General features: G+C 37.1%; 20 protein-coding genes, 1 long non-coding RNA gene and 7 pseudogenes across 27 annotated transcripts; 8 read left to right on the forward strand and 20 right to left on the reverse strand.

The window, feature by feature from the left end:
* Positions 1–469: 469 nt before the first annotated feature.
* On the reverse strand, positions 470–2708 carry LOC148693826 (DNA topoisomerase 1 beta pseudogene; annotated as a pseudogene).
* Positions 2709–3353: 645 nt separating this feature from the next.
* Positions 3354–17213, reverse strand: LOC137727443 (DNA damage-binding protein 1). Of its 2 annotated transcripts, XM_068466302.2 has the most exons (20): positions 17184–17213; positions 12090–12274; positions 11378–11426; positions 10693–10752; positions 10520–10611; positions 10238–10289; positions 10042–10104; positions 9890–9939; positions 9626–9701; positions 8944–9153; positions 8743–8849; positions 8539–8647; positions 8077–8277; positions 7735–7950; positions 7122–7232; positions 6347–6622; positions 5732–6006; positions 4823–5174; positions 4425–4709; positions 3354–4122 (listed from the first exon to the last, which is right to left on the reverse strand). In XM_068466302.2, the coding sequence occupies exons 2-20, from the start codon at positions 12191–12193 to the stop codon at positions 3541–3543; spliced, it is 3270 nt and encodes a 1089-aa protein (XP_068322403.2). In that variant the 5' UTR covers positions 12194–12274; positions 17184–17213; the 3' UTR covers positions 3354–3540. The 2 variants fall into 2 exon arrangements, with proteins under 2 accessions (XP_068322403.2, XP_088534336.1); XM_088678210.1 differs by lacking the exon at positions 12090–12274 and having other exon boundaries at positions 17004–17187.
* On the reverse strand, positions 14161–15069 carry LOC137727445 (photosystem I reaction center subunit psaK, chloroplastic). The gene is made up of 3 exons (XM_068466304.2): positions 14911–15069; positions 14551–14631; positions 14161–14454 (listed from the first exon to the last, which is right to left on the reverse strand). The coding sequence occupies exons 1-3, from the start codon at positions 14992–14994 to the stop codon at positions 14227–14229; spliced, it is 393 nt and encodes a 130-aa protein (XP_068322405.2). The 5' UTR covers positions 14995–15069; the 3' UTR covers positions 14161–14226.
* A 1814-nt stretch (positions 17214–19027) lies between the features above and the next one.
* LOC137727289 (photosystem I reaction center subunit psaK, chloroplastic-like) lies at positions 19028–20180 on the reverse strand. The gene is made up of 3 exons (XM_068466154.2): positions 19778–20180; positions 19418–19498; positions 19028–19321 (listed from the first exon to the last, which is right to left on the reverse strand). Exons 1-3 carry the CDS (start codon positions 19859–19861, stop codon positions 19094–19096), a joined length of 393 nt encoding a protein of 130 aa, XP_068322255.2. The 5' UTR covers positions 19862–20180; the 3' UTR covers positions 19028–19093.
* Positions 20181–20982: 802 nt separating this feature from the next.
* LOC137727406 (major pollen allergen Ole e 10) lies at positions 20983–23568 on the reverse strand. The gene is made up of 4 exons (XM_068466274.2): positions 23329–23568; positions 21979–22308; positions 21413–21443; positions 20983–21297 (listed from the first exon to the last, which is right to left on the reverse strand). The coding sequence occupies exons 1-4, from the start codon at positions 23402–23404 to the stop codon at positions 21198–21200; spliced, it is 537 nt and encodes a 178-aa protein (XP_068322375.1). The 5' UTR covers positions 23405–23568; the 3' UTR covers positions 20983–21197.
* Positions 23569–33949: 10381 nt separating this feature from the next.
* On the forward strand, positions 33950–36382 carry LOC137729151 (protein kinase PINOID). Its single transcript, XM_068467997.2, has 2 exons — positions 33950–35021; positions 35272–36382. Exons 1-2 carry the CDS (start codon positions 34441–34443, stop codon positions 36074–36076), a joined length of 1386 nt encoding a protein of 461 aa, XP_068324098.2. The 5' UTR covers positions 33950–34440; the 3' UTR covers positions 36077–36382.
* A 15701-nt stretch (positions 36383–52083) lies between these two features.
* LOC137728494 (uncharacterized) lies at positions 52084–54012 on the reverse strand (annotated as a pseudogene).
* A 2734-nt stretch (positions 54013–56746) lies between these two features.
* Positions 56747–58428, reverse strand: LOC148693827 (VAN3-binding protein-like). The gene is made up of 6 exons (XM_088677384.1): positions 58351–58428; positions 58153–58242; positions 57389–57911; positions 57187–57297; positions 57004–57105; positions 56747–56929 (listed from the first exon to the last, which is right to left on the reverse strand). The coding sequence occupies exons 1-6, from the start codon at positions 58426–58428 to the stop codon at positions 56763–56765; spliced, it is 1071 nt and encodes a 356-aa protein (XP_088533510.1). The 3' UTR covers positions 56747–56762.
* Positions 58429–70075: 11647 nt separating this feature from the next.
* On the reverse strand, positions 70076–79378 carry LOC137728495 (F-box protein SKIP19-like). Its single transcript, XM_088678118.1, has 6 exons — positions 79375–79378; positions 78577–78653; positions 77508–77809; positions 76667–77031; positions 76553–76561; positions 70076–70302 (listed from the first exon to the last, which is right to left on the reverse strand). The coding sequence occupies exons 1-6, from the start codon at positions 79376–79378 to the stop codon at positions 70076–70078; spliced, it is 984 nt and encodes a 327-aa protein (XP_088534244.1).
* Positions 79379–79737: 359 nt separating this feature from the next.
* LOC137730331 (uncharacterized) lies at positions 79738–81614 on the forward strand. Its single transcript, XM_068469398.2, has 2 exons — positions 79738–80156; positions 80436–81614. Exons 1-2 carry the CDS (start codon positions 80075–80077, stop codon positions 81272–81274), a joined length of 921 nt encoding a protein of 306 aa, XP_068325499.2. The 5' UTR covers positions 79738–80074; the 3' UTR covers positions 81275–81614.
* A 165-nt stretch (positions 81615–81779) lies between these two features.
* LOC137730354 (protein BREAST CANCER SUSCEPTIBILITY 1 homolog) lies at positions 81780–87364 on the reverse strand. Of its 3 annotated transcripts, none has more exons than XM_088678339.1 (14): positions 87100–87364; positions 86730–86783; positions 86549–86619; positions 86338–86451; positions 85325–85773; positions 85075–85188; positions 83930–84970; positions 83699–83799; positions 83350–83536; positions 83168–83265; positions 82914–83040; positions 82634–82799; positions 82375–82493; positions 81780–82242 (listed from the first exon to the last, which is right to left on the reverse strand). In XM_088678339.1, the coding sequence occupies exons 1-14, from the start codon at positions 87156–87158 to the stop codon at positions 81886–81888; spliced, it is 3057 nt and encodes a 1018-aa protein (XP_088534465.1). In that variant the 5' UTR covers positions 87159–87364; the 3' UTR covers positions 81780–81885. The 3 variants fall into 3 exon arrangements, with proteins under 3 accessions (XP_088534465.1, XP_088534463.1, XP_088534464.1); XM_088678337.1 differs by having other exon boundaries at positions 86701–86783; positions 87100–87298; XM_088678338.1 differs by having other exon boundaries at positions 86549–86639; positions 87100–87258.
* Positions 87365–87787: 423 nt separating this feature from the next.
* LOC137730337 (pentatricopeptide repeat-containing protein At4g21065 pseudogene) lies at positions 87788–90089 on the reverse strand (annotated as a pseudogene).
* A 6110-nt stretch (positions 90090–96199) lies between these two features.
* Positions 96200–98801, reverse strand: LOC137727702 (BAG family molecular chaperone regulator 3-like). The gene is made up of 3 exons (XM_088678340.1): positions 97815–98801; positions 96451–96658; positions 96200–96358 (listed from the first exon to the last, which is right to left on the reverse strand). The coding sequence occupies exons 1-3, from the start codon at positions 97932–97934 to the stop codon at positions 96333–96335; spliced, it is 354 nt and encodes a 117-aa protein (XP_088534466.1). The 5' UTR covers positions 97935–98801; the 3' UTR covers positions 96200–96332.
* An 826-nt stretch (positions 98802–99627) lies between these two features.
* Positions 99628–103130, forward strand: LOC137729748 (putative mediator of RNA polymerase II transcription subunit 19b). 2 transcript variants are annotated; one of them, XM_068468767.2, is made up of 6 exons: positions 99628–99753; positions 100216–100246; positions 101926–102215; positions 102342–102542; positions 102779–102843; positions 102961–103130. In XM_068468767.2, the coding sequence occupies exons 2-6, from the start codon at positions 100216–100218 to the stop codon at positions 102971–102973; spliced, it is 600 nt and encodes a 199-aa protein (XP_068324868.1). In that variant the 5' UTR covers positions 99628–99753; the 3' UTR covers positions 102974–103130. The 2 variants fall into 2 exon arrangements, with proteins under 2 accessions (XP_068324868.1, XP_088533228.1); XM_088677102.1 differs by lacking the exon at positions 99628–99753 and having other exon boundaries at positions 99795–100246.
* A 3637-nt stretch (positions 103131–106767) lies between these two features.
* Positions 106768–108770, forward strand: LOC137727368 (tyrosine decarboxylase-like; annotated as a pseudogene).
* Positions 108771–113197: 4427 nt separating this feature from the next.
* Positions 113198–116873, forward strand: LOC148693828 (uncharacterized). The gene is made up of 4 exons (XR_015951906.1): positions 113198–113266; positions 115219–115311; positions 116135–116248; positions 116655–116873. It is a non-coding gene; the product is annotated as an uncharacterized LOC148693828 (long non-coding RNA).
* A 3153-nt stretch (positions 116874–120026) lies between these two features.
* LOC137727560 (LOB domain-containing protein 10 pseudogene) lies at positions 120027–122990 on the forward strand (annotated as a pseudogene). Its single transcript, XR_015952604.1, has 2 exons — positions 120027–120895; positions 122522–122990. The product of XR_015952604.1 is annotated as an LOB domain-containing protein 10 pseudogene (transcript).
* A 421-nt stretch (positions 122991–123411) lies between these two features.
* On the reverse strand, positions 123412–125282 carry LOC137727291 (phenylacetaldehyde synthase pseudogene; annotated as a pseudogene).
* Positions 125283–127304: 2022 nt separating this feature from the next.
* LOC137730092 (uncharacterized) lies at positions 127305–140738 on the reverse strand. Its single transcript, XM_068469156.2, has 4 exons — positions 140013–140738; positions 139374–139598; positions 138312–138692; positions 127305–128105 (listed from the first exon to the last, which is right to left on the reverse strand). The coding sequence occupies exons 1-4, from the start codon at positions 140592–140594 to the stop codon at positions 127644–127646; spliced, it is 1650 nt and encodes a 549-aa protein (XP_068325257.2). The 5' UTR covers positions 140595–140738; the 3' UTR covers positions 127305–127643.
* Positions 140739–142334: 1596 nt separating this feature from the next.
* Positions 142335–145449, reverse strand: LOC137728496 (hyperosmolality-gated Ca2+ permeable channel 3.1-like; annotated as a pseudogene). The gene is made up of 4 exons (XR_015952042.1): positions 144741–145449; positions 144341–144615; positions 143395–144185; positions 142335–143308 (listed from the first exon to the last, which is right to left on the reverse strand). The product of XR_015952042.1 is annotated as a hyperosmolality-gated Ca2+ permeable channel 3.1-like (transcript).
* Positions 145450–152586: 7137 nt separating this feature from the next.
* Positions 152587–156992, reverse strand: LOC137730094 (CSC1-like protein ERD4). The gene is made up of 6 exons (XM_068469157.2): positions 156593–156992; positions 155133–155281; positions 154710–154985; positions 153723–154567; positions 153325–153580; positions 152587–153189 (listed from the first exon to the last, which is right to left on the reverse strand). The coding sequence occupies exons 1-6, from the start codon at positions 156861–156863 to the stop codon at positions 152785–152787; spliced, it is 2202 nt and encodes a 733-aa protein (XP_068325258.2). The 5' UTR covers positions 156864–156992; the 3' UTR covers positions 152587–152784.
* Positions 156993–164736: 7744 nt separating this feature from the next.
* On the reverse strand, positions 164737–168975 carry LOC137730095 (CSC1-like protein ERD4). Its single transcript, XM_068469158.2, has 6 exons — positions 168249–168975; positions 167307–167455; positions 166883–167158; positions 165884–166728; positions 165488–165743; positions 164737–165351 (listed from the first exon to the last, which is right to left on the reverse strand). Exons 1-6 carry the CDS (start codon positions 168517–168519, stop codon positions 164974–164976), a joined length of 2175 nt encoding a protein of 724 aa, XP_068325259.1. The 5' UTR covers positions 168520–168975; the 3' UTR covers positions 164737–164973.
* Positions 168976–174757: 5782 nt separating this feature from the next.
* On the reverse strand, positions 174758–176576 carry LOC137728497 ((S)-scoulerine 9-O-methyltransferase). The gene is given in 4 exon segments (XM_068467269.2): positions 174758–175212; positions 175411–175475; positions 175822–176244; positions 176247–176576. Coding segments are annotated over 4 exon segments (1089 nt in total). The 5' UTR covers positions 176539–176576; the 3' UTR covers positions 174758–174903.
* Positions 176577–178478: 1902 nt separating this feature from the next.
* Positions 178479–180221, reverse strand: LOC137728498 ((S)-scoulerine 9-O-methyltransferase-like). The gene is made up of 3 exons (XM_068467270.2): positions 179491–180221; positions 178927–178991; positions 178479–178808 (listed from the first exon to the last, which is right to left on the reverse strand). The coding sequence occupies exons 1-3, from the start codon at positions 180203–180205 to the stop codon at positions 178503–178505; spliced, it is 1086 nt and encodes a 361-aa protein (XP_068323371.2). The 5' UTR covers positions 180206–180221; the 3' UTR covers positions 178479–178502.
* Positions 180222–180932: 711 nt separating this feature from the next.
* Positions 180933–185942, reverse strand: LOC137729041 (hydroxyproline O-galactosyltransferase GALT2). The gene is made up of 7 exons (XM_068467862.2): positions 184434–185942; positions 183970–184205; positions 183466–183756; positions 182449–182577; positions 182111–182284; positions 181580–181687; positions 180933–181430 (listed from the first exon to the last, which is right to left on the reverse strand). The coding sequence occupies exons 1-7, from the start codon at positions 185320–185322 to the stop codon at positions 181221–181223; spliced, it is 2037 nt and encodes a 678-aa protein (XP_068323963.2). The 5' UTR covers positions 185323–185942; the 3' UTR covers positions 180933–181220.
* A 722-nt stretch (positions 185943–186664) lies between these two features.
* LOC137728960 (protein PLASTID TRANSCRIPTIONALLY ACTIVE 12, chloroplastic) lies at positions 186665–192463 on the forward strand. The gene is made up of 11 exons (XM_068467774.2): positions 186665–186958; positions 187183–187251; positions 187414–187484; positions 187767–188447; positions 188798–188910; positions 189392–189651; positions 189923–190044; positions 190173–190241; positions 191229–191279; positions 191432–191533; positions 191826–192463. Exons 2-11 carry the CDS (start codon positions 187218–187220, stop codon positions 191922–191924), a joined length of 1602 nt encoding a protein of 533 aa, XP_068323875.2. The 5' UTR covers positions 186665–186958; positions 187183–187217; the 3' UTR covers positions 191925–192463.
* A 13128-nt stretch (positions 192464–205591) lies between these two features.
* LOC137729123 (auxin response factor 6) lies at positions 205592–212271 on the forward strand. Its single transcript, XM_068467959.2, has 14 exons — positions 205592–206853; positions 207417–207529; positions 207736–207834; positions 207917–207973; positions 208045–208200; positions 208362–208446; positions 208691–208781; positions 208879–209043; positions 209120–209242; positions 209506–209581; positions 209720–209867; positions 209960–211095; positions 211229–211419; positions 211827–212271. The coding sequence occupies exons 1-14, from the start codon at positions 206811–206813 to the stop codon at positions 212023–212025; spliced, it is 2682 nt and encodes an 893-aa protein (XP_068324060.2). The 5' UTR covers positions 205592–206810; the 3' UTR covers positions 212026–212271.
* A 3098-nt stretch (positions 212272–215369) lies between these two features.
* LOC137729472 (uncharacterized) lies at positions 215370–218775 on the reverse strand. Its single transcript, XM_068468433.2, has 6 exons — positions 218520–218775; positions 217781–217949; positions 216959–217648; positions 216333–216759; positions 216093–216174; positions 215370–215822 (listed from the first exon to the last, which is right to left on the reverse strand). Exons 1-6 carry the CDS (start codon positions 218547–218549, stop codon positions 215625–215627), a joined length of 1596 nt encoding a protein of 531 aa, XP_068324534.2. The 5' UTR covers positions 218550–218775; the 3' UTR covers positions 215370–215624.
* Positions 218776–223806: the final 5031 nt, after the last annotated feature.

Consider the following 223806-nt stretch of genomic DNA (forward strand, 5'->3'; position numbering starts at 1 on the left):
TGCTAGATGTGCTGACATTTCTTTTTAAGCACTTAAGAATCGAATCAAATCTTGATACATTTGTGTGTGTGTGTGTGTGTGTGTAATGCATAAAACTACATCAATTTCGTGGCCTGTGTATTAGAGAAAGTGATCACTAATTACTTATTGCAATTTATAAGCACGATCGCCTTTGAAGTTAAAACTCATCGAGATTTAGCATCAAATTGACATTGAGTGCATCACAAGTAATTGCTTTTGGTTTGTCACTGGTCCTGCTAGATTTCTACAAACTCTGCCTCCTCTCTTCGAAGAGCGGGTTGCTGCAGCTTCTATGTGGATTGAAGCTTCTCTATTCCTGAACAAGTGCTTTATGCTACGATGTGTTTTCTATTCAAGTATAGACTTGTAAGCACGAGCTCGAACCCACAAGGATTGTAAGACAAAGATGTAAGGCAAAGGAATCTGCAATACCAAGCAGAATATTAGAAGGGGGAATAGTTCTGATTCACTAAAAAATGTAAACAATAATCTCCAAACAATATAAAAATTAATCTCCAAACATCAGAATCTGAAGTCAGGATCCACAGTCATCGCCCAAGCAAACTTTCTCAGTTGAGTGGTGTTGAACATCCTCTCAATTGGAACTTGATTTCGCTTGCACCATGCAACCGTGATCCTAGGGTCAAGATAGTTGAGTTTCGATGTTCCCAGTGCCACTGTTTTCAGATCCTCTTTCGTTCTCATGCCCATCTCCATGTTTCCGATGTCCGCAGTTTTTTGAGCTATCTTCTTCTCCAACTCATCTGGGGTCAAATTCCTCTTTCGCTTCTTTCCATCAGCATCAGTCAGCGGCTGTGGCTTTCCTCTTTTCGCCCTTTCCAACGTTGTTTTCAGCTCTTTGAGGTTGTCACGAAGGCTGCCAGTCTTTTCCATCAATTTAGACATTTGTTCTTCGTGAGACTTTGAAATTGTGCGCTGGTGATTACAGATGATGGCAACCTCTTTGTTCGCGTGGTTATAAACAGCAACTTTCTCTGAAAGATCTGCCTCGTCTTTGATTTCCTTGTTCAACAAGTCATCCAATGTGATAGAAGCATTGTAGGTACGAAACACTTTTGCCGTAAGGCCAGGCATCTGTTGCTTTAAATGAGCATTCAATCTACTCGCATCCAGCTTGTCGAAGAGATGATCACCACCGCGTTTCCCAGCCTGGAACTGTCTAATTTCCTTGTAAACAGGAACCTCAACTTCAACGTTATTTTGGTATCTGATCGAATCTTTACCAAGGAAGTTAAACTCCAACGAGTTAGGGGCGATTGCTTTCAATGCTCTACCTTCAATGTGCAGCAACCAACAGTATCAGCTTCCTCTTCTCCCTTTTCATTTCCCGCCCTCAGAGCAAGCTTATCGATGAGATAGGTTGCAATCCCTATCTGCCTCTTCGCGCAATCTTTACTAGTAAAATCCCTAGAGTAATCTGCCCTGATTTTCCCAATGTAGTCCTTGAGCATCCTTGCATTCTCGTACTTCTTCTGGTCACTTTCTATCTTCAAGGAGCTACTCTCCCCAAGAGACACGTACTTGAATTTCTTTGGATTGATTAGATCTGTCCAGAAAGCTAACCATGTAACCGTATCATCATGCCTCACTTCCTTCCACCTTTCGCCGGGGACAGGACATTCTGGAACTGGTGCATCCTGCCCTATGTTGATCGTAACATCACTTGGAAGAATCCGCCTTTTTGGATGCTCCCCTCGGCCTCTGAACAATCCAGGAGGTTCAACTCTGAAGCTTCCAACTCTCTCTTTTTCGCCATCAACGAACGCCTACGAATACTTCTCCTCTCGTTTCTTTTTCTCCGCCCCCGCGGCCTTCTTCTCTTCCCTACTCATTTGTTTCCTGTCTTGCTTTTCTTTCATACACCACTCGTATATTGGGGTGAAATCGCAACCATCCAACCTCCGAATTACGTGGTTCTTCTGCACGTAATCTGTATCTTTCATCACGGCGTATATAGTTGCGACCTCCTCTTGTTCCGGACTCAAGTCTACCGGCTTCCCTTCATACATCATCTTTACACCGTGGGGCTCGTACGGAGGCGGAAAGATCACACCGTTGTGAACCAAAGTTTTCCATTTTTATTGCTCATCATTAGAGCTCGGTAGCACATTCGTCGACTTAGGGCAACTCGAAAGTTTCAAACCATTTTGGCCCTTTTTGATCGGTTTCCTGGTGGAGGATGAACAGACTTTCATTGCCTTCTTCTCTGTCAACAACGTAGGTTCCTTGATCCTCTGGGAAATTTGAATCAAGTCGTCATCTTTTTCCTCCTTAATTTTTAGGGTAGATGTTGAAGAACAAGCATGTGAAACTTTTGGCCTTTTAGGTGAAGAATTTGCCCTATGATCTAGGAGTCTCTTCCTCTTTTCATACTTGGACTTGGGTGTTAGCAGCAGCCTTGATGATAAAGGTTTATCGTCGTCGTCCTCCGAATCTTGAGAAGGTTTCACCAGTTGTCTGGCAGTAACCATCGGTTTTTCGCCTTTGGAATCATCACTGTTTGCATGAGAACCGCGGATGGATAATACTTGGGTCCTGACCAGTCGAGAAGCAGCAATAGGTTTTTCGTCTTCGGAATCATCACTAGTTTCTTGGGCAACAAAACTACGATTTTCTTGAGCAGATGACATGGTTGATGGAACCATCTTTGCCCTGTTGGTGTCCATTTTTGAACGCTAAAGAAAATAGGAAATAGGTTGATTAATAAAATAAGGGTCGTCTAAATAAAATATATTTTTCTGCCAATAGATCTTCTTCGGATCCTCTTTGTGAGGATTCTAGGGATGCTTTAAGTGTGTCCATCCATCGTATATCGTGCAGTCAGAAAACATTTAAAATTTTTTATTTAAAATTGAACACAAGCAATACCTGACGAAAATTGACTGCACAAGGTACGATGAACGGACACGATTAAAAGATTTTTGGGCGTGGTTTTTACAAATGTGTCAGAATTTGAATTTTCTAGAAAAGCAATTCAATGCTCGCAGCCTCGTCTGGCAAAAAGAAATTAGCTACACATATTCATATTTGATTTAAATATTACAGACGGATTGCATGTTAAATATACATTCTAAGTTGAACATCATGAGTAGAAAATGCATTAGGACAAAAAAAACTGTTGAACAAGATTTAGGGCTTTTCCGGGCACAAATTTTTGGGACAACGTCCTACACCACTATTTCAGTATTTCCAGTCCAATATCTGACTCAATGATCCATAATTGGTACGGAAGATTGGATTAAAACGGATAATCAAAAGTATGGTGTAAGAAATGAAAAATTCAGAGTCAAATTCTACCCGTAGGAGATGAATTTCTCAAGAAGAAAAAATGATCCATTCCATCGATTTCAATGGTTTCAATCAAAACAAAATTACCGAATAAAATTACCGTAAAACTCAAAGGAAGCATTTTCCCAAGTTCACAGTACATTACACAACAGATCGAAGATACAGTCTCAATATGTACCACCGGTGGTATCGAAAACTAAAGGTCTCAACTCAATGCAGCCTTGTCATTTCTTCTACTCTCTTGCAGAGCTCCTCCACTGAAACGCGCATTTGTTTTGAGATCTCGTCCATCTTGCTACGGCTGAGATCAAGGAACGATTCTATCAGATCGCCATCCAAGAAATTTTTCGCGTCTACAGTTTTCTTCTCGTTGCTGAATGATCTCCACTGCTCATGGTTCAACCCTCCAACACCCTTTATCACCTTCCTCAAGTTTGCCTGGAGCTTCTCCAAAAATGCATATTGTTCTTGAGGAAGTGAGGCAATTACTCCAATTACACCATTGACGGTGCCAAAGATGACAGTTGGAATCTGGCCCACGTCAGAGTCTGGCAACCGCATGACAAGAGAGCCGTGCCGGAACCTATTGACAAACTCGCCTAGGTGATACTCACCTACAACCTCAAGGCGGCCCCGTTCCTCATCAGTTGCACCCTCACTATTTTTACGAACAGTGAACAGGTTGACGAAATTTTCAGCTCCAATGTAAACATCGTCGTCGAGGATCTCTACAGCAGACATCCAATTTGCATTATAATCACGGGCTCGCTCCTCAATGGCACCTTCCTCATGCTGAATACAAGAACAAAAAATTTTGGCTCAGAAAGAGAACAATGTTTAACATTACCAAACCTAGGGGAGATGAATTTACGGACAGACCGAGGGCAACAAGAGAGTAAAATCAGGGTCTACAGATTCCAACAAGAGAACCTCACTATTACCAAGACAAAACATTAAAACATGTCGCACGATGGACTAGCAGACACAGAGGGGACTCTTCTTATGAGGCATTGATTAAGCAAATCAACTACTGCTACTACTTTGATTAAGTACTAATCCATGGCATGCAGAGGCATGAAAATTAGTTTTCTTACCTTGTACATTAACAGAGAAATTGACTTCATTAAGTCCCCAACAATGATGAAATCTCCACGAGTCTGGACATAAAGGGCAAGTATGTGGCCATGGTGTCCACATTCCGATTGCAATTCACGAGTACCATCGTCCCGCAGAGTCCACTTGTATAACTGTATCTTCTGATTAATAGCAGCAAGTAACTTGCCATTGAACGCATTCAACGAGTAAACAGACCCCTTGGTTTCCTTCTCAGCAACGAGCTGCAGCTTCCCATCTTCAACAATGAAAACCAGAATGCGGCCCTACAATTATACAATATTGTCAGCTTACAGAGGGAGGATAGATTATCAGCTAGTTACCACCAGTTCAAGTGAGATTTCTGCCCTAAAACCAGTAAATTAAAATCCTATCTTACCTTGGTTGGCTCATTTTCTTCCGGGAGAACATATGCAGTCCCGACACAGTAATATAAATTACTGTCATCTGAGAAAGAACAGCTAAGTATAGAGCAGGCATACTCAAAAGTGTCCAGTTGATAAAATGTTATGAGGTCAAAACTCTGGTCATCTAACAATCGGATGAAGTGTGTTTCTGAGTCTTCTGCACTAGACTGGTTATATTTCACACTCAAAATGGCGAAAGTCCTGGACTGCTCCTGATGACAGATACGTCGTGCATGCTCGCCTAGGGGAATAGAGCGAATATGAAGCTTCTGGATGTCATCAATTGTGCCGATAGTAAGTTCACCTTCCTTAGCAATTGCAAGGCTGTTGTCACAAGAAAGGAAAAATAAAAGGAAAACTGTTTACTTTGAAAGTTGACAGTTTAAGGAGGCTGGGGGAAGAGGTCCCCTGTCAAACCTATGAAGTAACAGAACAGAAAGAAAAAAACAACTTATGTTTGTGTCTAAGTTGCAACTAGACCAGTACTTTTATGTAAATTTTCATTTAAATCAATATTTAAAACATGCTAATATACATCTGGTCAGTTGCTGTAATATTTTACATAATTTTTATTCAATTACATATTTAAAACATGCTAATTGCATATACGACATCTAGTCAGCTGCTATAATAAAGCATTGTATCACACCAACAACGGGTAACTCTAATAATCAATTTGGAATCTAACTCATTATTTTGACTACTATAAACCATCCTGGTATGATAATTTACATAAAATGGCAACCATCACATAAGTAATAGAGGATTACAAACTGAAAGTATGAAAAAGATAAGATATTTGGACATACACTTAACCTCGTATCCACCAAACCAAGATCCTATCTGTATTTTACGAGTGATCAATAGAAAGAGAAAAGTACCTGTCTGGAAAAGCAGCAGAGTTGAATGGGCACATATGGCTGACTTCTTTCAGATTTACGTTGCTGTAAAGCAATTTCTTGTTGCTACTATAGATGACAGTTGGCCTATCTGATGCAGCAAATACATGCGTAGTACTCTTGGATGAGAAGGTACGGAGTGTAATGGGCTGCGTCCCAAGTGAGACTTTTTTCCTGTCCGTCAACTCACCAGTGCTTGTGTTCAAAATAAAGTTTAAGAGGTGCCCATCTCCAAGGGCACACAATAGGTAGGATATCTGATTAAAAAAACACAGTATCAAAAAGCTTACTCAATAACCAAGTAACTAAAGTAAAAACTTATGAACTAAAGAAAGCAATAGATGTGCAAACTAATACTCCCTCATCTATGCTACAGAAGTCCACATTGATTGACGCAACAACATAGGCCCATACTCTCTAGTAAATTCGAAAATGATGATAATGAAATTCATAATCAGTTAAACATGCTATTAGAAGAGCCACTCCCCAATGGTAATTCCAAAAAAGACATTGTATTTCTGACCAATATTGATGAGAAATACGGATTGAGTACAACTGAGAATCGATTTAGTGAAGTAGGCTCAAACACAGGCATACCCCTTCAAAGGCACAAAGAAGAACAGAACGAGGTATGATCTCCCCTCCCAAATGTTCCTTTGTGATGCGGCTCAGGTCAGGAAGTGAATATATCTGGACACTAATATCTGTCCACATTCCAACAGCTGCCAGCTGGCTATAGTTGGGATTGTCGCCTATGGGGTTTATGTCAAGGCATGATATCTCAAAATCTAACTGTGTGTGGTTTTTCTCTGTCAATACCCCATCACCTATTTCCAAATAAACTAAATGCTTTCCACCAGTCGCCAATAAAACCTGTCACAGAAGTAGATTAAATCAACAAGTTAGCGCATCAGCATCAGGAAACAAAATGTTAATGCAGACATCCATGAAAAGAAACAATACCATGTTAGGAAACAGTATTATGGTATACTCATTTGCAATTCTGAGACTAGAAAGCGGATTTATCCACACTGGAGAATCTATTAAATATTTTTTATTTCCAATTTCAAAGAAATAAGAGAATTAACTTAGGTTTTGGGAGTCAACAGAAGCCCCTTACGAAAAACCACCTATTCTAGATTATAATAGTATAAGATATTCTGAATATTGAAGGGGAACATGATTCCTAAATCCTTGTGTTTCACTCAAGATTTTCCCCCAAAAAAAAAACAAAAAGCTAAAAACTGATTTGATTAAATGACACAGCTAAAACTGCCACGGTCCTTGCTTGAATGATTAGTTATTAATATAAAAACACAATTTTTATTAGCTTACTTGCAAACTTAAAAGTGAGAACAAGTAGAAACAAAACCTGGGTGGCATTAGCAGTGGCAACATTAATCGAATTGCCTGCTGGAGCATTCCACTCATGCTTGAGCTCCCTGGTTGTAGAACTGACTAATCGTACAGAGCTTGAAGTGACCTGTGATGCCAATTCATCAGCCAGCATGCAACAGACACTATTACTATACATGCTAATCATCAATAAGTTAATCACCTTTAGAATCCAGATTATTTACATACAGAACATTTTCTAAAACAAAAATATATCCTCAAAATCTTGACATCACACAAAAGAGGTATAAATGTGGTCGCTGAAAAGACATCCACACAATCTAGTGAAATAGATCATGTAGATTTTCCCCACTACCACAGGTATGATGTGATTTATTAGAAAATTGTAGACAAGCAATGTTCAAATTAATAGTTATTAAAGTGTCCCTAAGGATGGTAGAAGAGAAATTAGGGTGGGAAGGAACTTAAAACTTTGCCCTCCCGACGACTGAAAATTAGTGTTTGTGTCCATAACACATAAAAAGTAGAATAAAAAAGGAAAAACAAATACATAAATGTACTTTCTTTTGCTATATTCTACCATATGCATTAAAACATAGAAGAAACAATGGCATATAGAGACAACTTACCTGTACCAGTTGATTACAGACGGCATCGTGGCAAAATAAAGTCTGAACTTGAGAACAGAAGCCTTCTATCTCAGTTTCTTCCAACTCATCCTCAAGATTCATTGCCAAAATCCTTGTCTCACTGATAAAGCTTACAACCAGGAAGGTGTCAAAAGGATCATCAGTGGAGGATCTTAATGACCACATTCCCTTGATACCTTGAAGCTCAACTGATGCCTGTTCAAGGTCATATAATAAGGTAGAAGTTAACAGGTGTCAGCATGCAAGAACCTCACGCAAATGTACAAAATGAAACTTTGGGTACCATTTACCAATTACCAAAAATATTTAAATAAGTCAAACCTGTTCATTGATTCCAATTCCATTCCGAACTACACGAAGAGAACCATCCTTGAAAGCTCCAGAACAAGTTACAACCTGACCTTGGCCTTGCCTCTCAAGATCAACCACACAAAAGTCAACGATCGGCCCCAAATTGACGTACCTTTCTAAGACTTCCACATATGAACCCTTTGCATCAGGCTGTAGATTTAGCTTTACAAGCTGTGTTCACACACTTTGGAGTGTTAATATATTATAAATCAAATCATTTAGTGAGGTATCAATGTAATTTTGATCATAATATCCACACATCTTTATTTCTTTTAAAACTCGAAATGCACTATTAAAACATTACTTTCTTTCATATCTATCTTTATAGACTGTGTACAGTACCTTCTATTACTTATGGCTTTTATTCTTTGAAGAACAAATTTTCATTGCTAAGAATAGAACAAGTAACAAGCAATAGTTCTGAGTACCCACCTGTGAATCCCCATAACTTGATCCGATATAGACAAATGCATTATCAAGGTATGAAATAGTAGATGCAATTGATGTCTCCCCCAAGAGCTCAATTTTCAGTCCAGTCACCCTGCAAGAAGAAGAGTAGATTAAACTCTGAGGAACTAAACCCATAACCTTCAACCACAAACAATCAGATGTTTTCAAGAATGTATTTGGCCTCACTTTTCTTTCTCATGCGTTATAACAAGTAGGTGAAGTAGCCCGGCATGATCACCAAGTAAATACCTGGAACCATCTGCATCTACTCTCCCATAGGCTCTTGTGATGGACTATTACCAATGACAAAGAAAAACTTGAAATGATACTTCTAAAACCAATTCAACACGTAATTCCAAAACAACATCATATAATACCATAGCATACATGTCTTATTGGGATTGCTTTAAATGTATTCGGGCTGCGGTAAACAATATTATCTTCTCCAATAATAAGAACACCGCAGAGTGGTGGAGGAACCGGTATTAACAAATCAGCCCCATTTTCAACGTTGTTCTGTGCCCAAGGACCTTCGACAAAATCCTTATCCTTCAGAGAAACCTCATATGTTTTGACATGGCGAACATCTTTATTATCCTGCAATAGTTCAACCACAGTAAGGCAATCAAAATTTTTGTCGAAATACTCCTACACTATTTTACCACCCGAAAAGGCCTCCCACAGTTTTAGTATGTGCTAATGTTATATGGGCAATACCCTAACACAACACATGAACACTGTTCTGTACTTGGAAATGGAGCAGAGTCACAAGGATCTTAGATAGTTTATGTATAAATATGTAGAAATACACCAACATCACTGACCAGATCACGCTTGTTTTAATCAAGTTTTCCATTTTGAAACTGCTGTACTAATAGGTTCTTACATAGGCATTGCCTAAGCCTTTGCTTAAATAATCTTCAATCCAATACAAGAAACATAACAAACAGAAAAGTGTACAGAAAACTTGAACAAACGATACTAAGACAATTTAAGTGGTAAGAAGATAGAGAAATACTACGGTAGCCCAACATAAACTTGATATCCCAATGAAAGGAATGACTAGTACCTGATATAGAACTACAATTGTTGGTTTTGAACAACCATATAGAAACTTGATATCCAAAACTTGAAGTTCCTCAAGCCTGAAAAGTTACCCAAAGATATAGTTAGAGTGAAAAGAAATTATAATTTCACACAAAAAGAAGGGAACAAGAAATTGTAATCAATTTATTTGAGTAAATTACTAAATTTTAAATACACGTCATGGTCAATTAATCACAAGAAGACTAAACCACAATATATATATATATATATATATATTACTATATACCGTATATTAAATGCTTCCTTGAGCTGCCCTTTATTATCAAAAGGAATAACCTGAAAAACCAACAGCATATTGTGTCATTTCTAAACTATAAATGTGATGACAAAATGAAGATCCTTATATTTCTTCCCAGTAAAAGATTAAAAACCACATACCTTAAACAATCCATCATACAAATGGAGTCCAATTAATCTGCAATCTGGATCAATAATACCAATCTGCAGAAAAATAGTAGGTAAAGAAAATGTACATTAGTAATATTTATGGTTTAGACTTCAACTCCAGAAAGACATAAATGTTTTAACAAGAAAAACCTACAGGAATTGAGGGTCGTAGAATCATTTAACTTACTTGACCATTGTCTGTAGGACGACCTATGCGATCTGAGACATCCCCCATTGCCCTACATGACAAGGACATGCATTTGTCAAAAAGATACATTTACAGCCCATATAAAATGAGTGTCAAGAAAAACCGTTGACTGAAGGTTAACAACTAAAAGACAACAAAATGAATTCACCACCTATAAAGCATCATTATGTTTCTAGAAGACTGGATTACTGGAATTTACTATGTACTTTTGTGAATAATTTAAACAACAAGAACCACTTTCACTAGGTTTGCATATCTAACCTTGTGATGAGCTCAGATGCTTCGGCATCCCACTGAAGAACACAAAATTTGTACCTTTCTGTTGCAATAAATAGAAAATCCTGTGTTTCACCCTGTCGAAGAAAAAAAAAACACAATTAAAGCCCGGAAATTAATAATACGAAACAAGACAAAAATATGAAATAAATACTCACATGAGGCCGGAAAAGTTCAAGCGTCGCTATTCTTCCATATATTGGGACATCCAAGATAGGCTGTAGAGAAAAAAATTTAGCTTAATGCATGCTAATGGTTTTTTAAATGGCAACAGAAACAAAGCTACAAATTTGATATTTTATAGCAGAAAAAGACAAAAATCAGAGAAGTTCAAACGTTAATTCAACATTGGAATATATAGTTTATTCGATTGTGCATTGTAAATGTATTTCAAATTCCATGAAATGGGTTCATGAGGCCGGAAATAAATAATATTCCATACGGTTGAGTAAAACTTATTGACTAGTTCTGTACTATAATTTTATAGGACTAAGTTTTCAGTGAAATGAGTAGATGATAATTCTTATTAGGAGACGACGTATATGCAATGCAAAGGACTAAGTTCTCAAGTTTGAAAACTTGATTCTTGGATGAATCATAACTAATTTGTTCCCAATAACTTATAAATCCCTGGAAAGTCAACATAACATCATCAACTACCAAAAAGGTGCAAGAAATACCGAAGAGCAACAATTCCCCAAGAATGACACCGGACAGTTCACATTTAAAAATACAACGATACAATTCCTGGAACCCGAGGTTTTAATTGCACGACACACATGTAAGCTATTAACTTTAAAATATCTATCAGTTTTTCTTTTACAACAAAATAGATTGACATACCTGCAGTCCCAGAGGAGTAAGTAGCTGAATTTCAATTCGCGTACATTTCCTGAAATCAAGATTAACGAAGCCAAATCCAATCATGAACTAGATAGAACTTTGGACAAGAAATCTTGCTGCAAAATAATATGATTAATCAACGAAATTTGTGATGTATGATTAATGACAATTTGCAATGAAGCCATATACACCACAATAAAGAATCTACGTGTTATGCGCAGACGTGAAAGCTCTATCGATGGAAGCATTCCAGACTATCGATAGAAGCATTCTAGATTATTGATAGAACCAGTGCCGCACGAATCCTCCCCACTAAAAGATCAAATGATAATCTCGATAACCTAAACAGAGCTACAAGTACAAACATTTCATTGTTTTCCCATAAAACACCGGGCATTGCACCGCTAAGCTCGAAAAACTGCCAGGATACCCCAAACTCAATCGCCTTAGGCTCGAAATCTGAAGTTTTTTTTTTTTTTTTTGCTTTGAAATTTTAATCTTGCAAACAACTTAATGCATGAATATCTAAGCCAAAATTAACCTGGCATATATCTATCTACCAGTATATGAGAAAATGAAGAGGTTGCCTCAGGATACAAAACGCATTAACGAAACCCTAGCAGAAAGATAAACTCGAAATCCAATCGAAGAGAGAGAGAGAGAGAGAGAGAGAGAGAGAGAGAGAGAGAGGGATTGGAGGGTGGTGACGTACGCAGTGATGAGATTGAGCTCCTGAGGGGCGGTGAAGTTGCCGACGCAGGAGTGGGTGACGTTGGTGGGCTTGTGAGCCGTTACGACGTAGTTCCATACGCTCATCTTCTTCTGCAAATCGCTTTGGTTGGTGGTTGGTTTTGTGGAGGAGGCCGAACCAGTGAGCCCTAACCAGCAGCACTCACACTCTCTCTCTCTCTCTCTCTCTCTCTGGGTTTGTCGGGACTTGGGTGCGATCCGGGTCGGGACTTGGGGGCGATCCGGTTAGGCTAATTTTATGGGCGTCGGCCTGATCCATAATTTTTTTGGATTCATGACCCACTTGGCCCGCTTTAGAAAATTTATTTAAACTGATTTCTCTTTAGTTTGTCGGGTCTCGGATTCAAACCTTTCATTTTTCCGGTAGCGTAAATTAAACTAGTAATATTTCTTGTGTTAACGGAAAAAAAATGAATTGGATAGACTTTTGAGTATGACAAACTGGTTACGTATATGTGATGAGAGAGAGAGAAACGTAGTTGTGTAGAAAAGTTGACGACTTGACACGTAATAATATCTCAATGCGTATAGTGTGTTTTTCAAAAATTTTGTCCAAGTCAAATTTTACCAATTTCCATTTTATTTTTCAACTTTAGTATTTTTCTTGCTTTTGGTCTTATTTAGGGTTTTTTTTTTCCTCTTTTACAATTAGGTTGTTCTTTTTGACGAGAAATTGAAGATTGAATTAAGGACATCTTCTAACATAAAAAGGTAAAGTGCCACTAAATAAGAGATGTTGGTGTTTCAATCAATATAATTCATACTCCTTGGTTTCCTTTTACGTTCTTAAGGTCAAAAACGACCACAACCCCAGTTTTACTGGTACTTGATCAACCAAGAAATACAATTTGTAACAACTTACATGACGCAATATGTCATTCTAAATCCATTGAGATTATCTTTAGTATGGTATAGTGATGGTAAGAATAGATTTGAGATATTTAAAGCTCAAAAAACCCCGTTTATAACCTAAAACTAGCATCCAATCTAATATCCCATAAGCATGAAATTCAATTAATGTAAGTGGAAAGTGGTAGAAGGTCCAATGTGAGGAAGTTTTTGAGGAGAGAAATTTTCGTGCAATCAGTTCATATCTTTAATCATCTCTCTATCTCACTTTTCATGTTATACAAAAACTATTTTCGTTAGCGAGCTACCTATTAGCTACTAAGCAACACTTTTCTAAAAATTGGTCTAGGTGGCATCGAGGCATTGGACAGTAGAAGACCGATGTGATTAGGCTAAAACATGGAGAAAAATCGGTTAGGGGCTAGGCAATTTAGGCTAGGTGGTGCCTAGGCAGATTTAGGGTTTCATTGTGTTTAATTCTTTTAAATTAAGTTAGAGAGTTTTCTGGGTAACCTACCTAAAAAGAACCCATATTATTTATCTTGCCGTTTCCGTGTTTTTCTTCTCTTTGTCTCTCCATACAGACGCGCTCTCCCTCTCTTTCTCACTCTCTGCCTCCGCTTGTGCCGACTGTGATTCCGTCTATGACGTCTCTCGCATATGTGGATGCCTAGACTCTCGCGCCGTTGCCTGAACTCATTATACAGCCTGCTCAAACTTTATGAGTAGGTTTTCAATTTTTTTTTATTTTTTATATTTTAATCTTTAATTTTCTTCACACTACAATTGAATGGTGTTGAATTCTAGATGCACGATCCCATTCACACATATTGAGTCATTGAATCATTGATTAATCTGTGATGAAAGATGATGTCAATTTAGATTATGAATTATTGAATTTTTGATTTTGGTTTTGGGTTTTAGGTTTTTCTTATTTTTGTTGCATTAGCCTATGATGATGCTAATGTCATTACGGCTTAAGTCTTAACTTTCCCAAATTCTCAATACAAGTATATTTTCTTTAGAGTGTAAGTAGGCACCTATTTATATGTTATGTAATAAAATTAATTAAATCCGCTTAGTTTGCCTATGAGCTAGTTCTCAGCTCGATTATCGTCTGACGTCTTTTAGAACATTGCTAAGCAGTTGTATTGAAACGAAAAGGTCATCATTTTTAGCCCATGTTCTATGAATATAAGACTTAGAAATATCATTCAGTGCAAGAGTTGACAAACATCTTCCTCTTTTAATTACAGGGCACCAATATTCTTAAGGCCAAGAACAACTCCAACCCCAATAATGTGACCAACAGAACCACAGGCCAATGTATCAGCAAGTGTAAACCCAGCTGGGTCGCCGGTCTGCAGCCCAGAGTCCCTTGTTTCAAGCTTCAATCCTGCCGTTGATTTCCTGTTTGCCGATGGAGCCAACCCGAATCTTCCGGCAAACAGCATTAGGGTTGTTGTGGTCACCATTATCTATCCAAATCAAAATTGATTAGTAACTTAATCACATTCACATTCCACTATATGATCTGGTTTTTGTGCATATAATTAAGTGAAATATTTGCTTACCAAATTGGTAGGTGAGCCGATGAAATCGCAGCGAGCTCCCAGAGCGCCCTGGCCCTTGCGCCTCATCGGCTGAACAATTGCCTGAAAAACGAGGAACACGTCAATTTAACTTGCGCACTAGTTTACCTCGTAAATGGCTTGTATCTCAAGCAGTTAATAACATTTATCCCTCTATGTTCCACTATATTCAAGACTACAAGTACTCAAAAAACATATATACCCCTACACATGTTACGCTCGATATTTTGTGTTTAACATCCGCAATGACGCAACGAGAAACATGATAGACAAGGTCGACAAACGTCAAATCCTAAGCGTATATTCTACATAATGCCATGAAACACATTGAAAAGAACTTACCATGCTTTGCGCATTGGAGAATGAGATTTTGGGTCTGAGGCCGTTGAATTGTGGGAGAGAAGTGGTCACGGTGGCAGCTGCCATTTTCTGAATTTTGTATTGCAATTTCTCTCTTTCTTTTGTTTTGATAATTTTATGAGCTTTTGCATCCCGTAATATTGTTATAAACCTTTTGAGCCACAGCCACACGAGCAACCTGTGGCTTCAGAATTCCCAGATTCGGATACACCAGGATCCTTGCCTGCTGACGTGGCCCTTTGCCATTGGATTTGATCGTATTACTTAATTGGATAAGGTTCCGTGTGCTGGCAGCAGCTTCTGATTGCATTTGATTTTTGGATCTTCACATTTGGGCTTCGATTGGGCCAAGTTGGACAGGTTAACAACTAAAAGACAACAAAAGGAATTCACCACCTATAAAGCATCATTATGTTTCTAGAAGACTGGATTACTGGAATTTACTATGTACTTTTGTGAATAATTTAAACGACAAGAACCACTTTCACTTGGTTTGCATATCTAACCTTGTGATGAGCTCAGATGCTTCGGCATCCCACTGAAGAACACAAAATTTGTACCTTTCTGTTGCAATAAATAGAAAATCCTGTGTTTCACCCTGTCGAAGAAAAAATAAACACTATTAAAGCCCGGAAATTAATAATACGAAACAAGACAAAAATATGAAATAAACACTCACATGAGGCCGGAAAAGTTCAAGCGTCGCTATTCTTCCATATATTGGGACATCCAAGATAGGCTGTAGAGAAAAAAATTTAGCTTAATGCATGCTAATGGTTTTTTAGATGGCAACAGAAACAAAGCTACAAATTTGATATTTTATAGCAGAAAAAGACAAAAATCAGAGAAGTTCAAATGTTAATTCAACATTGGAATATATAGTTTATTCGATTGTGCATTGTAAATGTATTTCAAATTCCATGAAATGGGTTTATGAGGCCGGAAATAAATAATATTCCATACAGTCGAGTAAAACTTATTGACTAGTTCTGTACTATAATTCTATAGGACTAAGTTTTCAGTGAAATGAGTAGATGATAATTCTTATTAGGAGATGACGTATGTGCAATGCAAAGGACTAAGTTCTCAAGTTTGAAAACTTGATTCTTGGATGAATCATAACTAATTTGTTCCCAATAACTTATAAATCCCTGGAAAGTCAACATAACATCATCAACTACCAAAAAGGTGCAAGAAATACCGAAGAGCAACAATTTCCCCAAGAATGACACCGGACAGTTCACATTTAAAAATACAATTATACAACGATACAATTCCCGGAACCCGAGGTTTTAATTGCACGACACACATGTAAGCTATTAACTTCAAAATATCTATCAGTTTTTCTTCTACAACAAAATAGATTGACATACCTGCGGTCCCAGAGGAGTAAGTAGCTGAATTTCAATTCGCGTACATTTCCTGAAATCAAGATTAACGAAGCCAAATCCAATCATGAACTAGATAGAACTTTGGACAAGAAATCTTGCTGCAAAATAATATGATTAATCAACGAAATTTGTGATGTATGATTAATGACAATTTGCATTGAAGCCATATACACCACAATAAAGAATCTACGTGTTATGCGCAGACGTGAAAGCTCTATCGATGGCAGCATTCCAGACTATCGATAGAAGCATTCTAGACTATCGATAGAACCAGTGCCGCACGAATCCTCCCCACTAAAAGATCAAATGATAATCTCGATAACCTAAACAGAGCTACAAGTACAAACATTTCATTGTTTTCCCATAAAACACCGGGCATTGCACCGCTAAGCTCGAAAAACTGCCAGGATACCCCAAACTCAATCGCCTTAGGCCCGAAATCTGAAGTTTTTTTTTTTTTTTTTTTTTTTTTTTTTGCTTTGAAATTTTAATCTTGCAAACAACTTAATGCATGAATATCTAAGCCAAAATTAACCTGGCATATATCTATCTACCAGTATATGAGAAAATGAAGAGGTTGCCTCAGGATACAAAACGCATTAACGAAACCCTAGCAGAAAGATAAACTCGAAATCCAATCGGAGAGAGAGAGAGAGAGAGAGGGATTGGAGGGTGGTGACGTACGCAGTGATGAGATTGAGCTCCTGAGTGGCGGTGAAGTTGCCGACGCAGGAGTGGGTGACGTTGGTGGGCTTGTGAGCCGTTACGACGTAGTTCCATACGCTCATCTTCTTCTGCAAATCGCTTTGGTTGGTGGTTGGTTTTGTGGAGGAGGCCGAACCAGTGAGCCCTAACCAGCAGCACTCACACACTCTCTCTCTCTCTCTGGGTTTGTCGGGACTTGGGTGCGATCCGGTTAGGCTAATTTATGGGCGTCGGCCTGATCCATAATTTTTTTGGATTCATGACCCACTTGGCCCGCTTTAGAAAATTTATTTAAACTGATTTCTCTGTTTATCGGGTCTCGGATTCAAATCTTTCATTTTTCCGGTAGCATAAATTAAACTAGTAATATTTCTTGTGTTAACGGAAAAAAAATGAATTGGATAGACTTTTGAGTATGACAAACTGGTTACGTACATGTGATAAAAGAGAGAAACGTAGTTGTGTAGAAAAGTTGACGACTTGACACGCAATAATATCTCAATACGTATAGTGTGTTTTTCAAAAATTATGTCCAAGTCAAATTTTACCAATTTCCATTTTATTTTTCAACTTTAGTATTTTTCTTGCTTTTGGTCTTGTTTAGGGTTTTTTTTTTTTTTTCCTCTTTTACAATTAGGTTGTTCTTTTTAACGAGAAATTGAAGATTGAATTAAGGACATCTTCTAACATAAAAAGGTAAAGTGCCACTAAATAAGAGATGTTGGTGTTTCAATCAATATAATTCATACTCCTTGGGTTCCTTTTACGTTCTTAAGGCCAAAAACGACCACAACCCCAGCTTTACGGTACTTGATCAACCAAGAAATACAATTTGTAACAACTTACATGGCGCAATATGTCATTCCAAATCCGTTGATATTATCTTTAGTAAGATATAGTGATGGTAAGAATAGATTCAAGATATTTAAAGCTCAAAAAACCCCGTTTATAACCTAAAACTAGCATCCAATCTAATATCCCATAAGCATGAAATTCAATTAAAGTAAGTGGAAAGTGGTAGAAGGTCCAATGTGAGGAAGTTTTTGAGGAGAGAAATTTTCGTGCAATCAGTTCATATCTTTAATCATCTCTTTATCTCACTTTTCATGTTATACAAAAACTATTTTCGTTAGCGAGCTACATATTAGCTACTAAGCAACACTTTTCTAAAAATTGGTCTAGGTGGCATCGAGGCATTGGACAGTAGAAGACCGATGTGATTAGGCTAAAACATGGAGAAAAATCGGTTAGGGGCTAGGCAATTTAGGCTAGGTGGTGCCTAGGCAGATTTAGGGTTTCGTTGTATTTAATTCTTTTAAATTAAGTTAGAGAGTTTTATGGGTAACCTACCTAAAAAGAACCCATATTATTTATCTTGCCGTTTCCGTGTTTTTCTTCTCTTTGTCTCTCCATAGAGACGCGCTCTCCCTCTCTTTCTCACTCTCTGCCTCCGCTCATGCCGACTGTGATTCTGTCTGTGACGTCTCTCGCATATGTGGATGCCTAGACTCTCGCGCCGTTGCCTGAACTCATTATGCAACCTGCTCAAACTTTATTTTTTATTTTTATTTTTTATTTTAATCTTTAATTTTCTTCACACTACAACTGAATGGTGTTGAATTCTAGATGCACAACCTCATTTACACATATTGATTCATTGAATCATTGATTAATCTGTGATGAAAGATGATGTCAATTTAGATTATGAATTATTGAATTTTTTATTTTGATTTTGGGTTTTAGGTTTTTCTTATTTTTGTTGCATTAGCCTATGATGACGCTAATGTCATTACGGCTTAAGTTTTAACTTTCCCAAATTCTCAATACAAGTATATTTTCTTTAGAGTGTAAGTAGGCACCTATTTATATGTTATGTAATAAAATTAATTAAATCCGCTTAGTTTGCCTATGAGCTAGGTCTTAGCCTGACTATCGCCTGACGTCTTTTAGAACAATGCTAAGCAATTGTATTGAAGGGAAAAGGTCATCATTTTTAGCCCATGTTCTATGAATATATGACTTAGAAATATCATTCAGTGCAAGAGTTCACAAACATCTTCCTCTTTTAATTACAGGGCACCAATATTCTTAAGGCCAAAAACAACTCCAACCCCAATAATGTGACCAACAGAACCACAGGCCAATGTATCAGCAAGTGTAAACCCAGCTGGGTCGCTGGTCTGCAGCCCAGAGTCCCTTGTTTCAAGCTTCAATCTTGCCTTTGATTTCCTGTTTGCCGACGGAGCCAACCCGAATCTTCCGGCAAACAGCATTAGGGTTGTTGTGGTCACCATTATCTGTCCAAATCAAAATTGATTAGTAACTTAATCACATTCACATTCCACTATATGATCTGGTTTTTGTGCATATAATTCAGTGAAATATTTGCTTACCAAATTGGTAGGTGAGCCGATGAAATCGCAACGAGCTCCCAGAGCGCCCTGGCCCTTGCGCCTCATCGGTTGAACAACTGCCTGAAAAACGAGGAATGCATCAATTTAACTTGCGCACTAGTTTGCCTTGTAAATGGCTTGTAGCTCAAACAATTAATAACATTTAGCCCTCTATGTTCCACTGTATTCAAGACTACAAGTACTCAAAAAACATATATACCCCTACACATGTTACGCTCGATATTTTGTGTTTAACATCCGCAATGACGCAACGAGAAACATGATAGACATGGTCGACAAACGTCAAATCCTAAGCGTATATTCTACATCATGCCATGAAACACATTGAAAAGAACTTACCATGCTTTGCGCATTGGAGAATGAGATTTTGGGTCTGAGGCCGTTGAATTGTGGGAGAGAAGTGGTCACGGTGGCAGCTGCCATTTTCTGAATTTTGTATTGCAATTTCTCTCTTTCTTTTGTTTTGATAATTTTATGAGCTTTTGCATCCCGTAATATTGTTATAAACCTTTTGAGCCACAGCCACACGAGTAACCTGTGGCTTCAGAATTCCCAGATTCGGATACACCAGGATCCTTGCCTGCTGACGTGGCCCTTTGCCATTGGATTTGATCGTATTACTTAATTGGATAAGGTTCCGTGTGCTGGCAGCAGCTTCTGATTGCATTTGATTTTTGGATCTTCACATTTGGGCTTCGATTGGGCCAAGTTGGACCAGGCTGGGTTGGCCCTGAAGATTGAAATTCAAATCCAATCCATGCTAGGTTGGCCCTGAAGATTGAAATTCAAATCCAATCCATTGATGGACCAGCATTGAAGTTTTGAACAGTGACCGAGGGTAATATTATCATTTCAGGTGCATTGTTTATGTTAATGATGATTTGGTTTCCCAGGCCCCTGCCGGGCGCCCCGGGCCCGGGGGGGACAAAAGATGTAATCCACAGAGATACTGTAAAGGTGGTGAGTGGGCCCCCACATTTACATCTCTAGATTTCTGTTTCTTCTGCTCACATATATCATCTCTCAATATATCTTGAGAAAATGATAAGGGTAATCTTGTCATTTCAATAATAAATTGTCTTCATATTTGTTTTTATATAAAATTTATCAAACGGTTAAGAACATTTATCTAATAATGCTCTATCTCGAATGGTTGTTACTCTCAATACTTGTTATTATAAGAAATGTGTCAGTAATGTAATAAGATATTTTGTTATTGGACATGAATATTTGGTATGAGAAATGACAAAAACATCATCAATGGAATGTCATTTTTTTTGTCATTATAACAGTATCTCAAACCAATCATGCACTATCATATAAGAAAGTTAAAACGCTTAACAAAACGTAATTAACTTAAAATGCCGCCACAATATCAATCCCCGATCTACAAAAGACCTAGAAAAGAAAGGAAGATGAAATCCACTACGGGAGAAACATCTTATTCCATGCAAAGTGATGGTTAAATTTAGAAGTCCATATGATGTTCCCCCCAAACAAGACAACATGAATGAATACGATTAGAAGAAGAAGGCAATCAGGCAAAAGGTGAAAAGAGAGGATTTGATTAATTAGCAGTAATAGATTCCTAAACCAAAAACAAAGATAGGGATAAAGCATATTACGGTTACAAAACCCCAATCTAATCATGTTCTCATCTCCCGCTTTTTCCCCCCACAGTGACAGCAAATAGCTTTTTGTACAAGCAGGTGGAATTTTGGCTTTTCTTGGCAGCAGTTTAATTAACCTCATCAAAATATCAGCTTCCCAGATACAAAGGCAGTAAAAGGCAAGCAAGTTGCCACCAAAGAGAGGTGGGATTTTGCTTGGAAAACGGAGGTGCTGCAGAGCCTACAGATCTGTCAAAAAAAATAAGAAGATAATGTGTGTATCAATCCATGAGCATTGTGTAAATAACAGACACTTTGTCTTTCAGATTACGAAAACTAAATCGCGTCGGGGAAACAAGCGTACCCGGGCGCAGCATAGACGCATTTTCCTTGACCTGTAATAATGTGATGAAACTGATCAGTAGAGCAGAATTGAAGGCATAGATTCAACACTTAAAACGACGATATCATAGAGCAATAACATTCTAGTAGAGTTTGTGCATGATCCCCGAACGGAACTTACATTCTTGTTACTTATTGCTATGTGGAGAATCTAGAGATAACCATATCATCACAAGAATAATCTGAAAACTTGGTAAGATTGCCAACACTACCAAATGGCCATCGAACCCCTTTAAGAACACGAGCGCAATGTGAAATGCCGAGTTAAAAATCTGGGACGAACTAGACCATTGGGGTTACAAACTCCAAAAGTGACATAACCGTACCTTAAAATTTCAATTTCAAAGCACAATAACTAAGGGCCAGTAAATAATTCATTTGATTGTTTTGATACGAAAAATCCAATTAGGTATGACCTCAAAAATTGATCTCTAAGTTGTTCTAAGTTCGAATCCACGAGAAGATATTACAAGTGCCCCGTTGTTACAGTAATTATTATAAGGGAGAATGGGGAGATGTATAACTTACTTGGGTTAGTTTTAGTGACAGCAGCAGTTCCCCCAAAATTGCAGGCAATATCTGAATTCCCGTTCTGCTGATAATAATTATTGAAAGCGTAAGAGGCATGGGAGACCAGGGTATCTGGTTCGTAACACGCTCCACCTTGTTGAATTGGCTTGCAGTCTGCCATTCCCAATCCACAGGCCCAGTCTAATGCATTCTGCAAATCAGCTTGGGAAACCCCGGGAAGGGCTACGCACCATGTTGTGCCATCAAGGAATGTTGTGTTCCCTTCTGGTGGTGACAATGTGGTGTCTGGTATTGCTCCATCTTGCAGCGCCACTTCCATTGATGAAACTAAAAATTTGCAGAAAAATTGAATAATGTTTCATCAGGGTGACTTCATTGGTCATTGTTTATATAAAATCTAACCGGGTCACGGACAGTTCGAGTTTATAAAATGATTGATCCTATTTGAAATTAGCTTAAACGTATATGTGCATTGGTCTATCATCTGTGTAGCTCATCCACCATTATGTACAAGGTGGGTAGAGATTCAGTAAAATAAATCTTCAAGTTCAGGATAACTCCCTACAAACTCAAGCAACAAAACATAAAGAAAAGTGGATAGTAACCCTAAACTTGAATAATACAAGGGAAAAAGTGGCCTAGAAGATCATGTGCCTCATGTCTTATAGGCAACATGGACCCCCAATAAAAGTCAGAATTGGCATCAATAGAACTCACAAAGGATAGGAATTTCAGTAGGTTTGTCTGACTAGGGCATCTCTCACAGCATGTGGTACCAGCATGGAGTCAGACGAAACCAATATACAGGGATATCGTGTTTTTATGAGTAATACCCTACATTCCATGACACAGGGGTGCCTGCCTAGAGACTACTTTTTCTTTTCTTTTTGGTTCAAAAATTGGTGACAGAAATAGAAGGGTTGGCCTACTTCCCAAGCAATTACATTTTTTTCTATAACAAAAAATCCTTCCCTTGCTTATCAAATGTAAATGGTTATGGTAAACAAATATAAAAATTAAAACTTTTAGTACTAGATGAGAGCATGTTCATCCCTTTATCACATATACTATTGATGCAAATCTCAGAATGTTTCTCTCCAATATTTTTTAAATAAAAATAATTCTGTAAGCTTCAAATGTCCATATTCAACTGTATGTTTTCTGGGAAACAGATCATAAAACAAATATATAAACCTGACCAGAAACTGCCAACTTCTAAACAACAAGATCTCAAAACAAAAATACAAAAACAAATAAATAGCAAGAAAAAATAACATAAAAACCAGAAAACTCGAAAGCTAGCTTTGCTTTAAACAGAAAACATGAAGGAAACAGGAGAGAAGTTACCCAGATGGCATCCCATGAACAAAAGGCACTGCAAAACCAAAACCCATAGCTTCTTTCTCATGCTTGATGATAACATTCCTCACCCTTCTCCAAGAAAACAAATAAATATATGAACAAAAAGAGGAAGAAAAAAAACCTCAGCAGAAAATATACTAAATATAAAATTTAAAACTGAAGGCCCCACTACTCTCTCTCTCTCTCTCTCTCTCTCTCTCTCTTCTCTTTGTGTTTAAGAGGAGTGAGAAGCATTTGAGAATAAATGGGAGGTTTAAATGCAAGGGTTTGTTGAAGAATCTGCAGTTTCTTGAGAGGGAAATTATTTCTTTTTCACTTTTTTTCCTTTTTTGTTTTTGAGTATTCAAGAACGTGACCAATGCTTTCAGAAGCTGAGTAATTCACTCTGTACTACTCACTTTTACAATTTTAGACATTTCCGAGAGAGGCTTCAGAGTTCAGACACCTAAAATATAAAAAACTTTATTCACAAGGCGGTGGTAGAGTGCCCTCTCACCAGTAAAAGAAGAGATTTTTCAGTATGACCGTCATATGAAGTAGTACACCATATGTTCTTATATAAGTAGTGGATTATGTGTGTTAAAAGATTAATAACTTAAAAATTAAATTTTCCATCATTTGCATAAAAACACGTGATATACCATCCGTTTTTCCGTCACAACTAAAAATTCAATATTTGGGTCTTGGTTTAATTTTTCAATTCTCACTCAATTTCTCATATGATATATTGTATGCATACCCCACCCCTTGGATTTTCTCGGGAATTTGCATGTTTTGATGAGGTTATTTTTGTCCACGAACTTTGAAATTAAGGAAACCTACTGGGCAAGTACTGGCCGGGTTGAGTTCTGGGCTCAATTGGGTTTTGTTTTGAAGTGGCCCAATTTTGGGGACAGGGCCTATGATGCGGAAGATGATGTTGGGTCTGGTGGGCTATGCTTTTGTCTTTATAATCATTTTTTTTTTTTGAAGTGAGTATTTTTGCTCACCACTATAAATTATGATGTATGCGATCATACGCATAATGGCCACGTATACTTTACTTAACTTTGGTAAAAATAAAAATTCAAAATTGAAAAAGAAAAATTTAATGTGAAAGTTAACTAAAGTTAAATAAAAGGTCACAAATAATTAGATGTATGATGAACATATACCATAGTGATGATGGTGAGCAAAAATACTCTTTTTTTTAATACATAAAATCCCCTAATAATTTGATAATGTTAATGAGAAACTTTTCAAGACTCAAAATTTTACTAATGTTGGCATAGTCAGAATGGTTATAACATTTGAGTTTGAGTTCCCATCTTAGTAGTTTAGAGTTAGTTTAAATAGCATAGTGCTTATATAGAAAAGAAACTCCCCACTGGTACTACGGTAATAGTCAAGTGCAAAGACAATTGGAGTTTAAGTTTTTTATTTTCTTCAAAACTAAATGTAGTTTTGATTGACATATTCATGGAAAAAAAAACATATGGTCCTACTTACCTTTTTTCCCCCAAGTGCATTATTAATATGCTAGAAAAATTCTTTATCTTTATCTTTAGTTTTGACGACATTGTACCTATAAAATAAATAAACGCCTTAATCAAGGTCAAACTTCAAAGCCTCACGAGCCCACATAAGAAGTAAAACTCTTACACAATGGTTATGCCCACTCGAGGCACCTTAGTATTAGTAGTGCTCAAGCATTGCTCAAGTGATCTTGAGATGGCTCGAGCACAATTAAGTAGCCTCAAAATTGTGCAAACATTGCTCGAGAGGAAGAATCAAATCGCTTTCCATTCTAACATGAACATTGATGTATATTAAGCATATCAGGGAAACTCCTTTGCTAAAATTACTCAGCACTCACCACTTAGGTTTTGATGGTTACATATGGGTATGTGATTGATTTATGAGCTAGATAGTGTTTGGTAACCAACAACGTATACAACAAAAATTCATGTACAGGCTGAAAAGATACTATGAATTCAGTGGCCTTTTCTTTAGAGCTCAGGACCATTCAAACTACATAAAAAAAAAAAAAAAAAAACATGGAAACCAATAAATAAAGGCCAGGGGAAACGATAACCCTGCAGATTTGGGGTTACAGAAAAATCTTGCTGCTGCATGATTCTTGCGGGTAGCTTCAAACCTCTATTAAATTTTAGCAGTGAGAAACACTGATAACCTGCAGATTTTGGGTCACATAAAAATCTAGTTTCTGCCTGATTCTTGCTAGTAAATCCACATTGCAAAATCCTCATTTAACTTGGAAAATATTACCACTCGAGTCATAGTGTTCAAAGCCTCAAACCAATCTAATGGGAAATTTTCTGAGAAGTACCCAATTTAGGCATTTCAAAAAACTCTTAGGGCTCAACTCCCGCTTAATAACTATTTCGTTTTTAGTTGTTTCACATTTAAGATTTTGTTTTCGTTCATTATTCCTCATTTCTTAATTCAAACTAATCAGAAGCTCTTGTAAACCTATCATATTACCTTTATGGACTCATCATTTCACCCTTATAGACTTATCTTCTTTTGAAATTGATTGGTCTAGCACTTAAATGTTATAAAATCATTAAAGAGTAATACCATTCATACCACATTTTTATACCACATTTCTATACCACTTTAGGTGACATCTGATGTGGACAGTCATATCATTTGAAAAATTTGCAAAACCCAAGAAAATAAAAGAGAAAGACTCCTCGTATATCACAATCATAATTTAATTAATTAGTTTTTCTTAATTATTAATTTATTAAATAATGAACTAAATTTAAAAATCTGATTAATTCAAATGATGTGGCTGTCCACATCAAATGCCACCTAATGTGGTACAAAAACATGGTATGAATAATATTACTCATCATTAAAACAGTCAAGTTCTGTTATTCTTTCCCATGACCTTTTTCATCTCTCATTTCTTTATATTTGAAGCACAAAATCACACGGGCCGTTGGATCAAAATCCAACAGCTACAAATAGAGGATCCGTCTAAAAGTTATAATAATTGTAACCGCTGAATTTTAATCCAACAGTTCATGTGATTTGCTCAGGAGGCTCAGCCTCCTAAACTCAGGAGAGGATCTTGATCCATTTCCTTATATCTGAAGCACAAAATATTAACCCTAATTATTCAAATTTCTCCATCAACCTTCTCTTGAAAAATATGTTAACATACATGTGGCACCCACTTTTATGAAAAGAAAAAGTGCATCCATTCAACAACTTGCTACGCACAAAAGTTGTGATTACAAATATAATAAAGTTGACCAGTGACCAGTTCCCAGTTTGATCTCGTCTGGGCTCAATGCTCCCTCACCATTTAGTAGAATACCGGAAGCCAAATCACCAGCTGCAAATTGCGTCATTTGTAAAAATAAATTATATAATTCTGCAAAAATAAGATCCAACAATACATATAAAACGTTAGACAGCGGGACAAAGTCTAGCAGTTAGATGAGCAATCACAGCAGATCGAGCAGACATGGAAGCGACGTCAACAGCTTCGGGAACATCAGGTGTGCATATTTTTATGGTACCAAGAAAGAGAGAATTCAACTTCCATACTTGGATTCCAAACCCTAGTTTTTTTTTACTATTTTTGGGTTGTTCTTGATTGAGCCATTACGTACCACACACCATTAGGGTTTTAATCATATTTTTTTATTAAATTAGTAGACTATCGTACTGACTTAATATAATATAGTCCCAAAAGTCTGTTTAATTTAAATTTGTGTCATAATTTTCAACTAATACAGCATTTTTTATATGCTTTGTTGAGGAAGAATTTGGCTGTGCCATATTTTTTGTCCGTTTGTCGGCCTATCAAAACAGCGGGAATATTGGTGGCTTGTTCACTGTGCTTTCTTATGCATTTTTACTCTGCTACTTCCTTGAAATGGTCATTTGCTTAAAACTTTTAATCCTAATATACCAGTATTGTTGCATCTCCCCACTACATTTCATGTATTTATATAATTACGTTGATTAATTTATTCACCATGCATTCCTCACATATATTAAACTCCTGAGGTTGATGTGAAAAGCATAATCTTTCTGCGGAAATCTCTGTACTTGTAGCATCTTAAGCTCCTAGCAATATTTTAATACATTACCCCTTTATAGTAAAATGGTTATGGTGGTTTGAACATGTGGAATGAATACATACAGATACTCTGATTAGAAGATGAGATTATGAGACAAAGGCTCGAGACAAAAGGGGTAGAGGAAGACTTGGAAATAGACTATAAGAATAGACATGGGGTACTTAAAGTTAACAGAAGACTTTACACAAAACCGATCACAGTAGCGTTCTAGGATTCATACACTGAAACCACTTAGTGGAATAAGCATTTGTCATTGTTGTATGCACTTTTAGTAAAATACATTATTAATTTTATGCAAATGTGGGAAGAAAAATTAGGTGAGGGCAATTGATCTAGTTTCCATGAACCTTTATCGAATTACAGGTAGAATGGGGGACCGATAGGTTTAGAGCATCCAACACATTGAAAGGCTCTCTTATATATATGGTATGGATAATGATCAAAGCTTGAATGTGATTGGCATAGATATTTGTTCGCTTGATACTTTTTTGGTCTATTCCAACCAAGACACTTTTGATTTTGTTTCCATCGGTTTTGTGTACTCTTAACAGTTTAATCGATCAATTAGCATTTACAAACTTACGCCTTACGAATAATACTATAAACACCAACTGTTTTCTCAACTCTCTCAGACAATAAATGTTTCAAAAAAGTTTAGCCCCTTATATACATATTCCTACATCCATGGGCGGATCCAAGGGAGGTCCTATGCGTCACGAGACCATATGGAATTCGGAATATAAGGGTGAAAGGTCGCCGGAGGACCCTAAGACTATCTGGTATGGGACTTGAGGGAATGCCCACAAATTATTCAATAAAATGCCTCTCTGACAAAATTTGGCCGGCTTTAGCAGGTGATGCTCGACAAGCCTCGGCATCATGCCTTGGAAGTTGTCGACAAATATAAGCATAACGACATGCCCACCTAGGCAAAATGAAAAATAAATTTTGCGCTCAGTGCGTGGATCTTCTATAACGAGACTCTATGAGGTTAGAGTCTTGGATCCGCTACTGCATATATTAATATTATGTGATCAACAAACATAATTTTAAATACTATATGATATCATGTCAATAAACCATCATATCAACAACATTAATAAACAATGAAGATCATACTATCGACATCATAATAAAACATAAAATTGTCTTTGTCGATCAAGCAGCTATAATGGACATTTGAGCCATTTTTCATGTCATTATTTTTACTGGTTTAGCAATTCTTTTTCACTTGTACTAGAACTGCACTGATTTCCCCAAACAGTTGTTGTCACTAGTACAAAGTGTGCCAATAATGCACAATTCATTATTTTTCCCCCAGTGAAGATGTGCATAATTTTTTTTTATGAAACTTATTTTCTATGGTTGATAAGATTTTGTCTCGTTCTCTTGTTGCAGAAGGAAATAGAGAATCAACTGAGAAATTTGTGACATTCGAAAACAAAATGCGTATGGTACAATTGATTGAGGTAGACTTGTCTTGTAAGATATCTTTGTGAATCAGAAAAAGTGAATGCAAAAGTCTCACTGATTACTTCTGGTTTAAGGTTCATTCTTCCAGTGACCAATTATTAATTAATTATTAACATGTTCTATAACAGTTGAAGAAACAGAAAGATACTTGAGAAAATTCCGAACAGCAATGGAGTTAAAAAGTTTGTGTTGATGTGACAGATTTACTTGTTCATATTAGTGCTTAATTAATTGCTTAATTTAACGGTTTAGAAATTTGTTTTTTTGTCAAAGAACGGTTCAGAATTTCGGGCCCTTGTTATTTTTTCTGATCAATTATTGAATATTCCACCAGTTAATAATTTTGTCTACCTTTCAAATGCGTCCAAAATTCCTAAGACTATTAGGTTTGTTTGCTTTTTGGCCAGATAAGAATATTAACATAAAGATAGCTAGCTACATTAGGTTATGAGGTTGCTAATTACTATGATTAAGATAAAGCTATCACATTCTTTACTATAATTAGACTTAATGTCTGAACTGATGGCCGGAAACAAACCTTAGTGGGGTTTGGTTGTTAAAGTGCGGCGTTTATGATGCTCGTGCATGTGTTTATAGTATGAAGTTATTTTCCAAACATGATCCATTGAGTATTTAGTTTGTCTATAAAATACAAACCTAAGTTCATTCCGATACGTTAAATTTACACACTATTACCATATCACTTTTTAGTGACTTGTTCTTGTAAACAAACTCCTAATACTCAATTAACTTTTCGAGAACATATATTAGTCTTAAAATTTTACTGTGTTTGTTAAGATCGATTACCGGTTAACCATATGTATTAGAGGTTAACTTGGTTATAGCATTTCTAGTAGCTCTACCATGAAATGATTGATTTAGTTACCATTTAGGGTTGTCGACAATGTGCATGCTCTCTTCTATTCAAGTTTGAATTCTCATATTTATAAGTTGAAGTACGCAGATCAGAACATCTTCTTTTTTTTTCAAATCTACCATTGTATTCAAGTGACTAAACAGTTAAAGTCTGGTTCTAATAATCTAATAATTATTTGGTGGTTCGAGTTAACAAGCCAACATTAAATGTGGGTTTTTGGTTTGCACTTTTGGAGTGTCAAGGCTCAAATGCAAGAACAATCCCACTTGCTGCACTTTTTGCTGGCCTTTTCCAGAAAGTAGGGTTTCCATGCAGACATCATGGGGCCCTTTTCATCTTCTGCCTCTCAATCTACTTCTCCAAAAGTGTGAACTAATATATTTCAATATGAAATAAATCTAATAATCTAAAATAATCATGTAGGCTTTTAAGAGTCTTGTTCTTTTCAAAGGAAGGGACCCAGCAGAGAGCACCTCCCAATCAATCAGCCTCGAACAGTTGCAACCCATCTCCCTCTTTTGCTTCCAATCCTGCTGACATGTCATGCTTTCACTGTTTTTTTAGGCCATGTAGAATTGTAGCATCGATCTGATCTGTCTCCTTCTTGCTGGTTAGTCTGCTTCAACCTCCTAATCAAAATCAAAAGACATTTGAAGGTGCACATGGAGTTGATTAACTAAACCCAACATGCATGCAATCCGCTACAACTTATAACCTCGTGACAGACTTGACTGCAACAAGGTGTATATATAAATTGTTATGTATATTTATCTCTTTCTTCACATGATGCAAGAAACAATGTTAATTAATTAGATTTTAACCCACATCGTCGAAGATTCAATGTAGTTTATTGCAAACGAACCTTTATTTGCTAATAGTAATTGTCCACTATCCTCAGAAATTTCATGTCCTTGTTGCTGCGCCATGCCAGTGTAAAAGAGCATCTTCAACTGCAATGAATCACTGCCATCTTTTCAAGTTTTAACCCATCTAAGCATCATACGCCATAATTTGGCATTTTCCTGTCATACTTTTGATATCAGTTTTACTTTAATCTCTTGATTATTTATTTTTCCAGAGGTTGTGACTTCACTATTTATTCCACTATTTACGCTTGGACACTTATAATGGTCAAGAGAGTTTACTAATGAATTCGATGTTCAAATCTCTTTCTTTCGGTATCACTTGTGTTAAAACATGACATATTAAGCAAAGTCACTTGTCGTTTCAAATATGATTATTTTTTGGCGTACTAAAACTAGGCTTTGATTACAATACTTACATGTAATTAATACAATACATCTCAACTATGACCTTAGATGCATAGGCAAATACTCTTAACTAACAAAGCTAGTCAATCAAATACTGCGATATTATTTGATCAATCAAATTAACTTGGTGTCTCTAGTACCGACGAGCAATCATTTAGCATTGGAAACTATTTGACACTTCGGTTTGGAAATGCTCCATTGATCAATGACATTAACCTTTAGAATGACATATGATTTTCAAGAATTCAAATTCTCAAATCAACCATTAAAAATATAAACATTTGAAAATTCTACTACAGCCGACATCATGCAGCCAATGAGTAGATAACTGGAGTAGAATTCTTTCTCCTTCAAATTCAGTCTCTTCTTATTTGAACGGTTACGATTATGTTATGTCAACATCTTGTGTTTACTTCTGTATGAGAAAAAATAAAAATAAAAAAAACAAAGAGAAAAGTGAGAAAGGAGGGAAGGAGAGGGAAGGGGAGGGAAGGGGAGAGGAGAGAATCCTCAATTAATGTATTTTACTACTATCATTATTAGTTTTCAATACCAACATACAAACATATATATATATATATATATATATGGGGTAATGGTGAAAAAGGAAAGAAATTTACTTGGAATGAGTTTACCGTTTATGTGGCACTCTCGTCCAATATGTCATATTATGTGTAAATTTTTTTTTTCAAAAAACATAGTATTATAGCACGGAAACGTCAAATGATGCTGAATTCCCATACAAGTTGCTTTCGTGAAAGAGAGAAATGAACCAAAACAAGCCATGCGGCCGGCACAGTGGGCCATCAACAATTTAAGAGCGTAGAAATGCGTCCTTTTAACTCAAGATATTGGTAACAAAAACGCTAGGCTGAAGAACGATACACGTTTTCTTCGGAATCTCATGCAGATACGTACCAGACATGGTGTGGCTTGGAATTCAAAACCAAAACTCGACATATTGAGAGGAATGATCATCATCTCCTTCATCAAGTTGGTACCTTCTTGGCCCGCTCCGTACAATAACTCCTCTGCAACTCCTACCCCTCCATTGTTTTCAGTAGGGGCAGCATTCACGTCGCGTCATGTTCAATCGTGTTTTTTATTTGGATTCAACTTCTGTTTTAATTGTATTTTGACAAATGCCTTGGCGATAGCAACTCGACGTGTTTCTCAATCGTATCGTGTTCAGATAAGGTAATTATGCGAACATTTTGTTTCAAATGATTTGCATTTGTTTTTGTAAATGTGAATCGGTCGATCGTATGGTCGATATCATTGACATTGTATTCTTCGACGTTATAGTTATCGATGAGGGTTAGGAAAGTGCAACTAGGAAAATTTTGAACATACCATAGACAATAATTTTAACCATTACATGAGACGCGTTCACACTTTCCTCTTAGAATATAGTTAAATACTTACAGTTGAATCTGCAATCTACGTCATACGTTATTGTACGCAAAAAATCTCATACACACTTTAGGTTTGAAACATGAAATCAAAGCATGTATGTATTTGTACTTTAATTTCTCTCTTAATTAGTTTCCAAATCCGTTTTTTTCCTTTTTAATCTTCACAGCCGAAACTTCTGAACACTTAACTCACGCACATCAAGGATCAGCATATCTTTCCCGGACATTTCATGAGCTGACTGTTACGGTCATCAACAGGGGCACTTCCGACATTTTACAGTGAAACCGCTCGCACAGTAACTTCCCGGCGCTACGGGGCGGAACAGCAAAGACCACCATTCCTGCACGTGCATGTACTCTTATTTCCTCACTCCCAAAAAGTTCATAAATTTTGATGTGTCACCAATAAGAAATAAGCACATTAATCAATACTTAAGTAATATTTCAATCATTAACTTCCATGTCGTTTAATTTACAAGCCTACTTGTATTCCTCTCTTGGGAGTGAGCTCAATATTGCAAATAATGTATCTTATTCATACAATTCTAGAATCGGACTTGTTCAAAATTTTAATCTTCATTAAAAGATCATTCTTACCAAAAATTATTTCAATTGGAGATTGTTTAGTCATTTACATGTATTGAGCAAATCGACAGAGTAGGTACTAAGTAACATATTCATGATAAACTGTCCATTTGATTAATACTTTTAGATGATTAAACAATCTCCAATTTGAACGATCTTTTGTATGAGTGATTTTCAAATGAAGATTAATCAATTCAACGGTTCCAATCGTTAATTTCACTCGGTCAGGATATGTTATTTGCAAATAGAAAAATATGTGCATCCCCACATTAGGGAGTGCAAGTATTATCCAATATCTATAAATATGTGCATCCACAATAAGTCACACGAACTCTTTCACGTATTTAATAAAGATAAACAACATAATTGATATGTTCCATTTTCAATGGAATGACTTATAAGAGCATCTTCAACATCTTCAAAGAAGATGTCAAAAAATTCACATCAGCAATAACGGTAATAAAAGATATCCCTAGTCTTTTCCAATCAAAATGCCAATTCCTATGTGACATGACATGAAAAGGCAGTAGAGAAAGTTGCTGTCAAATTTGATAGCAGCTTCAAATCTATTTTTAGTAATTAATAAATGCTTTTCATAATTTTAATACTTTTCTTTGGTTTCAAAATACTAATTACAAAAATAAAAAGTAAATAATGTAATAAATAATGTTTAAATTTGACATATCAGTTAAATAACAAAATTTATAAAAAAATTAATATGCGATATAAGCTTTCAAATTTAAATTTTATGTTTAAATGTTGACATTTCATTTAAAGATAGTTTAAGAACCCTTTTCCCGTGTGACACACTCCCATAAAGTTACCGTTTTACCACGGTCTTACATTACTGCCTAGCATAAATACCCCAACTACCTTCCTACTCTCAAACCTCAAAACAGAGCAGTGTGTTCAGCAAACCAGCTCCTCAAACCAAAACCCCTCTCTCTCTCTCTCTCTCTCTCTCTCTCTCTCTCTCTCTCTTTAGGTTTCATACTTTTCGAGTATAAACCCTAATTCTGAGGCCCTTCCTGAAAAAGCCTGCTGCTGCGTTTAACCCTCGCGTTCAAAGCACTCACTTTCTGCAGACGTACGGAGGTCCATTAATGGCGTCGCTGCTCCATTTGAAGCTTCAAAGTCATAAGCTTTGACCTAACCACAAACACAAAGCTTTTTCCAAGTTCTCTGTATTAAAATCACCTTTGCCCACCACAGAAATTCCCCAGGAATCTTCCATTTTCTTCTTCGTATCCGATTCGCCGAAAACAGTTCCTTCCATTAATTCCTCCGCGGAATTTATGTGTAAAGCTCTCCGCTTGTTCATTTTTTCCCATAGGAAATTTTGGATTGTGTATCCATAAAAACGTTTCATTTCTAAAATGTTAGAGCGTGATTCGGATGGTGAAGCAGTAAACTCGAGTCACAGTTCAATGAGCAGTGAAAGCTGCAGCAGTTTCAGCCGCCTTTCTTTCGACGCCGCCACCACCACCACCACCACCACATCCAACCTCGCGGCAGAGACATTATGCCTCAAGCCTCACCGCTCCTCTGACTTCGCCTACTCCGCCATTCGCTCCAAAAAAACTGCCCTCACTTTCCGCGACTTCCACCTCCACCGCCGCATCGGCGCCGGCGACATCGGCACCGTCTACCTCTGCACCCTCAGAAGTAGCGACTCTCCAAGTCCGGCCAATCAGGATCGCGAGTCTTCGTCTTCCTCGTGCCTTTACGCCATGAAAGTCGTCGACAAGGAGGCTCTGGCGCTGAAGAAGAAGGAGCAGAGAGCCGAGATGGAGAGAAAGATCCTCAAAATGCTCGACCACCCGTTCTTGCCTACTCTCTACGCCGAGTTCGAAGCCTCCCATTTCTCCTGCATCGTCATGGAGTACTGCTCCGGCGGCGACCTCCACTCCCTCCGCCACAAACAGCCTCACAAACGCTTCTCCCTCAACTCCGCAAGGTACATTTTTGAATATTCCTTCAATAATTTAAAAAAAAAAAAAATGACCGCCATTTTTTTTTTTTTTTTTTGTATTTTGTATTTTTGTTTTCTTGTGAATACATCACTCAGATTAGATCATGAGATGTTCTAATCTTGTCTGCTTTATCTCTCCGCTAAGTCGCCTTCAATCATATTCTTTGGTGCTAAAATTTGTTTAACTCGGATGAGTCGACTCGGTTTAACTCGGTTTTTTTGTCCTTATCTGCAGGTTCTACGCTGCCGAGGTTCTCGTGGCGTTAGAATACCTCCACATGCTGGGAATCATTTACAGGGACCTAAAACCCGAGAACGTGCTGGTCAGATCGGACGGTCACATCATGCTCTCAGACTTTGACCTCTCAATGTGCTCGGACGCAATCCCAGCCGTTGAATCACCCGACTCGTATCCCGACTCCGCAGCCTTTTCGACCCCATCGCGCACCCGCCCGCACCAGACCGTAGCTCTCACCCCCTTCTCCTGCCTCTCCAACCGGCTGTTCCGGTCGCGCAAGGTCCAGACCCTCTCCCCCAACCGGCTCTTCGTCGCCGAACCGGTCGCAGCCAGGTCACAGTCCTTCGTCGGGACCCACGAGTACGTGACCCCAGAAGTCGCCTCCGGTGGGTCCCACGGAAACGCCGTCGACTGGTGGGCCTTTGGCATTTTCCTCTATGAGTTGATCTACGGGCACACGCCGTTCGCGGCCCCATCGAACGAGACCACCCTGCGTAACATTGTGAAAAAACCTCTAACATTCCCCACCTCCACGCCTTCTAGCGCGCTTGAGGGCCACGCTCGGGACCTCATTTCCGCGTTCCTCAACAAGGACCCGGACCGGCGGCTTGGGTCGAAGCGCGGAGCCGCTGACGTCAAGAAGCATCCGTTCTTCAAGGGCATCAACTTGGCGTTGGTACGGTCGATCACGCCGCCGATGATCCCGGGTTTGATAAGAAGGCAAAACACGACGCCGTATAACCAGGCCAAGAGCGAGGATGGACGAAATAACAGACAATCGACGGCGTTCGATTACTTCTAAGAAGCAACGGCGGGATGTGCGCCACGCGTTGAGACAGTCCTGCCAGATTTTGTTACTGGCCGGTGACAGTTGTGTATATTCGAGCTGTCTTTTGTTTCCTATTTTTTTTTTTAGTTTTCATATATTTAGGTAAATATCTGGCAATATGAATAAAAGAGCCGCATTGCGACGGTGGTATTGTACACGTAGGTGATTGTAGGTGTACAAGGCAAGTAGGAGCCTAGAATATTTTCTGAATTTGTCTGATTCAGAAGTGAAGAACTTGCATCAACATCTCACTTTCAATTCAAACATGAGTTTGATTCACACTCCATGTTCTGAGAAATAACCATAAAAAAAGAGGAAAAAATGGGATTTGCTGAAGGGTTGAGGGAATTAGTATATACTGAGAAGCTTGAATGCAAAGACTCAAATTCTAGGCCTACATTCATAACTCAAAGGCTGAGGAATGAATAAACTAAAAGAGAATTACCAGATACAAAAGAATCGAGGAGTGCAAAAAAGGCTGAGGTGAATAATATGGATGACGTTTCCATAATTGATGGTCGCGGATTTTTTGTCCCTAAATTCATGCTTTTTCGTGTCTCTTCTCTCATTTATCAACACATCATACTACTTAACTTTATTCTTAACAGAAATGCTAGCTAAATTCGTTGATAGGATTTTTACCACATGCAAAAGTAAGAATAAAAATACTTCAAAATATTTGTTAGAAGATAAAGTAATTATAATATAAACATCTCAAGTAATGTCGTTCTTCACATAGATACAACGAATAATTTCATTCGAAATCTAACTAATCGTGGCTGACATTTGTGGCTTTGAAGTTGACTGATGTGAGTGCAGTGGGAGATGCATGTGTGGATCTCAGAACATAAATTATTACACAATATTATCTAATTCGTCACTGATGAACACTCAACCAAAGAGACCGTGTTGCTTACTTCGATAAGTGCGGAAGGATGCGAAGGCGGTGAGTGGGAGTCGGGGTTTGACGCCGATGGTGGTGGGTGATCATGAGATTATTCAGGCGAGAGAGAGAGAGAAACGTGGGGAGGTGTCAGCAGCAGCGAGTTCGATGGTTGATGCCAATGGTGGGGTGCGTAGGACTTTGGTGGCTGCTGGTTTATTTATTTATTTTTAGTATTTACTTTTTAATTATTAAAATCTAACGAAATTAAAACAAAAGTTAAGTAGTATGACACGTGTAAAAAAATGATAAAAGAGACGCGAAGGAGAAACGAATTTGAGAATAGCAGATTTGTGACTATAATGACAATGCGTGTTTATCATGTTTGTCAAATTTTGATGATCGATTGAGTTACGTCATAATGCAACCGACACAAGATTATTTCCAATTTCTTTTTAAAAAAAAAACATGTAACTTTATCTGGAAGATGAGAAGCTTTGTTTGCAGTCAAAATTCCAAAGAACATTTGACTATTTTACATGCAATTAGCACTATCTCTAATAAGTGGAACTTGGTCTGTGTAAAATATGCGAAAGTCGTACCCGATGAAGAAAAATGCACGCTTTGAATTCCACAATCTCCAATTAAGTTCCAATTTCCTACTTTTTCCTTTCCACAATCTCAGAATTTTATTATTTTGTCACCGCCAACTTAAGTACTGGTTTGACGTGAATTCTGATATAGTTTATGGCAACAAGGTCCAAGGTGGGTTCATTTGTTTATATATAGAAAAGAAGAAAATATGTTATTAAGCAAGGATGGAGGCAACTAAGATCTGCTGGGGTAGCTGCCCCACTATGTTTACATAACTCTACACAATCAAGACGCATCAACTTGATCGAAGAAAAGAAAAGCAATAAAATTGCGGAAGAAATTTTACTATCATGAATTTTTTTTTTTTCGAGTTTGGAAGTTAAAGTCGCCCTTGTTAAAGAAGGTTTCTAGGTCCGTCCCAGTTGTTAAGGCATTTGTTCATTTTGCTGGTTTCAAAGGTTTTGTGAATGTTCGTTATTATTTGTTACGCATCGTAACATTATTATTTTATGTAACCAAGATTCAAACCCTACCGAGTGACTCATCATCAAGCTTCCTAAACCTACTACACAAAGAGAGCATCCCGGACCTACTCTCTTCTCAACTTAAATAACATATCATACGGCATATAATAATTTCAATCTACTATTATTTTATGTAATCAAGACTCAAACTCCATATCCTAAACTACCATAAAGTTTACACCAACCACAACTCCTTCTTTTGTTAGAAATTATAAGTTGCGCGTAGTTAAAAATTCTTCTATACGTCGAGAAAAAAGTTATTGGTTGAACGTAACAAATAAGCTTTTTAACCAAAATAGTCACCGAGATTGACATAAACTCTTCATTTTGGTCCATAAGATTTAAAATCGAGAGAAATTGTTTCTAAGATTGTTCATCGTCAATTATTTTGGTTATTCTGTAAATATTTTTTGTTAAATTGATGATGATTTTGATAAATCAATTCCTCAACTTAAACTCGTGATCACTTTAATTTAACGAAATTTCACAGAAGAACAAAAATGATTCATGACTTCTATTGGTTTTATATTTAAGAGACTAATATAAAGAGTTGTATCAATTTCAAAGATCATTTTGACCAAATAACCTAATAAATATATGATCAATTACACGTAAGAATTATTCCTCCTCTAGACAGATTCTGGCAAACAATTGAATATGAGTGTTCTAGAACGATGAAGATATACTCTCGCCTACAAAAGTAATATTAGAAAAGTTTTATTAAACTTGTCGAGCTAAAAAACAAAAAGAGAAGAAGCATCATTGGGCGAATAACTAACTAAACGGACGTGATCAGATGCGCCGCGTAGACACTAGATACCGGAAACAAAGCATCATAAACTTGAACATCCAACGGTTCAGATTGTGGTTCCTAGTGGACCTTTCAATAAATGAGTACTTAATCTCGTTTATCGTATGGTTAGGCCATCTCCAACCGATAGCTGGTCAAATGGTTCGTTTTAACCTCCTGACCCTCAAAGATATTAATATTTTAATGAACAGTACAAGATCATATTTGCCTCAGTCTCCAACCAAGGGTCAAAGAACCATAGTGCCAAACATAATTTATTATTTAAATTTAAAAACTACAATAACTTAAATTCAAATCCAACAACTTAAATTTAAAAGTTACAACGATAACTAGCCTAAAAAACAAAAAAAAGTAGAACTTAAATTTAATGAATGGTTTACGTATTTATAGGAATTTTTTTTTTAAAGAATTAAAAAAAAATGGCCCAAAAAACCAAAAAAAAAAAAAAAAACAAAAAATTTGAATACAACGGCTAGCTGACTAGCCGTTGTATTATATATTTTTTTAAGCAATCCTGTTGGTTATAACTGACATGATTGGTTATAACTGACATGATTGCTCTACTTTCTGGCCAACCTTGGGCTGGCTGCATGCAGCCAGCCCTCCTGCTCTCTAGCCTTCTCCGATTCTGTGGGGCCTCTTAGATTCTACAACCCTCTGGCCTAGCCCTTGGTTGGAGATGGTTTTCGGGCTATTTTCGGCCATCTGGCTCTCTGGACTCTTTAGTTGGAGATAGCCTTATTTGATTTTTTTTATTTAAAATTAAACATAAAGAGTACCTGACGATATACAATAAACGGTTAAAATATATGATCCTTAATATCCCACAAAGTGAATGTGGAGAAAAGTGCTTTTCCCTTAATTATATCAGCTGTGAACACCGCTTAACCGATCTAATGCGGTCAACATGACAGGACGGTGGTGAATTGCGCTAGTGTATTAATTCACTTGTGAGACGTTGAATAGGACGTTTTGTGGGCCTAGTCGAGTCGGAAAAGCCCATTAACTTATTAGTCCATTAGCCCATGGAAAACCATGGGATTGTCCATGTGACCACCTGCCAACCTGGCAGCCCTGCCAACTAATAAAAGATCTGTCCCTTCTTTGGGCGCAACCAAAACAAACATTAATTGGAAAAAAAAACACCAAACCAAATCAAAATCAGACGTATGGTATATACCCCAAGATGCTTTGCTAAACCAATGAAATACTTACACGTGTCCTGATTTCATGCTGGCCACGAGGCGGTTGTTATCATACAAAGTTGGGGCATGAGCAGGGGCAGCCCTGTCTATTTAGAGGGAAAGGGATCATTTTCGAATACATTCCACCAAATTCATCAATTCGGACTTTTGAAATTTGATTCAATCGTTAAAGTTATTATAATTTTAAAAAATAGCTCATATTTTTAACCGTTAGATCAAATTTCAAGGATCCCGAGAGATCCCTTTCCTATTTAGGGGGCCATAGCCAATTTTAAAATAGGTCCTTGCCGGATCTAACGGCGGCAAACTCTCTTGTCACTGGCCATCGTACTCCTTCCTCCCTCCTGTATTTCTCTTTGGCTATCTTTCTTCTCGGTTCCTTTCTCTTTCCTGATCTCCATCTATATTTTTTTAATGTACAGTACTGAAGTCTCTATAAAATCAATGGAATTGCTCAGTTACGAACTGATCCATCTGTCTTTGGTCTGTCACAAAATAATAGCATAAAGAACAAAGCCTCATAAAGTTTACATGGAAAGAAAACTAAAGGTGTTTTGTTCAAGAACTTCCAAGTTTCGAAGAATTTTGGCAGATAAAAAGTTAGATAAGAGGAATTAAAAAATTGAGAGAGAGGAAAAAAAGCAAAAGAGCAGTTGTTTCTTAGCAGAAAAATGGTACGCAAACGTCGTAATTTAATTTTGTGACTTTATTTTAATGGGTTACAAAATCTTTTTGTGGCTGCAAAAAATAAGGGTCCCTAGGCAGTCGCACTCCTAGCCCTTTGGCCAAGGCCAGCCTTGGGCATAAGCATGACTCATCACCTTTATTTGCTTCGTACAATGTAGGTTATTTAATTTTTAAGTAATTTTATAACTTTAGATTAATCTTCTTAAATCATTTAGCACAAATCTGATTATATTGATGTATGTTATGCACTGAGGTACTTTTAAATTTTAATTTCCAACATCATGGCAGAAGCACAAAGAAATAAGAGCCAAACTACTCATAAGTTGTGTATATGCACAGATGTATATCGTTTGATGAAGAGTTATGAGATCCATTCCATTAACGAGTGATAACCACACTCAGGTGCGAGCTACCGTGACAACTGACTTGTATCTGAAAAAAAAAAAAAAATTGAACTTAATTTAGTAGTAATACAAATCATGATAATGTAGTTGAAACAAGAGACATGCTTGTTTAAACAAGATATTCAAAATGAGTGGTGTGAAGGCTGATAGCTAGCTAGGTGTGGAGTTTTATGATTATCTTCATGATAGCTAGCTAGAGAGATGGATTGAAATGGGAGAAATGCTAAAGAGTTTTTCTAAAAAATTGAACCCTTTACGGATCATCTGCCACCATGTTTTTAACACAATATTTTATTGTATTAGCACGAGAATTAACGTTAAACCGTGAGACAGAAAGTCCATAAAAATCATACTTTAAAATAATTTCCTTGACATTTCTCGAGAGATGGTTATTGTTATAATTGTCTTTCCGAAAAAAGCATCGTGAATTGGGTAAAGTAACCACTAAAATAGTGTGTAGAAAGTATATAAAATAGAGATTACATTTATGGGTAATAGAGATTTGGGTAACACTTTCTTTGGATGGAACAGTTGTTTCAATGGGGCCGACTGGATAATCATCTAGAAATGTTAAAAACTTTGACCTTGATTCAAATTTTTTTATTAGAAATGATCAAAACTAATGTCAACAACTAGTTGTTCATCCAGTAATTTTATAATCAAGGGAAATTATGGGATTAAGTGCAAAATTTAGGGTCTGTCGACCACTTGAAAGAGAAAGAGAGGGGGAAAATGCCAGTTGAGATATGATGTTTGGGAAACAAAATTGCCAGCTTCCTCAGCATATATTAAATGGTATGGGCCAACTATGAAACCGTGAACGTCTTCACCTAACATGCAAACTAAATTATTATTGTGCATATTTTGGGAAAAACATTCATCACTACACACCTCTTTGAATTGATTGTGATCGGTTTAATTTCATTACGTTATTATCTGATTTTGAACCACTCATTTCTCATGCAATTTATTTTGTGTTAAAATAAAAGGAAATTGTTATTAGCACTCCAAATATTTCATTCTACATTCCTGACAAATATATTTTTCTTTCTACTTATAAAAAGTTTGAAGTGTAAAATGAGATTTTTGGAATGCGAATAACAATTCCTAAGTAATATTGCTCTAGTATAAAATAAAATGATATTCGAAAAGTCTCATTTGTTCATAAAAAATGATTTTTCCACTTATTTTTTACATTACACTACTCTCATTTCTTGTCTTTAAATATAATAATTGAAAGGGAAAATTAAGAGAAATTAAGTTTTAGACAGAAGTACCTTAAGGTGATATAAAAAGCACTCGCTTTGTTTATAAATAAAATGTTAAGAAGATCAAATTTTTAAACGATATGATGTGGTGGTTGATGATTTGATTTATTTTTTATAAACCGGCACATCATGTACCCAATAAAAAATAATCTAAAATTTAGTCTCTACAACATCACCCTTTGTTCATATTTAGTGAAAGATTAGTGTTAAAATTTTGTATTATTATACAGGCATTTTTAATTGTTTAATTCGTTAATCATGAACAAGATCTATATAGACATATAGACTCGGGGATCCATATCCGATCGAAAAAGTATTAACAGAAGAGCAAGAATCGGAATTGATAGATATATTCTTCGAAACAAAGCATCCCAAACGTCAACGACAGGATACTTACGCGGAACCTGGTGATTGGCTGAAAGCCTGAAAGTAACATGGAGTGTCATGTCAGATCATTGCCGTACGAATCCGGGTCAAGACAGTGATGAGGTTTGCGTAAGAAGAGCGTAAGATCAGAGACTCCCGAGTCCCTGGCGTGTCCCACCGGTCCGAGAGAAGAAATGGCAATCCCCCACTGGTGGCTCAGCCTCTTGCTGCCCTGACACGGCGTCGCACGCTCGACTGACTGGTTGTGGTTGGCCGTTTCGAAAAAGGGTCGGGAAGACAAGAGGGTCACGTGAGGTGAGCATGCCCCGTAACTTGTGACATGCAAGAGCACCGATTGAATGCTCCCGACGAACCCCAGTCCCTCTAGGCTCCCCAGTCCCAGTCTCAGCGTAGGGTTAGGGTTATTAAACTAGGAGATTTCGTGATCATGTCCGTGGATTGTAAATCGTGAGGTCAGTTTTCGTTAAGTGTTATTTATATTTAATTTTAAATTTAAATTTAAATAATTTCTAACTGCACGATATACAATGAAAGAACATAATCACGAGATCTCTCGAATACTCGGGAAAAGAATCCGGCTATGATCCTTTTCCCTTAAACTATGTTCTTATGTCAGTTAAACACTATTCATTTTGCAAAGAAAGTATAATTATTTTAAGAATTATCATTTATGGTTTTTTGAATTCATAGGCCTATTCTCTGTGTTATGGCCTGCACGCTGCACCCTGTGCTATCAACGTTTAATTTGTTTTAGGTCGAAAAAAAAGTTTAATTTTTACATAATCAATAGTTTTTGGACTAAACTTTTGGATTAGTTGAGTTGGATCAACTAGATTGGTTGATTTTTCAAAATAAAAAATAAAAAATAAAAAATAGATTGGTTGATTCTTCTTTTAGGTTAAATGCAAGTGAAATATTGGAAATGGTTATGCGCTGAACATCGACTTCAAATAAACACCATCAATCACTTGAATTACAAGTTATTTATTTTACATCTTTCACGAAAACGATAGAATATAATGAAAATAAATGTTTTATTAACATAAACACTAATTGAATGAAGACATATGGAAATTCCTACACACATTAATTTGACGTCTTTCATGTTTTAGACGATTCTTGAAGTAGACCACGATGTTTCAATTTTCTCATACTATATTGTACAAGGTTTTAAAACCGTATCACTTTATATCTTTAGTTTGTTTTGACTGTATGATCCTCGTTAAATTGATTCCATGGCGAATGTATGATCCCTTTTGTGGAAGTCTACCCCAAGTTTATGGGGTATGAGTCCATCTACCCTCTTATATTGGGCGTTATAGAGGCTAGACATGGGCTTTTTTTTGTTTCGGCTTCAGTATTTTCTGATTTGTTGGAATCGATGGATGAGCAAAATTTCTGCGGCCAAATGGCTCAAATCCCAATTTAAGTCTATGTAAATTAGTTGAAGTTTGCCTTTGGTCTTTGTGGTTTTAGTTGTCTCAATTTTAGTTCTTGTAGTTTAGTAAACGATGGAATTCAAGGATTATATACATTTTCCATCTATTTAGTCAAGAGAAAGATAACCGCATAGTATACATATTGAATGAATGACATTCTTTGACAATGAGCAATGGTGCAGCGATTTCGAAGAGGAACTGACACCAAATGAACTAGTCTCCATATCAACTTGAGTTTGTGCTCAACGCCATTAACTAAGCTACTATAAACAATGAAGTAGACCCAGGGGGAGTCGACAACACACAACACAAAATTAAGATACTTGCTAAGAGAGACTCACAAATAACCTCACCAAAGCACTTATTGACGAATACTAACGAAAAACAACCATGTAGCACTCCATGAGAAAAGCGCTAGGAGAAATGCTAGGGAAAGGGAAAGAGGGACTCCTCCTAATTTGGGAGTCCGAATTTAGTCATCACCCTTAGGCCATCTCTAACCGAGGGCTGGCCAGAGGGCTTGTTTTAGTCCTCTGGTCCTCTAAGATATTAATATTTTAATGAACAGTACAAGGCCATATTTGTCTCTGTCTCCAACTGAGGGCCAAATGCCAAAGGGCTCGCTTTAGACCTGTCACAAAAAATCCTCTTTAACCGAGGCCCAAAGGGCTAAACATAATTTATTATTTAAATTTAAAAACTACAACAACTTAAATTCAAATCCAACAACTTAAATCGGTAAGAATTAAAAAAAATAAAAAATTGGCCCAAAAAACCAAAAAAACAAATAACAAATTGAATACAGCGGCTAGTCAGCTAGCCATTGGATTCAAATTTTTGTTTAAGCATTCCTGTCAGTTATAACATACAGGATTTTTTGAATTTCTGGTTAGCCCCAGGTTGGCTGCATGCGGCCAGCCCTTTGACCCTTTCAGATTCTATGGGGCCCACGAGCCCTGTGGCCTAGCCCTCAGTTGGAGACGGTTTTCGGGCTATTTTCGGCCCTCTGGACCCTTCGGTTGGAGATGGCCTTACAAAAATGGTGAGCGAGCGTTACGACCTTCCTAAGAATGCGATACGTGTTGGTGGCCTAACCATGTTTAAAAAATTAATTTAATTGATTCCACAAAGTTTGGGAATGTTTAAGAGAGAGAAGCAAGATTTCTGAAACTGATATTTGTTTAAGTAACAATACATCAATTTTGTTAAAAATCTAAAAACAAAGTTACGTACTGCAACAATGTTAAAAGAAGATTTTTATTTTTATTTCCTTTGGTTGTTAGGGTTTCATGAAACTATTTAAACAACTTTTAATATTGTCTTTCGGTTATATTTTCATTCTATTATCAATCAAAACGATAGTTTTCCTTACATTTGTTTGTGGAGCGTTTTCAACGAATTATGGGTAAATAAAACAAATTTATTTATGTATTCTAAAGATAGTTTATTAACCAAGTGTTGACTCTAAAAATTGCAAAACCTACGTGGCGCGCAAGCCGAGTAACTAATAAGCTAACTACGTCATTCGGTTGAATGCGTTGTTGACTTCTCTATCTTGCGATTGCGACCGAGGAAGGAACACTCTCGGTCTCTGGGTTCTATAGCCTGAAGACAAGGCTACTAATTCTGCGAAGTTCACAAATCGTTGGAGCCCGATTCGGTCACTGTGATTATATTCGTAAGAGTATAAGCACATCGAATCGAGACCAAACTATATGGACACAAATACTCAAATGAGATATATGTCTTGATGGTAAATGTGGTTCGGCCGTCGGAATGCCGAACTCTGAAACTTACTTGCGAGTATCCAATCATAAAATCACTCGGCGTCCAGTACGCCGAGTAACGCAATTCGTGACACCTGACTACACCGAGAAGGCTAGCAAGGTGACCTCTACCAACAAGGGTTCGAAAACCCTTCTCGGCCGAGACTTAGATAGGTAACTAGTCGGCCTCGACGCAGTGCTGTTTATCTAAACTGAAGGTGCTTCTCGGTCGGCTGATTCTGCGGCAGCAGTGCTGTTTATCCAAACTGAAGGTGCTCGGGGGGTGCCTCCACAGTGCTGTTTATCCAAACTGAAGGTGTGTTGGCAGAAAAAGACAAGGAAAAAATCTCAAGGTATTTGAGAGATTTTGCGCAGGGCAATTGTATGCTGAATTGAAGGTCATTTTTTGTTGCATGATTTCTTGTATTTATAGCACCTCATTCCTTGAAACCGAATTGCATCCTTATCTGGATTGGGAGTCCTTGTCCCGTTTCAACTCTACCTCGAACAAACCTACTCCCACTAGGACTTTGAATTTTCCCCTTTTTTTAGGCTTTATTCTCTGCCGGCCGGGAATCCTGGTCGCACCAGGACTTCCTCGGCCCTTTCTGTTTATCTGGGCTACTTCTTAGGATAGGACTCGACCGACCCTGCCAACTGGCCCGGGATTTATCACTCGGCCCATAGCATTTGACAACCCTGGGCCGAGCACAACCTGCTGCTCGGCCCAACAATATTATTTTGGGCCCAAACACCAAGCCATAGCAAAAATACAATTGTAAGTCCAAGAAAAGACCCACATGATAAGAAAAGCCGAAGCTAAGCCGGCCAATACAGACAAGGAAATTAAAGCAAGGAAACTAATAGAGTTATAAGCCCTTTAATTAGGACAACAAGCATCAGAAAGGGAGGAGGGGGTTCACACTTCACACCCTAAACACTTTATTTAAACCAAGCTACAATATTACATTACATATAGATACGTACTATTTCCTCTTCTTCTTCATTCCGACTTTTTGATCATCCATTTACCATCCTTAATATATGTATGATAAAACTTGTGATGAACATAATTTGGATATAACGTAATTGCTTCATCTTCATCATTGATAAGTGTAATACCATCGTCTGCTATAACCAATCTAATAACACCACGTAAATGACTTATCTTGAATTTATACTTGGCACCTGAATGATCATCATGGAACCATAAATTCCAATCGTCATCACAAATATCAACACATCTAGCAGTACCCTGAAACTTACAAGTCAGAAAAACACGCTTCTTCCAGTCTCCTGAATCATCAATATCTTTGTCGATATAAAGACCTTCATTAGTGAAAGCTGATCCCATATCTTTACCACACATCTCGACTGAAACCGTATCACTTGAACAGTTGAACAAGGAAAGCAAGCGAACCATCTTGATGATGAACTTGCAGAGGGAGCGAACGAACGAGCCCTAGCTAGCTTCTTCCTCTCTTTCTTTGAAGAATAGAAAAGATAGATCCATGAATGAAATGAAAGTGCTTGCATCCCTTTATAGCCTATTTCTCCCTTGTTGGTGAGGCTTAGTAAAGTATGGAATTTGAAGTGGTAGTATGAGGAGTATCCCAACTACTATAAGCACATGCAAGGTTCTTCTTCCCATCAATGTGGGATTCATTCTCAACATCCCCCTCACGTAGGGCTGATTTTAAGCCAAACACGTGAACAACACAAATCGAGTGACATGGAGCATGTGTGACTGTTAAACTTCACAAATGGGACAACTTGCTTTGATACCATGAAGAAAGTTGAGGTGGACTTTGTCCTTGCATGGTTTGGTCCCTCAACCAGGTGGGACTTTGTCCTCACATTCTCACATGCCCTCTCACGTGTGGTGAATTTTCAAGTCTAACACGTAGATAACACAACTCGAGTGACATGGAGCACGTATGGCCATAAGGCTTCACTCGTGGGACAACCTACTCTAATATAATGAAGAAAGTTAGGGTTCCACTTACACCATAAACTAGTTGGAAATATGGAAAATGAGCAACTACTTTATAAGCACATGCATGGTCTATCCTCTCATCAATGTAAGATTCATTTTCAACAGAATCAGACAATTTCTGATAAAGAGGAACCTTATCTGCATAATTTGTTTGGAATTTGTACATTTTTGATAAAAAGGAACCTTATCTGCGCAATTTTATACGATACGGTTTCGTTTTCATGTTTTAATAATTTTGATTGTGGTCGAACTTGGAATATTTTGCTGGAAGGCCGGGGAGGTATATAATGGACATTGAACTAGGTTAGCTATCAAGATATGAGATAGACTTCCATTCGGTTCAAATCTATTTCGTTTTCGTTGCACAGACAAGGTTCGTTTTTCTTGTCGAGAGAGAGATGCTGAAGGGAAAGTTTGTTAAATATTAGGTGTAAATTGCTATAAAAATCATATCGGAAATTCATGAAATAAATCATGCAAATAATATATAAAATAGTTGCATATTCATACATAGACAGGGGTAAGAAAAATCTGAAAATTTGAGTGAAGGCAAGCATTTCAAGCTCTGATAATTATAACAGTACGAGCGAACCAAGAACATGCAGAAACTCTCTCTTCATGACTCAAGAACTGAACACTAGAAACCCTAGGAGGCTCTCTGTATTTCTGACTTGTGAGAATAAGAATATATGATTGATTGAGATTACAGACTATAGGACACAACATCTATTAATAGATGTGGAATAACCTTTGAGTTAAGGGTGTGACTCTTCAAACTATTAAAGACCATACAAGCGACCAAAAAGTGCAGAGCCAAGTCCAAACCCTAAAAGAAACCAGATATCCAAAGGGTGTATTTGGGCGAGTGACTTTCAAATTTTAACGCATTTACCTAAAATGATGAAAGGATGGATTAGATAAGAGGAATTAGAAAATGTACCATATTAAGGGAACTAGTACAAGCATTTTAAATATTTTTGGACAAATGATATTATCTACACTAAGAGGGAAGGAGGTGGGTTTAGCCTCACAATGGGTTAGCAATAATGTGATTCAAATTCGCCTTTGGTGAGAATTGAACCTAAGACGTCTCATTTACAAGTGAAGAAGAATACCAGTAACCGTAGCACTAAGTGGCAAACACTTTAAAATTTTAATTTGTGTACTTTTCATACCAGAATAATTTTTTTATAAATATAAAAATTTGGAGTGCACAATTGAATTTTTGGAATGTTAATAAATAATCACATATTAACATTACAATAGGGGCATAAGAGGAATGTGCAAATAAATCCAAGAAGATAGATCTAGCCCAGCCCTCGAGAAATTAGAGCTTATAAGGCTCACTTGAGAATACTTTTAAAATGATTGAAAAAGTTTTTAGAAAAAATGTTTTGAATTCCATAAGTACCTGAAGTGCTTTCTGCAAGAAGTACTAGTTATGTGTTTCTCCTAATAAGCACTAGTTATGCTAATTGGAAATATGGAGAATGAGCGACTACTTTATAAGCACATGCATGGTCTATCCTGTCATCAATGTAAGATTCATTTTCAACAGAATCAAACAATTTCTGATAAAGAGGAACCTTATATGCATAATTTGTTTGGATTTTGTACGTTTTTTTTAATTATAAAAAGGAACCTTATCTGCTCAATTTTATACGATACGGTTTCGTTTTCATGTTTTAATAATTTTGATTGTGGTCGAACTTGGAATATTTTACTGGAAGGCCGGGGAAGTATAATGGACATTGAGCTAGGTTAGCTATCAAGATATGAGACCTCCTCCATTAGGTTCAAATGGATTTCGTTTTCGTTGAACAGACAAGGTTCGTTTTTCTTGTCGAGAGAGAGAGGCTGAAGGGAAAGTTTGTTAAAAATTAGGTGTAAATTGCTATAAAAATCATATCGGAAATTCATGAAATAAATCATGCAAATAATATATAACATAGTTGCATATTCATACATAGACAGGGGTAAGAAAAATATGAAAATTTGAATGAAGGCAAGCATTTCAAGCTCTGATAATTATAACAGTACGAGCGAACCAAGAACATGCAGAAACTCTCTCTTCATGACTCAAGAACTGAACACTAGAAACCCTAGGAGGCTCTCTGTGTTTCTGACTTGTGAGAATAGGAATATATGATTGATTAAGATTACAGATCACTATAGGACACAACATCCATTAATAGATGTGGAATACCCTTTGAGTTGAGGGTGTGACTCTTCAAACTATTAAAGACCATACAAGCGACCAAAAAGTGCAGAGCCAAGTCCAAACCCTAAAAGAAACCAGATATCCAAAGGGTGTACTTGGAGAAATTTTTCCAAGTGCCGGGAACACCATGACACATGGTGTTCCCTCACACATTAGGATTTGACATGTTAGATATCCTTCAATTTTATATTTCAATAAATAAATAAAACTAAATCCTAATGTGTGAGAGAACACCATGTGTCCCGGCACTTGGAAAAATTTCTCGTGTACTTGGGCGAGTGACTTTCAAATAGTTATCAAAATTTGAAAATGTATCATATTAAGGGCTGGTTTGGTATTATTGTGTTTTGAAAAAAAACTGCTTCGGATATGCTGTGAGAATAAGTTCATTTTTGTTGCTTCATGTTTTCAGTTTTTTTTCATCTAAAACTGTGAAAATAAGTTGTTTTTAAGGGTTTATCAAACACTTTTTTTAATTCAGCTTTTTTTTATAGCCATTTTTTATAAAAGCACCTCAGTACCAAACTAGTACTAAGAGAACTATTATAAGCATTTTAATAGTTAACAATCAATCATATATTCTTATTCTTTTAAAGTTTGAAAGTCACTCGCCCAAATACACCCTTTGGATATCTGGTTTCTTTTAGGGTTTGGACTTGTCTCCTGCACTTTTTGGTCGCTTGTATGGTCTTTAATAGTTTGAAGAGTCACACCCTTAACTCAAAGGGTGTTCCACATCTATTAATAGATGTTGTGTCCTATAGTCTGTAATCTCAATCAATCATATATTCTTGTTCTCAAAATCTGAAATACAGAGAGCCTCCTAGGGTTTCTAATGTTCAGTTCTTGAGTCATGAAGAGAGTTTCTGCATGTTCTTGGTTCGCTCGTACTGTTATAATTATGAGAGCTTGATAGCTAACCTAGCTCAACGTTCATTATACTTCCCCGGCCTTCCAGTAAAATATTCCAAGTTCGACCACAATCAAAATTATTAAAACATGAAAACGAAACAGTATCGTATAAAATTGCGCAGATAAGGTTCCTTTTTATCAAAAACGCACAAATTCCAAACAAATTATGCATATAAGGTTCCTTTTTATAAGAAGTTAGTCTGATTTTGTTGAAAATAAATCTTACATTGATGCGAGGATAAACTATGCATGTGCTTATAAAGTAGTTGGTCATTCTCTATATTTCCAATTAGTTTTATGGTGGAAGTGGAACCCCAACTTTCTTCATGATATTAGAGTAGGCTGTCCCACGAGTGAATCCTTATGGTCATACATGCTACATGTCATTCGAGTTGTGTTATCCAATTGTTAGGCTTGAAAATTCACCACACGTGAGGGCGTGTGAGAATGTGGGGACAAAGTCCACCTCGGTGATGGACCAAACCAAGACAAAGTCCCACCTCAACTTTCTTCATGGTATCAAAACAGGTTGTCCCATGTGTGAAGCTTAACTGTCACACGTGCTCCACGTCACTCGATTTGTGTTGTTCACGTGTTTGGCTTAAAATCTGGCCTGCGTGAGGGGGCTATTGAGAATGAATCCCACATTAATGGAAAGAAGGTCATTGCAAATGCTTATATAGTAGTTAGGATACTCCTCATACTACCACTTTAGATTCCATACTTTACTAAGCCTCCTCAGCAAGGGAGAAAAAGGCTATAATTAAAAGGGCTGCAAGCACTTTACTAAGCCCCATCATGGTTCGCTTGCTTTCCTTGTTCAACCGTTCAAGTGATACGGTTTCTTTTTTTTTTCTTTTCTAAAGCACTGCAACCCCAAACGGGGCCTAAGATACCAACGACTGACTAGGATACGAAGCTGAAGCTTCTATGATGAATGCGGCAACGATGATTTGATCCCGGAAATAGACTTATTATGTACAAATATAAATGAACCACTTAATGCAGTTCTCTAAGCCTGATCCTGAAAAGCCGGCAAAGTAGGACAACAAGTGAAAGCAAAGTTTGCAAACCACAAATTAACAGAGAGACACACCATCGGGTTCGCCGGTGCAATGCTGATAACTGCAGTGTTGTACGTGCTGTACATCGCGAGAATACACATTAGAAGCTCCAACTGCATAGGGAAATTGGTGCTGAGGACACAGATCATGTGAAGTGAAACAAAAAATCCCATCGAGTTGAAAGTCACAAAGCCACCCGGAGGGCTGAGTCCGGCTTGAAAGGTGGTGGTGGCCACTAGTACAGCAACAACTAGCAGCGCCGTGCGTGCATCGCTGGGAGAGTCTCTGCCCATTTTGAACTTGAAGTATTCCATCGGGTTGTTTGGCTGCTGCAGCTGAAGGGTATTTGTTTCCATGGGACCATGAGAGGGAGTATAGTGTATGTCTTGTGCTCTCGAAGCTCTGGCACCACGAAGGATCTCTTCAATTTCCCTATCGCCGGCTTCACTCGGGAAGATTAGTAGCAGATCAAGAGGTGTTAGACCACTCTGGTTTACAATGTTTACTTCCAATGCACTTGGAGTTTTTCCATTGCCAACTAACCATTCCACTATACCTGGTGTTGTTTCTTCCAGGTTGCTACGTGAAGAACTGAATTGCCATTTTTTTCCTTCATATTCAAAACGTTGTCCTTCCTCAGTTCCATGACCGATTCAACCAAAGTTTTAACTGCTTCAGACTGGCAGTTATTAACAGCAAGGTGCAACGAAGTCTCATCATACAGAGTCACGTCTTCGAGACTTTCCAGGCAAGCCAAAACCATCTCTTTGACAACATCACCCCTCCCTCTGGCAGCAGCATAATGAAGAGGAGTCCCTTCCTTTCATCCGACAGAGTCTCGGGTCAACTATCAGCAGCTCCCTGACAACCTCCAAATACCCGTTGGCTGCCGCGATGTGCATGGGGCTGAACCCATCCTGGTTCATTTCATGCACAAAAGCTGGTTTCAACTTCAGGATCTCCTGAACAAATTCGACATGTCCGGCAAGAGTTAGGGCAAGGTTATGGAGCAGAAGTGGATTCTGTGCCATCAACTGGTGCAAGAGCTGGATATCTCCTGTTTTAGAAGCCTCAGATAGCCTCGAATCCATCCTGGCAGATTATGTTAAGCTTCTTGTAAGAATTTTTTTCTTCTTTTTTTTAATAAATTTGGCCACAAAGTCCGTCCCACTCTAGTATTGCTATCATGGGAAGAGACTTTGAGGAGAATTTATTGATAAACAAGAAAAATACAATATGTCAGGGGAGACATGAGGCCAAACCCAGACCATTAAAGAATTCATAACAACAATTGAAAACCTCTTTTAGCAAAACCTATAACAAGGAAGCTTGGAAAGGTTATGAGAATAAACAGCTGTAGCACAAGGAGGGCAAGAATCCCACCAATGGACACCGGGGTGATCAACACCATAATTAGCCAAACAATCAGCAACTTGATTACCCCCTCTAAAAATATGAGAAATCTGATTTGCCAAACAAATAAAATCAGGAAAATGTTTTCTGACAAGGCTCCGTAAAGCTCGTCTAGTGGGGCGATTTGCTAAGCCCCGAATATTCCAATAAATGGTCTTCATGGATCACGGGGAGCCATAGCAGCAACCCTAGCACGAGTTTGAATAGTCTCACGCTCGTAGGTATGATAACCAGATTCCCGTTGTTTTTTCCGTAATCTTGTCTTCTGAGATTTTGAGAGAATCAAAGTCATGTCATCCTCAGAAACATTATTTGCACCATCTAAATCATTGTTTTCTCTACTAGCAACATTATTTTGAAGAGCATCTTCCTCCACCATATTGTACCAATCATTAACCTTTTGAATTTCAGAGCGAACTTGAGGAGATAAAGAAGGAGGACTAGCCTCTTGAACTTGAGAAACAACTTGAACAGAGTTATTAGCATTACATCTCTCAGAGAGCACAAGAGAAGAGTTTAACTGAATACCTATATGGGGAGTACCCATCGGAGTATCAGAAACATGGTCACAAGTTGTATCATTATCAGCAACTAAACCTTCCACAAAATATGAGGGAGAAGCATCATCCAAACCTCTCGCACTAGAGAGGGAGTTCTTACTAACCAAACCACCCTTAGCCAATTGACTAACCATATGATCATGAGAACCTGGAGTTTCTGAAACGTATGCAGAGGTTGTCCCATTATTTTCTAAACTATCGACAACATGTATGGGCGAAACATCACCATCATCCAAACCTCCCACACTTGAGTTGGACACATTATTAACACGAACCTCACGTTCCGGTTGATTGCGGATATCAGTTTCAACTCGAATGTTATCCTGATTGTTCTCATTGCACTTCACTATTCGTGATCTTGCACCTTCCTTCTCAACCGCATGCCCACGCTTAATATCCCTTTCAGCAACACGACAAGTAGCAGGCAGATGCCCAATATTTCCACAAACAGAGCAAAAAGCAGGAAGTTTTTCATATATTATTTCCACAAATAAAACCTCTCCACTATCACGTTCAACCATAAGTGAAGTGGGAGGCTTTTTAGAAAGGTCAATATCCACTAATATTCTAGCATACAAACCAAAATTCACAGAAGCTGTCGCCCTGTCCAATTGGATTGGTACTCCAACTCCCCGAGCGATTTCCATTAGGGTTTGAGGTTCCCAATATTCCAATCCCAAATCATATAGACGAATCCAAACTTGCGCATGGTTGACTTCTGTTTGGAGGGTGAGAAATTTGCGGACCATTGGGAAATTCTAAATAATCCAGGATTAAGATTGAGTGTACCAACTGCCCAAACTCGTCTCATGTCCTCGACGTGATCAAAACGCAGAGAGAAAAAACCTTTCCCCAAAGGGATTAAACGCCAAGCCTTAAAACCCCATATGGTCTCAAGCTTATTTCTAAGATGAACCATTTGAATTGGTGTAGAACCCTTAGGTAAAAGCACACGACCAATCAAAGATTGTTTGCAACGATCCAAGCCCTTGGAAAAAACATCTTCAGAAATCTTTACTGATACATAACCACCCTTTTCACATGGAATGGGGAGTTGAGATAAAGAAACCACAGGTTGTTTGAGCAACTGGGCAAACGATTGCTTGGAAGCAACGGGTTTCTCAGTGGCAACATCGGGATCGCTGCCTAAAAAACTCCTAGGAACAATAGGCAAACGAGGACCAGAGTGGAGATTTGGCGCAGCCGTCATAGTGGCAGCCGCAAAACCCTAGCAGAGCGCTATTTTTTCATTCCCCCCCACCTCTTCAACTTACACACCAAGTGCTCTTTTCACTGTATTTCCCTTCAGTGATACGGTTTCAGTCAAGATGTATGGTAAAGAAATGGGATCAGCTTTCAATAATGAAGGTCTTTATATCAACAAAGATATTGATGATTCAGGAGACTGGAAGATGCGTGTTTTTCTGACTTGTAAGTTTCAGGGTACTGCCAGATGTGTTGATATTTGTGATGACGATTGGAATTTATGGTTCCATGATGATCATTCAGGTGCCAAGTATAAATTCAAGATAAGTGGTTTACGTGGTGTTATTAGATTGGTTATAGCAGATGATGGTATTACAATTATCAATGATGAAGATGAAACAATTACGTTATATCCAAAGTATGTTCATCACAAGTTTTATCACACATTTATTAAGGATTGTAAATGGATGATTAAAAGGTCGGAATGAAGAAGAAGAAGAAGAAGAAATAGTACGTATCTATATGTAATGTAATATTGTAGCTTGGTTTAAATAAACTGTTCAGGGTGTGAAGTGTGAACCCCCTCCTCCCTTTCTGGTGCTTGTCGTCCTAACACTATTGATGGGCAATGGAATGAGCAATTTTTCTAACCAATTGTATTATTACATTCGGTATATCGGATCGTGTTTTTGACAGACTGAAAAATTTCTCTGGTTAAAGAGCTTATAACTCTATTAGTTTCCTTGTATTAGACCATCCAACCCTTGTTAAAAGCACATTTACAAAAAAAAATTTACCAAACAATCAACAACTTTATTTTATAGCTGTTTATTCTCACAGTACATAGTTTTTTTTTTTCAAAAAACACGGCAATACCAAACTAGCCAGGTTCTACAATTCTTGGAATCCGATGCACAAAGATAAACAAAATACATGGCCTTTCTGAAGTTCTTGTAAGAATTGTGCAATCATGCCAATGTGTACGTCTTTTTCTCTACTAGGAAGTTTGAGAAAACAAAAAACATGGCTTTTTTGGTGCTTCTGGCAGCTTTTAATCTAGAGAACGGATAAATTGTCGTGTTATTTGACAAGACATCTCGCTTTGTGTCGGAGACTCAAAACAACTCCATTGTTGCAGTTCAGTTCCTTGTTATTGTTTCCCTTTTCAGCTTGTATCATCATCTGATTTTTGTGGAGAATGTCTCGTTTGATGGAACGGTCTTAAGAGAAATGCAAATGACATAGTGCAAGAAACACCGTCGTTATTAAGCGATGAGTTTGAATATTAGAAACTATAGCCTTTACAGGTTTGCTGAACGTCAACTATGCACCTGTAAGAGATAAGAAATGCTTGATGTCCAAACCAAAGTTTGATTTTCATCTTTAAACAAGAGCTTGATATCTCCATTGTTGCTCCTTAGGCAGATAGAAAAGTTGCCGGGATCCTGAGCTCCCTGGTCTTCCTCCTTCACACGGAAAATCTTATCTGGAAAAATCATAAGAGAACTATAATTTCACGGAAAAGAAAACGAAAATGAAATCAGAAGTCTTTGATCTTACACTCCTTTCTTGTTGCTAAGAATCCCAGATGCTTGTTCTGGATGCTCAGCATGAGCTGACTGTGCTTCGAGTATATGGACGCCCACCCGTATCTTGTGCTTCCTGCTTCCGCAAACAAGAATTTATCTTCACTTTGTTCTTATAACAGCAACGTGGGTGAAAAATGAGTCCGTATTTTCTTACCAGAAGGAGTGACAACTGATACCTCGCTTTTTACTTCCAGCAGATTCCGGGTTTTGAGAAAATAGGATTCCGCGGTGGCTCTTGCTTTGAGTGCTGCCGCTCCTCTTAAACCTTTCAAGGGATCATTTCGTCAAGTTAAACCTATGTTTTTACTTTTTATGCAGATTCTGGCGAAGGAAACATTCAATGGATTGGGAATTACATGTTGCAGCATCAGCTGTGAGTGTGATCATGTCGCCGGTTGTTTGGATAGCCAAGCCTGAGTTGATGGCAGAAGAAACATGAGTGTTGTGCGCACCCAACGACTCTGCAGCTTCGGCACATACTGCAGCAACCAGATATGCCGCAGAAGCAACAATGTCGCTTATGATGATGGGGTTGCCATCTTCACCGACTTCTACTGATTCTATGCCGCTCTTGGCAGCTGCAACGCTGGCAATCGCAGCAGCCAAGCGTGTGACAGAGAGCGCCGCGTGAACGCTAGCTGTGTGAATCCGGATATCTTCTTTCTTCTTCAGTCTGTGCTGTCTGAGTAAGCTAGTTAAGGATTTGCTTCCCCACCAAGATCCCCTGCTGGACATACTGCTTCTACTCTGAAGTGGAAACTCATTTACAACTTCTTGTATCTCCAGTTTTGGATCTTCGAGTTCCCCTGAGCTAAACTCATCGTCCAGCTTTTCGTCTTGTTTCGTAGAACTCCAGTTGTCATGTGACGGAGACACGTCCTGCAAATTAAGCAATCATCTTGGTAAGGTAGACTAAAGTAGCCAACTTCACGTTACACCTAGAAGTGATGTTTGCACTTTCATTTTCTTTCCCTGTGCTCCTCTCTCTTTTCTTCAGATTAAATAAATCAAACGAAAATCAAGAGACGAATGCAAGGAGAAAATGAAAAATGTGAAAATCATATTAGCGAAGGATTTTTCGTTGATACTATAAATTTATTAAATCCGCATAGCTTCTCACAGTTGATGTAAACATCCGCTGAAAGTTAGAGGCAGATGGACTCCACGACCGACAGAGAAACTTCATGGCATGAATTGCGCTGTGTGGAATCTTCACGTACATTGCATACCATATAATTAGCAACAAAAAAAGGTTAATTAAGTTTAAATAAAGTCCTTATTTACTTGATTATTTATTTTTTCTAGCTAATAAACTCACTGTGTTAGTTGATTGATATTGCTGGGTTTTGAAGGAGACTGATCTGCCTGGTCCAACTGTCCTATGTAATTCCTCCATGAATGCTTCCTGTGCTGTTCCTGTGCAATAAAAGACCATATCACGTCGAAAACCTAACAAAATAAAGATTTTTTTAGCTAAAATGGCTCCGAAATTGTTATAACTCCTCACTTTAGACTTTGAGATTTAAAATTAATAGGATTGGTCCTTGAGATTGTCCATCGTCAATCACTTTGGTCATTTTGTGAAAAAAAAAATCTCTGTTAAATTGAGAAACCATCAGTTTAAGTGGAGGGGTTGATTTGACAAAAATACCCTCAATTTAACGGAGATGTTTCATGAAATGACCAAAACGGTTGTCGGTGGACAATCTCAGGGATTACTTTTATCGATTTTAAATCTCAGGGGACCAAATGAAGTGTCATCGCAAAAACCATTTTGGCTAAAAGCCCAAAATAAAATACAATATGTAATGAGTTACTCCACTACTATAAGAACCTTGTATCATTTTGTGTAAAAGTCCATACCTTAAGTTAAGAACAATCGGTGTTGATTAGTAGCGTGTCGTTGGTCATCTCTCTGAAATCTTACTCTAAAGACTTAGAAGTCCCCGGCGTACCAAAATTTTTAATCCAAGTAACAGGAGAGTTGCTTAAATAGGAAACCTCATCATCTCGTGGAATGCTAGTTGAGTACATTTTTATAGTAGTTTTCGTGGAAGGTTGGGAACTAGGGAGGATGAAAACTGTGACAATTTCCCCAATTAGACTATAGTTTACTCCCCTAGTATATACAAGTAGTTATATTTAGGGTTGAGGATCACGTGGGAAGCAAGAAAGATGACCAATTGGTTCATCTTGTTCATACTAAAACGGGATTGTGTCACGTTCCATTTTCATTTTGCCCAATCGTTGTAATGGCTGCACATGCACATATCTTGGGGGAGATGTATTACAATTTTGATGCACTTGTGGTCCTTCAGGATGTTAGGTAGGATGTTAGGTAACACTGAGTGTTCGTCTAATATCAATGATTTTAAAGAAATAGGCCACAATTTAGTACTAATTTCAAAGACGATTTCGTTCCAATTGGAGTCTTATTATTTGTATAGTGCAATAGCGAGAGTTTTATTACAAAAGAGTTCAGTGTTGTTAAAAGTTGTCTATTTTTTTACGTAAGATTTTTTTGTATTCTTCGACACCCAAGCCATAGAAAACCAGTTTGTGGATTCCAACCAATTATTCATCATGAGTTTTTCTCTTTTATGTTGGTCATTTGGTGCAATAAAATGTGGACATAAGGTATTGTTTGTGGTTCAAATGAAATGGAAGAGAACTGAATTACTTTCACAGATTAAATATGAGACCTCAAATGCAAGAACAAATGCACTAAAATTATAAATATCTTGCTTTCGATTCCCTTTTTAAATATGAGTTTCTCTCTTCGTTGTAGTCTACTTCTTGTTTGATGGCATCTTGCTTTGGCTTAAAATTACTCATTTAAAAGTGCTTTTAAAATGATTGAAAACGCTTTTGATGGAAATATTTTTGAAACAAATACTTGTTAAAAATGCAAATAAATTCTAGAAAAGCATTTAATTTGCTTCATGAGAGAAACACATAACTAATGCTTCTTGAGAGAAACACATAACTAGTGATTCTTGCAGAGGGCACTTTAGGTGCTTAAGAAACTCAAAACATTTTCTCTAAAAGCTTTTTCAGTCATCTAAAAAGAATTCTCAAGTGAGCCTTATAAGCTCTAATTTCTCGAGGGCTGGGCTAGATCTATCTTCTTTGATTTATTTGCAAATTCCTTTTACCAGCGCAACGAAGATAAATTGGTCGTGCAAAGCTTATTTCTATCGCACAAATGTTTGCACATCGAAAACTTCGTCACGCAGAATCCGTCGATCAAAGGTCGTAAAGAAAGACTTTGCACGACGAACAAAAGCATTGGTCGTAAAAAAAAAGGCGCAACGGTTTGGCCTTCGTCGCACAAAATTTTTGGGAACGAATGTATTCGTCGCACAAAATGGCAAGATACATACATGGGATTACTAATCTTCATCTCTAAAACTTTGCACGACGACAAACTATTCTTGCGCGACGAATGCAGATTAGTCACAAAACATTATGTGAGATGAAGGTATTCGTCGCGCAAAAAGAAAAATATATTTTTATGTTCTGGTTTTAATTTTGTAATAAAATTGCAATTAAAAAAAATGTAATGAAGAGAAAAATAATTAATTTAAAATAAATATAAAATGTATGTACAAGGAAAATGTTTAAAAAGTAAGGGAGTGAAAAACTGAAAAGAATGTGGAATAATCTACGGGGTTGTCATTCGCAGGTGGCGGCTAAAAATCTTGGGGCAATAAGGTCTCTGGGTTGAGGACGAGCTTAGAGATCGAAGGGGCGGAGTTCTAGGCATGCTCGGGTTGGAGGGTCTCGGACATCGACTGGGGACGAATATTCGGGAGATGAATGCCGGACTGACTAAAGACCTGTATGATCAGTGACATCTAGCTCTTATACTAGGCGAGCTTAGTCCTAAGGTCGGCCATCTCTGTTACCTCACCCTTCGACTGCGAGGATGAAAAGGCTCTAGGTTTCAGCTGCCGGACATTCCTCATCCCCTTACAATACGTCCCTAGCCTTCGCCCGAGAGTCTGATCTAAGGTGTCTATAAGGATCTGAAACCCCGCATCCTCGGGTGATCCACATAATTGAGCAAAGTCTCAGGAAGAAGCTGGGAGGCGGACTTCTGAAGAACCAACTGCTTGTTCTCCATCATCGTCGCCTGTGTAATATAACATGAAATATTAATAATAACATTCAAATAATAACCATGATACTTTAATGCATAAGATTGTAATTATAATTGAAGAATACTTACATGAAGGGACTCGACCAACTCATCCCCGGGTAGAACATAAACGTCTCTAAAGACATCGATCTCCGAGAATTTTAAACCCCTTGAATAGAACAAGATAAGAAAAATGTTAGTACAAAAAAATAATATTAATATTACTTACATATCAAAAATTGAATATGAAAAAGCTTTATTATTACATGCCGCCGCGCCTCCATCCTATATGAGAAGAGCCTCGAACCCGAATGGTGGAGAAGAGTCTTCTTCTCTCGATTGTTCTTATTGGCTTTTGCCTTCTTCTGTTATACAAAAAATAAGCATATTAGTTCTAATTTAAATGAAACATAACAGAATTAATAAACATTAGTAAGAAATGTACAATACTTTTAGACTTAACATACAAAACGTACCACATAATCGGGCTCCTGAAAATGACTGCATAGCCACACCCAATTATCTTCCCAGTCCTCAAACTCCTTCGGGCAGCCCTCCTCAAGAGCGACATTCGGATCATCAACTATCTAAAAATATTGGTGCAAGTCGCTCTTCCACTGCTTGTACCGTTCAGCGAATAGCCTGTTGACATACGCCAACATATCGTCATTGATGTCGTTGAAATTGTAGTTCGTCTACATTGTAACCAATTAATTATATACATTAAGTAATATAAATATATAAAATTTAAAGGAAAAGTAATAAAAAGGCAGGACACTTATCGACAAATAAGCGCGCACATTCGTCCTTACCTCGTTTGGCATCGCCTTCTAAGACTTCCATTGCATAGGGCAATAGGTCCGGACGACGTGACCAATATCGTGGGCCAATGCGCTCTGTTGCTCCTGCGTTGGTGCAGCCGTCGTATCCGATCGTAATATGTCCGTTGGTCACCCGGGTAACCTTCGGGTTTTTTTTTTTTTTTTTTTTTTTTTTTGTTGTTGAAAATAATAATAAACAATCAAACAAACACTACAAATTATACCAAAATTTTGGCAGAACCTCCCCTAAAGTTATAAGAATTCCCAAACCCTGGACATTGTACTGAATAATATATGATATCCAACAACAATCACAACAGTCGAATAAGCCAAATTTGGACCTAACGCATAGTTGCAGTATGTAAGAATTTTGATTGCACTTAATATATGAATGGCTAGATTCACAAGGCAATAAAAGGAGTTATTTAACTTTACCTTGTTGTGATCTCGAGGCATCAGTAGTGGATGTCGATGTTGTGTCAGGTGTGCGGGGGCGACAATGACCACGCTTGGCGCTAACAGGTAGCACCATTGAAGAGGTTGATGACACCGTCGCCTGGGAAACCCGAGGACCAACCGGATTAACTAGCCTGGGGTCCATTTCTACTGGAGCAGTGGCGGCTAAAGTAAGAGGTAGGGGAATCAAACGAGGTGCAGTCATCACTGCCTTACGACTTCTAATAAGCTGTGACATCTGCACAATTAGAACAAAAATTCAATGCATATAACACACACATATTTTGTAATTGAAACGGCAAACAAAGGCTAATTAGATCATTATTTTAGGTAACATTAAAATATATTTATCATGGAAGAAAGATAAAAATCATTCAAAAGCACAAGATATGTACTTCGTACAGTATACCTAATCTCAAATGGTTAAACTAGAAAAACTCGGCCATTTTGAAATACGGCAAAGAAGAGATTGAAGATACAAATAATTGGTGTTTATATCTGATATACCGTATTCACAACATAATTGTAGATCAACTTTTTTATGTAAATTAACAAACCATATCTGTGTTGTTCATCCTTCCATCACAATTCTAATATCCATATTTTATGCATACAAATCGTCCATGCATGGAACGCTATTCCAATGTTAAATTACTCTGAAAAAACTAAGAGCATTGTACTTCACGTAGTTAAGAGGTTTACTCATGTTTCCTTAAATATTATGTCTCAAATTCTCCAACCCAATGTCGTATATATTTATCTGCAAAACGGCAATATTAATTATATATGATGAAAAGTTGTCATTACTTAAATCCCTAAGATATAAAGTAGTTTCTTAATAGCTGCACTCATGCACCATACGCTTAAGTAACCCTCCAAACTAAAGATAGTCATGCATTTCTACAATTACTTGAAGATTGATCCCCAAATGATATGTATATGAGCCTAGAATAAGCAGAAGCAGAAGCAGTAGTGGACCGTGTGTGCGTGTGTGTGTTTTATACGAAAACGGAAAAGCAAATAAAAAAAGGGTGGTGGGTTGGGGAAGAATATATCCCAAAAAGATTTGTAGCACCATATTGAACCCGTCTTTCTTCATACTGATTTATGCACCAGAAAAATTAAGGGATCTAGTTAACTGATCATAGAAGAACTAGCTTACACTCTTTTAAAGTCTATTCTCCATTCAAACAATTCCACGCTCTATGCATTGCTACACTTTGTCAAGTTGAATGCAAATAAAACCCATAGGCTGTGAATTTGATTGAAGTGAGGAGAACTCAGCTAGGTTTTGCCCTTTTTTTCAAGCAAAATTAAAAATTACAACGCAAAGTATGAATTGAGAAATAGAAAACTTCTTGTATTACGTAATTGGTTAAGTCATATACACTGTAGTTTTGTTATAAAAACAAAATCAAGTCTCAATTCATGAAAAACCCTAAAATACTAGCCAACAAACGAACCAATAAGAAAGTATTGAGCCAAACAGTTTCCAGAAGAAACAGAAACGAAAACTAAAGATTTTCTCCAGACACACAAAGGAAAGACAAGTATTTTCTTGGCAACAAAAGATATCGTAAAAAGGAATCGAAAAAGTCAGAATCCAGCCCTCTTTTCCTTTCTGGTGGCCACATTTTTATTAGAAAAATCACATCAAATTAACAGGGAGGGAGCCCAAAGTTCCCTTCTTATGTATAAATACAGTCATCGTACCTTTAAGAAACAATGAAAATTAGACGTCATTCAGTGATCAAATTTAGAAGTTCCAATATTCATTTGTGACACCAATTCCTTGCTATTAGGGTTTTCAGAGGGAGAGGAAGAAAAATTGTAATTTGCAATTAGGGTTTTCAGAGGGATAAGGGTTTACAATTTAAAACAAATAATTTAAAACTGAAATTTGCAAAAATCCTAAACAAACCGCACCACCCAATCCCCTAAAATCTGAAAAATTGTAAACCCTAATCCCCAAAAATCAAACCCCCAGCTCCTAAACCCTAATCCCCCTAAATATGATCCCTTAATTCTCTAATCTAATGCTCTATAAACTGGAACCCCAAGTTCCCCAAACGGAAATCTAATAAATTAAAAAAAATTGAAATCTTTACCTTGTTAGCAGCGGAGATGGGTGGATCGGATTGTGGGTGTGGGTACGAGACAGTGGAGGGAGAGAGAGTGCGAAGGGGCGAGAGGCCAAGAGGGACGGTGACAGAGATTTAGGAGGAGAGAGGGTTGTCGAAGGGAGAGAGTTTATAGAGAGGAAGAGGTGAGGGGAAAATGTTTACGATTTCAGTTAAATCCCGAGGTTCTTACGTGACGAATAGAAGATATTCGTCGTGCAAAAAATTCAAATTTTCATGAAATTATTTTCGTGTATGCCAGAAAGTCAAAATTTTCACCTCCTTGCGTGACGAAAAGGAATTTAATCGTCGCACAAATAGCATTTGCGCAACAAATAATTTCATGTTTGTCGCGCAATAAGCTGAAAATTTAATTTACCTGGGTCAAATTTTTTTAAATTTATATTTATTCAAATAAAAATAATTTATTTATAATATAAGATAAATAAATTACAAAAAAATTCATTTAATATGTTTTACAGAGCAAGTCACAAATAAATTGCATTATTCATCATCTAAACTATAATAACTTTCACTATCATCGCTATCATCACTTTCGGTCTCCCAATCCTCCTTTTCCATAGGTACGTCACCATCGTCATTCGGGCCTATTGCATCATCGTATCGCGGAAGATTATAGATGTCAATTGTAATTGACTAAATCGGTATTTTGATTGAAGCCACTCCTTGTATCTAAAACGGTTCTTGGATAAGATTTGTATCTCGAAGTATTTCCGCATGATTTTCCATTGAAGATAAGATTCTAAACATTGATCAGCGACGTTGTTGACGTTGTCGTCAGTAGGGTCTTGTTTTGGTATAGCCAAGGTTCTAAAAGACGCTAGGCACTAGTCGGGTGGCGAGCTAGGGCCTAGTGCCTAAGTGGCTAGGTGGGCGCATAGGCGGACTAGGCGGATTTAAGTAAATCTATTATATTTCGTGTAAATAAGTGTCTGTTTATACTTATAATATATATAATTTCATTATAAACTACAAAATAGAATGACATATATATTAGGAAGTATTGGAACATGATGAAAATATGGGGAACATGCATAAAATGTGTATTCATTTAAGTATTCAACAAGTCCCTTACAATTTATTGAAAAAATAAAATGCAAAATGAAAGTTATCTATTTTCTGTCTAAGTGAGTCGCAACCTAGGCGGGTCTAGGCAGGTTAGGCGGGTGCCTCAACAGGTCTAGGCGCCTTTTCTTAATTTTCAAACGCCTAGACGAAGATTTTTAGACTAGTGGATATATCATACACATTCCTCTGATCCATCTTCTGAACAACTTTCCAACCTTTCCTGGCTTTATGGTCATCTAGATACATAATTTGTTTTGCCATGTTTGCCAAAATGTAAGGGTCCTCATCATACCAAGTTTTGTTAGTGTTCACAGATAGTAAGCCATGGTCGTTAACACTTCCTTACCTATTTGGGTTTGTATCAAAGCATCAACACTTAAACATGATCACTTGGCATCAGTCTTTGTAAAGCAATTGCATGACACTTGTTAGTTTACCATAGAAATCAATGTCTGTACTTTTGCCTCCACTTGGGACATGGACACTACTGTTTTGCATACATAACTTGTCATCTTGTGTAGCCCCCAAAAACTTGATGCTGTTAACATGGCAACCCGAGAACAATTCAGCATGAATCGGGCTGAATGCCAAGTTATATAACTCTTCACTGTAAGTGGGGAAATTCGATGCTTTCAATTTATTCACCTAACATTATACAAAAACATACAACTATTAGTTTGAGAAAATTAAATACTACAATATATATGTCAAAGACAAAACACTTATAACTTAAATATTTGAGAAACCACTATGGAAACAATTCTCAGTGTTTCTTGGCATACAAATGTGATGGATGTTCTCGCTTCATCATCTCTTCATGCTTATCTAGGTATGTCATTATCTCGTCACAATTGTTCAATATGAACCAATGCGCTACCTTCGTGTCATTTTTGGAAAACGACTCACCTCGTACAGGATCTCCAAAGGGTCGTGCAAATTGGGCAAAAACAGAAAGTTTCTCCTTTCTCACAGCCCCGTCATTATTGCGCTGAGGACGATTGAAAGTCATCTCCACATCTTTCAAATACATTTCACAAAATGTAAGCAACTCATACTGAACCCAAGCCTCTATAATTGATCATTCGGGTTTAGCCCTGTTGCGTACACTTTTTTTCAACTCCCCGAGAAGCTTGCCAAAATACAACATACGATACAAATTAGTAATCGTGGGTTAATAATGAATAAACAAATGATGAAGATATATACCTTTCTATTGAATACATCCAGCGATAGTTGACAGGACCAGCAAGCAATGCCTCTTCCAGCAAGTGAACCATCCCGTGGATCATAATTGTGAAGAAAGCTGGAGGGCATAGTCACAGTAATAATTTAGGCTGACAATACTAGCAGTCGTAATTATAAAAGCAATATCTTCAGCTGCAGCAGCAGAAAATTCATAGTCTTTAACGAAATCATTCAGAAACATATCATTCTCCATCTGTATTGTAACCAAATAAGCTAGTTCTTTGTATCATGAAAAGTAAACAGATTGAAAAATAGCCAACCACTCGATTGAAAACTCAATCTATATGTAGTCACCTTTCCATGATTGAAGTAGAACATTTCAGTCGTATGATCTGTAAAGCATTCACTACAAAAAGTTTCAGCTCTCTGAAGTTTTCTTGTTTTCGTTTCCCTTGCAACTTATCTATATATATATAAAGTGAGAAGGACAAAATGGTGAAACATTCCGAAATGCCAAGAATGTCCTCACTTCACACACAAAGCTAACGTATAATTGTTCATAGAAATAGGGTCAAAACGATAATATCTCCACATTCATAAATTATCTACAAAAAGCAGAATGCTCTGCATATGTGCCTATCTTAACCATGAACATTCTAGACTACCAGATGAAAACATCCACACTTTAAAATTCATTGTCACCCCTTAGATTGATCTTCTTATAACTACTGCATTGCACTCTAATCTTTTCACCATAAAAAAAACACAAAAATAATATTAAAAAAATAAAAGAAAACCACTCCAGATGGAACCGAAACTCTCCACACTTCCACTCAGAACAGCAGTTGCCAATACTGGAGAAGGAACCGCCAATTACCGCACGTTCTAAAGATCTCAAATCATCACTTAACCTCCACAATATATGCAAAAAGTAAACAAACTCACTTTCATTTTCTGCACAAACTCATCTCCTCCGAGTGGTTTTACGAAGTTTCTTCTGAATTTCATCAGATCTCTCCCGTCGGTTAGAATCATCTTACATTGGTACGACTTACTCTTTCTCCAAAGTGAATTTCAGTTTTGATGGATTATATTTAGTTGCCAAGAATCATCTCACACTGGTACAAATTATATACTGGTTTTTGGTTTAATATGTTTTGAATCTTATCCTGCATCCTGTAGTTTTACCAGATCATTCGTTTGTGCATATCCCAACAACCCAACCACAACCCATCTTTTCTTTTCGTTTTCTATGTAGATTTTGGCTCTCTAAGTATTTTCTTAGTTTCCAACGGCTTGAAGCTCTTCAAAGTTCATCAAGTGTGTGACTTTGGGAGATGGGGTTGTGGGGAAGGCCTGTATGCTTATTTGCTACACCAGCAACAATTTTCCCATTGTTTGTTCTTCTTTTTAGCCAAAAAGAATTTGACTAATTTGTGTGACTTTTGGGTTTTTTGGATTACTTGATGTGGTTATGTATCTGGGTTGACTTATTTCTTCACACACTCCATTGAGTTTTTTTTTCTTTTTAGTTTCTTGGCTATGTGATTCTGGTTCTGGAATTGGGTCTCTTTATATTTTGTAAATCTATAAACTAATATTTACCAATTTGGCTGTGTGCTTCTAATTTTGGTATAGGCCTCTTTATTTTCTTGGCTTTGTGCTTCTGATTCAGGTACCACTTAAACTAATATTCTCAAAGTTAAGTTTTTAGTTTGTTTGTTATATTCTCGAAGGCTCCTAATTTCTGAGTTTGGTTGCGAATAGTTTTCCAATTGGCAAGAAATGATATTCTGGAAGTGCAGAGGATGCTTGGGATTGAAGGGACGTGAGTCTGCATACGATACAACAACATGGGATGAACATAGATTACCGGCACATGATCTGCGTCAGGGATGTGATGAAATACATGGGACAACTGGTTGGACTGATGTGATTCGGAGCAAATACAATGGGGAAGAGTGTGAGTGCATTGGCGTCGTTCGAGCGGGTGGTGGATCATCTGTTCATATGGTTGTGCGAATAGGAGAGTTGACGCAGATAGAGGAGTGAGTGAGTACATAATTATGGGTGTGCCTATTCCGGTTAGGTATAGAATGTTCAACATTAGAGAGGGAGGATTTTCTGGTCCTGGAGCTCATGATTCATGGAATTGCGATATGGGCTAGGCTGTGCAGTTCCAATTGCTTGAGTTGAAGAAAGAATGATGAAATTATGATTTTGTAGAACATCTCATTTCTATTTTCTGGTAATTTGAATTTCTTTTTTTTTATAATTACATTCTTTTCTTGGGCAGTTTAAGGATTTTCCTGATAACCAGTTCATTTTTCTATTTTTAGTTCACATTTTTTATGTTTTTTTTTTTAACAAACAATAGGGTGGACTGGGTTTGAAGTTTGATTTCTTTCTAACCAAAAATTTGTTTACTACCAGCCCTTGGTGATAGGATACGACCACTTCTTCTTCGATGTCGTTGTCGAATAAGGTCCAAGGTGACCATGGTGTGCAGATTACTAGACTCTGACACGATGACGAGTGTGATTAAGATAAGAGAGGGTCAAGTATAACAAGAACCTGGGCATTGTACTCTATGTACCAATTGTAATTAGGGATTTAATTACCACAGATTGACACGTTAGTTTTTAATAGCAAATGTTTTAAGAGTTTTCTTCATATTTGTGCGGAAGAATAATGTTAGATAGACTAATTTTTAAATTAAATATGCAAATTATTTTATGTGTCACAAATAGGAAATAAACACGTTAATCAATGCTTAGTTAATATTCTAATTGTCAACAATCACGTCAAATGTTTGCCTAAGTTCCAATAAGAAATAAGCATGTGAGCGAGTACGCATACGTGTTATCACGTAGCGTAGTCATCTTATTATGCCTAGGAGAACAACTTATATAAGAATATGTGTGCCATCACGTAGCGTTCATGTTCATTAGCCTCTCCGTAGGGCTCACGCACATGTGAGAGGACTTTTTAATCACGGGCGCTACACACCACTTAAAATGTGGTGTGTTAGTTATTTTTATATAAGTCGTTCTCCTATGCATAATAATGAGATCCTATTCATTTTCAGTAATCAGTTAAGAAATATAAGAATATAAAAAATAACACATCTTTGGAGCGCGCAGTACTTGTGATACAAAAATGCCTCTCGCACATGCAGAGAGGCTAGTAATTGTATAAATAGACCTTCGATTTCAGCAGATGGACGGTCTCCTAATTTAACTTGCAGTCAGTCAGTCGAATTTTAGTAAAATCATCATAGAAACCATTTTCATCTGCGAAGCATCGATAATCATCATAGCAATCATAGTCATCATCCTCGTAATCATCGGAAAACCCATACGCTCCCATATCATAACCATGTGGTCCATAAGAATATGATGTAGCAAGATATTCATAGTCATCAATGGAATCGTTTGGGAGCAGCAAACTTTTAATGCGTTCAATGTAGGAATGTGAGTATGTTTTCACACGGTTTAGTTATTGTGAATTAACATAAAGAAGTCTCAATATGTTTATAAGAGTGAATCCTATTTGGTTTTGGATTAGAGCTCTGTTTTGGGACATAAGTTTAGTACTCATGATTATACAAGGATTTAGTTTTATATTCCTTGTAGGATTGTTATAGGCAGTCCGGAACTTGTAGTATAAAATCACAATCCCTGCTCTCACAAAGGTATCACTCATATTGTTCCAATAGCCTATAAGTTGGAGAGTATTGCGTTTTGCAGAGAGAAGAAGGTTGTGTGCAGTTTACATATGGCCTCTACATCCACAAACATGTCTGCAGGTATGCTTCGATCAACATGTTTTGTATCTTATTTGCTTCTTGTTTACACAGTTCAAGATTTGTGACTTACTTGATCAATCCTTGTGTTCCTGGTGATTATAATGAATACTTGTTTACTCTTACATGTGGTATCAGAGCCAGTGGTTTTTCCTTTAAATTCAATCTTGAATAAGTTTTTTTGAATCCGCAAGAACCAACTGCAGACTAAGTTAATAAGTACAAAAAAAATAATCTATGCGACGTCGTTTTGTGTGGATAATTTTTAATTAAACGACTCTTGGCTGCCCAAAAGACAACTGGGTTTTTTAAACTATCTTTAAAAGTTTTATGACCATTATCGATTCAAAAGAGGGAAACAACCCGTGATCCTTCAAACGTATCTGCAGACATCTTCATCTTGTTTGTCTCTAGAAGACCCATGTAGTGATCTGATAAAATCAAATCTCATCAAAATATTATAATATATTTCTAGTACCTATTGCTTCTGTTGCGTTGTTAATGATGTCTGCAACTTAAGGTATTTTCTGTTTTCCTGATCTCCCTTGTATTAATAGTCATATATATAGAGATATGTTCTGGGTTTTCAAACCATGATGTCGTACAATGCTTATGAAATATTTGCATATTTTATTTGCATTTTATTGACCCACATGCTATTTCTTTTGGTTTTTGTTTGATGTTTCAATTGAAATTGTGATCTGTTTAGTGGCTGAGATTCACAAATGAGTTGTTTAATTTGTATATGCTTTTTCATGACTATGAAAAAATTCATATATATGACGAAATTGATTCATCAGAGTTGTGAATTAAGTGAAAGTAAATTGAAATCAAGAACTTTTGGTTCTTCTATTGAGATTTCGTTTTGAACATGTCTGCAGTTTCACTCAAGACTCTCAATCTTACAACTGTGCCAATTCTCACTGGAGATAGTAATTACAAGAAATGAAGACGATAAATAGGTCTGTTACTGACTCTCACTCTCAATGAGTTTGACATTGCATTAGACAATCCCAAACCACTAATGTTAACAGATAAGAGCACTAAATCCGAGAAAGTAGAATATGAGAAATGGATGAGAGCCAACAAAATTGCTTTATCTGTTATTTAGAGTGCAATGACTGACACGGTGAGGGGAGGGATAAAGAGACTTGATCTTGTAGTGGACTACCTCAAAGCAATTGAGAGCAAATTCAAGGAATCTGAAAAGGCAGAGATTAGTCAATACATGTCCATGTTGACAACCTACAAGATCGATGGAAACATTTCCATAAGAGATCATATCATGAGAATGACCGATGCAGCTGAGAAACTCAATTCAATGGATGTCTCTATTGGAGAAAAGCAACTTGTCTTCATGATTCTACAGGCACTTCCAGCAAAGTATAGTCAGTTAAAGGTATCTTACAATACTCAAGATAAGACTTGGACTGTGGATGAATTAATTGCTCAGTGTGTGCAAGAGGAATCTCGGCAAAGACAAGAGAAGGGCAAAGAGATTGAAGCTGTGAATCTTGTGCATCTTGGGAATAAGGAGACCACTAATGCTTCAGGTATGACATTTAAATCCCCTAATAATTCTGTTAAACCTAGTAGAACTGCTAAAAATACTAAATCCTCTAAATCTCACAATCTTAATGTTAAGCCTAAAGATGTTTCTAAAATCAAATGTCATCATTGCAAACTCAAGGGTCATTATAGAAAGGATTGTGAAAGATTTAAGGACTGGCTGAGGAGTAAAGGCAGAACTGATGTCTATGTGTGTGTAGAGTCAAATTTGATTGAAATTCCTGCTAACTCTTTGTGGTTTGATACTGGATCTTCAGTTCATATAACCAACACATTGCATGGTTTTCAAAAACAAAAACTAACTAGTAAGGATTCTTATAATGTTTTTGTGGAATAAGGGTTAAGAGTTGCAGTTGAGGCTATTGGAATTGTGAAATTAAAAATGAAGTCCAGTTTTGTTCTTCAACTAAATGATGTTTTGTATGTCCCAGCCATGATAAGAAATTTGGTTTCTGCATCAAAATTAGTAAAACAAGGTTTTGGATTTATTTGTGATGATAACTGTGTGAATTTTTTCCAGAAAAATAAGAAAGATTGGACTGCTGTTTTACATGAGGAGTTATGGAAATAGATTACATTGTTGAAGAAAAACAGAGTTTTGTTCTAAATACTAATGTCAAAAGAATGCATGACACTGAGTTTTCTTATGACTTATGGCATAAAAGGTTGCGACATATCTCAAAGGATAGAGTTTTGCAATTAACCAAGTCAAATTTGATTCCTGCACTCGATTTTAAAAATGCAAAGGAATGTGTTGACTGCATGAAGGGAAAATTAACTAACACAAGAAACTTTGAGGCTAAAAGAAGTCAAAATCTCTTGGAAATTATCCATACTGATGTTTGTGGTCCTTTTCCTGTTAAAATCATATGTGGAAATAGCTATTTTGTGTTATTGATGACTTCTCTAGATATGGTTATACTTTTCTCATTAGTGAAAAATCAGCAGTACTTAATTGTTTCATAATCTTTAAGACCGAAGTTGAGAAACAACTAAATGGGCAGGTTAAGATTGTGAGATTCAATAGAGGAGGAGAGTATTTTGGCAGGTACACTAAGGGTGGACAATAGAATGGGCCTTTTGCACTCTATCTTCAGCAACAAGGCATTATAGCACAGTACACCACACCTGGGACACCACAACAGAATGGTGTATCCCAGAGAAGGAATAGAACTCTTATTGGGATGGTTAGAGGCATGATATCAAGGTCAAGATTGCCTAGTTTTCTCTGGGGTGAAACACTCAAGACAACCAATTACATTTTGAACCGAGTACCAACTAAAGCTATCAAAGGTACACCATTTGAAGCATAGACTGGCAGAAAGTCGAGCTTTGGACACTTTCATGTATGAGGATGCAAGTCTGAGGGCAGGTTCTACAATCCTAGTGAGAAGAAGTTGGATTCAAGAACAAACTTGCTATTTTATTGGATATTCAGAAAAGTCCAAAGGTTTTAAATTCTATTGTCCGCAAGCACATTTAAGAATTCAAGAAACTCATAATGCAGTATTCTTAGAAGATCAAGATGTATCTAGTTTAGCAGTTGAGGAATTTGAATTTGAAGAGATAAACCAAACTGCCATTGCCACTTCTTCAAGTGATTACATTCAAATTCTGATTTACACCAACCCCTCAACCATAATTGAAGAAGAGGACACTCCAATGACTGAAAATAACTTGCAGCCACATATTGATGATCCTATAGAGACTGTAGATAAAGAAGTTCAACCACAGAGTGATCAACCTGTGCAGCAACCATTAAGACAGTCAACGAGAACTAGAAAACCTACGATTTCCAACGATTATGTGTATCTTTAAGAAACTGAATATGACTTTGGGGAAATTGATGATCCATTAACGTTTCCACAAGCAATGTTAAGTCCTCAAGCAGCCTTATGGACAAAAAGCCATAGAGGAAGAACTGAAATCTATATCTAAAAACAATGTTTGGACATTGGTAAATTCTGATTCAAGCATCAAACCAATAGGTTGTAAATGGGTCTATAAGACCAAGAGAGATGCCGAAGGCAGAATAGAAAGATACAAGGCTAGGTTGGTGGCAAAGGGATTTGCACAAAGATAAGGAATTGATTTCTATGACACTTTCTCTCCAGTCTCTTTAAAAGATTCTATGAGAGTAATCATGGCTTTAATAGCCTACTTTGACTTGGAATTACATCAAATGGATGTCAAAACAGCTTTTCTCAATGGAGAATTAGAGGAAGACATTTACATGCAACAACCAACTGGATTTGTTAAAAGGGGGAAGGATAACATGGTTTGCAAACTGAATAAATCTATTTATGGACTTAAACAGGCTAGTAGGCAATGGTATCTCAATTTTGATAGAGTGGTGACAACACATGGATTCAAAGAGAAAAAGCTAGATGATTGAATATATTACAAGTTCAAGGGTACCAAATTTCTTTTTCTGGTGCTATATGTTGATGACATATTGATAACAAGTTCGAATTTGTAGTTGTTACACGAAACCAAGAAAATGCTCAGTGCCAATTTTGAAATGAAAGATATGGTGGAAGCTCACTATGTACTTGGCATAGAGATAGTCAGAGATAGAAAAAGGAAGCTTCTAGGACTTTCACAAAAGGGGTATATTAAGAGAGTCTTGACTACGTTCAATATGAAGCATTGCAATTGTGCTGATGTTCCTGTGAATAAAGGTGACAAATTCTCTCGACAACAAAGTCCAAAGAATGAGTTAGAGAAAGAAAAGATGAAGATGAAACCATATGCCTCTCTAGTAGGTAGTCTAATGTATGCTAATATTTGCACGAGGCCCGACTAGCATTTATAGTTGGCTTACTTGGGAGAATTCAATCAAATCCAGGTAAGGCACATTGGGTGGCTGCAAAGAATGTTTTGAGGTACCTACAGAGAACAAAAGATTACTTGTTGGTATATGGAAGAGAGAATACACTAGAAGCAGTTCCATACACATATTTGGACTTAGCTGGGGACATGGATGAAAGGAAATCAACTGGGGATATATTTTTATGTTGAATGGAGGTGCTGTCTCTTGGAAAAGTGCTAAACAATCCATAATCTCTACTTCCACCATGGAAGCATAATTCATAGCATGTTTTGAAGGTATGAAGCAAGCGTTGTGGCTTAAAAACTTCATTAGTGAATTGAAGGTTGTTGATTCAGTTCAGAAACCATTGAGAATGTTTTGTGATAACAATGCATCTGTGTTTTTCTCAAAGAACAATAAAAGGACTTCGGCTTCTAGGCTAATGGATGTGAAGTTTCTTAAAGTTAGAGAGAAAGTAAAAGAAGGTGCCATTGTTGTGGAACATTTGTCCACAGATAAGATGATTGCTGATCCATTGACAAAAGCCTTGCCTAATGGGATTTTTAAAGCACATGTTTCTCATGTGGGAGTTGTCGATGCTTTTGATAAGTGGGAGTAGCTGATATTGTCGAGCTTCTGGAAGATAGCTTTAGGATGCTTTTTCATGAAGAAGTGTGCTGCAGCAATGTTTTCTGGAGGCTAGGTATTTTGGTTCATCTAGTTAGATTTGTTTGAATTTTAGAAGTTAGTTGAGGTTTTCTTTTGGTTCAATTAGTCCAAATAAATTTGTGATTAATTGTTCGTAGGAAACATTGTGATAATTCAATAAAAGCTCTTGAGTCAATTTTTGTTTTTGACAAAGCTATTGTGAGAATTATAATCAGTTGTTCTTTTGGTGAATGACTAAAGAACTTATGTTGTATTTTGGGCAATATGAGTGGGAGTAAACTTTTGGTTTGCTCGTATGCAGAGTCACTTTTTTGTGAACATGTGTTAGACTTTGTGATTTATAAGTTGATTCTGCACATTGTATTGTAGAGGAGATTATGAGTTCATTGCCTAGACACATGTTTTTAGTTCTGTGCTTTACTTGAGAAACATTGTTGTGAGACTTATGTGATAATTTTATGTTAATACTTTACCTTTTTTGAATCATACCCAAGTGGGAGAATGTAGGAATGTGAGTATGTTTTCACACGGTTTAGTTATTGTGGATTAACATAAAGAAGTCTCAATATGTTTATAAGAGTGAATCCTATTTGGTTTTGGATTAGAGCTCTGTTTTGGGACATGAGTTTAGTACTCATGATTATACAAGGATTTAGTTTCATATTCCTTGTAGGATTGTTATAGGCAGTCCGGAACTTGTAGTATAAAATCACAATCCCTACCCTCACAAAGGTATCGCTCATATTGTTCCAATAGCCTATAGGTTGGAGAGTATTGTGCTTTGCTGAGAGAAGAAGGTTGTGTATGGCCTCTACATCCACAAACATGTCTGCAGGTATGCTTCAGTCAACATGTTTTGTATCTTATTTGCTTCTTGTTTACACAGTTCAAGATTTGTGATTTACTTGATCAATCCTTGTGTTCCTCTTGACTATATTGAATACTTGTTTATTCTTACATTCAACACATCTTTTTCCCAAATCTGCGCTCAGATCTAGATTCAAACAATGGCGCAAATCCAGCGACTCAAGATGTTGACAACAATCAACAATTTCTTTCAATCCCTCATTAGTCAGTTGATTCCCGAAAAGTTGGAGGTGGTGCAAACCATGCATCGCTCGAGCGATAGCAACCGAATCGCAATCTGTTATGTGATAAGGAATATCCTCAAGCTTATTCAACTCATCATCTCTGAATCTGTACCACCGGGCATTCATTTTGAATGATTTCAAAAGCTCCTCTAACAGAGGAAGATTTGGAGCCACTTTACTCAATCCCTCATCTGATAAGTCCCGGCAACACACGAGTCGCAAGCATCTGATGCCACGCCAACTATTGAAATTTTTTAGATTAGTTAGTTACTTAGACGCACAAAAACAGTACACCCAAAAATTCTACATCGACATATTTAGTCGAAAGGAAATTTCAACATTTTTGTACTAGATTCAGATATCACCTAAAATGGTATAAAAATGTGATATAAAAACAGGGTATGAATAGCATTACTCAAACTCAAATGCAATTTTATGATTTTCTGCCAAACAAAATATAAAATGCTTTTTCCAAAAGCAATTCCAGTCTACGTGTAAAAGTCTTTATTATTTATTTATATTTGGATTAATGCAAGTAAATTATGGATCCAGGTTGAACAACTCAGTAAATACGCCTTTCAAAAACTTGGGAAATTACCATAGCAAAACATATATCTCACATTCGACCCCAAAAATATAAAAAATAAAAAATAAAAAATAAAAAACATATATCTCACCAACCCAACATTTAACAAGCAACGAATATTAATCAAATACCTATCAGTGATATACTTAAGGAGATCATCGGTGCCGAAGTGTTCGACATTGATATAGACCGGAGTACCGCAGCTGCGATCAACGGCAAGGTGGCACATCTTCTCCAAGTTGTACGGCATCTCATCGAGATCACCGTCATTGTGCATGTCGATGGTGCGCCACATGAGAGGCTGGTTCTTGCAGATGTTGCGCCAAGCCCCTCTGAACGCTCTCCAAATCTCGATAGCTCCCAGTCGAGACAGTATCAAAACGGTGACGTCCTGTGGAAGTTCCAACCAGTTCCGCGTTTTGCCTCCGGGGTTCTGGATTTGGATTTAAAATTAAGGCGGAGGATTTTCTTGTTCCTTCTCTTGCCCATCAGGTTTTTCTGCTGTTTTGGTTGCTAGTAAAGTTTTCATGGAGTAAGATTCTCTCCTCTTCTAATCTTTCTTCATTTCCATCCCATTCTATTTAAACGGTTGCGATTATGAAAGATTACGACACGTATACATCTTGTTTTGAATTTTTTATATAGAGAATAAAACAAAAAGAAGAATGTAAGAGGAGGGGATAGAAGAGAATGATAATAAAAGAGAGAGAATCATACTCCTAATTTCATAACTTCATAGCAGATAGTGTCGAAAAGCAGTTCCAGAAGGTAGACGACAAAATGTCACCAACGGTCTTATATTCGGAAGGACTAATATTCAAAACTTTGGTAAATTAATCAGGATCTCGTTTTTTTTTTTTATTAATTGTGCAATGGAGCTTCAACTTTTTTCCGAGTTTAATTTTGTTATCTAAACTTTTATATTAGCTTAAAAAGTTTCAAAATAGTGGAATTCTAGTGAAAAAATTTCCGGATTTGCGTAGTATGTGAAAACAAATTTTTAAATACTGTTTTATTGTTGAATGTAAGTTGTTTTGGCAGCCTTAGGGTTTCGAAGACAAGACCAGAAAAGGGTTTAAGTTTTACAACGGCTAGTTTTGTTTGAGTTATAACTGCTAGTTTTTGGACAAGTGTAGCATGTAGAATTCTAGTCACTTAGAACAAGTGTAAGGCTAGGATAAGTGAAGGGCTGAGATTAACAAATTCAGCTGTTGCCTCCGAGGTAGTGTACCTCTGCAATTCTTGCAGATCAGAATTTTTGTCCAAAGACGATGTTTCTATGAATGAAATAACAGTGCAGCAGCAATGTTTTGCTCACTGAAATTCTAGCCAAAATTCCCTTGTTTTGTTTTTGTTTTGCATCACAGCTTCTGTCTAAAAAATCCAAACTTTAACATTTATTTTTTTCCTGGAAAGCTTCAAAATATGCTAAGTATTACAAGTATTTTAGCTGTTAGATTTGATTTATTCAAATGTTTAGATTTTTTATTTTCAATTTCAGTCATTCATTCCCGTATCATTCAATACTACGTAGTATTGAAGAAAATTCCCTAGTGTTGGTCAAACTCAAAGTTAGGGTTACGGTTAAGTAATATGAGGCTCTGACTTGCATTTGCGCCGGACCCTAACTTTATTTAAACGAATAGATATCTTATAAGTATACTTTTTGTGTATTTGTGATTAGGTACACTGTTCTGTGGATCTGTTTTGCCAAAAGAAGAGTTAGAATACAAATTGTGGCGTTAATGGTGTTCAACTTCACATGTATGGGATGTGATTGGGAGATATGATTCCATTATTGGTCAACAAGGCACGACTAGGGTGGAGATAAAGTAACATGCTTTTGGGTGGACTCTTTTTTTATTATTATTTTTTTTTTAAGGAATTATTATTATTATTATTATTATACTTCATATTCTCCTCATTTCTCGCTAAACCACAAAATACGTCAGTTATAATTAGGTATCAAACTCGTTATTCATGCGATTTAAAACTAACCCATATTACTTTTAAGTAGAAAAAAGTATCACTCAAGACTGTAATGTTAATTACAATCTGGTTGGGTTCTGTTTATTTTTCTAGTTTTTAGTTTTTTCTGCATGCAAATTAGCTAGAGAGAGAGAGAGAGAGGGAGGGAGCTGATTCTCATTTATGCAGGTACAAACAATAACAAAAGGAAGACTAATTAACTTGACTGCATGGGAAGTGGGAACTACTCCACCCATTTTTTGTGTGATAAGAAGTCAAAGCATCCAATAGCCAAAGAAAATGTCAAACCGTCACCGATAATTCCGCATGATTTACAACCAAGAACCAACAATTCTCCCAACGAGCCAAAACCAACGACTCGCATCGAATAATAATATTACAGACAGCTTTTGAGGAACGTCAAACAAACAGAAGAAGGAAGGTTTTGTTTTCCAACAGCTAGAGAGGAGAGAGAGTGCAAAAGCAGTCTCTCTTTTTGGATCTCTCGAAATATTTTATGTTGTTAGTAAATTATTAGGGCATAATTTTAATCAAAACAAACACTAAACAACCTTTTGATTAATTAATTAATCACTTCTTCTGTTTGATCTTTGATATATCCTCCATTGTATCATATAGATTCATACTTACATCTTGTATAGTCTGTAGCTCTATTCCGTTCCCCCTGAGGATCGAAGGATCGGTTTTTATCGTGTTTATCTGGTTGAATATGAACCCGATTCGAGCATTTTCATCTCCTGCAGTGTTGCCAGCTTCTTCCACAGCTTCTAAAGAAGATCATAGTTTTGATGGTAATCTATACATACATATACATTATATATATAATTATATGTAAGTATGTTTATGTAGAAGATTGTTGCTGAAGAAATCTTAATTTTTCAATGCTTGTATTTTCTAATCATGAAAACTAAATCACTGCAAAATGACATGTATTGTGTGTTTTTCTAATTTCTGAATTAAGACAACAATTTTTCCTATCTCATTCTTTTGTGAAAAAATCACGATAAAATTTTTGGAAAAAGGATGCAATATGTACTGATTTCTGTGTAATCTTTTTCTTCTTTGGTTAGGCATTGCCACCAATGTGAAGTTATTATTAAAGCTAATCCAAGAGCAAAACGAGGCCTGCACAAAAGACAATGATGACAGGAAGATGCAAAGGGTGGCGGGAATGATGACAATAATTGATGATGTTAAAACCCGGATTCAGAAATCTCAAACCGTTAAGAGGAGAGCAGAGCTCCGGCGATGCAATACAGATCTTAGGCCAAATGTTCCGAGGGACAAAAGGCCTCCGGAGCCAGTAATTGATGAGAAAGAAAGGTTGAGAAGACAACTTAGCGCGAGCTTGGCAGCGCGAAAGAGCCTAGAAATAATGTGTTCAGGCTTGGGAAAGGAGAAGGAGATTATTGCATCGGAGCTTGCGAGAAAGGTTCAAGAATTGACTGGGATGGAGGAACATATCAACGATCTTCGAGCGCAAAACGAGATGTTGTTGGCAAAAGTACAAGCTTGTGCAGCAGAGCACAAGGAGAAGAGGTGTGCCGGTGGTGGTGTAGAGATTCATGGGAATGCAGCACTCCAGGAGCGAAACAAGGCACTTTCAGAGCAACTTCTTAAGTCCCTTGATGGGTGTAGATCCTTAAAGAGAAAGATCAAAGACGCACAAAAGGAAAACAATGGGATGCACTCGACCATGGAGGAGATGGGGGTGGAAGTTCAAGGAGGCCTAGAACGAATATGCGCACTCAAGCAAAAGATTGTCACAAGCAATGAACAAGCAGCAGATATCGAAGAGGAGATCTCAGCATTGGAGCATCTGTTTGAGAGCTTCAGTATGAAGATTTCGAAGCATGGGTCGAAGAAAGGTGAAAGTGCAAAAAACAACACTGAGATCGACCCTACCTAATTCGCCTCCTGTTGCATGAGAACAAAGGGTGACTAGAAACCAGAAATGCCTGGTCTCTCTACTTTGCGGTTTTGTCAGTCTGTCTTTCGGTTGCCAAGACACGAAAACAACTAAAATTCTTCGAGTTTATATAATAAACGAGGGAAGCAGTTGTAATGTGCCAGAAGTAGAAGTGATTTAGTGATGTTGCATATTTGTTGTTCATGTGCAATTGACTAGTTCAGGTTTCTAGGTTGCATCTACCATGGCCCGAAGAGTTGTATAATTTTGAGTTTTCTTCTCATTTCGTTGTTCATCCTGGATAACAATAGTTGATAATGAAGTGATGTATATTTGAATCTGTGTGGAATCGCTTATTAATTTTAATTCTCGCATTCTTTTGTGAAGCAGAGCTTCGGTAACTAGTCAGCAGCTGCATCACACAATAACTGCTCGGCACAGATTTGATACAAGAAATTCCCAAAACTTGGAGTTGTACATTGAAAGGATTAAAAACCACAATTGATTGGAAGCAACGAAGAATTACGTAATCATTTATGTTTACGGTTTTGAAATAAGAAACTGGATCTGGAGAAGTTATAAACATGTACACGACTTCTGCAGTACGTATACTATTTGGAATCAGAGAGATTTTGTAACTTGCAGGCAGCAATGGAGTTCAATACCCATGAGTTGCTTGCTACCTTGGCTCCAGCGGAGGTGGCCAAAGCCTTTGCATCAGCCTGCCTAGTGTTGAAAATTGTACTCTTCTTGCTGCAATGATATTGGTCAGGTAGCTCGAGGCTGTAAATTATGAAGGTTTGACATTTGGGGGAACCGACTGACAAGGCTCTCGGGCCCTCTGGAACAGGTTTTCTTTGCAAAATCGTTCCTCCAGCAGCTATTACAAGGTCTTGTAAATACCCCTTGTATGAAGGTCTGAAGTTTCCCATGAAGTAAAACTTGAACCCCTCAAAAAGCTTTGGTTGCTGCATCCAAAAACAGTTTGTTAAAATTAAGTGTAACCTATTTATGTACTGAACAAGATTAACAATGCATATGGTGAAACCATGAAAATTTAAAGTTTTCGTGATGATAGTTAAAGTCGAGGATAAGCTAACCTTGTCCTTCAGCCTTAGTCTACCAAGTCGAGGACCATCCCTGATTCCATAAATGTCAACGTTGATTTCATAAGGCTCCTCATCAACTAGTTTCATTGCTTCTGTGCAAGCATTAATCCCTGCACAAACAGACGGACAACGAATTATCAGTAATGTGAACATGTATATCAATATCTCATTTCAGCTTCTGTACTCCATTACAATTTTAAAGTCCAAGTACTTGAGGGAGAACATTTAAAACAGAAACAGTAATACTCACACTCCACACTCAGAACCCACTTCCCCTCCAAGATACCCATCAAAACCTTGAGGGTTCTTCTGCATGCTCCATTTTCATCTGTCGATGCAATAATATGTGTAACACTAGAATCCCAATTCTTCAAAACCGTAAGTCCAGATAAACTTTCAAATCCAGAGACAGACTCCTGCAGTTCAAACCAGCAAGGATTAGTGAAATAATTTAGAACATTTCGATTTTGAAAAGGGAAAAAAAATGAAAAAAAAAGAACAAAGAAAAGCACTCTAAGCAGCTCTTTTACCCTCTCTGCATTTGTGAGAGATGAACAACAAAGAATCAATTTCTTGGATGATCCACAAAACTTCTGATCTGGGGGGATATTGCTGTCTTGTTTAGCAGCAACTTTAGGACATTCAATATTAGGTTGTCTATATTGACAAAAAGAAAATATTAGGTTGTCTATAATAGAGAAAGAAAGAGGCACAAATGAGAATCTTAGAAAATCTGAGTTTGCATGTGGTAAACTTTAGATATTCGAGGAAAAGTTGTACATACTTTCTAGGATTGCTCTTTTTCCTCCTTGCTTGAGATCCAGGGCTTTCATTTGGCAACTTGGAGGAGGCATGAATGGGGCATAACATAACAAAGTTATCCTGAATCAACACATTGGGAATTAGAATACAGCATGGAAAATGAAAACATTAAATGGAAATAGCACTTCTTTTTGTTATACATACAGTATCCCAGCGACATTGAGGCATCAGCTTTGCACAGGTAACATGAAAGCTCCTACGACAACTCTTCTTGCAGCACCCAAGAGCAGCTCCTTTGATTGCGCAGCAAGAACATTTAATTTTACGACTCCTAGTTAATTCAGCTTCAAGATTAATAGCCATATCATCTTCAAAATAGATATTAGGAGCCCTGCACATATTTTTGAGCATTTATAAGATGTGAGTATCTACAGAAAAGCTTGTGTAAAAAAATTTGTTTCAGTCCTGAAATTTATTCAGTTAAACACAAGATTAATTATAAACATAATCATGTTTTTGGCTAATTTGTAGAATATCTTTTTTTTCTTTGTACCATTCAGCGCAGGTCCTGTGTACATGTATAACCTTGAGTCCTCCATCGTGATCCGCAGCAACAGGCTTGCCATTACAATAGTGGACTATCTCTCCAGAAGCCTGTAATTAGAATTTCGATGGTAACAAATGTCAGCTTTGAATTGTAAAGGTAAATTTTATGTGCAGATGAGTAGGGTTTCTAAATTATGAGTCATCCAAAAGGATATAAAGGGAAGGGAGTGAGGAAGACCTCTGATTCTTCTGATGAAAGACAGAAAGCACACTGGATTTTACTAGGAACAGCCTCACATCTCTTCAAAACCACATTGGTAAATGAAAGAAGCTTCTGCACTGGTGATTGATCAGTTATAACATCACGATTGTCCTTGCTCTTCTCAGTGGTTTCATTTCCATTTTCGTTAACATCCCCATGACCTTCTCCAATCTCAACAGAAGTATCATCCTTTGAGTTGCCATCAGAAGAAGCTTTCAGCTTTTTCTTACTTTTCAGTTCTTGATCACCTGACTTGGCTTTTCTAGCAAGTTTTCTGGATTTATTTCTGGATTCAGAGACTTTCTGGTTATCATCTGTGGGAAGATTTGTGGGAGACAACTCAGTAGGAGTAACCTTATTTGCTTGCTTCTGTATTTCTGATACATCCTCAAGCATTGTCTTTTTCATGGAGACCATCTTTTGTATTTTTGACCTTACTGGCCGGTCAATCTTGTTCTTGTCACTGACCTCCTCATAGATATTTCCAGCCTTCTTACTGGACGCTTCATCACTGCCAGCATTTTTTCCTATTGAAGTAGGTGATTCAGTTACCCTATTTTCATCACCATTAATTCGACTATCAGCTCTGGTAGAGAGGACATGAACATTTTCAGATGTGGGCTTGGTTACAACATATGAATGTTCCTTCTTACTCCTTTTGTGAGTCTTGGCTAAAGAACCACCATTATTCTCACATGCTTGTTCTTCATAAAATACCTTAGATCCCTTTGAAGTGACATTAATATCTGTTCCTGGATCTGTATGGCTTGTAGCACATTTTCTTTTCGTGAGATTCCTTGCCTTCCTACCTCGCTTGTCGGATTCATTACCAACAACTTCGTGACTAACATCTTTAGTTCCAGCAGTGGGAAGCTCTGGCATAAAATCCATATTTCCACTACTTTTTTTGTTTCTTTTAGACCTTGCACTTTTAGCAGAAAGTTCATCTGATTTCTTGTTTTGTGAGACTTCTTTTGGTTCCTTCTCTTGAACTCTATCGAGTTCATCATCTGCAAGCTGCATTTCAATTTCTTTAGATTTTTCGTGCAAATTTGGAGGACTAGACAATAATAGAATTTGTAGAAGGGAGAATTACATATGAAGTAAAAACGAGCTGATACCTGCATCTCAGAAGGACTTGGGAAGAGTTCAGGAGAGCAAGCTCTTTGTGTCCATTCAAACATCTCACTATCATATAGATCTGCAGCATTAGAAGATGTGTCGTGCACTTCTCCCTACATGAGATTATCAACAATTAAGATAACTTTATGGCATCATCTAAATAAATTATATGCATTTTTTGAATTGCCTGATGAGTGAAATGATAAACTTGCATTCATTTCAAAGGTATAAAACAGGTTATACACTTACCGGTGGGGACCTAACAGAATTTTCATTATCAGAGTCTTTGATATCACTGAATGTGGGAACATTTGGAGATGGAAGATCACTAAGTTGATCACCGGAAGAATGCTGACTCAAATTTTCTACATCTTTGTCATTCAACCAAAAGAAAGGTGAAAGAACCAGTTCTCCCTTCTCATTTAGAACAGGCTTCTCCTTCAGTGTTTTTGAACTCTGCTTCGCTCGATCAGCCATTAAATCACCTTCTAACTTTTCATGGCAGGTTGGGGTTTCTGAAAGAGGAGACTGTGGAACCTGGACCCTTTTCTTGTTTGGAAATGAAGGTTTAATTGAAATAGAACCAGAAGTTTCCAGGTTGGCCTTAGCTTTCCTGGATCTTTTTCCTCTTAAGGTTTTCTGTTTCTGAGCTCTGTCCTGAAACTCAGGAAGATCTTGCTCGCCGTGGCTAAAATCATCTTCAGCGTGATGTTTTCCGTCAGTAATAAATAAAAGCAAATCAAATGGAAACAAAAAAAGTGCACATGTCAAACTATAGTATATATAAAACCAAAAAGCTAAAAACCACCTAGAAGGCTAGAAGTGTATCTTAATATGATTGATGTGCTATATGCTGAAGATTGAGAAACTTCAGGTATGATAGGATATAATCAAATTGTGCAAATGATGTCAATATCTTGCACTCTACTGACAAAAGTAAAATATTTCCAGACTGATGCATCCACAATGTATCGGCTCAACTCAACACAACAGTAACGTTGTGTTGCATCCTATCTCCTCCATTATTTTACGAAAATAAAAGTTAGAACATTTGAACACATTTTAGGAATTAACAATTGCACTATGAACAGCGGGAACAAAACTGAAATCCCAGTAACTAAAATGCTGGTATTGATACTTTGATTACACTAAACCTGTATGCAAATTGCAAATGAAACTATTGCATATCTGTTGTTTTAAATCGTACTCATAAATTTTATACTGCAACGTAACATTCTCAAATGCATGTACATAAATAATACCTGATGATTTAGTTGGGGGTGCATTCTGAGTGACAAATATATTAATTCCCAAATCATCTTCCATGCTCTTGTAAATACTAACCAAATTATCCATGTGAGGAGCCGGGCGAACCTCTAAAACAAAAATTAAAGGTAAGAATAATGGGTTTCACATAAAACAATAGTACCTTCAAACTCTTCGGCACAAAAATAAAAGCATCATGATTCATACCTCTACGCCGATATGGGATTTTACAAACAGGACAATTGGAACCCGATTTCATCGACTTCACAATACAAGAGCTGTAAACAATAAGCAAACACTGGCAATAAGTTCAAGCACATTGCAACTATTAATGCAGCCGAATAAAACCTAATATTTACGTTCAGGTAGCAATGAAGGAGGAGGTTACTTGCAGAAGAGATGATTGCAATTGAGTGAAACCGCAGAACTCAGTAGACTCAAACTGCAAAACAGATGGGGAAAAATCGAACCCATTAGCGGAGTGAAGAGAAATATCAAATCTTTATACAAATTCTAGACAATATCATGTAAAGGGTCAGTTTGGCTGCCGAGAAAATTACCATAGTTTAGAAATTACCGCATTTCTAATACCATAATTTGGGATTATTCAGATGGGTCTTTTGCATTTCACGTATAACAAGAACAAAAAGAAAGCGAAGGGCACAAAACTGGTTTTCTTTATCTAGGTTATTTTCCATCAAATAAACAAATCTTAACACATATAATCGGAGTATTTGGGTATAGAGCGAGAGAGATACCAAATGGGGCACTTGAGTTCTCTGCCCATCTTCTCGATGTGGGGCGGAGGAGTCTCCATTTTCCTTTGCTGTTTGCTTTGATCAGAGAGATTGGTCGAACGCAGCAGCAGATCTAGAAGAAGACGATGACGGAGAGTTTTGGCGAATGTTTTTTTTCTTCGAATATGTTGGGGAAGATGAAGCTTCGTTTTGAAGCTTCGGCGTTTGAAATTAAGCCGCCAAAATCTCCCGAGCTTACGCGCTTCGTCTTCGCACTTTGGCGGTTTTTTCAAAATTTTCGACTTTGGGGCTTGTTTGGATTAACGGATTGGAATGCACTATTTCCTCTCTTCTTTTTTATCTTGACCATCAATTTTACTTTTATTGTTCAATCTGACGGTCATGAAACTAGAAAAGTGTGTTTGAGATGAAAAATGTGTGCGAAAAACACTACTCATAAAAGCCTATACCATTTTTTTATATAAATTGTTGTATCATTATTTAATATAATTTTTTTTATTATAAACGAAATTTATCTAAACTAGAAAGAGAGAGTAGAATTTAAACTTCAAACGTAATGTGTTGAAGAAGAAGACTCTAACCAGCACTTGCATAAACTTTCTTTTTATAGGCATTGCCAAAAGAAATTTCATCAGTTTTAAATAGTTATATATGCAAAAGAAAAACCATATAGGAAGAATATTAACAATTTAGCATAAACTTCATCATCAAAGGCGATTACTCTTATTAATTAAGGGGAAGGGGAGTTTCGAACTTGAGTTGCAGGGCAAAAACACAACACTCTATCTACTAAAATATTAGACCACGTACAAAACTAATGTCATAAAAAGACTGCTACCAAAAAGCACACTAGAAAGCATCCCTTGTTTTCCAGGATTGATAGTTTTCCCACGCACCACAGATTGGCAGCAAATGTCTGCAAAGTCCAGGCAAAAAGCGGCCAAACTTTGCATGTCAAATGCAAATCTTCAGTGGCAGCTTCATCCATCCCTTGCCGTGCGGCTCGTGCCACACCTCTTTATCGTTCGAGGTTGAGAAATATGAAACAACTTGCTGCAGATGTTACCAGTAATCTCTACAAGAACAATTACCATCTCTAAAATGGTGAAACCAACTACGATCCCTCACAACAATCTCTCGGTCATAAACCTTCGATATGAGTTTAATTGCAAGATGACAATCTGCGCAAACTCTCAAATTCTTCCAAATCCTAATCGGCATCCCTGGTGCAGTATTAAGGAGCATAAATGCAATTGCGATCTTTTCACTATGATAGGACAAAGCATTTACTTCTTCCTCCTCCTCTATGTCTGCAAGAACATTTGTTGTATGAGGCACATACCCTTCCAGTTTCAACAATTGTGTGATATCTGCTAGCGTTGCGTATATCTCTTCACTTTGTGGATGAGATCTGTCACCCATAGTGAACTCAAAAATACAATTCCTCAGCTCAACAATACTGTATCCGGGAGTTTTCCTCACCCCTTCACTAAACATTGTCCTCCTCACCTTCTGAACATCTAACCAATGGCGTTCAGATGCGTAGAGATTGGATAGGAGCACATAATCCCCACTATGTCCGGGCTCTAACTCTCGAATGTGCGCTCTTGCAGTCTCTCCAAGGGCGAGCTGCCCGTGTATCGTGCACGCTCCTAATAAGGTCCTCCAAATAACAGCATTTGGCTGCACAGGCATATTCATAATGTATTCGTATGCTTCTTTTACTAAGCCTGCTCTACCTAATAAATCAACCAGGCAACCATAATGTTCTATTCTCGGTGAAATTCCATACTCCTCTTTCATCATTCGAAAGTAATTAAACCCTTCATCGACCATCCCGCAATGGCTGCAGGCATACAATACACCGACAAAAGTGATCTCAGTAGGCACCAATCCCTCTCCTTTCAGCTCTTTGAAAAGCTCAAGTGCTTCAACACCAAACCCATTAACAGCCAACCCAACAACTAAAGCAGGCCAAGAAACCACACACCTTTCGTCCATCGCTTCAAACACCTTCTGCGCCTCTCTAATGCTTCCACACTTTGCATAAAGATCCAGCAGAAATTCATAGCATGCGAATTCTCCGTCAATCCCACCTTCAACATATACACATGGATCCTCCTACCCAAAGCCAAAGTCCCGATCTCAGCACAAGCAGACAACAAGCTAACCATGGCGAACCCATCCGGCTCAACACCCTCCAAACCCATATCCCTGAAAACAGTCAAAGCCTCGTTCGGCCTCCCGTTGAAAGCAAACCCGTTAATCACATAATTCCAAGCCACAAGGTCTCTCTCAGACATTAATTCAAACACCTTGTGTGCACTCTAGACGTCCTCACAACAAGCATACACATGAGGCAATGCATTCTTAACAAACAATGACTCCAACCCATTTCTAATAACAACAGAATGTATCCTCTCACCCTCTCTAACATCCATCAACTTAGCCACAGCCTTCAACAGAAAAGGGTAAGTGTGTGTGTCAGGGTGCACAGAACTTTGATTCATTTGGTGGTAAAGTTGGATGATAGGAGCTCGGTTCTGACTCTCAGCATAGCCTCTGATCATGGTGTTCCATGTGAACACATTGGGATTTTTTATTTGGTGGGCATAGGAAATTGGGGGCAGAGAGAGAGACTATGGAGAAGATGAGGTGCTTGCCCATGTCTGGGTTGCTGAGTGGGAGTCCATGCCTTATGGAGAAGGCATGGATTTGCTGCAGTTTGGACTTGGAGGATGCACAGCATTGCAGGAGAGCAATGCATTTTTGGAGAAGGTGGGCAATTGGGGTTTGTGGGGAAGTTTGTGAGGAGGGCGGAAAGGAAAAGATGTGAGATTTGGGGTTGTTAGTTTAGGTTGTTGAGAACTTACGTGCAAAAGTTGGGTGGATTAGTGTGGAATGCTTAGGGAGCATTACATCATGTATGTGTAAGAAAAAATGGGGTTCCTATGGCTTCAAATGATTAGTAGAACCCAACTCCTCCTGATTCTAATTAGTACGTGGAGAGATTATTGGGAGAACTTTAAGTGGGATGTCTGATTAGGACAATTCTTGTATCGGGTGAGAGTAATTTCGTGGTTGGTACAAAAATACTTGATTTACCATACTTATACTTAATAGAATATTTTTATGTAAGACATTTCTTCACATTCTCACAATCAGCACCCACACCCGATTCATTATTCATGTCACTTGAAACAAGCTTCACGTCCAAAGAGACCATTACTATGTTGGATTATGTGGCCAAGTGGCCATATCTTTATAATAAACAAACCAAAAAGAGGGAAACATCTCTCCTTGTTTTGGGGAGGAAAAGAGGGAAAAGAAAATGTTTTGGTTCCCTTCACCACCCGTGAGCTTTGGTTTTGGCATAAAAAACTAGAGAAAAGAAAGAGTTCTTTTCTTTGTAGAGAATAAAGGGAGTGAGAGCTCATTGTTCGGCTGAGAAGAAAATAGCTCCTTTTGCAGAGAGCTAAGGAGAGTTGCAGAGAGCTAAAGGAGCTGCAAAGAGAGAAGAGAAGCTGCTGCTTCAATTGGTTAGTAATCATCCACCAAAGTAGTTGTTGTTGTAATAGCTTTGAGCTATATGTATAGAGAAGAAATTATTCATTATATTTCTTCCTCTATTTGTTTCTTTGGTGTGTGAGAGCTATTGGGTGTATTGGGCTTTTGGGTTGTGAGATTGCCAACACTTTGTAAACTCTCATTTGGTTGATAGTGGATTATTGGGTGAGCTCCTACTGCTCCGAGGACGTACTCCAGTTACACTGACTGTGGAGGAACCTCGTTAAAATCTTGGTGTCTTTTATATTTTGTTCTTGCATTTTATTTGATATATTTCCTGTGGGTTAGTTTGAGTTGGTTCCAAAAGATTTTGGTGCTTTCCTAGCACAACAATTGGTATCAGAGCACTGGTTGCTCTTGGGTACTGTCTAGTTGCCAAAGATGTCAGACGGGCAAGATGAGAATCCTTTTGGAAGCAGCTCCGGGTTTGCAAGAACTACGGTGCAAAATGCAAAGTTCGAAGTGGAAAAGTTTGATGGCACAAACAACTTCGGGATGTGGCAATGTGAGGTTAAAGATGTGTTGGCTCAACAAGATCTTCTTGCCGCCTTGGGAGAGAAGCCTGAAGCTATGTCGAAACTGGAATGGGAGAAATTAAATTTGTGGGCTTGCTCTTCAATTCGGTTGTGCCTTGCAAAAACTCAGAAGTATTTTGTGATGCGGGAGACTTTGGCAAGTGTGTTGTGGCAAAAATTGGAAGACAAGTATATGACGAAGAGTGCAGAGAACCGGCTACACTTGAAGAAAAAGCTCTACCGCTTCCAATACAAAGAAGGTACAAAAATGATTAGACACCTTGATGCTTTTAATAAGTTGATTGCCGACTTGTTAAATTTAGATGAGGATATTAAGGATGAAGATAAGGCCTTAATATTGTTGAATTCCTTGCCGGACTCTTATGAGCATTTTGTTACCACTATTATGCATGGTAAAGAAACTGTGAAATTTGAAGATGTGTCAAATGCCTTGATGAATTATGAAATGAGGCATAGAGATAAAAATCATGATTGTACCTCTGAAGCTTTATTTGTTAGAGGTAGATCATCGGAGAGGAGATCCTCTTCTAGCAGGAAAAAATCACAGTCTCGACCTAGAGGAAACTCTAAAGGTAGAAAACCTTTGGAAAGGGATGAATGTGCCTTTTGTCGTAATAAGGGCCATTGGAAGAAAGATTGTCCTAGATTGAAGACCAAAGGCAAAGAAAGTTCTGAAGCTAATGTTGCTGAGGTTGAAACAGATTTTTCTGATTTTGCTTTAACCACTTCCTCATCATTTGATTGTGCTACTAAGTGGGTGTTGGATACGGGTTGTACTCATCATATGACTCCTCACAAGGATTGGTTTTCAAGCTTGAAAGAGTTTGATGGTGGTGTTGTGTTCATGGGAGATGACAATCCTTGCACAACAAAAGGGATTGGTACAGTTCGTTTGAAGTTGCATGATGGCATGGTTAAAGAGTTGACGGGTGTTCGGTATGTACCGAATTTGAAGAAAAATCTTATTTCTTTGGGAACTTTGGAAGCCAAGGGCTTCAGGTTTCATTCAGATGGGCAGACATTGAAGGTGACTTATGGTGCACTTGTTGTGATGAAAGCTCCTCGAAGTGGCCATTTGTATTTATTGCAAGGAAACACTGTGACAGGTGAAGCATCTGTAGTCTCAGAAAATATGGGCACATCCGATTCTGATACTACTAGATTGTGGCATATGAGATTAGGCCATGCCGGTGAGAAAGCTCTACAAGGGCTTGTGAAACAAGGTCTTCTAAAAGGTGCCACGACTTGTAAGCTTGATTTCTGTGAGCATTGTGTCTTGGGAAAGCAAACTAGAGTGAAGTTTGGTACTGCTGTACATCAGACGAAGGGCATTCTTGATTATGTGCATTCGGATGTTTGGGGTCCTACAAAGACTCCCTCTTTGAGTGGTAGACATTGGTTCGTGACCTTTGTTGATGATTATTCAAGAAGGTCTTGGGTCTACACTATGAAGCACAAGAGTGAGGTGTTGAGTATTTTCTTGGGTTGGAAGAAAATGGTTGAGAACCAGACTGGGAGAAAGATTAAGATTTTGAGATCGGATAATGGTGGTGAATACACATCCGACCCTTTCTTTAAAGTTTGCAAAAAAGAAGGGATTGTAAGACATTTCAGTGTCAAGGGAACTCCACAACAAAATGGAGTTGCAGAAAGATTGAATCGAACCTTGCTTGAGAAGGTTAGATGCATGTTGTCTCAGTCGGGTTTGAGCAAGTCGTTTTGGGCAGAGGCAGTTACTTATGCATGTCACATCATCAACCGATTACCCTCAGCTGCTGTTCAGGGTAAGACGCCAATGGAGGTATGGACTGGAAAACCTTCTAATGATTATGATTATATTCGTATTTTTGGTTCACCTGCTTATTTTCATGTAACTGAAAATAAACTTGATCCTAGAGCCAAAAAGGCTATCTTTCTTGGTTTTAGTAGTGGTGTCAAAGGTTACAGGTTATGGTGCCCGGAGATGAAGAAACTTGTAATCAGCAGAGATGTGACATTTGATGAAGAAAATATGTTCAGAGACTCTGAAAAGAATATGAAAGATGTCCAACAGGTGGAGCTTGAGAAAGTTGCCTCTAGTACTTCAAATCCTATTTCCGCTGATGTCGAAGCCACTACAAGTGAAGAAGTGGGAGACCATGAGGATGTTGAAGAAGTTGAACTTGAAGATTCTATTCAAGTTGAAGAGCAAGTTTCACCTCAAGAGTCTATTGCCAAGAACAGAGGAAAAAGACAAATTACCAAGCCAGCTCGGTATAGTGATTATGTTGCTTTTGCTCTTCCTATTATCACTGATGAGATTCCATCCAATTTTGAGGAAGCCATTGAGAGTGAGGAAAAGGAGAAGTGGTGCAATGCCATGGGCGACGAGATGAATTCTCTCATGAAAAACAAGACTTGGGAGTTAGCTAAATTGCCTAAGGGTAAGAAAGCTATTGGTTGCAAATGGGTGTATGCCAAGAAGGAAGATGCTGATGAGAAACGCAATGTCAGATTCAAAGCAAGATTAGTTGCTAAAGGGTATGCACAAAAGGAGGGCATTGACTACAATGAAATCTTTTCTCCAGTTGTGAAGCACTCCTCAATTCGCATTATGTTAGCTCTTGTTGCACAATATGATCTTGAGCTTGTGCAACTTGATGTGAAGACGGCTTTCCTACATGGTGATTTGAATGAAGAAATTTATATGTGTCAACCGGATGGGTATAAAGTGAAAGGGAAAGAAAATTTGTTTTGCAAGTTGAAGAAATCACTTTATGGCTTGAAGCAATCTCCAAGGCAATGGTATTTGAGGTTTGATAAATTTATGAGAGGCCAAAATTATTCTAGAAGTCAATATGATCATTGTGTGTACTTCAAGAAGTTGCAAGATGGGTCTTTCATTTATTTGTTGATATATGTTGATGATATGTTGATTGCCTCAAAGAATGTTGAAGAGATTGAGAAATTGAAGAAGCAAATGAAGAATGAGTTCGAGATGAAGGATCTTGGTGAAGCAAAGAAGATCCTTGGCATGGAGATCACTAGAGACAGAGAGAAAGGTTTGGTATGCTTGAATCAAAGACAATACCTTGAGAAGTTGATTCGGAAGTTTGGAGTTCATGATTCAACCAAACCGGTTAGTACCCCTTTGGCTCCTCATTTTAAATTAAGTTCTCTACAGTGTCCTAAAACTGATAAAGAGAAGCTGCAAATGAAAGATATACCATATGCAAATTTGGTTGGTAGTTTGATGTATGCAATGGTATGCTCTAGACCGGATATTGCTCATGCAGTTGGCATGGTGAGTCGATATATGCATAATCCTGGTAAAGAGCATTGGAATGCAGCTAAGTGGATATTGAGGTATCTCCATGGTACTCGAGATGTTGGTTTATGCTTTGAGAGGGATGACTCTGGTATTGGTCATTTTGCTGTTGGTTATGTTGATTCAGATTATGCAGGTGATCTGGATGGAAGAAAGTCTACTACAGGCTATGTGTTTACTATGGCTAAAGGGCCAGTTTGTTGGAGGTCCATTTTGCAGTCGTCTGTTGCTTTGTCTACTACAGAGGCTGAATATATGGCAGTTGCTGAAGCTATAAAGGAGGCCATTTGGATACATGGGCTGATTAGAGATTTGGGGGTTGATCAGAAGCAGGTGGAGGTGCATTGTGATAGTCAGAGTGCCATTTATTTGGCTAAGTATCAGGTTCATCATGCGAGGACCAAGCACATAGATGTGCGTTATCACTTTGTTCGTGAAGTTGTTGGTGAAGGAGAAATCATTCTCCAGAAGATTCCAACTAAAGACAACCCCGCTGATATGTTGACTAAGGTTGTTGGTGTAGCCAAGTTTGTTCATTGCTTGAACTTGGCTCACATTTTGCCTATATAAAGAAGGCGTTGAGCAGTAGGAGTTTTGGAGAATTGGCTCTGCATGAGTTGTTCTCTTGCTAGTGTTTGGGAGTGTTTTTTTGTGTCAATTGTGTTGGTTGGTTTATCATGGCGTTTTCGGAACTTGGCCAAGGTGGAGATTGTTGGATTATGTGGCCAAGTGGCCATATCTTTATAATAAACAAACCAAAAAGAGGGAAACATCTCTCCTTGTTTTGGGGAGGAAAAGAGGGAAAAGAAAATGTTTTGGTTCCCTTCACCACCCGTGAGCTTTGGTTTTGGCATAAAAAACTAGAGAAAAGAAAGAGTTCTTTTCTTTGTAGAGAATAAAGGGAGTGAGAGCTCATTGTTCGGCTGAGAAGAAAATAGCTCCTTTTGCAGAGAGCTAAGGAGAGTTGCAGAGAGCTAAAGGAGCTGCAAAGAGAGAAGAGAAGCTGCTGCTTCAATTGGTTAGTAATCATCCACCAAAGTAGTTGTTGTTGTAATAGCTTTGAGCTATATGTATAGAGAAGAAATTATTCATTATATTTCTTCCTCTATTTGTTTCTTTGGTGTGTGAGAGCTATTGGGTGTATTGGGCTTTTGGGTTGTGAGATTGCCAACACTTTGTAAACTCTCATTTGGTTGATAGTGGATTATTGGGTGAGCTCCTACTGCTCCGAGGACGTACTCCAGTTACACTGACTGTGGAGGAACCTCGTTAAAATCTTGGTGTCTTTTATATTTTGTTCTTGCATTTTATTTGATATATTTCCTGTGGGTTAGTTTGAGTTGGTTCCAAAAGATTTTGGTGCTTTCCTAGCACAACATACTATACTTGTAATCACGTCATATAAGTGAAACATTATATTCCCTCGGTCGTACTCATTAAAAATTGCCTTGGATTAAAACCATGGCTTCATGGAGAACTGCATGTCCACAATACTCGGGCAAAGTAGAATATCAAAGTGCTGCGACAAAACTGCATTTATCAAAACTATGTGACTGATCATTACCAACGCCTATTGGCAATGTTCATATGGAAGAAGAAGATTTAAGTACAGACAGCTCACTCGTGACTGCGCTCCGATCTCGAGCTAATTGCATAAAACGAATGAGCGAAGAAGATGAAGAAAAAGAGTGACGGTGATCGTGAAAGTTTAATCGAAAAACTCCCATTTAGCTGTGGTTGGAGGAGGGTCGAAAGTCGCCCACTAGGTTGTCACAACAACAGGCTTTACCTCTGCATTTGATATCTTCAGCATATCCAGACTTTCAACACATTTCTGCACCCCCTTGCCCTGGAAAAAGCAACTTCGAATTAGAGTTCCGTTTTGGATTAAAGCCTTTATAAACTACTACAACGAGGTGGCACACTGCCTGACCAACTGACCTAACCAACATATGCGGTTAAAGCCTTGAATACATGATCGCTGAAGATATATTATCACGTGCAAATTCTTTTGAGCAGAAGCATCTCCTTCTGCAGAAATGTTGTCCAGTTTGATTGCTTGTCTCATGAGCATCTCAATTAGTGTGGCTATCTGAAGTTCTGGTACTTTGACACCATTATTTAATATGGATTTTTCAATTGCCGAGACCTGTGAAAGCGAAAATTAATTAATTAATATTCATATGGTTGATTATCTAACAATTTTTCATGGTTAAACGTATGCATGCATGAGAAAAACACATCTATGGTGCTCTATAATATATTTGGAATTTTCAGTCATTAGATCTTAATTTTTATGTTTTGATCAAAGATCTAACGGTTAAAAAGTTCAGAGTATCTGATAATCCAAAACACTATAGACAATCCAGCATATGAATCCTTAGAGATATGCAATATAAGAAAAACTTCTAGATTCCGAATTAAGGGATGTGGGAAACCAATCGATCAGTTTTCTCACATCCCACGAACGGAATCCTACGAATGTAAACCATGGTATTTCCAATAAATGAGTAACTTATAAGGTTCAAGCAAGCATACCCTAATACAATGGACAGTAGTTCAACTGATTTATAATTATATATCACTAGGAAATGCACATCAAAATCAAAACTTTATACTTGCAAGAAGCTTAAATACCAAAACAATTGGCTTACAATCCCTAATTATGATCTAAAGCTTGTAATGTGATCCAAACTTCCAAACCATATTTACCAAGTCAATTACATGATTCAACAACCGCACCAACCAAAGGTTCACTCACATTTTCAACTGGGCATTCACCAAATCACCACTTAATGACTCTATCATGTTTTCAAATCACCACTTAATGGTGAGAAACTTATATGAAATTGTGAGACCAACACACTAATAAGATGGTATTTCAAGTCTATCGTGAATATTTCTAGGCTTTTAATTTTCTCACGTCATTATGTCAATAGGTTAAACTACTACTATATTAACGCATTAGTTGTATGTAAGTTTTCTACTCCAAAACCCTTACAAAGCAATTATGTTTAGATGAAGATATTTTTCAATTAGCCCAAAACACAAGTCGGTACGCCATATAACTGAATCATCAAGCCTAAGGATCCCATTAAACCCAAACTTGATGGTCAAGATTCTACACTCCAAACCCAGCTGTCTCACCCACTTTTGACCGAATCATCACACTCCCCTCCAACGGCTGACCTTACTCCGTATTATTTTTGTCCTACCAAAGAACAATCCAACATAAAACACACACATTACAAAAAACAAAATGAACAGGGATCAAGTGACGAAGTGGAAGTTTGAGTTTTGATCACCTGCTCCGCGAGCTTGTCAACCTCCATGGACACGTCCAGTATGGCGCGATGTGCGGTCTGGATCTTGGCATTCCTACGCTTCTCAAAGGCCCTCCTCTCGATGCTCGCTGGGTCCTCCATCAGTACGACTTTTGAACGGCTTTGACTCCGCACACGTCCAAGTACTCGCCGTTTTCGCGCTCATTTACTCTGAATAGCCGCCTCTGCTCGCCAGGCTGTAGCCCTGTCTTCGCCGTAAGAGCCTTCTTCAACTGCCCTGTAGAGTTTGGTTTCGGTCAACTCCCTCGTCTATTTACCATTATACCCTCACGGTTCGCCACCACCCTCCACCACCAACATTGCAAGTAGAGTATTCTAATCAGAATAATCTGTGAAGCAAGATGCTATTGTGGCGGTATTCTAAAGCCAATTATTGATTGTTATGCTAGTTCAAGACATGACAATTAGGTCAAAGTACCATCACAGTAATGCTCCACTACCGACATTGCATCTAATCAACTTTCCCTCCATATTATATGTAATGTGATGTCATGATGTCGTTATTACATGTCAATCACTCACAATTATATTGACAAATTCAAAGCATAACACTGAGTGATTGACTTGGAATTCGACGACAATAACGTTATCGTTATGTAATGTGTTTTGTTGCGAGATAATGTGACAATAATTCATAATTTTCCTCCATTTTCTTGGGAGCTAGGCAGAAAGCAAAAAACAAAACACAGAATACGAAACGTCAGATAAAGTCGACATCTCGTAATGCAGAGCGCCGAATGAAATCCGGAGACACAAATTCGGAGCCGGAGCGTCAGATTTCTCTCCTCTTTTCTGGACCAGCATTCCTCCGGGCCTCATTTCCCACGCAACTTCCTCGTCCCTCGACGTCGAGGACTGCGTCATATTATCACTGCTATCCCCCCTTCGCCTTTCGCATTGGACCTCCGCTTCATCATTTTTCTGTTTGGGAAATTCGGCTGAAATTTTCCGAGAAAATGTCTCAGCCGGCGCGGGATTTTCTCTGGAAAATATCTTTCGACGGCATGAATTAATGCGCTGTTTTCTGCCGACACTTGCAAGGTGTCGTGTGGGGGTTTATATTAGTGTGGTTTTTGGTTCGAACCCATAAGGGGAAAATACATGGGAGATTTTTTTACGAATGGAAACGTGACACGTGTCTTGATGACCGACAGTCGAAGGAAGAGAAGTGAAAACAAGGTCCACTTTTCTCGTTTAGCGTTGACACGTGGGCAATGGTAATTGGTATTCTTAATATGTGGGGTCTACGGTTTCGTTTTTCATTGGCATACTTAATTAGTGAGATAAAAGCAAAGGTGATTAGGCCTTTGACCAACCCTAATCTTTCTTCGTGACTTTTGGGAGGGTGGTCCGTCCATCATGTAGCAGTCGGCTGAAAACCGTTAAATTTTCAGAAAAATAAATAAAAATGACCTGAAAACATAGAAGTAAGGATAGAGATCACAACATAACAGTTCAACACCATATATAGTACACAAAGGTGTTCATAAAATATACTGCTTGGTCAATAAACGATTGTCACATGATGAAATGGTTACACAAGAAAATATCACCAACGTAAAGACATGTTAGAGTTTAGGAGCAAAAATTGATAATTTTCGGATTTGAAGTTTGTATGCAAAAACTAATCCTTCTGGATATTGAAATTTATCGGACTTGAAGTTTGTATCCAAAAAGAATATCATCTTATGGGCTTTAGCCCAAGAAGTAAATAATAAGCCCATGTACCGCAGCGGCCCAATATCTCAACAGGTCTTCGTCGCTCAAAACATCAAACCTAATATAACTTTTCCTCTCCGTCCCTAATCAACGATTGCCGGCGATCAACGCCCCTGCACCGCCAACCTCCAACGGTCATTTCTCCACCGTTTGCTGTTTCTCCACGACGCGTCTTTTTCAGGTCTCTCTCTCTGCTGGAAACTTCGATTTACGACTGCCATAATGTTACACAAGAACATATTGAACTCCAATCAAGCAGTAATTTGTGATTGTTAATTTATTTTTTGTTTCACAATAAGCATGCGACGTGGTTTTTCGTTTTTCGTTTTGGTTCCTTTAGATTGATTAGTTTTTTAATTTATTTTTTTCTTAGTAACATATTTATTAAGTTTTGCTTGATTTCTTCAGATATAATTTATTAGCTTCAGGATGAAACATTGACCTTGTTTTGCTTGATTTTTGAAGAATTTGATTTTTGGGTTTTGCGTTTTACGCATTGGTTTCGTGTTTCGTTCGGTGTATTTGATCGATAGGCCTCGGATAAAAGCTTGAAAGCTGCTGAATTTACATTCTTTTTGGTTAAATTTTGGAACTTGATAGAGGAAGTTGACTGGAACTTTAATGTGTCTGTGTCACTAAACAGATGGATCTTGAAGCCAAGAGGTTTGGAAGTGGTAAGAAGAAGCGTAGACGATGAGAGGTTTTAAGTTTATCGATTGTTTCCGCTACTTATGTGTTTGATTGCTGTAAAGAGGTTATATTATTGAGGCATGATATCTGATTTTTCACACAGAGATGTTAAGTTTTCTTCCAAGTTTTAACTTTTAAACTATGTTTGTGTTCGTGTGGTGTTTATGTTGTCTTTTGGAGCACAAATGTTATATCTTTGGCATACCCATCGGTGCAGATATATTTTAAACCATGTTTTCTCAAAATGATGTCTTGGATTATAATTTCTCACTTCACAATTATTTCCTCCCTTTGGAACGTCGTGAGTTAAGGTTTAGTTGTGGAATTTTGAAGTTTCCAAAATATGCATTTAAAAGTTAAAATGTGTAATGTTCAAAGACTTTTCTCTGTGTGTGTGTGTGTGCACGATATATATGTACTTGTGTATGAATGTGATATTTATTCATGTTGTGGTAGAGCTTATATTGGTCTCCGTATGCGGTGCATTTTCTGCATGCTGAAGGGTTTAGAGTCTTTAGACCGTCTATTATATGTATTTTTTTTTTATTCGTGTGGAGCACTTGTTTGCACTTAGTGTATATGTATTCACTATTCAGAGCTTCGCGTCTGAAGAGTAGAACGTGAAGTTTAAACGCAGTGATATAGCAATCAGAGCTTTCTTCAATCCATTTGATCCTGAAATGGTCACTTGGGAGAGTACTGAGATGGTCACCACTCAAACATATAAAAACTATGTGCTAATTCTCTTACAGCAATTTGTGTTCAATAATTTGTATATAATGATTCATACATTTGTAGACACAAATATAAAATAGGTGTCTCTAATTTTGACTCCCAATTTGAGAAATAATTCTCTTACAAAAGATATTCGAGATTTAGAATGCTGTTCACTTGCATTTAACAATTTTCGTGTTTCCTAGTTCCTTTGCACACGCGTGCGCACATACACACACGCACCCGCATCCGCACACGCACATGCACAATTAATATTTCAGTGTAAAACATGCACACACATACCCACTAAGATTTCGCTTGTTTTCTTTCTTTTTTTCTAGATAATTTTGTTCTAATTGTTGTGCGGGAAACCGTCTCTGTGCAGATTCATGGTACTTGAGTCTGTGTCATAGACTAATCTTTTTGTGATGAAATTTTTTGTATTTGTGAATTCTCGTTTGGGAACTGTTATTTGCACTCCACAAATTTCATTTTGCACTCCTCGCAAGTGTATTTTTCTTTCTAAACATAGAAATTTTGGAGTGCAAAGTGAGAATTTTGGAGTGCCAATAACAAATCTCTTCTCGTTTATACAGATATCACTGGTAAATAGCTGGCATGAGAATTTCTCTTTCTTACCGTTATGAACGATTTTCGGGTACTTTGTTAAGAAGAGCAAATGCTTCAACCGCAATTAGTTTCTTCATCTATGTTTTGATATGTAGTAGTTTAAGCTCTGTGCAGTTCTAGAGTTTGATTGGTGTGCTTGTTGGCAACTTTTAAATAGCAACCTTTGGGTTTTAGTGTTTTCTTGTTCTGCAAATGATATGCTTTCTCTGAATGATATGGTTTTTAGTGTGTTCTTGTTCTCTGAATTATATGATTTCGATTTGCAAAGTAAATTATCATAGCAATCTAGGTGCTTTCTTAAATGTCAAATGATTATCAGGGCCTCGGGAACTTGGTGGTGCTGCTGATCTCATAAATCAGTATAAGCTTTGTCGTCATCATGAATTCTTTTGCAAGAGATCACTGCCTTTGTCAATATCAGAGACTCATTATCTGCATAATGTGGTGGGAGACACATCAATCAGGAAAGGGGAAGGGATGGAATTAGATCAGCTCGTTCAGAACAACCTTTGTACGAGAGAAAAAAGTGGACATATACATCCCTTTGATTTGGATATACTTCATGAAGCTTTTCCATTAAGGGAAACAACTCCTGTTAAATTGCCTTCTGTAAGTCATTTCCTACGTACGTGTTTGCGTAGTTTGGTCGGTCATTTTCCTTTTCAAGGTGGGTAGAGGGTTTGCTTGGTCGTGTAAATTCTGATATTTAAAGCCATTTTTGTATGGTTTTAACAGGCAGAGAAGGGGATCCGTACCTCGGGGAAGTCAAAAAGTGAGGCTGATAAAAAGGAGAGGAAGCATAAAAAGCACAGAGACAAGGATAGAGATCACAAGAAACACAGAAACCGTCACAAGGACAACAATGGCAATGCTGGTATGAACAAGAATACCGCTCATGACTTGAAAACTGAGCAGTTGAAGGAACAAAAAGATAGGGTAAGAACTTGACAGCCGGATTCCATGATCCTATTTTTTACCCTTAGCTAATATGACAGCACCGGAGATAGTTGTTCATCTAACCTTCTACGCACTGTGTTAATTTGGCATTTCGAATTTGATGGATATACCGGATTCATTTTTTAACACGAAAAGTAAAGAAAAGGAAATCTATTGAAATCCACATCTCCTTTGGATCTACATTTCTGATCCCTATTCTTTTGATCTATCTACAGGTCATCCAGAAGAGGAGGCTTGCTGGTTTTGAAGATCCTCCCGTCTCCGGACATAAAAAAGCCAGGTAACAGTTGCTTCTGTACCCTTCCTTTCGCGAGTCCGTGTTTTCGGCTTACTTTTTTTTTTCCCTTTCCATTTACTTAATTCTGACTGGCTTGTCTTCCAACTTTGTCATCCTCAGAATCAAACGCTGAAACACGTTGCGGATTTTAAACTAGCAAAAGTATTGTGGAGCGTGTTTATCATGAATCGCATGTTACAGACTCACATTGTCAAATGACAAAATGACAGAAAATGCAACACCCAAAACATTATTGTTTAATTTATTTTTTCCGATCTTGCTTTGTTTAATTTCATGTTCGTAATTTTTCTTGTGGTAGCAATCTTGTTCGTCCTCGTTCGGCATAGAAGATTGGATTGGAATGAATAGCGCTCTAAATTCAAAGCATGTTGAAGGTGAAGGAGAATGTTTTTTTGTTAGGAAAACTAATTAAAAAGACTTCAAACGTTAAATTTGAACCAAAAGTCTCTAATAACATACGTATCTGTCACTTAGTACTACAGTATAGTGATTTTTTTCTTCACTAGTAAATAAGAGGTCTTAGGTTCAATTTTTGTCAAGACGAATTTGAACCAAATTATTGTTAGTTCATTGTGAGATTAAGTTCATCTCTTCCTCTTTAGTTTAAATAACATCGTTTGTTAAAAAAATAAAAATAATGAATAACACTCGTGTCCTTACGGAATTGGATTCTCTCCGAGGCAATGTCTCGGGATCCTGTTGACCGGACAACATAGGCCGTCGGATTTTGATCCAATGGCTAATGTTGACCACCGTTTCTAGAAATAGAGACCATTCAGTGACACTGTCTAGAAATGGTGATCATTGTTGCTAGAAATAGTGACACTGTTTCTAGAAATAGTTTTGAGAATGAATCCCATAAGAGGAGGGACATTGCATGTGCTTATAAATAATTTGACTTTATATCTATATATTTTGATGGATTTTTTTTTTGAATAAACAATATTATTATCTACACTAAGAGGAATGAATGGGTTTAGCTTTACAATGAGTTAGCAATAATGTGGTTCAAACTTACCTTTGACGAGAATCGAACCTGAGATCTCTCACTTACAAGTGAAGGTGAATACCATTAGACTGTAATACTAAGTAGTTATATTTTGATGGTTCTGGATAGCCTTTCTTTTCATTTATATCGATAATTTTTTTTAATAACAAAACATAAATGAAATTTTTTTCCTCTTCCCCTCCCCTGGGGCCTTTGTACCCCAACGCATGATTCCACAAACTTAAAGAAAAAATTTCAACCTACAAAATGCTGTAGCAGAGATTCGATTTCCCTATGAAATTTTTATTTTTGATGATTGAATAATAAAGTTTCAATTTGCCATCAACTAATTAGGTTTAGGAAGAAATTTGAATATGCTTAATCAGTAAAAAACCAAAAACATGAGGGCTCGAGGCATAGTCTCGATTTGGAGACCATATCTACTGGATGAATTTCGTTTATCAAGTTCTGCAGAAAGTTTTCAAAAATTGAAGGCCAAGGTCTCCAATTCAATCAACACAAATGTATTCTCGCTTGTTGAGTTCCAAACCTCGCACGTATAATTTATCACTTTTAGTTTCCCAGAAGATAAAAAATACAAAGGGAAAAGAAAAATATTAACAAAAAACATTCCAAAACACAGATTTCAGACAATGTGATGCATAGTGGTGATGAAGACGAACTGGAAGCCCTTTCTTCGGTGTTGGCGTCAAAGCATTCACAAGTGAAACATGCAAAGCCATAAAACTGAAGGTAATTGTTGGATTTGAAATCCTCGGGGTGAGGTGCGAATTTTTTTTTTTTTTTTTTTGTCTTGGTCATATATATTTGTTGCTCTCAAATTCATTAAAATCCCTTTTCCATAAAATCCTAGCAAATCTTTAGAATTTTCATTACACCTAGACTTGTGTGAACTTTTTTAAAATCATAATCAACTACCTCTTGATTTGAATGTATTCTTTAAAATCCTAATTTAACTACACTATGATTTCAAAAAAAAATTTAAATCTTTATTTAAAATCCTAATTGACTACAACCGAATTTCAAAGTATATTAAAATCCTATCAATTCTTAGTTTAACTAAACCCCAGTAAACAAGCACTGTTTTTAAAAGTCAAAAATAAAAGTTTTTCTTCATTTTTTATTGTAATATTATTACTTAGCTTGTCCTAAATGATGTAAAGTTGTATTATAACTCAGATGACAGGCATAAACACAAAAAAGTTTGCCCAAACTACAGTGTTGTTTCCAAATTAAAGTGAGCTCTGTTTATAAAATTACTGTTTTCAAATTAAGGTTTGTTCTAAATGATGAATAATTGTATTATTTAATTATTAGTTTTTAAATGTCTGTTGACAACAATTTTGTTATTTTTTAGTATGTGATTAATAAATCATGTTATTATGTCGTCGAAAAAATGTGATAACACACCAAATTAAATACTACGTAGAATAAAAAACTAATAATAAAAAGGTGAGTGGAAATGGTAAGGGTTTTTTTATTTTATTTTATTTTATTTTATTTATCTTTTAATACATCGATATTTTACACTAAGAGGAGGGGGAATTTAACTAAGTCATATAATGGACAACCTAATTTGGTATCAAATTCGCCATCCACGAGATTCGAACCTAAGACCTCTCACTTCCAAGTGAAATTGAATATCACTAGACCGTAGTACTGAGTAACGAAAATGATAAGCATTATTTTTTGCTTTTTTTCTTATTTAATTCAATAATGTTATTCTTACCATATTTTTGTACCACAATTGTATATCATCTTAGTTGGTATCTGATGTGGAAAGCCACATCATCTAAATTAATTAGCATTTAATTTCAAAATGTTAATCAATAATTAATAAAAAAATTGTTAATTAAATGATGATGATGGTATATAAGAAGTTTTATTCTGCCACCTAAGATTATTTAAGTGTTTTAATTAATAAAAAAATTGAAATTAAATAATGTAGTTTGTCCAACTCATCTTTCATCTAAGATGATAAAGAAATATAATATAAAATTATGGTAAGAATACCATTAATCTATTTAATTATACTATGGCCCTATGAGAATTTGTGCCTGGGAACAAAATTACTTGTCAAGTGGAAATGACGGTGTGAACAGGCGCGAGAGAGGAGAGGAAAGAACAAGGATTTTTCGGGATTTTCTATGTGGGATTCAAAGATTAATCAATTGTGTTCATTCATCGTACCTCATTCAATCAGTTTTCGTTAAGTACTATTTATATTTTTTAATTGCATAATATATAATAAATGAACATAATTGATTGATCATTTGAATTCTCACAAAGAAAATCCTATTCTAAGAGAAGCAGGAGAGAGAAAAGAGGAAATGACGCGTGTGAATTATTGTCGTGTGAGTTTTAAGACTTAGCTTTGTTTGTGTACTTTTTGTCGTTTTCATTACAATTTAAGTTTTTTTTTTCTCATTAAAATTCAAGTTTCTTTTTTATTAAATAAAATTATTAGGTGGTTTTTAATTAAGAAAAAATTTGGAGAAGCCTCCATTTTATTTTAAGAGGATTAGTAGGGGGTTAGAAATAAAAAGTCCAATGAAACTACAATGACTCGTACGCTACAAGGATTATTTGTGTTATTTGGCCTAAATTTTATAAACAAACATGTAACCAAATAATATTTATTGTTCAAATTTGATGTCTGTAGCGTTACTAAATAAGTGAATCAATTGTCAATCAACATATTGAGCTCTAACCTTGCAAGAGGTGATATGTCATTACTTGGATTCTATTCGAATAGTGGAAGAGATCCAAACGTGTGCATTTGAGCGCATGCACGTATGGGAATTCCACACCAAACTCCTATATAAGCTTCCCTTACACACTCTTCTCAAGTGCAACTCAACCCATCAACATCCACTCCAACTCTTCCAATTTCCAAAATGGGTAGCCTCAATTCACAAGAACACAATTCTCCCAACGTATCCACAAACCCTCTAGATCCTGAGGAGTTCAGGAGGCAAGGCCACTTGGTCATAGACTTCATTGCAGATTATTACAAATCCATACAGAAATACCCAGTTCTAAGCCAAGTCCAACCAGGCTACCTCAAAAAACGCTTGCCGGATACATACAACCCTTAACCCTTTGAAACCATCCTCCAAGATGTTCAGGACCATATTGTCCCTGGCATAACACATTGGCAAAGCCCTAACTACTTTGCTTACTTCCCTTCCAGTGGTAGCGTCGCGGGGTTCCTTGGAGAAATGCTTAGCTCCGGATTCAATGTTGTGGGGTTCAACTGGATATCGTCGCCAGCAGCAACTGAGCTTGAAAGCATAGTCATGGATTGGTTTGGAAATATGCTCAAACTTCCTAAGTCTTTCCTTTTCTCCGGCAATGGTGGTAGTGTGATACAAGGGACTACTTGTGAGGCCCTTGTTTGTGCAATGGTAGCTGCCAGGGATCAAAAGCTAAGCAAAATTGGTAGAGACAACATTGGGAAGCTAGTTGTGTATGGATCCGATCAAACACATAGCGCACTTCAAAAAGCTTCCCAAATTGTTGGAATTCACCCCGAGAATTTTCGTTCCATAGAGACAACAAGATCTACATCATTTGCACTCTCACCCGAGTCACTAAAAGTGACTACTTATTCAGACATAGAAGCTGGTCTTGTCTCTATGTGCCACAGTGGTAACAACCGCGATTGCTACTGTTGATGCATTGGGGCCACTCTGCGGCGTAGCGGGAGATTATGGCATGTGGGTTCATGTGGACGCAGCATATGCTGGTAGTGCTTGCATTTGTCCCAAGTTTCGACATTTCCTTGATGGCGTCGAGGGTGCGGATGATAAAATTGAGGTTCTACTATAAAACCACCAATAGGCAATACAGGGAGTAGCCCAATACCATATAAGCACATAGCAAATTTTGTCCCTCACCGATGTAGGACAACTCTCAACACGCCCTCGCACGTGTGGCGGATTTTCAAGCTTGCACGTGAACAGCAACTGGGTGATGTGGAGGGCATGTGGCCGTTGGCACATGGACAACCTTGCTTTGATACCGTGATGAAATTGAGGTTCCATCATAAAACCAATTGGTAATATAGGGAGTAGCCCAAGACCATATAAACACATAGCAAACCTTGTCCCTCATCGATGTGGGACAACTCTCAACTACCATGATGAAATTGAGATTCCACCATAAAACCAATTAGCAATATAGGGAGTAGCCCAAGATCATATAAGCACATAACAAACCTTGTCCTTCACCGATGTGGGACAACTCTCAACAGCAGATTCATTCAGTCTTAACGCGCACAAATGGTTCTTCACCACTCTCGACTGTTGTTGCCTTTGGGTTAAGAATCCCAACACGTTGGTAAGTTCACTCTCAACGTATCCTGAGTATTTAAGGAACAAGGCCACAGAATCGAAGCAGATGGTGGATTACAAAGACTGGCAAATAGCCTTGAGCCGGAGGTTTCGGTCCATGAAGCTATGGCTTGTGCTTAGAAGCTATGGGGTGGCTAACCTTAGAAACTTTCTTAGAAGCCACGTAAAAATGGCCAAGATTTTTGAAGGGCTTGTGGCGATGGACAAAAGGTTTGAGATTGTGGCTCCTAGGAATTTCTCCTAGGTTTGTTTTAGGGTTTCGCCATCCGCGATTAACAACAAGGCTTCAAGGTGATCATAATGGCAAGATGGATTATTGCTGTGATGCTAATGGTGATGAATATAGTGTAATTATCAACGAGGTCAATCGCAAGTTGCTAGAGTCCATCAATGTGTCCGGTCATGTGTACATGACTCATGGTGTGGTTGGAGGTTTGTACATGTTACGTTTTGCAGTTGGTGCAACTTTGACTGAGGAACACCACATTGCCTTGACTTGGAAGGTGGTGCAAGAGCATGCAGATCAAATCTTGACCAAGTATTGAGTCGATTGATGGAAATTAATTAGCGAGATCATATTTTTGTACTACTCTAGTATATCATTTTATTTGTATAAAAGTCGCATCAATTAATAATGTGGTATGAAAATATGTTCAGTATATCATATATTAATATATTTGGCTTGGAATGTGTAATATGCGAGAACTGTGATCAGTTCGAATGGGTTGTAACTTGTCTATGTTTCATTCTCCATGCATGCCTGGAATTTTAGGGTTTTATATTAATTAATAAAAATAAAATTATCCAATTTATGAGAATTAAACATTACTTGTCAAGACCAGTTGCAGTGACCACTAAAAATGTTTGCCAATTAGTGATGACCTGGGGTGACCATTTCAACCATTGCGCATCTACTCTTTAATTGGGAAGTCAATGGAGGGATTAAGATCCTCTCCAACTGTTGGTTGTTTTACTATGCAAATTCATTTCAAATCAATTTCTTGGTTATTGAAGTTATTGTACCTAATTGACAACCTCTGTAATTATTTGTAAAAATCAATGAAATACCATTATATCGTTTCTTATAATTCAAAAAAAAAAGAACTTTAACGAAAAGCTTCCAGTACTATTCATTTTAACGAAAAACCACATTTTTACACTAAAAAGTCAATCTTAGTACTATTCAATTTACCATTTATTTTGTTCTTAACGTTAAAACTCAAAGTTTTCAAACCCTTTTAATTAGTTTTTCTTAAAAAAAAATCATCTCCAAATCTCTTTATCCGGAACCTCGGGATCCTAAAATCATAACCGTTTAATCAAATTGCGTAGCCAGGAATGCGCAATCTTTCCCTCTTCACTCCTCCCCCTCTTTAAATGATAACACACCACCCAGGGCCAAAACCATACCCCGGATTGAGGTCTCTCTTCCCTTCATCTTTTTCTTCTCACTTTCCCACTGATTTCCATGTTTATTCCCTGCCTGCCTGTTTTCATCACAAAAAGGAAGAAAAAGAACCCATCCTTTTTTATTCCACCTTTAATTCACTGTTATATTTCTCACCGATTCTGCTCTAATTTCCCAGACAAAAATGGGATTTTTTTGTAAAATCTCAACCGACGAATCACATAGACTTCGGTTCTGAGCTAATGGAGTCTGAGATCAAGGATCTCATGGAGGAGTTGGCATTGACAACTGCGGGACGATCGACTACAGCGAGTTTCTGGCGGCGACGGTGCACTAATTAATTAACAATCTGGACTCTGGAGAGGGTAGAAAATCTGCTGTCGGCGTTCTCGTTTTTCGACAAGGACGAAAGTGGGTTCATCACCATTGATGAGCTAAGGCAAGCCTGCAGGAAGTTTGGATTGGGGTAGCTGCATCTCAGGCCTTCGATTAGGCAACTCTTCCAACAAAGAGAAAAAAATGAGGCCTAAGGAATTTTACCTTGAAAATTGAAAGATTTGAGTCATGGATCTTTAGGTATCGTTTGGTATGCAGACGGGACGGGACGGAATGAGACGGAATAGGACGGGACAGGACGGAACGGAACGGAGAGAGATCAAAGATGCCCTCAGATGGAAACAAGGAGGAAGAAGAAGGAGACGGAGATGTTATAATTTTGTGTTCCACGGATGTGGAACGAGTCGTTCCAGGGGGATGAGGTGGAACGAAAATTCAGCCAAAACTCGTCCCGTGGAACAGCTTGTTCCACCTGTTTTAGGCGCACCAAACGTGGGACGGAACGCCTTGTCCCACTCTGTTCCGTCCCGTCCCACGTACCAAACGGTACCTTAGTGAATGGTCAGATCAATTGATTCCTAGGGTCCTCACATCTCTTTCATTTAAATTTTATAAGCAGTGCATATATACATACATATCAAATGTTTTTTTTTTATTTTTAATTTTGCAAGATCTCGAGTTTCTTTAATTTTGCAAGATCTCGAGTTTCCTTGATCGTTGATCTAAAATAAACTCTTGTAATATGAAAAATGTACGAGACCTAAAATATGTACTGCATGATACACATTTCGTTTATGTTGTAATATTATTCTGCATTTCAAGACTGTCCTTGAATCAAGTGTCATTATTTGAATCACGTGTTCCATGAGTATACTCGATTCTGAAATTTGAAGAAAATGACTACAAGAAAGAGGGGGAAACGATGGGATTGGTGAGATATTTTCTTGCTTTTCTGATTGGGTGCCGTGTAGAGGTAAAAGATGGGATTGGTGAGGGATTTGAGGGAGTTGATTGGCGAGTGAAGAAAAGGGGAGAGGGCACGGGTAGATTTAAAGAAAACAAGGGATAGGGCTTCAGGTTTCCTACAGTCTGTGCTAATTGGATTTTGAAGGGATTCCAAATGGAATTGGATATATTGCTTTTGTTTCATTCTCCTCTACCATATATATTAGTCTTTTCACACATACTCTCGTGTGTGCAGAAGACCTTTAATCACGCACGCACGTAATTCATCACAATATGTTAATGCTGAATTTTGAAGTGATTCCAAATGAAATTGGATATACTCTCGTGTGTGCAGAATGCCTTTAATCACGCACGTACGTAATTCATCACAATATGCTAATGTTGGATTTTGAAGTGATTCCAAATGAAATTGGATATATTGCTTTTGTTTCATTCTTTTCTACCATAAATACTAGATTTTTTCACACACACTCTCTCGTGCGTGCAAAAGGTCTTTAATCACGCAGGTACCTGCGATTTAAGAATTTTTATTTTTATTTTGGCAATTACTAGTACCTGCACCATTAGACTACAGAAGTAAATTCCTTAAACAGGCTGTGCATTTCAAACAAGCCTAGAAGCAACATATATAATTTACCCTGCAAAATAGTGATAAGCCGCACGTACACTCTTCAAAAGAACAAGTTGTCAAATGTATAACAATTAACGAATGCATCTCAAAAATATTAAGTCAGTCCACCATTTATTTTCCTTCATTTTCCCAGCAATCAAACAGACCACACACTGATTAAAGCCTGGTTAGACCAAACCTGCCTCTACTCCCCATTTCTGTATCACAAAATAAAATCCTAAAGCAGTAATGTAATTTTACACAAACTAAATTTGCTATTTTTAAAAGCATCACACGCATATTGTTTTTTCATATAGTCATCATGTACATTTCGTCACAGCTTATCCCTGCTTTAAAAAATTGGAACTATTATTAACACTTTAAAAATCTCATTCTACACTCCTTACAAATGTATTTTTCTTTCTAATTATAAAAAGTTTGGAGTGCTAAATAAGATTATTGGAGTGCTAATAACAATCCCCTAAAAAATAAAATAAAATAAAACCTCTCTCCACTCCACGTCCTCTCTCACTACAAGAAAAATGGCCTTTAGGCACAAAATTAGGGACACAAATGAGGTGTTTGTGTCTGTTTAAACACCAATAGGATGGAACAGTGCTTATTCCGTAATGGGCACCATGTATTGTGCCCAATATGAAGAAAAATAGATACAAACACATTATTGGGCACATAATCATGACTTTTGTGCCTTTAATGTCAGCAATGGAAATTTTTTATTAATTTGCAATGACACCATAAATGTGTGCAGTGTAATTTAATATATTTAAAATAAAGGTAGATTTTTTGTGCCCTTTGTTCAAAATAATGTTTTAAACAAAATAAAAAACACTTTCCTTAATCTTCACACCTCTCACTGTCCTTATTTTCCTTCATTCTGCCTCTTTGTGTTTCCCCATTCAAACCCACCATCTCCTCAATTCCTCCGCCTCTCCTTTCTCTCTCGCTTTTCCTTTCCCAATTGAACCAAGCCTCTCTTCAACCCCAGGCTTTCTCTCTTTCTTTATCATTTTTCCCAAAATTTTCTATTTCCCATCTCTCTTTTGCATTCGGTGGTATCAACGGCTATGTGGGATTTGGTAAGGGGATAGGTTACGAGAAAGAACCATTAACTTGTAGAGAGAGAGAGAGAGAGAGAGAGAGAGAGAGAGCTTGCGGATAGAAGAAGAAGAAGCTTAAAGGTCTGATATGCCACTTCGGATGAACCCTAAAAACCAAAGAAGTAGAAGAGGCTAAGAAATTGAAGCATTCAAATCATGGGTCGAGGAAGATGAGGCAGATACGATCGTCAGATCACAATTTTCTCGCCCGAAGGTTGCCTCTTCCAAATCGGTATGTGAAAATCTCCAATCCCTTCTGTGTGATTTCTCTGATTTGAATCTCGGATGGTTTCTCATGAAGGGCAGATTTATGGGTTTTTGGTTTTTTAAGGTTTCATGTTTTGGAAATTTTCTTTCTTTTTTGGGTATAAATCTCGAGGTTTTGGGGGTTTTTACAGTAGTGGCTTTTTGGAAATTCAAATTCTTGCATTCGCAAATCCATGTAAAACCCTTCAATTTTGTTTTGTTTTACCTTTTGAGGTATGATTTTATAGAAATTAATGGTTGGAATTAACTTTGGTAATCTTGATTTTAGTTTGGTTCAGCTAGGTGAGTCCACCTACTATGGTGAAGATGGAAGATGCTAAATTTTGCTTGATGGAGGTAAATTTTGCTCAACTTTACTTATTTCTTATTGTGAATTTAATACATATGTAGTTGCCCTGTTTGGCTTTGGGGTTTTGATTTGGGGAATTACCATTGATAGATAGCATTCAAGCAAGATGAAACTTATACGCACATATTTTTTTTGGGTAAAGTACAAAAAATTACCTTAATTATTGGTGTCACGACATCATACCTTATCTTTTAAAATTGACAATGTCATATCTCATCTTTAGAATTTGTGTTAATGTTATACCTTCCATTAGCTTGACCGTTTATTTAACAGTTAAATGCTAATGTGGCTTGATCCGGGACCTATTTTTTATTAAAAAAATTAATAAAATATTATTAAAAACAAAAAGATCATTTAATATTATTTAAATATTAAAATAATAAAAAAGTACATAAAAAAATAAAAAATAATCCTCTCCTTTCGTCCCTCCCTCCTCTCTCTCTTCCCTATCTTCCTGCAACCCGAAGAAGGAGGAAGAAAAAGAAGAAGAAGAAGAAGAAGAAGAAGAAGAAGAAGAAGAAGAAGAGAGAAAAAAAAAAAAAAACCCCAAACCAAACCCAGTTCATCCCCCTTCCCCTCACCACAAACCCAACCCCCTGCAACCCAAAAAGAAGGAGGAGGAAGAAGAAGAAAAAAAAAAAAAAACCCCAACCCAACCCGAAGGAGGAAGAAGAAGAAGAAAGAAGAAGAGGAAGAAGAAAAAGACAGAAAAAAGAAAAAAAAAGGGAAACCCAGTTCGTCCTCCCCCCCCCCCCCCCCCGGGCGCCCGCGGGGAGCAAATCTTCTAGAGAGCGTACCCTTTCTCTCTATTTAGATTTTTTTGTTTTTATTAGAAGAGAGAAAGGGTACGTCTCTCCCGCACCCACCTTCTTCCCCCCACACCCATTCCCCCCCCCCCCCCATTTTCTCCGCGCCCAAGTTCTCAACCTTCGGAATCGGCCTGGCGAAGGTTTCCCGATTCCACCTCAACGGGATCTGGGTTTTTTTTTTTTTTTTGGGTTGCAGGTAATTGTGCGAGGTTGGGTGCAGAGGATGGGTGCGGAGAGTGGTTGCGGGGAGAAGAGGGGGTGGGGAGTGGGGAAAACAAATTGGTGTGTTTTTTTTTTTTTTTGTTTCTCTTTTTTTTTCTTTTCTGGGTTGCAGTTGCAGTTGCAAAAAGGGAGAAGAAGATGAAGATGGGGGGAAGAGAGAGAAGGGGTGGGGGGAAGGGGACGAACTGATGTTGGTTTTTGTTTTTTTTTTTTTTAATAACTTTTCTTTATTATTTTAATATTTAAAATATTAAATGATTTTTTTTAGTTTTTAATATTTTTTAATAAAAAATGGGTCCCGGATCAAACCACATCAGTATTTAACTAAGAAATAAACGACCAAGCTAACGGAAGGTATAACATTGACACAAATTCGTAAGATGAGGTATGACATTGTTAATTTTAAAAAATGAGGTATCAAAGTGTCGTGACACCAATAATTGAGGTAGTTTTTTGTACTTTACCCTATTTTTTTTTCCATAGTCCTCTTCTGCCATCTCTTATTTAGATTTTTCATATAATAGACAAAAGAGAAGGATTTTCCTTTTGTATTCTACTAAACTATAACAAACTAGTTAATTGCTAATACATCCCCTCGCGACCCTTTTTTTGGATTTAGGTTCTGAAAGTAAAGGTTTTTTTACATAGAATACATCTTAACCATGCTTTCATCTGTATGTTTGATTAAGTATAGAATTTTTTTTTTTCAAACCATCTTTGTCAATTGTGTAGGGATTGTTTGAAGTGCTTGGTTATCTTGGGGGTTTGGTTCATTTGAAAAGTTAAATCAAATTGAAAGTAATAAATTATTTTTGACAAGTTGGTGCTTTCTTACGTCCCATTATATCTATTTGCTCCCTCCTAATCTTTAAAAAAATGTCCTTAATTTTATTTATTGTATGATACAGGAAAAATGGAAAGGGAATATGAGATGGTATTGAACAAGACCTTGCAAAACATCTGCCTACTTGATTCAAATACCACAACCTCAGTTATTTTAGGTGAGGTGCTTTATTTATATGAAAATCTTTGTCTGAAATATCTTAGGCATTGTGTCAGCAGCTTGAGAAGATTGTAAAACAGTACATGGAGCCTTTATATCTTTTGCTTTACTCACATATTTGTTTCATTGGAATTAAACTTGCATGTACAAATTTATGCCAAGGAAAGGTCACATGCTCTTAACCCCTTCCCCTCCTCTATCATTAGTTGTTAAACGATCTATTCGTATGATTTTTTTTTTCTTTCAATTTATAATTTTTAATCCGTGTCTATTCCTTCTAATCTCATCCACCCTACATCCCCTATGTCTTTGTCCATATTCTTCTTAGTGAGTCAATGATTAATTTTCATGGGCTGTGAAAAATTTTTTAATGAAAATTTTGATGGATGAAATTGGTCTATGTAAAAAAAAAAGGGAGCTTTTGGGTCAGATTTGTTGAGAACCTGTATAAAAAGGAACTTGATTTGAGACAGAGAAGAGAAGATGGTATGGACGTGTGCTTAATATTTTTCGTGAGTAACACTCTTTTTACATTTCATAAACACCATTCAATAAATTTGAGTAAAGGTTTTGTTCAATTCAATTTCATTAGTTTGATTCTAATTCAGTGAATAAAATTTCTTTCATAGTTCATTCAATTTGCTTCATTTTCTGATTTGGATTTTATAAGTGAGTAAAGTTTCTGTTTGTTTGCTTGCTGCAATTATTGAACTTATACCGCTACAATATTTGTTTTCCTTCTATTTTGTCTTCTGCATTATGTCTATGTAGAACTACCATTTGGATCAAGTGAATGACAACTTTCATGTATATTTTTGTAGCATCTACACATGATCAAGACATCTTCAGCTTCGATGAGGACGAGCAACATTGTAATGGATTCAAAGAAGTATTGACACGATATGGAGACATTGTTCCCCATCTTTGACTCGCAGGTACTGCGGCCTCTAGCCATTGTAAGGGTTAATCTGTATTTTTTTTGTTTCTTATTGCAAGACCTATGTTTTTTGGACCAACTATTAAGATGGCCATGACAAAAACAGAAACCTCACCTTCCATTTCCCTCAAAATAACTTCCATTTTAAATTGCAACCTTCAGTTGAACCACTGCTTAGTTCTCTCAGAAACTACTAATGAGAACATCTTGTGAAAATTGCAAATATGGTGCACATTCAAAGAAAATCTTAATCCTAGAAGAGGCTGGGTTTCTTGGTGAGTTTTATGGCCGATTTCGTGTTGGTCATCTTTTGGTTTGAATATTATGTTTTTAGAATTGTAAATTTTCCAAATGGATTTTCTATGCAAATTTTGCTTTAGTGATTTGGGGGGTTTTGTTTCTAGGAGGAGATCAGCTTGCTGGTGATGAGGATATGCAACAGCAGGGGTGGTATGATGATGCATTTGCATTTGATAATAAATGCGATGAAATTGACTGGTAATTAACAATATTACCATTTAGATGTCTTCGGTTGTTGTTCTTATTGAAAGTATTTAGTTGAATTCTACCATTTACAGCGAACCATGTAAACAATGATATGTAATTATGAGAGGAGAGATTTAATGGCATTACCATGTTTTGAGTTCGATTCAATGATGCAAACTGTTAATTTCCTTTGCGGGTACTTTTATTTCAAGATTTTGCACTTTTCTTTCAATCCCGCAGCATTGCGCGGGCATTCATTGGTAGTTGTATATAAGATGCATTTTTTTCTTTAATTATTCTTACTAAAGACTAAAGAGTACCGGCTTTTGTTTGTGTATTTGTCTTGTTACCAGAGATTTGGAATTACCAACAGTTAAGACTAATTTTCTCCATTGTTTAGTTGTATATTTGTGAATATTCTATTTATCCATTGTTTCCAACAGTTAAGACTCATTTTCTCCTTTAAAATTGCAAGTTTATTGATGATGCATACTAGATGTGTCATTAAAATAAGCAACTCACTTTGACCCTAAATAATATGCAAACTTATATATTTTTTCGATTCAAGTTTTATTGTATTAGAGATAAAATATGTAACATTACATTATGTTTGTGAGATTGGGAATGTGTTGTAGGCCTTTTCATTTTCAAAAAATTAAAAATTTTCATTTCCTCAATTTTAGTTTCAAATTTTTTTTTTTAAATATTTAATTCATGTTGGCACAATTACAATATGAAGTGCCAACTTGTCTGGAAAAGGTTATCTGACAAGTTATAAAAAAACGAGGCACAAATATACCACTATTTGTGCCTGCCTCCTTGAGCACCAAACAGTCTATTGTGCTCTTTTAGCAAACGCAACACCTATAGAGGACACAAATAGAAATATAGATGATGCACTATTGCTATTGGTCTATGGACACATATGTTGGTGCTCTTTGGCCTCAAGGGGCACAAATAATTTATTGCGCGCAATGACCATATTTTTTGTAGTGTCTCTCCCTTTCTCATTCCCATTCTAAACATGTTTTCACACATGTATGTGGGCATATACTAGTATTTAATTAATAAAATGCATAATTAATTTTAAGCGCTTAAATCTAGTTATCAGTAAAAAGTAAGGGTAATCTAGGGCGACCAAATTTATAAACTAAATTTGTAAACCAAATGATGTGGATGTTGATAATTGGATTATTACTTAAGTGTTGATTAACATGTTTATTTTTTTATTGGTGACACATCATTTGGTTTGCAAATTTGGTTCAAAATTTTGGTCTCCCTAGCATTATCCAAAAAGTAAAAGGAGAATGCTAGGTAGACCAAACTTTTAAACTAAATTTGCAAACCAAATGATGTGTCACGAATAAGAATTAATCATGTTAATCAACACTTAAGTAATAATCAACCACCATGGGATGATCCAGTGGTGGGAGATGAATTTCAAGCCCGTATTTCATACGGCACACCCTTGGTTCGATTCTTAGCACTGGCGAATCACACGATGGTGGTGAGGAGAGGTTAAAATGTCTCTTAGAGTCTTCCCGGGTCTCGGAAGGGTAGATTGCCATGACGAAACCACTAGCTGGTTTTTTTTTTGTTTTTTTTTATTTTTTTTATTTTTTATAAGAAACACTTAATATCAACAACCACATCATTTGATTTACAATTTAATCTCCTTAACACTACCCAAAGTAAAAACAATGTCAAGTCTTAATACAATAAAAAAAATTAAAAAATAAACAAACGCCCAGCCACCAGAAGGAGCCGAATCACACCTAACTCCGGCAGCCTCCCAATCCTACCGGCCGGCTCCTTCCGCTACAAACGAAATTTGGGATATCGGTTATGTAACCCACTTTTGGATTCATATAAAACCTTTCAGGATTAGGAAGAAAACCCATATAGGATTTCAAGACAACCCCAAATCCACTCCATAAATTTGCCTTAATAGGAATTGGAAGGGGTTCATACCGTACCGACCCAGGATAGATGCAAATACATGCCTTTTAATTGATTTACCACAGCTGAACGATGGGTAGTCACTTTTCATAAAAAAGAAACCCTCAAATTTTGCTCTAAACTTTCATAACATCACTTTAGTTGATGCTCCATTACAGCTTATGTGTTAAAACATTGAATTGAATGATGCTCATTTATAGGGTAAACGCATCTATATATGCATCACAAACCTTTAAATTTAAAGACTAGAGTTCCTTTAACAATTGAGTTGACGGTCTCATCATAATCAAAATTATGTTGTTGATGACAACTTTTGGCAACAAGGCAAACTTTATAGCATTTATTGGTGCCAATGCCATTTTAATTGCACTTGATACGGAATAGAGACTTGAAAACTCTCATCACGTCCCAAATCAAATTTCGTCAACAGAAAGAGGAATATGGAATGTCTTGAGGAATATGGAATGTCTTGTTGAGTTTATTATAATCAAGTTTCATATGGTTAAGGGAAGTGTTACTGGCACTCCAAAAATCTTATTCTACACTCCTCACAAGTGTATTTTTCTTTCCTAATATAGAAAGTTTAGAGTGTAGAATGAGATTTTTGGAGTGCTAATAACAATTCTCATGGTTAATATGGTACTATATATATATATATGTATGTATGTATATATACCTTATATATTATTTTGCCTAGTTACTTTCTATATTAACATAACTACCCCATTAAAGATTTTTGGAATGCTACTAACGACATCTATTAACATATCACATCTATATATACCATATATATAGATTCTGCCAGTTATACTTCTTATCAGTAGCAGAGGCCCCGGAGGAGAAAAAATAATCAGTCTCTCGCTTCCCCTCTTCACTCTCTTAAACACTTCCCTCTAACTAATTCATCTCACTTCTTCTCATCGAAAGACAGAAAGACGAAGAGGCGACAAAGGAAATTCGAAATTGTGGAGATATCGCTTCGCCTGTTTATATAAAAAATTCTTCCTCGCTGCTTTCTTCATTGTCTAGCTAGGGTTAGGGTTTTCTTTTTCTTTTCCTTTTTTTTTTTTTTTTTTTTTGTCAAAGGTTAGGGTTTTCTTTTTCCAATAGACTCAAAATTTAGCTGTAGAACTCTAAAATTATTCTCATCGTGGGTTAAAGAATAAGGATCATAAATAAATGCATTAAATTTAGGGTTGATTACGAACTAATTATTTTCCTTTTCTTAATCCCAATTCTCCTAGGGGTGTATTTGATTGGGATTTTAGGAATTTTAATTCTTTTACTGAATATTTATCGTTCTCTGACAATTAATTTATGCAAATGAAATGATCACTGATTATTGTTCTTGTTAATTCCTCTTTGCAGTTTGTTGTGACAAATCAAGTAAAACCTAAAAAAAAATGTCGTCGAACACTCATTCACCGTGCGCTGCGTGCAAGTTTCAACGGCGAAAATGTACGCAAGAATGTGTGTTCGCCCCCTATTTCCCACCAGACCAACCTCAAAAATTCGCTAACGTTCACACGGTTTACGGTGCGAGCAACGTCGGTAAGATCCTGAACGAACTCAATGTTGCATACCGTGAAGATGCCGTGACGTCATTGGCCTATGAGGCAGAGGCTCGTCTTCGGGACCCAGTGTATGGGTGTGTTGGTTTCATCTCATTTCTCCAGAACAGGCTTAAGCAAGTCCAGACTGATCTCTACAACGCCAAGAAAGATCTGTCTGCCTATATTGGCCCTCAGGCATTGATGATCCCTCTGTTGGGGGCTAGCACTGGCCCTCCGCCCCAGCAGGGCTGCAGGGGAGGCCAGCTTTTGATTCGCGACCAACATCAGCAGCAACTGTTCGAGGCTCATCAGCAAGAGCTAGTGAGGTTCAATATCAATGGGATGGACGCCGCAGCGAGTTTGGTTAATGGAAATGGGTTTAATCAGATTCCCGCAGCTGCAGCTAGTAATGGTGTGGTGTCTGGTTCATTGGGTTTGGGTGGAGCTTTTGATAATAACCATTATAACCAGATCGAACAACAAGCAGCTGCACATCACCAGAATTCCCTAGACCATCAGCTTCAGGCTCAGCTGATGCTCCAACCACACCCGGCGGCCCTGGAATCACAGCAGAAATCAGATGGCGAGGGGAGTTGAGATTCTCCCTTGCATGCCTGCCTTCTTCAATAAACAATTTCCCATCCTTGGTATGTACTATGTACGTAGTACACTTTCTTTATTAATTCATCCATAGATCGATAGAGTAAAATTGTACTATAAATTAAAAGAAAGTTGTTATTAGCTCTCCAAAATGATTATCCTGCACTCCAATTTTATAAACATATAAATAAAATTTGTATAGAAAGTATGTGATTATTTTTGAAGTGTCAATAACAGCTCCAACACCAAAATAAACAAATTAAAATTCTGGTTATTTTTCCTGTTTGGTGGTTTTCTACTGGTTTTATTTGCATTAAGTGATTGTGGTCTTAGGTTTAAGTTTGTGCCCATAAAAGTGCTTCAGAATTAGATGTATGCTTTTCTTAAACGGGCAAATGTTATATAATGCTTTGACGTGCAATTCGAATTAATGTTCCACGACTAAACTTTTAGCCATATCATCTTCTCAATTCTGTAAGATTTTTTTGCCGATAATTGGCATTGTATATGGATTCTTACTGGAAAAGCCCTATTATCTGATACATATTCTTCCGTCAGTAAAGCATCATTTGCATGCCAAAGTGTGTGTGGGAACAAAACTGATTAGAAATATGGACTTCTTACTTTATTTTTCTAACAAAGGGGAGTTGAAGTATCAATTGTTTGGTACTTAATTTGAAACCAATTTATAGTTTTAGGAAATGATGAATGTAAATATTGAAGCTAATACTCCTTGATTTCAAAAACAAAAAATAGATCCAAAAGGATACGAAACATGACCTAAACTTCGATCGTAGACGGTTTCTTAGGATTCATGAACAATATTTGATCACCAGCGTACTCTTAATAAGCTTATTGCCATTTATTATTTCTTCAAGGTCTACGTATTTACGTATTTGCTGTGCAAAATCAGTTCTTTAAATTTCTTTTCTATTTCCTTTTTTGCAGAGAAGAGTGTTTTTCTTTGCTCATTGTGGTGAGAAAGTTTGTTTCTGTGTTTTGTGTGCTTTGAATTTGTCTTTGAATTTGCCTTAGTCACTTGAGTTGCAAGCTATTAGCCCAGTTGTGTGCATGCTTTGTATTTGTAATTTGTCCTTTCTATATAGGAAAGGCTCGCACATAAACCACTCACAACCTAGAGCTCCAACTACACCATTGTACTCTATCAAATTTCTCACACGTTCATGATGAGTAACAATCTTTGGCTCTCAAGTTTCTCCTACATTCATTAGTTTGGTGTTTTCTTAAACCTTTGCACCCTTTTGTGTTGGGTTCTCCTGGCACAATCACTTTCTCTTGACAGCAACCGCCCCTTGACAGAGACACTCTCTCTTGTTGCCTTTGATACGGGAGATTCTTGTGTGCTCTGGAGTACTCGGTACTACTAGTGTTTTAACCATTAGATGTACTCATATACTTCTTTGCTTTATCTTTTGTATATTGAAGTTTTCCTTCAGGTTTTATCTTATATAATTTTGTTGATGAAATGCAAGACATCATGACAAAAACATAGAAGGATGCTATATGTATCAAAGGAAAATTTTGAATTTGCTACAACATAGAGGTTTAGAACTGCGGAATGTCTTTCAGTACATTGTAAAACTACTCCCGTGATTTATTAATTAAATGATTATTGCTTTACTTATTTCCTCATTCCCCTCCACTCTTTGCAGTTTAATTTGTAAGTCCAGCACAGAGATTAAGATACATACTGAAAGATAACTCCATTTATGAGACTCCACGAAGATGTGCAAGTGTAGCCAAACACTATAAGTTGGTGAGGGATTGGTTTCGAGCTTAAAGAAAAACTCTGCTTGGTGATGTGATTGAATTGTAAAATTATGTTCTTGAGCAAAGACTTTCTTCCGATATGCATTCTCCATTGGTTTTCTAGTCTATTACTTGTGTTGTCGCAGTGGTTGGCTGGTTGGCTTTGACATTTTACAACGACACTTGTTGTTATTGGTAATAAGCAGTAGTTATTCGTTGTAGTAGTTCTTAGACCCCACTTAATGTGACAGTCGTACTATGTGTTCTGGAGGTCCTATATATGTTTTTAACAAATAAGAGACTTTCATCATGTATTAAGATGAGTTGGGAACCACAATTTGAAAAAATTGTTACTGCATACCTTTACATTCATTGTGATTGTCTCGTTTAGTTATGTATGGAGTATCTAAACATCTTTTTATTTCTTGTATGCCAATTTTACATGTATTAATCAACTTTTTCAGAAACATTTAGAGCTCTGGACCCTAAACCACTACTAGAAATCTTGGCATAGGGCACCTTTTTTGAAGTGTGGATATGGCATGTTAGACATCTGTTTAAGGTGCCCACTGAGCATTAGGCACCAAGTGCGCACACTACCATCAAGAGTTCCCTATAACATAGTTTCTAAAGATCATTAGGCACCAAAACCATCTTCGCGTAAGAAAGCCTTGCCCTATGCCAACATTTCTTGCAGTGAGCCCTTAGCAAATAAACTTTCATGATAACAAGATTGGAGAGATAACACCTATCGTGTTACATTCCACTCAGCAATAAAGTTTTCGATTGTCACTTTAAAAAAATTATCGTGCACCCCACTTTTATTTGCATAAGAAAAAGTACAACTCATCCCTGATATAAAGGGTTTAGTCCCAGTTGAATTTCTACTAAACAAATTAAACACCCCTAGACATGTCTAGCAATACATGCTGAAGATGGCATCTGCATGCTCTTTCACCACCTTCCAAGCTATGACTACGTGTTTTTCCTCCGTGAGAGTTGCACCAATTACACAACGTAACACATACATACCTCGCACCACAGCATGAGTCATGTACACACGACCTGACCCATTGATGGCCTCAAGTAACCCGCAATTCACCTCGTTAATTACACGGTTTTCATCACTGGGAGTTGGAGCCTTGTTGATAATTGCCGACGGCAAAACCCTGAAACAAACCAAAGAGAAATTCCTCGGGACAACAACTTCAAACCTTTTTTCCATCCCCACAAGGCCTTCAAAACGCTTGGCCATTTTTACATCACTTCTAATAAAGTTTCTAAGGTTTTCCACTCCATAGCTTCTAAGCACAAGCCATAGCTTCATGGCCGGAAACCCTTGGGTTAAGGCTATTTGCCAGTCTTTGTAGTCCACCACTTGCTTTGAATCTGTGGCCTTGTTCCTCAACCCCTCAAGATTCACAGACATCGAGTTTGTCAATGCACTTGGATTCTTAACCCAAAGGCTGCAACAATTGAGAGTAGTGAAGAACCATTTATGCGCACTGAGACTGAACGAATTTGCACCCTCAATTCCATCAATAAAATGACGAAACTCAGGGCAAATGCAAGCATTCCCGGCATATGCAGCGTCCACATGAACCCACATGCCATAATCTTTTGCAACATCGCATAGTGGCCCCAATGGATCAACGGCAGTGGTTGTGGTTGTTCCTACTGTGGCACATACATAAAATGGAACCAACCCAGATTTCACGTCTGAACAAATCGCCAATTGTAGCAATTCGGGTGAGAGTGCAAATGATGATGATCTTGTAGTCTCAATGGCCCGAAAATTTTTCGAGTGGATTCCATCAATTTGAGAAACTTTTTGGAGTGCACTATGTGTTTGATCTGATCAATACACTACTAACTTTCCTATATTCTCTTTACCGATTTGACTTAAGATTTGATCTCTTGCAGCTACCATGGTGCAAACTACGGACTCATGCGTACTCCCATGTAACACACCACCACCATTGTCAGAGAAAAGAAAAGACTTGGGAAGTTTGAGTATGTCTCCAAGCCAATCCATGACTATGGTTTCAAGCTCAGTTGCATCTGGTGATGCCATCCAGTTGAACCCCACGACATTGAACCCCGTGGTGAGCATTTCACCGAGGAATCCTGCGGTGCTGATAGTTGCAGGGAAGTAGGCAAAGTGGTTAGGGTTTTGCCAATGTGTTATGCCAGGAACAATATGGTCCTGAACATCTTGGAGGATGGCTTCTATGGGTTCAGGGTGATATGGGGCAGATTCTGGCAAACGTTTTCGGAGATAGCCCGGTTGGACTTGGCTTAGAACCGGGTGTTTCTGTATGTTTTGTTAATAATCTGCAGTGAAGTCTATCATCATGTGTCCTTGTCTCCTGAACTCCACAAGTTCCAGAGGGTTTTTAGTCATGTGGTGGGCAGAGTTGTTTTCAGGTGGATTGTCAATATTTAAGCTACCCATTTGGATATTGAGGACGTACTAAAACTCAATTACGAAAACACGAAGTAGAAGACGAAATCAAAATGGCTTTTGAGTAGTAGTACTTGAGTTCCAGGGTACAAGGATATATGTATTGGTTTGTTTATATAGATGTATTTCAAAATAAAATCCGATCACACATACAACTTGGGGACATGTGTTCCATATCACTCAATATAATTATGCGTTCGACTAATTTTAGCCTCACACATGAGTAAAATTTCAAGGACTTTCTTTTGTAATACTAAGACTTGCATGCATTGCAAGGCTTGAATGCTCTAACATTAACAAGGAAATAAGAATCTGGCCAAACTCTGGTACTTTGCCTATAGTAGAATTAATCAAAATTCATATCTTAGTACGTTGTTGTGTAGTACAATTCTCTCAAGGGCCAAATCGAGGCACATATAGAAGGTGGGCAATTGCTTCTGCCGAGAGTTTTGGACGTTTTGCTAATTTGTTTGGCTGGAGAATAATGATATGTCTTGTCCAATAAATAGTTTTATTCCACTTATTTTTCCAATGTTAAGATAATTCTGTGAACCATTCATTTTTTATATGCTTAACAATATGGGTTTGTAACTAATTAGTAGGGCAATAAAATAAGGATCGTGTTATACACACAATTATTTTTACTTTTCACATATATTTTTCAATTTTCGACTGTCAAATCGAATAAATTGAAGAAGATTAATCGCAAAAAACTAATAAGGATTTTTCAGAGGTAAAAATAAGTGTGAAAAATATTATCCTAAAGTAACTGATTATATGATAAAATTGAGTCTAGCTCTAGGCCAACAGGACACACTCTACCCGCCACGGGAAGGTAGCAAACACCAAATGATTTGAAATATGATAACTAGGTGGGCAATTGCTTCTGCCGGGACTTTTGGACGTTTTGTTAATTTGTTTGGCTAGAGAATAATGATATGTCTTGTCCAATATGATGTGCAAAATTCTCATCCATTAATCGGAGTCTCGGAATAAAGTCCTACACCGAACAAGAGTTTATAGTCGCCCTCGAACCTTGTATAGCTGCTTTGGTTGTTATTCTCATGTTATTTTGGTCATGGTTATCATTATAAATGACTTTGGATTCCAAATTTCTAAGTTCATAGTGACGAAACTATAAATTTAACCTCATGAGGTCATGATAATGGAGAAGTTAAATACGTATCATAAGATAAATTTTGAAGGTTTAGAGACTCTGCATTTACAAAGTCTAAGACTGACTAATAAAAAAAATATGGGAAAATTTGAAATAGGTCCAATTTTATAGACTACCTTTTGAAATAGGTCCAATTTTTAGTGACTTTTGACTTTTGAAATAGGTCCAATTTTTAATTACTTTGGACCCATTTCAAAAAACCCCAAAAAATATTATGAGTCTAAGACTATTTGTCACATCTCGATCCGGGCTCCACCACATTCCGAGCTCGACTCCATCGTAGCACGATATTGTCCACTTTGAGCCCCGACCACGCCCTCACTGTTTTGTTTCTAGGAACTCACACAAGAACTTCCCAGTGGGTCACCCATCCTGGGATTGCTCTCGCGCAAACTCGCTTAAGCCAGTGAGCTTCCAAAATATCTCGTGCTATATAGATGTGGACATGTACATGTAAGGCATAGAGGATCCTTTCCCCTGGACGATGTGAGATCTAACACTATTCCCATTAGTTGTTCCATAATTATGATCCTAATTGTATGCCATTTAGTACTATGGTCTGGTGGTATTCGTCTTCACTTGTAATTGAGAGGTTTTAGGTTGGTATTCGTTCACTTGTAATTGAGAGGTTTTAGATTGGTATTCGTCTTCATTTATAATTGAGAGGTCTTAAGTAAGATTTTTATTACACCCGACACCAACAACTGATAAGCGAGATTCTTTTTTCCTTCTATAGTTTGATTCTTTAAGCATTTTCTTATGTACTTTTCACTAACATTAGTGGTTTATAGAAGTAAAAGCCAAACAAACAAAAAAAGAAAGCAAGAAGTCATTCCATTGTCAACTTCTTATTTGCTCGGATCATCATCCCAGCAAAGCATGGCCAGAAATACTCAAATCATGTCGTTGACATGTGAGAAATAGCTTGAGTAAGGCATTACCAATTTGATCCAGGCTTAATCCTACTAGCAGAGTATAATAAGCAAAAAGAACAAAGTAAACGAGGGAAATATGTTTGAGATAAAAAAAAAAAAAACCAGGGAAATAATTTAACCACCACGAGATGTTTTAGTATTTGGAGAGAATCCGAGCGCGTATTTCATACAGCTGGTCCTAGGTTCGATAGGCAATAATAAAAAGTAAACCGGAAATTTTTTATTTCGGTATACTAGTTGATGCAAGTGCTTCCTATCAACCATACAACTTAAATTATAAGATCCAAATTTGATATTTCTTTGTACTAAATCCGATGCTATCTCCTTCAGCTCATCCCATCCACCAATCATGTTTGGGGTTAAGAAACAAAACCAGCTCTTCGTATGCGTCCGCAAGTAAGTCCAATGATTAAAGGAAGAGGCTTGAATCCCAGCAAATTAACAAGCAATTAGCTGGCTCTAAAGTCGAGGAATAGAAGCAGTTTCTGCACGAGAAGTTCGCGTGGTCCGAAAGGAGGCTTGCCCCTAACGATCCAATCCTTCTCAAGAAAGCCCTTTTTAGCACTGCTTGCCATCTGATCATGGAAAGCAGACACAATTTGGTAGATTGAGTTCCTCAGTACATCAGCAACAGCATATGCTTTTGAATGAAGCGGGCTGGCTCTCTTTTTACTCATGCTAGTATTGGCCATGCTTGAGTTTCTCAATTTAAAACCGGTTAATCCCATGAACTGATTAGCAGACTGCAAAGTGGTCTTCTTCCCCATGTATGTTTCAACAGCAAGAAGGCAAGAAATCAGCGTTGACATTACAGCAGCGTTACTACCACTGATCTGGGAAACCCCGTATCTGTCCTCTTTGTGTGAGCATGCAGTTAGCGAGGCAGCTGTCCACGCACACCATGCATACAACTGCATTAAAAGAGTATATATTAGGTTTTTTTAGTTGATGAGAAAAACAATTGAAAGTTATTCCAAATATTCAATAACATTCTCTTCACATGCATAACTGCAAGTTGCCACCAATTAGCATACGGATTATCATTTGTGACGTACTGACTCCTATAGATAACAAACTGTCCCAATCTAAGAACAATTGCCCCTGGTCCAAACCCGTAGAACATGTTGGTATTTGACAGTTTACTAACTCAATACCAAAATATGTGGGTGATAAGTTTACAAACTCTATCACACCTCTTGCACTTTACACTCTCAAATAAAATTGGACAAAGAAAGAAATAGAGAAAGGAGGGAAGCAACAAGCTTTGGCAAAACACTTGGACTTTGATATATGAAAAAGGTTTACAAACTATTGGAATAAGAAAGCTTACAAGCTTCTTCACAATTGGAAGTGGGATTTGGATGGGATGATCTACAATGCTTGAGAGCTTGGGTATTTATAACAAACCAAATGATTAAACTAAGATTATTTATTACCACACAAAACACATTAATTGCACCTAATAATTTTTATTCAACCATACCTAACATTGCCTAACTTTGACATTGATTTTCAACAATAGCAACCTGTTTTGATTTGAATTTCCAACACACCTCCTCAAATCAAAACGCCTTCATTCCTAGCATTTCACGCAGTAGCCGGAATGTTTCAATTGGCAATGGCTTTGTGAAGATGTCTGCCACTTGTTCCTTGGTGTGATAGTAGACAAGTTCAATTGTCTTTTGCTTCACATGGTCCCTTAGAAAATGGAACCTGGTATCAATGTGCTTGCTCCTTCCATGTTGAACAGGATTCTTTGCAAGTTTGATTGCAGACACGTTATCTACGTGAATCACAGTCGATTCCACTTGTGGATGACACACTGACTTCAACAGATTTCTTAACCAAATTGCCTCACACACGGTTGAGGCTACAGCAACATACTCGGCTTCACATGATGACAAAACAACAATTGATTGCTTCTTTGAAGTCCATGAGAAAGCTGTTGATCCTAGAAAAAACACATAGCCAGTTGTGCTTTTCCTTTCATCTTGGTCACCTCCCCAATCACTATCTGAATAACCAAATAATTTTGCATCTTTACCAAAATTATAAAATAGACCATAGTTTAGAGTAGCTCTTATGTACCTCAAAATTCTCTTGGCGGCCAGCCAATGAGACTCCCTTGGTGTTTCCATGTATCGACTCACGAGTCCAACACCATAAATTATATCAGGTCTTGTGATTGTAAGGTACCTTAGGCTTCCAACGAGGCTTTTGTACACTGTTGAGTTTACAAACTCACCCTCTCCTCCTTTGGACAGCTTCAATCCAGTTGCGACTGGGGTATTGACAGTGTTGCACTTGTCCATATTGAACTTCTTCAATATGTCTCTCATGTACCTTTGTTGAGAGATATAGATACCATCACTTTCTTGCTTCACTTCTATGCCAAGAAAGTATGACATTAATCCATTGTCAGTCATCTCGAATTCACTGAACATGGATTGCTTGAACTCATGGAACATTGCCTCATTGTTTCCTGTAAACAATAAATCATCTACATAGAGACAAATAATTAAGAACTCCCTTTTTTCACCATTCTTCATGTAAACTGAATGCTCGTATGGACATTTCTGAAATCCATTTTGGTGAAGGTAGTTGTCGATCCTTGAGTTCCAAGCTCTTGGTGCTTGCTTGAGGCCGTACAAAGCCTTCTTCAAACGATACACCTTATCTTCTTCTCCTTGTACTTGGAAACCTTCCGGTTGTTCCACGTACACTTCTTCCTCAAGTACTCCATTAGGGAAGGCTGACTTGACATCTAGTTGATAAATTTTCCATTTATGATGTGCGGCAAGAGAGATTAGCAATCTTACCGTGTCAAGTCTCGCAACTGGAGCATAGACTTCATCATAGTCCACTCCATACTTCTGTTTGTAGCCCTTTGCTACAAGCCTTGATTTGTATCGATCCACTCCCATCTGCAGTGCGTTTGATCTTGTAAACCCACTTGACACCAATAGCCTTCTGATTTGGTGGGAGCTTTGTCAGCTCCCAAGTGTCATTCTTCTCGATGGCATGGATCTCTTCTTCCATGGCTTTCTTCCAACAATCTTCTTCCACAGCTTCATTGAATGAGAAAGGCTCGTGGTCTGCATACAAGCAGAAAAGGTTGGTTTCTTCTTCTTCTTCTTCTTGTCCATAAATCTCTGTGAGACTCCTTAACCTCACTAGAGTTGAGGAGCTGCTTTCCTCACTAGATGTAGGACCACTCCTTGCAATTCTGTGCACTGGAGTTGTTGTGATTGTTTGAGCAGGCTGTTGCTCAATCGGTGGTACAACTTCTGGTTCTTCAAAATCAGTGGAGACGATCTTCTCTTTACTGACTTCTTTGTTGTTCCACGTCCATGTCTCTTCCTCGCTGAAGATGACATCTCTACTAACCACTAGTTTGCCAGTTAGTGGGTTGTAGAGCTTGTATGCCTTGGACTCTTCACTATAGCCCACAAACACACACTTCTCACCTCTATCATCAAGTTTCCTCCTCTTGGCTTCTGGAACTTGAGCATATGCAACACACCCAAAAATTCTTAGGTGTGTAACATTCGGCTTGTATCCACTCCAAGCCTCTTGTGGTGTCATCTTCTTGACACTCTTTGTTGGACATCGATTCAACAAATAAATCGAACAAGCTACAGCTTCTGCCCATAACTCTTTTGGCAAATTCTTCTCCTTAAGCATGGACCTTGTCATGTCAAGGATGGTTCGATTCTTTCTTTCGGCTATCCTATTTTGCTGTGGGGTATAGGCAGCAGTAAGTTGATGCCTAATTCCTTGCTCCTTGCAGTATGCTTGGAAAGCATTGGAGGTGTACTCTCCACCTCTATCTGATCTCACAGCCACAAACTTGTGGTTACTTTCTGCCTCTGTGAGTGCCTTGAACTCCTTGAAAATTTTTAGGGCAGCTGACTTCTCCTTGAGAAAATAGACCCAAGTCTTTCTACTGAAATCATCAATGAAGGTAATAAAATACCTATTACCTCCATAAGACATGGGATCCAATGGACCACATATATCTGTGTGCACCAACTGCAGTGGTGCCTTTGCTCTCCATGTATCACCAACAGGGAACGATAGTCGTGCTTGCTTGCCAAGCACACAACCTTCACATACTTGGCGTGTGGCTTCAATCTGGGGTAGACCACGAACCATTCATCCACTTGACAGCAACTTTAGGCCATTGAAATTAAGATGGCCAAATCGAAGATGCCATTTCCATGACTCATCTTCCATTACACCGATGTTGCAGCTTCCAATCTTTGTTGGTATTGAGTTAGTAAACTGTCAAATACCAACAATTGGTATCAGAGCTAGAATACCATTCTGGCAGGTGCAGCAGTTATGGCGTCCAACTTAGTGCAACTCCAAGTTCCCACATTGAAGAAAGAAAATTATGAAAGATGGTGCATCCAATTCAAAGCATTGTTTGGATCACAGGAGTTATGGGAAGTTGTCAGTAGTGGGTATGTTGTACCCACTGCCGAGCAAGAAGCCGTATATACTGCGGATCAAAGGAACACTCTCAAGGACTTACGAAAGAAGGACCAAAAGGCGCTGTATCTTCTATACCAGGGTTTGGAAGATTCAACGTTCGAGAAGGTTGCAGAAGCAACAACGAGCAAGCAAGTATGAGATACACTCAGTACAACCTACAAAGGAGTATATCGAGTCAAGAAAGTGAGGTTACAATCACTTCGAGCAGATTTTGAAACTGCTCATATGAATGAAGGGGAGAGCATCTCCGACTATCACTCAAGGCTCATTGTGATAGTAAATCAGATGAGGAGAAATGGCGAGAGACTCGATGAAGTACGAGTTGTGGAGAAGATACTCCGGTCACTCACATCTAAATTTGAGCATGTGGTGACTGCCATTGAGGAATCCAAGGATTTGGAGGTGATGAGCGCAGAAGAGCTACTAGGATCCCTCCTAGTTCACGAGCAACGCATTCAGAAGAATGCAAGCCCCACAACGCTAGAGCAAGCTTTGGAGTCAAAGTTGAATATTGACAAACCAAATAAAGGTCGTGGGCAGTGGAACTCACGTCGTGGGAGCTCATCCAACCGTAGCCGAGGACGAGCCCGAGGAAGAGGTCGAGGCTATGCACAAAATCAAGGTCAGTCTCAGGAGTGGAGATCTACTCGAGGAAAGGCGCATATCCAGTGTCACAACTGTAAGCAATATGGACATTATGCCAATGAATGTTCACATAAAAATGGTGAGCATGTCAACATGGCAGAATCAAGTGGAAATACTGATGAAGAACTTACAGTCTTACTAGCACACCATGATTCCAGTAGCCAACAAGATGTTTGGGATTTGGACTCTGGTGCAAGCAATCACATGTGTGGAAAGAAGGAGTTTTTTGCCGAACTCAAAGAAGGGGCCTATGGATCTGTAAGTCTTGGTGACTCCTCAAAGTTGCCAGTTGAAGGCAAAGGGAAGATCAAGATCATCCAGAAGGATGGAAGAGAAGAATACATCTCCGATACCTACTACATACCAGGTATGAAGAGCAACATTCTGAGCATTGGTCAACTGCTCCAGAAAGGGTACATTATACATATGGAGAACATGCTTCTCACTCTCAGGAATGCAAGGAGAAAGCTTATTGCACGTGTTCGAATGTCAAAAAACCGGATGTTTCCGTTGAATTTGAACACAAAGATTGGAAGCTGCAACATCGGTGTAATGGAAGATGAGTCATGGAAATGGCATCTTCGATTTGGCCATCTTAATTTCAATGGCCTAAAGTTGCTGTCAAGTGGAGGAATGGTTCGTGGTCTACCCCAGATTGAAGCCACACGCCAAGTATGTGAAGGTTGTGTGCTTGGCAAGCAAGCACGACTATCGTTCCCTGTTGGTGATACATGGAGAGCAAAGGCACCACTGCAGTTGGTGCACACAGATATATGTGGTCCATTGGATCTCATGTCTTATGGAGGTAATAGGTATTTTATTACCTTCATTGATGATTTCAGTAGAAAGACTTGGGTCTATTTTCTCAAGGAGAAGTCAGCTGCCCTAAAAATTTTCAAGGAGTTCAAGGCACTCACAGAGGCAGAAAGTAACCACAAGCTTGTGGCTGTGAGATCAGATAGAGGTGGAGAGTACACCTCCAATGCTTTCCAAGCATACTGCAAGGAGCAAGGAATTAGGCATCAACTTACTGCTGCCTATACCCCACAGCAAAATGGGATAGCCGAAAGAAAGAATCGAACCATCCTTGACATGACAAAGTCCATGCTTAAGGAGAAGAATTTGCCAAAAGAGTTATGGGCAGAAGCTGTAGCTTGTTCGATTTATTTGTTGAATCGATGTCCAACAAAGAGTGTCAAGAAGATGACACCACAAGAGGCTTGGAGTGGATACAAGCCGAATGTTACACACCTAAGAATTTTTGGGTGTGTTGCATATGCTCAAGTTCCAGAAGCCAAGAGGAGGAAACTTGATGATAGAGGTGAGAAGTGTGTGTTTGTGGGCTATAATGAAGAGTCCAAGGCATACAAGCTCTACAACCCACTAACTGGCAAACTAGTGGTTAGTAGAGATGTCATCTTCAGCGAGGAAGAGACATGGACGTGGAACAACAAAGAAGTCAGTAAAGAGAAGATCGTCTCCACTGATTTTGAAGAACCAGAAGTTGTACCACCGATTGAGCAACAGCCTGCTCAAACAATCACAACAACTCCAGTGCACAGAATTGCAAGGAGTGGTCCTACATCTAGTGAGGAAAGCAGCTCCTCAACTCCAGTGAGGTTAAGGAGTCTCACAGAGATTTATGGACAAGAAGAAGAAGAAGAAACCAACCTTTTCTGCTTGTATGCAGACCACGAGCCTTTCTCATTCAATGAAGCTGTGGAAGAAGATTGTTGAAAGAAAGCCATGGAAGAAGAGATTCATGCCATCGAGAAGAATGACACTTGGGAGCTGACAAAGCTCCCACCAAATCAGAAGGCTATTGGTGTCAAGTGGGTTTACAAGATCAAACGCACTGCAGATGGGAGTGTGGATCGATACAAATCAAGGCTTGTAGCAAATGGCTACAAACAGAAGTATGGAGTGGACTATGATGAAGTCTATGCTCCAGTTGCGAGACTTGACACGGTAAGATTGCTAATCTCTCTTGCCGCACATCATAAATGGAAAATTTATCAACTAGATGTCAAGTCAGCCTTCCTTAATGGAGTACTTGAGGAAGAAGTGTACGTGGAACAACCGGAAGGTTTCCAAGTACAAGGAGAAGAAGATAAGGTGTATCGTTTGAAGAAGGCTTTGTACGGCCTCAAGCAAGCACCACGAGCTTGGAACTCAAGGATCGACAACTACCTTCACCAAAATGGATTTCAGAAATGTCCATACGAGCATTCAGTTTACATGAAGAATGGTGAAAAAAGGGAGTTCTTAATTATTTGTCTCTATGTAGATGATTTATTGTTTACAGGAAACAATGAGGCAATGTTCCATGAGTTCAAGCAATCCATGTTCAGTGAATTCGAGATGACTGACAATGGATTAATGTCATACTTTCTTGGCATAGAAGTGAAGCAAGAAAGTGATGGTATCTACATCTCTCAACAAAGGTACATGAGAGACATATTGAAGAAGTTCAATATGGACAAGTGCAACACTGTCAATACCCCAGTCGCAACTGGATTGAAGCTGTCCAAAGGAGGAGAGGGTGAGCTTGTAAACTCAACAGTGTACAAAAGCCTCGTTGGAAGCCTAAGGTACCTTACAATCACAAGACCTGATATAGTTTATGGTGTTGGACTCGTGAGTCGATACATGGAAACACCAAGGGAGTCTCATTGGCTGGCCGCCAAGAGAATTTTGAGGTACATAAGAGCTACTCTAAACTATGGTCTATTTTATAATTTTGGTAAAGATGCAAAATTATTTGGTTATTCAGATAGTGATTGGGGAGGTGACCAAGATGAAAGGAAAAGCACAACTGGCTATGTGTTTTTTCTAGGATCAACAGCTTTCTCATGGACTTCAAAGAAGCAATCAATTGTTGCTTTGTCATCATGTGAAGCCGAGTATGTTGCTGTAGCCTCAACCGTATGTGAGGCAATTTGATTAAGAAATCTGTTGAAGTCAGTGTGTCATCCACAAGTGGAATCGACTGTGATTCACGTAGATAACGTGTCTGCAATCAAACTTGCAAAGAATCCTGTTCAACATGGAAGGAGCAAACACATTGATACCAGGTTCCATTTTCTAAGGGACCATGTGAAGCAAAAGACAATTGAACTTGTCTACTGTCACACCAAGGAACAAGTGGCAGACATCTTCACAAAGCCATTGCCAATTGAAACATTCCGGCTACTGCGTGAAATGCTAGGAATGAAGGCGTTTTGATTTGAGGAGGTGTGTTGGAAATTCAAATCAAAACAGGTTGCTATTGTTGAAAATCAATGTCAAAGTTAGGCATGGAAAGTTAGGCAATGTTAGGTATGGTTGAATAATAATTATTAGGTGCAATTAATGTGTTTTGTGTGGTAATAAATAATCTTAGTTTAATCATTTGGTTTGCTATAAATACCCAAGCTCTCAAGCATTGTAGATCATCCCATCCAAATCCCACTTCCAATTGTGAAGAAGCTTGTAAGCTTTCTTATTCCAATAGTTTGTAAACCTTTTTCATATATCAAAGTCCAAGTGTTTTGCCAAAGTTTGTTGCTTCCCTCCTTTCTCTATTTCTTTCTTTGTCCAATTTTATTTGAGAATGCAAAGTGTAAGAGGTGTGATAGAGTTTGTAAACTTATGGACCACATATATCTGTGTGCACCAACTGCAGTGGTGCCTTTGCTCTCCATGTATCACCAACAGGGAACGATAGTCGTGCTTGCTTGCCAAGCACACAACCTTCACATACTTGGCGTGTGGCTTCAATCTGGGGTAGACCACGAACCATTCCTCCACTTGACAGCAACTTTAGGCCATTGAAATTAAGATGGCCAAATCGAAGATACCATTTCCATGACTCATCTTCCATTACACCGATGTTGCAGCTTCCAATCTTTGTGTTCAAATTCAACGGAAACATCCGGTTTTTTGACATTCGAACACGTGCAATAAGCTTTCTCCTTGCATTCCTGAGAGTGAGAAACATGTTCTCCATATGTATAATGTACCCTTTCTGGAGCAGTTGACCAATGCTCAGAATGTTGCTCTTCATACCTGGTATGTAGTAGGTATCGGAGATGTATTCTTCTCTTCCATCCTTCTGGATGATCTTGATCTTCCCTTTGCCTTCAACTGGCAACTTTGAGGAGTCACCAAGACTTACAGATCCATAGGCCCCTTCTTTGAGTTCGGCAAAAAACTCCTTCTTTCCACACATGTGATTGCTTGCACCAGAGTCCAAATCCCAAACATCTTGTTGGCTACTGGAATCATGGTGTGCTAGTAAGACTGTAAGTTCTTCATCAGTATTTCCACTTGATTCTGCCATGTTGACATGCTCACCATTTTTATGTGAACATTCATTGGCATAATGTCCATATTGCTTACAGTTGTGACACTGGATATGCGCCTTTCCTCGAGTAGATCTCCACTCCTGAGACTGACCTTGATTTTGTGCATAGCCTCGACCTCTTCCTCGGGCTCGTCCTCGGCTACGGTTGGATGAGCTCCCACGACGTGAGTTCCACTGCCCACGACCTTTATTTGGTTTGTCAATATTCAACTTTGACTCCAAAGCTTGCTCTAGCGTTGTGGGGCTTGCATTCTTCTGAATGCGTTGCTCGTGAACTAGGAGGGATCCTAGTAGCTCTTCTGCGCTCATCACCTCCAAATCCTTGGATTCCTCAATGGCAGTCACCACATGCTCAAACTTAGATGTGAGTGACCGGAGTATCTTCTCCACAACTCGTACTTCATCGAGTCTCTCGCCATTTCTCCTCATCTGATTTACTATCACAATGAGCCTTGAGTGATAGTCGGAGATGCTCTCCCCTTCATTCATATGAGCAGTTTCAAAATCTGCTCGAAGTGATTGTAACCTCACTTTCTTGACTCGATCTACTCCTTTGTAGATTGTACTGAGCGTATCCCATACTTGCTTGCTCGTTGTTGCTTCTGCAACCTTCTCGAACGTTGAATCTTCCAAACCCTGGTATAGAAGATACAGCGCCTTTTGGTCCTTCTTTCGTAAGTCCTTGAGAGTGTTCCTTTGATCCGCAGTATATACGGCTTCTTGCTCGGCAGTGGGTACAACATACCCACTACTGACAACTTCCCATAACTCCTGTGATCCAAACAATGCTTTGAATTGGATGCACCATCTTTCATAATTTTCTTTCTTCAATGTGGGAACTTGGAGTTGCACTAAGTTGGACGCCATAACTGCTGCACCTGCCAGAATGGTATTCTAGCTCTGATACCAATTGTTGGTATTTGACAGTTTACTAACTCAATACCAAAATATGTGGGTGATAAGTTTACAAACTCTATCACACCTCTTGCACTTTGCACTCTCAAATAAAATTGGACAAAGAAAGAAATAGAGAAAGGAGGGAAGCAACAAGCTTTGGCAAAACACTTGGACTTTGATATATGAAAAAGGTTTACAAACTATTGGAATAAGAAAGCTTACAAGCTTCTTCACAATTGGAAGTGGGATTTGGATGGGATGATCTACAATGCTTGAGAGCTTGGGTATTTATAGCAAACCAAATGATTAAACTAAGATTATTTATTACCACACAAAACACATTAATTGCACCTAATAATTTTTATTCAACCATACCTAACATTGCCTAACTTTCCATGCCTAACTTTGACATTGATTTTCAACAATAGCAACCTGTTTTGATTTGAATTTCCAACAGAACAATACTAAAATGCATTGCTAGAATTTCAGGTGGAGAAAATGGCATATTAATGTTATTCAATCCTCCAAAATTCAGCCCTTCATCCATCATATCAACAAGTAGTTCGTGAAGCTCAGCATTTACTCATGTAACGTTTTGCCACAAAAGATGAGTAAGTTATTATTTATTACTCTCCATAGATGATGCTAGTTCACAGTTCGACTAAACGAAGTAGGAAGACATACACACATGTAGGTTATATCCACAAGTATAATCAAGAATCGAAATGTTTACCTGGAAGTTATTCAAAGGTTCAGAGTATTTTGAGTCTAGTCGCTGGTCAGTTGGGGACAGTAACTGACTGGATATTCGGGAGCCGTTTTCAACAGAACTTTCCAAGCCTTCACCCAGCTTTGACGCAAGCTGCTCCAGAGGCCGCAAGCATACAGATATAACTCTTCTGTAAGTTTCACCAGTTTCCTCAAAAAATGCAGCTCTTCTCCAAGCATCCACATTATTCTCGCAAACCATACAGAGATCAAGATAGGCAAGATACTGAAGAAGAGAACTAGGACTGCTCTCCTCCAGAGCTACAAGGAGAATTTCACTTGGATTTGTTTCTGCTGCTGCTGATCCTTTAGGTGGTGCAAATACGAATCTCTTTGTATGAAGCACCTACATTACAACACAATTTCAAACACATATAGAGTCAAATCAGAAGACAGACGTGGTTAACTATAAAAGGAAAGGGGCAAACAAATAGCACCAAGTTTCAGATTCTTTAACAAGAGATCAAGTCGTGTGATTTATAAAGAGTATGCCATATAGCATGGTATATGACCAAGACGTAGGTTTTCTAGTGTCATTAAGTAGTAAAGTTCACATCCGTAAAAAGAGAAGTTATCTAATTCGTATTAAAATCCCATCAAAAGCTACTGAGAATAAACACTGATATGCATGTCCATGGAGTGATGTCTGAATGTTCAATGCTAACACCAGACCCACAAGGTTCCTAATGCAATCATATAAGATGGGCCAAATTAAAGTAGCACAAAATTGCAAGATATATTCATCAATTGAACAGGTCAATGCTGCATGAAGCTCTATTTATTCCACTCACGACTTCTGTTACTTTTAAGTTACATTCATTCTTATAACTGTAGGGGGAGAGGATCCAATGAAGAGCAAGCATTTGAAGGGGTTAATAAAACAAGCAAGAATGTTCCACAAACTTCTATATTCAAATAATCATAAACACAAGTCATAAAAACACTAGCTAATTCAATGCTTCTTTCAAGTACCTGCAGTAGTATTAATGAAAATTAACAAACATGTTGATATTTTTGAAGAACCAACCCGATGTAAATGGTGACTTAGTTCCCAGCATAGTAACACTAAGAAACTCCCAGTGTAGAGTCTGATCTGCTCAGCAATAAACTTTCCAGTTGTAGCCTGGTTCTGATTGTGGTGTGGCAGAAACACCAGCAGACCAGCTGAAAAAAGGTACGCCACAAAGGAAAGCTTCAAGGATTGTGTGATAGCCGAAGGAAGCCCCATTTTGAAGCTGAAAAAAGGAGGACGCTGTTGACATAAACAAATAGTGTAAGAGTCATGACTTGTGTGAGTAGAAAGCAAAACACAACATGAGAAAATCAAAGCACGGCTAAGAATTTCTTATGACAGAAAACTTGGTAAATGAGTGCAAACAGCAATCTCAAATCTCCACCAGTAAATTGAACATGTTTCCACGCGCAATGTATTGCAAGCCAGCAAAAAAGAAGTAGAGAGAATTAGGCCAGGATCGTAATTCAAAATAACAACTAAGATAAAAAAATTAACGATCTGATCTCCTAGACTGAAAAATCATATCACATAAACTGCATATTTTTGTCATATTTTTGTACTCAGCTATGCATTTCTCTTAACACACCTCATGTAACATCACATTACACAGAGAAAGATTCAAACTTCGTATAAAAGTAGCCAAAAACTGACCTGAATAATGGGAAACTCCAAGACCGACCTGCGGTTATACACATAATACAGCCCATAAAGCAACCCCATGACTAAACCCCTAAACCCCACTCTCCCAATCGCCGAAACCCCATCGCCAAACCCCCCACACACCGAAGCCACCGCAACAAACCCTGACACCGCCGCGGCGCCCAAAAACATCAGGAAACCCACCGAAAGCTTAGCCCGGGCCCGGGAATCCGGGGTCTCTGACGATTCAGGGCCGCCCGGAATGGAAAGGAATCGAACGAGCCCAAGAACAAGCTGGAGAAGAGAAGCAGGGCGGTGGGGGTGGAGCGAGGAGATGAGGGAGAGCGAGAACGAGAAGAGGACCTGGGACAAGTGGAAGGTCAAAAACGTAAAAAGGGCGAATATCGATGGGGAGAACGGGAATGTGAGTGGGGGTTTGGCGGCCGAGGGAGAAGCAAAGGGGACGGCTGATGAGAGGGTTTTGAAGAAGAAGAAGATGACGATGGAGGGGATGGACTGCCATATGAGGAACCCTAAGAAGCGGTTGTGGACCACCATCTCCGGCGGCATCGACGGTGAAGCTGGAGGCGGCATTGATTTGTTGGCAGAGGGTTTTAGGTGAGTTTTTGGAGGTTCAGACAACGGGAGTCGATTTGAAATCTTTCATAGGAGGGATTTGTGGTGGCGTTTTGAGGTTTTTGGTCCTAAGACCACCTACTCCAAAGATGTCGAAAATACCATATAAACTTATAACGGTAACAAATAACATCTTACTTACTCCGTCAAATATGACATGGAAAATAAGGATGTTAAAAATACCACATAGATTTATAACGGTAATAAATGACGTATCACTTACTCCATCAAAGATGCCATGAAAAAGAAAGCTAAGTTTACATGGACAAAGATATGTCAAATTTGAAGCTGTCTTCATATTTAATTTTTGCTATGTCCAAAGGCATTCCACTTGCCTTCCCTTAGAGCATCTCCTTTCAAATTTTAAACATCAAAATGATAGTTGATAGCTTATGTGGCAATTTGACACTTTGTACAATATTTTACTCTACCTGATATGTTAAATAATAATGTCATTTAATAAAATTTTTATCCTTTTGTGGAGTCCAATGATTAAGGCAACCAATCAAATATTTCAAAAACATAACAAGATTTATTATATATTATATTAATCTATTAAAAATCATTTAATGAATTTGACATCTACTGTCAAATTTGACAGCAAAAAGTTTTGGCTTCAAATGACTCAACGCTACGTAAGAAATTGAAGGATCGGTTGGAGAGAGTTTGCCGCCATTTTTTATTATTGTATGTCTACGTGGCAATTTTGACATCTCCTTTGAAGATGCTCTTATATGCTACCATATTTAAGTGTTATTTTATTATTTTTAAGCCAACAACAACCCAACTTTTATTATTTTTGTTTAAAAAAAAACATAAATGAAGCAATAAATTTTGATATACCAGGTGGAAGGAAAATATTGACAATAGGTTAACTTGTTAAGTCAGCCATCAAATTTATTTTGAATTTGACGTCTTCTTTTAAGATGCTCTAAGACACCAACTAAAAACTATGAACTGAGAAAGTACAGGGATTTTGTGAGTCTTCCTTGCTTTTACTTTTATTTTGAAATTATATTTTCTTCTTTGGGTTTATTTATTTTTTAGGGTTTTGCCAATTGACTTTATATTCGATTTACTGATAGAAATTTTTTTTGTCTATACGCTCTGGTGCAGTTTCGATTTCTACGAATTTTCCTTCCTCCTAACAACTAACTTTAACTCAATAATGCTATCGTTTTACTAAAAAACAAGTTAACTGGTAAAATATGAAATTTTTTTTACAATAACCCTTCAAACGAAGCATCAGTCAAAAGAATCAAGGTTTTATATCAAAACAACCCCTATGGGGTTGGTCTAGTAAAAAGCAAGAACAAAGAATTGGAGTCCTTAGTCCGAGTTCAAACTCCCACATATAAATTTATTGGGACCACTAGTTCTGTTTTGGGGTATTGTTTGATTTGAGACCAAAAGTACACTACTACCTCATACGGTACTAATAAGGTTTAATTACTTGAAATTGCATATTTTTCAACAAAACATTCTGTTTTTTTTATCTCAATTAAATTTTAACCAACATAAGATCTCCAAGTTTGTTGGAAAAATGTATGAAAACACTTTGTTATCCTTTTCCAACAACAACGTAACCTAGAATTGCAATCACCATCTTCAGTCTATTCCTTCTACTAAGTGAGGTTGGTTATTTGAATCCTCAAACGTCACTGCGCTCTATTTTCGGTTAAGTCATAATTTAAAAGAAAAAAAATATCACCAAACACACTTTGCAAGGAATAATATATCCAAAATGCTACAACCAACCAACCCAATCAAGCTCGTGCTTACTAATCACATGTTATATAAACAAACGACACTCCAAATGCAAACTAGTTACACTAAACTCAAACTAAATCACTCCTAGCTAGTAACTACACTACAACACTATCATACATTAGGCCACCGATGCTGTTCTCGAAACGTGAGATTGAGCGTCTTTGAATTAATCATCGTCTACCTTCACGGAGCCTCGTCGTCTATCTTCCCGGAGCTCAGGCTCGGTGGGATGAAAGCTCTGTAAACTTGTTCCATGTAAGGAATTTCCTTGAGCTCGTGTGCAGCAACTTCAAGCGCAGTGTGTTGGAAAAACCGGTAGAATTTCTTGCTGCAGACGGAACTAAAGACAAAGGACATGATAGGAAGTGGAATTAAGAATGGTGCATAGTAGAATTTCTTCACCCCAAAGTAACCAAACATGGTAACTTGGTACAGTATCAGAGATGCAATGAGTCGAATTTGGATGTGCAGCCACATCCTTCCATAGCTTTCATACGATGGAATATTAACTTTCAGTGCGTGCTCGATGAAACAACAAAAGCTTTAGTTTTCGATGGCATATGCTTGTTTAGAACAAAAAAGTAGGCAAAGTTGTGTATCCCTTTGGTAAAAGTAAAACTTGCAAGCTCCAAAAAGGCTGAGAATACCTGATTTCGAAGGACAAGCCATCCAAGGCCAAAGTAGAGCACACCAAATGGAAGAATCAGCGGAGCAATAACAGAGTAGCAGAGGACAATTGTAATGATGAGCGTATCACCAGGTACTCTAGTCCCATATCCAAGATCCCTAGGATGCAAGCTGCTTTCACCTCAGCTTCGGACTTGCAGAGATACTTCCTCTTTATATGGAAAATGATCAGAGGAAATAGTCGGGACAGTTCAAGACCATATCAAATGAAAAACCTGTCATCAACAGTAAAGTATTTTGCAATCTTGTTTCGGTTACTGATATGGAAAACGAGAGCTAGAAGACGTAAATTGTTACTTACTTCAGGGCCACAAAGGTGAGGAAGTAAGTTGCATTGTCGGGGCGGCTAGTTGCGAGTAAGTCAACAAGAGAGTTAGGATCCTTCTTGATGCTCTTGAATGTACTGAATAGAATAAGGTTCCACCTACCGTAACTCCAAGAAAAATGTTGAAGATAATGAAGTAGAAGTATTTCCCGGAAGAAGCCCTTACTGCATGGCTCTGGGAAGGGATTCCCTCAGCCTTAGACAAAAACAGAAGGATCTTTGGCAAGAAAGCTAGAAAGAGTATAAGTACAATTTGAGGTAGATAAGCCTCTAGCACTGTCCTAATCGCCTCTTGCTTCAAAATTGGCTTTAGAAACGGAAGAAGTTTCTTCAGATTGTCCAGAGTTGTGAATGCAGAGACAAAAGCAATCGGAACCATAAAAAAAAAAAAAAAAAACTACGGTCAGAGCCACAATGATATACACAACATACTGCCGCACCCGTCTCTGAAAAAACTTGATACTGAGATTACGCCAAAGTAGTTGACGAGGTTCAGGAGTATTGGTGAAAAAAACTAAAGCGGCATTTTGCTGCTTGTCTCTGAGAGTGGCTTTCTGTTCGGCTTCCAATTTCAGCGTTAATTCATTAATCTTCTCAGTGTAGCACTCATTACTATCTATTTTTGCCCCACAAAGACCAAGGAACCCAGTTTTGTTAGTGGGTCTTGTTCCTTCTGAGTTGCCAGTTTCCTTCGATAGTGCATAAACTGCTTCAGCGCGCGCAAGTTTCTTCTTATACCCTTCTAACTCTTCCCAAATTTTGTTCACCTATAAGAATAGCGTTAATATGAATGGAAGAGAAATACTACTCAAACGAGGAACACACCATCAAACAGTCGTATTACCTAAGCGACGATTCCAGATATATGTAACAGTTAACAAAGGCATAAAATGAAGAGAAAACGGAGGAAAAACAAGCATACCTCTTTGTTGTCTGTGACAACCAATGATCTGTAAAATGTATCAGGGTAGATGGTCTTGAAATAAGAATCGACCTGTTCCTTTTGTAATTTGACTTCGGGGAAGTTAGGTATGTCTCTGACAAGAATGGCAATTGTTCAGGCTTCGCCTGAGGAGACATTAAAGCACTGGCTCTCAGGTCGGAGGCATGTTTATATGCCTTCCACAGCTAGGCATATGTGACGAAAGAAACCCAGTAAACACCAAATAGAAATGCCCACAACCTAGGACTCTTCTCCTGCACATAGAGAAGGACATACGTAAATGCAATCAGCACTCAGAAGACAATTCAATTGAGAGAATTATTCTAAAAACCACAGCTAAAAAGACCTTGACATTTCATGAAAATGTTTTATATCTTACCTTGAGATGTCCAATGGATAACTTGTCAAGGTCACTAAAAGTGCCATTGCTTACTTCGGTGGCAGCAACCGGCAGAAGGATTGGTAGCAGAACAATGCTAGATAAAACCAATATACCCAACACTGCCACATCAAATAGGAAAGTTAGAAACTTGAGATTTCTGGCTTTATAAATTAGGCCAACCATTGCATACTGTTAATCCAAAACATGGAAGCAATACAATCACAGGAAGTAAGATCTTTTCATTCTTTCAAGAGCAACTCTCTCTCTCTCTCTCTCTCTCTCTCTCTCAACAGAAAAAAAGCCCATTAAAACTCGAAAGATTCAGTATGTAACCAAGGTTTCATATTCTTCCAGACATTGAAACTGTCATTAATTGGCCAAAATTGTTATACAACTTACTGTTATTAATTGGCCAAAATTCTAAATTAGAGTGTAAGCAAAACTGGTACACACTCCTCATTAATACAAAAATTATTCGAAAAGCTGAAAGCATTCTCAGAGTTCCAGAATTTCACTTCTCAAAGCCAGAAAGAAATTAACTTACCAATTTCATCAAATAAACTTCAACTATCCAAATTTGCAGCAGTAAAATAGTTAGAAATCTGAGAGTCAACTTCTAAATTAGTCCATCCAACAAAAACAACCACAAAGCAGCAATAATTTAAAACTTTTGAGCAAACAGAACAAAACCCAGAAACAGTTTCATGGTAAAGGAGACAAAAAGTAGATTTGAAAACGATCAAAAAGTTAAAAGGACAGAGGGACAAACAAACCAGTGCCCAAGAACACAAAGTACACAGCAGTGTCGACCCCTGACATGGAAATAACTTCCTGCTCAGTAGAAGAGAGAGCCTCTTTCAACCAAGCAAACAGGTATATCACGTGTCATTATACTAATGGTAAAATATCACGTGTTACTATACTAATGATAAAATATGTGTGCTAAAAATTTAATAACTTAAAAAATATAATTTTTCACTACTTATATAAAAACACGTATTATACCACATGTTCTCGTCACAATTAAAATTTTCCCGAAAAGTGGAGGGTTGGAGAGAGACGTTAGAGGGAAATTGCATTGGGAACAATGATTGTCTACTCATTCAGTCATTTGACAAAAAAATAAAAAAATAAAAAATAAAGATTGTCTACTCGTTGTAGGAACTTTTACTCAATTAGTGGTACTTATTACACAATTATTTATGTTTGAATTATAAAATTTTGTACTTTTTATTAGAACGGTTTATATTATAAATTATTTAATAAATCGTCTTTGAAAAAATGATAAATTACAGTTTACCATTTCATATTTGAAATCTATTACAACCTTATACAATGTTTTTAAAAAATTTCACTTTCATACCTCACGTACTATTTTATTTCAATATAATATATCCGTTACATTTTTCATCTATTGATCCATTAAGAGCTGAAGTGGCTACCACATTTGTGCTGACGTGGTTGCCAAATTTGTGTCACGTGACCAAAAAATAATTTTTTATGCATTTAAAATATTATAATAATTTACACTATTAAAAAAATTTAAAAAAAACCTACAACCAGATCCCATTCCTTCCCCCTCACCTCTCTGCAACTCCTGTCTTCTCTTCCTCCATCTACACCTCCCTCCTATGGTGCTCATCCCCCTCCCCTTCCCCCTCCTACACACCCATCACCCTTTTCTCCCTTCTCCATCCAAACCATCTTCCCCCTCCACCTTCCCCATCTAATATCCACACCCATCTTCCCTATCCATCTTCCACGTTCTCTGCAATTTCTAGGGTTTTTGATACCTTCATATGGCTTCCATGGCCGCATCGTCTTCCTGGTGCTACACGTGTAGCCAATCTATTCAAGTTGGTTCGAACCCAAGATTCAAACCTCTGCCCCGAGATTCATTTGAGCCCCTACCCTGCCCAACGAATCACGCCCATCGCTAGCTCGCAGTTCATCCTCATTAACCCAATTATCTGGGCTCGCATAGGGAAGTCGAGATGTCTAAGTCCAATGGAGGAGATGGCAAGGGAGGGTGGAGTCCGAAGGTCCAAGTCCAGTGGAGGAGATGGCGGTGGGATTTGCGAAACAAATTAGAACAAATCATTTCTGATACCTTCACATGGAACCTGCGTGGGGAAGTCAGGAGGTCCAAGTCCAAGTCCAGTGGAAGAGATGGCGGGGGAGATGTGGAAGGTTCTAATGATGGGGTTGATTGTGATGAGAGCGGAGAAGGTGGAGTGAAAGATGGGTTTCTTTTTTTTTTTTTTTTTTTTAATAAATAGGGTTAATATTATAATATTTTTAATGCATAAAAAATTATTTTTTTGTCACCTGGCACAAATTTGGCAGCCACGTGGTACAAATGTGGCAGCCACGTCAACTCTTAACAAACCAATGGATGAAAAATGTAACGAATGTGTTATATTGAAATAAAATAGTATGTAAAGTATGAAAGTGAAATTTTTTGAAGATGTTGTATAAGGTTGCAATAGAGCTCAAACTTGAGTGTTAAAGCGTAATTTACCCTTGAAAAAATGAATTAAAACTAAGGTGAAAGTAACCATTGGAGGATGAGGGGGAGAATTAAGGGAAGGAAGGTTGATAGATTTTGGTAGTTGTGAAGTTGTGTGGAAATGAAAAGAGTAATGCTAAATAGAGCAATATTTTAATGGTAATGCTAGGGAGACTAAATTTGGAGACAAAATTTGTAAACTAAATAGTGTCACTAATAGGAATAAACACGTTTATCAACGCTTAAGTAATAAACAGATCATCAACTTCCATATCTTTTATTTTTCAAAGTTTTGTCTACAATTTTAGTCTTCATAGCATTAGCCATTTTTTAAATCACATTTGTAAATTATGTGACGTGTCATTAATAAGAATAAGTATGTTAAGCAATCTTTAAATAATAATTTAATCATTACATAATATTATTTAAATAGACAATCTCCCCAGTATTACCCTAATAAAAACTAGCATATGCCTACATATTGGGAACCGGATGAACCCAAGGTACCGTTTGGTATGTAGACGGGACGGGACGGAACGAAACGGGATGGGATGAAACGGAGGTTCCGTGTATGTTTGGTACGCGCAGGACAGAACATGACGATTGTTCTGTTATGCGTTTAGTACGCATTGGATGGAACGAAACCAAAAGATTGAATGACTGGTGAGCCATAGCCGGAGGTACAGAGAATGCGGGGTTTCCAAAAGCTGAACTGCTGCTACAACATACATAAATGTATCCCTTAAGCTCATCCTCCTCACCCCAAAAGCCCATGGGCTTGAGACTAAGCACAACCGGTCTGGCCCGCTATGGCTCCGCCTCGGGCTCCCTCCTAAACTCAGCCATCGATTTTGTTATTGGAACCGTCACCGACTTCGACTTCTTATCCCTCCGATTGCAGCCTCTGATCGGCCACTACTTCTCCGGAGACGGTCACGACGACTCTTTCTCCCTCACTAGCTCTGAGTCAACTTTCAAAGTCAGCTTATCCAACGGTGCCTATAGGGACGCCAGCACCACCAAGACAAAGCTCTCCAGCTGGCTTCCTCAACCATCTCACAGATTATCATATTTCTTGTTTTTGGATGGCTTCCCCATTTTCTGAATATTGAGAAATGTCGTGGAAAACTAAGGCTCGGATGGAAGCGAGGAGGAAGAAGAAGGAGACAGAGAGGCTGAGATATGAGGAAAGAGACAATGGAAGATGGGCATTTTTGTCTTAAAATGTTATAATTTTGTGTTCCACGGATGTGGAACAAGTCGTTCCAAGGGGTGAGGTAGAACGAAAATTCACCCAAAACTCGTCCCATAGAACAGCGCATTCCTCCTATTTTAGGCGCACAAAACGTGGGACGGAACGCCTCATCCTACTCCGTTCCATTCCATCCCGTCCCAGTATCAAACGGTACCCAAAGGAACTGAGCCTAATGATCAAATGATCCGAGGCATTGAAATTTGATCCAATGACTACAATTATTATAACTTTTAAAAAGTCCCCTATTTGTAGCCGCTGGATCAAATTTCAATGGCCCGGATCATTTTATGAGCAGAGTCAGTTCCCTTGGGTCCGAAGGGGGTCTGGTTCCTACATACTGAGAGTGAGAGTGGGAAGATAGTTTTTTATTTATATGTATATGCTAAATAACCTGTAGGTGAAGCTTCAATAAAAACTAACAAATTTGATTTTGTGAAATTATATTATTACCCATCATTTTTGTTTTATAATGATATAAGACTGTGCGAATGAGCAAGACATTGAGGAATTGTCCATACGTAAAATCACAATTATTGATACGGCCTTTTTCCACATAAAAAGAAAATCCTTTTGTTACAATAAAAACAGAAGTAATGTGGATTATTCAATAATCGAAGTCAATTTGCTTTATAAAAAGCAGAAGTGATGTGGATGGTACTTTTGTTTTTTGGGACAAGGAATTTGAGTGTTTTAGTTGGAAGGACAAAAATAGAAATATTAAAAACTTCAAGTGTAAAACATTGTCGTGTCATTGATGACGTTTATATAGACATAATTTGCTGACTGCAATGACATCAACACATTTTTACTTAAATAATGGATGGTTGGTGCCACTTAGTATTATGGTCCAGTGTTATTCATTTTCACTTGTAACTAAGTGAGAGGTCTTAAGTTTGATTTTCGCTAAAGGCGAATTTGAACCATATTATTGTTAGCCCACTTCTTCCCTTCATTGTAGATACTATCGTTTGGTCCAAAAAAAAAAGGACGGTAGGTATCATAAACAAAAAAAAACTGCACTGTATTATGTGGAGTAATTACTTTTTAGGGTTAATCTTAGTTTACTACCTTTAAATTTTTTAGTTTTCAACATTTCATACATCAAGTTTTTTTCGTCCCAATCTAGTACCTAAAGTCATAATTCTGGAACACTTTCATACATCCGTTAAGTTTTCCGTCAGAACCTCCTTTAACTGATGATGTAGCACCCACATAGATAATGACAGGACGCCACGTGTCAATATGGACCACATGAATATTAAAAAATTTAAAAGGGCCAAAGGGCATAATTTGTAAAGTGATAAATAATAGGCAGTGTTCAAAGTTTCTTCGATACCACGGAAATATTCAAAAAATCAAAGAGATATGAAGGGGGTGAAGTGTAAACTTCATTATATATCGGAGAAACTCTTAAATTTTGGCTAAAGTCGACAGATTTCGTCGATATTTCCAACATATCGGTTGAATATCAGATAAACTTTTATATTTTGTCTAAACCATGTATGACATTTCCTAAAGTTTCATTTTAAAGTTTCACAATTTCACTATAAAACAACTGATATTGAAATCGATTGAATATCAAAGAACTGCATACCATTGCTATCATGATTGATCAGACCTGGAAAAAAAGAAACGAAAAAATAATAGCTCAAACCGTTTCGCTCCCAATCACAGCATGTGGGCTCCGGCCCTCTTGGCCGACCTATCTCGCCGGTCTCTTTATTCAGTGACCCATCGTCATCATCTTCTTCTTCTTTAGCTTGATTTTCTAGTTTTTTTTTTTGCGATGAGCTCAGTTTGCTCCTTGCTGGGTTTGTCTGTGTTGGGTTTGCGATCGTGAGGCGGACGAGCACAAAAGTCGAATGCTCTCTCTGTGATGGATTTGTCATTGTTCGATGAGAATAGAAGGTCCAGATTAACCCATTTGGTTTAACTTTTGGTTTTTATTTATTTTTTAATTAGTTTTATTAAAACTTAATAGTGTTAGATGTGGGTGTAAAGTAAGAGACACGTGTCAAAAAATTAAACAAGAGACACAAACGAGACATGAAATCCAGGATAGCAGACCTCAAGCAAAAAAAAAATGATTGTCTACTCATTGTAGGAACTTCTACTTCTACTCAATGAGTGGTAACTATTAGTCTATTACGCAAAATTCTTTATGTTCGAATCATAAAATTGTGTGCTTTTGATAAGAATTATTTATATTATAAATCACTCAATAAATCGTCTTTGAAAAAATGAATTAAAACTAAGGTGAAAGTAACCATTGGAGGATGAGGGAGAGAATAAAGGACTGAGGGTTGATAGCTTTTGGTAGATGTGAAGTTGTGTTGAAATGAAAAGAGTAATGCTAAGTAGAGCAATATTTTAAGGGTGATGCTAGGGAGACAAAATTTGGAGACAAAATTTGTAAACTAAATAATGTGTTACCAATATGAATAAGCACATTTATCAACGCTTAAGTAATAAACCAATCATCAACTTCCATATCTTTTATTTTCCAAAGTTTTGTCTACAATTTAAGTCTCCCTAGCATTACCCATTTTTTAAATCACATTTGTAGATTATGTGATGTGTCATTAATAAGAATAAGTATATTAATCAATCTTTAAATAATAATTTAATCATTAATAATATTATTTCAATAGATAATCTCTCCAGTATTACCCTAATAAAAACTAGAATATGACTACATATTGGGAATGAGAGTGGGTACATAGTTCTTTATAATAATAATAATAATAATAATAATATTATTATTATTATTATTATTATTATTATTATAAATGCTAAAATCACCTGCAGGTGAAGCTTCAATAAAAACTAACAAAATTTGGTTTTGTGAAATTACATTATTGCCCATCAAATTTTTTTTTTGGGTGATAGAAGACTGTGCGAATGAGCAGGACATTAAGGAATTGTCCATACGTAAAATCACAATTATTGATCCAGCCATTTTCCACATAGAAAGAAAATCTTTTTGTTACAACAAAAGCAAAAGTGATGTGGATTATTCAAGAAACGAAGACAATTTGCTTTACAAAAAGCTAAAGTGATGTGGATTATTCAAGATGTGGATTATTCAAGAATTGAAGACAATTTGCTTTATAAAAAGCTGAAGTGATGTGGATTATTCAAGAATTAAGACAATTTGCTTTATAAAAAGTTGAAGTGATGTGGATGGTACTTTTGTTTTTTGGGGACAAGGAATTGGAGTGTTTTAGTTGAAAGGACAAAAATGGAAATATCAAAAACTTCATGTGTAAAACGTTCCCGTGTCATTGATGACGTTTATATAGACATAATTTGCTAACTGCAATGACATCAACACATTTTAACTTAAATAATGGACGATTGGTGCCATTTAGTACTACAATCTAGTAGTATTCATCTTCACTTGTAAATAAGATGTTTTAAGTTCGATTCTCGCCAAAGGCAAATTTAAACCATATTATTGTTAGCCCATTGTCAGGCTAGCCCACTCCCTCCTCTTAGTGTAGATACTATTATTTGGTACCAAAAAAAAAAACTACATTGTATTATGTGGAGTAATTACTTTTTAGGGTTAATCTCAGTTTACTACCCTTAAATTTTTTCGTTTTCAACATTTTATACATCAAGTTTTTTCGTCCCAGTCTGGTATCTAAAGTCATAATTCTGGGACACTTTCATATATCTGTTAAGTTTTCTATCAGAATCTCCTTTAACTGATGAAGTAGCACCCACGTGGACAATGACTGGGTGTCACGTGTCAATATGAGCCACATTGATATTAAAAATTTTAAAGGGGCTAAAGGGCATAATTTGCAAAGTGGTAAATAATAGGCAGTGTTTGAAGTTTCTTTGATACCACGTAAATATTCAAAAAAATCAGAGAGATGTGAAGGGGGTGAAGTGTAAACTTCACTATATATCGGAGAAACTCTTAAATTTTGGCTAAAGAAAACATATTTCGTCGATATTTCCAACATATCGGTTGAATGTCAAATAAACTTTTATTTTTCGTCTAAACCATGTATGACATTTCCTAAAGTTTCATTTTAAATTTTCACCATTTCACTATAAAACAACTAATATTGAAATCGATATTGATATATCCATCAATATTTCCACAAATGTGCATATCGATATTTCTACTAATACCAATATTTTAAACATAAATTAATTCATCTCAAACACAAAATATTTCAGCACACAAACATTGCAAGGAATAATATATACAAGATGTTCTACAACCAACCAACCCATTCAAGCTTGTGCTCCCTAATCACATGTTATGGGAACAGATCATGAGACTCCACAGTTTCACTAATTTGGCCAACGATTCTGTCCGGTGCAGCGTCTTCGCATAGATCATCGTCTAGCTTCTTGGAGCTCAGGCTTGGTGGGATGAAAGTTCTGTAAACTTGCTCCATGTTAGGAATCTCCTTGAGTTCGTGGGCAGCAACTTCAAGCGCAGTGTGTTGGAAAAAATGGTAGAATTTCTTGCTGCAGATGAAACTAAAAAGCAATGACACGACAGGAAGTGGAAGTAAGAATGGTGCATAGTAGAATTTCTTCACCCCAAAGTAACCAAACATGGTAACTTGGTACAGTATCAGAGATGCAATGAGTCGAACTTGGATATGCGGCCACATCCTTCCATAGCTTTCATACGATGGAATGTAAACTTTGAGTGCCTGCTCGATGAAACAACAAAAGCTTTAGTTTTCGAAAGCACATGCTTGCTTAGGAAAAAAGCAGGCTAGGTTGTCTATCCCTTCGGTAGAGTTTTTTTACTAGAAACTTGCAAGCTCGGAAAAGGCTGAGGATACCTGATTTCGAAGGACAAGCCATCCAAGGCCAAAGTAAAGCACACCAAATGGAAGAATCAGCGGAGCAATAACGGAGTAGCAGAGGACAATTGTAATCATGAGCATATCACTGGGTACTCTAGTCCCATATCCAAGACCACGAGGAAGCCAAGCTGCTTTCACCTCATCTTCGGACTTACAGAAATACTTCCTCTTTATATGGAAAATGATCAGAGGAACTAGTCGGGACAGTTCAAGACCATATCCAACGAAAAACCTGTCATCCACGCAATTGCAAAAACCAGTTCACTAATAAAGGCATAATTTAGATAGTGTGGACAAACGGTTAAGTATTTTGTAACCTTGTTTTGGTTACTGATATGGAAAACAAGAGCTAGAAGATGTAAACTGTTACTTACTTCAGGGCCACAAAGGTGAGGAAGTAAGTTGAATTGGCGGGGAGGCTAGTCGCGAGTAAGTCAACAAGACAGTTAGGATCGTTCTTGATTGTCTTCAATGTACTGAATAAGGTTCCACCCACCGTAACTCCAAGAAAAACATTGAAGATAATGAAGTAGAAGTATTTCCCGGAAGTAGCCCTTACTGCATGGCTCTGGGAAGGGATTCCCTCAGCCTTAGACAAAAACAGAAGGAACTTTGGCAAGAAAGCTAGAAAGAGTAAGAGTGCAATTTGAGGTAGATAAGCCTCTAGCACTGTCCTAATCGCCTCTTGCTTCAAAATTGGCTTTAGAAACGGAAGAAGTTTCTTCAGATTGTCCAGAGTTGTGAATGCAGAGATAAAAGCAATCGGAACCATAAAAAATAATACGGTTAGAGCCACAATGATATACACAACATACTGCCGCACTTGTCTTTGAAAAAACTTGATTTTGAGGTTACGCCAAAGTAGTTGACGAGGTTCAGGAGCATCTGTGACGGTCCATGTGTCAACAAGTTGGGCATGTAGAGTCTGAGCTGCAGCAGCTGCAGTCACCCTACTGGTGAAAAAAACTAGCGCGGCATTTTGTTGCTTATCTTTGAGAGTGATTTCCTGTTCAGCCTCGAGTTTCGTGGTTAATTCATTAATCTTCTCAGTGTAGTACTCAATACTGTCTACTTTTTCCCCACAAAGACCAAGGAACCCAGTTTTGTTAGTGGGTTTTGTTCCTTCTGAGTCGCCAGTTTTCTTCGATAGTGCATAAACTGCTTCAGCGTGCGCAAGCTTTTTCTTACACCCTTCTAGCTCTTCCCAAATTTTGTTCACCTATAAGAATAGCGTTAATATGAATGGAAGAGAAATACTACTAACTGAGAAACACACCATCAAACAACCGTATTAATTCCAGATATATCTAACAGTCAACAAAGGCACAGAAGGAGGAGAAACCTATGAAAAACAAGCATACCTCTTTGTTGTCTGTGACAACCAACGATCTGTAAAATGTATCAGGGTAGACGGTCTTAAAATAAGAATCGACCTGTTCCCCTATAGTTTGACCTTCGGGGGCGTTAGGTATGTCTCTGACAAGAACGGCAAATTGTTCAGGCTTCGCTTGAGGAGACATTAAAGCACTGGCTCTCAGGTCGGAGGCATGTTTACATGCCTTCCACAGAAAGAAATATGTGACGAAAGAAACCCAGTAGACACCAAATAGAAATGCCCACAACCTAGGACTCTTCTCCTGCACATACAGAAAGACATACATAAATGCAATCAGCACCCAGAAGACAATTCAATTGAGTGAATAATTCTAAGAAATCAATACAATAAATCAATGGGAAAAGGAAAAAAAACCAAGACATTTCAAGAAAAATGTTTTATATCTTACCTTGAGATGTCCCATGGATAACTTGTCAAGGTCACTATAAGTGCCATTGCTTACGGTTATATTGGTTAACTTCGTCACTTCTTCGGTGGCAGCAACTGGCAGAAGAATTGGTAGCAGAACAATGCTAGATAAAACCAATATACCCAACACTGCCACGTCAAATAGGAAAGTTAGAACCTTTAGATTTCTGGCTTTATAAATTGGGAACTTTAACGAAAAACTCTCGATACTGTTCATTTTAGGCCAAGCATTGCATACTGTTATTCCGGAACATGGAAGCATTATAATCACAGGAAGTAAGATCTTTTCATTCTTTCAAGAGCAACTCTCTCGCTCTCTCTCTCTCTCTCTCAAAACAAAAGGAAGTCCATTAAAATTCAAAAGATTCAGTTGTAACCAAGGTTTCAAATTCTTCCAGACAGATTGAAACTGTTATTAACTGGCCAAAATTGTTATACAACTTACTACTTCAGTCGTATTGATCATATCTAAGCAAGTACGATATCCAAAATCGTCGGCGAAATAGAAGAATATCAATTGCAAAGTAACATCTTAAAACAACAGATTTTTTTTTTTTTTTTGTTTTTTTTTCAATTCCAACCGCACTCATCTTAAAACCATATTTAACATATTTTTTTTATAAACAAATCAATAACTCTTAAAATTAAAATCTAAAGTCTAATCTAGTTTTATAAAAAATATTCTCACATTGTCCAACTGAAGAATAATAAACTTCTAGTTTTTCCTCCTCTCTTTCTTGAAATTTCATGTATTTTGTCCTCAAAATTCCAGCCACAACAATATCAAAGTTTATAAATCTCTATGTTCTCTCTAATTTTTTATCAAATTCATAAAATTTTATGTATTTTTTGTTCTCTAAATTCTCAATCCATTTTTTCTCATTTTTTGTTCGTAAATTCCAAATCCATTCTATTTTCATTATCTTGATATTGGAAAGTTTATTTCTCTTAGTCCTCTTTAACTTTTTATTAACTACTTTCCATGTTGACTATTTGACTTGGTACTGGAAGATTAATTTTATCATGAAAAAAACATTTAGCGCCTCAAAAATTTTACTTAGTTCACAATTTCAAGCATGTATTCTACTCTCTTGTAAATACTATCTATTTCTTTTATTTTTTTTACGTTTATGTGAGGGCCTTCATCACATAAAATCTTAGCTCCGTCACTAACCAAAAAGAAAATAACTGTACCAATTCATCAAACAAACTTCAATTATCCAAAATTGCAGCTGTAAAATAGTTAGAAATCTGAGAGTAAACTTCTAAATTAGTCCATCCAACAAAAACCACCACAAAGCAGCAGCAATTTCAAACTTTTTCTCAAACAGAACAAAACCCAGAAAAAGTATCACTATCAAACAGTTTTTTGTTTTGTTTTGTTTTTTTTATGTGAAATTCCACTGTCAAACAATTAAAATGGCAAGGAGACAAACAAACCAGTGCTCAAGAACACAAAGTACACAGCAGTGTCGACCCCTGACATGGAAATAACTTCCTGCTCAGTGGAATACAGAGCCTCTTTGATCCAAGCAAACGGGTTCCGGGTCATGGACCCGCCCTCCCAAGGATCCAACCGTCTCGAGATCCGATTCGGATAGTAAACTACAGCGTTCCCAGGCTTTCTCGAAAGCCATGCAAACAAAAACATCAGAACCACAAATATGAGGAAGGAAGTCCCTAAGGACGTCAAGAACGAAGAGAGATCCATCCGGGGTTTCTCTAAATCGCCAAAGATTCTAGCTTTTTCTCTCTCTAAGCAGTTTGGAGTGAAAGTTCTACTGAGAGAACATGCACAGAAGTGGGTATATAAAATCAGATGGGAACGGAAATAAAACGAGGGAAAATGGAGGGTTAGAGAGAGACGTTAGAGGGAAATTGCATTTGGAACAATGATTGTCTACTCATTTGACCAAAAAAAAAATTGATTGTCTACTCAATGAGTGGTAACTATTACGCAAAATTATTTAGGGTCAAATCATAAAATTTTGTAATTTTGATCAGAACTGTTTATATTATAAATTACTCAATAAATCATCTTTGAAAAAATGAATTAAAACTAAGGTGAAGGTAACCATTGGAGGAGGAGGGAGAGAATTAAAGGAAGGAAGGTTGATAGCTTTTGGTAGTTGTGAAGTTGTGTGGAAATGAAAAAAGTAATGCTAAGTAGAGTAATTTTTTAGATCACATTTGTAAATTATGTGATTTGTCATTAATAAAAAATAAGTATGTTAATCAATCTTTAAATAGTAATTCAATCATTACAAAATATTATTTAAATTGATAATCTCCCTAGTATTACCATAATAAAAACTACCATATGCCTTCACCCTATATGTGTGTGAATATTTTTTATTTTTGTTTTTAAAATATGAATGAGAGGAAGAGAGAATGTGGGAGTGAGAGTGGGAAGATTGGTTTTTTTTGTTTTATTTTTTTATTTTTTTTATATTAAATATATGCTAAAATCACTTATAAGTGAGGTTTTAATAAAAACCAACAAAATTTGTTATTGTGAAATTACATTATTGCCAATCTTTTTTTTTTTGTTTTTTTTTTTGTGATAGAAGACCATGCGAATGAGCAAGACATTAAGGAATTGTCCATACGTAAAATCATAATTATTGATAGGGCCCTTTTCCACATAAAAAGGAAATCATTTGTTACAATAAAAGCAGAAGTGATATAGATTATTCAAGAATCGAAATTGTCACATCCCGACCCAGGCGAAACCACTTCCTGGGCCCGACTCCACCGTAGCACGATATTGTCTGCTTTGGGCCCCCAGCACACCCTCAGGGTTTTGTTTCTGAGAACTCACACGAGAACTTCTCAGTGGGTCACCCATCATGGGATTACTCTGACGCGCTACTCGCTTAACTTCGGAGTTCTCATGGAACCCGAAGCCAATGAGCTCCCAAAAGGCCTCGTGCTACGTAGAGATGGGAATATACCCAAAAGGCCTCGTGCTAGGTAGAGATGAGAATATACATATAAGGATCACTCCCCTGAGCGATGTGGGATGTCACAATCCACCCCCCTTAGGGGCCCGACGTCCTCGTCGGCACACCACGGTCAGGGTTAGGCTCTGATACCAAATTGTCACATCCCGACCCAAGCGGGACCACTTCCCGGGCCCGACTCCATCGTAGCACGATATTGTCCGCTTTGGGCCCCCAGCACACCCTCACGGTTTTGTTTCTGGGAACTCACACGAGAACTTCCCGGTGGGTCACCCATCATGGGATTGCTCTCACACGCTACTCGCTTAACTTCGGAGTTCCATGGAACCCGAAGCCAATGAGCTCCCAAAAGGCCTCATGCTAGGTAGAGAAAGGAATATACATATAAGGATCACTCTCCCGGACGATGTGGGATGTCACAAAAGTCAATTTGCTTTATAAAAAGAAGTGAATAAAAATTAAAAAATAAATATGAAAACATGATTAGCAGGTTGTGTGCCCTTTTGATTGGATTGTACTTTGGTTTTTGGGGGACAAGGAATTGGAGTGTTTGAAAGGACAAAATTAGAAATATCAAAAGCTTCATGTGTAAAACGTTCTCATGTCATTGATAGTGTTTATATGACATAATTTGCTGACTGCAATGACATCGACACATATTAACTTAAATAATGGACGGTTGGTATCATAAACCAAAAAAAAAAAAAAAACTACATTGTACATGTTTTTAATTATGTGGAGTAATTGCTTTTTATTATGAGAGATTGGGAAACTCTGTATTTCCAAAGATGGTAATATTGCTTGCAAGAAATTTTTTTTTTTTTTCTGAACAAATGCTTGCAGGAAATATAAATGTGGTAAAAATGAGTAATCTGCAAACGTGTGACTGCAGCTTGGGAGTCATGCGATCCCTTTAAATGGAAAAAAAAAAATATGTTATAGTTATGTATTGTGGTAAAAATGAGTAATCTGAAAACGTGTGACTGCAGCTTGGGAGTCATGTGATCCCTTTAAATGGAAAAAAAAATGTTATAGTTATGTATTGATATGGATGTTTTGTAAAGTTTAAATCGTCCATTGAAGGAAGCAAACAAGCAAGACTTGGCGGTTTTAAAATTGTATAAAATAAATCGATTGAAAAAGGTTATGCCCCACATCACTGGTATGAATCAATCGGCTTTTGTTTTTTTTTTTTTTGGGGGGGGTGGGGGGGTGGGGAGGGGATAACATATTAGTGGTGCACAAGATATTACATTCTCTCAAGCAACAAAGTAACAGTGAGAAGTCTTTCATGGCAATGAAATTGGATATGGCTAAGGCAAATGACCGTGTTGAATGGCCATTTCTCTTTGCCATGATGCGAACATTGGGGTTTTCTAAGTTTTTGTGTCGAAGAATTGAAGAATGTATATCTACGGTGTCTTATAGTATTTTGATTAATGGGTCGTCCTCATGATTCATACAACCGCAATAAGGGTTGCGGCAAGGGGATCCTATGTCCCCTTTTTTGTTTTTAATTTGTGCTAAAGGCCTTTAGGCTTTGTTGCGACGTAGAGAGGAGATGGGTGGTCTCCACAGCATTAGGGTGTCTGAGGGAGGATTGACTATTTCACACTTTTTTTTTTTTTTTTGCCGATGATGCAATTATTTTTTGTAAAGATTCGGAAGGTGAAGCGTTGGAGGTTATGAGTGGACGGTTCTGGGCAAGTTATAAACAGGGAGAAGAGTTTGCTTTTTTCGATGCTCATTGTGCGAAGAAAAGAAGGAAAAAGATTGTGGGGTGTACAAATATTAGGGGAAGGGATGACTTTGGGAAGTACCTAGGGTTATCTGCGGACTTTGGTCATTCCAAAACTGCGGTATTCGAGGAAGTGAGAGAGGTGCTAAATGGTTGGATTAATGGATGGGCCGAACAATTCCTTTCTTTGGCGGGGAAAGAGATTTTAATAAAGGGCGGTAGCTACGGTCTTACCAAACTATGAGATGTCTTGTTTTAAACTACTGGTCAAATTGTGTAAAGATATGAAGAGGCTGATTGCAAATTACTGGTGATGTGGAAATAAACGAACTATGGGCATGCATTGGATTTCTTAGGACAAAATGAAGAGAATGAAGAAAGTGGGTGGTTTGGGTTTTCGGGATCTCTTACGTTTCAATCTTGTGTTTCTTGCTAAGATTGGCTGGAGGGTAATGATGAACCCCACCTCACTGATGTCTCGTGTTCTCAAGGAAAAATACTACCTGGATAGACCATTTATAGAGGCAAAACAAGGGAGGATATCTTCATGGGGTTGGAAAGGAATACTTCAGGGACGCCATATTGTGGAGCGAGGGCTAAGATGGAGGGTTGGAGATGGGTAGAGTATCAGGATTGTACGTGATCCTTGGATTCCAAAGTTATGTACGTTCTGTATACGGTCTAGGCATGCAGAGATGCCGGTGATGGTAGGAGAGTTAATTAAGCATTCTACGGGATCGTGAAAAAAGGAGTTGGTACTTAACTATTTTGAAGAGGAGGAAGCAAAACTTACCAATTAGTTTAGATGGTCGTCATGATTAACTAATTTGGCATTATTCTAGGAACGGAGAGTACACAGTCAAAAGTGCCTATGGAGTGGCTATGGATCTTCAAGCAAATGGGGAATTGGGTAGGAAGGGTACGGGAATGGGAAGTAGGAGTATGGTGTCTGACCGTGTTTGGGAATCTAGCCCGAAGTAGAATGCGAGTGGAGACGACATGTGTTTTGTGTGGTTCGTTTGAGGAAACGGATGAGCATCTGTTCTTTGGGTGGGAATTTAGCCAAGTCTTTTGGTATTGCTGGCCTTTACAAATTGATGTGGATGCCATCAAATGGGTGGATTTTCTGGAAAGTTGGAAGAAGATTGAAGCATGGTTTAAGGATGAAGCGGTAAGAGACGAGCTACTACAGGAAGTTGTTTTCGGCCTTCGGAGAATATGGAAATGTCGGAATGCATTGGCTTTTGAAGGTACGTATAGAACTCCAAAGGATGCGATCGATTTATCACAAAGCCATATTCAAGAGTTTAGAGATGCCCAGCCGGTAAAGACAAAGGAGAATGAGCGCTGCGGGAAACCTTCAACGTCCGTTTTTGCTGGGCAATAAGTTCATTGGAAACATCCTAGTTTTGGGACTTTGAAAATTAACTGTGATGAGGCATAACATGGGAAATCAATGTTAGGTGGCTATAGGTGGGTGGCGCGAGATTTTGTGAGACTTTTGCAGATGGCTGGTGGGGTGGGAGGTGAGTTTTTCAATGATGTAGCTATGGTGGAAGCGGCTGCAATTTGTGCAGCTTTGGTGATGTGTAGGGACATGCATTATGAGATGGAAGAGATAGAGTCTGATGCTCTATCTCTTATCAACATGATAAATGGGGAATGCTCAATTGATGCAAACTTGGAGTGCTTCGTTTTTTATATTCAGAATTTGACACCTCAGATTAGGGAGGTGAAGTTTATGTATGTTCAGCGGAGTGGCAACCTCGATGCCCATGCAGTGGCTTCCTATGCTACTTTGCGTGATGGTTCATTCCTGTGGGATGCTTATAGTCCTGAATTTCTTTTTAATATTCTTGTATAAGATGTAAACGTTTCTATTAGAATTTAATAAAATTTATCCTTTGACCAAAAAAAAAAAACTTTCACCAACAGTGATTTGACTGTTTTTTCCCTGTTTCACTGTTTCTTTTCATTTTTATTTTTCAATATGTACAATAAAATGACCAAAATGCCCTTTAGTCATCTGCTTCTTTCCGTTCCCTTCGCTTTTCCTCTCTTTCTTTCTCCTTTCTTTTTCTCGCGACTCACTTCGGTTTGTCCGACTAATTTTCTTCAAATCTGGGCACGGCGTGGCTCGGATCACCCCTAAACGATTTCTATTGAAATCAGGTGAATCGTAGAACAATTGCATGTCAATTTTCATTTGAGTTTTATTGCTTTCACCCCTTCTTATACTTATATTGGTTTTGTTGATTTTTTTTTTTTTTTTTAGTATGAATTTTGTTTGATAGGAGGTTGGTTCAGTGTGTAAAAGATTGTATTGGTCCTCTGTATTTGAGGGAATATTGTCATATAATCACTATAATTTTTGTATGGGTTCAAGTTAATTACTTCGATGTGAACTAATGTGTCATATATGTTTCAAAGATATGAAATGGATGTAGGATTCATAAAGGTAATTAAGGTAATATTTCTGCAAGATTGAGCAAAAGAGAGGATCAATTGAAAGATACATAACTATGAAGCTAAACATCATGGTAAATATCTGGATATGAATACTGCTTCCAATCCCGTTGAGAGGCCGGGAAGAATTGATTGAGAATAACAAGACGATTGACCCATTTTTTTCATCTTAAATAAAGACATCATGCCCTAAACGCGAAGGTGAGTAAGAGACTCAGGTGAATTTTGCGAAGATAAAAGAGCGGACTTTTGAGGAAACCAGAAGCCTATAAATAATAGGAATGGTGAACTGGAACGTCATCCTTCAAAGGCTTGGTGTATATTTGTCCTATGCGTAATGACCCCGACCTTGCGTCAAGGAAAGTGGGAAAACCCTTAAGACTCATTGTGACGCTTAGCTTGTTCCCCCACTTCTTTAATATAAATAATATCGTTTGTTCAAGAAAAAAAAAATGGTAACAGAGGATTTATAGAGATTGCTCACACCCCCAAAGGAATGTGATGGTAAAATGAATTTAAAATTGCATTCAACTGATTGAAACATTATACAATACTAAAGTTCACAGAGTAAATGCAATACATCTTTACAAGTCATTAAGATTATGGAAACGTAATTGCTGGTGTTGTTAAGAAATTTGCATAGGTTGGGCGGACTATCTCGTTGGATTGCCCATCAACTGCACTTTCCTCCTCTTTAGATCTGTCATCCAACTTATAGGTCGTGCAACGTATGTCATTTTTAATACTATTTTTCTTTTATGTACCATCTGATATGATCAGAGATGTTAGTCGTAAGTGCAATTTGAAACATTTCAGTGCCAGATATGTTCATCCTGTAAGGCTATATATGCTGAAAAACATTCTCATCATCATCATTTCTATTATAAAGGCAAATATGTTTAGCAATCAAGGGTGGTTCGTAAGTTTTTGTTTGGTAACTGAGAAAATGTGATCCCATCTTTTAGTTTCTTTTTTCTTTCTGTTTTTATGATATTGAGAATTTTGTGGGATTTTGAGAATTGCACAGATTAAATCCAATTTAATTTTCTACGTTAGTAATAAGAATTATACCAATTACCCAAATATGTGTTCAGATGCAATGTGTTAAATATGGTTTACATTATCATTCCACCATCAGTAATTTGGTTTCAAAACTAAACATAATTTATTTGTGTGTGACGCTCTTTTTCCCTAGTTCGGGTTGAAATCCCGGGCATGTTTTTATCGAGACCCTTGTATGCACACTAACTCCTATTTGTATTTGTGCTTGTTCTCTTCCAATAAATGAATATTGTTACTCTTTAAAAAAAATACTAAACATAATCTGTTTAGCATGGGTAATTTATTGCAGGCTCCCTGATATTGGTGTCACTTATTGCAGGCTCCGTGATCTTAAACAACTTGGGGAGTTCAACTTACAAATGAATTAGCAATAACAAATGTTAAGACTTACAAATATCTAGGATATTAAATTTCTAGAAATTGATTGTTATGCTAACATAACCTAAGAGTATCTCCAAAGGAGATGTCAAATTTTGAACATAAATTTTAAATTTGATAGCCTATGTGGCATTTTAACATTTTTAAAGTTTTATTGTCCACCTGATATGTCAAATTAAATTATTATTTTATTATATTATAAAATAAATGATTTAATAAAAACTTAATAAAAGACCTTTAATAAAGAGGTTTTTTGAAATGGGTCCAAAGTAACTAAAAATTGGATCTATTTCAAAAGTCAAAAGTCAAAAGTCAAAAGTCAAAAGTCACTAAAAATTGGACTTATTTCAAAAGGCAGGCTATAAAATTGGACCTATTTCAAATTTTCCCTTTAATAATAATTATGAAATCCAGACCATTCACCATTTCTTTTTAACAAGAGGGGACCGTTCACTTACCTCGATTGAACAAAAGAGAAACGGGTCAACAACATTAATTGCAATAATGATTAAACCAATAAAAAGCATTAATAATTAATTTTGAAACTGCTGTCAAATTTGATAGCAACTCTCTTGCTGCCAATCTATGTTATCGCCACATAGGATTTGACATTTCGGTTGGAGAACATTAATGTGGTCTTTTTTACTGTTACAGCTTATGTAAACATTTTGACATCTTCTTTGAAGATGCTCTAATAATCTCTTTCCCCAACTTCATGAAAGTTGAGTGACCAATTTCATTTTGTTTGTGATTGTTACTGTGTATTTTGGGTTGAAGAGAGGAGATGAAGGAAGAAAGAGAGTAAAGGAGGAGAATTTTAGAAATTGGAGAGAAAGAGTAACATTAGGCAGACAGAAATATATTTGTGCTTTTCACATGTAACCGTTCGATATCATCACATTTTATAGGTATTTGTGAATACGTTTCAGAATAACGGTGTCTTTTAATTTTCACCATTTTCAGTAAAAATTTTGGTATTTAGCAAAAATATTCACTCACATTTGTCATTACTATTTTGTGCAAGGAATAACATATCCAAGATGCTACAACCATAAAAAAAAATCACCACACAAACATTGCAAGGAATGATATATCCAAGATGCTACAACCAACCAACTCAAATCAAGCTTGTGCTTCCTAATCACATGTTATATAAACAAATGACACTCCAAATCCAAACGAAATCACTTCTAACTACACAGCACTATCATACATTAGGCCAACGATGCTGTCCTCGAAACGTTGGATTGAGCGTCTTCGAATTGATCATCGTCTAGCTTCTCGGAGCTCAGGCACGGTGGGATGAAAGCTCTGTAAACTTGCTCCATGTTAGGAATCTCCTTGAGTTCGTGTGCAGCAACTTCAAGCGCAGTGTGTTGGAAAAAATGGTAGAATTTCTTGCTGCAGATGAAACAATAAAGCAAGGAAACGATAGGAAGTGGAAGTAAGAATGGTGCATAGTAGAATTTCTTCACCCCAAAGTAACCAAACATGGTAACTTGGTACAGTATAAGAGATGCAATGAGTCGAACTTGGATGTGTGGCCACATCCTTCCATAGCTTTCATACGATGGAACGTAAACTTTGAGTGCCTGCTCGATGAAAGAACAAAAGCTTTAGTTTTCGATAGCATGTGCTTGCTTAGGAAACAAGTAGGCTAAAGTTGTACATCACTTCAGTAGAGTTTTTCGACTAAAAACTTGCAAGCTCGAAAAAGGCTGAGGATACCTGATTTCGAAGGACAAGCCATCCAAGGCCAAAGTAAAGCACACCAAATGGAAGAATCAGCGGAGCAATAACAGAGTAGCAGAGGACAATTGTAATGATGAGCATATCACCAGGTACTCTAGTCCCATATCCAAGATCACTAGGAAACCAAGCTGCTTTCACCTCAGCTTCGGTCTTACAGAGATACTTCCTCTTTATATGGAAAATGATCAGAGGAACTAGTCGGAACAGTTCAAGACCATATCCAACGAAAAACCTGTCATCAAAGCAATTGTAAAAACCAGTTCACTAATAACGGCATAATTTAGATAGTGTGGACAAATAGTAAAGTATTTTGCAATCTTGTTTCGGTTACTGATATGGAAAATAAGAGCTAGAAGACAAACTGTTACTTACTTCAGGGCCACAAAGGTGAGGAAGTAAGTTGCATTGGCAGGGAGGCTAGTTGCGAGTAAGTCAACAAGAGAGTTGGGATCCTTCTCGATGCTCTTGAATGTACTGAATAAGGTTCCACCTACGGTAACTCCAATAAAAACATTGAAGATAGTGAAGTAGAAGTATTTCCCCGAAGAGGCCCTTACTGCATGGCTCAGGGAAGGGATTCCCTCAGTCTTAGACAAAAACAGAAGGAACTTTGGCAAGAAAGCTAGAAAGAGTATGAGTGCAATTTGAGGTAGATAAGCCTCTAGCACTGTCCTAATCGCCTCTTGCTTCAAAATTGGCTTTAGAAACGGAAGAAGCTTCTTCAGATTCTCCAGAGTTGTGAATGCAGAGATAGCAGCAATGGGAACCATAAAAAATACAACGGTCAATGCCACAATGATGTAAACAACATATTGCCGCACCTGTCTCTGAAAAAACTTGATTTTGAGATTACGCCAAAGTAGTTGACGAGGTTCAGGAGCCTCTGTGACTGTCCATGTGTCGACAAGTTGGGCATGTAGTGTCTGAGCTGCAGCAGCTGCAGTCACCCTACTGGTGAAAAAAACTAGAGCAGCATTTTGCTGCTTCTCTCTGAGAGTGGCTTTCTGTTCAGCCTCCAGTTTCGGGGTTAATTCATTAATCTTCTTAGTGTAGTACTCAATACTGTCTACTTTTGCCCCACAAAGACCAAGGAACCCAGTTTTGTTAGTGGGTCTTGTTCCTTCTGAGTTGCCAGTTTCCTTCGATATTGCATAAACTGCTTCAGCGCGCGCAAGCTTCTTCTTACACCCTTCTAACTCTTCCCAAATTTTGTTCACCTATAAGAATAGCGTTAATATGAATGGAAGAGAAATACTACTCAAATGAGAAACACACCATCAAACAGTCGTTTTACCTAAGCAATGATTCCAGATATACATGACAGTTAACAAAGGCGCAAAATGAGAAGAAAAGGGGGAAAAACAAGTATACCTCTTTGTTGTCTGTGACAACCAATGATCTGTAAAATGTATCAGGGTAGATGGTCTTAAAATAAGAATCGACCTGTTCCTTCCTAATTTGACCTTCGGAGGCGTCAGGTATGTCTCTGACAAGAATGGCAAATTGTTCAGGCTTCGCTTGAGGAGACATTAAAGCACTGGCTCTCAGGTCGGAGGCATGTTTATATGCCTTCCACAGCAAGACATATGTGACAAAAGAAACCCAGTAGACACCAAATAGAAATGCCCACAACCTAGGACTCTTCTCCTGCACATACAGAAAGACATACATATATGCAATCAGCACTCAGAATACAATTCAATTGAGAGAATTATACAAAAAACCACAGCTGCAATAAATCAAAGGGAAAAGAAAAAAAGACCAAGACATTTCATGAAAATGTTTTATAGCTTACCTTGAGATGTCCCATGGATAACTGGTCAAGGTCACTAAAAGTGCCATTGCTTACGGTTGCGTTGGTTAACTTATGCGCTTCTTCGGTGGCAGCAACTGGCAGAAGAATTGGTAGCAGAACAATGCTAGATAAAACCAATATACCCAACACTGCCACATCAAATAGGAAAGTTAGAACCTTGAGATTTCTGGCTTTATAAATTAGGCCAACCATTGCGTGCTGTTATTCCAAAACATGGAAGCAACATAATCGCAGGAAGTAATATCTTTTCATTCTTTAAAAAGCAACTCTCTCTCTCTCTCTCTCTCTCTGAACAAAAACAAGTCCATTAAAACTCAAAAAATTCAGTATGTATTATGTAACCAAGGTTTCAAATTCTTCCAGACAGATTGAAACTGTTAATAATTGGTCAAAATTGTTATACAACTTACTACTTCAGTCATAACTAGGCAAGTATGATATCGAAAATCATCAGCGAAGTAGAAGATTATCAATTCCAAAGCAACATCTTTCTTGTAAAACAACTGTGGTCTGTGGTCAGGTGCCAATGACATAAATTCCCTTCATTTTACACAAATCCATAGTTTTTAGAGTATAAGCAAAACTGGTACACACTCTTCCGTAATACAAATATTGTTCGAAACGTTGAAACCATTCTAAGAGTTCCAGATCTCACATCTCAAAGCCAGAAAGAAATTTAACTTTACCAAATTCATCAAACAAACTTCATCTATCCAAATTTACAGCAGTAAAAAAGTTAGAAATCTGAGAGAAAACTTCTAAATTAGTCCATCCAACAAAAACAACCACAAAGCAGCAGCAATTTCAAACTTTTGAGCAAACGGAACAAAACCCAGAAACAGTATCACGGTAAAAGTAAAGGAGACAAAAAGTAAATTCGAAAACTGTCAAACGGTTAAAATGGCAGAGAGACAAACACACCAGTGCTCAAGAACACAAAGTACACAGCAGTGTCGACCCCTGACATGGAAATAATTTCCTGCTCGGTGGAATACATAGCCTCTTTGATCCAAGCAAACGGGTTCCGGGTCATGGACCCGCCCTCCCACGGATCCAACCCTCTCAAGATCCGATTCGGATAGTAAACCACAGTGTTCCCAGGCTTTCTCGAAAGCCATGCGAACAAAAACATCAGAACCACAAATATGAGGAAGGAAGTCCCCAAGGACGTCAAGAACGAACTGAGATCCATCTGGGGTTTTCTCTAAATTGCCAAAGATTCAAGCTTTTTCTCTCTCTAAGCAGTTTGGAGTGAAAGTTCTAGTGAGAGAACATGCACATAAGCAATAGAAAATCAGATAGGAATGGAAATAAAACGAGAGAAAATGGAGTGTTAGAGAGAGAGAGACGCGTTAGAGGGACATTAAATTGGAGGAAGGGGAAAGTAACCGTTGGAGGAGGAGGGGGAGGGAGAGAATTAAAGCAAGGAAGGTTGATTGCTTTTGGTAGTTGTGAAGTTACAGTCCATGAAAGGCAATGCAAATGCCAAACCATATAAATTTTTCAATGTTACCGGAACACGAGTAGTATATTATGTATTTTTATATAAATTGTGAGAAATTTTACCTTTTAAGTTATTAATTTTTTAACACATATATCTTACTAATTATATAATAACACGTAATATATCACTCCGTATTTCAATCACATTGAAAAATCTGTCGCCAAACCTATATCAATGAGAAGAAATGAAAATATCTTAAAGCATGATTGGCAAGTTGTGGGCCCTTTAATTAGTTGGTACTTTTATGTTGGGAATATTTTTGTTAAAAATGATTATACTCATCAATCTATTTATTACTATTAGATGAGTTTAAATTTTGAGATATATTTAGTAAATAAACACAAACCTTAAAATTTAAACTCATTTAATTATAATAAATAAAATAATAAATATTATTATCACTTGAGAATGACGAGAAAAATGCACCTCTTATATTTTTGAGGGACAAGGAATTGAAGTGTTTTAGTTGAAATGACAAAAGTAGGAATAGAATGCATCACAATCAGACTATAAAATTCCGTTAAATTAGTGTGGCTGCATCTGAGCCTTAAAATATATTAAAAACTTTATGTGTGAAACGGTTCACGTACCATTAATTATGTTTACACGGATATAATTTGTTGATCGCAATGATATCGACACATATTAATTTAAATAATGGATAGTCGGTATCATATGGACAAACAAAAATTACATTGTACATGTTTTTAATTATGTGGAGTAATTACTTTTTATTATAAGAGATTGGGAGACTCTGTATTTCCAAAAAAAAAAAAAAAAATGATAGTTACAATTACGTATTGATATCGATGTTTTGTATAGAGCTTTTCGTTTTAATGTCATACATTTATTAGAAAATTCATCATTTTGATCGTTAAACTACTGACGTGGCAAGCGTAAAGCCACTCTCTTGTCAGCATGAATTGAGAAATTAATTAAAAGATGAGGTATAAGATAATTTTTTTTCATTATGCTATACACATAAGCATATTAGAATTTTGGTTTGCAGAGGTATTTCACATGCATTGTAAATCACAAATTAACACATACTTACAAAAACATAAAATATTATTTACTCTAAAGAGTAAGTGTATGAACTCAACTTCACAATGATTTAGGTATGAAAAAATTAGCTCAAATTTATCTATAGCAAAAATTGAACCTAAGACCTCTCACTTTCACATGAAAATGAATTGAAGAAAGTTGAGGTTCCACCGTAAAACGAATTGGCAATATAAAGAGTAACTCGATTACTTATAAGCACATGCAAGGTCCCTCTTATCTCCAATGTAAGATTCATACTCTCAACAGAAATATCACTTAACCGTAACGCGTATACTTACGCGACTTACATTGTAAAAGTAATCAGCAAAGTATTTTCCTTATCATTTTAAACTTTAGGGCCTTTCATTATCTTTTTTAAAACAAAAACAAACAAAAAAAAATTGTGGAAAGACATTTGGGTTGAGATTTTAACTAAATTACTGAATAAATAATCATAATTAGATATAAAATTCGTCGGCAATGAGAGTCGAAATCATTTACGAAAGAAGAATAGTACGTGGGTAATGCAGCGGAAATGGCTGCCCTTTCAACGTGACTTTTCATATTATGGATTAAAGATAGTGTTTGGTGAGTGAGGTCGGTCAAGTGCTTTTTCGACTTAAAAAACAATCTTTTGTGATTCTGTTTCTTTTTGTGTGTGGGTGGATTCTTTACTCTTTCTTTTATCATCTCTTTCTCTTTCATTCCCTTATACTCTTTTGTTGTTTTTTTCTATGTAAATAATTCAAAGTAAGATGTTAATGTGTCTTAATCGTAACATTTAAATAGAAAAAGAGAAAGGAAGAGAGATTAGAAGGGAAGAAAATTATACCGCTTTCTGTATTGGCATCAAACAGTTATATTTGTGAGATTTTTTTAATCAAAGTTAAACCCATAATTGGTATTTGAAGTCTTTCGTATTAAGGAAAACATGTACCCCTTCCACCACTAACACCCATTTCTACGATTGCATTATGTCAAATAGTCTTTGGACATTTATCTTTTGGGTTCATTTGAATCATATAGGTTTTGGGATTAAATTGTGTCAAATAGCTCTTTTTTTTTTTTTTTTCTTATATATACTAACTTGGTATTAGTAACTCTAAAGAAAATAACAATGTGAGAAGAGGAGGAATGCAAGAAAAGTATAGAATTTTTAGGGTCCCATTGAAAAATAAGAAGGAGAAATTGCAGGAGGTTTCAAAATGCTTCAAATTGCATGAGGTTTCAAATTTGAGAACAGCCTCTGCAAACAAGAAATGACATCGACTATCAAATTCTTAAACCCTTAAATTCTAAAATTCAACAGCAATTCGAAAACCTACTTCAATCTCAAAATCCCCAAGTCGAAAACCATAATTCCAATTCAAAATCATCAAAGTTTAGTTGAATTTCTTTTCACCCCTCGCTCTTGTAATGGAGCTTCGCGTTTGGTGGCAACTCACGTCACGCATGTGGAGAGATATCATAGGTGGGATTGTTTTGAACCAAAATAGTTGTTTAATACGCTGACACATGATATAAACATTTCAATTTGTATCTAATAATATTCTACTCTTTGTTTTGGGGGAGGGGAACCCTCATTTCTTTTCAAAATTCCTAATTTCATGTATGTATATTTTTTATTATATTCACTTCCGTCGATGTCACCGAACTTACGTCGGTGATCCTAATTTCAATACCGATGTTTCAAGAATGTTTAATTTCAGTTACCAAATAATTCGATAATATCGGTTCGATTTTTTTTTTTTTTTTTTTTTTAATAGTGGGATTTCGATATGACTCGGTCGGGTTCCTTTTATTGTTTTTTTTTTTTTTTTTTCAGCCCTGCTTTGGAGTGTCCACAAGATAATATCGGTGCGGTTTGTTTTTATCTTTTTATATGTCGGGTTTCAATATGATTCTGTCGGGTTACTTTTTTTTGTTTTTTTTTTTTTTTTGGACGTTTTGATATAATGTTGGTACGTTTTCCATTTGGCGTGGGTGTACATTTAGATTCGAAAATTTTAAATTTTTAGATTTAAATATACTTGAAATTATTTAAAATATATAACAGATATTTAAATGTAAATTAATTTCAATTAATTTGAAGTAGTTCAAGTCTGAGTATCTTAATCAAACATTTCAAAAGCTTAATCAAAAACTGAAAAAACATAAATGTTTAGTCTACAAAAGTCTAAAATGAGGCATCTAATTCTAATTTTCTCTTCTTTTTTTTTTAAGCCCTACTTTGGAGTGTCCACAAAATCGGCCGTACCTCTATTTGACAGGGTCGATATATGAGATTCAAGATCTTCTTTTCCAATGTTTAGTCTACAAAAGTCTAAAATGAGGCATGTAATTCTAATTTTCTCTTTTTTTTTTTAAGCCCTACTTTGGAGTGTCCACAAAATTGGTCGTACCTCTATTTGACAGGGTCGATATATGAGATTCAAGATCTTCTTTTCCAATAATTTAATAAAATTCTATCTTTTTTTTACAATAAAACAATAATAATAATAATTTAAATATTTTTATTTTGTCAATTTATCCAGGTCTTGCAGATATCGAAAGTTTCTGTTCAAAGTTTGGGTCTCTAAAATTTCGTTTTTAGCCGCTTAATATTATTATTTAGTGGAATTTTTTTCACTTGTAAATTAAAAGTTTTAGGCTTAATTCTCATCAAATACGAATTTAAATTAAATTATTACTAACTTATTATGAAGCTAAATTCATCATTTAATGTAGATGATATCGATCGTTTAAAAAAAAAAAAAAAATAGGTCTTAAAGCTGTCATTTGACGAAAGTTACGGCTTTAAATTAGGTGACTTCTGACCTCAGTATTCCTCCTCAAAGGCAAACCAGTCGTCTTAAATGCCAGCCAACACGTGTCAACACAAGTATTCTGCCGACAAACAGTGTACGTGACTTTTGACCGTTGCGCGTTCGTAACGCAATCCGTTACAAAGGTCCCAACTGACGTGGAGGGACCCAGTTTCGGATAATTTGATTTATTTCTGCTTTTGTCCGATACGAGTCAGTGTTGTTTTCGCGTATTCGTTTTGTCGGTTTTTGCAGGGCTTAAAGCTTATGATTTGATGCCACGCGGTGCACAGGAGACTCGTGGGGCCGTTACACGTGGGAGCAGGATTGAGGTTGGGAAGGACAGTTGTATAGTATTAGAAGGACTGCACTGATGGAGTTCCACCCACGTATCGATGTGGCAAGTTTTACCTAGTTTGTGTTGAAAATAGTAAATATTATAAGGACCAATTTCCAACCGTAGTTACATATGAAAGTCGTATGTCACTCACATGTTTTACAATAAGGTAAATTAATGAAAAGGATTTAAAAATTTTGAGTTTTAATGATAAGGATAAAATAAAAAGTAAAGTGAATAGTACTAAGATTGACTTTTTAATGTAAAAATGTGATTTTTCGTTAAAATAAACAGTATCGCGAACTTTGCGTTAGAACTCTCTTTACAATATGTTAATTATGTGAGTGGTCGACGATTCATCTATATTGTTACGGTTGGATCCATCAAACTCTTCAATTCAGTTAAACTCAATTATGCTTGCATGCATGCGAGCAACTGTACTTAATACAATTAGCTGAATTATTGTACGTTATGATTCAATATGAAAACAATGATTGCTTCTTTGGTTGATAAGCAAGCAGACTGGAAAGCTTTCCAATTATCGATCCCACAAAAATCAATGAAAACTACCTGCGAAACACGAGAGGTTTCTCATTTTATTAGAAATATAAATAGTATATCACGTGTTATTATATAAGTAGAAAAAAAATTTATATTTTATGTTATTAACTTTTAACACAAATATCACATGTTAGTATAACACGTAACGTATCATCTTATGTTTCAAACATACTAAAAAATTTCTCGTAAAATACAAGAAAAGTGGGGTTCCATTCTAGTAAGCTCTTTCAATAATGCATTGCAGTCCTATTCTCTGCGGCTCAAATGATGACACACCAGTAAGACACAAGAAAAGCGGGATACTATTTTAGTTGTTGTACGTGGTGGGACCGATACCTGATTATGCAGATGCATTATATAGAAGGGAATTGGATCCTCTCCTCAGCAAATGCTCGAGATCCTCATGACCAACCAACATAGATTGTTGGATCAAAATTCAACGATTACAAACAAACAACCCTTTAAAAGTTATAATAATTGTAGTTTTTAATCAAAATCTAATAGTCCGTATTCATGAGTCATGAGGATCCCGAACATTTGCTTAGGAGAGGATCAAATTCCATACAGAAGAAACTACATTGTACTTCCTTTTTATCGTTAAAGTAGTTTTTTTTTTTTTGTATTTTTTTATTTGTTGATGGTCGCTTGGCTGCAGTGACTTCTAAGTCATGTATTAGAGGAGTTTTGGTCCCTTGTTCCCCTCTTTTCTTAGTATTTATTTTCTTCAAGTTTCAAGAAGAATCAAGTTTTTGTTCCCTCTTCGTTTCTAATTTCATGAGAGGTAAGATTTTTGTTCTTTCTAACTAAGCGTAACTTGTATTTTTTATATTAATAAATTTTTCTCGTACTACAGAGGTTTAATAAAATGCTATATATAGCTTTCCCAGCAATTGGACAAATTCGACAGTCAGTAGATCCAATCCCAACCACCTAAATCCTACGCGCGCACACAAAAACACCCCTGCTTCCTTGCTTTCTTGTAGTTTGGAGTTGATTATTGTACTTACTATTTCTTAGTAGCTATTAACTTGATCTAATTACTCTTTTCACTTCCCAGATTTTTCAAAGCGACCATTGAGTGTGTTCGTCGAACACATGATTCAAATAATGACACCTGGTGCCCTTACTCGGGAGAAATCTTAAATTACAGAATAATTCTATGACATAAACGAAATATGTAAAAAAAAACTATTATTTGATTATCAGTTTCATAATTTTTTTTGTAGTACAAGAGTTTATTTTAGGACCAAGGAAACCCGAGATCTAGCACATTATAAAGGAAAGAGATGTGGTGTATACACACACACACACAGATGCACACTACTTTTAGAATGGTTTACCCTTGATAAACTCAATCGCATGATATCCATATGAAATTGGAAAAAGCTTTGTTCCAACAAAACCTGCAGATTTTGCTAGGTTATCAAATTCAACTGCTGTTCGCTCCTTGCCCCCAGGAAAAAGGGCCATCATCGCCATGTCTAGTGCGAGTTTGTTCCTTGTTTCTGGTGTATTTTCCAGTACTTCAGGTACTACAAATTCCACAACTATTACCTTCCCAGTTTCCGGTAACGCATTCCAACAGTTTTTCAGCAACTTAATGCACACGTCATCAGCCCAGTTATGAAGTACCCACTGCAAAGCACAAGGGTAAATCAAATTTTCATATTGTGAACATGCATGAAGTAGGTTTTGATGAAGAGTAATGCTAAGGAGACGACCACCACATCATACTACTTTTTTAATATGAACAGAGGTCATCTCTATTAAAGAGATGGTAAAATGTAATCCCGCTAACATTTTCTTCGATAAATACTAAAAGCAAAACCGAACCTTCATCATTATCGACTGGGCATGTGGTATTGACTCAAACATATTTCCCGCAACATGCTTCACACCTAAATGAAATCAGTAAAGAACGTGAGCCAACTAATAGTTAAATAGGATCTGAAGCTGTTGCATTTGGAACATAATTCAAATAAGAAAGTGTGTGAGCTGAGTTAAAGGCTATTTGTTTAAGTATTTCAGCTTTAGCCAATTCTTTATATTTTTGTTTTAGTTTTCAGTTTTCTATTTCAATTTTTGTTTTTTTTCCAAAAATTTGTATCGTAACTGTTTTCACTTTTTGAAAAAATGAAAATAGAGAACTTAAATCAAGCCAAATTTTGAAAACCAAAAACCGAAAACCACTTTTGTTAATTTTCAATTGGTTTTCAGTTTTCAGTACTCTTTGGATATTCTAACCTTGATATTTAGGAGCACGGGCAATAGCATCAGGCAAATCAAAGTTAATACCATGGATGTAGGGATATTTAGATACTATTTTCGCAAGAGAATTACCCACGCCACCTCCTACGTTCATCAGCTCTGTAACCTCTTCAAAACCTCTGTAGTCAGTGAATACCTTTTGATCAAAACATATAGCAGAGTAAGCGGTCATAGCCTCACTGAACAATCGACCAAGCTCAGGTCTCTTCGACATATGCTCGAACGTAGTCTCTCCGTGGGCCTTGTAGAAAGTATCGCACCCCTCTTCAAGCACGCAGTGCTTGAGCATGTACAAGCTCTTCACAGTGGCCATTTCAGATGACAGCTTTAGTATTGGGGCTAGAGAAACTCCACTCTCATTGGACACTAAACAAAGTGTGTCCTTTGTTAGGGCATAGTCCTTTCTTGCTTGGATTTATCATTTGGGCATGGTCTTAGAGATGTAGATAGGAGGGAATTGACACTCAGAAATCTTAGCATTCTCTCCAAACTCAAAATTGCATTTGGATGATTTGCAGTCAGAATTCGAGAAGCGATTTCCTCCACAGTAAGATGAGCTCCAGGCCCTGAGTTGGAAAGGATATTGAAGACATTTAGGTCAACTGCGGCTCTTAGAACCATTTGATTGCAGATGGAATTTGTCAAACCCAAAGCTGAGATGTAATTTTCTAAACTTAATCCCTGGCTTTCCATCTTTTTTTTTTTTTTGGATTTTTCAAGCTCTCAGTCAATTTTAGTTTGTTGGATTGCCTTGTTTATTTTGGCTCCGAGCATCAGTTCTCTATATACACAGATACACTTGCATGCATGATACACGTCGTTTTGAACGGAAAAAAGTGGGTGAGCGTGTCTAGCTAGCCAGCTGGGTTTAGCTAAGGGGCGCCTAACCATAAATGGCCTCCAAGAATAGTAGGTTTTTAGGTAGATTACTCACCAAACTCTTTACAACAACAACAATCAAGTCTTATCTCACTAGGTAATCGAGGTCGACTATATGGATTATAGAACATCACAGCGCTCGGTTTTGCGATATATCTTTTGTTAGTTCCAAGTACTCCATATCTTTCCTTAAAGTCTCTTTCCAAGTCTTCGTCTCAAACTCTTTGACAAAAAATACCCACCAAACTCAAGACAAATTGGAAGGAATGGATGGAAACTCTCAAACATTGTCCATGGAATGTTGAAGGTAGAATACCGTTAGAGCATTAGTAAGGGAGAAGAAATTAAGGACCCCCACATGTAAGACCATTAGTAAGGGGTATATTTATCACCCTTAATTTCGTGTAACTAGCCACGACTTTTAGCAAATTCACCAACATTTCGTGTAATATTTGGCAAATTCATGGACTACACATCCCTAATTAATATATATCAACGAATTCAAGTGGGCATTGGACTAGCTAGAGGTAGCCACGAAATGAAAGGTTGTCACCAGCGTTGAAGATTTTAAAGAATTATAGATTAGGGCATGTCTAATGCAAGGCATGAATGGTGGATTATTGCAGTGATTATGATTTGTCTGTTTAACTTATTGTGTTTCAGATTCAAATTATCTTTCCACTCCTTAATTTAGTTTGAGTAGAAATTTTGTTTATTGAAAAGGAAAATACTTAGGTATTATCAATGAATACTCACTTTTTGATTTGGCTCAATAAAAAAATGGCACGTTTTTCTTTTTAATTAATCCCAAAGAAAAATTAATAACATGTCCATTATTTTTTATAAGAGTAAATTGGAGCAATGGTCCCTCAACTAAAAATCTATTACCATTGGTCCCTCAACTCATCAAAATGTGTAGCTATGGTTCTTTTCATCAACTTCGTTAAAATTTTGTCAAAATAAGCTATATTGGAAGGACTATTGCTACAATTAGGGTCCCTCAACTCATGAAAAAATGTAGCTACGGTCATTTTCGTCAACTTCGTTAGAATTTTGTCAAAATGAATTATGTTGGAAAGACTATTGCTACAATTGGGTTAAAGTTGAGGGACCATTTCTCCAGTTGAATTAAAGTTGGACTAATGGTAATGAATTTTTAGTTGAGTGACCATAACTACACGTTTTGACGAGTTGAGAGACCAATGGTAATTGATTTTTAGTTGATGGACCATTGCTTCAATTGAGTTAAAGTTAAGAGATCATTGCTATAATTTACTCTTTTTATAACAATTAAACATGTGTTAAAATATCATTGCACAAAATTAAAATGTGAGTAGTACTCGAGTATTATCTATTAAAAAGGGTCATGTTTTAATGGGTTCTATATATATTATAGATTGAATAATGTGTATTTAATTAGTATTTTGTATATAGCAACAGTTTTCAGATAAAAGAATTAAAAAAAAAGATATAAACTAGGGAACTTTAACGAAAAACTTTCGGTACTGTTCATTTTAATGAAAAACCACATTTTTACGTTAAAAAGTCAATCATGGAACTATTCACTTTACCCTTTATTTTGTCCTTATTATTAAAACTCAAAGTTTTCAAATCATTTTCATTAGTTTTTATAAACTAATCTTCTGCTCATTTCAAAACTAGATCGTGCACGTGATTAGAAAAATAGATACAGTAACAATTAATGTACCTGAAGATAATAGACTACTGCAGAATAAAAAAATATAAACCAAGACGCATTGTTTTGTTTACTATTTGTATCATGCTTCTTCCCTCTTGAGAAATTCCATAACACAAATCCCCTGTGCGATTGGAAAAATCGTTGTTTCCACAAAACCCACAGATTTTGCTAAGTTATCAAATTCAGCAGTTGTTCTTTCTCTACCACCAGGCAATGCCATCATTGAGATGTCCAACGTTACTATGTTCAGCACTGCTTTAGTATTCTCCAATACTTCTGGAATTGTAAATTCCACAACTATCACCTTCCCATTTTTTGGTAATGCCTCCCAACAGCTTTTCAATAATTTCTTGCACCGGTCGTCTTCCCAGTTGTGGAGCACCCACTGAAAACCATGTATAAGATTATAGCAGGGTTGATGATAAATTAATTTTCAATAATTCATGGGAAAAAAAAAAAAGAACAATTAAAACGAGTACAAGCTAGAAGCAAACCATGCATACCTTCAGCATAATTGATTGTGCATTTGGTATGGTCTCAAACATATTTCCACCGATATGATTCACACCTGCATGTATTTATAATGATTTATATAACCAAATAAGGGGTCAAATTGATTAATACTAAGAAGTGTACATGAGATGATGATAACAACTAAATAATCGTATTCGGCAAGAGGCTTATAACTCTTTTCTTTTCTTTTCTTTCTTTTTTTCCAAAGTAAGAGGCTTTTAATTCAAGTTGTTAACATTATTTATTATTGCAAGCGAGACTCAATGTTTGTATATAAAAAAAAATAAACCGACTGCCTTCTAATCTTTTAGTTTCATTATTAATCTATAAGGAATAAAGGAGGAAATTTTATGTGTGATACATATGTCATATTAAAGTCAAGTTTAGTATTGACAAAGATCTATTATGGTTTGAGGACCCTCCTGACACTACTCAAGACGTTCTCATCCATAATTGAGTGTAATCTTCTTCCTTTAAACAAGTGAAGAAAAAAAAAAAAAAGACCAGATTATAAAATCTATTTTCTAATTAATTGACGATACTAAGTTACTAACCTTGGTAAGGAGGAGCTTGAGCAACAACATTAGGCAAATCGAAGTTAATTCCATGGATGTGGGGATACTTGGAAACTACTTTCCAAATGGTTTTTCCAATTCCACCTCCAACATCCATCAACTCTTTCACCTCTTCAAAACCCTTATAAACCTTCAACACCTCATCAAAATTTAGGTTAGAACTCTCTGCCATGGACTTATTAAACAACTGGCTCAGCTCAGCTTTCGTGGACATGTACTCAAATATGGTGGTTCCATGAGCCTTGTGGAAGGGCACAATCTCCGGTTCGAGCACGGAATCCTTGAGCATGGAAAGGCTCTTCACAATGTCAAGCTCACAGTTGAAACTAATCAATGGAGCTAATGAGACTCCATTTTCATCCGGCACCAAGCAAAGTGTCTCCTTTGTGAGGCCATAAGCCCTGTCTTGCAATGCCTCATTGTCCGCAGACGGTTTTAGAGAGGTCGAGAGGAGGGAATGGACGGCCAGCATTCTTAGTATTCTGTCCAAATTCCGGGCTGAATTCGGATTCGAAGTCGGAATTTGGGAAGCGATTTCTTTTGCAGTGAGATGAGATCCTGTAGGGCCTGATTTGGCAATGATGCTGAAGACATTTAGCTCAATGGCAGCTTCTAGAGTCATTTGGAGGGGAATGAAATTCATCAAACTCCTAGCTGACACAATATTTTCAATGCTTCTTTGGTTTTCCTCCATGTTTTTGGGAACGTTGTTCTAGATTGCTTGTGCTTTGCATGGCTTCGCTTTCGGGCACCAATTTATATTTTGATAGTTGAAGGCAAAAGACTTTCTCCCCTGGCGGAGATTAATTTCCGCACCAAAACTAAAGCTTGACCTAGTTACACAGTGGTTGATTTTTTTGTCCCGTTACCTTGGAATGCTTTTTTAATATAAATACACAACGATATTCTATTCGAGAGTTCTAAAATGCACCCGTGGATGAGATGCATTGTTTTGGTGGATGTTTGGATTTTTGTATTTAATTTAAACATTTCTATCTAGCCATCCATAGAGTGCATCAAATACACCGGTGTACTGTAGAATTGGTCATTCATAATAAATTGATATCGAACTCGCCAATCACGAGGTCAAACTTAAAATTTCCCACTTACAACCATAATGTTAAGTAGCAAAATTTGGCACGTTTTATATACACTGAATTTGAAGAGAACAAAATTTGTATAAAGAAAAAATATGGTGGAAAAAGAAAAACACATTTTCCTTATTTGAAATCCACTTTATCTCAACAAAAAAACTTCACATGTTGATTTGATAAAAATAAGTATTTGAAACACAATGTTACTCAAAATTCGAATGCAAAATCTGTTCACATCGAAGCGAAATGCTGCATATGATGCCATGGTATATGGTGACTACTAGTTTTATGATCGAGATGGGAGGTGCAATTTTGCTCAACGACAAATGGATAAGACATTCTACGTCTTTTGTTAAATCTCAAGATTTTGAGCATAATGTACAATCTAGTGGTACAAGGGAGAATTTGTCAATCAGCCCCATTTTACAACACAATCTATACTACTCCTCGATGATTCATTTTCTGACAAAAATCATTTCTCGCGATTCATCGTTAGGAGCTTCTACTTTCAATTGAAACTAGTAGATAAAAACCGGCACAAGCGTGAGGGTGAGGATACCAGAAAGAAGGGTGAAGAGTGCTGCAATCTACTTGTGTAAATTAGATGGCTCGGTGTCATCTGAAGTTACAGCATTGAGCTTGACCTCTAGCCAACTTGTCCCAAAGACAGATCATTTGCCTTGGCGATTGGTAATGTGCGGTGAAGTAGTTCTCCATGCACCCGTACTGACAAAACTTCCAGTTATGGGAGTATTGGACAATTGATGTGGTGCTGTTGAATTGCTCAACCCACATTCCCATGCTCACATCTTCCATCTTGAAAAGCTGCAACCAAACACGTCTTTCAGCAACCACATATGTTATAGCTTTTCTTTTGGCCAACGCATATTAATTTTGAACAGATACTGAAGGAAAACGAAAGAAATCATCCTCCGAACAGAGGCACGTAATAAGTTAGACAATTAGTAACTTACCCTTAGCCTATGACTAACATGCTGAGAAATGATGAACTTAGCAATATCAATGGAAATTACATATCCAGGGCCATTGGCATATGGAGGATAAACTTCTTCCGGCCACTCCTGTCACAATAGACAATAATGCTTCAGAGGGAGAGAGAAAGAAGAGTAGAAGAAAAAATACAAACATAAAGGGATTAACGTCCATCCTCTTTGAAAACTTTTAATCCTCTCAGGGGAAAACTAAAAATGAATTACAATTAGATAACAGCGACAACAGTAGGGAAGGAGCCCTATGCATGGAAATTATTTCTTGTCCATTCAATATGATTCTATTGGAACCATGGAGCTGCAATTGACTTGGGTCCAACCACTATATCCAATTTTCAGAATATACGATTAAGAAAAGAAGCTCCTACTAAACAGGATGGATCATTCATGACACTCCAAAAACCCACAAGACAGCTTATCAAATGCAACTCTTAAACAAAAGCAGATAACTGGGTGACTTGAGAACTAAGTAGAGATGCACGCAAACTTGCATACCTCATAGGTCACAGCCCATTTTCCACTTCTGAGAGGGCGATGCAAGAGGTTAAGATTGCCCATATAAAGGGATTTTTTAGAAGAGATGCCCACAATTTCCTTTAAGACAGTGTCCACTCTAACAAATGTGTCATCGTCACATTTCATGATGTATGCAGCTGTCACGTTCTGAGACTGCATCAAGATGTTAAAGCTTTTAAATACAATGAATACAAACTCAAAATAGGCCAGTTGAATGGTTTACTAAATTACAGATACATAACCTTTTTTTATTTATAACAATATATATGTAATATGTATACTGAACGACGAAATACTGGAGAATAAACTGAACTCACCCCAAACTCACAAATAGAAATGGTTTTCAGAACAACAAGCTCGTATCGATCCATAAAGGGCAAAATAACAATATCACCAAAGTAAGCAGCCTCTTTCTTCAGCATTTGATTTACCTCCTTCCTTGGATTCTGCAAAACTTAATAATTAGCAAAACCAAATGTTGAAGGAACAGATTCATATAAAACAGAAACAGTTTCAAAATAAGATTGAAACTCATCAATCTACAAGTCACTGAGTGCCGTAATTCAAATTCGTTACTTTTTTATTGCTAGGCAAATTCAAAGGTTACAACCCTAAGGCTAAAATTCAAGCCAATTCCCCCTGAAGGGTGGGTCATGCTATCACTGCCCAGTGCCTGTAGGAACAATTCACTTTTTTTTTCTAAAATAAATATTGAAAAATGATCCAGGTATAAAATTTGAATCAACTCATTCCATTTAGAACAAGTAGTTTTCTTTCATCCAATCAACTTTACTATGTACATTCCATATCAGGTAATTGAGCCCATACAATTCAAACACATATCTACATCAGCATCTACGCAATAAAATATAGACATTAATCTGGCCTGTCTGACGTTATGAAAGGGAAACAAAACCAATCCAGAATTTCTTTCTCTTTCAGTCAAAGAATCTTTTTAACACAAACAAAATCCAAGCTTGAAAGGAGCAGATAAATTAGTTACAAGCATAAACAGAGGTTTACAATTGGAGCTAGAACTTCAAAATAGATAACAAACAGAAAGCTTGGAAGACTGAATCGCACACTTTTGACCAATTAGAGCCACACCTATATCTTCTCATGCATGATGAGATAAAAATACTCAAGGACGTTATACTTTTAAAGAAAAAAGGACTCGTGTAATATTTGTTCTCCAGCCTTATAAATGGAGAGGATTTCTTTTGTTCTGGCAATAGAAAGGACATAATCTTGTAAAAATGCCTTATAAATGGGACCTGACTGCTCAACTCTTAATACAAAACCAATTATTGAATAGTTAAAAGCAATAAACTTACCAATGCAACAAAGAAACGGACTACTACATTGGAGGACTTGATTGCTGATGATTGCATCCAAGTTTTTCTCACTGCCATGCGCTCTGCAAAGTGATTTGTAGCAGAAAGAACCCCAATAAACAGCTGAAAAGGTCTCTTTGGTAAAGGACGAGCTTTCCACTTCTCTGCCATCTCCAGTACTCTTTGAGGTGAGAAACTTGGATGAGAAGCGGGAAGAGAAGTAGCATAAACAGAGTGAACATCAACATCTCCTTTAATTGCTAATCCAGTTGCATCTTGAAGTGTAAAACCCTAAAGTTAAAGCATAAAAATAATTAGAAAAAAGTGCACCGCTATTGACGGGAAGGAATAGGAAACCAATACAAGAAATAAAACTGAAATGACAAAACCAGATGCTTAAGAACAGATATGATCATTAATCATAACTATGGCCATAGCACATCCGTGCAATGTCAGAGGCAAAGCATAAGCAACATAAGTAAGTTACTCATTTATCTGACATACCATCCGATATGGAAATGAAGTGACATGCCTGCCCCCAACACTAGTATGGAATCCATCCACACCAGCACGTATGGTCAGGACAAACAATCTACCCTCTGTAAACGGAAATGGCCAGGTTACTTCTGGCTTCTGCTCACGCCCTATGAATCGTTTGAACCATGAGGTAGTCTTGGTCTTGGACTCCTTTGAGTCCATACCATTCCGCATCCACTTTTCACATCTCCCATATCCATCAACTGCCACATATGTGCATTAAAGTTATGTCACAACCCAAAAGGTATAGACAAAGGTTTATATATATAATCTTCAGAATCAACAGCATTAGTATTATTCATACAGAGGTATACTCATGTTTTTTTCTTTAGTTTTGTACTTTCATGAATATTCATGCCTTTTTACAAATATCATGGCTGCAGAAATACAAGGGAAGGACTTTATCTTCTAAATCAATGGAAAACTTTTACCTAGCATGTCTTCATTGCTCTTGGATGGTAAGCCGTCACACCTTTGAGCTGTTCCCCATTGCATCCTGTAACAGGTGTTGTGCTCAATGACTGGTTGCTTACTCCAATCACCTTTTAATCGTGGATTCAAGTGCAGTATCTTTGGCGGGTCTTCCCCATCTACTGACTTCAGCCCTTGCAACTCAACCATGAACTGCGAGACCATAACTGTTCCATCACCCCTCCTCAACTTTGCAAGCTGGGGCACATACTCCTCGTGAGCATAACGGGATGTTCCCACCACCGTAATTGAAGAACCTGCAGCAAGCCCACAAGGAAGAAACATCAACTTATCTCCTGTTGCCAATTCTTCCCCACTCATTGATAACCATGAAGGACATGACTCAGGTTTTCCCTCAATTATAGAACTCTCTCCAATCTCCTTCCCATCAAGTTTACCCACTTCTTCCCAAGCACTTAAACCCAATGTCCAAGCCTCATCTGCCATCCTCTCAAGCACCGAAAGTTCATTAGTTCTATTTCTTCGCCTCATAATCTCACCAGTGATCCGACCATATTGATGTTGTAGTGGCTTTATAGGCTTAGATCCACCTTTACTCTCTTCCAAAGGTTCCTTCCTAGGCCTCACAGGCGCATCTTGGTTTTGGTCTTCCAATTTGCGATGAAACGTGTCCTTATAAACAGAATTAAATAACGGTTTACTCAAATCCACATCTTCGACCAGTTCCAATCCATCATAACCATCATCACCACTCAGCGTCTTTGCTATCTCAAGAAACTGGGGAAACTTAAAGGATATGAAGACCAAGTACAATGCCGCTATACCAAACAACAAATGCTGCAATTTGAACCTCCTCGCAACTGAAGGTTCAATTTTTAGCCTCTTCATCTTTACGAAACCAATACACAGACTACAAAATACTCTACAACAACAACCACCACCAAACAGTTCCTCCAACTCCAATACCCATTTCTTCAATCAAAAAGAAACCCAATTCCAGCTCCAAACCCAAGAAAAACTCCAAAACCAAAGCTTTCCAAATCCTCAAGAAGAAACCAAATCCAAATCAACAATGGCAAGAAATACAAAGCATCGTACAGTGAGAGAACTCGAACCCCCCAACGGGTTCGGAGAGATCGAGTTCAAGAATCCAATCAACGTCACAATTCAGCAACACAATGCAGGAAAAGTGGAAAACCCATAAAAAATTTCAAGGCAGAAAAGCTTAAAATGTCAACAGTCTCACCGGCATTCTCCAAACAGTTCGATCTCGACCCAGATGAACAGACCCCGCAATGGAAATGCAGATGGGCGAGAAAAACCCTATGCAGACTGGCAGATCGCAGAGCAGAGAAGCAGAAGGGGGTGGGGGAAGGTAGGGAGGGAATGTTGTGTTAAATGGGAAAATGCATTGGGAGAAATTAAGAAGATATTTGACTGAAACGGGAAATGTTGGTCGGTAGATTTCATTCCCCATTTCTTTTGGGTTTTTATTTTCCTCTTTTTTCTGTTTTTTTTATTTAACAAATTGATTCAACAAGTGTTTTCGTGAGATGTTGGTCGGTCACTAACCACCACACCATGATGTCACGGTTTCATGCTCCTCTTTTGTTGTAACAAATTAAACAAACTTCCAACCTATTGTTTGTTGTTAAATAAAATTTTAACTAATTAAAAAAAGCGGTTCTCTTACCGATGTTTGAACGAAGAAAATAAATTTGAAATTTAAATAAAAATTAGAATTATAAATTAATCTGCATTATTTTATTTGTTTAGATTCAATTTCTGCTTAAAAAATAACTTGGAATTTGGAACATCTAATTCTTAAATTTGAATTCCATGCAAATATGTGTCATTTCCCAATTTTTATGATCGAGCGTTTAAAAATAACAAATTTCATATTCAATTTCATTAAACAAGAAAATTCACAAATTCTAGAAATAAAATTCCGTCATTTTAAAATCCTTAGTAATCTTAAATTTCATCATCTAAATATAGTATTAATTTTAATCACAAAGAGAGGAGAGAAGATGAGAGAAATACCGTGTATAATTGAATTGAAATATTAAAACAACTCTACAATTGATTGAAATTAGCGTAAATAGAATAACATTAAAATTTATAATATCTCAAACTTAAATGTTTTACGAATGACGTGATGAAGGTCTTCGTATCCAAAAGAAAAATATCAGAACGATAAAAACTTTGTATCACAATTATCGGACGTGATAAGTAACATGAAATCATATTGTTTGAAGATTTTTCTTATTAAGTCATGTTGGACCATTTTAAAGTAGAAAATTAAATAAATAAAGGCAAAGCCCCTTATCCAATTTTCCAAAACCCTCTCAGAGTCCCCCTCTCCGTCTTCACTTCTCACTCTGGAGCGGGTGACCCCATAACCGAAAGCTCCAAACTTTAATCCCCAGCACCAATTCAAACCTTCGTCTCTACAGAAACGAATCGCTAGCCAGCAGTAGAACCAGGCTCTCCAACTCCAGTTTTCAAAATTCGGAATATAAAGGTGCATTTCATTCCCTCAAAGTTCAGTTCAGTTCATTTCAGTTGTACCTTTTTTCCCACTTGTTTTTTTTTGTTACAAAATGATTTGTAGTGCAAGATTAGAACTTTTCGATTTCATTGCAATTAAAGCAGTTGGTAGTGTAAATTTGCTTGGTACCCAAAGTGGTTTTTTTTTTTTTTTTTTTAACAAATAAGTTTGGTTTGGTTTGGTTTTTTTTTCTTCAGATTTTGGTGATATTTATGCTGCGTTGAAGTGAAAAATGGCATCTCTACCAGGAACTTGGCTGTATCAAGGTGAGCTCATTTGTTCTTATTTAATAACGAAGATAATTTTGTATTAAGTCCTCAAAGCGGCTTGTGGTATGCCTGGCCGCTGGCCGTGAGATGGGGTAGCCTTCTCTCCCCCTAAACTTTTTTGTATCCTTTTTTTCACAATTTTTGGTGTGCTTTTGTCAGATAGGGGATTGATAGGTGTAGTCTCAGCACAGAGCCATGCTTCTGGGAAGCCATGTTTCAATCACTTCAAGGTTTATATTCTTCTCAATTTATTCAATTTTACATGTACATATATGTGTTTGTGTCTACGCCTCTCCGGTTATTTTGGATTTCTTCTTGTTTTTCTTTAAATTTTTATTAATTGTGTTGCTTGAATTTTAGGCTTTCGATACTCAATCTCTATTTCACTGTGAAATGATTTCTTTAGTAATTAAACATGGGTGATTTGTAATATAAAGGACACTTCATTGGTTTTTTTAGCCATTTATCGTCATGCTAATTTGGTCATATATAATTTTATGTGCATGGTACAGGCATCAACTGTAAGTTCATTTCCAGTTGGATTATTCCAAGTTAGAGTTGGCTCGAATCTATTGCCAAAGAGGGCACCTTTACTTCCTTGTATAAGGTGTGAGAAGGATGATGAGTCCTCCAAAGAGGTCTCTATTGAGCGTCCACCCTACGATAGTTATATGGACTCGACATCTGGGCAGCTTGAACCCGCATCTGGTGCTCGTGCCAGCATTCCAGGGCAGGATTATTGGCCTGAAGGCACAGCTAGTCGAGTTAGGGCTGCCAGGGCTCCTGAGCCTACTGGTAAGTCAGTTGGATCACCATCTTATGGTAAAAATCCTGGAAGTAGGAGGAGGAAGAATAAAACATCAGTTGCTGCCGGTGAATCTACTGAGCAAAGTGTAGAGTCAAGTGATACAGTGGCAGTGGAACTGCTGGAACCAGAAACTTCAGAGGACGCACTAGAGGATCCTAAAGATACCCCATCTGAATATGTTGTGTATCAGACTGAACCTGAAAAAGAAGAAGAAACAGGATTTGACCTGGACAAGAAACTCGGACGTCCTCATCCCTTTATTGATCCAGAAACAAGGAAGCCACTAGGTGAGCCACTCACAAGTGATGAGCTATGGTGGAACTGGAGAAAACCAGAGAAAGAAAATTGGTCCAGATGGCAAAGGAGACGACCCGATTCTGAAACGGTTAGTGCTTTCGTATATATAATGGAGAAATATGATAATGTTGTATTTAATTTGAAAATTATGATTTAAGGCTCACGGGCCATATTCAAGGGATTTGTAAGCCAAATTTTTTATGTAGAGGTGATTTGAACCATGCATATCATTTTGGATTTCAACGTTTGATTCTTGTTTACATGAGGTTGTTACAAAAAGCAATGCTGCTTGTATTATATATATGGATGATATCAATATACGCTCATTTGTTGTTAAAGCGCCCATGTAATCAATTCATAAACGAACTGGGGAACTGGAGTATCAGAAGGAAAGTGGTCTTTGACTTTCACGTTGATATTGTCTTTCAACTTCTTCAGGTTTTTCTCAAAGCAATGGCAGAGACTGGGCAGGTCAAGCTTTATGGTGAAAATCCAACATTGACGGAAACTTCACTTTACAGAGCAAGACGACATCTTTTCAAGGAAGAAAGGTATAATTGATGAATATTATAGGAATCTTCTGTATATGCAAATATAATATTATATGGGCAGACATATATATGTAGTATAGGATTATGTATGTAACTGAAGCAAAAGAAAACTAGGATCTGGTGAATATTGATGATTGGTTTTGTCATCTTTCGGACAGTATTAACTATAAAGGAGAGTGATAACGATTTGAGAAACATTAATCAAACTAAAAGAGAGGAAAGGATGGTTCCAGTGCTCAGCTCTTGGTTTTCGAATCCTTTGCTTATGGAAGTCTCTCTTGGGACTTTGCATTGTCAACTTAGAGTGGTTTGTGTCTTAGGTTAGGATTTATTTAGGTTAGGCTTTTCCCTGCACCTGCTTCTCTGTCTTAGTTTGTTTACATGTAGTGATTGCCTTGTGACCTCATAATATTCACTTAAAAGTTCTATGGAGTTTTTTTTTTCCTTATATGGAATTTTCAAGTTGCTGCTGAATTTGTAGGCTTCAAGCGGAACAAGAGAGACTGGATAGAACAGGTCCACTTGCATACTATTCGGAATGGGTAAAAGCGTGGAAAAGGGACACTTCTCGAGAAGCTGTTCAGAAACATTATGAAGAGACTGGTGAAAATGAAACAACCCAACTAATTGAAATGTTTTCTCATCAAACAGATCGAGAGTATCGCATAATGATGGGGACAGATACCCGTATACGTAGGGACCCCTTAGCAATGCGTATGCGAGAGGATCAAATAAAGCAAAGTACTCACTCTAAAGCTGATAATTTTGTGCATTATTATCATGAATTACGTTCTTTATATCACTATTAATCATTTCAACCCCTGAGAGAGTTCAGTTCATTTAAAAAAGGTTTCTAATTCATTTTATCTTAAATGGATAAGTGATGCATTCTTGTACATTTTTAATTCAGTACTTTAGTTTGTCATCTGTTATTCACCAGTTACACTGTAGTTTCATTAAACATGTTTAATGATGCAGTTTAGTTTGGTGACTAATTTATTTGGCCTTGCAGTATGGGGCGGAGATCCTGTTTACCCAACTGTGAACTATATTCAAGATCCAGATGAAGTGATTGATTACAGAGGCGCAGATTTTCATGAACCGACACCAGATATGCTGTCTTTTCTGAAGGAGGTCGGCACTTTTCACATTCCCCTTTTTTTTTCCTTTTTCTTTTTATTATTTGGCTTACTGGATTTCTATAGCATCTGCTGTATCATTATTTTTTTTCTTACGTTCTTACTTTCCTGCTCTGTAATCAGCACAAAAAAATCATATCAAGGGAGGAGCTTGAGAAAATTCTGTCAAAAGAGAAGACTCAAGAGCTTGAGGTAATCAATTGACTCTCTAAAGTTTAGTTAGTCTGATGAACTATCTGTCTAGAAACTCGAATAACAGAGAATGTGCACACGGTTAACCATTTCTTGTTATCATATGAAAATACTCTCTCGATTCCACCTCCATTGTTAAACGAAGCTTTATTAGTCTTTCTCCAAGTTGAGTTATCAATTTTCCAGAGGTTGCTCTTCTCCTTTTGAGCTTTGGGTCAGCTCCTCGAGTGATGCTATGGATTTTAAATGTGTCATTTTTTGTCCATTTGGACTAAAATTCAACACCACAGATAGGTTCACTGCATAATGCCTGGGTGGCAAACTCCCACTAAAGGGCTGTCTGAGGTGGCAAATCATCCATTGGGGTGAAATCAAATTGAATGGGTCTTAATGATTACCCATTAAGCATTAGCAACCCAACGGGTTGATTTGCCACCTCTCCGCTGTGCAACGATTCCACATGCAGAGTGTACTGACAAACAAAGGCTCATGCATGCATTCATAAAAAGTTCAGCATCGATATGATATACCTATCCTGAGTTCAGGCAATGCCTTTCCTAATTAGTGACAACCATTATCGTATTCAACCCCTATAGTGCAAGGAGCATCTTATATATGAGATCCTGCCCTTGTTCGTTAAAGACCTGCCGCATATTCTGGTTATAATCCTAAAGTAAATGTACAAAACTTTAGGGAAACTACCTACAGTAAACATATTGTGACATTTGGTTTGCAGAAATGATCAGTTTTTAGTAACGACAACAGTTTGATCATATCTTGATGACACAGCATGACTGACATAACAACACAACGATGATATAATGACAACATAATAAACACTGATCATTTCTGCAATCAAATGTCAAAATATGTTTATTGTAGCTTATTGCCGAAAACTTTATTTGATTGGAAGATTTGAAACGTAATAGAATGTGTGGAAGCAAAACATCTAATCCAGCTGTTCTTTGTTTAACTCTTATATTGCAGGCACCTGATATAGAAGAAGCTATGGCACAAGCAGTTGACATCGGTGAAGATGTAAGTTTAATTGCTTCAGATACATTAGTTCCATATTGCGTGTTCTTACACCGACACCGATGCAGGTTAAATGTAGTTATCCATCATACTTGTAATCCAGTTATGGTTGTTATGTATGAAACTGAAATCTTATTTGACACTGTTTATAATAGGATGAAGGAGAAGATAGTGAAACCGAGGTTGATGAACAAGGAGAGAAAATCACACGCAACTGGAGTGTCTTGAAAACTACTCCTGAGCTTACCAAGTCAAAGGTGATTCTCATTTCTCAGTTTTGGGGCATGTTTTCGTATTAAAACTTTTGGTTGTTTGACATATCCAAATGTCATTATCTAAATGTCTGGTTGCCATATGATATTATTTCAATGTCGGGTTTTATGACGTACCTGTATTGTAGTAGATGGCCTGGGATCTCTGTGCACAGCAGCAAAAGATTATCGAACGCTAGCTGGTTAAACTTGCATCAAATGCATTTACATGCTAACCATTTCTTATCCGTTTCAAGTAAATGTATTTCTTAAGTATTTTTTTCTCTCAATCCTGCAGGATAAACCGAAAAAGAACGACGGCATGTCTTTGGAAGAAGCTGTAGACGATTCAGAGAACTTAACTGATTTTCTGATGGACTTTGAGGAAGACGTGTAAATTACGTTCTTTGGAAGATTTTGGCCTTTTGAGATTCACAGAGAAGTAGGCGATGAAGATGTAGGTGCGTGCAATATGTAGTCCAGCAATAAAACTAAGTTAAATATAAATTAGACAAAAGTCACACAATTTTCTACATGGATGAAAGTTACTGATGATCAAAGGGAATTGTGATCGGAACTCTAAAAAAGTCCTCGTGCATTTCTTGCAGGGAAACTTCGCTCACACAATTTTATAAGCGCACAGGCCTTTTTTTATCTTTGCATAACACTGTTTATTTCTGGTTTTTAGATGGGATAAATCAAAGAAGAATCAATAGAAAAATATAGATAAGAGGTTTGTAAAAAGAGAAAAACACGGAGGACAACAAAGCCTTATTCCGTTAAGTATGATCGGTTGTATAACTAGAGGTTTGTAAAAAGAGAAAAATAATTTTCCATTTATGTAGTTGAGGATGAATTCCACATCGTGGAAGGGAGGGACTTACATGTACTTACAAGTAGTTAGTCTTTTCTATATTGCCAATTAGTTTTATGGTGGAGCCTCAACTTATTTGTGGTATCAAAGCAGGTCACACGTGCTTCACGCCACCCAATCTATGTTGTCCACATGCTAGACTTAAAAATTTGTCACACATGAGAGGACGTGTTGAGAGTGAATCTCACATCGAAAAAAGTAGACTTTATATGTGCTTATAAGTAGTTGGACTCTTCCTATATTGCCAATTGTACCACTTAGTATTACGGTTTAGTGGTATTCCTCTTCACTTGTAAGTGAGAGGTATTAGGTTTGATTCTCACCAAATGCAAATTCAATCCACATTATTGATAGCATATTATGAGGCTAGGCCCACCCCTTCCCCTTAGTGTAGATAGTGTGGATAATATCGCTTGTTAAAAATAAAATTAAATTAAAAAAAAAAAACTTTTAATGAGACATGGTTCGATTCTCGTCAAATGTGAATTCGATCCACGTTATTGCTAACCTATTTTGAGGTTAAGCCCGCCCCCCTCCTTAGTGTAGATAAAAAAATAATAATAATAAAAACTTCTTTAGTGAGACATGCATCATTTTTTTCATTTTTGGAAGGAAAAAAAATTTGTAACCTCGTTATTGAGTGGTGAATTTTTAGGGTTTTCCTCCCACGATGTTTACTAATATACGTGTTATAATATTAAGGAATTGAAAACACTTCTATTGTGTTAAAAGTTTCCATAATAATTTTTTCAAAGCAGAAATACTGTTTTACAAACTAATTTATGTCCACGACATCAAGGGCAATTCAAGTGGGCCTTACAAGATACAACGGCCCACATATAAATGGATCGTCCAACGTTGTATAGAAAAAGCCAGACCAATTGAAAAGAATCGGTTCATAATTTTCAGTAACAAAAACCAAAAAGTCTTCAACGATTCTGTGCAACAAAACATACATTAAAATATTCAACCAAAAAACATACAGATAAACAACGAGGAGAAACTTTTGACTATCAACTTCTCAAAGTCGCATAATATTATTAATTCACGCATGAATAAATAATATAAGAAAATATATATTATGACATATAATATTGCGTAAAATGCGACAATTACATCAAAATATCTCTAAATCACAAGAGCAAAAGCTCTTTTAGATTTTGGCCTCAGGTTAGATTCTCTTACGTAAGCAAATTGCCCACTTAGTGACTTCCAGAACAAATTAAGTATTTGCTAATCAAGATGCTCAGGTGTTTAGCTAATCCACCTTAATTAATTAATGAATTTCCCTCTGGCCTACACTATCTATCTGATGCCTCTGCAAGATCTTAAAAGTGCTTTTAATTATATTAACCTCTTCTTTGCTTCACATTAACACTCAATTAAATATCATAATCATTTGGATCCCACTTATTCTGTTTAGGTTCAGGCATCAATGTACAAAAACCAAAATTAAAGCTTTAGAACAAGTTGATTAAAACATTTCATGCTTTCAGGGGTCAAAGTTGATGGGTTTGTGGACCCATTTAGGTATGAGCACATATTCTTAGTTGGACCTCAAATTATCAAATATGTTAATAAATCGTTAAAAATATATATGCACAGATTCTTAACGAGAACGTATAATGTATAATATTTGTGTTCAATTTAATTTCTAACTGTAACTAACTCGTATTGTGGTCTAGTCTAATTTCTGATTTCCATTAAAGTAGAGTATTGTTTATATAAAATGAGAACTATGTTAATTATTATTTATTTGTTGAGCATGCATTGCGTATAAACCCTAAACAGCTTTATGCAGACAATGATACCTAAAAGAAGACACATTATATTAGGGTTCTGCTTATGTCCCCAGTTAGATTGGACTAATCGGGACACAAACCTTGATTACTGTACAGTCTCTGTGTGTGTGTGTATATTTATACATACATACACACACATATATATATATATATATATATATATATATATGACTTGAAAGTAAGAGATGATGGAGAAATGATTAGGGATGCTTGCTGGCAGCAAAAACATCAGAACTAATCAAAGCAGATTTTACTAATGACGACAGTTTCTGTCACCCAAAACATGGTCAAGAAAAAATCTAAGTAATGCTGGCTTGCTTTCTTGCCTTGCCCCCCCCTTCCCACCATTTTTATTTCTATTTGGTCAACCATGTTTGATTCTGTGTTTGTGTCTTTCCAGCATTGTATGCTGTTTGGATGCGATCATATTTTTGAGAAGGGTCATTCCCTCCACAGTCCTCACTAGTGGTTCTAATCCTTTTTAATTATGCTAATCGTCATCATTAACTAAGTGCCCTTTCGGCCTTTCGACCTTTCGTTTTCGTTAATTAGTGTATGTTCTTGGTCACAACCCACACTTAATCATAATTAACACATGGGCTCCATGCTAATCATCTGTTTGTTAGTCTTTGCCTGCCCATTTGCATGTCATGTTGTTATGTACTTTTTCCATATTCCTCATTTGCTTAGTGTAAACTCTAATTGTCCAATTAGGACCATATGCTTCAAAGTTTAACTATGTCGTCTTGTCGTTTTTCTATCATGTCTGATTAGAGGTGTACTCAAACTCAACACAAATACATCAGCTCGAAGTTGACTAACACTTGACATGAAGTTGTGACACAACTTTTTTTAACTAAACAATAAACAAGTTAGGTCAATATCATATGGGTGAATGCTTCTTATTAGTGAAGAAATTAGGGTTTTGGTCATACCAAATTGACATTGTGCTTTTCCCCTATTCCGCTATGCACTTGTACAAGCAACACAAATGTTTGGGCTTGATCAGCTGAGTCATATCAATTCTAAGCTTTTTGAGCATGGGCTATAGTTCTTTCCATCATCACCATCACCAATAGGAAATAAGAGTTGCATGCACATAAAAGCCCTTGCTAATTTAGTTTAGAAATAGAATTGTGTAAGAAATTTGAGATGAAAATTTACCTTAATTATCAAGAAACAAATTATAGAAGCATGCTTAGGTCCGTTTCACTATGTGGTCCACCGACGTCCTCGTTGCAACTATTAACATTCTGTAAAGATCACCACACAAAACATGAATCAAAACTAAGGTTATTTAGTTAATCTATTGTAGTAAATACATAGACAGTTCGTAGAATTTTTACCAATTCCATTTATCTGTGTTTATACAATTTAATGACTAAACGACCTTAGTTTTAATTGATTTTTTGCAAATACGATATTTACAGAGTGATTTATGATATGAACGGTTTCAATTATAAACACGAAATTCTATAAATCAACAACAAACAAATTTAAGTAGCCAAGTATTATTCTATTCAAAACTCTTGAAGCACTTGAAATATACGCTTTTTTTTTTTTTGGAATATTAGGTAAAGTTCATGTCGAGTCAACCTTCATGCGTTTTGAGAATATCCACATATTTTGGAGAATTTATTAAGGAAGGGGAAGGGAAGGGGATATCATATTTTCTGTATTTAAAATAAACGTGGCATTTTTGTGATCTTAATTATGTTTGATATATATTAAATTTATGATAATACAGTTAAGAAAATTGAATTTTATAAGTACATGTGAGTCAAAAATTATGATACGAAGTTATGATTTTAGGTGTAGAAGATTTGATAGCGTAGATAGAATAATGGATAACGCAAAAGGTACGTAGTAGAGGAGAGGGCAATGGATTTCCATGGATGGTGATGAATTATGAGCGTCTGGGGCCACGCGCGTGTGAAGACGAGCGTGGGGGAAGCCCATATTCCAATCACGTCGCGTCAAAAAGGTAAACGAGGAAATCTAGAGAGAGGAATTGATTGGGACCCACAAATCTAGGTGGTGAGCTGTCGCTTTTTCTCTTGACGTCTCACCGATCGTTTTTTTCCCCAGAAGAAGAATATCGATATCAAAAACCCTACAAGCTACGCTGGCATGCTCTCCTCTCACTCAATTAATTTTTAATTTATTATTTTTTTTAAACCAAATTTAAATAAATAAACGAAATGATCTACATTAAGAGAGGGTAGATTTAATCTCACAATAGGTTAGCAATGAAGTAGTTCAAATTCTTCTTCAGCGATAATGGAACCTAAGACCTCTCACTTACAAGTAAAGAGGAACGCCACTCGACTGTAGTATTAAGTGTTTATTCACATAAAAATCATGGTCAATGTTAATTATTATTGTGAATGAATAATGAAGTTAAAAATCATAGCAAACTTTTTAGATATTCCGCTATGAAAATTGAATACATCAATGTGTAGCACGTATAATTGAATTTAATAGTTGAATGTGTCTTGAAGAATTAAAAAATTAAACGAGTTTATCTAAGCTACTTAAAAAGATTGTATAACATACAAACAAGATGGACTAGTTATGCTTTGCATGAAATTATAGCAAACTTCTTTTATTTTAATAGGTTGTTTTATTATCACACTTCCCATACTGAAAACATACCATATTATTAAGTTTCACAGTAGGTTAACAATAATATATGTATTTTATGTTAGTTTTAAGGCAAATCTCATTCATTTGCTCTCTCCAAAGTAAAAGGAAATCTAAAACATAAAAATAAAAAAAATAAAAAAAAAGCAAAACTTGATCATCAAAGAACGTGCTGAGGACCCACGAATTTTGTTGGGGTGTGATCTGCTTGCAAGACACCTTGTTTGAATCTTAAAATTTTGCAACTCTGGCCATACAATTAGGTCGTTAATTCGGCTCACTCAATGGGATCCTATTCATGGCTGGTTCGTTATTGCTGTATTTTAAAAAAAAATTATTTTTGTTGTACTGTGAAAATAAGTTCATTTTTGTTGTTTTACGTTTTCAATTTTTTTTCATCAAAAACTATAAAAATAAGTTATTTTCAAATGTTTACCAAATATCTTTTTAAACTTAATTTTTTTATATTCACATTTCATAAAAATATCTTAGTACAAAACCAGTACTGAACTCCTACCTATCGTCTTCCTGCAGCTTCTGGAGAAAAAGATCGATTGCATGTTTTGTAATTATACAATGCACTTGATAAGTAACACGAGTCGGTGGTGCTTCTCTTATCCAAATTTTTTGAAGCCTCTCGTACTCATGATTTGACTGTTTGAGAGGTGGGTACTGCTAATTGATAGTTTTCAAATTCCACACGGCACAATAATACCATACAATTCATAGTTTTAATTATTGCCTTTTTGTATAATTTTATGTAAATCTATATTTACGATTGAAATAATATAAAATTAGAAAATACCCTAACAATTATAAGTTTTATATAAAATAAAATAAACATCAGGATCCTCATCCTTAAATCAGGAGAGGATCTTGATCCCTTTTAAGGGATTAATCTGGTTATCATGTTCCCTACTAATTCTCACTTGCAAAACCTTTTTCTCAATGTAAGGTAAGATGTCACATCTGGGCCCCCACCACATCCCAAACTAACTCCATTTCGCACGAGAACTTCCCAGTGAATCACTCATCCTGGAATTGCTCTTGCGTGAAAGCGCTTAACTTCAGAGTTCCGATGGAACACAAAGCCAGTGAGCTCCCAAAAGGACTCGTGCTAGGTAGAAATGGGAACATACATATAAAGCTTACATGATCCACTCTCCTGGGCGATGTGGGATGTCACATAAGAAGGGTATTTTTCTAATTTTTTTAATACATCGATATCTATACTAAGCCTTTCATATTGAGTTAAAAAAATTGAGAGTGCTACCAATAATATAAAAATCAAACTCCTACAATGAGCTAGAAAATTGAAGTGTAATGAGAGTGATTCATATTTATGAGTTTAATATACTGAACTTATGAGTGTAATTAATACAATAAATGACAAGAGAGAAAAGAGGCGACCAATCATAAAATATGCAAAAAGAAAAAGTAGAATGGTCTCACATTTAATATATGACTCACTCATATTGAACTCACACAAGTGGGACAATAGTGTAATACGAAAATAATTCACGGTGCTGATTCTTATATTTAGGTATCAATCTCACCTAAGACCTCTTAGATGGTAAACTAAAGTTAATTTGTTTAATCTTGTGAAATAAAGATGAGTAAGTTCCAAACATAATATATAAACCATATTTGTATTTTATTACATTTTGACTTAGATGATTTTATCATATAGAGGTAGCATGCAGAATAAATATCTTTATGCATATTCTAATGTTAGAAGAACTTTTAATAACATGCTCACTCCTCAAAGAAAAGGTTTCTTAATTTTCTTGTTGCTAATAATTTGAGAAGATGAAACAAAAGGAAAAACTTAAGAATCTTGGTTTCTTGTTAAATACCGTATAAAAACTTCATTGGATATTAAAATCTAAGCAGGCTTTGATTAGGAATGTGATTGAAGCTTGAAAGGGACGGTAATATTCTCCACTTGGACTTTTTGGTCTTTAGCTAGCTAGAATTCAAATTCTTATCACAGTTCACTTAATTGATTTAACATCAGTGGTAATTCTTGCCTAAAGTCACAATAGAATTCCGAGTCTCTACATTTACACATTTCGCATTCTTCCTCATTTACTCACATTTCATTAAATCTTTACCATTTTATTAATCTAATGTTTTAAGATATGACACGTCAATTTTAAAGGTTCACATATATCCACTTGATTGACTCCCAATTAACTGTGAAGTGTAAACAAAAATGAAGCAATAAAGAATAATATATCAGCCAACAACCCCCACAACCCTAGCAAGGCACCTACGACCCCCTCCCACACCGTCGGCTACCTTGCCCCACCCCCACCGCAGAAATCAACGAGTCTTGGTCGCCTTTGTTCAGTTTTTTCTCTTTTCTCTGTCCAAACTTCTTTCTTCAATCCCTGTACCCATCATCACTAGGACCCTCCCACGAACAAGTGAACTAGGCAAAAACACCACACCAAGCTTTTATATCCACCAACAAGAAGGAAAAAAAAAAATATATATATATATATATATATAGAGAGAGAGAGAGAGAGAGAGAGAGAGAGAGAGAGAGAGGAAGCTTTAAGGGAAAGAATCCCTATTTTTCAAAAAAAAATGGGGATCATCCTCTTAACCGTTAAATTTGGCTTTAATGAATCCTGTAGTTGAGATTCTGTGATTTAATCGCAGTCACAAAATTTCATTAAAGTCAAATCTAATGGTCAAGAGGATGTTCCTATTTTTTTTTGAAAAATAGGGATCATTTCCCTTAAAGGGCTTGTGTGTGTATATACACACACACGCGCACACACATATATTATATATAATACAGAGTTTTAACAAAAAGCCTACGATACTGTTCACTTTAACGAAAAACCACATTTTTACATTAAAAAGTCAATTCTAGTACTATTTATTTTACCCTTTATTTTGCCCTTATCATTAAAACTCAAAGTTTACAAAAATTTTTTATTAATTTTTATTATATAATATCTAGCACTATAGCTTTGAAATCCAAAACAAGAAAAACAAGAGGAAAGCAATGCCGACGACCAAAAGAATGGTGGTGAAAGTCCAAAATTACATTTCTCCCACTGACGTCGCTTGTAGTAGTGTAGCTGCACGTAGTAAAATTGTAGTAGTACGTGTGGGGTAACGTATTGTTCGCGGTATAGTTCAGGGTACGGTTGACAGCGACCAATGGGAAAGGCAATAATGTTGTGGTCATGTCACGTCATAATCCCCTGAGAACCATTTTTCTCCACACTCCTCAGTGAAAGGTTAGGTTTCGTCCTTTTGCCTTTGTTAGGTATTTTTGTACATATGTTCCGTACAATGGTCACACCTTGTTACTACGTCAATTGTGTTCAAAAATGCACCCCAAAATGCAATGTTGATACAAGACTTATCGGGAAGAAAAGAATTGTATTAGGAATTTCAATTAAGAGTTAATTCTTCTATATATGAGTCACTACTCCGCCGCCTCCTGGGGCGGCATCCATTAGGAGAAGTAGGTTCGCAACTCCACCCAAATCCATTGCTCCAACTACATGTCTGTTCTCCTAATTAACGTTGCTGGATTCCTCAAGATCCACGTTGAAATAGTGACGCAAATAATAAATAACTTGGTTGACTGACACTAGATAATGAAAATCAGAGAGAAATCACAAGTAAACATTCAAAGATAAACAACTCGTCACTCTAAGGAATCCATCAAAGAAATGAGAGTAGTTTACAAATAGGAAGAAAAACACTCTTCACTAAACCAAGTTTAAAAGTAATTCTTAATTTCTGAATGATCCATTTCCATACATGAGTAGTGGTTTTAAATAGTCTAGGCATGGAACAACTTTCAACCTTTCATGAAGAGGTTACAGCCTTCAACCTTCCATGAATAAGTTACTAAGCATAAACTTAATGTAATACTAATCATAAACTTAAATGAAAACATGAACCATCTTTGAATTAAATATGATAAATACACCATATTATAATTAGACAAGTCCAGATTCAGTATCATATACTTCCGCTGCATAATAACTCGTCCCTGAGTTCTCTTCATCTTTACAACCATGATAAGGAGAAAGGCTTGCAACATTGAAGGTTGCTGATACTCCATGGTCTCTTGGAAGTTCAATCTTGTAAGCATTGTCTCCTACACGTTTGAGTACCTTGAAAGGACCATCAGCTCGTGGTTTCAGCTTCCTATGCTTGCCTCGAGGGAACCTTCCCTTGTGAAGATGAACCCACACCAAATTTCCTTCTTTGAAAGCAGCTGCCTTCCTGTGCTTGTTAGCTTGCCTTTGATACTTCTTATTTTGCTTAATGATACGTTCCCGAACCTGTTCATGTAATTTCTTTATAATTTTTTTTTTCCAAAAGAAAATTGAACTAAGCACTTTTTATTCACTTTTACCTCATTCCCTTTGTGCAGCCAAGAGAGCTTGTACGATCGTGGGTGATCCACCGTTTTCAAATTCAAATTCTCCACCATAATAGTAGCTATCTCGTTTTCGCAGCTACCCCCATCGATTATCACATTGCATACCTTGCCATGAGAAGTACACATTGTATGAAAGAAGTCATTCCGAAGCCAATTGTCTTCTTCCACCATGAAATAATTAGACAAGTCCAGATTCGATGTCATTGACGTCAACCTAATGTCAAATAGACTCAGCCACCCACTCGGGCTATTCCTATCCGATTGCTCAATCTGGTTGTTTTGGGCCCACGAGTAGCCCAACCAATTAGACTATGGTGGAAAGAGTTTTTTGAGTTTCGGAGGATTCAATTGCCCAGTTGATTGGGCAATTGGGATGGGGTGGACTTGCTTTTAGAGCATAGTAATAGTTTTAGGTGCGTGGCATTTCCTTCAATCAGGTTAAAAGCTCTATGAAAAATTTAACAAGGTCACATAAATACCATATCATCTTTACATGTTATATATTCTTATCACCATCCAACAAATATATATATTACTTCTTTCGAAAACTTTGAACCATCCAATTTCCGACCTTATAACTTTTTACCAAATGCTAATATATGATTAGGTTATATTAAAATAAAATAACATATAGATCATGTTAAAAAAAAAAAAAAATCAAGTTATATACGGTCCCATGTACAGTTGTATGAATTAAATGAGATGGGGACTATGATCTAATATATCTCTACTAGGCCATCCCTACAACCATGGATCGGGTGGACCTAAAGAAAGAAAAATAACAAACTATGTTATCTTTGAAATATTTGTGATCTGAACTAAAATATCATCTCTGAAATATATTGAATATGATGATTCTCAAAAGACACAATTTCTCTAACATTTTTCTCCACAATAATGATAATTTATTTACTACGGTTTACATTATGAGTCAGAGAGAAACAAAAATTTTCAGAATAAAATTATTTTATTGAACAATCACAGTAACAGATTATTAATCATATAAAATCAAGTAAACTCGAGAATCTCGAACCACACTCATAAAATTTCATTTTTTTTGGAAATATCGTTAATTAATTGGCAACCAAACATAGCATAAGAGGGACATGGAACAAATATTTTACCTTTGGAGGAGAGAGGGAGCTGACATGGCCGTGAAGGGAGGGACTTTTGGAGAGACAAAACGTAAAAGGAAGAAGCAGACGACGTGATTGTAGGAGAAGACTCTTTTGACCGTTGAATTTGTACCAACGATTACGATCAATTGGTCTGTATTATCTGCATGAAACTAGTCTAGAGAGGATCTTAATCCCATTGACCGATGATAACCTATTCCTATTCTTGTGAACCAACCTCCTTATCCTTGTAGACTTTTATTTTTTTATTTTTTTAAGTCACAAATGATCATAGCTGCCACTCCACCTAGTCCACTATCGTTGGAGAGGTATTCTTCCATAATTTTTATTATTTTTTCCCTAAAGATCTCCTAGATTTTCTTAAAAGGCTCTAATCCATGAATATTTTGGAGTCACATTGTAGGTCAGGCAAATGCTTCATCCCATGATTTGACTTCTATCATAATACCCATCTTACGTTGGATCGCATGTAACTTAAAAATTCCAGATTAAAATCCCATAGCATATATACGAGCAGCCTTTTACTTTTTTAGAATATGATGGTCCTATACGGTTAATACATGATTATTGCATAAGTCATATCGTTCTATTTTTACTACAGTGTAACAAGATCTCTGCTAAGAAGCAACTCATATAAATGAGTCAGTTAAATTGCAGCCGTGTCATGTCGACTATTTTTCAACATGAACAAATTTTTTCAGAGAATAATATCTAAAGCCAGATTATACCAATGAAATGCTTGGAATTTCTTATGCTAGCTAGGCCTATCATTGCATTTCACTTTGCGGCCAAATTTGAAGTTTAGCAGTGGAGATAATATGGGCAGAATTTAATTATAGCACTTTCATAATTTCATGTGTAGATGGAATCCGTGTTGGCCCATCTTGACCGTGCAAGAATACTGAGTGGATGAGCAGTGTAGTGAGTGAGTACTGAGTAGTGAGCAGTAACTATTACTAAATTGAGATCTTCTCTGAATTTTTGTGTCCGGAGGCAATCAATTTAAAGATTCAAGTTACTTATTTTAAATTATATGATTCTTATTAGTTTATTATATTAGCTCACATCACATAAATCAAAGGTCATATCTCTCTCTTTAAGGTTTGAATTTATGAATACTTGATTTCCAGACACAAAAATTCGAAAAGGATATCGACTCAGCAAATACTTGCAAGTTGCAAGCCATAGCTACCAGCAATCACTCTATCACCATACTACAAATGTATAGTGCCATCTAATCAATCCATGCATTATATACCAAATTTCAAACTGGTTTTTTACTGCCATGGGTGGTGGAATTTTAGAACATAACTGGTTATACATCGTCTTCTTTCTCTCTTTCGTATTTTATATCAGAAATTTTACCGTGTAATTAGTTATACATAAGAATTTTCTTTTCTATTTCTCACATTATGCGAAAGATTTTATTATGCAACTAGTCGTACATTTTTGTCTTTTTATCTCCCACCTCACGTGAGAGATTTTGCCATGTAACTAGTCTTACATCTATATGTTTCTATCTCTCACATCAAATGAGGGATTTTACTGGTTATGCATTGTTCTTTTTAATCTTTTGAAAATTTGAAGGATTATATATATATATATTATTTTTTTATTTCTCACATGAAAATTGTTACCATGTAATCGGTTATATACGAAATTTTAACGTTTAACTAGTCACACGTCTTCATGTTTTTATATCTCACTTCAAGTGAGTGATTTATCGTGCAATGAGGTATACATCATCATCTCATTTCTATTTCTCATATTCCATGAGTGAGGACATGAAATGGAGAAAAAAATTTATGATCGCAAGTCAGGAAAATTGAGAAAAGCAATGTAACTGCTCCTTAAACCTAATTTAGGGTACGTTTGTTGTATCAGACTATTTCAGATTGGACTAACTTCAGGGACTAAGTTAGACTGTCTTAGACCAGACTAAGTTGGATTGACTTAGTGATGCGTTTGGTACAATGTCGAACTAAAAAACAGGATAATTAATAAACTATAATATTATATTATACAATACACATCTAATAATATTTTATTACTAAATCAAGCTTTTTCTTTTTTATTTCTGAAGCAGACACTCCACCTCCCACTTTGGAGAGTTATTTCCTTTTCTTCCTCTTTAGTTTCGTCCCCCATCACTTCTTTTCTCCATCTTTTTTCCTGCAACACAACATCCTTCAAATCATTCTTCTTGCAAATCGTCCCCGTGCTACTCTCCCCTCCCTCTTTGTCTCTCCATTTCTCTTTGTCCCAAAGCTACTCTCCCCCCTTCTCTATCTATTCTTTCCGAAATTTTCTAGGGAAATGGAAAAAACTTTGGAAATTTTATGGGAATTTTCGGGAATAAGGAAGAATTTCGCTGTTGGGATTGTTGTTGTTATCGTTTTGCATATATGTTTTTGAATTTGGGTGTTGAGATTTAGGCAGTGGGTGGTGCTGGGTTTCAAATTTGGACATGGGTTGGCAAACGGAGTTGCCTAGAAGCATTCTTGCATATTTGCAGTTCACAAGACTTGCTGCTTTCGATCGTCCTGCACAAGTTTGGAGATGGGATTAGCAATCCCATGGTTTTTTTTGGGGGGGGGGGGGGAGCGGCTTAGCTAAGACTGGTTAGGCCTTGTTTTAGTCAGAATGAGTGAGAGCTAATCTCATTAACTCTAAGATCTATGGGGAACAAACATGGGACTGGACTAACCTTTAGTCCAGTCCAGCCCAGTCTAGTGAACCTTAGTGAAGGAAAACAAACACCCCTTTAGAGTTTTTTTCTTCTGTAAATTAGAGTATATAAGATTATCCAAACTACCAACTTATAGACCTGTTTGTCAAGTAAAATACCAGAAAATTCCCATTCTAATCTCTTCACCAAAATTGAACAAAAATATAAAAAAATGGACAATTTAATAGTTACATGCAACGTAATTTTACTATTTTTACACAAATCACACAGCCATGTAATATAGCATACCTTATTTAAAAACATAAAAAACATATGCCCATGTTAGAAGAAATGGCCCCATCATTGTCTCATATTTCATAATTTTTTTTCTTCGGAATTTTAGAAACTAATCACTCCTTAATAAATAAAATAAAAAAAAATGTTTACACATACAGTGTGTTTGGGCATCTACTTGTAATTTTAAAAGCAACATATTTTCTTGCAACCCTGCTACCTAGTTTATTCCACAATTTAACTTTTCAAAATTTCAAGGTTATTTCTGCAAAAATCATCACCACTGTGCCCATTTTTTTCATTTCATAACTCAAGGCTCAAAAATAGGCAGGCAAAAAAAACAAATTAATTAAAAAGGAAAATCAGCTAAACCTTCTCCTCTGAAAATCTGACACTTTCTCTCTCTCATCCTGTACCTAAAGTCTTTCTTTAATAACTTGTTCCCTTGGTATAAAATGACAGCAAAAAATAATGGCGGTTGTGCTTTGATTGACTGAAGCAGAGAGAGAGAGAGAGAGAGAGAGAGAGAGAGGTAAAGCAATAGTGGCAAAGCCAGCAAGCACTAGTAGTGTACTAGAACAATCACCACCACCACCACCGCTTACCGCACCCAGCAGCAAACCTTGTGTTTCCATTACTGGAAAGTTTGGAAGCAAACCCAACTCTTGGATTCTCCATCTGTGCATATATTCTTACTCAACAGTCTCTGTTTCTGTCATCTGTCAGCCTATTTTCTGCAGAGTTGATCATCGCGTAGCTTTGAGTTTCCTCTTAGAATAATGCACAGGCCGTTTGATTGCACCTTGCTTTCACTTGGGTTCCTTGCAGTTTGAGATCTGGTCCTTTCCTGCTTTCATGGTGGCACAAGCAACTTGGTGTTCTGAACCTGAGATCTGGGGATTCAGTTAGCAGTTCTGGGGCTTCTGAGTTTTGCTGGTTTTTTAGATTGGACTATCGGGGACTGGAAGTGTACAATCTGTGACTTTGAAGCTCTGTTAGTCACAAATGGTGATGTGGGTTTGTTGAAGATTGTGACAAGAAGTCTTTAGTTGCAGATTGGACATTTTGGGGGGTTTGGTTGAGGCTGGCTAAGTGCGAATGAAGCTGAAATTGATCGTTTTTTTAAACGAAACCGGTTTCGGTTGAAGTTTCAGGACTTGGGGAATTGAGGGTTCATCTATTTATTTTTGCATGAATGTGAAGCTTCATGCTTTTGTGATTTCCTGGTAAAGTTTTGCATGAAAGTTTGTTTCTTTGGGGGGTTTGGATGTGTGTTTGCTGGTGAAATATGATATTTTGCAGTAAAAAAATAGGAGGGGAAGAAAAGGATTGTCCTGTAATTTGGTGAATTTTGGTGTTAAGTTGTCGTGATTGTGACTGGGTTTAATAACTTTTTGTGGAGTCAAATTCTTGGAGGCTTCTATAGTTTTTGAATCTCTGCAAATAATGAGGCTCTCATCTGCTGGTTTTAGTCCTCAATCCCAGGAAGGTATGGTCAATTAATGTTGCTTTGCAGAATTGTTTTTGTGTGTATTTTTCTTTTTCCTTTTCTTTTCAGGATTTTAAACTGAGCTTTAGCTATAACATGTTGTATGAATTAGATTTGGGATGTTGATAGTTCTGTTTGGTTGCCCAGAAATTGTGGGGGAAAAAAAAAATTAGATTTTAGAACTTCATAACCCAAGTTAGCAATTGTATTAAGCTCTCTCTCTCTCTCTCTCTCTCTCTCTCTCTCTATCTGTGTTTTCTACCGTCTCTCTCTCTCTCCTCCATTTCTCAGCTGCAAGTCTCTTAATCTGGCTTAATTTTGTTTCTGCCTCTGTCTTAATCGTCGTAAACTTAAAAAAATTAGTCTGAGATTTGGAAGTTTACCATAATTTCCAGAATTCCATATACTGATGGAAAACTGTTTCCGTTTATAATAAGAATCTCAGAGATGACATTTTAGTTTTTTTTTTTTTTTTGGTATTCTTTAATTGGTAGATTTAATCGAATTCTGAATCCAAGTGTTGGCTTTAATTGGTATTCGTTTTCATGGACTCCGTTTTGCAGGGGAGAAGCGAGTTTTGAATTCTGAACTTTGGCATGCTTGTGCCGGTCCTCTTGTTTCTTTGCCCGCTGTTGGAAGCCGTGTGGTTTATTTTCCTCAAGGTCACAGCGAACAGGTTTGTATAAATAATTTGTCGGTTCTGCTTTGCAAATTTAGTGGCATGTCGTTTTTATTCGTCAATTTATGTTAGCGAAAGGATAAGTTTAATTTTGCCTACTTTTTGGGCAAGAAATGTGGTATTCTGGGTGACGAATCTTCTGTAAATGTTCTACTTTTTTGCTCATTTTCCGCATATGCAAACTGAAATGCTTCATAATGTAGGTTGCGGCATCAACCAACAAGGCAGCGGACGCCCATATTCCTAACTATCCAAGCTTGCCACCGCAGCTCATCTGTCAACTCCACAATGTGACAATGCATGTAAGGCTTGTTTGGTTTGGGAGTTCTAGTTCTTAATATTCCTATATAATGGTTTCTAAAGGTTCGATGTTGTTAACTTCAGGCAGATGTTGAGACAGATGAAGTGTATGCACAGATGACCTTGCAACCTCTAAATCCGGTATGCCACTTTACCTTGATTGGCTTTTGGAACCATTGGTCGCTTTCTCACATGTTAACCTTCATCTGCAGCAAGAGCAAAAAGATGGCTACCTTCCAGCAGGGTTGGGCAGCCCAAACAAACAGCCTACAAATTATTTTTGTAAAACCTTGACAGCCAGTGACACAAGTACTCATGGTGGTTTCTCTGTCCCTCGCCGGGCAGCTGAAAAAGTGTTTCCTCCATTGGTAAATTCTCTAACTATATGCAGTACGACCATCACTTTTGAGCATTTCTAGTGTTTGTGCAATAGTTCTGGCCCTTGGTCTGTGAAAAAAATGACGTTTAATGTTCCTGTCTGCAAATTATAGGATTTTCCCTTATTTTTTTATATCGTTTTTGTTGGCAGGATTTTTCCCAACAACCACCTGCCCAAGAGTTAATTGCAAGGGATCTACATGATAACGAATGGAAGTTTAGACACATTTTTCGAGGTGAGGTTTCTAAGGACAATTTTCGTGAAAAATGAAGAAATATTTTAAACCTCTCTTCATATCTTGAAGGAGAGAAGTAGACAGGACTTTAGACGAGTACAAACTTAAACACTTGTTGATGCTTTCCAGCCGTTGTGACGTCTTTTAGTTTCCCGACTTGAATAGTGAGAATATCATGTTACAAAGCCTTTCATTCTATAAAATGAATATTGACATCTTTGTTGATTTTTTTTTTCTATTTCAGGCCAGCCCAAAAGGCACCTCCTTACAACGGGTTGGAGTGTGTTCGTAAGTGCAAAAAGACTTGTTGCTGGAGACTCGGTCCTTTTCATCTGGTAGGCTGTTCACCCGTTCTCTGCTGTGTTGTTTTGTTTTGGTCAAATAAATAATGTGTTATTTTGCAATGCTCATACTATTTTTACCTGCTTGCAGGAATGAAAAGAATCAGCTACTCCTTGGTATCCGGAGAGCTAACCGACCACAAACTGTGATGCCTTCATCAGTTTTATCAAGCGATAGCATGCACTTGGGACTTCTTGCTGCTGCAGCTCATGCAGCTGCAACAAATAGTCGTTTCACCATATTTTATAATCCAAGGTATGAGTCTATATAGTCTGATGATACCAAATTTTTTTAGGTTTATTACTTTGAAACTTCAACACCTTTCGTGCAGGGCGAGCCCATCTGAGTTTGTCATTCCTCTGGCCACGTACATTAAAGCGGTCTATCATACATGCATTTCTGTTGGCATGCGTTTTCGGATGCTGTTTGAAACAGAAGAATCAAGCATCCGCCGGTAGGTTCTACACTTATATTTCCTTGAGATGTTATAACCAAAACGATTTTTTTTCAACAAGTCTTGGATGCTTGTAATCTCGTTCTGAAAATAACATAAAAAATTTATGGGTTGGGTATGTTGGTGGTGATTTATAAACTAGAATAATACAAAAAAATTATGAGGGCTTTCGGTACATTGAAGACTGCTAGCCTCCTTTATATTATTTTATTCTAGAAGTTACAAACTTTATGGGTTGATATCTGACAATTATACATTATCAGCCACATGGGAACAATAACTGGCATAAGTGACATAGATCCAGCTCGGTGGCCTAATTCACATTGGCGCTCAGTCAAGGTTTGTTCTATAATTCTTAATATGTAGATACGTATTGAATATCATAATCTGATATTTTTTTTTTTTTTTTGTTAAGTTCATTCAGAATATTGTTTTACATTGCTGGAACATTGATGGGAAAATTTTAATTTAATTCAGGTGGGTTGGGATGAATCCACGGCTGGGGAGAGACAGCCAAGAGTCTCACTGTGGGAGGTTGAACCATTAACAACATTTCCTATGTATCCATCTACGTTCCCCCTCAGGCTTAAGCGGCCGTGGCCACCTGGACTACCTTCTTTCAGTGGTATGCTCATTTACTGCTACATATAGCTAGTTTCAACTCCTGAGTTTACATCTTCTAGCATTGAGGCAGCAAGAAAATCTTTGTTCTCTCAGGTATGAGGGATGACGACCTTGGCATGAATTCTCAACTTATGTGGCTTCAAGGAAATAATGGAGACCGTGGAATGCAATCGCTGAGCTTTTCTGGCATGGGGATCACACCATGGATGCAGCCAAGACTTGATGCTTCTATGATTGGCTTGCAACCAGACATGTACCAAGCTATGGCTGCTGCTGCACTTCAAGAGATGAGGGCAGTAGATCCTTCCAGACCGCTACCTACATCCCATCTACAGTTCCAGCAGCCCCAAGGCCTCCCTAATAGGTCTGCTGCCTTGATGCAGCCTCAGATGGTGCAAGTGTCTCAATCTCAACAACCCTTTCTCCAAGGTGTTCAAGAGCACCATCGCCAGTCTCAGCCTCAGGCGCAAACTCAGTCTCACCTTCTTCAGCAGCAATTGCAGCATCAGAATTCTTTCAGTAACCAGCAGCAGCAGCAATTAGTTGATCATCAGCAGATTCCAAGTGCTGTCTCTTCCATGACTCAGTTTGCTTCCGCCTCTCAATCCCAGTCACCATCTTTGCAAGTCGTCACATCGCTATGCCAGCAACGGAGTTTTTCTGATTCTAATGGGAACCCTACAACCAGCACCATTTTATCTCCCTTGCACAGTCTCATGGGTTCATTTCCACAGGATGAATCATCCCACCTGCTCAACCTGCCTAGAACGAATCAATTAATATCTTCTGATGGCTGGCCATCAAAGCGAGCAGCAATTGACCCTCTTTCCTCTGGAGTTTCTCAATGTATTCTGCCTCGAGCGGAACAGTTGGGACCTCCCCACATTACACTGTCTCAGAATTCTATTACATTGCCACCCTTTCCAGGGAGAGAGTGCTCACTAGACCAAGAAGGTGGTACCGATCCTCAAAGCCATCTTTTATTCGGTGTCAATATAGAGTCCTCACCTCTTATAATGCAGAGTGGGATGTCAAACCTTAGAGGAGTTGGCAGCAATTGTGATACTACGACCTTGCATTTTCCTTCTTCTAATTACATGAGCACTGGAGGCACAGATTTTTCACTTCAAACAGCAGTTACACCTTCTAGTTGTATTGATGAATCAGGGTTCCTGCAGTCTCCAGAAAATGCGGACCATGGAGACCCACTAAAAAGAAATTTTGTTAAGGTAAGTTGCAGTGGCCTCTTTAAGGCTTATAAATTATTTTGTAAAGTTCAATAATTTTCAACTAGACCACATGTGATATTATAGTTGCCTTAATATGTTCTCGTCTTTTAATCAAAACCATAATTATTTGCAGGTTTATAAGTCAGGGTCCTTTGGAAGGTCACTGGACATTACCAAGTTCAGCAGCTATCAGGAGCTACGTAACGAGCTTGCTCGTATGTTTGGCCTTGAAGGTGAATTGGACGACCCTGTGAGATCAGGCTGGCAGCTTGTATTTGTTGATCGGGAGAATGATGTTCTTCTCCTCGGGGATGACCCCTGGCCGTGAGTTCCTTCTTCTATAATTTTGTTTTGGTTGCAAACTCGGGCAAATACTCCTAGGCTCCTAGCTATGAATTGTAGGATAAAAAAATTCATGAGTCCACCTGAGTCTGAACTTTCGGAGACTTAAAAAGTTCCTCTAGCTGTAAGTTGTGAAGAGTTAAGACGAGGCGTTGTTGAGAAAACTTGTTTAGTATTTTTGTCATTGCCAACTGTTCTAAGTAAGAACAACTTAATTTCCATGTGGACTAGGCTTCCAATTTTGTAGCGAATGACTTGCATCTATTTAGGCACTATTGAAATGTTGACCACTTGACAGTAAACTTTCCGGTGCACCTTTGAATTAGTTACGTCCGAATTCGGTTATTGATTAACTGACTCTTGATTCATTGTTCTTATGCTGATACCAGGGAGTTTGTAAATAGCGTGTGGTGTATCAAAATACTCTCACCACAGGAAGTGCAGCAAATGGGAAAACGAGGCCTAGAACTTCTAAAGTCAGTCCCAAATCAGAGGCTCCCAAACAATAGTTGCGACGACTATGGAAGCCGGCAGGACTCAAGAAACTTGAGCAGCGGGATAACGTCCGTGGGGTCACTCGAGTATTGAACAACTTAACCGGTTAAGATACCATTCTCTCTTCTGTAATATTATTTGCAACCCCTCCAACCCTTTTAAAGAGTTGGAAGGGCAGCCTAATACTTTAGCTTTAAAGCCTAGTTTATATATATAAGCCAATACTGTAATTAAATGATACGTATTTTTTTTCGTTATTTCCTTCTATCGAAATACGTACGACGCTGTATTAGGAGATTAATGTTTGTGAAAATAGCCTTAAAAAGGTTTATTACAGTATGTTTCTGGTGTAGTTTACAAATTGTGGGGAAGGCGAAGCCCCTCATTTGCTCAATTAATCTCTCTCATTGTATATGAACTGTAAGTTCGTGTCTGCATGGCTTTCTCTAAGCGATATTGACAGAGGACGGAGGACGAACTGAACTCTGGACTTCGGCTGCAGGAGTGAATGCTTTACATGCATATCAAAACACCTAATTCTCTCATGTTTCATATCTACGCGTGATTCGCTTGTGCATTTAAAAGCAGAATATTTGAGGTAATGTAGATATATACCCACACCTACCTAATTTTCTCGCGTCTTTAAATCGTTTGCAAAGAATTCTATTAGCCACTCGGTGGAAATTGTAATTCGAGGCCACTCTCGCGGCTTGTCCACTGCGAAGGGCCATTGACGCGTGCCTCTGGGGGCGGAGGTCCCTACTGCAGTTCCGAGGCTCCTACTGAATGTTTATCAACCTTCTTTCACAATTATTTGAGGGCCCCATGCTGTGTCGGCATGCATGTTCTCAAAATTAAACACTATTTTTTTTTTTTTTCAGTTTTTCTTTTAATTGAAATTTTATAAATTGGGTTGGTGAGTAATCTCCAATTCCCCAACCACTCGAATGATGAGTTATAAGCTTCTTTTTTTAACTCAAACTTTGCCAAACTCTACAATTCTAACTTTTATTTTATTTTATTATTTTTTTTTTTTAAAACGCTTCAATGTCAAAATGGTCTTTTTATTATAGTCATATGGTCAATTTAGTTCCCATGTTTGTCTATATTAACCAATTAAGAACATTTCATTCAATCTCTTTTAAAAAATTCACAAAAAAAATTCTATGAAATATAATTACCCTTTATTTTTACAGAAAAATAAAAATCAATGAGAAATAACACATATAAGAAATAAAACTTCTAATCTGAAAAATGATTAAGGCTGTGACGTAGAAAAGAGAGGAGGTCAAGGAGTTGGGAGGAGAATAATTTTTCTTTTAATTTTTAATTTTATTCATTTTTGAATACTTTAAATCAAATAAATAATTTTATAAATAAGTTTGTAATAATTTATAAAAAAATTATTTTATAAATAAGTTTATAAATAATTTATAAAAAACAATTACAGAAATTAGGTGGAAATGTCCTTAATTGACTAACATAGATAAACACAAAGATCAAATTGACCAAATTAAAAACACAAGAACTAAATTGATCTGATGACTAAACCACATAAACCATTTTAACATTTAAACCTTTAAAAAACCCATGCACTTGAAGTCGGATAAAGGGTCGAACATTCATATTTATACAAAAAAGGTTAAATAAATTGTCAATCATGTATATTTCCTGTGTCAAATAAAGGGTCGAACAAATGAGCAGAGCATTTTGATTCAAAAGACAATCAAAGAAAATGACTTGATTACGGTACATTCATGTACGTATTAAATAATAAATGTATTAAATAAATGCATGTACAGTAGGTCAAAGAACAAAGAGATATTAAACCACTAAAGTCACTAGTGGACCCGATGGCAGATGAGTAAAAGTTTGGGTTATGCATGTTGTGGGGTTACCTACAAAGATGGGACATTTTGATGGATGGAAAGGTGACAAAGGTAGGGCACCCTCCACAACAATAATAGGACCCTGCCCCTTTAAAGGGTCGGTTGGCATGGACCTAGGTTGTCTTCCTTTCCCATCTCATACCCTTCTCATCATTTTCTATTTCTGTGATCACGGTTAAGTCACGTTAATATTTTATATTGATTTTTTTATAGAAATAATAAGATAAAAAACAATGAGAATATAAAATGTTGATCTGACTTAACCATAACTACAAAAATAAGAAAGGATGAGAATGGTATAAGATGGGAAAGATAGACAATTCAGATCCGGTTGGCATACAATTATAGGGCAGTGACTTTTTTCTTGAACTTGCATTGTAATTTGCATGCTCACCCCCCCCCCCCCCCCCCCCCCCCCCCACGCTCTGTCATCCACACCATCACTAGATCAAAGTCTCCCATCTTTGTTTAAACAGACACGATGAACATCAACCCTTTTATTGTCTGCCTGAATTGAAGCTCAGTCCAAAAAATCTTTGGAGGAGAAAATTTGTACATGATCTCGACGTTTAATTATTGGACTTCTTTTTTCTTTTTAATTTCTTTCAAATGTCGTGTCAGTGTGATGGTAACATCATGTGAGCGTTGCGCTAGCATGAGTACAATCATTTATGCAGCATGTCGGGTTAGAGGTCGTGTGCTAACAGCTGTGTAGGTGACATAATTTTCTGACACGTGTTGAAAAAGTTATTTATATGCTTTTAGTAACACGTGAGAAGTTAAAAATCAACATAATTTTGATGCCTAGTTTTGTTAAATTCAGAAAAGTAAAGAATTAGAATGATTATATCTCATGTAAGTAAACATATCACTGAGTGACACAAATAAATATTTCTTTTGCTTGCAAGGATTGCTCCTGTAGACATAAGCAACTCAGAAAAGTAAGATTATGGAGGGAATTGTTATTTAGTTTATCAGAAAGACAAGTTCCAAAAAGTGGATGCTGAAAAATGTATGTTAAGCCATGTTTGAAGCATGCCTAGAGGTGTCCAGGTTAAGTGGCCTGGCCTAGGGCATTGGGGGTGCCAAATATAAAAGAGCCCTCCAACTCTAGGGGTGTGCACGAGCATGTGGGGTTTCATTAAACAATACGCAAAGGTATAAGCTTTTTGTCATGTGAGGTAGGAATACTTATCTCATCAAAAGTTGGGTTGGGAATTGGAAGATGTCCCATAAATTTCAAGTGGGACTAGGGACACCTATATCCAGGAACCCTCCTTAGGGCTAGGAGCCTAGGACTTTCTACAATGCTCCCTTCTGGGCTGAAATAGGTTTAAGAGTTTGATGGTAGTGGGCTTAATTTAAGGTACACCAACTTTCAATTTGAGGTAGTCTCCTATGCGTATCCTAGTTGTGTGGGTGTGAGAAGCCAGTTGAGGACTCAATATTGTTCGTCGACAGGCCACTCACACCCTCTGATGGGCACCGTTAGAGTTTGAAAGAGAGAATTTCCACCTTCTACGTATATAAGCTAAAATAAGCCTTAACTAGTATAAAATTGCTTTAGATTTTTCTTCTCTCAAGAGTCTCAACATTTCCTATTTGTTCTCTTCTTTTCCTCAAATCTCAGAAAGTTTGGGGAGATAGGGCAAACAACGACGGAACATAGATGTTCAAAAACACTAGTTGTTCTTTAGATACAAAGTTTGTATGTTACACAAACTCCTTCAATCATATTAATGTGTACCACGTACAACACAAGCGGTGTATGAAACTTTTCTTCTATATTTTGTTTCTGGTTTCTCACAACCAACCGCAACAATTGTATGACGGCATTCGTCCAGTCTGGCGGATGTATTCAGCTTGAGCTGCAGCTTTCTCTGCATTTTGATTCTTTCTGGCTTCAGCTGCTGCCCGTTTCTCTTCGGATCTTTGCTTTGCTAGTGTTATCTTCTTCACTATCTTGGATTGAGCTTGCGCTCTCATTTGTTCAACTTGAGCCTGAAAAGAAGTACTCCGGAATTAGTTATGACAAATAAGGAGTTATCCTCCCTACCAAAAACATATCATTGGTGAGTACGAAACACAACTTGTTGAGAGTCAAGAAAAGCATAAATTATAATACTTTCCCAATCGCCGGGTATAAAGTTAATAAATGGAGCTCACTGAATCAGTTCAATACAATACACCACAAATATCGACCAAGGTTTCAGACTCGAAAATAGAACAGTTCTGCTGACTAATGATGCAAAATCAAAAGAACTTAAATACCTCTATTCTCCGCATCTCTGCTTCGAGTTTTGCCTTCTGCTGACTTTCCCATGCTTGGATTTGGATTTCATCGCGCTTGTATCTGAGAAATGTTAGCGATCTCTAGTCATGTTAGGATGGCAGAATATATCTAAATGGTTTCTACTACAAAAGCATAACAGTACTCTATAAGAAGCAACGAAAAAAGGTGATACAATTGAAGTTCTAAAAGTATGGGGGTTATTGGGTTGAAGAAGAAACCTTGCTGTATGTCTACATTTTTCAGCTTCCTCCCAGGCAGCTGCACGTTTTTCATATTCTATCCGCTGAAGTTCTGCTGCATCAGTTTTTTCAGCAGAAAGTTTTTTCTCCTGCTCATCTTTACTTGCCCAAGCGGCAATGTTCATCTTACCAAGCTGAACACCAAGTTCTACAATCTCCCTTCTTGTCTTGAGCTTTAATTCTTCTTCCGACAATTGCTTCTTGTTGTTTGGCTGTGATTCCCCATCGGTGGTAGGTGTGGGAGCGGGTGCACCTCCTCGGGGGGTTGACGGCATTGAAGAGATTGGGCTGCGGAGTGGGGTTGTTGCCCCTTCAGGAGTGGCAGTCCTTGAAGGCTCTTGACTTGGGATAGGTGTCATTTCTGTTCCCATGTCTCTCATTGAGACTGCTCTTATGGCAGCAGTGCCTGCATAAACCAAATGCAAAATGTCAAATTCCCCTGCCTCTGCTATACACTTTGAAGTCTACGAACAAGGAAGCTATAAGCTATGCAACAACGAATCTCATGACACTTGATATAGGTATTGAAAATTTTCATCGAAAAGAAATACAACACCTACAAAACAAAGTACCACATGAAGTTCTTAAAGCCAATGAAAGCGTACCTGCAGTATTTTCAGCAGTACTTTTAGAACACGGTGCATTCCCATGACCTACTTCCATTAAATCTTTACTTTGTGTGGATTCATCAAACAGAGCATTCCTGTCAGAAGCTTGACCTGAACTCAATTGAGACTCCGAAGGAACAAAAGAGAATTTATCAAATCCAATCTGCGATGAAGGCTGACAGAAATCAACCCGCTTTGTGTCTGCTCCTCTGCCATTTGGCTTATAATCATAATTAGCAGACTCCGGAACCACCCTCACCATATTTGTCACCGGCAAACGAATTGTTTGGTTTTGTAAACCACTCTTTCTGGGAAAATTAGCTTGAACAATTTGCTTACTCATTATCCATTTCTCAGCGTCGTTCCACTTAGATGGCATAGTTCTTGAAAGTGTTCTCGAAAGGTGCTTATGTACCGACTTCTCCCCTTTATGAAACTCAAAACTGGATGAACTAGCATTACTATCGTAATCAAGATTTTCATCATCCATCATTCTCACGGGGTGAATTGCGCTTGAATTACCACTCTCACCCTTTGCATAATACTGCAATTTAACACGACCGGCATCACTATTTTCTCGTGGCAACGACTCCTTTGGTTGGCAAGAAGCTTGATCGCTTTGTCCAACGTCCAATGCCGCTTCCCTCAACAAATTCATAGACAGAACTTCCAAACTGGAAGATGTAACTGGACAGCACAAGACTCAATCAGTAAACAGTTTAGCATTTCCGCAATGCACGTAAAAGCCATTTGAGAGCTAAGCTGGGATTAATCGACGCTCATGTTACAAATTTTCAAACCAAAAGAAGAGAGACAAACCTTCCTCATCTCCATTCATGGGGTCTAACAAGCTATTCTTCACGAATTCGGAATCATCAAGCTTCGAGGGCGAAGTTCTTGAGGAGTTGCTGTTTGATCCATCCTTCTTTTTGTGGTGGTGAGGCCCTATTAGCTTCATCCTCAATTTACTGGGAGAAATTATACCAGTCTGAAAAGGAAAACAAAAAAGAAACAGTAAAAATTATTACCCTTCATTCCACTAATAAAAAAGATGCTAAAAGCTGTGATCTTTGTGAACAAAATAAACTGATTAAACAAATCCAATTAATAAAATTTCTTCAATCATTCTAAATCATCTCAAATTCGAACCAAATAGCATTATTTTGAGTTTCATTTTATTTTTAAAATTAAAAAACAGAGGAAAATTAACAATTATTACAGAAATATAAAGCCATAATTTCACATCACTCCACTGTGACTTGAAACTCATAATTAAGCAAGCCTTAATTTTAAACAGGGTTAATAATTAAATATTACAATGAAGTAGCAAATGGGAATCCAAATTTGATTGAGCACATAAGTATTACAGCAAACCCAGTTTCAACAAAATTCATGATTTATTCAGTGCATTTTCTCATTTTTCCCACCACCCCATTTCAGAAACAACCCCACAAAGTAAAAAATCATTCAGAAAAAGTCCATAACCAAAGAGAAAAAGCTCCATTCATCTCCAAAAGAAAATTAAAAAGTTGAAAACATGGGTTTTTGTTAAATTTACCTGAACTTTGTGTATCCTCTCGTACTCCATTAGATCTCTCTCTAACTCTCTCTCTCTCTCTCTCTAACTTTCTCTCTCTAAAAGAACCTTCTTTGCTCTCTACAATATCATTCTGAGGAGGAACCAGAAAGAAGGAAGGGACCTTTAAATTGGGGAAAATACGTCTCTCTCTCTCTCTCTCTCTCTCTCTCTCTCTCTCTCTCTCTGTATTTTGACTGTCCGTATGTTTTTGGTAGGCAGACAGAGTCTCAGAGACAGGCGTGTTTTCACTGTTCCTAGTTATAAGATCGCACGATTTTGTTTTGTTTAGCTGTGCTCCTCTGCAGCACAAGGCCGTGCTGTACTTCTTTCTGATCCTGACACGTCATTAATTGACCCCACAATCACCGGGGACCACATGACGTGCCAAAAATCTGCAGGCGGACCTCTCTACCCTTTAAATTATAGTTGGCGGGTTTTCCATCGGAACAGATTGTTACACGGATGATATATTACATGTTATTATACAAATGGTGAGATATATGTGATAAAATTTTAATAACTTAAAAAATATAATTTTTCACCACTTAGATAAAAATATATGATGTATCACTTGTATTTCTGTCACAATAAAAAATTTCTCTTCCACCTGGAATTGCCGATCTTCTCATAGACCCAATTATTATTATTTTCCTTTGTATTATAATTTTATTAACTAATTAATTTTTCTATTTTTGAAAATGAATCAAATGATTAAAGGCAGAGTTTTTTTGAACAGTGACAATGATGAAAAGTGGAATTTCAGTTTGCTCTACATATAAACTAGGGATGGGCATTTGAAAAAAAAAAACCGACTGAACCGCCCAAACAGAACGGGTGGCTTGTTTAGTTTTTTTTATTAATTTTTATTAATTTTTTGTTGTTAAATCGAACAAGACCGACCTTAATAGTTTGGTAATTGGCTTCCCAAATTCTTAGAATGTGGTTAATCGAATTGACTGGCATATATTTTATTTTATTTTTTTAATCATAATTAATATGTGTAGTAATATAAATGGTTAGTTATTTACGAGTTAGTGTGGTTTCATCACATGAAAACAAAACTTGATTAGTTTAAAAGTCTTTTTGGAGAAGAAAAGAGGGCATCATTTGGAGAAAGCAGCAACTACTGCTTTGGTACTCTCCTTGGGTAGCTTCATTTGAGCTTTCCTTTGAGCAATCGCTCATATTAATGCTACGTTTTATAGCTTTAAGGAAAGGCATATGTTATGTATTTTCGCCTTCACACAACCGAGAACCGATCCAACCCAACCTGCCATTGTCAGTTAATCGACCCGATCAGTTTAAGACCCAGCTTGGTTGGCTTCGATTTACAATTTTACCCCAACTAACTAGATTGGTTTGATTTCAGTTTTGGCCCAATACCGAGTTGCCCACCCTATAAATTGAAGAAAGCTTGTGGGTCAATACTCAATCAATCACAAAAATTTACTATAAATAGAAATACCATTTTGCTTGAAGAAAATGGCGGTGAAAAAATAATTACTTGTCAATCTATCTAATCTAATCACCTAATTTGTGGGCCCTAATCTTGGATGATTATGTAACAAATGATTTCTGTTGCTATCCACGCATTTTTTTTTATATCAGATTGTTAATTTTTATTTTTTAATTTTATTTTATTCATATTTCTCCATTCTATCTCAAATTAAAGTGTGACGTTGAACCTAACCGCAAATATAAGATGATTCAAACGTATAGATGAAGATATATCCATCTATCTATATTTTTCATCACGTAGCTGGATCAAAGATTCGACAAATAATCATAAAATTATTGCATAATTAAAGCAAGAACAAGAAACAAGTGAGTCATATAGCATATCATTGTCGATATTCGTGAGGAAAATGATGTGGCACAGAGACCTCATATTTAATTAGCTCCATCTTAGCTAATTATTGTAATTGAGAGTTTTTACAAAAAAATGTTAATAATCACAAATACATATTTGTGTTCAATTTTTTTTTATACACTGAATGATTACGGGCTTATATTTGGACATGGACGATGATAGCATGGCCAGAAATGTACCACATAATTGGATGTTCAGTCTTACCTTCTTCTTCTTCTACCTTCCCTCAGATTATGTGTGTATTTAGCAAAAGATAATCTGCGGAAATGTAAGACTGTCTGCCACAGTTTTTTCAATCCTTAATTATTATTTGTCCTCCTATTTTTAAATATTTCTGTCATTTCATAAGAATTTTTTTAAGAAAACCAATTAGATAATTTGTTTGGAATGCTTGATGAAGCAGAAATCAAATTAATTCCCTTAATCATGGGATAATATAGTGGAAGTGGTTAATAGCTGCATAATTGTTTAACTAACCATTTGCTCACTTTTTAAAATGAATTTATAATGCATCATGTCTAATTAAGTTCATCTCAAATTTGAATACAACTAATAAAATGTTGAATTCAAATTCATTTTAATTGATCATAACTTACAACGTTCAGTCCGCCAATGAATGCCTAAAGGGCTGAACAAAGTTCAACTCAGACTAAAAGGGAAAATGCCAAATGGTTTGTTAAAACTTAAATCGCGGAGGTGGCAATTGTCGATTAGTTGAATTGATGTGAATGGAAGAATATATTAGGGGGAGGGGTGAGGTCAGCAGTCAAAGTGTCAAATATACTTTTGGTAAACACATGCACCAAAGCAAGACTCATTATTAAATTTGGACGTGAATGAACAGTGTCAGTCACATCAGATGGGTCATTTCATTGTGGTTGTTTGTTGGGTTCAGAATTCTATAATCCTATCATAAACCCTAATCTTTGTGTCATTTGCTATGTGAAGAAATATTTACACTCTTTTTTCGCATATTTCAAATCAATAACTCAATGCGTGTTGTTATTTAGACGTGTTAAAATACATAGTATTGCAATATTGATGTCGTATATTATCCTGACGTATCAAAAGATGCAAATCTTAACACACTAATGAATCTTTAAAAATGATGAATAACCGTAACTTTTTATCAATTATTTTATTTTAAAAGAGACCTATAGTAGCAATTTAGTCTTTATCTTTGCACTTTAATGTTCGATTCTTAAGTCATTTACTTATCTCAATTAAAAAAATGATAGAAATAGGATATGAAAAATACGATATGAATAACATTTTATATTATATTATTACCTAAGAATGAAAATGTAGTGCTCAAAGCCGTAGGAGGCAAAGTAATTAGGGATCCCTTATATTATAATCATGCGTCCCACACCTACGATTGTAATTCATCAAGAAAATAATTTGAACCAAGACATTCTTCACACAGTTTCTATTGGCAATTTGGCATTACTCTTTGCAATGTGCTCGATCAGCAGATTGGGACTTGTAACCCTACTCACATGTGTGTTTTCCTTGTCAACTGGTCCAATGCAAGCATCCATGGACGAAATATGAAAGCTTGGCACTTACAAAATGTTTGAAAAATTGGCTTAATCTGTAGCCTACTTATCTGACCACATTCTCCACATGCCGAGTCAACAGAGAACAAGTCGGCACCCCTCGTTTTCTCCTTTTTCTTCTGCAGACTGCTCATATATCATACTCCAAAACCAATCATGCGTTTGATATTCTTATTATGATTGTGACATAACAAAGAGTAATGCTAGGGAGCACAATTTGAAATTAAATTTTGTAAGCTAAATGATGTAGTTGTTGATAATTAGATTACTACTTAAGTGTTGATTAACGTGCTTATTTTCTATTGGTGACATATCATTTGGTTTGCAAATTTTATTTAAAATTTTGATCTTCCTAGCATTATCTTATTGAAAACTTTTTTGGGTTTCTGAAGTTTTAAAAGAGTTGTTTTTCGATATCATTAAACCTGCGTTCAAATTTTTCTTACTTTTACACTGGATATTTTTACTAGCAATAAAAATATTTGATTTTCATTTTTTTTTTTTGTTAATCTTGTGGTGAATACCCTATAAACACTAAACTATTTGAGAAGTACAAACTAGGCAGTTCCTACCAACTCGCGAAATATCATCAAACAAAAGATCACAAATCCAAACAGGAAATTCTTCAAGAAAATAAAGACCCATGTCAAGGTTGTAGCTCCAATTGGCTAAACAGTTTGTAACATAATTCTTCTCTTTGTAAATATGCTTGAGCTGAGAGTATTCGAATTAGTTCAAAAGCTCATGACAATTACGCAAAGAGACTGATCAAGAGTATGAAGATTATTGGATTACATATATAGCTTAGTTTCTACCTAGTTAAGATATTTTTCTTTTGTTCAAGTGATATTCCAATTTAATTTAAAGTGTTGGAAGAAGATTTTTCGAACTTAGATTCAATGAGCAAATTAACACACTATTTTAACTAACTTGTTTATGTTTGTACAAGAGGGAATGAGGAAAGTAATTGAAAGGTTACTAGGGAGTAATATGAAACGGTTATAACTATAAAAATTTATGATAAGGCTGAACCTTGATGTTAGGTGGGTACGTATAGCAAAGGATACTCAATTACTGACAAATCATATGAGGCTTAGGCTTAGGCAAAGGATACTCCATATTAAAACCTTGAGGAGGCTTAGGCAAGACGATTCGCTATAACCTTCCTCTTGTCGACGCGTTTTAGTGTTTCATGTTGCTACGATTTTTAAACCTCGTTATGCTTTATTGTAATTTGCCATTGTTAGACATTTACCTCTGTCGTTAACCAAAAAGAATTCACAATTGGAAATGGTAAGAAAAATGAAAACCATATTTCATATTCTATAGGCAAAAGACCCGAGCAGTAGTAGTCAATTTCATATTGCACGCCCTTTAGTCACATAATTCAAACACTCTTTTTAAACTTTTGGTTGTAGGACTTGTAGACCCGGGCAAAGACCTAACATGCACCCACCATAGAAAATAAAGGCATCAATAGTTGCACATATTGCGGTATGAATGATTTAATAGTAAAAAGAACAAGCTAGAGAGGGAGTGTGTTAGACCTTTTGTAGCAGAGAATACTATGTTTGTTTTGATCCTATTTGAATCAAAAGGCTCAATGACCTTTTAGCTTTATTTTATTTCGGTCCCCTAAGTACTTGCCACTTTTTCTTTCTCCAATATTTGAAAGTTGTAAGGGAATAGCTTTGCTTTGATATGTAAAGCACCTTGTTTCATTAATATAATTTTAATTCGAGCCCTTTTTTCTTGACACAAGGATAAGGTTGGGTTAGCTTTAATTTATAGTCATTGAAGGTTTGCAAACTAATGACTTGTTTAAGACTATTTTTAA

The sequence above is a fragment of the Pyrus communis genome, chromosome 10, assembly GCF_041283825.1.
Source record: "Pyrus communis isolate YQ-2024b chromosome 10, ASM4128382v1, whole genome shotgun sequence".
NCBI classification, from domain to species: domain Eukaryota; kingdom Viridiplantae; phylum Streptophyta; class Magnoliopsida; order Rosales; family Rosaceae; genus Pyrus; species Pyrus communis.

What these genes read in the sequence shown, in the direction of transcription:
- LOC137730095 (XM_068469158.2), bottom strand. Translation starts at nt 168,519, where the DNA reads ATGGATCTCAGTTCGTTCTTGACGTCCTTGGGGACTTCCTTCCTCATA. An exon ending in CTTTGTGTTCTTGAGCACTG is followed by an intron (nt 167,456 to 168,248) that starts GTGTGTTTGTCT and finishes TTGATGTGGCAG; the next exon opens with TGTTGGGTATATTGGTTTTA. An exon ending in GGCTTGTCCTTCGAAATCAG is followed by an intron (nt 165,352 to 165,487) that starts GTATCCTCAGCC and finishes TTCATCGAGCAG; the next exon opens with GCACTCAAAGTTTACGTTCC.
- LOC137727289 (XM_068466154.2), bottom strand. Translation starts at nt 19,861, where the DNA reads ATGGCAGCTGCCACCGTGACCACTTCTCTCCCACAATTCAACGGCCTC. An exon ending in TCTCCAATGCGCAAAGCATG is followed by an intron (nt 19,499 to 19,777) that starts GTAAGTTCTTTT and finishes CTCGTTTTTCAG; the next exon opens with GCAGTTGTTCAACCGATGAG. An exon ending in TCGGCTCACCTACCAATTTG is followed by an intron (nt 19,322 to 19,417) that starts GTAAGCAAATAT and finishes TGATTTGGACAG; the next exon opens with ATAATGGTGACCACAACAAC.
- LOC137728498 (XM_068467270.2), bottom strand. Translation starts at nt 180,205, where the DNA reads ATGGAGGAAAACCAAAGAAGCATTGAAAATATTGTGTCAGCTAGGAGT. An exon ending in TCAAGCTCCTCCTTACCAAG is followed by an intron (nt 178,992 to 179,490) that starts GTTAGTAACTTA and finishes AAATACATGCAG; the next exon opens with GTGTGAATCATATCGGTGGA. An exon ending in CACAATCAATTATGCTGAAG is followed by an intron (nt 178,809 to 178,926) that starts GTATGCATGGTT and finishes CATGGTTTTCAG; the next exon opens with TGGGTGCTCCACAACTGGGA.
- LOC137729151 (XM_068467997.2), top strand. Translation starts at nt 34,441, where the DNA reads ATGTTAGAGCGTGATTCGGATGGTGAAGCAGTAAACTCGAGTCACAGT. An exon ending in TTCTCCCTCAACTCCGCAAG is followed by an intron (nt 35,022 to 35,271) that starts GTACATTTTTGA and finishes CCTTATCTGCAG; the next exon opens with GTTCTACGCTGCCGAGGTTC.
- LOC137730094 (XM_068469157.2), bottom strand. Translation starts at nt 156,863, where the DNA reads ATGGATCTCTCTTCGTTCTTGACGTCCTTAGGGACTTCCTTCCTCATA. An exon ending in TTGTCACAGACAACAAAGAG is followed by an intron (nt 154,568 to 154,709) that starts GTATGCTTGTTT and finishes CTATTCTTATAG; the next exon opens with GTGAACAAAATTTGGGAAGA. An exon ending in GGCTTGTCCTTCGAAATCAG is followed by an intron (nt 153,190 to 153,324) that starts GTATCCTCAGCC and finishes TTCATCGAGCAG; the next exon opens with GCACTCAAAGTTTACATTCC.
- LOC137730354 (XM_088678339.1), bottom strand. Translation starts at nt 87,158, where the DNA reads ATGGAGACTCCTCCGCCCCACATCGAGAAGATGGGCAGAGAACTCAAG. An exon ending in CTCTCACAAATGCAGAGAGG is followed by an intron (nt 82,800 to 82,913) that starts GTAAAAGAGCTG and finishes TTTGAACTGCAG; the next exon opens with GAGTCTGTCTCTGGATTTGA. An exon ending in GACTAAGGCTGAAGGACAAG is followed by an intron (nt 82,243 to 82,374) that starts GTTAGCTTATCC and finishes TTTTGGATGCAG; the next exon opens with CAACCAAAGCTTTTTGAGGG.
- LOC137727445 (XM_068466304.2), bottom strand. Translation starts at nt 14,994, where the DNA reads ATGGCAGCTGCCACCGTGACCACTTCTCTCCCACAATTCAACGGCCTC. An exon ending in TCTCCAATGCGCAAAGCATG is followed by an intron (nt 14,632 to 14,910) that starts GTAAGTTCTTTT and finishes CTCGTTTTTCAG; the next exon opens with GCAATTGTTCAGCCGATGAG. An exon ending in TCGGCTCACCTACCAATTTG is followed by an intron (nt 14,455 to 14,550) that starts GTAAGCAAATAT and finishes TGATTTGGATAG; the next exon opens with ATAATGGTGACCACAACAAC.
- LOC137730092 (XM_068469156.2), bottom strand. Translation starts at nt 140,594, where the DNA reads ATGCCGCCTCCAGCTTCACCGTCGATGCCGCCGGAGATGGTGGTCCAC. An exon ending in TGGAGTTTCCCATTATTCAG is followed by an intron (nt 139,599 to 140,012) that starts GTCAGTTTTTGG and finishes TTATGTCAACAG; the next exon opens with CGTCCTCCTTTTTTCAGCTT. An exon ending in AACCTTTGAATAACTTCCAG is followed by an intron (nt 128,106 to 138,311) that starts GTAAACATTTCG and finishes CTTTTAATGCAG; the next exon opens with TTGTATGCATGGTGTGCGTG.
- LOC137729748 (XM_068468767.2), top strand. Translation starts at nt 100,216, where the DNA reads ATGGATCTTGAAGCCAAGAGGTTTGGAAGTG. An exon ending in CTCCTGTTAAATTGCCTTCT is followed by an intron (nt 102,216 to 102,341) that starts GTAAGTCATTTC and finishes TGGTTTTAACAG; the next exon opens with GCAGAGAAGGGGATCCGTAC. An exon ending in TGAAGGAACAAAAAGATAGG is followed by an intron (nt 102,543 to 102,778) that starts GTAAGAACTTGA and finishes ATCTATCTACAG; the next exon opens with GTCATCCAGAAGAGGAGGCT.
- LOC137727443 (XM_068466302.2), bottom strand. Translation starts at nt 12,193, where the DNA reads ATGAGCGTATGGAACTACGTCGTAACGGCTCACAAGCCCACCAACGTC. An exon ending in TTACTCCTCTGGGACTGCAG is followed by an intron (nt 10,753 to 11,377) that starts GTATGTCAATCT and finishes TTTTCTCTACAG; the next exon opens with CCTATCTTGGATGTCCCAAT. An exon ending in AAGCAATCCCAATAAGACAT is followed by an intron (nt 8,850 to 8,943) that starts GTATGCTATGGT and finishes CATTGGTAATAG; the next exon opens with TCCATCACAAGAGCCTATGG.
- LOC137727406 (XM_068466274.2), bottom strand. Translation starts at nt 23,404, where the DNA reads ATGTTATCATCAAGCATGAGAAAGAAGCTATGGGTTTTGGTTTTGCAG. An exon ending in GTTCATGGGATGCCATCTGG is followed by an intron (nt 22,309 to 23,328) that starts GTAACTTCTCTC and finishes GCAAATTTTTAG; the next exon opens with TTTCATCAATGGAAGTGGCG. An exon ending in TGCGTCTATGCTGCGCCCGG is followed by an intron (nt 21,298 to 21,412) that starts GTACGCTTGTTT and finishes TTTTTTTGACAG; the next exon opens with ATCTGTAGGCTCTGCAGCAC.
- LOC137730331 (XM_068469398.2), top strand. Translation starts at nt 80,075, where the DNA reads ATGAACCCGATTCGAGCATTTTCATCTCCTGCAGTGTTGCCAGCTTCT. An exon ending in AGAAGATCATAGTTTTGATG is followed by an intron (nt 80,157 to 80,435) that starts GTAATCTATACA and finishes TTCTTTGGTTAG; the next exon opens with GCATTGCCACCAATGTGAAG.
- LOC148693827 (XM_088677384.1), bottom strand. Translation starts at nt 58,428, where the DNA reads ATGGAGGAATTACATAGGACAGTTGGACCAGGCAGATCAGTCTCCTTC. An exon ending in AATATCAATCAACTAACACA is followed by an intron (nt 58,243 to 58,350) that starts GTGAGTTTATTA and finishes ATGTACGTGAAG; the next exon opens with ATTCCACACAGCGCAATTCA. An exon ending in CACAGCTGATGCTGCAACAT is followed by an intron (nt 57,298 to 57,388) that starts GTAATTCCCAAT and finishes ATCCCTTGAAAG; the next exon opens with GTTTAAGAGGAGCGGCAGCA.
- LOC137728495 (XM_088678118.1), bottom strand. An exon ending in CGGAGGCAACAGCTGAATTT is followed by an intron (nt 77,810 to 78,576) that starts GTTAATCTCAGC and finishes ATCCAAATCCAG; the next exon opens with AACCCCGGAGGCAAAACGCG. An exon ending in CTTAAGTATATCACTGATAG is followed by an intron (nt 77,032 to 77,507) that starts GTATTTGATTAA and finishes AAATTTCAATAG; the next exon opens with TTGGCGTGGCATCAGATGCT.
- LOC137729041 (XM_068467862.2), bottom strand. Translation starts at nt 185,322, where the DNA reads ATGAAGAGGCTAAAAATTGAACCTTCAGTTGCGAGGAGGTTCAAATTG. An exon ending in TCCGTTTCTTTGTTGCATTG is followed by an intron (nt 182,578 to 183,465) that starts GTAAGTTTATTG and finishes TAAGTTTTGCAG; the next exon opens with AATCCAAGGAAGGAGGTAAA. An exon ending in AATGGGCTGTGACCTATGAG is followed by an intron (nt 181,688 to 182,110) that starts GTATGCAAGTTT and finishes CTATTGTGACAG; the next exon opens with GAGTGGCCGGAAGAAGTTTA.
- LOC137728960 (XM_068467774.2), top strand. Translation starts at nt 187,218, where the DNA reads ATGGCATCTCTACCAGGAACTTGGCTGTATCAAG. An exon ending in AGGAACTTGGCTGTATCAAG is followed by an intron (nt 187,252 to 187,413) that starts GTGAGCTCATTT and finishes TGCTTTTGTCAG; the next exon opens with ATAGGGGATTGATAGGTGTA. An exon ending in AGAAGACTCAAGAGCTTGAG is followed by an intron (nt 190,242 to 191,228) that starts GTAATCAATTGA and finishes CTTATATTGCAG; the next exon opens with GCACCTGATATAGAAGAAGC.
- LOC137729123 (XM_068467959.2), top strand. Translation starts at nt 206,811, where the DNA reads ATGAGGCTCTCATCTGCTGGTTTTAGTCCTCAATCCCAGGAAG. An exon ending in TCCACAATGTGACAATGCAT is followed by an intron (nt 207,835 to 207,916) that starts GTAAGGCTTGTT and finishes TGTTAACTTCAG; the next exon opens with GCAGATGTTGAGACAGATGA. An exon ending in GAAGAATCAAGCATCCGCCG is followed by an intron (nt 209,243 to 209,505) that starts GTAGGTTCTACA and finishes ATACATTATCAG; the next exon opens with CCACATGGGAACAATAACTG.
- LOC137729472 (XM_068468433.2), bottom strand. Translation starts at nt 218,549, where the DNA reads ATGGAGTACGAGAGGATACACAAAGTTCAG. An exon ending in CATGAATGGAGATGAGGAAG is followed by an intron (nt 217,649 to 217,780) that starts GTTTGTCTCTCT and finishes TGTGCTGTCCAG; the next exon opens with TTACATCTTCCAGTTTGGAA. An exon ending in AAATGTAGACATACAGCAAG is followed by an intron (nt 216,175 to 216,332) that starts GTTTCTTCTTCA and finishes AACATTTCTCAG; the next exon opens with ATACAAGCGCGATGAAATCC.
- LOC137727702 (XM_088678340.1), bottom strand. Translation starts at nt 97,934, where the DNA reads ATGGAGGACCCAGCGAGCATCGAGAGGAGGGCCTTTGAGAAGCGTAGG. An exon ending in TTGACAAGCTCGCGGAGCAG is followed by an intron (nt 96,659 to 97,814) that starts GTGATCAAAACT and finishes TCGCTTTCACAG; the next exon opens with GTCTCGGCAATTGAAAAATC. An exon ending in TAACCGCATATGTTGGTTAG is followed by an intron (nt 96,359 to 96,450) that starts GTCAGTTGGTCA and finishes TGCTTTTTCCAG; the next exon opens with GGCAAGGGGGTGCAGAAATG.